General features: G+C 44.1%; 30 protein-coding genes across 48 annotated transcripts; 8 read left to right on the top strand and 22 right to left on the bottom strand.

Moving 5' to 3' along the window:
* Positions 1-1,123: 1,123 nt before the first annotated feature.
* On the bottom strand, positions 1,124-13,420 carry LOC121592133 (protein Smaug). 5 transcript variants are annotated; one of them, XM_041913464.1, is made up of 5 exons: positions 12,984-13,420; positions 9,033-10,123; positions 6,999-8,956; positions 6,667-6,901; positions 1,124-5,792 (listed from the first exon to the last, which is right to left on the bottom strand). In XM_041913464.1, exons 2-5 carry the CDS (start codon positions 9,839-9,841, stop codon positions 5,024-5,026), a joined length of 3,771 nt encoding a protein of 1,256 aa, XP_041769398.1. In that variant the 5' UTR covers positions 9,842-10,123; positions 12,984-13,420; the 3' UTR covers positions 1,124-5,023. The 5 variants fall into 5 exon arrangements, with proteins under 5 accessions (XP_041769398.1, XP_041769397.1, XP_041769399.1 ...); XM_041913463.1 differs by having other exon boundaries at positions 13,035-13,420; XM_041913465.1 differs by lacking the exon at positions 12,984-13,420 and adding an exon at positions 12,855-12,937.
* A 2,242-nt stretch (positions 13,421-15,662) lies between these two features.
* Positions 15,663-17,821, bottom strand: LOC121593350 (sodium channel protein Nach-like). The gene is made up of 5 exons (XM_041915620.1): positions 17,460-17,821; positions 16,607-17,391; positions 16,444-16,544; positions 16,313-16,371; positions 15,663-16,237 (listed from the first exon to the last, which is right to left on the bottom strand). The coding sequence occupies exons 1-5, from the start codon at positions 17,813-17,815 to the stop codon at positions 15,805-15,807; spliced, it is 1,734 nt and encodes a 577-aa protein (XP_041771554.1). The 5' UTR covers positions 17,816-17,821; the 3' UTR covers positions 15,663-15,804.
* A 588-nt stretch (positions 17,822-18,409) lies between these two features.
* LOC121592317 (sodium channel protein Nach-like) lies at positions 18,410-20,529 on the top strand. The gene is made up of 6 exons (XM_041913717.1): positions 18,410-18,785; positions 18,850-19,580; positions 19,651-19,719; positions 19,777-19,877; positions 19,947-20,008; positions 20,085-20,529. Exons 1-6 carry the CDS (start codon positions 18,427-18,429, stop codon positions 20,527-20,529), a joined length of 1,767 nt encoding a protein of 588 aa, XP_041769651.1. The 5' UTR covers positions 18,410-18,426.
* LOC121594321 lies at positions 20,523-35,094 on the bottom strand. Its single transcript, XM_041917446.1, has 12 exons — positions 33,901-35,094; positions 30,079-30,124; positions 27,962-28,195; positions 27,798-27,881; positions 23,758-23,932; positions 23,604-23,687; positions 22,397-22,530; positions 22,171-22,307; positions 21,827-22,060; positions 21,593-21,755; positions 21,343-21,511; positions 20,523-21,272 (listed from the first exon to the last, which is right to left on the bottom strand). The coding sequence occupies exons 1-12, from the start codon at positions 33,915-33,917 to the stop codon at positions 21,088-21,090; spliced, it is 1,662 nt and encodes a 553-aa protein (XP_041773380.1). The 5' UTR covers positions 33,918-35,094; the 3' UTR covers positions 20,523-21,087.
* Positions 35,095-37,706: 2,612 nt separating this feature from the next.
* On the bottom strand, positions 37,707-39,096 carry LOC121594463. The gene is made up of 2 exons (XM_041917728.1): positions 38,667-39,096; positions 37,707-38,600 (listed from the first exon to the last, which is right to left on the bottom strand). The coding sequence occupies exons 1-2, from the start codon at positions 38,927-38,929 to the stop codon at positions 38,516-38,518; spliced, it is 348 nt and encodes a 115-aa protein (XP_041773662.1). The 5' UTR covers positions 38,930-39,096; the 3' UTR covers positions 37,707-38,515.
* A 1,104-nt stretch (positions 39,097-40,200) lies between these two features.
* Positions 40,201-41,328, bottom strand: LOC121593255 (chymotrypsin-2-like). Its single transcript, XM_041915472.1, has 3 exons — positions 41,060-41,328; positions 40,609-40,999; positions 40,201-40,540 (listed from the first exon to the last, which is right to left on the bottom strand). The coding sequence occupies exons 1-3, from the start codon at positions 41,284-41,286 to the stop codon at positions 40,391-40,393; spliced, it is 768 nt and encodes a 255-aa protein (XP_041771406.1). The 5' UTR covers positions 41,287-41,328; the 3' UTR covers positions 40,201-40,390.
* Positions 41,329-42,297: 969 nt separating this feature from the next.
* On the bottom strand, positions 42,298-43,692 carry LOC121592804. Its single transcript, XM_041914603.1, has 5 exons — positions 43,484-43,692; positions 43,346-43,409; positions 43,251-43,285; positions 42,970-43,178; positions 42,298-42,902 (listed from the first exon to the last, which is right to left on the bottom strand). The coding sequence occupies exons 1-5, from the start codon at positions 43,655-43,657 to the stop codon at positions 42,701-42,703; spliced, it is 684 nt and encodes a 227-aa protein (XP_041770537.1). The 5' UTR covers positions 43,658-43,692; the 3' UTR covers positions 42,298-42,700.
* Positions 43,693-44,086: 394 nt separating this feature from the next.
* Positions 44,087-50,641, bottom strand: LOC121592316 (transmembrane protease serine 11G-like). The gene is made up of 7 exons (XM_041913716.1): positions 50,084-50,641; positions 48,694-50,010; positions 48,224-48,617; positions 48,012-48,158; positions 44,834-45,114; positions 44,373-44,766; positions 44,087-44,307 (listed from the first exon to the last, which is right to left on the bottom strand). Exons 2-7 carry the CDS (start codon positions 48,924-48,926, stop codon positions 44,155-44,157), a joined length of 1,602 nt encoding a protein of 533 aa, XP_041769650.1. The 5' UTR covers positions 48,927-50,010; positions 50,084-50,641; the 3' UTR covers positions 44,087-44,154.
* A 335-nt stretch (positions 50,642-50,976) lies between these two features.
* On the top strand, positions 50,977-52,050 carry LOC121593555 (chymotrypsin-2). Its single transcript, XM_041916022.1, has 3 exons — positions 50,977-51,286; positions 51,363-51,756; positions 51,822-52,050. Exons 1-3 carry the CDS (start codon positions 51,054-51,056, stop codon positions 51,969-51,971), a joined length of 777 nt encoding a protein of 258 aa, XP_041771956.1. The 5' UTR covers positions 50,977-51,053; the 3' UTR covers positions 51,972-52,050.
* Positions 52,051-52,362: 312 nt separating this feature from the next.
* On the bottom strand, positions 52,363-55,063 carry LOC121593554 (BTB/POZ domain-containing protein 9-like). Of its 3 annotated transcripts, none has more exons than XM_041916021.1 (4): positions 54,869-55,061; positions 53,973-54,806; positions 53,753-53,899; positions 52,363-53,306 (listed from the first exon to the last, which is right to left on the bottom strand). In XM_041916021.1, exons 2-4 carry the CDS (start codon positions 54,763-54,765, stop codon positions 53,296-53,298), a joined length of 951 nt encoding a protein of 316 aa, XP_041771955.1. In that variant the 5' UTR covers positions 54,766-54,806; positions 54,869-55,061; the 3' UTR covers positions 52,363-53,295. The 3 variants fall into 3 exon arrangements, with proteins under 3 accessions (XP_041771955.1, XP_041771953.1, XP_041771954.1); XM_041916020.1 differs by lacking the exon at positions 52,363-53,306 and adding an exon at positions 53,528-53,660 and having other exon boundaries at positions 54,869-55,063; XM_041916019.1 differs by lacking the exon at positions 52,363-53,306 and having other exon boundaries at positions 53,321-53,899; positions 54,869-55,060.
* A 4,651-nt stretch (positions 55,064-59,714) lies between these two features.
* On the bottom strand, positions 59,715-60,837 carry LOC121594640. Its single transcript, XM_041918127.1, has 2 exons — positions 60,263-60,837; positions 59,715-60,188 (listed from the first exon to the last, which is right to left on the bottom strand). Exons 1-2 carry the CDS (start codon positions 60,305-60,307, stop codon positions 59,817-59,819), a joined length of 417 nt encoding a protein of 138 aa, XP_041774061.1. The 5' UTR covers positions 60,308-60,837; the 3' UTR covers positions 59,715-59,816.
* LOC121594635 (BTB/POZ domain-containing protein 9) lies at positions 60,537-63,177 on the bottom strand. Its single transcript, XM_041918119.1, has 2 exons — positions 61,909-63,177; positions 60,537-61,835 (listed from the first exon to the last, which is right to left on the bottom strand). Exons 1-2 carry the CDS (start codon positions 62,738-62,740, stop codon positions 60,853-60,855), a joined length of 1,815 nt encoding a protein of 604 aa, XP_041774053.1. The 5' UTR covers positions 62,741-63,177; the 3' UTR covers positions 60,537-60,852.
* A 283-nt stretch (positions 63,178-63,460) lies between these two features.
* On the top strand, positions 63,461-68,887 carry LOC121594636 (serine/threonine-protein kinase OSR1). Its single transcript, XM_041918120.1, has one exon. It carries the CDS (start codon positions 65,098-65,100, stop codon positions 66,754-66,756), a length of 1,659 nt encoding a protein of 552 aa, XP_041774054.1. The 5' UTR covers positions 63,461-65,097; the 3' UTR covers positions 66,757-68,887.
* A 1,628-nt stretch (positions 68,888-70,515) lies between these two features.
* LOC121594639 (putative gustatory receptor 59e) lies at positions 70,516-71,910 on the top strand. The gene is made up of 3 exons (XM_041918126.1): positions 70,516-71,569; positions 71,639-71,737; positions 71,829-71,910. The coding sequence occupies exons 1-3, from the start codon at positions 70,520-70,522 to the stop codon at positions 71,901-71,903; spliced, it is 1,224 nt and encodes a 407-aa protein (XP_041774060.1). The 5' UTR covers positions 70,516-70,519; the 3' UTR covers positions 71,904-71,910.
* A 168-nt stretch (positions 71,911-72,078) lies between these two features.
* LOC121594638 lies at positions 72,079-73,856 on the top strand. Its single transcript, XM_041918125.1, has 2 exons — positions 72,079-73,299; positions 73,394-73,856. The coding sequence occupies exons 1-2, from the start codon at positions 72,082-72,084 to the stop codon at positions 73,541-73,543; spliced, it is 1,368 nt and encodes a 455-aa protein (XP_041774059.1). The 5' UTR covers positions 72,079-72,081; the 3' UTR covers positions 73,544-73,856.
* A 1,144-nt stretch (positions 73,857-75,000) lies between these two features.
* On the bottom strand, positions 75,001-80,823 carry LOC121594637 (excitatory amino acid transporter 3-like). 3 transcript variants are annotated; one of them, XM_041918122.1, is made up of 5 exons: positions 80,677-80,823; positions 76,692-77,429; positions 76,208-76,599; positions 75,972-76,143; positions 75,001-75,906 (listed from the first exon to the last, which is right to left on the bottom strand). In XM_041918122.1, the coding sequence occupies exons 2-5, from the start codon at positions 77,405-77,407 to the stop codon at positions 75,696-75,698; spliced, it is 1,491 nt and encodes a 496-aa protein (XP_041774056.1). In that variant the 5' UTR covers positions 77,408-77,429; positions 80,677-80,823; the 3' UTR covers positions 75,001-75,695. The 3 variants fall into 3 exon arrangements, with proteins under 3 accessions (XP_041774056.1, XP_041774057.1, XP_041774058.1); XM_041918123.1 differs by having other exon boundaries at positions 76,692-77,426; XM_041918124.1 differs by lacking the exon at positions 80,677-80,823 and adding an exon at positions 77,488-77,578 and having other exon boundaries at positions 76,692-77,426.
* A 1,838-nt stretch (positions 80,824-82,661) lies between these two features.
* On the bottom strand, positions 82,662-83,831 carry LOC121594194 (transmembrane protein 177). Its single transcript, XM_041917237.1, has 2 exons — positions 83,604-83,831; positions 82,662-83,508 (listed from the first exon to the last, which is right to left on the bottom strand). The coding sequence occupies exons 1-2, from the start codon at positions 83,759-83,761 to the stop codon at positions 82,725-82,727; spliced, it is 942 nt and encodes a 313-aa protein (XP_041773171.1). The 5' UTR covers positions 83,762-83,831; the 3' UTR covers positions 82,662-82,724.
* A 690-nt stretch (positions 83,832-84,521) lies between these two features.
* LOC121592315 lies at positions 84,522-86,517 on the bottom strand. Its single transcript, XM_041913715.1, has 7 exons — positions 86,460-86,517; positions 85,478-85,583; positions 85,296-85,399; positions 85,148-85,226; positions 84,979-85,069; positions 84,757-84,892; positions 84,522-84,684 (listed from the first exon to the last, which is right to left on the bottom strand). Exons 2-7 carry the CDS (start codon positions 85,508-85,510, stop codon positions 84,522-84,524), a joined length of 606 nt encoding a protein of 201 aa, XP_041769649.1. The 5' UTR covers positions 85,511-85,583; positions 86,460-86,517.
* A 168-nt stretch (positions 86,518-86,685) lies between these two features.
* On the bottom strand, positions 86,686-88,844 carry LOC121592314. The gene is made up of 4 exons (XM_041913714.1): positions 88,735-88,844; positions 88,413-88,613; positions 86,761-86,885; positions 86,686-86,693 (listed from the first exon to the last, which is right to left on the bottom strand). The coding sequence occupies exons 1-4, from the start codon at positions 88,842-88,844 to the stop codon at positions 86,686-86,688; spliced, it is 444 nt and encodes a 147-aa protein (XP_041769648.1).
* Positions 88,845-91,169: 2,325 nt separating this feature from the next.
* LOC121594920 lies at positions 91,170-202,545 on the bottom strand. Of its 5 annotated transcripts, none has more exons than XM_041918748.1 (9): positions 202,366-202,545; positions 164,294-164,910; positions 153,485-153,626; positions 134,093-134,238; positions 133,833-133,999; positions 133,544-133,738; positions 108,381-108,578; positions 104,827-105,239; positions 91,170-93,658 (listed from the first exon to the last, which is right to left on the bottom strand). In XM_041918748.1, exons 2-9 carry the CDS (start codon positions 164,337-164,339, stop codon positions 93,571-93,573), a joined length of 1,395 nt encoding a protein of 464 aa, XP_041774682.1. In that variant the 5' UTR covers positions 164,340-164,910; positions 202,366-202,545; the 3' UTR covers positions 91,170-93,570. The 5 variants fall into 5 exon arrangements, with proteins under 5 accessions (XP_041774682.1, XP_041774685.1, XP_041774684.1 ...); XM_041918751.1 differs by having other exon boundaries at positions 134,093-134,232; XM_041918750.1 differs by lacking the exon at positions 202,366-202,545 and adding an exon at positions 202,106-202,355.
* Positions 151,660-152,644, top strand: LOC121594921 (cecropin-B1-like). Its single transcript, XM_041918754.1, has 2 exons — positions 151,660-152,014; positions 152,150-152,644. Exons 1-2 carry the CDS (start codon positions 151,913-151,915, stop codon positions 152,249-152,251), a joined length of 204 nt encoding a protein of 67 aa, XP_041774688.1. The 5' UTR covers positions 151,660-151,912; the 3' UTR covers positions 152,252-152,644.
* Positions 202,546-205,647: 3,102 nt separating the features above from the next.
* Positions 205,648-208,800, bottom strand: LOC121592837 (juvenile hormone esterase-like). The gene is made up of 3 exons (XM_041914668.1): positions 208,676-208,800; positions 207,272-207,775; positions 205,648-207,199 (listed from the first exon to the last, which is right to left on the bottom strand). Exons 1-3 carry the CDS (start codon positions 208,754-208,756, stop codon positions 205,967-205,969), a joined length of 1,818 nt encoding a protein of 605 aa, XP_041770602.1. The 5' UTR covers positions 208,757-208,800; the 3' UTR covers positions 205,648-205,966.
* A 667-nt stretch (positions 208,801-209,467) lies between these two features.
* Positions 209,468-219,058, bottom strand: LOC121592313. Its single transcript, XM_041913712.1, has 11 exons — positions 218,806-219,058; positions 218,037-218,407; positions 216,971-217,960; positions 216,591-216,898; positions 213,372-214,169; positions 212,824-213,292; positions 212,426-212,756; positions 211,538-211,786; positions 210,598-211,429; positions 210,050-210,518; positions 209,468-209,968 (listed from the first exon to the last, which is right to left on the bottom strand). The coding sequence occupies exons 1-11, from the start codon at positions 218,881-218,883 to the stop codon at positions 209,557-209,559; spliced, it is 5,307 nt and encodes a 1,768-aa protein (XP_041769646.1). The 5' UTR covers positions 218,884-219,058; the 3' UTR covers positions 209,468-209,556.
* LOC121594067 (acetylcholinesterase-like) lies at positions 211,990-214,161 on the bottom strand. The gene is made up of 3 exons (XM_041916971.1): positions 213,372-214,161; positions 212,824-213,292; positions 211,990-212,756 (listed from the first exon to the last, which is right to left on the bottom strand). Exons 1-3 carry the CDS (start codon positions 214,159-214,161, stop codon positions 212,321-212,323), a joined length of 1,695 nt encoding a protein of 564 aa, XP_041772905.1. The 3' UTR covers positions 211,990-212,320.
* Positions 214,650-216,552, top strand: LOC121594068 (esterase B1-like). The gene is made up of 3 exons (XM_041916972.1): positions 214,650-215,869; positions 215,954-216,076; positions 216,153-216,552. Exons 1-3 carry the CDS (start codon positions 214,650-214,652, stop codon positions 216,454-216,456), a joined length of 1,647 nt encoding a protein of 548 aa, XP_041772906.1. The 3' UTR covers positions 216,457-216,552.
* Positions 219,059-219,836: 778 nt separating the features above from the next.
* On the top strand, positions 219,837-256,647 carry LOC121594066 (esterase FE4-like). Of its 3 annotated transcripts, XR_006004893.1 has the most exons (5): positions 219,837-220,003; positions 220,073-220,440; positions 220,511-221,494; positions 255,302-255,518; positions 256,161-256,640. XR_006004893.1 is itself a non-coding variant. In XM_041916970.1 (4 exons), the coding sequence occupies exons 1-4, from the start codon at positions 219,932-219,934 to the stop codon at positions 255,369-255,371; spliced, it is 1,494 nt and encodes a 497-aa protein (XP_041772904.1). In that variant the 5' UTR covers positions 219,837-219,931; the 3' UTR covers positions 255,372-256,647. The 3 variants fall into 3 exon arrangements, 2 of the variants coding, with proteins under 2 accessions (XP_041772904.1, XP_041772903.1); XM_041916970.1 differs by having other exon boundaries at positions 255,302-256,647; XM_041916969.1 differs by lacking the exons at positions 255,302-255,518; positions 256,161-256,640 and adding an exon at positions 221,565-221,930.
* LOC121594069 (ester hydrolase C11orf54 homolog) lies at positions 221,868-223,955 on the bottom strand. Its single transcript, XM_041916974.1, has 3 exons — positions 223,344-223,955; positions 223,176-223,274; positions 221,868-223,110 (listed from the first exon to the last, which is right to left on the bottom strand). Exons 1-3 carry the CDS (start codon positions 223,420-223,422, stop codon positions 222,323-222,325), a joined length of 966 nt encoding a protein of 321 aa, XP_041772908.1. The 5' UTR covers positions 223,423-223,955; the 3' UTR covers positions 221,868-222,322.
* Positions 225,615-230,242, bottom strand: LOC121594065. Its single transcript, XM_041916968.1, has 5 exons — positions 229,444-230,242; positions 229,127-229,360; positions 227,433-229,065; positions 227,219-227,358; positions 225,615-227,124 (listed from the first exon to the last, which is right to left on the bottom strand). Exons 1-5 carry the CDS (start codon positions 229,679-229,681, stop codon positions 226,949-226,951), a joined length of 2,421 nt encoding a protein of 806 aa, XP_041772902.1. The 5' UTR covers positions 229,682-230,242; the 3' UTR covers positions 225,615-226,948.
* On the bottom strand, positions 234,002-242,838 carry LOC121594062 (DE-cadherin-like). Of its 3 annotated transcripts, XR_006004892.1 has the most exons (3): positions 242,740-242,838; positions 235,846-240,330; positions 234,002-235,740 (listed from the first exon to the last, which is right to left on the bottom strand). XR_006004892.1 is itself a non-coding variant. In XM_041916959.1 (2 exons), exon 2 carries the CDS (start codon positions 240,285-240,287, stop codon positions 236,856-236,858), a length of 3,432 nt encoding a protein of 1,143 aa, XP_041772893.1. In that variant the 5' UTR covers positions 240,288-240,330; positions 242,740-242,838; the 3' UTR covers positions 234,002-236,855. The 3 variants fall into 3 exon arrangements, 2 of the variants coding, with proteins under 2 accessions (XP_041772893.1, XP_041772894.1); XM_041916959.1 differs by having other exon boundaries at positions 234,002-240,330; XM_041916960.1 differs by lacking the exon at positions 242,740-242,838 and adding an exon at positions 240,820-241,083 and having other exon boundaries at positions 234,002-240,330.
* A 1,786-nt stretch (positions 256,648-258,433) lies between the features above and the next one.
* On the bottom strand, positions 258,434-280,487 carry LOC121594060 (DE-cadherin-like). Of its 3 annotated transcripts, none has more exons than XM_041916950.1 (4): positions 273,685-276,993; positions 267,645-267,733; positions 259,137-259,194; positions 258,434-259,039 (listed from the first exon to the last, which is right to left on the bottom strand). In XM_041916950.1, the coding sequence occupies exons 1-3, from the start codon at positions 276,617-276,619 to the stop codon at positions 259,168-259,170; spliced, it is 3,051 nt and encodes a 1,016-aa protein (XP_041772884.1). In that variant the 5' UTR covers positions 276,620-276,993; the 3' UTR covers positions 258,434-259,039; positions 259,137-259,167. The 3 variants fall into 3 exon arrangements, with proteins under 3 accessions (XP_041772884.1, XP_041772886.1, XP_041772883.1); XM_041916952.1 differs by having other exon boundaries at positions 259,137-259,188; XM_041916949.1 differs by lacking the exons at positions 258,434-259,039; positions 259,137-259,194; positions 267,645-267,733 and adding an exon at positions 280,319-280,487 and having other exon boundaries at positions 273,036-276,542.
* Between the last annotated feature and the right edge of the window lie 308 nt (positions 280,488-280,795).

The following is a 280,795-nucleotide window of genomic DNA, read 5'->3' as shown; positions in this document are numbered from 1 at the left end:
TCTGCGATTTTCGCAAAAACTTCTGCAATTTTCGCAAAAACTTCTGCGATTTTCGCAAACACTTCTGCGATTTTCGCAAAAACTTCTGCGATTTTCGCAAACACTTCTGCGATTTTCGCAAATACTTCTGCGATTTTCGCAAACACTTCTGCGATTTTCGCAAAAACTTCTGCGATTTTCGCTAAAATGTCTGCGATTTTTGCAAAAATGTCTGCGATTTTCGCAAAAACTTCAGCGATTGTCGCAAAATCTTCTGCAATTTTCGCAAAAAGTTTTGCGATTGTCACAAAAAGTTTTGCGATTTTCGCAAAAATTTCTGCGGTTGTCGCAAAAAGTTTTTGCGACGATTGTCGATTGCAAAACTTTTTGTGACGTTCGCAAATCTCATTGCGACGATTGCAAAACTTTTTGCGATAATCGTAAATTTTTGCGACAATCGCAAAACTTTTTGCGACAATTGCAGCACTTTTTGTGGGAATCGCAGCACTTTTTGTGACAATTGCGGGCTTCTTTAATTGTTGTCAACAAAAAGTGTTGATGGGAGGGGGGAGGGGTGCTTAATGATTCGCCAGTCTCATTTAAGTTCGCAGGCGTCTCAGGCGACGTTCATAATCGCGGAGGCCCCAGGAACTAGTACTCTGTCCACTTTTAAACATACTGCATACTATACACTACCGATCTACAGGGTCTCTGAATCGGCGGGGCCAAAGGCGACCGCCTAGTTTGCCTACCGTTAGATCCGCCGCTGGATATATCTAAGCGTCTCTTGAATATCGGGATAATGCAGATACATGTCTAGTAGGATCTGACGTAACGTAATGTAACAAACGTAATGACATCTTGTTGTAGTCTTTGTTGCAGTTTTATAGGAGTCTAGGTACGATCATGTGATCTTTCCTACCACATACAGATTGTTGAAAGATAACATTAAACTTCAAGGATTCGGAATTTTCTCATGTGTGAGAATGTGAATTCACAAAACAAAAACATTTTTTTCAGCTGGAAAAATAAATATTCTCAAATACTTTTTTCATGTATTTTCGTTCGATAATGGTTTTAAAAACTTCACTACATAAAATCGGATCGTTTTTATCATCTTCTTCTTCGTCTGCCTTCTTTTTTCCACCCTCGCTTCGATCATCCACCGTTCGTTTGCGTGCACAATCCTTGTACAAAGGGTAAACCGGGAAAAGTACTTGCCAAATATATGTTTACTACACGGTTGAGCCTATTGGCCTCGCCCAAACCCCACTCCGGCGCGCTCAAATATCGTTCGTTTTGCCTTGACCTACTCATTTATAGCCTTCGTGCTTGGTTAAAGTGTGCACACTCTATAGATTAGGGTTGAATTGTAACAAACTTGCCCCATCTCTCTCCGCCACTACGGTTAGTTTCTTAGTCCATTGCCCTTAGGCTGCTAGTTGCATGGGATTACAACACGGGGGATTGGCAAGCAAGTGCGCAACTACTGTTTTAGCATTGCCTTTTAAATATTTGTTATAGTTTTTTGTTTACTTCAGTGGTACGATTTTTTAACAAACCGTGCTACAAAAATGCGGGAAAGAGCTAGTTTACTACACTAATTGCTCGTTTTCTTTTGTAACAACACGACGGATTGGAAATTTGTTTACATATATGTTTTTGTCCCAGTTTCTAATAGAGTTAAGATCGTTTTGGGGTAACATGGAACGGGCACACGTACTGCGTATTTGGATCCGCAACGAAATGTATTTAGTACAAAAAATAACAATCATATCAGAACGGCGATCGCAACATCTCTTTTTTAATCCCTGCGTGTTTTTTTTTTTTTTGTGTAACGGCGAGATCGTTTTGCTTTTGTAGCTTTAAATTATACAGAAAGGGTATTGTGTTATGTTAGGTCGCATACAAACCGAAAACAGAAACAATTAAAACAACGTTTTTGCGATCAACTTTTTGCAACTCAGACAGAGTGTGACGTAGTTTTGTTTTGCATACCAAAACGAACTGATCCCTCTGATTATTTCAGTTTGGTGTGGATAACCGGGACAGGGAATCAGGGGGGAAACATACATAGACATCCCTTCCTTTCATTCTTTTACGATACATCTTCTAGAGGATTTACATGTAAAAAACAGCTAGATTGTGTGACTGGTTGTGTCATGGTACAACTGGTAAACCGTTTAAATGTGTTACACAATTACAATTGGTGAATAAAAAAACAAATTGTACGGCGATTATGAGATTTACAAACAGTAGTGTAGCACAAGAAGAACGACTATTAACATATTCTAAAGAGTGGTCGCTAAGCGACTATTTTTGCAATACATGACTCATTCTCCGAAGCCTTCCTTCCGCTCCTGTAGCTGCGTTTCGTTTTAAAGAGCGATCTACAGACGACGATCAACTCCTCATACCTTCGAGATACACTTCACAACCATTTTTCGCCACATTGTTTCCGACTTTTCTTTGCACAACATTCCTCGCCGTACAGAAACCGTCTGCTTATTAGTTCCATTTTTCTTCTGAGTACGTGTATTTTTTCTTTTCCCACGCTATGTCCGTAAGCAAACATTTTTCGCATACATTCTTCACGCGACGAGCCATATATATAGGGTATGGGTGTGTACATTTGCGTGAGCGTGGAAGGGTCTGCGTAAGGTTCGTTTGTCTCACAGAACATGAGAAACAGCACTCTACTGCCTATAATACCTATGTAGCAAATATTGATCTTCAATGATCAAGACAACCGCGTGTCCATTTGTTTTATGGTAATTAATCCTTTCCGACACAACAATGGTCAAATTATGACGCTTCTTTCGCAGAGGGACACACGTTCACAACGTACTCAGGTGAACAAAAAAAAAACAAAAAACACATACCGGCTCTGGAACAAATCACAACTACAACTACTCCTAATGGGCTCTATTTGGCAACAATTTCATGTTGTTTTATAGCTGGTAAACCTAAGCAACAATTTATCAACTTACTTTGACGAACAAATGCTACCTAACCACACACGCGTGTGCTTTTGTACCGTGAGCGGGAAGGTAGGAAATCGGAAGATTCTCGCTACGAATGTGTGGGAAAACACTTCCTAACACTAGACTCTTGTTCTTCTACTACGTAGCTAGCTGTAATAAAGGAGAAAAAGAAACATAAACAGTAAACATCTAGGATGCAGACTAACGATTACGTTGAAGAACAGTTGTAATAAATACCAATGCGTGTCAGCTATTACTAAGCTCAAAAGAGTTAAGCTATGCTCAGATTTGTGTTTTTGAAAGTTGTACAGCCTCCCCTTCCTTCCTCGCATTGTAAAAAAGCTACCCTTAATGTTACTAATTTAGATTAAGAAGAGAAAAAAAGCCTAAGAGAAAATTTGTAGTTCAACGAATAATGATCCACTACCTAGCCAGAGAGGAAAATATACGTCCCTTCTGCACCGGTCTGTACCGGTCTAAAAGGTTGAGACGAGTGTTTAACCACTCCCGAACTCGCTTAATGCTCATAGCAATCGCTCTACGCGCGTGTATGTTCAACGTTTAATTCCTGGTCCACTTTCGCCGCTAGTAGCTGTCCTCTAATAATATTAGTAATAGGTAGTATGTGCTTCGTTTCATTCAATTGCGAACGATGGTCAGCATATGGTTTGCCTTTTTTTCATTCATTTCAGACCGATGATATCGAGTGCATCCGATACATCTTCCACGTCCACTTATTACACCTAAAATGCTGCATGTAGTATGTGTGCGAGGGTGTGTATGTGTGTGTGTACTAAACGGTAGCGAACACGAGATGAAACAACCTTAACAAAACAAAACAATCACACACACACACACACACACATACACACATTGTGGTAAATAAACACTTGATCACATTATGCTCACAAATATTACACACGCGGCGCCGCGCTTTATATCATCTTTCACCAAGAAAGCAAAAGGGTTTTTCTTTTTCATTTTTACTGTGCCCGCATGTATTAACACTGTATTACAGCACGCATGTCGTCAACATGTAAGCTTACAAAAGATAAACACAATAATTGTAGCAAAGAGGGATTTTGGTTGAAAGGTAAAATAAAACGTAACAAGATAAATACTTTTTGCAGAATACCCGCGTCGTGACTTCGGTCGGTAGGTTTGTCGATCCTTCATCGTACCTCACTCGGAGACGTCCTCTCGTTTCGTTAGGCGGCAGGTGGGGCGTGCGCTTGCTCCTAGCTTCTTAACTGACTTAAAGATAATTTTCTTCTTTTTTTAAACAGTTTCTACGCACTGGGACAAACACCCGTTGTGTGGCGGTTGCCCTGTGACTGTGCTAACACAAAAGCTTAACACAAAAAACGTTCAACATCAAAACAGGTAAACGCTATCCTACACACCACAGCGTGGAGATAACCTGGTGGACAGCGCGTGTCCGTCTACATGCCACTCAAACCAAACTTAATCAAGATCAGCCTGCAGTATTGTCCGCAGCGCTGTTACACACGCCCACCCCGCCCATCCTACCCATTGTCTTGTGAGCGCCCGCTAGGGGGTATATATGTAAGTATATATAGTAATAGGTAGTAGAAGTAGTAGTACTTGTAGTAGTAGAGCCCTAACCATTGTGGTTTTGCGACAAAATTGCTCTACGTATTTTCTTCGCGCCCTACAGCATTGTCGGCTACGTACGTACGAAATAGTTTTAAACACGAAAAACACAACAACTGCTTACTGTCCCCTCTTGGAGAAGAAATACGATACACATTAAAACATAAACACACACACACACACACATCATATCGAGCGCCTTTACAGAAGGTGCGAATCAGTAGTTTTTTCTACCCCATTTTTCCACGTTGCTTTTCTCCCTCTCTAGAGCGAGTCGTTCGATTTGTTTGTTACCTTCACTATTGACCATTCTATACATTGCTACACAAATATAACTAAAACCCCATTTTTACTCCATCAGCGTTTAACAGCTCTACCTGTTCCTCACATATATATATCACCAATTCGGGTGTTGTCCAACAAACTCACCCTGCGCTTTCTACTTATTAATTAATCGCCTGCTCCGTCATCTGCCGACAGAGAAACTCGAGCCGCGAGTTGATATCAATGATACTGTTGTTGTGGTTGCTACTGCTGCTGTTACTGCCGCTGTCGCCTACCTGCTCACCTGCTGCTGCTGCGAGTTGCTTCATTCCGGCGCATCCTTTAACCGGCCCACCACCATCAACGACCTTGGCGCCGCTGGTACGGTTTTCGCCCGCCACCAGTGAACCGCCAAGGCTGTTCAGGAAGATGGCCGGCGGCGGTGCGAGCGGCGGGTTCGCATTGTGGTGATGATGCGTTATGTTGCTCAACGAGTGCCGATGGAACATAAAGTTCGGATGCTGCATGGCCGGCGGCTGTAGCGTGGGAGGTTGGGTGGATTGTTTGTGGGGGTGCGGCTGCTGCTGCTGGAGATGTTGGGTGGTTTGTTGCATGGACGGGTTGTTGCTTAGGATGGGTTTTATGGAACTGCCGGTAGCGCCGGTTCCGCCACTGCCACCGCCGTGCAGCGTGGAGGCGAAGCTCGGGTAGGAGGAGCTCTTGTTGTAGTTGGCCGTACTGCCGCCCGTGTTCGAGCTGGCGCCTCCGGTGCCACCGTGGTGGAAGTATGGATGGCCCGCCATGACCTGCGACGATGGGGCGGCGCTCTGTAGGTGCGAACCGGCGCTCAAATGGCCGGGCGGCACAAAGTACGGTACGGAGCTTTTGCGATGTGATTTCGCTTGCGATTCGTTGACATTCACTGGCTTATGCTTGTTGTTTGTTGTCCATCTACAAAAAAGACCAAAACACATATGAATACTTAAGAAAACATCCAAATTCAAATTGATTTTCAACAAATTTGGAAAATATGTCGACATTCGGTCAAAGGTATACAGCGCCACCCAGCGGCCAATAGCGCAAGTGACTATTCTTGTCGACATAACTGAAAGATTCTTGCGTGGCAACTAGTGGTGGGAGCTCGGAATCGGACCTACCGGATTCCGATTCCGTGTTCGGAATCAATTCTGAACCGAGAGCCGATTTCGATGCTGGGAATATTTCCGGAGCCGATTCTGGATCCTATTCTGGAGCCGATTCTTGACCCTATTCTGGAGCCGATTCTTGAGCCTATTCCGGAGCCGATTCCGGAGAATCGATTGTGGGATCGGATTCAGCTCCGGAATCAGAATCGACCTGGGAATCGCTATTTGCTCTGGTAACGGAATTAGGATAGACTCCAGAAATGGAATTAGGAATGGAATCCAGAAAGAATCAGTTCTTGAATTGAAATAATTTAAAGTTTCAGAAGCGAAATGGATGAATACAAGTAAATTTTGATTCTTTGCAATACATTGGACCCAAACGCCTATTCCTATGAAAATGCAGAAACCGTCTCCATTTCGTAGCCGATTTTGATTCCGAAACCGATTTCGATTCCGGATCCGGTTCGGAAGCCGATTCCGATTCAAGAGGCGATTCTGATTCCGGAGCCGATTGCGATTCCGAAGCCGATTTCGGAACCAATTCCGGAGCCGATTCCGAATCCGGAACTAATTCCGGACCTACTATCCGGAATTGATTTAAAAAAAAAACTTCGGAGCAAGAGAATCGATTCCGACGAAATCTGCATTCTAGTGGCAACCATCGTAGTTACCCAATTTACCTTGGCTTGTTCATGCCCGGACCGGCAACGTTCACACTCTTCGCAAAGTGGCCACCGCTCTTAGGCGCAATTTGCATCTTTATCTTTGACACTTTGTACTTGTGGTCCTTCAGCTGCGCAGAGTGCGCAATGAAAGCGTCGTTGTGCAGGGCGCGCTCGACGATCCACAGGAAAATGTTCAGGTACTCTTCGTCCTGCTGACTACAGACCGGTCGCATTACGATGATCGAACCAACTGGACAAAAAAGGGGGAAAAAGACATCCACAGTAAGTATGTGTACAAGTCACTCCGCTCCACCCAGAGCGGATTCACTCCCGGGGGTGCGTCCTACCTAAATCCAGCACTTTGGCAAACTGGCCCGCAATGTCCTCCGGCTGATCCATGCCGATCGGTTTCATCGGCGTCAGCACAATGTTGGTCAGCTCCTCCAGCACCGTCCCGAGCTGCGCCTTCTGCCCGCCGATCAGATCCTTCTCCAGCTGCAGCAGCGTACCGTACCGCTCCTTCAGCTTCTGGATGCAGATGGCGAGCTTGTGCCGGGCACCCTTGGTCACGCCCAGGCTCTGCAGGTACTCCTCCGTGATGCCGAGCATCTTGTCGTACGTCAGGTTCGAGAACAGCCACACGTACTTGTGCAGCCGCAGGCTCTTCAGCCAGTGCGCGATGCTGGACATGCCGACGTTCGGCTGGCCGCCGTACAGCTTCATCAGCCCGGCGCCCTGCTTGTAGTCGTCCAGCTGCGTGTCCGAGCCGCTCGAGGCGAGCGACGACCGGGGGCTCTCCATCGTGAGCGAGAAGCTGCGCGGTTTGTTCTGCAGCAGCTGCAGGTTGGACAGGTTCTCCGCGGACAGGCATTCGTTGTTTTGCTTCTGCTGTGCGCTCAGCTCGCCGCCGCCGACGCCGAGCGCCGACAGGGTCGATGGTGTGGTGAGACTGTTCGAGCGGCGCGTCTTCATCAGCGACGCGTCCAGCTCGAGATCAAGCAAGCCGCCGCCGCCGCCGCCGCCACCGCCACCGTGCGACGCCAGTAGATTGCTGTGCTGCCCGAAGCTGGCGAGCAGTGGCGGCACGCGCAAGAAATCGTTCACGTTGCTGTTGAACGAAACGAGCTTTTTGGCGTGCACCGGACCGGACGCACCACCCCCCGGAACTCCGGAACCAGCCGGAGCGGACGATGCGCTCGCCGGGAGGATACCGTTACCGGCCGCCGCCGCTGCTGCCTCCGCCGCTCGTATGGCGGCCGCATTGCGCGCCAGATAGTTGAACTCGTCCTCGTTATCGAAATCACAATCGTAGTCAAATATCTCCGTCCCGTTCTTGCTGAACGAAATGTGATCGTCGTCGGTCGAGTCGTACAGAAGCGACTCCGTCGCGGCCATGAGATCGTGATGGTGCTGTGCCGTCTCGCAGGACGCAGGACCGTCGGGCGTCGGTCCACCAACGCCACCCGGCACCACCGTAGGCCGTTGCGATTGCTGCTGCTGCTGCTGAAGGGCGGGCAGCAGACTGACACTCAGGCCGCCACCGTTCCCGGCGGCGGCGCCTGCTAGCAGCGTTTGACTAGAACCCAGCAGGCTTTGCCCGATCGTCTTGCTAAACTCGTTCACCGCCACCGCCGGTTTGCCCTCGTCGGCGGTTTGGTGGTGGTGGTGGTGGTGATGATGGTACTCAGCTGGCTGCTGCTGCTGGGATGAGGGTGCCACTAGCAGCCGCGGGGAAGGGGTCGCTTTCAGCAGCTGCGACGCCGCACTGTCTAGACAGGAGCTGGAGCTGGTGGTCGAGCTGGAGGAGGAGCTGGTAGTCGAGCTGCCGCTGTTGTTGATATGACTATTGCTACTATTGCTGTTGCCGCCGGACAGTACGGTCGTGCTGCCGGTCGTTGTCGTGTGGTTGTTTAGGCTTTGTTGCGATTTCGACAGCACCGACCCGGCCGTCGAATGCTGCTGATGATGATGATGCTGCGGATGGTGCACAGCCGAAGAAAGTACCGCACCCGGTACAATCTGTGAGCCCGGAGCGGACGCTCCGTTTGTCCATGAGTTTGTAACACCCACTCCTCCGTTGGCGGAGCTTGTCGAGGTGGAGAGATACGGTACGTGCGGCGTGTTGACAGGCACTGCTGTGCCATTGCTGTTGAGGCTGCTACTGCTGCTAGTACCGTTGGCACCGACCGACTGCTGCACGTTGAAATAGTTGCGACCCTTCGCAACCGGCGCAGCCGTGGCGGGTGCTGGCAGGTAGGACGTCGAGATGAAGTCCTCCAAATATCGCAACCAGTGGCTCAGCACGCTGTAAATAGTATTAAAAAACGGTTCTTCATTACGCTATCCGATCTAATCGGTAAAGCAAAACCCCCCTTGCTTACCGTCGATCGTCGTTGGTGATTGCGGGATGGATGAGCAGGTAGGACAGCGTCTGCTGTACGATTTCCGTCGGTACTAGCTGCCGGCAGGCGTCATCCACCGCCGCCGGAATGAGCGACATGTACAGACTCTTCGCCTCATCGTTGCCCGGCGCCAGCAGTGGCAAGTACATCAGTATGTCCTTCAGAATGTCTTCCTTCGTTTCCGGCTGCCGTTCGTGGTGGTGACCGTCATCCTTCGGTTGGTTGTGTCCCGGCGTTACAGCCGCCGCCGTCGTCGTCGTCGTGGAGGGTGGCGGTACCGTCGCCGTCGTCACCGTCGTCGCACTAATGATGGAAGGAGATTCTTTCAAGATCGCTGCCACCTCCGCCGTCTGTGGTGAAGCTTTCTTCAGCAGCTCGTACAGCGAGGCCGGCGTTGACTCGATGCCGGCCGCTTTGAGATTATTGTTCACACTGTTACTGTTGTTGTTGTTGTTAAGCTGGGCAGCGCCACCAGCGCCGATCAGTAGCGAGGCCGCCGCACTGCTATGCCCGCTCAGCTGGTAGTACCGCTGCACCAGCTTCCCCAGCAGGGCCGTACTGTTTGCCTTCGTTTCGAGCTGCTGCAGCTTGGCCTGGGTGCTGTAGTTCTGCGCGAGATTGTAATCGATCGACACCTGCAGGAACTTGAGGTTGACGAAGGGGACGCGCTTCAGCAGCGCGTACAGCACGACCGTCCGCTCGCAATCGTTCCACTGCTCGAACAGGGACGTCACCGTGCCGACCTGTTCGCAAAACATGGTGGATGGGTTGCCGCCGGGGTATTTCATCGCGGACACTGGTGCAACAATTCAGGTTCAGTTGTGGCTGGATTCAATGTTTTTTTTTTGTTCGTTTTCAACCGCCTGCAAATACGCTTCGAGCGTGTGGCTACGTTCGTTGGAAATCGTGACGCTCTCTCGCTCTCTCTCTCTCTCTCTCTTTCACTTCCGATCAAACTGTCCCGGCGGTTCTTACAGACAGTTACATAGCACCTACACACACACACACACACACGTACACACACTCACACAGGGACACTAACAGGTGTTTTCTAGCTGCATTTGTGATTTCTGAAAAGGGAGAAAAACGGATTACATTAGCATTGTTTATCGCTTCATCGTTCATCACCTTTTCAAACTTCCAAAATAAAAAAATCACACATTCGCCCGTTGTTTGGTATGGGTGCGCATTTGTTTTGCGTAAAATTCCGAAATTAGACATAAACCGGGTCACACCGGCCCCGGCGACCAAACGAACCGAACCGAACCGTACGCGTCCGTTTTGCGTACGCGAGTGGCACAACAGCAGCAGCAAAACCCGAGCAACGTCCTCTCGAGGCGAGGCGTACACAGCATCAGCAGCATCAGCTCGGCCGTCGTTTCATAACCATTGGCGCGTTTGAGAGGTGCTCTACTGACAAGCGCGCGTCAAGAGGACTCCCTCTTCAAACGCAAAACACCACCCTCACCCGTCAATCCCGCTCGTCGCTCGCGCGATGGGTCGTCTACGGTGAAACAAAGACAATCCTTTTTCGCGGTGAAGGTTTGCAAATTGCAGCACTTTTTCGTTTTACCCTGCTTTCACAGGTCCACCCCACCGTTCGTTGCTATTCCCCACGTAATGTTTGCAAGATAGGAAGGCGAAAAAAATCTTCACACGAGAGCAACAGCGTACTGCAGCGTGTTCAGAGCCCGGCTACAAAACAATGCATGTGACAAAAACTGTGGTGCTGGCGGCTCCGACCGTCACCATTCACCATCGTCCTTCTTCGCCGGTTGCTCTTCCTTCCCTCTTCCACTTCACCACTCCACTGAGCGCAGTGTGTTGTGTTGAGAGGACGCGCATCCGCGATCTTTCGCATCCGTTTTGAGAAAAAGGGCAGCGAGGGTTAAACATCGTTCGGGGGACGGAGGGGCCGGAAACAGGGACGACTGACGACGTTGGAGTTGGTCGATGCTGGTGGTACGTACGCTCTCCCGGCTCGTACATACCAACGGCGTGCATTTTTCTGCCCACCTAAGCGCATTCTTATCGCCGCCACGGGATCTTTCCTTATCGCTCCTGTCGAAAGGGTTGTTGTTTGTAACGTTCGGGTTGTGTGTTTTTTTACCGCTTCCCGTACCCACTTTACCACCTTGTTTTAAACAGCTTCCCCTCGCAGCAGCCTGCTCACTCTCTCTCCAACGGGTTGGGGGCACACACGTACGTAACACGGGGCGGGATGGATGGATGCCCTTCAGAGAGCAAGCGGATCGTACGATTTGTGCGCAGGAAAAAGGTTCCCTCCGCTTCGTCCACAACACGCTGCGGACGATTGTGTGCTACACACGCGACGCGATGACAAAAACGCTGCGTGCAAAGGCAAAAACAAAATTATTAGTAGAACTTTCACACACTTTAGAGAAAGTCGACCACGACGACGAGCCGGTGCAAAAAGGGGGTGGCAAAGTAAGGTGGTCGTTTCTCCTTTTTTTGTCGATTTCGCTTGTCTGGGGCGTGTTAAATTTCACACATCCACGATGATAACGATTAGCACATCTAGCGTTCAGCCATTTGTAAATGGAAATTTCGCCATTTGCCGAGGCAGATCCTGATCGATCGGACTTTCTTCACACACACACAGACACACAGCTGTGTGGATGCGAATTGATCGGCCAAAAAAGTTCCAAAAGCGTTGCGTCGCACACGCCAATACTTTCGATTTTGAACGCATTTTCCCTTAAATTTGGTTGCAAAACGTGTTGTTGCCGGGTTAGCGGCCGGGGTTTTTCCGTTTTCGCGCTTTTTCGCGGGATGCACATTCTATCGCTTGCATTTGGCCGGATACCCCCGGGACGACATTTTGGGAAGCACGCGCGCGCGCCATTTTTCAACACCGGCCAGAACGGAGGGCAAACAACCATCACACCCTTCCCAAAAATGAAATCCTTTCGCCCCAGCTGTGTCTCCGGTTTGGTTGCCATTGCTAAAACGAGAAGAGGAAGACAAAGAAGAAGACACCAACAAAAAAGAAAGGAAGCAAAGTTCAACGCTTTCCGCTGCACAGTTTCGCCTACTATGAATGCCGCCTCTCTTCGGACAAGGAGGAGAGCGAGAGGAGAAGAGCGCGCCATAGCGCGACACACGCACGCACGTATCATCACGGACGAGGGGGCAGGAGGGCAGTTTGCCGGCGTGTTTTCTTTTCCATCCTTTTTTTTTCAGCCGCCGGGCACGGAAAGAAAATCTTTCCAGCGCACAATACGTTCCGGTCTCTCTTCTACTTCTTACCGTTCCAGGAGGGACGGGGTGTGGACAATAATGCAATAGTGTCGGATGCGGTAGCATCATCGTACAAAATCTATCGCACACACACACACAACTCGTCAAACTCGCCGCAGGAAGCACATGCGTGGAACGGGCCATCCTTTCCCCCTCGTCCCACCACCGACGCTGCTGGCCGCTCTACGACCGGACGGGAAAATCCGAATGCGAGAGAAGTGTGGTTAGCTTTCCCTCCTTCCCTTCTCAGATTCGCACGGAGAGCACAGTTTAGTTCACATCCGTTGACCATATTGCCCTTTCGGGCGGATGCTTTTTCCGAAGCTGTGTTCACCACCCCGACCATTTTGGATGCTGCCGTACCCCGGTGCACGCATTTTTTTTTTTTTTGCACATCTCCACAATTTTGGACGACGCGCGCGCCTACGGAAAGGCGTGTTTGTGTGTGCGTATGAGACTGTGTGTATGGCGGGACCATTTTCCCTTCCCTGCGGCACACTTCCGGAAGGTGCGCTTCTTCACAGGGGACACGACACCTACCCTAGCCCTTGCCACCTACTACTCGGCACGCTTCACTTCACCACTGCACACTGCACGGGCCAATCGTTCGAGCTTAACCCGCCCACTTACGGCAGCACACCATCCGCCACCATTTTTGTGCTGGCGTACCTTTCTACCACACCACCACCACCGTCGCACAACGCCAGTGAAGGACCGTACCTGGGTGACTTTCTCGTGAGGAGGGTGCGGGATGCTCCGGGACTGTGAGACGCGTGGGGTTTTGTGCGACGGAGGCCTAATTTTCACATCACACGCGCGCACGGAGCACACACACACGACGCACTATGCACAAAACGCGACAAGAGTTGGACGACGACAGCGGGCGCACACAGCACACCACACCACAAACTCACAGGACATACACACACACACACAGGAGCGCGCGCGACTTGTACCGTGATTCTGCGGGAGGGGCGAGGCCTCTTTGCTGCCGGACAGAAAACGGGCGGACAGTTTGGGCCACCAGCGCGTGGATGGATTGTTCGATTCCACAACAATCACAGCTGATAAAAAATATATCTATGGGTGTACGATTAAAGTTATGGGGCTACATTTGTGACAGTGAAGCTATTTATTGACAGCTCCTTCCTTTCCACCGTTTGGCAGCTGTCACGCAAATGGCGCGGCTTATTTTGACCGTTTTAGGCTAACCGTCGCCCAGCAGTGCGAATGGTACGCAGTAGCAGTGTGGCCAGATTATTTTAGTTGTTTTCGGTAGGCGCATCAAAATTTTATCGGTAGTTTTCGGTAGGTTAACCGTCATGTGTACAACCGCCTACCCGGGTAAGTTTCGCATCTTTATTCCAAAATACCTTTGAATTAAAGAATCGTATAAGGAGTAAGTAAGTAAATGTTTGAAGTAAGTAAGTTTGAACGTAAGTAAAACTTAGAAAAAACTAATCATCCACTTAAAACATGCGGCCTGACCAGTTATAGTGGTGGAGTTGGAACATATTTTTGATTGAAAAAATATTGATAGGATTTTTAAAATTCTAATTTTACTACGATATGTTATAAAACATTATTATGAACCTTTAAGACAATTTTCATTCACATCTTACAAGAAATTCAAAATATATACCCTTTTAACCACGAAAAACATCATTGTTCCATACAAATGGCCTACCCGGGTAGGCGGCTGTACATGTGAAGGGTATATAAACTTAAATAATAAAGAAAAATATCTAAACATTTTTGATATTTTTTATTTTTTGCACATGGGTAGAAAAGATCTTTTCTTTGGAGTTTGTAAATTTGGAAATTTGGAGTCGATACGATTCTTTAATTCAAAGTTATTTTGGAATAGAGATGCGAAACTTACCCGTGTAGGCGGTTGCACACATGACGGTTAACAAGCCTTTAACATTGTTAAACAAGTAAAAACCCAAGCAAAATTTTTCGGGGATAATGAACACAAACTCATGCCATCTCTTTCTATTCATCAGCCCTACTCTCTCACACGCATCGATGAACTTTTACACATCTCTTTGTTCATTGTACTATATTTGAAGGGTTTAAAAGTGATAGATAACAATTCATGTTCATGAACTAGTTATGGTCAAATGTTAATGGTGTAATGTTTGTACCATGGTCGACCTGAGTTCAATTCCATTTTTTTTGTTTTTTTTTTTATGATTTAAAGTTTTATTTAATTTTTAAAACATCCAGCTCCAATAACTTCAAACCCATTTACTCATTGTTAGAAATGCGTGTTTAATAGTTAATCTGTTATTTTTATTGTTTTATTTATTTAGTATCTTTTAATTCTTTTAGTATCAGTACCCCTTCATACAAACAAACCAGTAAATAGCACGATAATGAATAATAATATGGTGGCGCAACTGGCAAAGTGATTCGAAGTAGAACTAGCGATGTGGTTGGTAGCATCAAGGATGAAGCATGATCATGAGTGGAGGGAGTGAATCCGAATGTTCATTTCTATTTTTAGCTCTTTTTTGCATGGGTTCATCTTTCACGTGTGTTCACTATCCCCGAAAATGATCTGTATTTCGTTGGTCTTTTCGGGGATAATTCGTTAACGAATTATCCCCGAAAAGACCAGCGAAAACCAGCGTGGTCGGGAGCTTGGGAATATACAAAACTGCTCATTTTAAATCTGTGATAGAGGTAACATTTATTTTTAAAATTTAAACAAAACACTATTTTCAAAACACCTGCATCCAATAATTCAGTAAATAATCTTCGGTTTTAGTTAAAGTTAACCCCTGCCGATTATTTTATTTCATTTGCTCATTTGAAACACCTATTTAATGATCTCTTTTTTGCTACGCAAGTAACAAACTAATTTACAAGTACAGTTGAACATATTTTCCTCAAAATATTTTTTTAAACATTGTTAAACAATTTTTTTTATCGAAACTAGTACATAATGAGAGGAATAGAGATTACTCAACAGCTCTTCCCTTGTATTGGCTTAGAAGCACAAGGTACGCTTTTATTTATTTATTTCTTTTTCTCTTACGTTCAACGTTGTAAAATATTGAATTAGAAGATATTTTTCAATAATCAAATGGTAGATTAATTTAAAAAATACGAAAACACTTTGGAAATAATCATTTTATATCATAGATTCTGGAATAGCTGAGGCTTCGTTAGGCCATTGAGGGTTTTTAATCTTTACTTTTACCAATTTAAATGTCTGATTTAAAAAGGCAAATGCGGTCAACAGGTTTTACTTCTTTATTCAGAATGAATGCCGAGTTTACTTAAACACCAAAACTTTTATTTTAAACATTTGTTCATGAGCTTCTTTAACATTTTGTACTTTTAGTTTTCAATCGGATGTTGGTGTTCTGGGCAGTATGATTTGATATATTAATTCCAATTGTCTTTACAACTAATCCAAACATAAAAAATCTGTCCTTTCGTTTCCAATTATCTTAATAAGTCCTCCCTTTGCTTCGCTGGGTTATGGTATAATTTTCAGCTCATCAATTTGGTGCTGCTTCCAGCGCCTTGCGTCCGGATGGATCCTGTTCCCTATCGTCCACATCGGGTCACTATTGCTATTCAAAGCACGCGCCATAACTTGCCTGCGCCTAAAATATCCCGTCGGCTGATGGCCCGGGTAGTCCACGTAGGAAATGGTATTAACTGTAGGCCCAACAGCTTTACCATTCCTGTTTCTCAGCGCGCTGTACACCGTGAAGGGAATTACGCCGAAAAGGAACAAACCCTCGATCAGGCTTAGTATAGATCCTCCAAAGCAGAGTCCCAGGATGCCGCCAAAGGTAGCGACGAGCGTCTGCCAGGTGACGAACGGTTCGCGCCTATACTTCAGACAGTTGGTCGAGCGAAAGTGCACGTGCAGCACACCATATGCGGAAAAATTAAACTCTGGACTGGTGTTAAAGAGGATGGGAAGGAATTAGATAAAACATTTGGCTACTGGTAATGCAATGTGTGGCAACACTTACACGTAAATGTCTTTCTTCGGGTTGGAGATAGAGTTCGTGATGGCGTGGACTTCGTTTTTCTGTCCAAATGTACTCAGATTAGCTAGGTGTACAATTAAGTACGATAAGCTCTTTATCAAAATCTCACTCACCTCTATATTACAACTGGGAAAGCAACGACACTTAATGATTGACCGTTGCGTTGTCGTACCGATCATCTCCGCCACCTGCTCCGAGGTAAAACTTACCCGATCTGCAACGAAATAAGCTCTTCTCTTCATTTCATACTTTAAATTCACAGCCCACCGGAACTACCTTTCAAATCCAACAGGCAGCCCAGCTCCCGGAACCCACAGATCGGCACCTTCAGCTCGGCCTGCAGCTCGACCGTCTGCTTGAACAGCGGAATGCACCGGCAAATGCTGGCCGTGTACCGCAGCTCACACTCGTTCATGCAGTTGCTGTACGTGTACGGTACGCCAACCGTACTATTACCTTCATCTCCAAACGCACAGCCACGCTTTTCTAGCGCAATGCTCCTCAGCGACGGGCTTGCCGTCACGAGCGTGGGCAGCACGGACACATCCGTCTCGGTGCCCCGCTGCACGATCGTCGTATAGTCGGAAAAGTCGGGAAAATCGAACGAACGATGCACAAACACCTCGATGCCGTAGGAGAACCGGTTCGAGGCGGTATAGTACTGCTCGCCGATATCCATCAGCACGGAAAGTCCTTCCCCCTTGCCAATGCCCGTCACGTGGAGGCTTTCCTGGGGCGGCACTTCACCCGGTTCCTTCGAGCGCGTAAATACCGGTTCTATAAAGCGGTCTGCATTGAACGAGCAGCAGTAGCCGGCGAAGATTTTCGTCCGCCGAAACAGGGTGCGACACTGTACCGGTTGCATTAGCCAGAAGCAGTGCACCAGCATCGTCTCGCACGGGGGTGCAACCTCGAATGCTAGCTGCTCCGTGTCGTATCCTTTCGAGCGGAGCTGCTCCTCTATCGCCACGATGCGCTGATCGATCGGACGTAGATCATTCAGCCGGGGCAGGGAGTAAATCACGTCTATGGTGTCATTTATATGCACTCCCAGCTTCGCTCTAGTGTTGGAGTGAAACGACATGTAAAGGAACATTTTTGCTAAATTTTCTTCTTTACGAACACTTACAGCTTCGCTCCAAGCTCATCCGCCTTGGTAGAGTGTATCTTGTTGATGTTACACAGCGTAACCGCTGGGAAAGCAATCAGCGACACCGGATAGGAGGTCGTCTCGATCGTGGTCAACGTGGGATTGCTCCGGAACTGGTCCCACGCCGAGCTGGAGAGGAAGAGCGTGAATCCCAAGCTTACTATCGCGATCACGCTCCACACGAACCGGAGCGGCGTATTGCCCTTCGTTGCCTTGTTGCGCCCAATGTACCGCAGTCCATGGAGCGAAGAGTTTTCACAAAATATCCAAAATGTCTGCACGACTGTTTGAGAGGCTAGCCGGAGGGCACTAGCAATAGACGGCGAATGGGGCATGTTTACAAAAACCCAACACCGACAGGGATGAGCAAGGCCTCCTGCTAGTCGCGGTGTTATATACGCATGGCAGTGAGGATGAAATATTCACCATTCTATTGTGTAGCCGTTGTTCAACCTCAGGAGGTCTTGTGAGTGATGTGTCGACACAGATGTCACACGTGAAGTAACATCCCGAACAAACGCCTTGAATTAATTACATTAGTCAAACCCTTTCTATTTACGTGACACGATGTGACACTGAGTTGATTATTATTAAGCTAATATATCATCTATTTCTGTTTGGAAAAAAGGCTAAACAGTCCACCACACCTTATCACCAGGACTGCGAACCTACCCATACTGGCCCACGTGTGTCGGACTGTTTATATCCTTCATCATTTATTACAACCAACCAGGACATGCACCAGCTCACACCATCCTTGAATTAACAAGCAGGAAATGCACATCACCCACCACACGTCACCGTTAATACGAAGTTATCGTGCTGCATTAGTAATGCTCCGTCAAAACAGATAAATCGCCTCAAACGGATGTAGAACCTATATATATATAAGGGTTACACAATGATTGCACCCAATCAGACATCTCCTTTCAAGTGCAAACCCGCCATGAACCTACGGCAAGTGCATAGAACCGTACGGGCAACGGTTCGCTCTGTAGTGCAAACGTTCTGCGAAAATACAAGTCTGCACGGGCTGCGCTATGTGTACGGGGAAGATCGTACCGGAGCCACAACGACTCCTCACAGTAGAATGTTGCGCATGCTTTGGCTGCTGGTGTGTATGGTTTCTATCGGCTTTACCATGATTATGGGCATGATCGCATGGATGCGTTTCCGGACTACGCCCACGATCACCACGATCGAAACGATGACGTACCCGATCTGGAACATACCCTTTCCGGCGGTGACGGTGTGCAACATCAACAAGATAGACAGCCGGAAGACGAGGATTATTATCGAGCGACTGTGAGAATTGGGTTCTTTTCGGTGTGTTGTTGCTCTGTTCCACAATCACGCTCTTTCGTTGCAGAGTAAAGGAGTTCGGGATGAGTGAAGCCAACGCCACCGGTCTGCTGATAGCTCAGGCTAGTCTCGTTAACTTTGAAGCCGTCAACGCCAGCTACCTCGAGCTGGAATCCGTCCTGGGACGCATGGGCTGGAACCCGGACAAGCTGCTGCTAGAGCTTACGCAACCGTGCGAGGATCTGATCAAGGTTTGCTACTGGCTCGGGTCGGAGATACCCTGCTCGAAAATCATACGCCGCACACGGACCGACAACGGTTTCTGCTGTTCGTACAACGTGGATACGACGATGCAACCGTTGGTGCTGCAGCAAAATCAAAGCCACCCGCGGACACCCTACCGTCCGAGGCGACTGTCGGGCGCTGGGCGACATGTGGGGCTTTCGATCCTCATTGACGTCCAGCCCGACACGTACATGGCACCGACCAAGTCGTACTATGGGGCGGAGGTGTACATACACGATTCGAGCGACTTTCCGTCGGATGCTGACTTTGAGCATGTGGCACAGCCGGGGTGGGATGTAGTAATGTCCGTGATTCCACTACCGATCGAGAGCAGCACCACGATGAACCAGGTGCCGGAGAGCATGCGGAAATGTTTCCTTCCGGAAGAGAGTAGAACAAACGGCAGTGATAGCTTCAATCTGAATGTCTGTATGGCGGAATGTCGTCTGCGGACGATTCTGAAGCTATGCCACTGTGTTCCGTTCTACTATGCCGACCTCAGTCGAATGTATGGTAAGTAGGAAGAATATCGGATTTACGCGTGCGATGTTATCAAGATATTGGAGAAATTGTTTGCTTTCAGGCATGGTGGAGGGAAGAGATGTGGAGATGTGTGCCCTGAAACATGTGGCTTGTTTGCACTATTTTAGAAGTAAGCAACACTGATCTTTCGTATCGCAGGCTTCCTCAATGTATTGCTTTGCTGCAGGATACTTTTACAGCTTGCGCACGGACGACACCTTGGACCCGGAGTTGAATGACGTAGAGTTTGGAATGGATTGCGATTGCAAACCACCTTGCTCCGTGTTGGTAATGAAGCAATCAATTGCAGTGGAATTATTTAATCCAAAATGATCTCTCTGCTCTCTGCTCTTCCAGAACTATAACGTGCAAACGATTGTCAGTCAACGGACGTCAAAAAGCTTCATGTCGGCCAACTTGTAACTATCCATACATCAACTATAAACAATGAAGCTCACTCATTCTGCAATATCTTATCTCCCGTCTTTCCAACAGCGGCGGGAGAAACGTCTCCATGTACGCCACCCTCAACGTGCACTTTAAGGACATCTACTGCGTGAAGTACAAGCGCGACGCGTACATGACCTGGGACTCGCTGGTCGCGACCTTCGGCGGCATCTTTGGACTCTGTATGGGCGGTTCCGTGCTCAGCATCGTCGAGCTGGTGTACTACTTCACCATCAAACCGTTCACCGTGCAACGGGAGGCGAAGAGAGCGAAGCGCAAAAGAGGAAATACGCTCGGCCATCGTAAGGTGTCCGTACTTCCGTACACCGCACGGTGGGACGGGATGGCTCACCTTCCTGTGGGATATTTTTCCCGCCGCAATGTGCTGGCACGGGAACGAAGCGCCGGCAAGAAGCAGCCGGTGTGTGTGCCGCAGAAAACGGACATCATTGCTCGGAAGCCCGAAACGAACAGGATTTCCTTCATTTATTAGCGTTAGAGATGCTTTACTCGACGAATGCTTATTATTTTATTTACAAAAAAAAAACTTCGTTTGCTTAATCCGCGTAAACACGATACTCAATACAGGCTTGCAGTTTGTTAAGGGGGAGGCGGCAGTCAAACGTCTTATCGGCTAAGCGGCTAAGAATGTCTCTTATGCGGCATGTTAATGTTAAACATTGTACGATTTACGGGGGAAACGGAGATGCGTGAAGCGATGAAATGTATCCCACGAAGGTGTGAGACAAAAAGAAAATGATAGCATTACTGCTTATTTACACACGATGAAATATGAGGATTAGTGGAAGCGAACAGATTGCCTCCCGGCAGGACGGAACCCAAGCCACAAGCGACACCTAACTGTGGGAGAGTTTGTCCCGTTTGTTTCGCTTCCCTATCAGACTATCAATCTTACTCAAGTAACAGTCGGCATAGTGCGACTACCATTGCCTTATCAACTGAACAATTACGACTAAGTTGTAGCGCTTGTGTTATGATTATGATGATGATTGGATGCATTTGAACGATTGATCACCCAGCACGCGTCAGCTCAATCCAGCTGTGCCTTATGGCCGACGTAGTTGTCGAAGAAGGCGGCATCTTTCTTGCGGTGTCGCAGCTTGGCGCACGCCGCCAGCAGTGAGCCACCGAGCACGCACAGCAGCACGCAGCAGGTGGCAAGCAGGGCGGACAGTACGGACGTCTTCATGCACGTTTCCGACATATCTTGAGGTTCTGCAGGGCGACACGGAGTTAGCGTTTAGTGGCGTGGGCCCACAAAAACAACTTCCTGTTCTGTACTTACTGGCAGAGGTGATTGATTCCTTCTTCGCCCGGGCTTCCTCATCTTCCTCCTGCAGTACGCGAAGCGCCTGGAATAGGCTAATATTGTCCGAGAGTGTGGTGTTGACCTGCGGTTGAACGGCCTCACGCTTCGTGACGCCCTTTAGATTTCTCCAGTGGCAAGGTTGACTCTGTGTGCGAATGTGAGGAAACCTCTAATTAGCAACACGAACTTCGGCCACTGTATCATTAGATGACGTTGGCAAACCTACCGGACACCGGCCGTGACACATGCGCACGTCACACTCGATGTACAGGGCGGGCGAACCGGTGAAGCGGAACGTTTTCATGTACGCGTACACCTGCGTCTCAAATACGCCCGTATCGGACCAGCTGCCCCGGAAGCGGGAGATGAGCTTATCGTCCACCGGACAGCTAGAATGTGGGGAAGATGTCAGAATAAGATCTTTATCGCCACCGGTAACTCAGAGACGCTCTTCACCTACCCATACTCATCGATCAGCTGTATCCTTTTGTTGGCCCCGTTGTGCGCAAAGCAGTCATTTACCACGATGTCGAACCCATCGTACTTGCTGCGCATGTAGATGATGAGCGTGAGCGGATCGCCGACACGTACCGGCCCCGTTACCCGTGCACCGTTCGTACCGTAACCGTTCCGGATCTCCATGTAGCACTCGGGCGGGCTGAGCGTGAACACTACCGGGTTTCCCGTTGCAACTCTGTAACCGTTCGGAGGGGGGGGGGGGAGTGGAGGGACAATAGAACAAACAACATGGTGAGAAGGAATGGTGTGATAAGATGACACTGCATTGGCACACGACCGACTTACTCGACGTCGAGAAAGGGAAAGGTGACCGTTTTCCAGAAATCGTAACCATACTCGCAAGTCACCTTAAAGTGCTCGTCAAACTCTTCCTCGATCAGTGGATTGTACTGCACCGTCACCGTGTTCCACATAAAGTTTTTCTGCAACCGAGATAAGAATGTTGGGCGCACGGTTTTTGAGTAAAGTATAGTCATGTGCATGGCGGTTTGGTGGATCACTCGGCACGTACCGTTGGGTTCTTGCGACTATCCTCGCCGATCGCATTCTTTCCCAGCGTTCCGCAACGGTTCAGCTGGATGAAGAACTCGTAGTAGTCGCGCCCGGAACCGTTGATGTACATGCAGTCGGGATCGTATGCATAGCCTACGGGTGGGAAGATGATTGTAAACGCATTAGCTACACCAACGCTTGTGGGACACTTTTTGCGCCAGATCACGTACGTGTTTTATGGCTTAATGCAAGAACGGGGGTGTTAAGTTCCGTAATGCTAAGCAAATGCGATACTAAATACGATAGCAAAATCCTTTCGAAATGAAATTCCGTTCAGTCTTCAAACGTTGGGAGTAAGAGCATGAAGACCTAAAAGACTCATAGAGTCATCGTGTCACATCGTTCTTCAACATTCTTTTTAGACGTGAAGATCTTGAGCTTGAAACGACGTTGAACTCTACCTTTTACTTGAATATGCTGCACTAGATCATATCATGAAGTAAAATAAATTATTACATTTACCTCAGACACATCATTCTCCAACAACGGGATTGAAGTCTACGTTGAGCATTGCTTAATATTCATCATTTATGCGACCCTTGAGAACTTTCGGTGCGACTCGTGGCCCCTTGTGCCAAAATATATTTTACATTTATGTTCCTATGTGCTTTGATTATTTGATTATTAAACGCATGTTCTGGCACTTTTATATTGAAATATGAATATGTTTATTAATATGACGCAATTAAAATCAACTGTGCTCTTAAGTTAAAGTTTCAAATACTTTAATTTCAGTGGATTTTTTTGGTATATTTTTTCAATAGTTTTTATACGTAAGCGCAAGTGTTTGTAGCTCCCAACTCGATGTGCAAAGTGATTGCATCAGTATCGAAAAATTCAACATTATAGAGGATAGCTTTTTTTCATACAGACTTTGAGCCAATTGGCCTCATTTGCTTCTTTTTTGAGGACAGCACACTCTCACGAGTAAATATGTAAGTTTTGAGTAAGTCAAATGAGTTTGACATCTCTGCCATAAAGTATCACAGGTTTCGAACTCTGTGAGCTTTAGACATTTAAAGATGATTGCTAATTAACAGATAGGCCAGGTTTGATATCAACCATTCTACAACTAAATGTCTTGTTCCTTTGGATGGCTCGCAGCCAAATTCTCCAATTAAGTTTAGTTGATGACATAAAACATAAACAATTTCACCATCACTTACCGGATGAGTAAAGAAGTCCATTGAATGATCCATTGAAGCCAATACGAATCTTCATATAATCGTCCTGACACTCTGCTTCGATATCTGAGAATAAAATAACATCATTTAGAACACACATTTCCACCAAAAACCAAAAGCGAACCGAAATACTCACGCTGGACACGGGTGTTGTTGAAGCGATAGCGCCGATTGTAGTCCCTGTCCCAGGGATCCGGACGCCAGGCAGCATCGATATCACCCCCGTACACCGGCGGTGGAGGCAACCGGGGATGAGAGGATTGCAGCGCAGTCAGAGGTATGTAACCGGACGTATCCGACACGTAGACGACCTGATGATGAGTCAAATGTGGGGGGTAAATACGGAGACGTAAGTTCAAGCGAAACTCCCCCAACGACGCATGTGTGCCATCATCCCCCTCGGTTGCCATTAGCTAAGCGACAACTCGCGTGGCAGGCGGAGATCACTATCAGCGATAACCTTCTACCCACTACTAACAAACGTTCAATTAATTGCTCGTGGAGCTGTTGGTGTTCGGTGTCTAGCCGGCGCAAGCTTTCGGTGCTCACGGACACGCCATTTTGACTGCAGTTGAACCTTTATGTTAACCTGAGAGAGAGAGAAACACCGCAGGCCCCTGTCGAAAGGCTCCCTGGAGCTTGCTCGAGGAAGGAAATTGCGTCAGGAGTGTGGAACAGTTTTCCAATTCCAACCACCACCAGGCGGGTGGTTGTCGGTCGCGCTTTTACATGCAGCTCCACCGCCGGACCTTGAGCTGTGACGGAACGAGCTGTCGGTGAACGCAACCGCACCGTTCGCTCGGTAGGGCGTGAAATTGATGGCACTTTTCCGACAAATAAAAGTCATTGACATTCCAAATGCCGATGCTTGCAGTGCAAAATTGCTTTCCATCCTCGCCGGAAACCGGTCGACACACCGATCCTTGATGCTGTGCGAGGGACGCATGTTGTCACCGAAATTCGCGCATCTTGTGTCTTCATACTGCGAGTGTCTTAACCCAGAAATATTTGTGTGTGAGTATGCTTCGTACGTGAAACGGTAACCTACACGCATGAGGAACGACGAAACCGAAAGTAAGAAACGTTCCATCGCCCAACGCCCCTGTGCGAGCGTTTTCTTTTCAGGTTTTCCCTTTGCACTGCACACACCCAAACACACCCAACACACTCATGTACTGTTCGGCCTCTAGGCCCGTGCTGTTGGCCAATTTTCTTGGCCACAAATTTATCTTTCCAATCAGAATAGCACCGAAACCTTCATTTCGGATGCGCGGCTTCAGCACGAGGCCACCACGGTATGGCATCTTGGCCACCGTGCGTTCACGACACCGCGGTTAATTAAGACGGTGGGCTGTGCGGCGGCGTGGCAGTGTGGAATGTGGCCAGCCTTTTGTTTGTTTTCGCCAATAGCTCACTAGCCACGGACGGGGTAGGGAGACGGAGGCTCATGAAACATGAGCGCGGGAACACGGTTTACTGCTCGTGTTCAGTGTTGTATCCGAGGGGGCTCGCTTAAAGTTCACCCTGGACCTCGGTTTAACGCCTCCGATTTTCCGATGGCAGCGGAAAGTACGCGTGACGAACGTTCTAAGATTGTGTTCCGTTTCTTTCTGTGTGCAAGTTCCGATGCGTTTGACGAGTTCTCTCTCTCTCTCTCTCCCAGCTCCCACGTTAGAGGGCTCCGCGTGACAGCTTCCGGCACGGAACTTTATTCTGAAGCAGCATTTATTGGCGTTTTGTTCTTTTGATTAACCTGTGTTGTCCAGCATGCTCAAGGTGTCGCTTCTTCCTGCATTAAGCCTCAGCACCTCGCAGCGGCAAATGCAAATGAAACTGTTCCTACTTCCTTGACGCTTGAAGCATTTAATTTGCATTCAAGCCCTGTTTTACTGCAGGGTTGCGAAACCAGCGAATCGCGGCTCATAAAACCCATCATACCGTTTTGGTACTTTTTCTACTGGGGTTTTTTTTCTTAATGCATTAAAGTGTGTCAACTACTTCACCGCTCGACAAAGACAAGGGTGACAAAACTAAAATGATACGTTCGTAAGGCGGTTCACAACCGTTGCGTCAATTCCCGTTACAGTGTTTGACGCGCGCCAGAAAGAACCACTGAACGGAACAGTGAGAATCGATGCCAAGAATGCTGCACTTTAGATGGGTATCTTGGTGATGCAGAGAAAGTGCACGTGCTGTGGGGCAGTGTGCAGCAGTTAAATAAAGGAATTATTGCAACGCGAACCAAAGACACAAGCAAAAACCATATTCATAAACATTAGGTCATTTTTTCAATAAAAAAAAGGTTCTGGAAGGCGCTGTGTTAGGTACAGACGAAATATTACCAACAGAGTTACGCTGGAATTATACTACGCATAACTGTAGATATAACAATCCTCTGAGTTGTTATTGAGGCGATAAATTAAAGCCCTAATCGTATTCAATTTTAACGACATTTACTTTATTGAAAGTAAACCTTAAGGAACCTTAAGTCCAACGATAAACTGATCCTACACCTTATATCAAAAGATGATGAATCTTTGATGAAGTGAAGCTTGCTTGGGATTGTTCCCCGAGAAACAGTTGTCTACTTGCTCGACTTTACAACAAGCTTGTCATGGGGCTTAAACTCATATCCTCAGAATCTCATCAATTTTGATACGTTTGGCCCACATTCTGGACACCGTATGATACTATGTATCACTTAACGTATGATCAGATATAGCCCAGAAGATAAGATAAGATAAGGTGGATCACGTGTATAGCCAAGCAAGTATGCTAAACGTATCAGATCATATGAAAACCTCTTTAACATGTAAGGTAGGTTTAGAGCGGTACAATCGTTGAGTTAAATAAGCAAAGCATAGCTTGCAATGTTTGAACCGTAACCAACAGCAAGTAGTTGTGAAAAAAAAATCATTGAGATTAGAAACAAACGCTTTACAATGTGAATAAAAAGCCATTACATCATATAACATGATATCCAATTAAGGTTTGCATAAAGCAGATCACAAAAGTGAGATGGATATTAATACATAAAGGCTTTAAAAGACAAATCAGGGCTTCATAATTCTTACATCTAGCAGAAAAACGACGATAATAAAAGCTCATGCTGATGAAGATCTAGTGCACCGATCTCCCAAGACCTTTGGCTTTGAAAGTTATATAATAAAAATAAAATCCAACAGTACACCTCTAAAGGATACAATTAAACGCACAGTGAACAGAGGAACGAAACACCGAAACCCCTGTACCAGTAATATGTTTAAAACACCTCATCGAGTGTGGTCAGCAGCGACAGACAAACGTCTTACAAATGGCATTGTTACCACTCTCTGCATGCCTTTCGGTGCTCATTGATCGTGCAGAAGCAACCAAAAAAAAAAGAAGCCTGATGCTTTTTACACAAACCAGAACATAAAACTCCCAAACTCGGGACCACCGTCCCACCCCGCTAAGCACTCTCTTCATGAGAGCCTCATTCTTTCAGCCCGCAGGTACGCAGCACACGAAGACGCGCGTTTGCGTTTAGTAAAGCACACTAAACCACCGGACCGGAACTAAGATATGCGGCTGTCTGGGGGTGGTAGTGGTGGTTGTGGTGTGATTTTTTATGCTTCTGTGTGTCTGTGTGATTTTCCTCCTTATGCACTCAGCACAGTTTTATTGCAACCGGGCACGATTGTCGATTGGTTGGCGCGTTCGGGTTATGTAAGAAGCCACACACGCGGTTAGCTCACTGACCGTCCGGCATCGTCTGGGCAGCTCGGGGGGTTTGTTTTTTTGTAGATATGCCCTCTTCATTGCTGCACCACTTTGCCCTGGTTAATGGACGGGAATGACCCGCGCGCAAGGAAGTGTATCAATTATGGACTCTCGCTTTCGGAACCACTGCTCGATCGCTTGCAGTTTTTTTTATCATCTCCGTCAGCTGGCCCAAACGCCCAAACACCCCCATTGGCACTACCAAACACCCGTTAACAGGTGAGTGGAAAAGGATGCACCGGCAAACAAAACCAACAGTATTCGCACCAGTCACAGTCGGTGGCAGATGATGACGGTGCGGTTTAATCCGATAATCGTGCTGCCAGCTGCCGTGCGGCACACCTTGGCCGTGACGCAGTGACACAGATTCGCCGGTTCGGGGGGCTTGCCGTTGCGTCGGTTTTGCGGACTTACCGGTTCGCTGCCCTCGTGGGAGAGTGCCTCACGCGAATTGTTCGCATTGTCCAGCGGTGTCGGCTGCTGCACGACGACATTTTTCTGGCGAAGAGTGCGGAATGGAATGGAAAAATCAAATTTGTCATCTTTTGGAATCGAGTGAGAGAGGCGCCACAACTTACCTTGCCACCGCTAATGCTGCCCCGCTTGCGCTGCACTTTCGGTGCAGCGGTGGAGGATGGGTTGATGGTGACTGTGGCGTCCCGGACCGGGTTGGTACCGGTGGTCAGCGCTCCTGTCGGTGCGGTTGAGGGTAAACCGGCCTGGTTGGTGCTGTTGATGGGCTGCTGAAAGCTAACCGGCGAGATGGTGGTGATGCCGGTAACGCCGCCCGCTAGCTGCAGGATGCAGAGTGTCTGAAGAGGGGAGAGAGGCACATTTATATGAAAAGGGAAATAATTGGTTCCAAGACCAAAACTTTGCTGGTAGAATATGTCCATTCTATGTATGTTATTCTATGTAGCTGTTATACTGTAAAAAAATATCTTCATATTACTATGAAGCATTTGGTAGATCATTCGTTGACCAAATCTTAGTATTCAAACGCAGAAAACTCTCGCCAATACACCATAAACATGTGCAAAACTATTCAGCACTTCTCCTTACAACAATTTTATCAACAAAACTCATTTCCCTGAGCGATAATCAATATTAAAGATATGCTAACCAATTGTGAAGTTAAAGTCTCCAAAGCATGTATAGGCCGGTATGTCCGCGTAGGTCGTTTACGCCAAATAGAAGAACCAATCGTGTTCTAGATGTCAGATTAGCTATTAAACAATGTATCCTGAACATGAATTAAAATGCTCGTTATGCGAAATTTTAGTCCTTAAGAGAGGCATTTCTTGAGTATTTAGATTTGCTCGTTATGTGAAAAACTCGGTACTAAGCAACTCGTTATGAAAAGTTCCACTGTATTATTACACTTTACTTTTATTTGCTTCATTATTTATATCTGGCTACCTTGATATATGTTTCATTCCATTTTAAGTATGTGTCGTGAGTTCACTACTCTTTTGTGAGTGTCATGAAGAGAACATGTCATACCCGGTTTTTTTTTAACTGGTTTTGTACATGTAATTTTCTTTAACTGCGAGTAAATTGTATTGTTTTTTTTCTAGAGGGTCATATAAGGACCAAGGGATTTGAACAAAAGCAGACAAAAAGGCTTAAACCGTTGAAGAACTACAGACAAAATGAGAAATGAAACTTCAGGCTAACTAAAGCATCACATACAGTTTCTTTCCGAAATTAAACATTGGATTATCGATTTTTCATATTGTATCGTTTTAATTCTGGAAAAAAACTCTCTCATGAATAAAAAAAAACTAAGGAACTAATAAGGAACAGGATAGGATAAACTTGATAAATTTGAGCTCCATTTTACTACACAGTAAATTAATTGTTTTAAGCAATCAGAATAGATCAAAATTGCTCATATTTTAAATGTATTTGGCTGGTGAAATTATGGCATTAGACTAAAAAGAATTTTCGAGAACCCCTAACGTCTTTGGATGGCATTTACCGCACATCTCGCGAACAGACTGTACACTAGCCAACACGTGAGCAGCTTATTGAATATTTGTCTCATAATTTGTATCTATCTAGTAATACAGTTTGATTTCACCTGTTCTTATTTAAGGTTTAGTTTTAAGACTTTTACTGTATAATACATTTTATATTTTTTAAATATTTCTTTTATAATTCATTTTTTGCTAGTTTCCTGGTTTTTACAAATTGGTATGAACATCTTTTTGATGCAAACAATTACACGAGAAAGTTGCCCTTCATTCCCTCTACAAGTATTAAGGACTGTAGAAAGAGCATTGCTTTAATATTGGATTGCATCTATACTTTGCTTTTATTATAATAACTTTACTTTGTCTTTCGATTGCAGCTTTTTTTTTTAAATAAAAATCTATTTAAAAATAAATTGAAAAAAATCCTTAATTTTAAGAAACACAAATATTTAATGCAATTCAACGTGAAATATCTAAGCTTCTCCTGAAGAAATGGTCTATTCAGCAGGAGCATCGGAATTCGTTGCAGCTTCGACCGTCCCAAGTTTGCCTTACTAATTCATTCCATACACACACACACACACACACACACACACACAGCCATAAAAGCACTCGATCGCTACGGCTGGATGCGTCGGGTGGATGGGTAAAGTGTATCGGGTGCTGGTAGTAGAAAACCACCCACTCTCCCTTTGCTTCGACATGAACTAATAACTCACCTGTGCCGCCACGATGATGAAAGCACACCGGCCCAGATGATGTAACCTGCGAAAACAATGAGAAATATTTGGCATATTAGATCGCATTGAACTCTTTTTCCTGCTAGCTTTTTGATCGGTCGACCCCGGAGCTGATCTCGCTCGGAAGATCAGCGAGACGGGGAACCGGCCGCCAAGGGCCACGAAGAGATAGAAATGGGAATACGAACGCAAAGGTGGGCTTTGCTTTTACGACAGTGCGCTTACTGGCTGGCGCGATTCATGCCGCGATAAGCCGGTACGCACGGATTTGTGTGAACAAGATCAGGTACCGGAGCGCATCGGTCAACCCCCTCCCAACCTTTCCCTCCCGTGCTGCATTAATCGCGTTGCGTTTTCGCCGCCTACCCCCCTGTAGCCTTTGCTGACATCTGCAGCTCCACTATGACCCAACCGACGTTTCAAGCGCGGGACGTTTATTGGGCGGATATTATCCAAGATTTTTATGATCCCCTTGTCTGCCGACCCTTTTCGGCTGCAGCTTCCACCCGTTGCTGCAATGCGAAATGGCACAGGAAGGGTAATTATTCATTGAAGAATGAAAAAAAAGTGGGCAAGCAAATAGCAAACGCTGACGGTTGCTGATTGACGTGCCCTGCTGCTGCTGCTGCTGCTGCTGCTGCATCCGAAGAAAGTACTAGTAGGTGAAGCCATGTTTTCTTCTCCCCATTCACGTCCCCAAATGCTATCGAATGCGCTACCACCAAATGTGCAATCAATCATTGCGAACATTGAGGCACGCGGCACGTCCCAAAACCCGATGTGCGGTGTACTCAACGGGATCGCTGCCAACACACGGCGGGCAAACTGTCCCATCGCTCAATCGGACGGCACCGGGACGGCACCGAAGAAAATCCACGACCACACAGCCCAACGAACAAATTGCTGGGTTGGGTGTGCTGCATCCCCCTCCTGCATTTGCTGCATTTGATTACCCACTTTTCCAGGACAATTTTCCAATCGGGCGCGGTTAGGCGGTTTGACCTGCTTCCGCACAACCGGAGCCCATAATTCAACAGTGCCGTGCGACACGGCAGCGACATAACTGCTGCGTTTCGTTACACCACCGCATCCGCATAATCGTAAAACAGAACAAATTACGACGCCGGTTCGTACGGTGCCTGCCGCCAAGCACCCACGCCGAGTGTAAAAAGAACGTGCCGCCGTTCCGTTCTTTAACGCCGCTGTGTGCGCGAAGAAGCTGTAAGTGCGACGTGCTGGAAAACGTCAGAGTATTCTTGTGTTTGAAAATCCATCGAAAAGGGTTGAAGATAAGCTGCAGCAACTATTATGTGCTGTGCAGGAATGCTTATATTTAGGTCATTCGGTCGTTTTTTGTCTTATCAAACCAACGTTTCGGTATCGAAGGCAAATGCCTTTGGGCGCATAATTTACACTCGGAACGATTTTCGAGGCGTTAAATGGACGGGCCAAACCGCTGCGGGAATAACACAATGCATTTTTGCTTTGCTGAGGCGGAAGGTGTTGATTGCAAGCCTCGTCATAAGCTCGTGAGATAATTTTGTGCTCCGGCGAAAAAGATACAAATCTCCTATCGGACGGTTTTGCATGTGAAACCGGATATGCGCCGTTTAGCCTTATTGCTAGAAGCGTAATAAACGCTCGATTTGAATTTTTAGCTTTCAAAAGGGTCTTTTCTTAACAAGTCATTTCTTTTTGATACCACTATCTAAAAACTCTTTCTCTCTGTCTTATATTGATCTCTTTCGTGCTAGATAGCCGACCACCAAATGGCGTCGTGAGCAAGTGGCTGCGCTTTCATTTCAAAGATGAAAGGTTCGAATCTACCCTGAGTACGTCATAGTTTCCCTTTGTCTAATTATCGGGCAAAGAAAATTAATGCAATAATAAAGCTAGCCAAAGTATGATTTGTGCCACACACAGAGCTCCCCGGAAGTGTATGTGTTTGCTACTACTGTGGTGGTGCCAGCAGGATAGCTTTTCCCATCTTTTATTGCATCCGCGCTGCAGGACCCCTCCTGTGATTACAGCGATCGTATAATATAGTTAGCTCTATCAGAGAGCCACCCCTTTAGTGGCTGTTAAATGCGACCTTAATCTAATTCACTCTCCTCATCCGCACGTCATCATCGGTGTGTCTTAATCCGGTATCGCTGAAAAAACGTAAAGCAAAAAAACACACACAACTTCAAAAGCTCCACCACTTCCCACTTCATCTCGCTCAGATGGGCAGAACGCCTCATCCGAGTTCCTTTATGTTTCTGAGCGGTTGTTGTTTTTTCAATTACCGCAGCACGTCAATTCATTTCCGTTGCAATTGCTGCGGTTTGCGCAGCTTTGGCGCATTTCTTTTGATGAGCGGATGAAGCCATCTGTTCTGGTGGGTTGGTGGGAGGATTTGGGGTGGATTATAGAAGAATCCTTCGGAGGGGAGAGACACCATGAAGTGGTGGTAAGTTTAATCTGCTTTGTCTTGTTTTTTTTTTTATAATTGTAACGTTCTAACCAGCAGTTAGCAGTAAATGGAAAAGAGGAAAATTAATAGAATAATCTGATGCTGATGAAGGCAAAGATGTCGTTCTATGAAAAGATTTTTTTTTACATTTTGAACAAGCTTTTTTTAAAATAATGTATGCAAATTCAACCTCTCAAAGACCTCTTAAGACCTCTTAAATATATTCAAAAAATTTAAAAAATAATTCTAAATTTTCCAAAGATAACACAACCTGTAATTTTTACGTCTCTTATATTCTTCGATGTTATTCAATATCTAGCGGTACAGCGGTAAGATTGCAATCATCTGCTTCGCCAACCGTTTTTTTCCTTTGCATCGATGCAATCGATCCGAGCCAACAGCGGGGAAAGCGCGGCACAAGTTATTCGTTCTAACACAAAACGCTGCTAGAATGTATCAGCACCAACCAGCAAACGGTTCGATATAATCCAGCTCTAAGCTCACACGGAATAACAACGGGCGGAGATAATCGGTTCTGCTCATCCGCTCGAAATTTCCCCCCGAACGCGAGCAATTAATTGGGTACTAACGAAAATCGAACCAAGTACCGCAGTTTAAAGAACTCGCGGCACCTGTTCTAGCTGGATTACTCGCCGAAGATGCTCGCTTAGGGAAGGGAGCAAGTTATATAGTACTGTTAACATAATTCGAATCATGTTTGGGGTTCTGGGGTGCGCCGAACCAAATGTGCGAGACATCGGATGGGTAATGATCCACGGCATGATCTGCGAACGGCGGAGGCGACAGCGGGCGCCTTTTTACATCTCTGTTTGCTGCACAAACGGGGCCAATTAAAACTGTATCCTATTCGCTATGGTTCCGGGAATGTTTTCCCGTCTCAGAACGGAAGTGTAGAAGGCAAGGTTGCGCTAAGATGTGTTGTCTGTTTTTTTGTTGTGTAAATCCTAAAACAAAGGAACGAGCATTGTTTTAAACGTGCGTGAATTAATTATAAAATATCGAGAACAAGCTTTTTCATTTGCTTTTGTTGTGAGCAGGACAGTTGGGCTGTTTCTGACATACGATCATTTCGTATTCTATTGAGCGATAGTAATCTACAACCGTCCTAAACGTACTCATTAGCATTAAGCTTAACGCTCGAGTTTAAAGCTTAAGCTCACCTTTACTAATCGAACAACTTAAATGCGTCCACGGCGGCGAACCTTCCCCCGGACCAATAAACCGATCGTACCAAATCTACGTAAAATGCTGCCCCAAAATGAAACGATGATTAAACAATAGCAGAACGTTAGCTCTCCACCCTGGCTTATGCTCGCTTTACTTACCTGCTGGATTGAGTCATTTTGTTCGCTTCGATTCGATGTTTTCCACAAACCGTTGAGCCAAACCGTAAATCAAACACCCAAGAACTGCAATCTTTTCTACTTCCACAGCTTCCCTTCAACGGCACACACCCTTCTTGCTTTCTTCACCTAGAATCGATCCACTCTTCCGGGGGGAAGGAATGCTGTCGCCACACATAAACATACACATACACGCACACAAACCGTTCTACAAATTGTGCTCACTCCCGGTGTGGAAATGTGTGCGCCTCTTTGCGGTAAAGCCTTCCGCGCGGGAGAAAATTATTGTCTTTTAAATCGTCACCATCAGCATCGTCACCGTGGGTAGGGAGCCGTCATCAACGCACAACGGCATCGCACCTAGCGTACGAAGAGCGGAGCGTGACGAAAGCTTAGTCTTGGTCGGTGAAGCGGTCTTTAGAAGGTTCTGTTGCGTTCGGCTGCACCGCTAGAACACTTTTCACCGTTTTGCACCCCGCACGTGTCGCTCTGCCTGACAAGTGGAACCTCTTTTTGTTTGAAGAAAACTGTGTTGGTTTATGGGTTTTTTTGTTCGCACTTCTTTCAACTTCAATCCCAATTACAACCAAAACGACACACTAAACGGCAGATCGTTAGAATTAGTACGCTCCGTTCCCGAACGCTTCTAAATCTCTGGTTCTATTCTGCAGCGTTTGCATTTCTCTCGTTTCGCTATCTCTCCCTCCGCCAATGAGTGATGGCAAATAAATCAATCGCCTAGCAGTCCGGACCCGTTCGTAAGGGATGCGGATTTTCACTTTTCATTGACGTCCTTCACACACCGTGCCGCCGTGCACATTCACCGTGCGCTAGCCGCGTCCAACCGCTCGGACACTACACAGGCTCGGTAATTTATTCACACCCATACACGGTTTTGTTTCACTGCACATCCACAAACAAGACGACGCGTGGGGTTCGCGTTTCGCTGGTCAGCAGCGTATTGCACAACAGCCGCTTGGACCGGGACCGTAAAACTAGGCTAGCAGTGGTAGCGCCGCAGACTAGCGCCAAAAAGGTAGAAGCAGCGGTTCGTCGTTACCGCCAGCGCGCAAGTCTTTCGATGTCTTTCAGGCCTCTACACCGTTCGTTCGCTTTCGTCGCTAGTTGGGATTTTGGGGTGGAAAATTCTCATCCGCACCGATCCGCACTCGCTCGTCGCCGGCACACAACTGCTGCGCTGGGTGGCGACGCCGAGCGAAGAAAACCTTCCCGGGCCACCCGCTCACCGGAGGGTGGTATCCGGAGCACGCGAGCGCTAATCGGTAGCCGCTGCTGGTGGTGGGATCGGTTTGGCGGTTTTCGCGCCCCGCCGTTGTTGCTCTTCTCTTATTTTCTTTGCCATTGGAAAATGAAGGGCGGAAATGACGCTACGGTGAAACGATGAATGGAACAGTGCTTGGAGGGAACGGAGAGGGAGAGGGGGAACGGAGGACTAGTTAGCCCAAGCGTTAGGAATGCTTATGTTTTCGGCATGTAGCGACAAGCCTGCAATGCTGGTTGAACAAATTAAAACATGTAGCTGAAAAAATCATCATTCACTTTATCATTCGACATCCAGCGATTGGGAAGTATGTGAACCTGATTCATGAATCGAATTGTATCTTTAATTCTTCTGATTAACGGGGATAAGCCGATAGATTATTTGAGTGGTTCATCTTTGAAGATTCATACAAAGAATTCTTCTCTAAAAATGCACGCATAACATTACTATGTAATATCTATTGAAGATGTATAATCAGAAGGTGGTTAAAGAAGAGCTCGAAGACATGAAGATTACCAAATGAATATTTACTTCCAATCAGCCTAAATTTTATACAAAAGCGATAAAAACTTATTGAGCAAATCGTTTAAATTTTACAAAATAAATCATTCGACGCATCACAACGCAATCCAAAAACGTGTGACAAAAATGCAACAAACGCTGACCCAGTGCTGCGATTAGCTAACAGCATCATCATCATCATCATCAACAAACAGCTGTCGAAACCGCGCTAGCTCACAAATTTATGATAATAGCGGTGGCAGCACGCGAAATGCAGCAAAGTAAAAGGATAAACCACCGAAAACGGAGTGCATGAAACTGTGGGCGGACAGCTTCGACTTGACCTACGGAGTAGGTAGCATCTAGAAGGAAAGAAAAAAACCAGTCCAATGCCACCGCCACAATCACTTTTCTATGTTTATCAATCACTCCCAGCGTCCTCTTCATCTGTTTTTCATCCTTTTTTGCACAACTATCTCGCACCGCACACGCACGCACTTTGTTTCCTGGCGTGATCGTATCGATCTTCTCACGATTGCGTTTCCTTTGTGAGCGGGTGAGTGATGAGTTCGTTCGAACAACATTTCCCATCCTTCCGACGGTTTCGCGTACAGCACGGTGGCCGTATAAATTTTCCATCCATCGCACAGCAGCAACGTTACGCGTTACAAAACTCCTGCCCTGGTCGTGCATTTTCCGCTCGATCTTTCTTCGCACACAGGCTGACATTGACACCCAAGTGCTGCTTGGGCGTGTGTGAAGGTGTGAGACGTGACCTCATGGCGCTGTCATCTTTCGACCCCATTCGACCGCACGTTGACAAATCGATACCCATCATCCATCATCCGCATGTACGCATCTGAAAGCTTCACTCGTGGCGATGGTGCAAACGCTTAAATAAATCGCAGGCCACCCGTCTCAGCCTGCCCAATACTTGGGAAATCGGTCCACCGCTTGGGCGTAGACAAACGGAAAGCACCGAACAACAACGAAACATGAAACTCACAGTGCACAGTTTATCAGCTCGTTGATGAATCAATTAGCAGCGAGAGGATGATTTTTAGATCTGCACGGCCACGGATCGCTCGAGGTGGATTGGGTAAAGGACCGCCCGGTTCGTCGCCACAGCTCGAAGGTCATTCTCATGGGCAGCTCACCCAAAACGCCCTTAGTCATAGTGCCGCCGGCGGCCGGTGCACGTCAGAACACACACCCGGGCTAGAACAGTTCGGGATTGTTGTGTTTCTTCTCTTGTTTTTGTGCGCTCTGCTTTAATTTTTCGCGGCACCCGACAAGGGGAGAACTGGTAAAGAACGGCAGAAAAAAAGCTACACCATCCCTGATAGCGCCTCTTAACCATAAGAAATCATTCTGTCTGCCAGAATGCAATTTAACGCGAATCATTCGGCCCGTACGGTGAGAAAATTTCTAATCTGAACCTTACCATCGCTCCCCGCACGCGAATCTAGCCAGCCCGGCGAGCCAAGCCCTTTCCGTTGTCTGTTACGTTGAGAACAGTACGATAAGGCCGATTTAATGGCTTCATTTTTGCTGCTACTGTGTTATATTGTAGTTCTATTTGGAACGGCACCAGGTACAATGTTGCTGCAGAACTGCTGCAGCTGAAAATTATATCCCATAAAGTCAGCGATGCAGTTGACATGGACCGCAGGTGTCAAATCCCCCTACTGTAACAGAGAAATAAAGAGAGAAAGGGGTTAATCTCGGAAATAGCTGGCCCTTTACAGCCCTTTAAATGTACAAGTAATGGAAGGTTTTCCTCAATATGAGCTCGATATTTGGGAATGAAATGGAACATTCATCACTTTGAGCACAATCATGACTAATAACATAAGGTATAGTATTAAGATTCTTCATCTCAGTATTGACTAAGATTAGTCACTAAGCAATGCTAAATAAGACGATAAGATACAATCATATCTTTAAAAATGAAAAAAAAACATTCAAAATGTCGACTAAATGTCTATATCAAACAATTCAAGACGACAGTTGTGAGCATCATTTTATTGAGCATTATCGCTCACAGCGCACGACGCTTCTACACCCCCGCTGGTAGAGAAAGGCAAAACGCTGCAACCTTCAAACGCTGGGACCAGCTTCAGCCCGCACCGCACGCGGAAAGGTTCTGGTCAAGAACGACCCACTGGACAATTGGTGGCGTCGGTGCGGAATCATCCGCTTCTTATTACCCATCCGAGATTGACGCTGACCGGAAAATATTAATTATCACGTTCAGATCGCCGACGAGCGGGGAGCTAGCAGCGTCTTCAAAATAAGATCTCGTTTTTTTCCTCTATCTCCCCGTTTCTCTGAGGGAGCTTTTTTGTAATTAATTTTTCACTGCATGCTACCGCCATAATTGAAACGCGCGTGCATTAGTGCACGATTTGTCATGGGAAAACAGTGCCGATCGATACCGAGTGCCGGGTTGGAAAATTGTCCAGAACTGTTTTGATCGCGATCTTAGCTTTGAACCTCGATTCGGCTAACCGATTAGTGCTCACCCGTTTCTTGCAAGAGCTTTGCAGTGTCGCGGCGGTAAACAATGAAAAAGCATCGCGCGTGTTGATCACGCACATCATCAGCGTTCGCCTGAAGGGGCGACCCAATTAGGGTCGAAGGCTCTGTACCCAGCGCATTTAAATCCAAACGACTTATTCTTCAGCCGGCAAAACCTTCACTTCCGCGCGCATCTGCCGGTTCCGAGTTCCGAGATACTATCTGTCCCTTGGTTTGAAGGTCATCGATTGGGGTCGTAATTCTTGGTTTAAGGTTTCATCAATCCGTCTACAGTTACCTTGACACTGCCGCGTGCACGCTACCCAGTATCGAGCAGATCAACGAGACGGTGAAGAACAGGAACAGTGCCAGAGCGGATCTGTTTCGTTCGAGGAGGAACCGATTAGCGCGTGCAGATGCGTGAGGAAAAGTGGTAGCAGCTTACCGATTTGCATCCAGCAGCTTGAGCCAGATTTGAAGGCAAATGCGCGTGAGGGTCACCCACAGCAGCATCACGGTTTCGAGCACACAGCCGGAAAGTTTGATCGTCTGCATGACGCACGGTTTCCAGCGCTGCCAGACGGTTGCATTTTCCGACGTCGACGTTTGCCGGCTCGCGTACGGGATCTGCTCCTTGGTGCTGTTCTCGAGCAGCGTCCGCAGGTACTGCAGATGCGGACAACGTTCCGCCGCACAGGAACAGTTCATGGCTTTTTGTTTTTAATTTTAATTTAGAAAACGGGTAATTTTGTGTAGAATCTGGAGAAACGTTCTGATTACCACCGCAAAACTGTCACTGGTTGGTTTGCAACAGTTTTTGTTTGGAGTGAACGGAGCACTCCATAGGCTGCTGTGTTTGGACCTTCAACAGCAGCCGGAGTCGGGCGGCGCTGCACGGTACTGTGCTGCCAGGCAACCATACGCTCTTGAGATTGTTGTGCCAGCGCGTTTCCTTATTGCTCGCTTAGCATACAATCGATCGCCTTGGAAAGTAGGAACTACCCGGAGAAGAGCTTCGGAACGGGCGTGGTACGCAAATGAAGATGAAAATGGTGTTCGGGAAATGGTTTTGGGGGTTAGAATGGCGAACAGTTCTTAGCTTTAGAATGATGGCGCAACCGGCACATCCTGTGATACAATGTTATTATCATTTAAACAGCGAACGCTCAGCAGGAAGCATAGCTAATGGTGCTAAAGACGAATAACAAGTTGACTTTTCATTTGTTCGTTCTTATGCAGGTATTGTAGTTCGTGTGTAACATTCTTCGTGATTAATGTCACGAGTATAGCATGAGTACTACGGGACTTAAACAGATTTTACAACATAAATGAAAATGAACAGAAGGAAAATGTTTAAAACCTAGAAATATGTAAAACCAGTGAGCATGGAAATGTACCGACCTTATTTTACATTCATATTTTTTTAGAAAATGTGCTGCAGCGTTGCAGTTTCTTTCCAAATTTGAGTTTGTAAAAACGACATCCAATAGGTCGTAGAATGCAGAAACTATGACATCTGACTTCTGAAGTAGGCAGCTGAAGTGGAGGTCAGAACCTTCAGAACCTTCAGAAGCAAAGCATAGGATTTCACTGTCGAAATAGGCTCAAGTAAAGCGCAAGCACCCGTTTAAAGGATCTTCAGGTTATTTGCTCCACCACGTCATAATCGAACTTTTAAACATCGATCGTTGAAATGCCATGCAATCTCTTATCTACTACTGAAATGTGTCTTATCAGTTACTCATCTTGATGCTGATTGAACACAGAGTCATGGTAATATATTGCGTTTTGTGATGTGTCTCTTTACTGTGTCTCTCGTGCGAGTAACAGTAAATTATCAGAAGGTGATAATTTTTAGTTGCTTCAATATCCATTCTTTTTCGCAGTTGTGTGCTTAATAATCTTAGCATCTCAACAATTAACACCAAAATATGTTAAGTTTAGCAAAAACTTAGTTTATTTACAGTACTAAATCCCTTTTCCTTTACACCGAACATAGGAGAAGTTCTACACTTACGCATACAGTACCAAACACTTTGAGGTACAACGTTTCTCGTGCACGCCAGTGAAACTATATGCGCCTGGTACTATGCAATTCGCACTACGGTGGCAGAGGTGAATTCAACAGAACACGAAATCACCACTTCAAACCACGTGACTGCAAATCCGTTACGAATCGTTGGCCATCGTTGTGCGAATCCAATCGTGGTAGTAGGAGACGCGCGCAAACCCATCCGGATATCCGAGCCCGCACGGAACGCCAAAGTTCACCACTCCGACCAACTTTCCCTCGTACACCAACGGACCACCGGAGTCACCCTTGAACGAGAATTGATGTTGGATTTCGAATGATTTAAAACAAAAGTTATCTCTCGTGAATTACTCACATTGCAAGCGCCCTCTCCAGTCCGGGTCAGCGTGCAAAGGTGCCCCACGTCGACATGTTCGGGGTAAAGGCTCTTAGCCTTGCAGTCTTCATTCGTGAGCGTCACCACGTTCAGGCTCTGCAGCAGCGTTGGCACACTTCCGTCAGCACTGGTGCGTCCCCAGCCCGTCAACCGTACGGTAACGTTCGCCGGGACAACCTGTTCCGAGTATTCGATGCTTTGCACAATCTCCGAAAACTGTACCTCCTCCTTCAGACGTATCAAACCGATATCGTTGCGGAACTCGGGACTAGCGTAGTTGTGGTGGAACAATTTATCCGGTTTGTATATCTGGCCGCCGTCCTTCAAACTGTTTGTACCGACAAGCACTTGAATGTTGCTCGGTTCATGACTGTAAATCAAATTTGAATGTGATTATTGTATACTAGTGTGTTTTGGAGGATGAACGTACCCAACAATACAGTGTGCTGCCGTCAGTACCCAACGGTTGTTCAGCAGAGAACCGCCACAATTATGACCGTGGCCGGGTATCTGCAGCGACACTTGATAGGGTGCCGATCCATTTTTCGCCACCTCTCCTCCAACTACCCGGTAGCCGTCGTCTAGCACCAGTTTCGGTAGTTTAGCTGCGCTCACTACCAAACATGCCGACACAAGAATGAACGCTTTCCTAAGCATGATACTATTTGACGATCCTCGGGAAGGAAAAACACACTAATGGTCTTGTGGAACGACTGATGCTCTCGTTTTGCTCCTTCGGTTATATACTGCTGATATGTTATCATCAGCTGTATTCTCAAGTAGATTTTCTACACAGCGTTGATAGTTTCCAGCTAGAAAGGTAGAACTATCAACAAGTGCAACTTGTTTTGGAGAAGCTCATCGTTGGAATTTAGACTCGTATTTTGATAATTCAAATCCAATTGCACGTGTATCGGCTTTGATAATTATGGCAATACACGGTTTAGACAATGAAAACCCGCTGACAGTCCAGTAAGACAAGCACTTGAGCTTTAAGTAGCACCTCACGTGATATTCCATGCTTATCAATAATTGTATAAATATAGAAAGTGTAGTCGTGTGCCGACATTAGTGGTCAGTAAAACATTTGTGAAATCTAAGAAAAAGAGTGATATTAGTTCTACAAAATCGTTTTATGTTGTATATTATGTACACACATACGATGTGACCCTTTACGATTTGTGTATTCATTTGATTGACAATGATTTCTTTTCAGACGATCAAACAATCAGACATCTGTTTGTTGATTCGGTTAATCACCTCACTTCAAACCAATCATTAAATCCGGGCCGCTCTGCACTGCAGTATGGGCCAAGACCACCACACAGATCAGTGGCGTTGAACCTATTGGAACGCGATGGGTTATTATTATGTGTTGTGCACATTTTATAAATTAAAAGAAAAGCAAAATGATCATATTTTCATGAAATTATTCTTTTTTATAGTATAATATATTTATAATATATTAAAGATATATTTTTCTATAAAGTAGTTGTTTGAAATACGAACTTTAAACCACTACATACGAGTTTATTCGGTATTTTTGGGTTTTTTGAAGTCAACAAATTATTTAATAATTACAACTACTACTGTACCGTTTTGCCAGCCAATGATCTACCGGTAATCCTCAAATCTTAGGACGATTGCGTATGCGATGTGTTTTTTTAATGTCCCTTAATCTCCTATGCAACAGTGACACTGATAAAAAAATGTCTGACGATTAAGAAACCGTCGCCTTATCACTGCAAGCCGAAATTCCATTCCGTGTCAGTTTCTCACTAATCTCCTTAATCTATTAGACCGTGCCGCACCTCACCGGTTAGAGGTAAGAGACTTTTGGACCCATGTCTATATCTACTTTGCTATCTTCGCAGATAAAAAAATATATCTGCTCTAATTATTCCGAGAAACGCGATGAACTGATTGTAACGTATATCTAGCTCCTTGAAAATACCTTAAAAATTAAGTAACATTTCCAAAACTATTCTTACAATTCGTATCATAACATTGCTTTAGAAAAAATCCGTTTCCTAAAGTATGCGCAACTGATTTGCTTAAGTTGCTTTACTGCTCATGGTATCGCGTATGCTGTCGAAGTGTTTGTAACATTAACTACCACGCCACCAATTTCCGGTATAGGAGGTGTACCAGCTCCTGCACCGTTGAAGGTGGATATGAACACGTTGACCAGCGTTACCATAAACACACCCGCCACGGAAAGATTGTTCATGTGCGAGGCTGCCTTTATCTCGCTTCTATTTTTCATGTTGTATCTGTTTTCATACAAAAGGTAACGCTCAGAACTGACAGCAGCATCTCTCACACCACACTAGAACTTACCTATTCACGTACAGCATCGATAAGCCAACGACTACCTGCATCACGAGACTGACGATGATCAGCATCAAACTGGTCATGTAGTATGGATGCTTGTCGCCCAGATCGATCACGTACCGCAGCTGATTCGTGTTTGCCGACAGCAGGGCAATGTCCATCATGTTCTGGGCGAACGATTTCTTCTGCACGAAGCTGCTCAGCTCTGCATTAATCTAAGGGGGCAGTAAAACATACTTGTGAGCTCGCGCACGACTATAGACAGCACAAAGTGTTGCATTGTTTACTTGTTTGTTGGTGGGTTCACGCTGGTCCGTTTCTTCTGGAATCGAATTATATCATCAAAACATTGCAACATTGAAATGCCCGATAACGCACTTACCACTTTTCTGCAGTTGAAGTTGTCCCTTTTCCTGGTCACATATCTCCGGGGTAGGGTATGGTTTCTGAAGAAGAGGATCGTTTGATTGATATGAAACACAAATAGCAAAACAAAAAAAAAATACTGATCATGCATTACACTTTCTTGGTACAGCATTAAGCTGGTGTAGGCCGCATTGCTTCTAGCGCATGGATAGCTCGGTTCGTCATTTTCCGATTCCACTACACTGTTGAAATCGTTGTCGTCGCTGTCGTGATCGTTCCCAGGAGGGCCCGTTCTTAGGCCTGGTCGAAAGCTCACCAGCTCGGACATCTTATGGGCACTATTCACTCTACAGCTGAAAAGACACGACTAAGGCACGAGGAACAGTTTTTGATAAAAATGGTCCAAAACTGAGCGGTATATTTTGATACGACGCTTTCTCGTTATCGAAAAGATTGTGTGCACACAACTGGACTGATAAAAGCAGATTTAAATCAATGCCAATGGTACGTCACACGAGAGTGGCTGATATGGCAATCTAAATGAGGAACAGAGTTTGAGTAACTCATCTCGGAGAGTAAATTAAACAAAAAAAAAAGAACGATAGACTTGAACTTAAACAACTCTATCTCATCTTGAAGTGTTTCAAAAATAGTTTTATTGAAATTAGTCGAAATTGGATAAATTTCTTTAAAAATATGAATTTCTATCGCAAAATCTCTTGATTAAAATTAACAAATAATTATAAAATCTTATGACAAATTTTCCATAAATTTATATTTTATTATTTCGCATTCATTTGCTTATCTCAACTACACTGCAATAGATCACTTTGAATTGTTAGTCATCGTTGTGCGAACCCAATCATGATAGTACGAGACACGGGCAAAACCGTCCGGATATCCTAAAGCACAGGGAACGCCAAAGTTCACCACTCCGACCAGCTTTCCCTCGTACACCAGTGGGCCACCAGAGTCACCCTGGGAAAATAAAATCCTTAGTATATACAAATACGTATCAGTTAATATTATATATAATCACTTACATTGCACGCTCCTTCGCCTGTTTTAGTCAGCGTACAAAGATGTCCAACATCCGTATAGCCTGGATCGCCTCCCTTCTTATTGCAATCCTCGTTGGACAGCGTTACAACGTTCAGGCTCTGCAGTAGCGTTGGTGATGGTCCGTTTGCACTAGTACGACCCCAGCCCGTCAATCGCACCGTCGCATTGGCCGGAACTACCTTTTCCGAGTACTCCACACTCTGCACAAGCTCCGAGAACTGTACCGGTTGCTCTAGTCGCACCAATCCGATGTCATTATGGAACTGGGGACGATTGTAACGGCTATGGTACAGCAGCTTGTCAACCTTCAAAAGTTCGCCTCCCTCCTTGAGACTGTTTGTGCCGACGAGTACCATCAAATCACCGGGAGCATGTCTGTGACGATAAAATATAAAACTCGATTATCCAAGACACTTACGTCTACGGTAAAGGCAACACATACCCGACCAGACAGTGTGCTGCCGTTAGTACCCATCGATCGTTTAGCAGTGATCCTCCACAGTTGTGACCCCAGCCGGGTACCTGCAGCGATACCTGGTAAGGGGCCGAACCGTTCTTCGCTACCTCTCCTCCAACTACTCGGTTGACGTAGTTGTCATCCAGCACCAGTTTTGGCACCTTTGCTGCATTTACTACTAGGAGTACCGAGACAACAGCAAAGACCTTTCGTAGCATGGTGCTATTGCGAGAATTGGTTCTGTTTGGTACACCGTCGGCGAACGGCTACACTTTTATACCACACATCAACCCCTTTATCTGCTTTGAGTAGTTTCATAAGGTTAATCTTCTAACCTTCTGCGATGATCCTACACGCAAGCTTAATGATAGGCCGCAGCGAAACCTCAAGAGTGCATCCAGATGTAAGATAGTACAACCTTATGGCCAAGACCACTATTAACGCATCTCTGTCCCTGTGGGGAGATTAGATGCACTCATCGTTATATCAATGCAACGCAGCAAATACAATAAATGTCTTGTGACCGATACATTTGCTTCGTCGAGGAAATGACGTATGATGCTTTTGTGCTGCTTCGGTTAACATCAAATGCTACCACAACATCATTATCGATAATCGAACACGATTAGACCCCGTGTAAACCCCTGTCTGGACGATGTCAAGAGTGCTCCAAACCGAAGCGATTGAAAGTGAATCCGTAAAGCTAGAACGTGCATCAGGAAGTGGCACACAGTATCGCAATGAGCGCCAAGTTCACATCCGATCAGCTTTGATCACCCACTTGATTATTCTCCAAGCTTTTGTTTTGTTCGTCTATGCAGTTGGAGCCATTGGAGAAAATTTCCCAGTCGCGATTCCAATTGTCGTGTGCCCTTAGAGAGCTCTATGGTAGAGTACACCATAAACCTGGCTAATAAAGGAATAGTGAGACATAATACAGATTAAATTATACTTAAGAAAGGTTTAAACGCAAAGTGTACTCGAGGGCAACAAGGACTTGATAAACAAAAAAATAAGGAAGGTATTTCAGCGGAAGATTTCCCTTCCATCACGGGCAGGAGCCACAGGGATAATTCGTTCGGGATCCCTGATAATCCGGGATCAGGAAATGTTTATGATTTGTGTTGTTGTGCGGAAACAACAAAGAAATGTGTTCTATTCTTAGAGTGAAGTTTACAAGAATACTTTGCCTTCCCATCGATTGGATCTCGTTTGAAGCGACGAAGAAAAGTCTGAGACAAATATATGGTATGGTCTTAAATCTGGATAGCAACTCTCTTTATTTTTGGGAAATTCATTTTTGCAGTGTGTCCGATGATCGGATCCATTTAACCAAACGGATAACATGCTGGACTTCATCGGTGGGATATGGTCATCAGTGGGATATGTTCACAGAATCGATTCTTTGGACCGTAGAGCGCTTGTCTTAAGTTATGTAATACGCAGATGATCACCCAAACCAGTTGATAGACCTATAATTACTGATATCAAATGATTTTACAATCATATTGGTCAATATTGGCATGCTGCGTGGTCATTTTTCCATGAAATGAAGACTGTCCGTCTTTCAGTGGACCACATACATTGCATACCTTTTATCACATTTATGCATGGTGTTCCAAGATTTTAAAAGATATCGGCCTGATTTTTTGCAGTGACATAGCTGAAACGTACCCTCAACGATGTGTGAAAAGTTTTCCGATATTTGGTCTAGAGAACTGTACAGTGTTACGAGCCGAGCCTCTCCGGCAGGTCACGCGAAGGATTGGCCCTCAGCAAGAGTCGCAGGGTCGTAGCGGAGGAGAAACAAGCAGCACTTGCGGACAGAGTCTTTGACACTTTACCTACTAATTAGTCCTTCCCGCTAGTTGCTTCTAATCCAAAGGTTGTGAAGCCTATGCAAAAGGAAGGGGATGTTTGGCTTGGAAATCCAGGGGCTTTGGCCCATTTCGGATTATATTATCATTATTATTTTTAACGGATAAGGATAAACAATGGTTACTAGGATGAAAGAAATTTATAATCGCGTGCGTAGCAGTACAGGGTGCCGCCAAGTCAGGTAATAAGGGAAAATATGAGATGTCCGACTTTATGTGACCGCTACTGTATGTGTATCTCGTACCAATCGTATCGATTTCTTACTAATACATTTGGGCAGACAGTTTCTTGCTCGCTAGCTTAGGTTATGAAACGAGCTCAAGTGTTATTTGCATGAGATTTGTTTACACTTGATCGTACAACATGATCGGGTGAGTTTAATGTTTACGTTCCGTACTTGATGTATAAATATACAATTAAACCGTTTTCGGTGTGCTGTGATATCGTGGCCGCACACGATCTCAAGTTCTGAAAAACCATGTATCTAAGCCAGTGCGTTGATTAAATATACTATCAGCATGTCTCCCGTAGCCGGTCTCGTAGTACAGTCGTCAACTCGTACAACTTAACAACATGCCCGTCATGGGTTCAAGCCCCAAATGGACCGTGCCGCCATACGTAGGACTGACTATCCTGCTATAGGGGGATCAATAAGTCACTGAAAGCCAAACCCACAAGTAGTGTGGTACAGGCAGGCCTTGACCGGCAACGGTTTTTGAGCCAAAAGAATAAGAAGAAGATGTCTCCCGTAAAAAAAGATTGATTGATTCGACAAGAACTAGAGAATACACTGTGAGGTGCCATTTTTGCAGAACCATAAAACTGTTACTTTAACAGTTTGTTTATTTTTATTCATTTCATTCTTTACTTCGCTTCCTGACGACCGAAACAAAATGGATTAGAATAATTCATGAATGTGTTGTTAGAATTACAACCCCCTTATCGTGTACACAAGTGGAATTCTATATGCTTTTCTGTGTCAGTTAATTCACCAAGTCCTGTAAAGCCTAAGACAGTTGCAGACTGCATCGTCAAATAAAAACAATACGCAGACAACGACTTCCTATGTTTGTACCCCATGCGACTACCAGAGAGCGAAATAACATAAGATATTATGTAAACCCTCTGGTTTGCGTTCGATTTCTGGATGATACAAGACCCAATCATGAGCTTTTACTCACAGTAAATAGAAAATAATCCATCTTTAGGTTCTAACCCTCGAACAAATGAGTTGTTTATTTATCTGTAGTGCACGAATTCTTATAGATACAGCCACATTCCATTACGAGTTGTTAGCCATCGTTGTGCGAACCCACTCATGGTAGTAGGAGACACGTGCGAACCCATCCGGGAATCCGCGACCGCACGGAACGCCAAAGTTCACCACACCGACCAGCTTTCCTTCGTACACCAGTGGGCCGCCGGAATCACCCTGTAAAACATCAAAGCTACTGCTTAACACTGTCGAATGAGCACACCAAAAATACGGCCACTTACATTGCACGCTCCCTCGCCAGCCTTGGTCAGTGTGCAAACGTGTCCCAGGTCGACATTCTTCGGATTGCCCATCTTAGCCTTACAGTCTTCGTTCGACAGCGTTACAACGTTCAGGCTCTGGAGTAGCGTGGGAACATTCCCATTAGTGCTGGTACGACCCCAGCCCGTCAGTCGCACCGTCGCATTGACCGGGACCGCCTTCTCCAGGTACTCCACACTCTGCACAAGCTCCGAGAACTGTACCGGTTGCTCCAGCCGCATCAAACCGATGTCATTATGGAACTGGGGACGATTGTAACGGCTGTGGTACAGTAGCTTGTCAACCTTCAGAAGTTCGCCTCCCTCCTTGAGACTGTTTGTGCCGACGAGTACCATCAAATCACTGGGCTCATAGCTGTCGGGATAGAACATATCATCGTCAGCACTTGAACATCCTAGGCACTTTCTTCTACGGTGAAGGTAACACATACCCGACCAGACAGTGTGCTGCCGTCAGTACCCATCGATTGTTTAGCAGCGATCCTCCACAGTTGTGACCCCAGCCGGGAACCTGCAGCGATACCTGGTACGGGGCCGAACCGTTCTTCGCTACCTCTCCTCCAACCACTCGGTTGACGTAGTTGTCGTCCAGCACCAGTTTTGTCACCTTGGCTGCACTTACTACCAGGAGTACCGAGACAACAGCAAAGACCTTACGTAGCATGATGCTAGTTGATGAGAATTCAAAAATGACGAAATAACTATTCCTGCTGGTAGAGCTTCCGATGTGTGATTGATGCTCTATCTGGAAACGGTTGCGCTTTTATACAACGAACCAGTCGTTTTTCTTTTATCCATCTCGAGTAGTTACACTAGTGTTATGGCAGCGAAAAGATTATCCTGAACGGCCGGTTCAAGTGCATTAAATGGCTCAAGTTTATGATCAAATAACCGAGGAAATGAAACGTCGATTATCTAACGCGGTTATTATAACGCACAAACTCAATAAAGATGTTAGAAAGTTGTTCGCGCTCGAAAGATGGATGAAAGCGAATTAGAGCTGTCTGGATAACATTAAGAGGTGTTAATAAGCATGTGATTAGAACGGAACAGTAATATGGAAATACTTACATGGAGTAGTTTACTTTTATTATATCTATATTTTAAGTTTGATGAACCTTCACCTTGGTGGCTGTTCTCACAGTAAAGTTGATAGTAAAATTGATTATGATACTGTACAATATTGCTCAATCCCATGACTAAAACAACAACATTAACGAACGCAAATTAAGCGTAAAAAAGGTAATAACGATTGAAATATTCCAAGTTTATTTTTTATAAATTCAAATGAACAGAAAACAGATCAAAGATTTCAACGAATATAGCCATTTTATAATTCAAAATGGGATCATCTAGTCTTGGGATCAATCTAGTTAAAATGGGATTATATTAAAATGGTCAAAATGGCTTTAATATGGCCGACAAAGAAATGTTACGGCTGGAATTATAAAATGGTGACTCGTAACGAATGTAGCGAACCTGTTCCTTAAGGAAACTAGCACTTGGATGGGAAGTAAAATAAGAGTAATTGTTTGTTCCTGTTGAAACGGTTGACCATGTTTTGCCATCGGATGACACCGACAAACTTTCGGTTTTGGAGCAGGGATGATATGGGGTTATTGGATTATTCAGATTAAGATGAATATAGTTAATAAAGTATCGTTTCCCAAGTTCAAAACAAGCTTGATTACGTTCTCCATTCGTTGTCCATTTCACTTTAGCGTTTGCGGCCAAGTCTTCACCCGGCACTGGGGATATAACGAGTACAATAAGCTTTTTAATATCTTACTAATACAATTTACAAGAGTTTTTAAAACTTACGTGAGATAGCTCGATGTGGATGAGCTTCTTGTTCTTTGGGTGTACCGTCTTGAGTGAATATGAATATGTGAAAGTGTCATCGTCTCGAGCCGTCAATTTGGCAATCATTGTTTCCCGCTTCGAATGAAACAGATTTCGTGGTAGTGCGTGCTCAGCCATAACTTCGTAATTCCTTTGTGAGCACAAAAAGCCAGTGATCACCAAATGGTGTCGAGTCTTTCATCCTCTTATTCCATAACATTCCAGATATCAAGTTCATTCTACCGCGTACTTCAGAATGGTTAGCGCCAGTATGATCGATCATTCGGATCAGGTTTTAGTGAGCCTGGGAGAATTATGCATATCGGATGATTATTCCGATGTAACATTCGTCGTAGAAAAGGAGCGCATTTCAGCGCACCGCACAATCCTAGCAGTAAGGCTGTGAGTACTTCCGGGCGCTTCTGTACGGTGGTCTGGAGGAGAGTAAGCAGAGCGAAATAACGCTTGATGTATCGTCGACCGCCTTCAAGCATCTGCTCCGATACATCTACACCGACTCCTTGGAATTGAAGGACATGTAGGTGGACTTTACTCGGATTAGTCCACATTCTAATCACATGCTTATTAACACCTCTTAATGTTATCCAGACAGCTCTAATTCGCTTTCATCCATCTTTCGAGCGCGAACAACTTTCTAGCATCTTTATTGTGTTTGTGCGTTATAATAATCGCGTTAGATAATCGACGTTTCATTTCCTCGGTTATTTGATCATAAACTTGGTACATGTAATGCACTTGAACCGGCCGTTCAGGATAATCTTTTCGCTGCCATAACACTAGTGTAACTACTCGAGATTGATAAAAGAAAAACGACTGGTTCGTTGTATAAAAGCGCAACAGTTTCCAGACAGAGCACCAATCACAAATCGGTAGCTCTACCAGCAGGAATAGTTATTTCGTCATTTTTGAATTCTCATCAACTAGCATCATGCTACGTAAGGTCTTTGCTGTTGTCTCGGTACTCCTGGTAGTAAGTGCAGCCAAGGTGACAAAACTGGTGCTGGACGACAACTACGTCAACCGAGTGGTTGGAGGAGAGGTAGCGAAGAACGGTTCGGCCCCGTACCAGGTATCGCTGCAGGTTCCCGGCTGGGGTCACAACTGTGGAGGATCGCTGCTAAACAATCGATGGGTACTGACGGCAGCACACTGTCTGGTCGGGTATGTGTTACCTTCACCGTAGAAGAAAGTGCCTAGGATGTTCAAGTGCTGACGATGATATGTTCTATCCCGACAGCTATGAGCCCAGTGATTTGATGGTACTCGTCGGCACAAACAGTCTCAAGGAGGGAGGCGAACTTCTGAAGGTTGACAAGCTACTGTACCACAGCCGTTACAATCGTCCCCAGTTCCATAATGACATCGGTTTGATGCGGCTGGAGCAACCGGTACAGTTCTCGGAGCTTGTGCAGAGTGTGGAGTACCTGGAGAAGGCGGTCCCGGTCAATGCGACGGTGCGACTGACGGGCTGGGGTCGTACCAGCACTAATGGGAATGTTCCCACGCTACTCCAGAGCCTGAACGTTGTAACGCTGTCGAACGAAGACTGTAAGGCTAAGATGGGCAATCCGAAGAATGTCGACCTGGGACACGTTTGCACACTGACCAAGGCTGGCGAGGGAGCGTGCAATGTAAGTGGCCGTATTTTTGGTGTGCTCATTCGACAGTGTTAAGCAGTAGCTTTGATGTTTTACAGGGTGATTCCGGCGGCCCACTGGTGTACGAAGGAAAGCTGGTCGGTGTGGTGAACTTTGGCGTTCCGTGCGGTCGCGGATTCCCGGATGGGTTCGCACGTGTCTCCTACTACCATGAGTGGGTTCGCACAACGATGGCTAACAACTCGTAATGGAATGTGGCTGTATCTATAAGAATTCGTGCACTACAGATAAATAAACAACTCATTTGTTCGAGGGTTAGAACCTAAAGATGGATTATTTTCTATTTACTGTGAGTAAAAGCTCATGATTGGGTCTTGTATCATCCAGAAATCGAACGCAAACCAGGGGGTTTACATTAGTGATGTGCTCTCTGGAGCGCACCCACGACTCCGATGCGACTCCAACTATTGTTAATCCGATTCCGACTCCGGCAAATCGGAACCACTAGATGCCATAATAACACTCCGACGACTCCGAACGACTCCGAACGACTCCAGACGACTCCGAACGATTCCGGACGACTTCGACTCCGAACGACTCTGGACGGCTCCGGGCGATTCCGAACGATTCCGGATGATGCAGGGCGGACCTACCTTCCAGACTCGATTTCGAATTAATCGGAGTCGGATCGGAGTCGACTCCGGATGTTTGCAAACTTTACCCATCGCTAGTTTACATAATATCTTACGATATTTCGATGTCTAGAAGTCGCATACATCGGGTACGGATAATACACATCCATGTTCCGGAAGGTATGTGCAAAACTCTAAACTGTCCGGAACCGCCCGGAGCCTTTTGGAGCCGCTTGGGGACATTTCGAACCGTCTGAAGCCGTCCGGAATTGAAAATGGCAGAACCGTCGGAATGTTCGGAATAGTAGGAGCCCCCGGAGCCGGCACCGGCTGCCGACTAGCGGCTCCGGACGGCACCTCGCGACTGAGGACGACTCCGGTCGGCTTCGACGGTTCGGATAATGAACAACAATGAACAATTTAAGGGTCAGCATGGGTTCAGTAACTGTTCCACGAACGGTATGGCCAACGTTCAGTTATAGGATCTGTACGGGTTATGTACCTGTTCCGAGACCTGATTCTGTACATGTACAGTACCAGTTTGAGGACCAGTATAAGTTCAGGAACTGTTTACGAATCAGTGTGGGGCACACATTCAGGATCAATTGAAGGACCAAATTCGGTTCGGGATCAAAATCAGGATCGGTATGGTTTTATGGATCATTTCAACGATCGGTATTGTTTTGGAATCAGTTCGAGGAGTAGAATGCAGTCGGAATGTGTTCCAGGATTCGGGACTATATCCTTGGCCGGTATCTGTTCGGGGACCGTTCCAAAATCGGTACCAGTTCCCGCACAGTTATGGGTTCAGTACCAGGATAGAAATGGGTTGGAGATATAGTTCCTACGATCAGCATGGGTTGTGAATCACTTTCACTGGATGTACTCCTTGGATTCAAAAGGCACGGATGTTAAAGGAACCGCTTTATGATGCTACGATTTACCGTTTTGCTGAAATGTTTTGTTTTTAATAACACAATAATTATGAATAACATGACGAAAGCTTGATTTGAAATTCTATCTGATCAATGATCGATTACAATGCTAATATATTTTTTTTAATTGGATAACCATATCTATAATTATACAAGTTGATAAACAAAACTAAATAAAAAAAAGGGGCTTCTAGTCATATTAACGAGGTTTAGCAGGCGATTCATTGTTTTGTGCACCTTGGAAAGGGTTTAACATGGCCGATATAGAAATCGAGGAATTCTCTTTATAATACGGTGTTTGAAAGCGGATGTATCGCACTGGTTGCATGCGGAAGCTAATGGATGGATGGCTCTGGAAATAAACGGTATTCTGTGTTCCCATAGACACGGTGGACCATGATTTGCCATCAGATGACACCGACAGACTTTCCTGCTTCGAAATTGGCGAATAAGCAACTATACCTGAATAATGTGGTCCTGTTGGTGCACCCGTAGTAATGTAAACATGATTGATAAAGTATCGTTTTCCAAGGTCAAAACGAACTTGATTATGTTCTGCAGCCGTTGTCCATTCCACTTTCGCGTTTGCAGCTACGTCTTTACCCGGTGCTGGGGATATAGCGAATACAATAAGCTATTCAATATTTCGTCAGTATAATGCAAGATAATGCTTCAGACTTACATGAACCAGCTCGGTAAGGATGAACACCGGTTTTATCTTGAGCTGATATTACATCCAACAATCGATTCGAATTTAGAACACCAGTAGGACGCACTATTTCAAGTAAACTATTGCGCGGTATTGCTTCATAGCGTACTTTATCATAAATAGACCTTTTCTTTTCGCCTATTTTGCACCCCTTATTTTCGTTGCTCTTGCACCACTTGTGAATGGCTTGGAAAATTTCGATCTCTTCAATGTTTAAGCTGTTGCGATCAATCACGCTGCTAAGCATGTCGTATGACAATTTGCTGAAGGATTCTAGTTTCATGATGCTCCGCGCATTTTCATCAATAAATTCATAACATTTCTCCATTAAATCCTTTAGATCGAGCAGACGCGCCTCGTCCGCAATTGTACACACATTCTTCACAGTCAACACTCCATACAGGTAGTCTGAGATGGCTTTCACGAAGGCAGTAATGCCATATTGGTGGACTAATCCGAGTAAAGTCAGTATATCGTCCACCTCCATGTCCTTCAATTCCAAGGAGCCGGTGTAGATGTATCGGAGCAGATGCTTGAAGGCGGTCGACGATACATCTAGCGTTATTTCGCTCTGCTTACTCTCCTCCAGACCACCGTACAGAAGCGCCCGGAAGTACTCACACCTTACTGCTAGGATTGTGCGGTGCGCTGAAATGCGCTCCTTTTCTACTACGAATGTTACATCGGAATAATCATCCGATATGCATAATTCTCCCAGGCTCACTAAAACCTGATCCGAATGATCGATCATACTGGCGCTAACCATTCTGAAGAACTCTGTTAATTATACCAAATTTCTGGAATAGGCTGTTAGAGAAAATGAAGATTAGACTTGACTTGTCTCGTAGCCTCTGACCCTTTGTACTTACACAAAAACAAGGGGATTTTTGTAGAACACTATCGCGATATCAGATGCATTCGAGGCGGGAAACGGCAATGATCATAAAATTGACGGCCGCGAGGCAATGATTGTGTATATTTACGCATGGTTTCTACACGACGGTGCGATAATCGCATACGCGGCATGTCATCAGACGGGAGGCCACGGGCATGACAAAATGCTGACACATTGTTCAAAGCCTGGAGCAGCTAGGAAATAAAGTTGACAAACAAGTGACAACATTGGACGTTCACGAAAAAGCTGAAACAAACAGTTACCCAAGCCCATCCAGATTAAGCTCCAACGACTGTGAAATAAAATATCCTTAGAATCCACTCTGCTTGCAAAATTACATGAAAATAAGTGATATTTTGGCTGGAAATCACGAGATTCGAATTTGGCCGAAAATACGCGGACCGGAATTTCGCGGTTGCGGAATTCCGCATGCTGTCCAACCCATATTATTTTTTTAGTTTATTTATTTATTTACAAAATTTATTTTTTAATTATCTTAATCAACCCTACCAGCATTAAACGGCTTTGAAGGCATTCAGAAGGCATTCAAGGCCTTAGTCGCCTTAGAAGGCGAATTAAGATTTCAACCGAAACTTTCAAGGCTGTAACGGGTTCTTTTCGAAATATTTCAACTTTTTGATTCGACAAGAACAGATAGCTTGCCGCCATCTTCGCTTGTATATATACTGGTTTTGCACCCTCACTAATGTAACTGCCAAATAGAGCAGTGACAACGCTTTTGGTTCCGAACCGAGAAAGCGTGTGTTCAAATCCTGATTTTTTATGATCTTTTTTCTGTGCTTATTTCTTTTTATATTAATATTTTCTGGCTATAATGAATATAAACAAACTTTTTGTGAAGCAAAATGAAAATAATACCTTTTAAAAAAACATAATAATTACTCTATCTTCACCCATCATTATCAGGATGGGAGAAATATGCATCTCATTTCTCATTTTTTTAGATTTATCGAAATGAGTTTGATATATTAACACCTTTCAACGGGTTGGTCTTTAACAACCGAATAATGCAGACCATCATTAATAAAGTGAAATAGCTCAGAGCTTAACGCAAGAGAACATAACACGTAAATCGTGCTATCGAATCTCACGCTCAATCTGGGAACACTACAACAGTGCAGTGTTGAAGACACTTGTAAGGTTTTCTTTTGACAGTTGCAATTTCAAATTTCAAATAAAAAGCGAAATTTTTCATTGACATATTTCAAAGGCATTTAATTACTGCTAAATGCACTGCTGATCGCCTTCAATTCGCCGGCGATTACAAGGCGATTAGAAGGCATTTAACGGAAATTTGCGGGTAGGGCTCTATAATGATTCGCTTACTACACTGACACAGAGAAGAAACTGCTAAACCCCCTTTCTGTTTTTCTTCGCAAATTCCAATGCGAATTGTTTTATGTACTTCTCACATCTTTTGCATAGATTTGGAAACTTATAAAATGATTTTCCTGGGTGTTTTGTCCAATAATTCTCACAAAATCTTGCCTCACACTTCTTTCGCCATTTGTATTTAGAAAAGTTGTTTACATCGAAGCAGCAGTGAACAGAGCTTACTTTGACAGAAGTGTTCGCCTCACTGGTAAATGACAGTACTTTCGTGTGGGACACTTTTGTAACGCCAGTGTCACGTCGGTTTGTCGGTACTAGAACGGTGATACGATTGTTTTAATACTAAACTCCAAGAACTGAAGTAAGTGGGAATTGAGTGGTTGTCCTTGGTGTTGAGACCCTCGTACCTGACCACACGACCATCCTTATTGATTTTTGCTCGGTAAGTTAGAGGGGTACAGGCCATTATTAGATGAAGCTTGGCGAAACACATTGTAAGAAAAGGACAGCAATATAATGATGAGTTATGAACCGCCATCTATTGAGCAAAGCAGTGAAGTAATGAAGCTTTCGTTTTTGTCTATGAATATTTGATTTTCCGGTCGTTTAAGCTTAATCTGTGGAACTTGAGAAGACTCCTTGCTTCCTCGGTTTGATACCTTTCACCTTCCCTCTGCACTGTTGTATGGGTTTGAATTGAAATTATACAAGCAAAAATTAATTCATCTACGCCACGATTGTTCGGTTGAAAAAGCGGTTAAAAATGCGCATTGTCATAACAAAAGACATGTTAATTCAAGGCAAATTTCAAATATTCTTAGGGAAAAACATAAAGTTAATAAAAACAGGATTATTTTTATCAAAAAATAAGAATATTTTCCAAAAATTAAACAGGAATTGGTGATAAAATATATCATTTGACTCATTACCCAAGTGCCACAAATCCACTAAACGACCACTAAACGGCTTCTAAACGACTCAAGCACTCTACCTAAACGGAATATAGAAAGACTTCGTTTAGCTGACGGCAAACGACTCATTCATTCTAAAAATAGCAAAAAAGCTGGTGGCGCTCTCTGTTGGTGGGATACCCCAACCAGTTGAGCTTCATCGCTTGGAGGAGAGCTTTCTCATTTCCTCTGTACTGTTGTATGGTTTCGCATTGAAGTTATGCATCGCTAGAACTAGAACGGCGATACAATTGTTTAATTACTAAACTCCAACGGAAACCACCAGTACTAAAGCAAGTGAGATTTGAGTAATGGTCGTTGGTGTTGATACCCACGTATCTGACCACACGACCATTCATATAGATTTTTGCTCGGAAAGTTAGAAGGCTATATAATAGGTATAATAGCGAAACACATTGCAAGAAAAGGATAGCAATATAATGATGAGTTGTAATACGCCATCTATTGATCAAACCAATGAAGCTGTGGAGCTTTCATTTTTTTTATATGGATATTCAATTTTCCAGTCGTTTAAGCTTAATCTGTGGCGCTTGGGTATCCGAGTTATTCGCATATCCGGGCGAGGTCAAGTCCCGAGAAACCCGGATAAACGGCGCTCCACTGTAATTTTTAAATGCTCCCATCGTGTATCGTCTGCTAAACGGAATTTTTTAAAGATTCCTTTTTAGCTAAGAGCTGGAGTCGTTTTGACCCCGTTTAGTGGCTTTGTGAAGCCTGGAGAGGCAAATCCCGGGATATGAAAGCTGCATTGCAGACGCGGGAAAATCTAAGCCCTTTTTTGTCTCCCTTTGAAAAGCTTTCTCGTAACGCCATTGTAAAATGTTGAGCTTAAAGTTTCCCCAAATTAGACGAAATCTCTATGCACTGGTAGTGAACACCTGGTAGATCATGATGTCACAAAGCAGTTGTATCTTTGCCAACAGCAAATAAGAAAAAACTAAGCTTTCACACCGTATCAAACCGCAAAAGGAACATGCTATTTGCATACCCATAACTACACATCGTCCCCGGAATCGTGCATGTCAATGTGCTATCGAACGGGCATTTATTTATTTATTCATCTATTTACCATCACGTAATGATGTGCATAAGTAGAGCATTATAATTATATTGCATATGCACCGAGTTGGTGCACAAACCGTACGCCAGTATTGTGTGGCACGTGTGGTCCTGTGCAGGTTTCGCCGCTCAAGTACGCCATGTTCGAGGGGCGCGATGTGCAGCACCTTAGGAAGCTGCAACTGTACCAATCTTTTCAACTGTACCTACGCTGCGCTCAGCTGCTGAGCAATGTACCATGCTGTCTGGCCCGAGACCTACCTTCTAGGGCGTACTTTAAGCAGGCTCGATGTCTGCTCACCGCCGGCACGTTCATCTGGGTGATACTGTGCTGCTACCAAGCGACCGTAAAGCTGCTCGAACTGCCGATCCCGTTCTTTACCGCCGTACTGTACGTGAACGAGATGGTGCTAAACCTATGCATCACCGTGCAGACCATGATAAGGGGCTACAGTGAGACGGCACGGTACAACCAATGTTTGGAGCGGATTGTTGCCGTTGCCGCGACAGTGTCGTCGTCCGAGTGGACTGACCTGCTGCTCTACCTTCGCCTCAGGCTGTACTGGTTCGGGATATTTTTTACTCTTACCTCCGGTGTGGGGCTCGCGGTGGCTCACTTGTTCTATGGGGGCATTTGGGCTACACTATTCACCATGGGCGCCTATGTGCTGCCAAACATGCTGGCGAGCATCTCGCTAGCACAGTACTATGCCGGTACGGTACTAATTTACAAGCTGCAGCATACAGTTAATCAACAGTTGCGCACTGCCATTGGCAAGCATCGCGCAGTACGGTTGCAGGAGATCAAGCACCTTTACCTACAGCTAGACCACTGCGTACAGCTGATGACGCGCTCGTACGAAGTGGCGATCGTGACGAACGTGTTCCTGGCCATCAATGTCACCAGTTTGCTGCTGCTGGAGATCTACCAGTACTTGCAGGCCAACGAACTTCAAGCGAACTCCATCTACATCGTGAGCAACGTGATGTGGCTGACTCTGTACATCTGCCTGCTTCTTATGGTGCTTTACCCGTGCGACATGATCAAACGCGAGGTGAATGTTTTTGAATTGATGATATTTCGTTTCGTTTTTGTCAGCATCATACTTGTCTCTTGCAGCAAATGCGCTTTGGCACTATTTTATTCGAATTGTCTCACAACGGCAAAGCAGCGACGGTTGGTGAGGATCAGGTATTAGGGCAGAAAGGAGTCACCCCGGAGAGGGAAAGATTGTAGCAAAACATGTGTTTTATTTCGCATCTCCACAGCAGATGGCACTCCTGCGATTGCTGACACTGGGCAGAAAGCGGATCGTCCCGACAGCCTGCGGGTTGCTGAAGCTCGAGCTGTCTTCACTATCCTCGGTAAGCGGCCGGGTGGTGTGTTTCTACACGTCCATCCTCGTTCTCACCTTCTGTTTGCAGATCTTTGTTGCGCTCCTTTCGTTCATGATCATACTGATACAGTTCGATTCGGCCAAGCTGAACAAACGCGACGAGCGCGTTACGGCGATCGATCAACTTTACACCACCACCAACTCATGAAGCTGCTGGGGGGGTGCTTGTTGCGGTGCGCTGCTCCAGCATATCGAGCATTATTTGGCGCTTGTCCGTTACGCACCGTATGTAAGCGTCGAGTGATTCGGTCCCGTTCAGACACGTGTGCAGATTGGCCGCTGCGTACAGCTCGTTCCGGAACTCCATGTCCATGTGGAGTCCGTCGCCATTCTCGGGTGCTTGGGCGGCTTCGTACTCGGTTAGCTTCTGGTGGAACTGTTTGAAGCTTGCCGCTTCCGTCAGCATTAACGCTTTGGTCGCTTCGTTTACGTTCTGACACTCTGGGGGCAGCTGGCTCAGTATTGCTGGATCGTCCAGGTCTAAATCACACTCCACAAGATCGGCTCGAGATAGCTGTAAAAGAAAAAAGAGATTCAAAAGTTAAAGACACTTCCTGAAAAAAAGGTATACCAACAGTGAATGCTTACGGTGAACGAAACAAACCCAACGACCAACAAGCAGAGAAGCTTCATTGTAACGTGCAACCACTTGCGCTCGGTGCAAAAAGGCAATTAAACTGGCAATTTCATGGCGCGATTGCCGTTAGGGGATCACTTGAAACACTGCTCAGATAAGATAAAATGTGTCTGTTTGCCTTGAGTGTGCTTTAAACACCTCGCAGCCCTACGTTGATGACTAAAACTGCTCCGGATTTGATTGTTTTTAGTATGCGTGCTTTGTGAAAAAAGGCACACACACACATTCATACATAATCGTGTATTTCTATCCTATTTTATGCATTTTACAATTTTAAACCGAGTGTAAAATATATAATTAAAAAAAAACCGATTGTACTCGATAAAGGGTGGAGAAGAGCTATCACCATCGACCGGGAGAGTGGGCGAGTATTGAGAGGGCAGGGAGAGTATCCCTTTTCACAGATAGTAATTTAGAAGCCAATTTGGCGTAATTAGAACATTTGTTTCGGTTTGAAAGAGATTCCAAACTAGAAAAATAGGCAACCATCGGCAGCTCCACAGCCTACTCAGTGCGAAAAACGAGCATCTTTGTGCTTCAATCAGTCCGTAACACTTTCCTGCCGCACGGGCGCTTCATCCACAATGGGTGCCTCCGCCGATTCCTCCCCACTCGCCTCGATCGGAATCGCTCGTTCGCGGCGCAAAAATTCCGGCTCCTGCGACGGGCACTCGAAATGCACGCAGTGAAACATTTCGTTCGCGGTGTTGTGCGTACCGACGATGCGGATGTAGACGACCACCTTCGGCTGGAAGGCAAAGTGCTGCCAGGACTTGAGGTGCTCCGACTGCTTGTCCACCACCACCTCCCAGTCGGTCATGTTGGCAGACACCTCGATGTAGAAGCTGTACGACCGGTTGTCACAGTCCCACAGCAGCAGGCGCAGCGAATCGATCCAGTACGGCTGGCCGAGCTGTATCAGTATCACGCCCGTGCCGATCTGGTGGCAGGTGTAGCCCGAATCCCAGTCGTAGTTCTTCACGTCCCCGTTCAGCAGCACATTGCGCGTCCGGCTGACGCCTTCCATCACGTTCGCGCTCCGCTCGACGGTGGCCACGTTGTACGCGGGCTGCAGTATGCCGTCCACGACCGGCGTCGTCGACTCGGTGAACATGGCCTCGAGCGCCACCACGTGGAACACCTTGTTGACCGTGTTGTGCGTACCGACGAGCCGTATGTAGCGGACGGCTTGCGCCGAGAAGTAGAGGTACTGCCAGGAGCGGCAGTAGTACTTCGTGTGGTCCACGATCCGCTCCCAGTTGCGCTGGTTGACCGACACCTCGACGTAGTAGCTGTACGAGCGCATGTCCCGGTCCCACAGCAGCACCTTGATGTGGTTGATAATGAACAGCTTGCCCAGCTCCACGATGATGCCGCTGCTGTCGCCCGTTTCGCTGATCGAGTGGCGCGTGTAGCCCTTCTCCATGTCGTACGACACGGTGTCACCGTCCAGCAGGGCGGACCGCAGCTCGCCGTGGATTGTGCGAGAGTTAAACTTCGGTGTGGCAACGTTCTCCTCGGGCCCTGTAGAAAAATAGAAAAGCGTTAGTGGAAACACGAACAATTGCCCTCCGGGCTGAGGGGGGGCTCCACTTACAGAGTGCTCCACGGTAGGGCAGCTGCTTGGAGGAAATTTTCTCCCCGATCGCATCTAGCAGCCGGTCGGGGTCCAGTATGCCCGACGGCCGTACCACCGTCAGCAGCTCCTCGAGCGACATCAGCTCGAACCGCACCTTCCCCACGACGACGTCCACGTTCGGCACGGTGTCCGCGTTGCACCGGCACCAGTCGAAGACGGCTTGGAAAATTTCGACCTCGCGCGCAAAGAACGAGTCCCGCAGCAGCAGGCTGCACAGCGAATCGAGCGACAGATGGCGGAACGATTCGTGCTGTAGTATGTCCGCCGCGTTCCGGTCCATGAACGAGTGGCAGACGGCAGTGAGCCCGTCGAGCGCGAACAGCCGGGCCGCGTCCAGGATTGCGCACACGTTGCCCAGCGACAACACCTGCCGGAGGTAGTCCGAGATGGCCATCTCCAGATCGGCAAACCCGTACTGGTTCGCCAGCCCGAGCGTGTCCAGCAGGTGCTCCTCCTTCATCTGCATCAGCGACATGCTGCCGGAGTAGATGTACTTGAGCAGGCAGCGGAACGCCATCAGCGGGATGTTGAGCGTGATTTCGTCTTGCTTTGTCTCCTGCAGCCCCCCGTACAGCAGGGCGCGAAAGTATTCGCTTCGCGCCGCCAGTATGACGCGATGGGCCGGGATGCGCTGGCCCTCCACGATGAACGTGACGTCCGAGTAGTCGGCCGACATGCACAGCTGGGCCATCTGCTCCGAGAACCGGGCGGTCAGCTCGATCTCGTGGTTGCGGGCGAGGGCGCTGCTCGTGTGCTGGCTGCCAGCCATGCCGCTGCTTTGGCTGCTCATGGTTCAACTTTTTTTCCGGCGCCGGGAAATGAAACACACACACGGGCGCGACGAGGCCGTAGAAGTGATGGGCGAAAATGCGATGTATGAGTTTTCTGAGCTGAGCTTCAATGCGACGGAGAAAAAAAGATTATGGCCGTTTCAGTGGGCAATACACCCTAAGGTAAGGAACAACACGGAAGGCTTCTAATGTGCGGCTTGCAGCGGTGACGACACGGAACGAACCAAACAGCAGCGAATCAAAACAAACCTTCTGCGACGCTGCCAAACTTGCCGGATGGCAACCCGCAGCGCAAGGCGAGCGCTTTGGCGACCATCCCTCAAAAACCCTCGCTCGAAACGTCAAACACCTTCACAACTACTTACAAAAAGCATCCCCAGCGAGGGAAAATCGCACCGGTTTGAAGCGTTGGCGAGCTCACGAAAATCGGTCTGCGGGGCTTAGCTTAACTTGTCACAAAAGTTTTGTTGTTTTGTTTGTAAAAAGTAAAAATGTTGAATGGAAAAATGAAAATTAAAGACATTTGTTGTTTATTTTGTTTCAAATATTTCCCTTCTAACGTTTTCTCCCATAAAATGAACAGTTTTGAACCGAAAAACTAAAAAATAAATCTTGTACAAATCCCAACCGGATTGTTTTGGTTCCGCACACAGCAAACGGAACGAATCGCATCCACCGCCGCCTGGATGCGGAGCAGATCATTCCGTTCCGTGCGATGGTAGCGCAGGCCCATCACTACACCCGTCACCGCGACACTTCATAAAAAGGTCGAGAACCACGTACCGGGGGTATCACGGGTGTCCCCGTAAATCCGTACTGCTCTCCTGCGAAAGAGAAAAGATCCGGCTGCAATCCGCTCGTTTGTGCGACGTTTTCCGTGCAGTGGAAGTGATTTTCTTTCGCGTTCACTTGCGTCCCGTGTGACGAAACGAAACGAACCGTTCGGTAAACACAATACAGACACACAGACACATACACACAGCAGAGAGCGAGCCCCCCCCCCCCGTGTTGTGTAAAAGACCGTGTCGATACGTGCGTGCGTGTGTGATTACTGTTGACGTTGATTTGTTCCTTCGGTCGTTCCCTCTCCTCTCTCACTCCCCCCCCCCCCCCCCTTCGTCTTCGATTGCACCAGAAGTGTCCGCAAAAGGAGCGAAGTTAAGGAAAGAGTGAAGTGACCAACAATCGCCGAAAAAGGTGCGTGCGTGTGTGTAGGTGCCGAAATAAGGAGAGAAAAAAAAACACACACAAACGACGGAACATGACTCATCAAGGCTGCCTTCGCTGATTGCGAGAGCGCTCGTTGTTGTTGCTGCTGTTGGCCCCGTTCCGTTCCGGTGCGACGGTGTTTGGGCAGATAGGCCGCTATCGCAAGAAGTGTTCCCGTTACACCACCCCTGCCCCTTATCTAAACTGTCGGTTTGCCGTCTTATCATATCGCAAATCCAAACCCTAACAGCAGCAGTAGCCTCTAGGGAAGTGCGGTGTGGGACGAAGGGAGGACGGAGACGCGCGGATACCCGATTGCAGTGAGAGAAGGCCGTTTGGTTTTTACCTTGGTGCGTTCCAACATTCAAAACATACATACATAGCTACACGCACACACAAACACATACAGAGGCGCGCGCGCACCGAAGTGGGAAGTCTGCGGCATTTGCGGTGGCTGGAAAAATTTACACATCACACGTAACACAGCCGACGAGCGCCGCAGCCGGACGGACGGGTGCACCGTGTGCGGTGGGATCGTTCCGGTGGCAGCAGCTGCAGCAGCAAATACCACCATCGAAAACCACACCGCTACCGATACACACACACACACACAGACACATTGACGGTGATATTTGGCCGTGTGCTGTGGCTGGTCATCATAAAGTTGTACGGCAGCGCCAGACGGCAGCCAGACGTTGGCGCCCGCGCGGAATCGACGGGTGCGACGGTTGCGAATCGGGGGACGGTCCCCGATATCTAAATAAATCTCGTGTTTGTGTGGTGTTACTGTGTGGTTGTGCTGCGCAAACCCCCCCCCCCCCACCCTACAGCAAGAGGACGGTTCGGTCGCATCGGGCAGGGACAGGACAGGCGGCACACCGTACTGCATTTTTTCGGTGGCTGTGAGAGTGTGAGCGTGCAAGCGAGCGCGAGTGAGTGAGTGAGCGAGCGAGGTGAGCGAGTGTGTTTGTCTGCTCACGTACACAACACAGCCGGAGGGAGAGGAAGGCACGTTCCAAAGGCCCTCTTCTGCCGTCGCACGTCCGTACGCCTGCAGCACGACAACCGTTCCGTTCCGTTCGGTGACATTTCACATTCATACCGCTCGTTGCCTGTTGCACACGCGCCCTCCCCTCCGTTTGGTGGAATGGCAACCGGAGGCAGTGGTGGAGTGGGCGGAGGCGCCAGCAGCAGTGCGCTCGGTGCGATGGCAGCGGCCGTGCAGTCGGTCGCGTCCGCCGCCAGCCCGTCCGCGTCCGCGTCGTCGGCGAATCTGGCCCCGCCGCCGCAGCCCATCACACCGTGGCCGAACAGCCGGGACGATTACGAGCTGAACGATGTGATCGGGGTCGGCGCGACCGCCGTCGTGCACAACGCGTACTGCCTGCCGCGCAAGGAAAAGTGCGCCATCAAGCGCATCAACCTGGAGAAGTGGAACACGTCGATGGACGAGCTGCTGAAGGAGATACAGGCGATGAGCAGCTGCAACCACGAGAACGTCGTCACGTACCACACCAGCTTCGTGGTGAAGGAGGAGCTGTGGCTGATATTGCGGCTGCTCGAGGGGGGCAGCCTGCTCGACATCATCAAGCACCGGATGCGGACGGTCAACTGCCGGCACGGCGTGTTCGACGAGCCGACGATCGCGACCGTGCTGAAGGAGGTGCTGAAGGGGCTGGAGTACTTCCACAGCAATGGGCAGATCCACCGGGACATCAAGGCGGGCAACATACTGCTCGGCGACGACGGCACGGTACAGATAGCGGACTTCGGCGTGAGCGCGTGGCTCGCGACCGGGGGCGACCTGTCCCGGCAGAAGGTGCGCCACACGTTCGTTGGCACGCCGTGCTGGATGGCGCCGGAGGTGATGGAGCAGGACCACGGGTACGACTTCAAGGCGGACATCTGGTCGTTCGGCATTACCGCGATCGAGATGGCGACCGGGACGGCGCCGTACCACAAGTACCCGCCGATGAAGGTGCTGATGCTGACGCTGCAGAACGATCCGCCGACGATCGATACCGGGGCGGACGAGAAGGACCAGTACAAGGCGTACGGCAAGACGTTCCGCAAGCTGATCGGCGAATGCTTGCAGAAGGAACCGTCCAAGCGTCCGACCGCGAGCGAGCTGCTGAAGCATCCGTTCTTCAAGAAGGCGAAGGACCGGAAGTACCTGACGCAGACGCTGCTCTCGACCGGCCCGTCGATGGAGACGCGCGTGCACAAGGCGGCGAAGCGGCAGGCTGGCGCGTCCGGCCGGCTGCACCGCTCGATGACGGGCGAGTGGGTGTGGTCGAGCGAGGAGGAGGACAACGGGAAGAACGATTCGGACGACTCGGAGACGGACGAGCGGCCGATGAACCGGCTCGAGCGGATGGAATCGTCCTCGTCCGAGACGGAGGACACGTCTGAGCGGTCCGGCGTCACCGTGACCGGGTCGACCACCCAGCCGACCGATCCGAAAACGCTCGAAGCGTCGGCGGCCGCGGTAGGCGCCATGTCGCTCGGCACGATGGTACCGGTCAACCTGGTGCTGCGGATGCGCAACGCGAACCGCGAGCTGAACGACATCCAGTTCGAGTTCGTCGTCGGCAAGGACTCGGCGGAGGACATTGCGGCCGAGCTGGTCGGGGCCGGGCTGCTGGACGAGCTGGACGTCGCGATCATGTCCGCCAACCTGCAGAAGCTCATCGACCACCGGGGCACGCTGCGGACGGTCACGTTTCAGCTGCGTTCGGGCTGTGCGCCCGGCGAACAGCTCGACGAGAAGTCGCTCGTTGGCTTTGCGCAGATTTCCATCAAGTGAGCGGTGTGTCTATGTTGTGTGGGGAAGACCAGCACCACAGTTGGAGCATGTGCGCCAGGGCGCTTCTGTCGCTTCCTTTATTTTCGTTTTTGTTTGTGTTTTGTTGTTTCGCGCTTCGAATCAACCGTCATCCCGGCACCACTATGTTCTACACTATCTTACCGAACTGTACCCGAATTCAATTCGCAAAACGCATAGATTTCGTCCCGCTTTGCCCACCGGGGAAGCAACGCAGGGAAACTCTGTTCAAAAACTTAATGCGCGCGCGCGTCCGCCCGCGCGTGCTTGTGTTATTTCTTTTGGCATGTCCAATAAGAAATTCAGCTTTTAGACTGTGAGTGCGAGACGGCCGAGCGGAAGGGAGAGATTGAGAGAGAGAGAGAGAGAGAGAGAGAGAGAGAGAGAGAGAGAGAGAGAGAGAAAGAGAGAGAGAGAGAGAGCAATTGAGGGTAAACAAAACGACCACTAGTAGGTTAGTAGGCGGTAGTAATAATTGTAGTAAACGGTAGCAGCTGCTACAGCAGAAGCATTAGTTTTTAGCATCGACACCGGGGAATGCGCCAAAACAAGAGGAGGTAGTAGTAACACGCAAAAGCCCCGGCCAAAAGCAAAAAACAGAGCGCCGTGATAGACGATAGCAAATGTATCTACAAGTTTGGCGCTTCATTAACGCACCCGACACGTTCTTGTTTTTTCCCACTTTTGTTTCCGAGCAAGAACGTACGAACACGGCATGGGTGAGCCATTGGCACCGACAACGATGGCCAGCACTGCGGTCGATTAAGGGACACTTTGGGTCGCTCGCGTCATCCGTTTTCCCCTTAGACTTGTTGGCAAGCAGGAACGAAACAAAAAACCGAAAACCGAAAAGGCTTACTAGAGGCGCAGAAAAAAAAAAAAAACGTGCAGGAAAAACGAAACATGTCTCTAAATATACATCTCCAGCCGCCATCCGCGTCCCCGTCACTGCATTAGATGAGGAGGGAAAGTATCATACGCGATTAACATCAGAAGGCACCTTGTCCTTGATGGGAGGGCAGGCACGATATCAAGAGAGAGAGAGAGAGAGAGAGAGAGAGAGAGAGAGAGAGAGAGAGAGGAACACCGCGCCCTCCCGTATGCCTTGCTGTAGTAGTAAGGTAAACGAATAGTATATACACCTGTGTAGCGCCTGTGTGTGTACATATATTTAAAAGAAAAAGAAAGGTTGAATGTATTTACTTTGTTAATCGTTTGCTTATTACATGGTCAACATATTTAGCCACCAGACAAACAAACACGAAAAAGAAAGATAACGAAAATGGGAGTGTAAATGAGCCGTGTGCCAGTGGAAAGGAACGAAGGGTGTGGGAGTTAGTGTGGGGAAACAAAAATATGGTTGCATACTAGCGTTTTAGTGGTTGTTTGGTTTTTTTTTTTAACGTGTGGATACAATGTTTCTTCATAGCAGCACTTACAAACAAAACTCCGGTGGACTTTGGAAGAGTTGTATGGTAAAAGTGTTGCTTTCCGATTGAATATAAATAAACCGAGACATACAGACGCCCGTAGAAACTCCTTGTAGAAGTACTATTTCAAAGAAAATTAAAAACAACGGTCACAACATCACCCATCCAAACTACCGCGCGGGTGAAGCGAAAGTATCTAAACAAAAAATAAAGGGCGCCGATCGCAGCATAACCCATGCATGCAATAAAAAAAGCTATATTAGTAAACTGCGTGTGCAAACCGGCCACACTGTATTTCATTTTTAGTGGAATTGAGCTTTAAAAAAGCCGTAATGTTATTATATCCGCCAGATCAGCACAGAAGCAAAAGGAAGTAAAAAAAAAAAAAAAAAAAAAAAAACAATCCAAAAACCAGGCCAGTGTATGTGTATAACCTACCCCTGCGTAACAGTTTTGGGATGCTTTTGGGTTGGTTTTTTTCTTCTTTTCCTGCGTGAAACACGTGTTTAGTTTTGACTGATAAAAGCAACAAAAAAAAAAGAAAGTATAGTTTTGAGCAGTAGCGTTTATGAAGTTGCAAGTTACTTGAAATGAAAGCAGCAGATCAGCGGATAGGCAATGAACGATGGAGAGAACCCCGTATCAAAGTTAAGCAAAATAAAGTATATCGCTGCACAAAAGTGTACCGGTCGGTGTCTGGGTGATCGTGTTATGCCGAAAGAAGGTGAAGGTGTCGTGTCTTGGAACCGTCCATTTGATCGTTGATCGCAAAGTGATCGTTTGCTGGAAATACACCGTATAGACCACCCGAATTCATCTTCCAGTGGTGACGTGTTACAAGCGACCAGCTTCCTGCTAGAATTAAATTTAAAACGTTTTATTTGCCCCTACAGCATGGTATAACGTCAATGTTTGTGCTACTATTTGCTCGCCCCATCCTCCCGGTCAGCAGCTGTTTTCGTACGGCCGTACTGGAAAATGCAAAGTTGATATGCTAATGCGACCGAAGGCTGATAAAAAAAAAAAACGCGAAATACATCGTGCGTCAACGTTAGATCGCACGATGAAAAAGAATATTCCATCCCGCGCAGGTCACAGCACCGTGTGTAACCATGGTCGCGCGTGGTGTATATAGCACCTTCGGCGCACATCCGACGTCCGATGTGGCGTATACGCGTGGTTCTTTTTTTTTCTATTCAGATTCATAGACATTTTTATCTCTTCCTTTTCTTCCGTAAACCTTCACATGATTGGGTAGAATATTGTGAGCATCGTACGCAAACAATGTTATTTGGTTCTTGCTTGATGGTCAGGCTGGATTCAACGATCGTTAAGAGGGCTTATGATTGAGGAGGCTTTCGTGGAACCTGTTGTTGTGTTTACGACATTTGCCCTCCTACCACATGACAAAGTCGTTGGGAGGAACCCGTATCATTTTTTGCCATCAAGGTAGGAGCCTGATAAAAAGCAACACAGATTTACTAGCGGACTCCCACAAGGCGGAAAGTAGTTCGATACTTTCCCTGACACGTCCGATAATACTGCTCGCGGTGACTTCAATCGATAGCAAAATCGATCTTTTACACTTAGTTTGATATTATGATGTCCTTATATGAAGTATCAACGATCTTCCAATTCAGAAATAGCGATTATAGCTAATCCCCTAGGTTTGCCTGTTATCCGATGTATAATTAACCTTTATGAAACGGGGTAAGTATCGTTCGAGTGTAAATCTAGATGTAAGTGTCATATTGTGTAGAGTCCTAACAGCTGAAAAAATGCCTTTCAGAAAAGTCTGTAAACAGCATTTATCTTTTAGAAATCTGATGTTTGCAGGTTTGGATGGTTTACACACATAGTTTTTTTTTAAATGTTTTTCATATTTTTTTGGGGTTCATTATTGCGAAGTATTTGCATCGTTCCCTTGCAAATCAATGCAAATGAAAAAATCTAAAAATTGCTCAACGTATCATACAACAAATAAACAATAAAAACAATGGGGGAAGCATCCAACAATTCTTGGGTAGCAACCTAATAAAACATGGACAGCCTTGTAACAACCAAGAAGGAAAAATACCCATTGCAACAGTCTTACACGATTTGAGTTCCAAAAGAACAGAAACCTACGTAATAGGACGGTCTTAGTAATATTTTACAACATTTATAGCATACAGTAGTATTTATGTTTATCATCTGCAGAATCATCCTCATCAATATTGTATGAAGACAAATTGTAGTGTAGTTTGTCACGCCAATGAGAACCTAGGAACAGATTGGAACTCTTCGAAACTCGTCTCAGTGATCCGTGGGGCGCAATGGCATACGTACCAGCAGCCATCCAATCGTTTTTTCAACTCAATCTCAAACGTTCGCTGTTCAGGCTGCTAACAATCGGTCAGGTGTTTGGGCTGGTGGCATGGGACTTAGAACCTTTGGAACCGGACCGCCCAACAACCAAGCTGCATTGGTTCCGGAAACTGATTCGTGCCACCAATCAAGGTTACTGTCTTATGATCATCGTTGCAATCGGTACGGCAACAGTTCTTCATCATTCCTCCAACACTGCGAACGCGTTTTTCGCCATCCGAACGCTGTACCTGACAGAGAATGTGATCGTGAACGTGATCGTTCTGCTCGCGATGCTCGAATGTCAGCGGAGTCGCCCATTTTACAGCACCCTTCTTAATGAGCTTTTTGAGCTTGGCAAGAATTTGCACGACTGTGATGCTTCGATCAACTTTCCCCATGTAGAAGCGATCACCGATCGGCTGCTCGCCTGTGCCGTGCTGTACTTTTCCACCTCCTCGCTGGTGGACTGGTTGGCCGATTACGATCCTTCGTGCACCTTCCTGTGCCACAGCGTGCTGTACATTCTGCCGAACGTGATCAACGTGCTGGCGCTCTACCAGTACGCCGCGCTGCAGCTGATCATTGCCGCCTGCTATCGATCGGTTAACAGCGTGCTAGCCAGATACCACGATCGTCAAGCCCGCACAAAAGTGCGCGATTGTGCCGAGCTGGTTGAGACACTGCGAAGGATACATCTGAAGCTGGGCGATCTAACCGGTCGGGTAGTGGGACGGTTTGGGTCACTCATCGTGTGCACCGTGCTGTCCTCGTTCGTCGTACTTAACCTGGAGCTGTTTAACGTGTACAAGGCTACTGGCAGGGGCAGCAAACGGGTTTGGAGTGCGAGTGAAGGGTTCCGGCTGGTGCACACGATGCTCTGGATAGGGATGCACGGTGCCAAGATACTGCTCATTCTCTACCCAGGCCACCGGGCACGGGTGGAGTGTGAACGGACCGGACCGACACTGTACCAGATCGCTAGCCGGTACGAAGCAGCCGGAAGGAGCAACAGTGCGGTAAGGCATTTGGCACTCGTTTAAAGGATGAACCTGGTAGCATGACCGTGACACCTCTGCCCATTGCAGCTGATGAAGTTCGCTGGCCAACTGCTGCTGCTACACGGCAAACGGCACCACTGTAAGGCATGCGGGCTGATAACGCTTGACTTAACACTCATTAGCAAGGTAGGTGTGGAATTTCTTGAAGAGCTAGTAGTACATGATACTGCTAAACAGGTGCAAACATGAATGTACGGCCTCTTCTCCCATAAAACAGATAGTAGCCGGACTTACCACGTATTTGATGATTCTGATCCAGTTTGATTCAGCCTTTACCCAAGGTTCGCGCTGAGTGCGAGATGCAATCGAAAGCCAAATAAAGCACCATCAATTACCGCCACTGTTGCCACTCTTCCGCACAGCGTGTGTGACACCTTTGCCAAGCCTTCAATCAAACCATCCTGCCGGAAGACATGGTAAAAGTTTAACGCCAAACCACTTAGGAATTGCACGAGGAGGATGTTTTACCGATGGATCCACGCGAGTCACGCGATGTACCGTGCCGGCTAGCATTAGGCGGCAGTGTCGGGCAAACCGGGAAGCATTCGAGCAGTTGCACCGGAACCAGTCTTTGCGCAAGCAGTCGCAGCATGGTGCTTGAGCTACTCTCCAACCGGCATCTGTTTCGGAACGAATTCCTGCACTCCGCGCACCGGTTGCTGCGTGTCTGCCAAGTGTTTGGCACGGTGCCGTGGGAGGTTACGCTATTCGCCCACGTCACCCAACCACTGTCCTGCTGGCGGGAGCGACTGTTCCGCACACTGAACGCACTCTACTCCCTTGCCCTAGGGCTGGTCGTACTGGCGGCCACCGTCCTGCAGCATGCCGAGTTTCACCGCGATATGCCGTTCGTGACGCACATGCTCTACATCAGCGAGTACAGCATGGAGAATGGGGTGGTGATGATGGTACTGGTCGGGTGTCACTACCAGCGCGACTGCTATCGGCACTATGGTGAACAGCTGCTGGCGGTTGCTGTTGATCTCTCCCTTTGCGGTGGGACGGTCGACTTCCCTCGGATCGAAACCATCTTCAACCGGGTGCTGGCATGCATCACGCTCTTCTTCGCCGGTGTGCTGACGGTGGACCTGCTCTACAACGAGCTGGTCGTGTGGAGGTTTGCGCGCAGCTCCGCCGTCTACACGCTCTCGAACGTAATCAACGTGCTGGCGCTGTTACAGTACGCATACGTTCTGTACGTGCTGTACTTCTGCTACTACGACACGAACAGGCTGCTCGCGTCGTACAACCGGCACCTGCTCGTACGGGGCGCTGATGATACGCGGTACGAGAGACGAAGGGGAGTGCACGAGATCGTACTACCGGCCGGCGCACTGTACGATTACGCCCACCTGATCGATCTGCTGCGCCGTACGCATCTGCGGCTTGCGCAGCTGTTGGAGCAGGCGAACGGATGCTTCGGTGTGCTGATCGTGTTCACCACGACGGCCTCCTTTGTGGTGCTGAGCTTGCAGTTTTTCGAGATCTATCGGGCGACCACGGTACGACCGTGGACCGTCACCGACACGTATCTGCTCGTGTACACCGTGCTGTGGATCGTGCTGCACGCGGCCAAGGTGCTGATGATCCTGTACCCGGCCCATCTGGTACAGCGCGAGCGTGACCGCACCGGGCCGATCCTGTGCCATTTCAATCCGGCCGCCCTGGACAGTGCGCTAAACAGTGCGGTAAGTGTGTGGGATGTAAGGGAACGCGAAATAGTTGGGGAGAATGCATGGTTTATTTATAACTGATTGTGTCTTTTGGGTTTGATTTGGACAGTTGGCAAAGTTTTCCAGCCAGCTGCTGCACGTGCAAGGGCCTCAAACGGCCTGCGGTGTTATCAACCTGGAGATGACGCTCATCAGCACGGTAGGTGAATGCGCTACAGCAAGCAAAGGTCATTTATCGCTTGATCTTAGTTACCATTAGGTTAATTTGCTGAGAGACTAATGAGCACAGTTTGCGTTTTCTCTCAGCAAAACTAATGCTTAGATAGCTGTTCTGATGATCGATCGATCCCAAACGATCGTTAATTGTTTGAAATAATTCATTGATGGACCGATTTTAGGTTCATTTTAGCTGAATATTGTTGCATCGAGAAATTACATTCATCAATTATCATACATTTTTCGTTTTTATGTTATTTTGAGTCATTTTTTATTTAATTTTTTTGCAACGGGCAATACAAAATATGTATCCTTCTGTTGTAGCTTCTTCCTGCTTTTGTACCAATTTCCTAATAAGCGATCGCTCCAGATCGATTGATGATCAGAACAGCTACGATAGATGTTATGCTTCATTGATGAAAAGAATATTGGTTAAATTTTAGCTTGAGACTTTGTTGCCTGGAAATCCATTTGATGGTAGTTTTGTTCATCTTAGAATCATTTGAATTTATGTTGGCTCATTAAGAATCCTTTTCATGGTTAGTTTGTAACCTATGTCGTAGCCGATAGATATGTTATTTTTGTAGCTTCACTACGTTTTGTTTTTATTGTATATATTGTGTTATATTGTATATGTACATTGTATATTGTATATGTATATATTGTGTTTTTATTACACTTACATAAACATTGGCGTACAAAAATTTTATACCCTTGTTATATACCAACTGTGAAAAAAAGGTTCAAGTTTTAAAATTTCTTTCTGTTTAAATTGAGCTGAAACGATCGATTTTACGTTCGTAACATTACCAATTACTCGAACAGCAAATATAGCTAGTTGAACGATCGTTTCTTAAGTATATGCTTAGGCACATTTTAAAGAGAGAATGATGCACTTTTTATAACCGTCCTTATGACAAAAACTTGAAATTATTTTATACATATAACTCAAGTTCAATTTTGCTCACGAACTTCATGCCAAACGATCGCTCATCATCGATCGTTAGCCAGAACAGGTACCAAAGCCCTGCAGTTGTTGCACAAGCCAAAGCAAAGGGGCTGCTGGGGAACACGAGTGTGTTGCAGAAAGATGGTAATAATCGATACCTTCCTCCCTCTCATTTGCAGATGGTTGGCGCTCTGACGACATACCTCGTCATACTGATACAGTTCGACACGGCCATAACCCAAGGTCAGACTGCCGACAGCAACGACCCATCATCATCATCATCACTCCCCAACGATACGAATACACCTGGCAACGGCACCACTACCTAGCTGTCTTTTGCTGTTCCTTCAAAGCTCTCCACTTTCCAACCCTATCCACCGATGCCCACATGCAAGGGACAGACGATTAGCGTACCCCAGTCCCTGTTGATTAATTCCATGCAATATGCAAGCGTGTGTGCAAGCGGCACCTCAATAAGCGTGTCATCTGTTTGGCCAAAGGCTTACCGCTGGCGCTGCCTGTGCGTATGCTGGATGGATATACACACTCACTTCAGAATTCAAAGCTGTATTTCAGTCATCGAGTTTTATGGATGGGGGATGGAAGGGTACAAACACTTCAAAACCGTTTACAAAACCCGATAGTCACCAAAACGGAACTCCCTTAGCAATCTATCTATCTATCTATCTATCTTATCGGAGGACTATTTGTGAGGGAGAGACGCGTCGTTTATGGAGCTCGCGGGAGTCGCTAATCCCTGCCCTGGGGTCGTATATAGCCACTAATAGAAATTTACTTCATACGATAGGGTAAAAAAGCACAAGCTTTTACAGCTCGTGATTGTTTGCGATAAAACACGCCACACGATACCAATTCACCTAGCCTAGCTGTTCCTCTACGATACACGGTTTGTAGCCTATTATTTGTCTTACCGCTTCTATCTTATCTGCTAAATGCGCTTTTGTATAAAAATTGAGTTTTAAAAACAACAAATAAACCGTGATGCGTGTCTGTGGAGCTGCGTCGACTCCGTCAACTTGGGTAATAACGGATTTCGATCAGATAAAAGGTCGCGGTACGTTTGCCGAGCATGATGGCCAATTTCGCGACAGCCGCCACTTCCTTCATAAACTGCGCAAACGCGATTGATCCGCAGAAAAGTGCGCCATTAAGTAGCGAGTAGGAGTCATAAAATAGCACCAATCAGGCGGATCTTTTTGATATCACCCGGATCTTGTAACTCAATCTACAATCGGCTGCTCTTATCGTCGTTTGCCAGTATCGTGTCGGTGTGGTATGCCAGCTCGGGATCGCTTGAGTCCTGCGAGAGATGTGTCGCACCGGACAGCCCTCCTTCCAGGCTTTTCGTGTTCTGCAGCTCGGCCTTGCTGTAGTGGTAGACGATCGCAGCTCCGAAGCTATCGCCAAGCACGTTCACCAGAGTTCGGAATCGATCGCTAGAAATCGTTACAGTAACGTTAGAGCGATCTTGCATGAAAGGAAATTACTCAAGAACACTTACAGCAGCCAGTCGACGGCAATGATGAGAGAAACGTCTTCTGCTGGCAGTCCAACCGTGTCCAGCACCATCACGAGCGTTACCAAACCTGCCTGTGGTATACCGGCCGCACCAATACTGGCAGCAGTAGCCGTTATACTGATCGCTAGCACATTTCCGAACGAAAGCGAAAGTCCTGGTGGGAAGTAGCCGTTAGGTTAGAGCTCTTTTTGTAAAGACTTCATCACCCTCACACTTACCTCGCAGTTGAGCGATGAAGATGGCAGCCACCGCTTCGTACAGCGCCGTACCATCCATGTTGATCGTAGCGCCGATCGGTAGCACAAACCGTGACACCCGCGGATCGATGTTGTTCTTCTCCTCCAGGCACTGCATCGTGACGGGCAGCGTGGCCGAGCTGGACGATGTGCCGAACGCGGTCGCAAGCGCCTGTCCCATGTTGGCGATAAACTTGAGCGGATTGTTGCGCGTGAACAGGAAGAACAGCAGCGACAGTACGACGAACCCGTGGAACAGGATACCGCCGGCGACGACCGCGAAGTACAGGCCCAGCTTGCCGAACACGTCGCCCAGATCTTCGATCTCCAGTATCTTGGCGGCGATCAGAAACGTCACACCGACCGGTGACAGCCTGCAAGCGTGATTGGTGCGAAGGTGAAAGTGTGAGATAAAGACTCCAAAAAGCCACAGCATGTCAAGGTTGAGGACATTTTACACCCTTACCATATCACCCATCCGGTGACCTTCATCACAATGTGGGACAGCTGCTGGAAAAATTGGAGCACCAGCGCGTTCTCACGCTTCGTTGCGCCGAGCGCCACCCCGAACACGATCGACGCGACGACCAGCCCGAGTATGTTCATGCCGTCCGCGTACGCGCCCGTTATCGTCCACCGGTAGATGTCGGTCTCGTCCGGTTTGGAGGCCGGCGGCTTCAGCACGGTTTGGTACTGCTGCGTGCACGCCTGCACCAGGTTGGGCGGGAACATGTTGCGCACTAGATCGAGCAGCGTGTCGACGGTGGTGACGTTACGTTGCGGGGCATCGCTTGCGTCGGCCTCACCGCCGTCCCGGTCCGAGCCGGGCTTGATCGTAACGACCAGCACGATGCCCAGGATGACGGCCAGTACGGTCGTGGCGAGATAGTACAGTACCGCCCGGCCACCGATCTTCTTCGAGAGGGATAGATCGAGCGAACCGACGGCGGCGATCAGCGAGGATACAATCAGCGGTAGAATGAGCGCTTTCAGCGTGCGCAGGAACAGATCGCCAACGTAGTTGATGTAGGTAACGTCGCGCTGTGACCAACTGTCACCCTCGGCAGGTACGGCCCGGAGCCCCAGCCCCAGCGCAATGCCTACGATCACGCCGAGGATCGTAAGCGTCGTTAGCAGGTTGCGGCGCACGAAGCCCCACACAGACGTCCACTTGAGCTGCATGTTGGCGTGGTAACGAGTACTGCTGCAATGTGGAATTGGGAAAGGGTGACATTTATTAATATAAACCTTTTGCAACTCACCGAGCGGCTAATGATAGGTCCCCACTGCCGGGTGAGATTTTATTGGGAGCAAGGTTAGTTTGTTCGACGCGTTGTGGATACGACGTGGGACTATTACCCTTTAATGGCTCATTTAGATAAACCTGGGAAACAGTGTGCTCGTGTGTCGTGTCTCTTGGGACAGATAAGCATTCCGACGTAGAACGGGAGCACTGACTTCTTTGCATTCTTGACCAGCCCAGTTTGTCCTTCGGCTGGAGCAGCGAGACGAACTGCGTTATTCGCTCGAGCGTTCAATCATGCCCAAGAAATGCATCAATCCACTGTGCTCCAAAAATCTTTTGGCTTTCCTCCCCTCATTGGCTATGCCCTCCGAAGCACTTGCCGAAACAGGTTTGAAATCTCCTCCCCTTCTATCTTCACGGTTTGGCCGGTGGGAGTGATGTCTTGCGCCACTACTCAATAACATTCCTGAACCAAAAAACGACCTGCACGTAGAAGGGGTTCCCAGCACAGAGCACCACGCGAGCCCACCATCATCTAATGACGGCTTGCCGAAGGGGCTCGATCGCGGGTAAAAGTGGCCCTCGTCGGGTTCTGTTCGTTCGTCTCTTCATCTTGTGCGTGTGTGTGTGTGTGATGGTTTGTTTTGGGAGGCTATGCATTGCTTCTCACATCGCAAACGGAACTCCCCATGATTGATCTCTCTGGCAGTAATGCCATTGCGTTTCGCATCTCGTGTCCAGAGGGCAAAGAGAACGAAAGCTTTCAGTCATGTTGGATTAGGTTTCGTTTCGGGTTGCCTCACGAGCTGTGGGGGTTTTTTGTTGTTGTTGAAGATTGATCCGAAGTGTGTAGCAAAATTGGTGGCAGCTGCCATGTTGGGGTTTTACCCAAGCTTCCCTTTGGTTTTATTACCCCTCCAAAACACATTCGTTCGAACATCATACCATCTTACCTGGCAAACCTGCCATTATGTTACAATCTTGAGCTTCTCAGGCAACGTTCTGAAGCGTAACGAAGAAACAAACGTAACACAACCACCCCGCACACAAGTGTTGTGTGGTCAAGGTTGTGAAATTCCACAAGAATGAAATAGAAACTGACGCCGCCTGTATTATGGCGCATGGGACATGGGGCAGGTAAACATTTTCCCTTTTTAATGCCTTATTTTGACTTCATTCTACGCAGATCTTGGAGGATCAAAGCAGTGAGATCATCATGTTTTGAAGGCTTAGACGCGAATTAGACAATCTCATGATGTGATGTAATATCTTTAAATGAAGATCTCCAGTTAGGAGCCAGGATCAAAGTTATTCAAGAGCACTCTTTTGATAGTCATGACTCATGATAGTTTGAATAGTTCTAAGAATTCCTTGTTGCGCAATATTCAGAATGGATTAGTAGCGTGATGAGATCAGAACTACTATTCCACTTCCCTGTTGTTGCTGAACATTCATCAAAGCTCCACTCTGGCATTTAAATCCGTGAGTCACCAATTGTTATGCATCACTGAGATATCATACCAATAGATGTTCTAGCGGAACTCATCAAACATAGTTTTGAACGTACCTGTGCCTAACCGAGTAATACTTCAGGACCTGGGTCAAATCTTCCTTCTACTAGTCCAAAGCACATTGAACGATATCTTCGCCCAAACCAAAACAAAAAAGGCTCGGTCATGGTCGGCCATTGGGTCGCAAAAGGCACGGCGGGGATGTACAATTTATAGTACACTTTCATCGCCAATTACACACACACATCCACACCTGTCTACGGTCTGTTTGAACATCCCTCAAGCGGAAATGGAGATACGGTCGTACAGAATCTTTATGACACCTTGTACTGTTGTTATCTTGACCGTACGCAAGCGGAACAAAAATGCTCCAGTATCAGGAGAGGATGTGGTCTCGGGAGGGGAAGGCGTTTGGCTTTGATCCGTCCGGTTTGATTAGGGTAGGCAGATCGATCATCTTAATCGACAATCGGGGCATCGCGTTCCTGGGGTTCGTTTTTATTAGTGACACTAATTTACCATCGTGCGTGTCATTGCCATTTAACTGGCCGATAACGCGCAACGGTCATGTGTAAAATTGCGCTGCTTGTGTAGTACAACGCAACGTTTACAGAGCGCTGACTCAATGAATCTGACTGAAAACGCGTCACCATCGTTGACGCCGGAATGGCAATTGAAGTTTCAGTGCGGAACTGGAATCTGGAATTTGCGAACACACACATTGATACACGTTACTACTACGTTACTTATTGATCCAGTGGGATCCGAATAACCAATTGCAACGTGCGGTCGTGACTGATTATTTATTCCGATATTTATGCCCCCCCTCCGCGTCTCGTGGAATTAGTGGGGGTCCCATTCTAAGGTGTAACTGTTTCCCCATAGACATAGCAGTTCCCAGCATCCAGCCCTTCAAGGTGATCTTATACAAGTTGATCACTGCGATCGGTCAGTGGGTTAAGTGGGTGGGCCCCGGTATTGTTTCGAGGCCGCTTTGGCACCAGGCATTTGTCACATTCCGGGCAAGCCGTTTGTTCGGAAAATTGAGCAGTGGGAGGCAGTTGGGGCTACTAGCTGTGAGCGATCGAGTGATCGATGCGATCAGATAGCGTGCAGCGCCGTTTAACAACATCATCAGTGATGAAGCGCGCATCGCGTGCAATTAGAGTAGGCGGGGAGGCGCGTACGGAGGTTCTGCCTCATCATGACTAGCGTGATCTTCATCCCTTTCATCTACACTGCTAAACCAAACAAAACAAAACAAAAATCTACTCCCAGACAAGTTCGTTGGGAGCGCGACGCTCGTCGATTGTTTTCGATTGTCGAAACAACTTTCCATTTTCCGGTACACGCGCGCCGAGCTTCGATTGCCGATTGGATGCAGTTTTTTTTTGGGGCGCAACCCGGACAGTATAGTGAGAGGGTCGCACTGAACCGTACACCATTTTTTTTTCTGGGTTTTGTTTTGGTCTCATTTGAGAACGTCCTACACACGGCCACGCAACGCTGCCGATCAGCGCACAACACTGCACTCTGATTTCCCGGGTCACCGTACGCGCACGAGGGCGTGAAGAGCAGCGCGAACCGTCCAACGAGATTTCCGTTAGGCCCCGCTTGTCCACGTTTTCGATTTTGCCGCCATTTCCGCCTTAGAGGTACCCTCAGTAGCAAGCAACAAAACGATTTTTACTCACTTTGTTTCAACCTTTGCGCCTCTTCTCTGGGAGTCTGTCCGGATAAATGCCCTTTTTTCGCGTGGATTCGTTCGTTGTGGCGCACGCAGTCAGTCTATCGAACGATCCGTCCGGCACGGTGGCTCATTCTAAACTGACGAAACGTACACGATCGAGCTGGCGAGCTGTGGGCACCAAGCTCCAGGGCGGTAAAGGGGGTACGATGGGAGGGGGTTGCACCAACTAAACTTCCCGCCCTGAGCGAGGCAAGATAAAGGGGAACAACTGGTGCAGGGTGGGGGCTGTTTGCCTGGTGGATTGTACTACCCCTTGCAGGCAGGCTGGCATCATCGTCCAACCCCTTGCAGGTCTCAGACTCCCTCCTCCCCACAGCCCTTAGGGGGTGTGCTTTTTTGGGATGGGAAGAGGGGATTTTTCTTTCCTCCCGTACGTAAACTTCTTCGCCGTTTTGTGGCACGAACCGTGCGACGCTGACAGGAAGCGTAAGTGGGCGAAAGAAAGAGAGAGAGAGAGCGCGTATATTGCGAGCGGGTTTGTTGCTATAGCAACGACCACGTGGAGCGGCACGGTGCATTTCATTCAAAATTTGTGGCTGCGCGAGACGGAAGTCTGGGGTGGAATTTTGGATTTCAATCCGGTTTGCGGGTTGTTTTCGGTATTGGGGCCGGTGGAAACGCGGAGCAGATAGGAGGGGTTCGTTTGGAGAGCGTGCTTTTTAAAATCCAGAACCACTTTGGGCTGTGAGTGGTGGGTATGCAAATGTGGCGAGGGGGCTACACGTGTGTGTGGAAGCGCGAATTAGTCATTTCATTTAATGAGCTAAAGCTGGCAGGGTTGATGTTGCTGTTGTGGTGTGTTGGGTTGCTGTGACTGTGGGTTTATTGATACCAATCGCAGCAAGGAAATCTGTTTGGTGTCATATTTATAATATTTTGTTATTGATTGAAAAAAGTTACATTGATGAAATTCTACCAAGCTCGAGTATCTCAAGCAATTTGTTTAACAATTCCTTTTATTATAAATATTTTTTAAATGATTTTATTTACTGTTGCAGTTTATTTTTGTTTAGATTTTTATATATCATTTCAAGAGACGTGGTCAGCCATGATCAATTTTTTTCTTCTACAGTTCGTACTTTTAGAACACAACGACCTTTTTTGTCTTTATAGAAGAACATTCTTATTAACATTACTTATAAAAAGTTATTGATGAATAAGTTATTTTGATGAAAACTCAACAAAACGTATGAAGTTAATGCAATTGTTTAAATTTTTATATTTTGAAAAGCGTTTATTCTTCATTAAAAGCGATTAATTAATTGTTATTGAAAAAAATATTCAATTTAAGGGCCTTTTTGTAAAAGTTGAATACCATTTGAACATAAGGAGCATTTTTGTTCGAAATTCTTGTTTTTTTTATTAGGTATTTTATGAAAAAACATAATTTTTTTCTAAATTTTTAATAATTCATTTTATGTTTTTTCACTACTTTTTTTGGATGTCAAACAAAACTTGTTTATGTTTCATTCAAAATCTAAAGACACGCGATCAAACTTGGTCTTTTTTTTAAAAATCGGCTACCAATAAAACATCGGTTTCCCCGGGATATCATATTGTACTTAATTGAATTGAAATTTATTAAGAACAATTTAAAACAAATACCTTATCATGGATATTTACACCAGAAATTCCTATGAATCAGTTGTTACGACTTACATTGGATGCTTACAAGTACAGTTTGTTCGTTTTTATCTAGCGTGCAGCACTTGAGGCCACAAGTGTAAAGGGAGAAAACACTGCACGACAATGTTTGCATATCGCCATTTTATTATGGACACAAGTGTACATTCGCTTCAGCTCGGTAATTTACCTAAAAGCGCTGTGATAAGAGATAAGTCCACCCGAACCGAAATGTTGTGATATGGTGACAGTACAACCCGCTACTACACCGTTGGCATCTTTTCTTTGGAACTCGTATCGAGCAGGTTCAAAAATGCCACACTATCTCGTTTTATTGCAAACTAAAAACCAAAATCAACCACTCGTCATTTAACTCGTTTCTTCCGTGCCGACGTAGTCCTTGTAGCCGGTCTGGAAAAATTCTTTCCTCAGTGTTAGCGGTGCCGCTTTCTGGCGGAGCATGTAGTTCACGTTGCCCTTCGCCGTGTAGTAATCCTCGCCGGTCAGCTTCCGGATGGCAATGTTTTTCTTCAGCACCTTGTCGTAAAATCGGGCACCGGCATCGACCACATCCGGTCCGAGCGCAGCCATCTGCTTGTCGACGTCCGTTTCGTAGTAGATTTCCGTCATGTCGGTGGAAAAGGAGTAGATGCCAAAGCCGAACAGCCCGCAGATCGTGTACAGGATGAGGCGCAGTGACCGAGGCCGGGCGTAAAAGTTGCACCGCTCGTTCAGCTGCGACGCCAGGCTGTAGGTGAACATCCACGAGACGGTCGGTATGATCGATTGGATGAGCGATTTGTGCGTCTTCATCGTGAGCAGCTCCCGGGCAATGCCAAACACCTGCTCGTCCTCGGTCAGCACGAGAGCGTCTTCCAGTAATCGGCCCGCCTCCGTGCCCCAGTCGATCGGTTGGTTGCGGATCTTTATGTCCGTCCGGTCGATCGCGGCGGCGCTGTCGTACTCGAAGTTGGACGGAATGCCGACGTACGCACCGTACCGCGTTTTGAACGAGCCCGCATTGAACACGTCGAACCCGTACACGACGAACGGTTTGGCAAACTTGCGCTCAAACTCCGACAGGTCGAGCAGGCTGAGGGCACGCTTGTATCGCTGCTCGAGCTTCTCCGACAGCTTTCGCTCCTCGCCATTTCTAGCAGAAACGGATGGTGGGTACATACAAAAAAGGTGAGAAAAGTATTAATTTGGGAAGACACTTAAGAAAACACACACTCGCCGGTATCTTACTTGTACGCTTGCACAAACTCCTTGTAGTAGGAGATGCAAATCGAGTGCGGGAAGTAATGGCCGGCGAATAGTCCTATCGCAACGGTGGTGGCACCGTAAAACACAACCTGCCGGCCTGCCTCCGTGAGGAAAAAGGACACTTTTCCCGTTCGGCTCATTTCGGCACGCAAACTAAGCAAAAACAGTGATGTTATTTAACCGATGTTTACACGTTTGTTTACATCGGAGCATTTGGAGCACAGTGGAATCATATCGGTCATTCAATGTGACAATTTATTGGGGACAAAATTGAAAAAAATATCAAACAATGATCAAAATATTTATAAAACTCGAAAAAAACTTAAACAAAAACATATTCATTTTAAAAAATCTTGAAAATGTTGGTAAAATTATGATCAATTAAAATGCATTATAAAGTCCAACAGAATGCCTACAATGCAGTGGGATGTGCTGTATATACTGTGGCAAGATTGAAAAGGCCTACATTCAAAAGCGAAAATACCACAGTATATATTAAGATCGTTATTTTATTTCTGGATACGAATGTACTAAGGACAACATTAACTATTGAATACACTAATTTAACTCGCAGTTTGAGACATTTGATAGAAGTGAAAAATTAATCATTTAAAATAGAAATATAAATGAGTGCAACAAATCCACATCGACCAACAAAATACTGTATTATTTCAACGCGTTTCTACTTAGGAGCAACTAATTGTATAGCATGTTTTCGTTTTCTCTTTCTTTCTTTGCGCTTGATGTACTTCCTCCGGACCCAACCGCCCAGCTCGATGGATAGAAATTCTATAATTTTTGACAAGTAAAAGCCATTCTTTCCAAAAAACAACGCTATCGCACCACCGACCGATACTGTAACATGCAATGAAAGAAAGGCAAACAATTACTATCGGTAATCTAGATTTTGTTTGTGCAATAGTATTTAAAAGGTGCGGTGAAATATTTACCAAGCAAATCTTCGTAGCTGAAGATGAGCACTCGCCGGAGTCTCGTCTTGGGCTGGAGGATTTCCCACCGTAACGATGCTTTGTGCGTGAACGGTATGCCTCCTTCGGCCGTCCTGTCGCAAGGTGGTGGAAATAGCTAGCATTATACACTACTGCATCTAGTCAAACCATACCGAACCACGTACCACTGCGTTTTGCTGAGCGACGCAACGTAATAGCCCACGTCAGTGCAGGACTTTAAACATTTACAGTCCGCATCGCTGCTCCAGTCGGGATGCTGCTGCAGGCAGTGCAGCCCAGCCACGGTGCACGCTGGCCCCTCTGCAACGACGGGCAAACATCGTTTAAGCGTGTGTTTTGATTAAAAAAATAACAACTGCCCCATACACAAGCGCACACATACTGACCGGCGAATGGGTAAAAGTGGGGCCGACACTGACAGACGGCGAGTGCCCGCCTTGCTCGGCAGTTCATGATGCAGAGGTTGTAGCTGTAGAACTGAAACAATTCAACGTGGAATGAGCAGTGTTGGCCCGCTCACCCATGTACACCTCCTTGCACTACAAGCCGACTTACCTGCAAATTTTCATATGCTTCATCGTAAAAGTAACATTTGCGCTGTCGTACTGTCAGATCCTTCAGCCGCTCGTTGGCACTGGGTGAACGAGTTTGGAGTATTAAAACAGAAAGATTAACTGCTAAAGGTTGATGATTTGAGGCTTACACCGTCTCGAGCACGCTGTAGACGGCAACCAGCTCATCCGACTCCTCCACATGGGTGAACAGCTGATCGCTGGTGGACACCTCGTACGGCGAGTGTATGGTGTACTGGGCAAACACAAACACAACAAAATGAGAGAGGATTTAACACAACCCCGGGGTGTGGGATGTTACACGAACACTTACCGATACTGTTGAGCGGAACATGTCGAGCTTCATGTAGCACTCGTGCTGGCTGAACTCACACTCTATCGGGCTCCAGCCGGGAAAGCCTTTCCCCGAAGCCACCTGCCTAGGGTCGAAAAACGTGCAAAATGTATAAATGTCAAAGATTCATCCATGTTGAGCAAAAGGATGCAGATACATTGGAAGGCACTGGACATTGTTAACCCATCCAGGATACGTAAGTTGTCGGGCAGAAAGTACGCTCACCACTATGGTTTACTTGATGGATTCACACATTGTTATCGCAAAAATGGGGTTGATGGGTTTTGTGGAAAGTTTTCGTGAAGTGTTCGTGATTTGGGTGAGCTGGTTTGTGGTACGGGAGTATGTGGAACACGTGAGCTGTCAAACTTGCCGTTGAAGGTGTTAGTTTTAAGGTTAAGGCAACATATGTAGCACACTTTCTTACAGAACAGTCTGAACTTTAAGCTCATGGCTTTATGTTAATTTAATGTAAAAGGTTAATTTAAAATTAAAATACTAAAATTTTTTTGCTACCAAGTGTATATCCTATCTGTGTCGTTGATAAGCTGTTTTAAATTGTTTCTAAATCTACAACTTACTTATACCTTTTTAGGTATCTGTTAAGGGTGTTTTAGCTATCTTTGCTCACGTCGTACCTAATTACATACATTTAGGCGCAATGTTGATTTGAAAGGCTTTCGTTTTAAATAAGTCCTGTTAAAATCGTCCCATATCCTACCGCTGCTCTATAGTACACTTTGCCTCAACGCATCACAAATACACTTCAAAAACATCATTCAAATTAAGTCATTAAAACCACGATGATGAGCTTTTAAGACAGTTCACAGCGCATAATTGAAATGGCAACCGTTTTAACATCCGTCCAAAAATACGACCTAACCGTGCAACAAGACAGCACGGTGACAATCTTTACGAGTGGTTATTAAATTATTAAGCAACCGTCTGGTTGGCTGCTTACCCGCTCGTCCCGTTGACGCCCTGCAGGAGGGCGAGCGGTGCATTCAGCGCGTAGCAGATGCCGCGCTCGGTAACAATCTGATGCACCTGCAGCCGCGCACCGTGCTCGGGCTGGAAGCTGTTGATGGCGATATCGTGATTCGGGTGCACCTGTTGGCAAAGAAAGCAAGATGGAGCGGGTGAGTGTTGCTGCGGTGCGTGGAGCCCCAGGACAGCCAGGTCCAACCCTACCGTGCTGATTAGCTCGAGAATATTCACGCCCGTGGCCAGCCGGCTGTCGGTGAGAAAGTGCGACAGATTGCCCAGCTCGGTGGCCGTCACACCGACAAGCGTTTGGACAAAGTCGGCAAGGTAGCGCCGGTACGTCCCGGTGGTCTCATTCGCCGCTAAGCCCTCCCGAGTGGCTTCGTGGCCGGTAAGCTGATTGCTAAAGTGGAAGGAAGTCTTACTTTGTGCGATATGGAAAGCTGCGGCTGCGTTGGGCGTGAGAGCAGTGCCCCCACCCCATTGGCTTGGGAAGTCGGGCGTGGTGCCAATGCCGGTGGCAAGTTATAATTAGACGTGCCAAAGATGAAACCGTCTGCGTTTGATGTTGAGCAGCATTGTTAATGGAGCTGGCAGTCGAGATTTTGGCACCGTTCCAGGCGTGGTTCTTTTTCTCTCTCTCTAGGTCCTCCATACGCTCCGATTAGCGAGGACAAAAAGCGATTTTTGGGATTTGGGTATGACAATTTAGGGTTCCGTGAAGGTTTTTTAAAGGGGATAGTGTTCCATTGTGGCGGTAGTGGAGAGCATCGGTTTAATTTGTGGGTTTGATTACATTATATGCGGTGGTAAGGTTGAGGATGAATGGAACTATAGGATGGTTAATGGTTCATGTTTAATGAACTGTGTCTTGTTAAATACAATAAAGTGGAAACGTATTTTCAGAGCTAGCGCCTAGATGTATACAAGATACACAATTTTCCATCTTTTTGTTCAGTTTTAGGGGAAAAAGATTCTAATGCAATGTTCATAAGAATTCATTTTGTTACGGGATTCTATGCTAAGAAGTAGAAAGTAATTTTCTACTTAAAATAGAAAAAAAGCTTGCAGTAGTGCATATTGCATACCTTAAGGGGCTCAGTAAGGCTTAATAGAAATAAACGATCTTGTTTTTAAGAGAATGCCATTATTTTGCATACTTTATTGCGTTCAGTACTATGAGCTAGAAGGGGCATTACTTCCTGCAAAAACTAAAACCTATGAGACTTAATTGTATAATTGAACGGTCATTATTTGTTTTATTGTATCTGATTCACATAGTTTATAAATTGCTGGTTAATACGCCTGAAAGAATTTAAATAAAATAACTAAAATTACATCTTTCCAGCGCTCAAAAAAACTAACTTCGCTCAACAAATCCACCGACAATCTGTTTCGAAACTCTTCTCACCCAAAACCGGGTTGTTATGATTAGAAAATGATTACGGAAATACTTTTACCGAAGCGGTAGCAAACATTTCGCGCACAATTGCTCGTCCCAGTTGGTGGGCGAAATGGGCAACGGTTGAATGCTTTTAGCGGCGATGGCAAACGCGGATAAGTATGCAGTAATTGCACATTTCCACAAAGCGTTCAATGTTGCGTGTATTTCGGATTTTTTGTTTTCGCCCGTCCCTGGTATCACAGCATGAGAATGGGAAACAAAACAAAAGAGAAACATTTAAAGCAGCCAAAACAAGAACAGCAAGAGTACACACCCACCACCGTTTAGACCGGTTCATAATTTGCAAACCACTGTGTGTTTGCGTTGGTGTAAGGGGAAACGCTACCAGGCTCGCAAAAAAGGGAAATTGTGCTAAAAATATCTTTACTGCACAATATCGGTGGCAGCACAATGGCGCCCCACAACACGCTGTGGTTCGTACGCTCCTTCGCTCGTCAAGGGTGGTAATCTTAATTATTATCTTACCGCTCCAGATACTCCCAGGCCCGGTTCCAGTCGAGCCGGTCGTGAAAGCAGAACGTTAAGCCCGGCATAATGCCGATCCAGTCGCGGTAGTTTTTGTCCATCTGGATCGCGGTCGGGTTAGCCCGGTAGCGGTCGTACTGATACTGGCCGAGAAACAGCATGCCCCGTATCGCCGCCATGATAATGAGCAACCAAAATAACCTTATGGGCGGGGGGGATATTACAAAAAAAAAAAAAAAGACGAGCCCTATGTAATCCTTCTCATTCGTCACTAGTCGCCGGGTTCCGGGATTTTGGGCCCGGCCAGCGGCACTTTGCTTACCTTTCGAGCAGATGTTTCTCGCGATCAAATATACACTTTAGGCCGGGTATGTCAAGTACGGCTAACAACTTTTGATTAAAACTTGCCTTCTTCCCACTTTGCTGCACCATCCTGCACACCCAACGATGCTCCAATTATTGAAGTAGCAGGAAAAAAGCAAAAAAAAAGGTCACAAATTTGTAACTAAATTTCCCAGAAAAAGAAACTCAATCCCGCTTAATGTGGGTAGGATTATATTCATGAATAAACTTTACAGACTGAATTTTTTACCTAACGCAGTTCCTGTGCTGCGACAGCTCACTAATCATACTGGACTTGTCTTACGTTCCGGCCACCGTCTTTATTGATCGTCGCATCGTAATGATCGCGATCAGATCACACCAAATTAGCCATTGATACACATCCCATTTAGGCGCTCTCTTGCTCTTCCATAAAAGAACAAAACGTGTCTGAAATGGGTTTTCTCCTGCCCTGGTCCTGGATTTTTACGGTGTGGCGCCATGTGGGGATTATTAGAAATTAATTAGAAAAGGAACGAGTCCCGATCCCCTGCTGGGATTTTGGTCGCAATGGTGCTGGTAAAGGCACAACGCATCAGCACGCCCCGATCTCGAGATATCGTGCTTCTTTTATTGTCGACCCCAATCGAGCGTCCATTAGCGAAAGTGGGGACAAAACGACGGGCGGACACGATAGTAACGCTAGCCATTCCGTCCCATATTAGCTGGCTGTCTGTTGCTCTCTTGTCCCGGGTGGATAATGGCGATCGATGAATATTTTTGGACGGCACTGCGTAATTAATCCATCCATCACATTTACGAACGGGAATGGTGTACGAGACTTTTATTGTTTTTTGGTTATAGGAATGAAAGAATTGAGCTGTGCGTGGTGGTGTATTAGCTTTGCTAATCTATTCTTTACAAAATGCAAAAGTAATCCATTGCTCCTCATACGCTAGCTGCATGAGGACGCTGCTTCCACAAAGAGGACACTAACACCCCAAACACGATTTACGTGCTTTACACCGTCTCGAAAGTTCAAAAAGTGTGTCGATTGTGTTGGCTCGTAAAATGGACACGTACGTCAGACGTGACGATTTACGGTCTTGGGGAAACTTTATACCATAGCACATTAAAAAAGAAATTGCAATTTTGGTTGCTTTGTTGGATGGTTTTGTTTGACACTTTTGTCCCACGTTATTGAAATTCAGGAGATAAGGTGTTTGAGGAGATGGAACTTTTCTATGGTAAAGACATGTGTAATAATATGCTAATCATGAGCTACAAACGATGTCTTCGGGAGAAAATAATATAAAAAATAGAGATGAAAGTCTGTAAGTGCCTCGAACGAAGATGTTTTATACCAAGCAGTGCTTGAATATTTACGAATATGTGATTATTCCTATCAAAAGTTAACACATTTTATTTAATATTTATTATTTTATTATTAACACTCGTCCGTCACGCGGGCTTAACGAGCAGTTTTGAAACTTTAGCACATATCTAATACAATGTTAACCTTAAGAATAGTGTAGGAAATGTGGTCAAATATTTGTTTAGTCATTGATTGATCATCAAATGATTTGTATTTAAAAAAATATATTTAATAAACTCATTTGGTAGTCGACGCAAGTAAGACGTAACTAAGTAAGATAAAAAGAAAAATCTTTGAAATTGTGGAGATTTCTATACTTGTCGGCAGAAGGCATTGCAGCGATTGTTTGTTATTGCAGACTGCTGGTACTAAGTTTATATACTCATTCTTTTTACTACAAGCTATTGATCTGATACTTACCTTCCCGCAATACAAGTAAATTTTCCGCTCCTTTGTTTTTACTTCTATAGTCATTTTCTCAATATTTGCAATCTGAACAGTACAAAAACATCAAACGGTATGTTAAAATACTATCTGATGGTTTGTTTATTTACTTCTTATGGTTTGAATTCCGCTGTATCGCATCGCAATCGTCCTGGATCAGTAACCGGCAAGAGGTGCGTGTGTAGATTGGGTGATAGTAGTTCTGTTACATAAAAGTGTGCACATTAAAAGTGGTGTCGTATCTAGTCAGGCTTAACAATACTTGCAAAGAACCTGCACCTGCGTTCTTTTAGCGATACGAACGTTACATGAGTATGATGACACTCATTAGTAGCGAATTGGTTTACACGTTTTCGTAGTTTCATTGCCGCAACAAACAGGGACTTCAGTTCAAATCTGCTACTTCTAAACGTTACGCTATGTTTACTGTACCATATATTCATCTTTGTTTTCTTTCTAACAGGATTTTTTGTCATATTTATTTGTTCATGAATCTATTCTCCCTCACTTTATGTATCGCGAAACGTGAATCACAATGAAGTCAAGTCGTGAGAGAGTGATCTGTATGTTTGCTCTACCGGTACGCAAATTGGTTTTCACAGTAATGGTCCTCGTTGTTTTTGGTTTTTGGTTGATAGTGATTTCTTTAATGTTATAATGAGTTGCACGATAGTAAAGAGTCATAGATACAGCATTGAATAATGGGTATAGCTTAAAAGTGTCCCAAACAACAACGATAGATTTTGAAGAAAGATCGAGAAGTGTCTTGTTTCCCAGGGAACTTGCAGGGAAGGATTATAAGACGCTAGCCGTAGAATGGATTGTTACACGTGTGCAACCGATAGCACGTTAGACAACGATAGGTGTGAGTGTTAGGATTTACGAAGTGAATCGCACAACTGGAGATATGTTTAACGGTGCAGACAGAAAGAGAGAAGGGAAGTGGAAAGATTAACGATTGATTTTTTGTACAGTTTTGTACGAGATTGCTAATTTAACTGGTGTTTTTTTCACTTCCTTTTCTTACGACAGAGAGGTGAGCTTGATGATATCTGGGGATCATCGATTAAACTTTCGTCGACACGCGGCTCTGGCCAGGCTTGTCACAGGAGAGTGTAGTGTTAAGGCTTAGTTGCATAGTATGCTTAGAATATCGTCCGGGGCTTTTCCTTTTCCGGGATGTTGGTTTAGTTATTATTTGTTTTTACTAACCTATCATTGAACTATGATATTGTTGGGCTGTTAGGGTGATGCTAACAGAGTGCTAATGTGTTTCCTCCACTTTTCCCAATACAACAATTGCTATATGTTATAAACATTCATTGAACAATTTTTCGGGTTTTATGTACACACAATAGGGTACTCTTGATTCTCGCAAAAGACATTCGAAAGTTATATGGTTTTTGCTTATTATTTCTTTCACATATATCCCCGCCAGCTGTTTAGTACACGTTCCATGAAAAAATGCTAATCAGACATTGAATCAGTTACACAAATCGGTACTAGAACGCTATTTGAATATGCTCATGTGTTTAAAACTGTCTACTTTCCCTACCGATAGTGATCTCATTTCAGCTGTCTGATCACTGCCTGTTGAATTTATGAGCGCACTCTGTACGAAGGTTTATGGAGGGATTTACCGAAACAAGACACAAAGTGGTCCCGTGTCATATATAAAATGTATCAATGGTTGTATCCTTATGATTAGTTTTTTTCAAACTATTTTTGCTGTTTTTTTCTATTTTCGTTTAGAAATACAGTATTATACTTACGAACTGCTAGCCCATGTAAAAGACTTACGTTTAGTACATTTACTTAGTACAATACAGCATGTAACACTGACTGACAGAGGTCGGCTTAAGGTGCCCACGGGAGCCGGGAAGGAACTGTGTTGACACTGGTAGTTTGTTTTGTGGTGTAGTCGTTGTGAATTGACAATCATGTAGCCAATGCGTAACCATAGCTAAATAGACAGTGGAAACCCATACGTAGGGTACATTCTTTTGGATGTTTTAGTACTACTGCTTGCTTACTCTACCTCCAACCACGATAATACGCGAGAACATTTGTTTGTTGAGTTATTTTTGAAGGAAACATTATTGTCTCTTAAACATATAACATGCATGCATTCCTGTTCACATTTTAACATTAGGTTCTGTGTGACAATATCTCCCCCCTGCATTTTTCTTTGATGCAGTTTGTAGAATCAAAACTGATCGTGATTTTAGTACAACTTCAATTAACGCTTCATTTATTATGCTACTTTTTGTGCGCCAAATTTTAGCCCCCAATCAGTGACATAATGACACCACTAATTGGCACGTCTCCGCTAGTGACGAGCGAAGGGCCCGCCACATTTTCCCCCGTGCTATCATCACATTGATTGGTATGTTGGACTCACAAAAACACTTTTCCGATGGTAAAAACGAGAAAGATTACCATAAATAAAGCCCAACTCTCAATGGGGCGCGAACATTCGCCATTCGTCAAATAAAACTACAGCCAACGATCGGCTGGCCGCTTCGTTTTCGTTTGCTAATTATCACTTGCCTTCGTCCGTTGTCCGCTGGTTGTTTGAATCATTGCACGTTTCACGCCGCGGTACCATTAATTCAACTCCCGAAGAGGATTTCTACCGACACGTCCGGGAGCATCATGAAGGATCGCTGTTACAGGCTCGATGAAAAGCTCGCCTTCGAAAACCGAGCGTCATTCATTATCAGCTAGGTAAATATTTACACTTGAAATTAAACCGTCTCCATCGGGGTTCGTGGTGAAAAAAGAGAGATTCCATTTCCAAAAAAGGGATTCCCTTTTTGTTCGAGGTGCCGGTAAGCCTTTTGAGATATTTGAATCATGTTTTTTGGGTCTCTCCTCAATGGACGTGATTATTCCCGGAGGCATGTCGTTCCGTTCCGGCCATTGATTTGTTATTTTAGTTAAATAGGTAAGTTGAAACAATTTGCAATTACACTGTCGATCTGTCTCCATCTGTTGGCACTGACGCTCCGGTAGCGTTTAATAGCGCTCCTTCTCTAACGACTCATCTGTGGAGCTTGTGCTAGCGACGTCCGTCTCGACCGTCGGGTTCTTCTCGAGCTGTTTGCTAATGATGACAATGTTGTTTTGTTTTTGTTTGCCAAAGTAGATGACCATCAACCCAGGTAGCAAACCAGCAGTGTGAGTGTGTGTGTGTGTGTGTGAAGGGGAGAAATGGAAAATTAATTCAATTACACTGGCAAGCTCCAAATCAGTCCGCATTGCGATGACAGAGCTGCGGGAAGTGACGAAAGCAGGGGGGTTTTGAAGCTTTTTGCTTCTGTTTTGGCTTCTTGTTGCTTAAAAGTCTACGACTACTGTTCTATGTATTTTTTTCTTCTATTTGGTTTGTCAAGCAGTATTTTCGAAGCAAAAGAAATAGCATGAACACGGAAATGGCAATGACAGGCGTAAGCTTGAAGAACGGGCTCTAGCGCTAGGGGAAACATCATCACTAGGCGTTTGTTTATCTGTCGTCGAGGGTTTTCCATGATTGACAGGGGCAGGTACACAATGACATGCTGAATGTTTGACACTTTCTCGACACCCGGAATTCAGAAGGGGATGATGAGTAACAGATACCGGACAAGGTCAGGTGCTAATAGAATAGGAAATGTATACAAGCAGGATTTGAAGCTGAAAAAAACTCCTCAAAATAACGAGCGGAGCAAATATCGAAGTTTTCCTTCTGTAATACGTCTGCAACGCGTTATCGGGTCAAGTGATTTCTGATGCTGGCTTATTCCTATTTTTTAAATTTGACTTTTGGAGAAACAGCATAGCATAACATAGCATTAACAGCTTTTAAATATTAACTTGCTTGAAAATTTACCACGCATTAAGCGTCAATAGTAGCACTTGGTAAAGCAAATTGCATAGCTTTAGGCGAATAAAATGAAGTGTATGTTCTAATAAATAAAGCTTATTATAAATTTTTGTCTAAATACTAGGATTACATCATATTATTAACGTAAATAAAGGTCTCAATGCTACTTTGCTATGAACGAACACGAATTAACTATAATAAATGAAAACAACTTCGAATATTGGGTAACAATGGTCTGAAAAACAATAACATAAAATGTAATCATTAATGGTTTATCTATTTTCTCAGTTTTACTTGTCCTGTTTAAAAATAGAAAATAACATAAATTTGATGAGGTTCAATTATAAGTTAATTTAACCATTTAGCCGATAATGATGTCACAAATTGTTTCGATAATTTCAATTTATCTGTAAACATAAATATTGTCAGCATTTTCAATACATCTTTGTCCATCCCCACGCGAACCATGCCAATTTCATAAAGTACAAGCACTTATCTTCAAAACCGTGGCGTGCCCAATAAAAGTGTCACTTTCGCTGGTGGACTCCCCCAAAGCCATTCACCAAGTCGTTTAAAAATGTTGCAAAGTCCAATCGTTGTAGCTCGTTCCATCGCTCAGTTTTTGTTGTTTGCCATGCGTTCTCGAGAGAGCATTTTAGTTACTTTTTTTACAGCTTTTGTTCGCACAAACATCATCAATCTAAAGTGGCCGCGAGAATGTATGCAAATTACGGTCAACTGAGCAGTCTGGCGCTGGGATGCTGAGCAAAACTTTTCTTATCACTAGATTGGGGTATTTTTTTGCAAGGTGTGGTTGGTGTGTTTGTTTTTTAGTACATCATTAAAAAAATGCTTCCCCGTGGGTGTATGATTTAGTGCAGCGGCATGGACAAGCATCGAGAGCGGTCGCACGTCTGTAGCGAATGGGGTAGCGCAAACGATAATCCATCCAGCTCACAAGCACTGCGAGACCAGCGGGCTTCATCACGATGGTAAATAGCACACCATTATGGACATCGGTGTTTGGGCTAGGACGACGGAGGTGCTACCAGGAATGATGGCGAGAAAGTTCATGAAGCATGTAAATGGTTGTAAAATTTTGGTGTGCTAGAGCGAGCCGTTTTTGCCTTTGTCTGACCATTCAGCTTTGCTAGATTGTTGCAAATTGCTCCATTCGCGGAGCGGATATGCTGTATCAAAAAGAGTTCCGAAAGAGCTGGAAAAGTTTTATGACGCTTCCGCGCTATGGTGCTGCATTATCGTTGGGGTTTTGATTTAAATAAATGCCACTACATGACTCGACGGTGGTGAAGATGAGATTTTCTTTCCGACTGTACTGTGTGGTCATGCAAACCTTACAAAAAAAAAAACCGTGCCAACGTGTAGTCAAGTGGAAGTACAAAACGAGTAAACGAGATATTTCTCCCCGGTGAAACACTCACACCGAGAGCAGTTCAATGGAGACAATTTATGCTCTAATGGTACACATTGGGGCAATATATTGTACATGAAAATCGATGATTGCTCGTGGCAGAGGAGCTTGTAAGGGGTGGCACTTTGTATGATTTATCATTATGATTCGTTCCGGGTGCACGGCTTCCCATCGAGCACCAATTTTATGAGGTTGTATATGGACTTGCAGCCCAAGTGTGTAGAGCATCCTTTAAAGAGTCATTTATCTTGCTGAATATTCATACGAAAGAGCTCCGACTGTTCCCACCGGTAAGTGTGAAAATACTTTTTCCTTTTGCACATGATGCATTATCTCCTTTGGAATTGCAATCAGACAAATTTTCTGCTGAAAGAAAGCATTTTACAGAGCAAAGGTGAGAATAATGGCAAACATTTGTACTGCTTCTTTATAGCACGATGCCATACGTTTATTGTTTCGTCTCGCACTTAGTGTGGTCACGTATTTTTATTGTAGCAACTCGAAATCGGGACACAAACGGGTATATTCACATATCGTACGTAGGAAAATAAATAGGTCTGTTCGCTTCAGCTACCTTCCGACCTACCGCGTCCTACTCAGCCTGTCCAGACTCCAGTCGAGCTTAGTAGCTTAGAGGTTTAGAAGCATAGGCTTCTGCTAGTGGTTGCTGCTGCTGCCGTTGCTGCTGCTTGGATGGCACAAGCATCTCGGAGAACCACAATATTACCTCAAAGACATTGATACTGATATAAAATTTGCTTACCACCTATAACTATTAGTACACACGCAAACACACACACACATTCATACGTACGTCTCACACAGTTGATTCGTGTTTGGTCTATACTCGCTAAACGACACAATTGGTACCCCTTGCTGCTCGACTACAATCAGTTCTATCACGAGTACTAAATTCGAAAGGTACGAAAAACGGCAATCAGTTCCGATAACATTACGAAACTTTAAATTCCAGATGTATGAGTATTAACAGGAAAATGAAATGATTGAAAAGAAGATCCTACTCAAATAGTTGCATTCCTGTTACTGATAATGTCATACAATTTCGCGTGAACATGCTGGTACTAGATTGATGGCACTCGATCGCTAGTATCTAAGGTTCGTTTGTTCGTTTCTATCATTAAAGCGAAGTTTTAGTTTGAAATGCCGGATGAGCTACAGGTTTGATCCGTCAAGTAAGGTTGATAAACTGGCAGCCGTTTGTGGCAGCCTCAGTCACTGCACGTGGTTTAGTCCGATAACGATCACATTAAAGCTCGGTTCGGTTGAGGTTGTCAAGGAAACCAATGGAAACTCAGCACCGTGGTGAGGATCGATCTGGTTTTGTGGCATGGGTGCCAGTTACGGAGAGTGCTCTTGATCATTCTGCTACACACATTTAGCTACTAGAGAGATGCGATAGATTTATGTCTTGGCATTGGTCCTGAACATTCCGTCCCTTCTTCGATTAATCTTCGTATTCCTAGCCCTGTTTCGGTTGGTTGCTTTTTAAAAAAGGGGAAAACAATATATCAAATTGTTCTTTACTTTGCAACTATCAGGTGTATAAAACAGTTTTATATAATTCTAAGTATCTCTTAGTATCTCTAAACGGGTCCTTCTTGGTTGGGTTTTCTATTTGTTCCATTCAGGTTATTCCTCTATCCTCAAACTATCACACCTTTGAACGCTTGTCCGATGAAAATAGAGTCGAAATGAGCTGTCTACTAAGTCCCTAGCTGTCTTTACTCGTTCCTTTACTTAGTATCGATTTTATAATCTATTTAATAACATAATCAGTGGAGTAAATTTGAAAACAGGTCGAATTTCGTTTGAGTGTTTGAGTGTGCGTTTGTGCAAAGGAATGCAATGGAGAGAAAGAGAAAGAGAAAGAAAAGAGAAAGAAAGTAAGAAGAAAAAAGTTATGATTAGTTTTAGGCTCGCAGGTGCAGATGGCGTTACATTTGTCAAGGCAGGTTTTGCGATAGGGCGGGATGTGGAATGAACGTTTTTCAAAGCCTAATTATTTACACACCATAGGATACGTGAACACAAATACTATAACGTAAAACCAATGATAAATGATAAAAAATTATTATAGGTGCTCAAAATATTTAGCCTACACAAAAGAACGAATACTTAGGGTGAAACTGACATGAAGAGCTGAACAAACGGGCAGTCTGTATGCACGAGTGGTTTCAATGTTTAGTTCCGTTTTGAGTCCTGCATATCTATCCAGAGCACGCTCGATTTGCTACATTCAAACTCTCTTCAAGCACTAGAAATCTAGGTCTACCGTAAACCGGTTTGGGTCACTTGATTGGCCCCTGGCAGGTATGCAATCAGGTGCATTGTGCTAAATGTGCAGCGTTTCTCATGCGTTCAGCGTAGCCGCGCAACAGCAGTAGCAGCAGCAGCAGCAGCAGTTGATGATAGTTGATGCCGACCTTCATCCGTAAGAGGATTACGAAAATAATTGGCTTCAGGGTTCGGTTGGTTGGAGCGGAATTGTGGCGGCATTGCGCTGCGAACAGCGTGCGATCGCTTCCGATGCAATGCATTGTCGTGTCGAATGGCACCTGGTCAAGCTTGGTAATCTCCTTTGGGAGGATGAGAGGGAGCGCCCGCTGGCAGTGCCACCGTTTATCCTGCTAGCGAGCGCGCAACGATGGTTAAGGAACAAACCGGCCTGCAACGCTTCAAGTGGGTGCCGACAGCAAGCTTTATTCCCCAAACCATCGCCCTGTGATGGTGCGGTTGTGCTAATTAGGTTGCACCGCATTACTGTGACGAACGTTCGATTTAGCGAAACCGTTCGGATGAGGATGGCTTGCGGTGGCATCTTTAAACAAGGCTATGTTGGTTATAGTTGGCTCAAGCTCATTCCGTGCAGTGTTATCGCACCTGGGAGGATGTTGCAATTGCCTTCACATTGTTCTCGATTGGCTTATTTCATTGGAAGGATTGTTTGGTTTGGGGTAGGTGTGCTAATAGCTGGAAACGGTTCAAAGTATGCTGTACTGAAGGCGAGCGCACAGGAAAGAGCTTTGCAAATAGAAGGGTTTACGACGATAGTAAATGCTTGGTTGTTTACATTTTATTCATTGCCAGTTTAACTAAAACAGATCTTTGCTGGGCTGTTTATGGGGGTTTCTTCTCTGAAGTTAATTAACTGCGATGGATGATCAAATTTCAATTCGAATAATTCTTTAAATTCAGAAGCAGCATTATATTGTACTTATTCATGTATCGCTGAGGCAGCTGATTGCCTTTGTCTCAATTTGGTTGAATCTAAGCATTTATTTATCAATTAAACTTATCACAAATCACTATGCGCTAATAAATTGTTCATAAGAACCAATAACATTAAATTGTTTTAATAAAACCCTCAAAAATATGTGCCTTTCATTTCCAATGCTCGCCACCAAGCGCAATAATACATAAAGTTTATTTGCCTGTAATTTTCACTCCCATTAACTCCGCATTCGCCAGATTTCCCATTCAACCTTAAAGCTTTCCTTCGCCCCAGAAAACAAACAAACCACGACGTAGGAAATAGTTGCGGCAAACAAAACAGCCACGACAACGATCGACAATCACGGCAGAGTGAAATGGGCACAGAATGGTACCGAAAGTATCCGTTTCTAATTTCTTAAACGTTCTCGTGCCACTCGCATCCAAGGAGGGCTACTCAACGGCAGAAGCATACCACACACATACACACACACACATTCTGCCTCAGTCAACGAGAAACAGACCCCATAACCTAAAGCTTATCACAATTGGGCACACTAATGGTGCAAATGGTGGTGGGAAAATCGTGCCTTTGCTTCGGTGTTTCCCATCGCCGCTAAATGGAGGTTTGTTTTTAGCCTGCAAAAGGACCGGTTTCGGTTTTGGGTTTGGGTCGATTTGCTGCTAAAAGAACTTGCTTTCGTTCCATATTATACCAGCCCTTCCACGATCAACACGGTGTGCATTAGCAAAATGTCTTCGCTGGTTTGCCCTCTCATCCCTGTGCCATTGGTTGGTGGAGGGAATCAGCGGAAAAGCTCTTTTAAAGCTGACACTCAGCAGTAGCAGTACACGGCAACAACGGATGCACACACGTGTGTGTATGTATGTGTACTTATTTGCGCCCAAGGCAAGGGGAATATTTGCGAAGCATTTCAGCGACAGCAGCCAGCGACTAACAACAAGCGTGTGTGCGCGCTCGCGCGACCGGATAATAATGCTGTAATCGAAATCCGGTCAAGTACACGGATGCTTCTCGCTCGCTGCCAGCGCTAACGGAATTGCCATTTCGCCAAGTGTCTTCACTTGACGTGGCGTGAAGTGGTTCGTGGGACGGTGGATCGAATCGAACCTCGAGTATGGTGGGTCGCTTTTACATTCACCCGGCAAAGGTACCCTTGGGTGGCTCGAAAACCGGACGGATGCTTTCTACATTCGATTTCGCTTCGCCTCCTCGAGCACGTTATTGCAGCGGAGGCACCGCACGACATTGCCATTCTTATCGGGTGTCATTGGAGTTACATGTCATTGGGTGAGGTTGAAGGAGAATAGGAATAAGAAGAATGAAACCCTTGCTAACCGTTCTCGTGGCACGGAGAAAATTGCTTTACCCACTTTTCCTTCACTGGAGCGGATGCATTAATTTCCGTAGCGTGACACGTTTCGCTGTTCCCCCGGGATCATATGGGTGTAGAATTTACTTTTAGTCTTACACAGGATATGCCGAGTTCTAGGATAAGTGCACTCGCAAAGCACAGCTTTAGACTTCCGTCCGCTTCGCTGGCCAGTGTGTGTGTGTGTGTGCGCCATGCGGGGAAAATCAAGACGGCAGGAAATGAGGAAGGATTTATTGCATTAAATCTCGTCGTAGTTTGCAGCAAATATGTACTACGTTTGTCCTAGCGTATGAAATTATGCTGCAAACTGATGGATCGCAAATAGAGATTACTGCAGAGATTCGTTGCAACTTTGTAGACTGTCTGGTAGAGGTATTGCATGTTAGAACAAAGCATTAGAATGAATGGAGTCTGGTTGGGAGAGTAGTAGTGATCTATTATTTGCAAGCTTAATTCAATCCTGTTGCGCATCATATGGTATAAAGCAGGCATGTGTGCTTTTTGTGTTGTTTATTTTAAATCCAACAGGCAAGCCGACATGACGCTACTAAGTAATATTTCATTCAAACGCAACGTTGTGATAAGTTCACTTTTAATTTAAAATTTGCAAGAGTTTAGTTAGTGAAGCATTAGATGAAACTGAATTAGCTGAAGAAGCTATCAGATCCATAAAAACATTTTCACAAATTAGTCCATTGAATACTAGGAGAATATTTCAACAGATGGCGCTGTGTAATTAATGTTGTTTTATTGAATGTTAATAATAAGAATTGTTTTTGAGCATATGTACGATTGTTAATGTAATCGGTGTTGTACTGATAAAGAATTTGATTAAGTTTTTGATTAGATTGATGGTGACAAGTTTTGATGTTTTTGATTATTCGCCAACTTCAATTAGTAAATAATGGTATCAACATGACCGCAAAACAAATATTTGAATTGCGATGCACTAAAGACGTTACTTAATTTTGAATTCCGAAAAGAAACGAATGCTATTCCATTCGATGGCTGATGTCGTTCTACGTGATTGAGGAATGATTTAAAGGCTGCTTTCAAACTGTTTTGATTTTAGATTTGAAAAAGTCTTTCAAGGAAAATCGGTCTTAAAGAGGTCCAAGAATGTTATTTCTGCGCAAGTATGCTACAAAAACGTAAACTAACTCGCCGGATCTACATCTTGAAGTTGAAATGAGTGTTTTTGGGGCATAGAATTTTAAAGCCTTTGCCGGGATACCAGAGAAGGATGTTCAAGGAAAAAGGTCATACCTAAGGGCTGCAATGATAATCCACAATCGTGCCACTTCATCGAGCCAAGCACCATGTAATCCCGGTGCAGAACGTGAAACAAAATCCGCTTGCCGAAAACAAACCTCAAGAGGTACCCGAGAGTCGTTTCTTGTACAACTCACACATATACACACACACAGCAGATGGTCGTTCTGGGTCCGGGAAAGGATAGTTTACATATTTTCGTTTCGTGATTTGCATAATTGAATTTCGTCGAAAGCTTGCGGCAAAGATCAACCCTCAGCGCGTTGGCGAAAAGCTGGGCCCGGCCGATGGTGGCGATGGTTGCTTAACCTCGACAGCAAGGCCGGTTTGACAATTTGATGATTTGGATGCATATCGGAAAATAAAGGCGATAAGAATGTACCGTACCGAGGGTCTGGATGGAGGCCATGGAGTATGGCAGCGAGGCTTCCCAGAGTAACCGCAAAATGGAGAACCCGTCCGATCGATGGGGGACGAATTCGTCACTGTTATTTTTACGGACGACGGCAACAAAAGCAACGACGGTTTTGCCACAGAAAAGGAAACCACTCGGCGTTTGATTATCCTTGTTTGAGTCTCGTTCGGGTCAAGTGGACGGTGCCTGGGTATTTGCGTTAAGGGCATTCCGGGAAAGTGGAATCCAACCTGAACATATCCGTTCGTTTCTCCCCCCCCCCCCCCTTTTTTTGTTGATCCCGGATGTACATTAATCGAAAAGCTGAAAATGTGACCCCGCTGAACCTACTCTTACGCTTCGATGGATGATGGCACTGACTGACATCGTGCTTACAGAATAGACAAGTCACAGACAGGGAGGAAGGGTGGTAGACGTACGCAGCGACATAAATGTAATACGTACAGAGCTGGAAATGGGAGCACATTGTGAAAAGCTAGAGGAGCCTCTTAATGGCCAATGGATGATGTACAAAGCGGGTGGACGTGAAGAAATGAAATCCCCGTTCAGAGAAATCCCCACAAAGCAGCAAACCCAAGATCAAGCCCAATGTCCCAGCGCAGGTCCCGGTTGAAGTGGCCCCACCGCTCAGCAGCGTTCGTTGGTCTTCAGATAAAACATAAGTCGTTGTTGGGGCAAATAAAGAAACGACCAAAAATCCACCCCAAAATAAACCTATCTCATCATCCGAATGGTCAGTTCGGATAGACCGTTAGGGATTGCGGTCGGTCGGAGTATTCTTGTGTGTGTCTGTGTGTGAGTGTGCTATATTGTAGTCTATTTCTTCTTATTCCCCTTCAAGAATGATATTTGATTTGCCGATGGAACATGATCGGGGAAAATGTCATTCCCTTGCCCCATCGGGTATACTGGCCAATCGAATCATCTTCACGAAGTCAATACATTTAGCAGTATTGTTTACCACCTCGATGATGCCCCGCACGCTCGGAGGGGATCGAGCAACGGGAGTCAAATGGGATCAAAGCGCCAACGAGAAGCCACCATCGGCATGGTCCAGTGCAGTAAAAGGTGAGGGATTTGTTCGATTTCAGCAAAAAGTGCTACATTACAGCTCCCTGGAGTGTTGTGAGAGCGCAGTTTGGAAAACGATAGAAATAACCTCTTTTTTGTCTTTTTTTTTACTTTGATTGTATCACCGATGGGCTGAAGCTGAAGCCGCTCAAAAGGTCACCCAACACGATAGAGAGATGGGAAATTAGGTTGCTCTCTTCTGCGTCTACTTTCGTATTTATCGTGGCTGGGGGATAGTAACACTTTGGTTAGCAATTTTGCAATTTTTTTGTTGCATCTTTAATTGGGAGTGATAAAATGGGCGATTTGTATGTATGCTACAGTGGCTGCGAGCAACAAGTTTAGAGATACTTTAAGACATGTTTTACTTCTCCGTTTCAAATATGCTTACAGTCACAGTGAGTGTTCGTTTGTTTCTGTTTTCGCTTCGAATGTTTGCTCTTCAAAAAATAGTTATTATTGAAGAATAGAGTAGCTGAAACATTAAACATTGTTTTCCCTCCTTGTATATGAATATAAAAAATGCAGTAACGGCTATATCCTTTTCCTCAGTCACCAGACTACCCTTAGATCTTGGCTAGTATTTGCATACAAACTTTAATTGTTAACAGTTTTAGGGAAAATAATTACGAACATGATTCAAACAGTCAACAACACACGCTAGCGTTTAGTATTCGATGTCACAGTTTTGTTTTTGTTTCTGTTGTGGATTTCAACTCGTTCAAAATACATACTACATGAAGAATGCTCATCAGGTTGGCAATAGTTTTGAAGCGTCAAGTAACTAATCAAAAAATCATGGTAAATAATTGCATTATTTTAAAGTCCAAACTGCCACAGAGGACTAGTTGGAACGTTATGCCATGCGAAATGCATACCTTTTGGCGCATTGGTTCGTTTCGATTGTTTCCATACGAGTTGAACTTCTGTTTGACTCTTTGCTTAGTGACTTGACGCTTCACGCTCTATCAACTATACTGGAAATGGGTTAACGCATCCTAGACTACGCGGCTAAAGCATTAGCAAAAGGGAACCAACATTGAAGGAATGTTGTTTGCTAAGGACTCTACGGTATGAAATAGCACGTTCACTACTATTTACAGACGTTGCTTGAAGTGATCCGCTGTTGGGGAAAAGAAATATTACATCGTATTCTCTCTATTTACTCTCATTTTCTCTACGCTTTCCTGCCTAGTTGATCACTTCAATCGTCTTGAAAGCTGCATTACCACTAATACGGTTCGGTATGAAACATTTCTACAGGGTTGTTTTTAGTTTTTAGCGGCCTGGCCGCTCTTTTGCTCTAAACTGTACAGTGGCCGGCCGGCTGGGCAAACACAAAAGCGGCAGCAAACGGCAAACGCACCACAACCGGCAGCGTGTTTGAAGATTGGTGTTATGATACACAGGACAGCGCACGCAGGGTGTAGGGATGTTTCATGAAACATGGTTGGTCAACTGCTGTTCTATACACACATGGCACAGATGCAAACGCAAACAGGGAATGGATGGGTGAGCAAAAGCAAAGTACGCTCTCGGATGGGAGAAGGCGGCGGGATATTGGGCAATAGTAAAGCTGGCAATACATTACAGGAATTCTTCCTCGTGCGGTGGTGACGGTCCGGACACCGAGAGTGTCGGCAGGTTGGACAGCTTCGGCGTCGGCTTGACGATCCCTGCCGCCGCTGCGGTGGCACTGGCTGTGACAGTGGCGGCGGCCGCTGCTCCCACCGCCGGTTTGCTGCCGATCGCGACCGGCACACCGACCGTGACGAGCGTTGGCGTCGTGCCGACGACGACCGGTACGGCACCGGGTGTCACGGTCGGTACTGGGACCGGGACGGGCACGGTGACCGCGACCGGCTCCTTGTGACACTCCACCATCTCGATCGAGTCCTGCCGGAGCGACTTTTTCCGCCGCGCGTTACTGGCCGAATGGGCGGACGTACCGTTGCCCGTCGTGCTGTCTTCCGTCTCCCACTCGGGATACTCGGAGAAGCGCCGCTGTGAAGAGCCAAACGGACAGAGATATTTAGTGAGGTGCAATCAAACCTTTAACGAGTGGGTAGGTAGGGGAGAGGGGTATGTTGGGGAAGCCTGGGAGCTTTAGAGCGGAAAAAGGACATTTATTTATTCGGAACAGTGGTTCAATGGCGACGCCGCGTTCCATATCTGCTGCGAAAACAAGAGAAAGAGAGAGAGAGTGTTGAAGTGTTACACACACACATACACACACGTCAGTGCACACCTCGTGTCAATGGTGGTGTTGGAGTGGTGTGGGGTGTGTAGGGGAACAGGGATCGGTGGTTTGTGGTGACACAAGGGCTTTACATCTAGTACACTCAACACACAAAAAACACAGAAACGAACGCACACACGGAAGGAAGGAAAACACTCGCGGGGAACGATTCTACTGCGGGGTGAAACATACAGCGACACTTTGGGTCGTCGGGCGTGGTGGGCTGTGTGTGTTGGTGGGGGTGGTGGAGGTGGAGGATTATGGTGAAATAACACTACAACTGGTGAGTCGGTCGGTTGATGGATGCTGCCGATCGAATCGAACCCGTGCAAACTCTACACACTCTACGTCCTTCGCTTGAGAGACGCTGCTCCTAATGGACTTGGTTGGTGTGCAACGCGGTGCAAAGCCCTATTTCGATCGAGGCTACGGAATTTGATAAACTTATTTCCACGAGCGAGGAACTACGGATTGGGATGCTTCATTTGTTCAGCTTTTGAAGGGCATTACGAAGGGCTACAGAGCTGACTAGTTGTATACCAATGTGAAGGGTTTTGATAGCGTAAAGCTTTATAACTTCTAATACATTAAGGATCATGAAATTTAGATTACGTGAAATGAAAACCAGATGTTGAAAACATGTAACAATTGTATTTAATTAATTAATTAAAATACTTCGAGCAATTCTAGAGCGGTGTGTGCCACAGTTCAATTCTCAAGAGATATTTAAAGGCCGGGGACATTGTCCGTAATTGCTAGAGTAATTTCGATTTTCACCAGCGCATCTGGCTGGAGGAAGCTTTTTTTGGTCATCGAGGGAATGGTCGTGTCCTATCTCAAATTTCAAAAGTTTTTTAACAGCTATTTTATGTGATAATGACTGAAATGCATCAAGAACAAGTGTATCTTTTACAAAACTTTTCCAGTTCAGTTTCAGTAAAAAACATGGAAAAAAATATCAGCCACCGCCAGATGCGCTAGTGAAAATCTAAATTACACTAGCGAGTACGGACAATGTAGCCCGGCCTTAATTCCCGGTCACAACATGATTTTGTGGTTTGCAGGTATGATTGTTTACACAAATTATAAAACATATGTGTGTTATATAACATAAATATGTGTGACAAATTTCTCTCCAGAAAAGAACAGTTTTGCATCTCGTGAAGAAACTTGTTGAATGATATAGTTGATGGTCGTGTAAAAGTATCCGTATCCGTAATTTGAATTTACAGAATTTGAGATTACTAGTGATGAGACGTTTTTCGTGTTTAAACTGTTTTCACTGTTTAAATTGGGGTCTGTTCTCTATGTTAATATCATTATTCAACGCTCTCAGGATGCTTTTAAACGACCACGAACACATTAAGGCCGGGGTACATTGTCCGTACTCGCTAGTGAAATTTTTGTGAACGCGTACGCCATCTAGCGGCGGCGGGTGGATGCTAGAGGCTGTTATATTTTATCTGTCAAATAGTGTTTTGGGTCGAGGAGGCCATAAAGGCCGGGCTACATTGATCGTACTCCGTAGTGTAATTTTTGTGAACGCGTACGCCATCTAGCGGAGGCGGGTGGAAGCTAGATGCTGGCATAATTTATCTGTCAAAAAACGTTTTGGGTCGAGGCTATAATTTTACCCAATGATGGATAGAGAGTGGAAGATGGGGAAAAATGTTGCCCAGCGCTTTGTACGAATGACAAACATTTCCTACGGCAAACAGGTAGCCTGGTCGAAACTTGATGAGACACCAAGCATGAATAATTTTGGCACTTAAATTATACCCACACCTAGCTTGCGCTGGTCGCCGCCAGATGCGCTAGTGAATATACAAATTACACTTGCGAGTACGAACAATGTCTCCCGGCCTCAACAATATCAAAAAATAGGAAACTGACTCGGAAAACAGTGAAAACTTTTTGTTTGCCAATAGGTCAACAGATAAATAGTGACTTACTGTAATCATGTCAGAAATAAATTTAGTTAGTTTCTTTACCATATGAATTTGTATGTTTGTGTTTAAGGGATTTTAGTAAATTTTGGACTGCAGGGTTTATTTGATTCATTACATGGAATGTTTAATATATTGAGTTGATAGCTTGGCTGATTTAACAAGGTAAGCAGCTTAATTTTCCATAATCGAAAGTCTCAATTTGTAAGCGTTTATTTAAAAAAATAATACAATTTTAATGCACAACGTGTGGAGAAGGGAATCAATAACACATTTATGAAACAACATCAAAATTCAAATGGGAAAAATAATTTTGATATATTCCTTATATTGATCAATACACATATTTGACATATTCGTGCAAAGTGACGCTTTTACGTTGTGACAGCAGAGAAGCACCCCCTCGGGGGCCTTTCAGTGAGTGCTGGTGCTACCATTGTCTTTCTGTGTTGGGAGGGTGTGTAAAAGAGTGAAAGGCTTTAAATGTCATGGCAACCTGTTGATTTGTGCTTTAAATGTTTAATATTTGTTCACACTGTACGGTGGAGCACCCTGAAAATGGTGGATCAAGAGCGAATGTGTCAATTGCAAACATTTAAAATTTCACATTCACATGAATGCTTACACAGGAAAACGTGTTTTTAACTAGAAGCACTTCAGTAACATAACAAAAAAACACTTAAAAACCAGAATGGTGAGTGGATTTTATTTCCATTGTGAAGGATAAGTAGCACAATAGAGAAAGCTTCCGAAAACGCTGGGTGACAAACAAACAAACAATCAAACAAACAACACACAGACACACAAAGCTAATTAAGTCACACTCAACAGTGTTTGAAACCCACAGATAGAGCGACAGATATGGAGAGATAGAGAGAGCGCCAAAGAGTGAGGCGTGGTGGTGGTGAGGTACGGAACATCAACAACAAAACAACGAAACACAAACAGCAGCACACTCACCTGTCGCTCGGAGGCCGACACGTTCTCGGCACTCTTGGCCTTCCGGCAGAGGACACTCTGCGAGCCGTACCGTCGGATGAACTCGATCGAGTCGAACCCTTTGCCCTCGGACGACACGAAGATGGCCGAGTTGATACGGGCCCGGGTGCAACGTTCCGAGATCACCGAGGAGGGCTCCTCCGGCCACGGATGGTAAGGCTGCCGAGCGGCGACCGCCCAACCCCGCAGGATGGGGCCACAAAAGGTGTGCCAGTGTGTGTGGGGTGGGTTTGGTTTTGAGGGTGAGGGTGAGGGTTGGTGTTTTTTTTTTTTTTTTTTTTGGTGCCAGTGAGAAGGCCACAGAGAAGGTCGGCAAACCCGCAAACCCCAGGACACGTTGACCACCACGGATGGATTATCCCGCAGTCCAGAGGGCGCCCGAATTCCAACCGTTCGGGGCGGGTGTAAGTCAGTGGCGGGAGGACATTTTTCAGGCGCAGGGAGAGAATCGAGCAGAAAACGAAATTAGTTTAGGTGGCTTCACCTTGGTCGGCGGGCGCGGAATGTATGATTCCGAATGTGTAAAAAAACACAGAAAGAGTCAGAAATAGACAATAGATTAAATAGGTTGTGTCGGTGATTGGGTGTGTGTGTTGTTGTGATTGGGTGTAAATTGAATTGAGAGAGAGAGAGAGAGAGAGATAGAAGGAGAGAAAGAGGGTGAGCCGTTCATATAAAGACAGACAGAGCAGAGAGACAAAGAGCGACAGAGACAGAGTGAGACAGATACATAGAGGAAGAGTAGTGAGGGAGGTGAATCTCAGCAAAGCATAAAGAACGGGTGCCGTTCCACTCTTGGACGAATGTGTCAAAATGTAATTGAAAGGAAAGAAAGGTGACACATCACTAGTTAACGCTAGCGAGCGGGGTTTTGGTCGTGTAGGGCGGAAACGTGTAGGTGGTAAAGCAAAACCAAAAAGCCAACGTGATCAAATGAGGGGCGGGCAACGGGATATATGGGGGTATGCTAGGGTAGTCTACTTGCGATTAAATATGTGGCCGCAGGGAGGGAAGAAAAGGAAAATCATTAAGCTACTACCGGTTGAACTGGTTCAGGTTTTGTGTGACATTCGGTATGAAGCAACTATTCGGGCAGATACGGAATCGATCTTGGATATGCAACACAGCTAGGCGAACAGGGGTGGGCACGGAAAAAGCGAGGGGAGCTTTGCCTATCGAGAAAGCTTCAACGCCAACTGCTACAGGGGAGGAAGCAGCGCAACACTAACGGGGAAAAGTTCAACAAAGCACTGAGCGGACGAAAATTGAAACACACTCACGCTAGGCCCACTGGGTGTATGTGTGCGCAGTTGCAAGTGTGTATGTGTGTCGATGTGTGGTTGTGGGTTAAAAGCGTGAGATAACTTTCGAAAGCGCAAGGTAACAGCGTTTAAAAACGCTTTTCTTTTTTTTTCGTACCAGCAACAGTAACAATAGCGCACAAACGAGACTGAAAAGTTCGTGCATCGCTTGAATGAAGTTAATTGTAATTGTTCTGTACAAGTTTTGTGAAGTTTCTAGCATATGTGCAACGCTCATGTGTGTGCGTACGTGGTTTAAGCTTGTGCGAAAGGTAAAGTAGCAGGGTGGTAGAAAATGTCCTTTGTTTTTATTGTAACTCGATTCTGTGAAGGAAAATCAATACTAAGCCCAAGCGGTGAGAAAACGCTACGAAAAATTGCCCGAAATTCAATCCGGCGATATTTGATCGGTGGGAAATGGGATGGAAAGTTTCCATTTCCTTATATTCTGTGTGCTAAAATGGACCTTCGAACACTACAAGGGTAGCAAGTTTAAGGATAAAAACGAAGGAATCTTTGGGTGACGTTCTAATATACAAATAGTTCTAAAGACTTTGACTGTTCTATGAAGCTTTGTACAGAGATTGGGTTTTGAAATTGATGGAAGAGCTTTAATACATAGTTTATTGTTGGTATAGAATAAGTCCAACGCTAAATTTAGCCCTAAAGACATTTTTGTAAGTAATAGTTCTGTTAGCAATATTATTCGCGAAAGCGATAAATATATTTACCACTGTTTCCTAAGGTTTAAAGTATTAACAAAATATTGTAGGGTGAATAAATAAATAAAGCATCACCATAAGATGATATCATAACCAAATTTCAGTTTGGTCATATGGGACCTGAAACATTTGTAATAGAACTCAAGCTTATTTCTATATGTCCTAGAAAATTAATTTAGTATACTACTTTAACAATCTAGCGATCCTTTTGTGTACAATCGGTATCATGAACTAAACTACAAACTATAAATCCCCTATCATTGCAAGCAAGCACTAAGTAAATGCAATTTATTGTACAGCATTCATCTGCTACGATGAAACTCATGCCGTTTGATGGCAGATCGTTTGAAAATAACGACACTGAATTAACCCCATTTTGGGGGGGATGAGATAGGATAACGTAACTCCTCAAAACTCAAACTCATACCATCAATAGTGAGTGCTGGACCATTTCTCGTACGGTAAACCCTGCTACCATTGCAATTCCAACAGGGATGCATCATAGTCGATTGCCTTCGTATGGGCAACGAGCATGCATGGTCTGTCCTGCAGTTGGCACGTTTCTTCAAGCTAACTGCACCACAACACTGGACACTCGTTAGTTTATGGGTTGCTGTGTCCATCCAACTGACCAACCGAGCAGTCCGGTGGAGAGAAGAGCCGCTCTCGAAACAAGATAGACGGGCACTAGCAAAAGATTGGATGCAGTTTTGTTGATCGAAATAGGAGGTTGGGCCGATTAGCACGAGACGCATTCGACGAAAGAACTGAACTATTTTGACATGGTGCTGAAGTTTTGCGGACGATGTGCCGAATGAAGCCAATCAATAAAAGATTAGATTTATTATTTGCGCTACCAGCTGGCGATACTATGAATTGCTAGCATCATCCAATGTTTTTATTATGATGCACGGACGGACGAACGGATACGTTTCTGTACAGCACTCAAACGCTCGTGCAAAAACTTAATTGGGAGAAAAAGTTTCATGTACAATTTGGTTGGAGCATGTATTTTTTTTATTTCGTTTGCTGCAACATGTTCGAAATTTATATTGCAACTTTTTCTGACCAACTGCTTCAAGCCACATCAGTGCAGTGAACGATGGAGCACAGTACTGCACACGATTTCGTGCAGCTTTTCATACGTGTTTGTGTGTGTTTTGGTGCAGTTTCATTCGTTTTGCGTGCACGTGTAAATTCATCGTGCTGTTATTCATTTGGCAGTAAAATAGTTTTCAGTCTGGACGATGGAATCAAGCACAAATCGTTATGAGCTTAGAGCATCAAGACAACGTTGCATGTGTAGCGTGCAGCAGCGTGCAAGGTTGTTATTCATTTCATAAGCTTTTTTGTAGCTGTTGAAAACAAAACGAAAACATCTTCGTAATCATCAGTGGCAGCAGCAGCAGTGACAATAGCTCTCAAAAGCAAGGAGTGTGCTCGAGCGTTTAAGCTGCTTAAAGGTGGCTTAAAAATAAAATCGAGTAAATGGAAGCAGAAACCAGGTAAAAGCAGCGCACAATATACGAGGTACAAAAAAAGATGTTGTGTTTTGGTAAAAATTTGTTCATGTTTGCTTACTTGCTCGTGGGGTTCGTTTTGGCAACGAACAAAACCGACCATGAACAAACCCGCTCGTTCTCGTCCATGATGTTTGCCAACGGATGATTTCGTGTGGTGTGTGTATGTGTTTGAGAGAAAGAGACAGAGAGTGGGAAAGAGTTTGGCGATTTTATCAGAACCGGCTCAGGGTCAGCTCATGGATCGTGGGAATGCAGGTCCACACCGCAAGACACCACAGTGCGAGGCGATGTTGGCGGGTGGCGTACACGGAATTAGCAAAATGATACAATTACTTCACTTAATTATGGATTTGGTACTGTTTTTGCCTCCGGGAATTAATCGTTGATGTAAAATGTAAAAACGAGGATTAGTAGACATGCGATGTAGCTCCACGATGAGAGACAAATTAACAAATTAGTGCTTGGTTGGTTGAGTGTATGCGTTCTGCTGTCACTCGGAATGATAAAATGATAATTGAATCATCGGTGACTCGGAATGGGGAAAAGTGGGCAGACAAATTGTTTGTCAATTCATCATTGTGAAAATATTGAGTCACTTTTATACACGATATTCAAATGTTTTAACTCAAAAGGAATTATTGTTTTATAACAACGCGGCTCAGTTTAATATAGTCTATATTTATTTCTGTTTAATTCATCTGTGTTTAATAAACCACTGTCTCATTTGAACGGAAAAGTCGTTGAGTAAACTCCATCAAAAGGGATTGGTTTTTATTGTGCTGAGTGTGCTTGTGTGCCCTCTATAGAAGCAAACACGATGAAGTAACGTTGTTGTGTTGCCAAAACCAAAATTCCCCTTTTGCCCTGCACCACTTGCTCTATGGTGAAACTCTCAGGTTTGCTTCGAATGCTGCGTAAAGCAACACACAAAAGAACTACCATTCTAAACAGACGGTATTGCTCAAAGGTGCAAGGTGTACTGCTGAGTTGATTTCCAGCAACAACACATCCGTTCCATCTCTCCATTAATAATTTTAAGCCGAGCTATTTCTAAACACTTCATTATTTATTTTTACGACCCGCTACGACCTGGTACGGCTGCAGGTGAAAGGTAGCTTCGGTATGCCTTGCTGTTTGGCGCTCTTTGGATCTCTTCCGCAGTCAGCTTCGAGTCAGGTTGCTCGAAAACTGGGGCGATGATTCATGACATACAAAGGTAAGCCGGCTTTGTGCACGGGCTGGCCAATCAATCGCCGCATCGTCTTCGGCGTGAGTGCACACATCGTGAGGTCGCGTATGAGTGCATCCATTACCGGCGCTGGTTGGTATAAGATATCGACATTTGGAGGGCTGAAAAAACGGTACCTCTCGAACAAAGGATCGATGGTACGAACGCAAACTCACCGTACGCTTGTAGTTGAGCTGAATGTATGCCGATAGTACGTCAGTTTTATATCATAGCTTCGGCTCAATCTGAAACCGTCTTTTAATGTGAGGTTTGGGAGGTGTGCGAGTACGTTAAGCGGAATAGTGTTTAGGGATAGGCATTTTGTTTTGAGTGGGCGATCATTGCCGTCTAGGGAAGTAGGTCTTTTAGCATGATGGAGTGCATACAATAACGCATGTGTGGTTTCAACCGCAGTCTCTGATGAATCTGAATGCACTGCAAGGATTCTTGGGAGTGGTATGTGGTACCATGCGTCTCCATAATGGTTGCCATATGAAACACCATGCGTCTCCATGTGAGAATTTATAGAAAGCACCATGCGTCTCCATGTGAAAATTCATTTTACTCAGTTAACACTTTGACCGCCGGCCTGACGTCACAGTTTTTGAGTGAGCACGTAGCGCATGGCAAGAGAGCGATGAGAGCGACAGTTTCTCGTGCCATTGTTATAACTCTTTTGTTTCATTGCGATAAGCGGCGTAGCACATGTCGTTCTCGTTCTCTCTTTCCTATCTCATTCGTTCTAAAGAGAATCACTGAGCGTCAGATGCATAGCCGAACGGTGAGCAAACCCGTCATGCGAATTTATATGACACGGCGCTTAAAGTGTTAAGTGTTCCAGGGGACGCTCAGCATTCAAAAACGGCACGAAATAAATAATTTGGGTTGGTATCAGTTATAATATACTAACATAGTCGCAACATATGTTTATATTTGATATATGGCCAGCAAAAATCAGTTTTGTTTTAAAACCTTTTCTTCTGTTGAGATAACTCAATCGACGGTTCCCGCCCAATCGAGGTGTATAATGCCTTCGTTTGTATGATTTAAAGAGCAAATAGCAGCTCTCCTGCACGTACACGTAAACGGTCAAGATTGATGGAGAAGGAAGTGCACGTTGCAAGCCAAGCCAGCCAAGGGGAAAATCAAATATGTCTAAAATGAAGATTGACGCATGTTAGCAACGAAGTTCATTGCGTATTATTCATTGGAAAGAAAATCGTAAAACAAATTTATGCAATTTCAGTTCTTCGAATGGAAATTTGGCTACACGTCAATGATAATTAAGGGTTCGTTGAAGCTGTCAGTTGTCTTTCTTTTCATTAAACCAACAAAAACTTCGTTGGTTTAATAGTGTCGGAGCTCGTTTTTCAGCAATGATTCCAGCTAAAAGTCATTGTGTATTAACTTCACGTACGGGGTCACATCACAGCAGGTCGTTGCCTGACAGCTACTAGATCAATAGTTTCGATCCGGCAGCATATAAACAATATTTTCTATGCCCCGTTTTCCGTCGAACTATCCTGCGGGAAGAGTATTTCACTACGGGTACGATGTGCTTTTACGTGCTCTGTTTTCCACCTGCCGGATCTGTTTCTGGTTACGCCCACTGGAACGCAGCAATGGAAAATGGGAAGTTATGGAAAATCGATCAGTTTTATTTCTGCTCTTCCCCCTTGTCAATGCCAAATCGATCGCTGTTCCATGCTTTCGCAGCCGTGTGTTGAATGGACAGCAACAGTCTGTGTTGGTTGCTGCTGCTGCTGTTGCTACTGCTGCACGTAATGACAAATTCTGATGTCATGCTGATCGAAGGATATCCGATTGGTTCCCAGTAATGTCTAGAGCACAATCGTGGGTGGGAGAAAAATCGATGCTCCTTCGCTTGCCGTTCCATTGTTCCTCCCTAGCATATATAGTTTTGATGCAAACCAGCAGGCCGTTTGTGTTTCTTTTAGCAACACGTAACGGGAAATGCAGTACGCACAGCACAGTCTTGAGTTTGATTGGCTTCTGCTGTCCATTAGAGGATGTTCATTATTGAAGATAATTAGGATCAAATAGCCCACAAGCGGTGATGGTGGGGTTGCTTGGATGGTACAAAAATATAACTGTGCACAAAGCATTCACAACCCACAGCACTGCAGCTGTAGTGCTTACTATTGGATGCATCCTTTGTATGATGCTTTGTGAAGCGAATGGTGTTAATTTTCACATATGACGAAGCAACACAATAACGAGAGAGATAAAGGGACTAGGGAAGTGCAAATCATTGCATTCTTTTGAACATTGATTTTAATGAGCTACTCTCAAGTTCAGGTGCTAATTGGGACAGTTTCAAGGCTGCTGCATTAGTAAGGTTTTGAGTTTATTATTTGAAATATTAAAAATGGGGAGACATTTTTATAAAAATGATTAAAGAAACTAAAGTCAAAGTAAAACTTGTATTCTAATTTATCCTATTTTACCAATAGAATATAAAATGAATCTCCTATCCAAGCACCAACTTCTCATACAAAAGAAGCATTCAGGCTTCTTTCACGGCCGGAGGTGTAAATGAAAATTTAATTCTGTTCATACTTTCACTTGCTTCCACTATCAGCAATGCGCCAAAACGGCTGTACGCCGCTAATTATCTACCAGCGTGCCGTGCGGAGAAAGAGAACGTGGAAAATTCCCTTCTGCAAAAGTTTTCCCATTAACCTCATCCCGCTGCGGCAGCAAATTGCAACCGTCGTCTCATGTAAAGGTAAGGCAAGCGTGCAAATAATTAGCTTGTCCTTCTTTCGTTCATCCAGTTCCGACCCGATTCTGGTCCTGTCTGTATCTCTGGTTGTGTTTGTGGGTGAGCTAAAGCAACACCCTACTGGTCAGTATGTGTATGTGGTCCAACTACGAACTCCGGCGCCAATTGACGATTTCGCACCAGCTCGTGCCAACTCGTCCGCCGGCTGATTATGATGTTTGCCTCACTCGAAAATGGACAACTCTGACCGCAGTGTTGATGAGCCTCCGTGGCGACCACATTGGCAGACATTAACGCGGGGAAAAAAAACAACAACACCAACCACACGGCTATTAGTTACGGGGTGATTCAAGGGGAGATGGTGTGTGTGTGTGTATGATTGGATGGCAAAAGAACAGACAAACACACACACCCTTCATGATGAACATGTTGTTCACGCGCCGGTAAAGTTTCCAACAGCCGGTGGTGTCGATCACGAAGGTGTCGTGACGGGGCCTGGTGGATTGTTTACGGCAAATGGGTCGTAACGGGGGAACCGGCCAAATAAAGGTTGATTGTAAATAATTTCATCTTTCGCTCGTGGCTCGACTGCCACGCCTGGGTGGGATTTCTGATGTCTGAGCGAGGGAAAACAGCCAAGGTGGGGCGGACGGTGTTTGTTTTGATTAGATCTTGGAGTTTGTCCAGAAAAGGATAGTTTCTGCTGGCTTTAAGACATGGTTGTTGGTTTTAGGGTGCGCATCGTTTCGCCTAAACAATAACACAGGCAAACGTGTGCAGTTTATTAATAGTTAAACAGAGTCGTAAAAGACCAAGCTGATTCATAAGCAGACCAGAGAAATGGACTTAATCATTAGTTTGTTGGAACTAGTATCTATATGGTAACAAATCAAAATGAATTAATCTTTAGTCTCGTTAGCGTGAACAACACTTTGCTTAAATGAGCTGTCACATGCTTGACTTTTTCCATCAGCCACAATCTGGCCAATAAAAAAGGAAATGCACCACACACATTCCATTCCATCGCCGATTCATTTATCTTTTCCATCGCCCGTGATCCAACCTCGGCCACTGGCGTTGCGGCGGAAACAATTCGTCAACCTTGCCCTAACACGGTCGGCAAACGCAAACGAACGAAAAATGGCCAAATTGCGTGCAAACGCACGATTGTGTGTGTGTGTATATTTTTGGCAAAAGCAGCAAAAAAGCCCCAACATTTGATTGAAATCACTCACAGGCATTGTGCGATCTTAACTAGGTGCCGAGAGCCACCGATTAGACTGGTGGGTAACGTGGTAGTAGACTATCGGCCGGCCAGCCGATATGTACAGAACTTTAAGAAGGGCTATCTACGCTTGAAAAACACTCGATTAGGTTGATTTTTTCTTTCTTTCTTTGCCCACCCTCTTTCCGATATGGTCAATCTGTATCTGGAGCACAACGCACGCACTCAAGGTAGCGAGCAGGCCGAAAAGGTTAAGGTTAAGTGAGCCGTCGTTTCATTAGGCCAAAGTACTCTGTAGCCACGTTTCGGAGGGGGAATTGTGCTGCTGGAAGTCATTAATGCTGAGCGTAGGCTACCACGGCAAGGTCACGATTATAGGGCAGGGTGTGTGTTTTTTTGGGCAAACTAACTTGCTTCTGGGAAACTTCACCACATGGATGAAATGACATTTCGAAGGCGATTTAATGATTGGTTCGTATCGGTTGGGGAAGAATTATATTGCTAGCTGCAAGTTCCCACACGGTACACTATCACAACAGCGTGTCGAGTAAGCCGAATGAATCTTTTATTCAACTCAAGTGTCAATGTCAGACATTAACCACGTGTGTGTGTGTGCGGGTTGGAGCAACGACTAGTCTATTTAGTCTACAAAGCGCTGCAATATGTACTACAATCTTTCAGTCGGCAAAGTTCCAATATCACAATTAATAATTTTTTCCACAAGGCTTGCTTGCTGTTCCTGTACGGCAGCACATTTATTTGAAACACCTTCATTTGGGTCCTATTGATTTGGAGCAATTAAATTGATTGCGCTGCAGGTTGGCAGGCAGGTTGCCTTCGAGCGGGGCTTTTGTATTAAGGAGGCAAAGGCGAATAATCTACTCTACGGAAACGGAATTAGCACTTGGTGATGCGGACCCACGCACCGGATCGACCGAGCCAGTGTGGTCAGTTACTGTAGGGAAAAAGAAGGGCAAAAAGATGGGGGAAAAAGTCAGAATCGGACAGAGATTGTGGTATGATTGTGAAGCTGTTGCTGCCGCACAGTACAGCAGCTTGTCTCGGGCGTAGCGGAAACCTTGCGATGCGCCAATGCAGAACCCTATCCACCGGCCCTACCCGGAACGATGGCTTTGAACAGATAAGCTTTCACAGTTTTGATTTCCTAAGAAGAGAATACTAAATGCTACTTTGCTTTTCCTTTTCCAGCACATTCACTTACAGAATGTCGTGTCTACTAAGGAGGCTGAAAGTATAGTAATGGTGCATGTAGTACAACGGTTAACAATTTCAAGACAATATATCATCATTATCTACTAGCCCTAAACTAGTAATGTTCCAATATTCACTACAAAAGAGATGTTGATTTAATTGTCTTCTACGCTACGTTTTCTGCTATGATCAGATAACTTTGTACATATTGCGGAAAGTAAAATAAATAAGGATTTATATGTTGCTTTTCGCGTCTAATAAATATACTGGATAGAAGCTATCGTGGAGTACTGGTCGGTTGTATTTACAGCATTATTTTTGTACAAGATAGACAACGTGACAACACACAGACAAACAACACAAAACAAGAGACAGAGGATTGACAGCGAATTATTATAAGAGAGAGAAAGAGAGAGAGAGAGAGAGAGACAGAGTGGTAAAAAGATAAATAGAGATAGAGCGAGGTACCGAGAATAAGAATATTTGTGAGACAGTATGAGAGAAAGAGATAGAACTGGAGAGATAAAGAAGGAGAGAGAGAGAGAGATAACGCAATGTATCAACACTAGCAATATGTATAACAGTTGTATAACAGTTTTCAAGCTGTCACTTCAACGCGTAGTAAACGGGAGCTTAACACAATGAGTCAATGACACAACAGCCTACTGGATGACAGGTAAAAACGGGGACCTAGTGTGTTTCACCATACGATAGCTACAGCTGATGGACATCCTACCGATCAGTGGGATCAGCTGCAATGAATCACACCGCCCAATCACAGGCACAGCAAACAACACTATCCTGCACAGGTTGTTTTGGGGCTGGGGTGGATAGGGTTCTGCGGCACAACACAATGTTCACTACACGGAGACACACTACTGGCAATGGTTGTCTAGCTTACGGTGTGGTTCTACGTAGTGTATGCTTAGTGGTACTGCGAGTGTTGATGCGATGTGTTGTACGTATATCTGGCTGTATGTGTGTGCGTGTTTAGGAGGGTTGGCGTTGTGTTAGGCGTGAGCCAAAGGGACAACACAAAAACTGGAACTTGAAAAAAACACACATACACGCGTACACGGACACACACACACATAAAGACACAATCTTTGTGAAGAGACTTCAGTAACGCAAGCGACTTGAGCGTTCAGCACGCATAAGCACATCAATGTTGCAGTACACCGGACAAACGAACAGAGCGTGTTGTGCGTATTGACTCTCTCAGTGACAGCTGCACTGCTTGATCCACTGCTTGATAGCTGTCACGTGCGTGCGCATATGTGTGTGTTTAGTTTGGGGGAAAAAGATGGACAAGGGGCACCATCCGTTTTCAGACTACCATCCTTGGGAGGAGGAAGCTTCCGAAGGATGTGGTTCATGATGGTGGTGGTTTGTGGTGGTAGTTGGTGATGGTGGAGGTGGTGGTTGTAGAACACTTACGCAGGCTTCAACATCGTCGTCGGCGTGCTCGCGGGAGGAGCGGCTGCGCGTGCTGCTGTCCCCGGCACAGTGCGTGGTGCTGTTGCTGCCGCCGCTGCACACCGAGGTGTACTGTTTGCTGCGCGAGAACAGCTTCTGGCGATACTTTTGGCTTAGCCGCGGATGCGAATGGTGATGGTGCGGGGCATGGTGGTGTGGCGTCGTCGCCGCCCCCGCCTGCTGCACGGAGTGTGCGTGCGTTAGCAGCGGGCGCTGCAGCAGCGGCTTGGTCAGGTGACGCTGGCACCCGACCATCGATGGCCGGTGGGCGTGCCGCAGCAGCGGCCGATCCTCGGAGCGGTGGCGCTGCAGCAGCGGATGCACATGCCGGTGGCTGGCGAGCGGGTGGCCCGGTGGGTGCGGGTGGCCCGCCCCGAGCAGCGGCTGGCGGCTGCCGTGGTGCGCGTGGTGCAGCAGCGTGGGCACCGTCCCGTGCGGCACCATCGAGTGGCGCCGGATCTCGTGCGCCGGCGAGCGGAGCGCCGGCTCACCGTGGCGTGGTGCTGCTGCCGCCACGGCCAGATGCGGATGCGAATGGTGCGGCTGGGCGGCCAGCGGCTCGGATGCGGCCGCGTCCTCCGTCGTCAGGGCCGGGTGGGCCGCGGGCGCCGGTGCCGCCGCATCCGCACCCGGATGCTAGCTGTCCGTGTCCGCCCGGTGCAGCAGCGCGAACTGGCAGCCGCACTCGCGCGACTCCGAATGGCGCGACAGCGGACACTGGAAGCAGCGGTCCAGCAGACTGCAGCTGTCGCACCGTGGTATGCACTGTAACAACGCACCGGCAACAACACAAAACAGGCCATTTGTATTTGCTTTCTCTCTCTTTCTCTTTCTCTTTCTCTCTTCCTCTCTCTCATTCCTTCTCATTCACACACACAAACATTCTCACACACACAAACAGACATACACAAGTACTGTCTACAATAGTGTGCTACTTATACTCGGTATCTCACTCCCTCCCTCATTCCTTCTCTTGCTCTCTCTCTCTCTTTTTGAACTGTCTCTCGGTGGTCCCTGGTGGTGGTGGTGGTGATGGTTGGTAGGCAGTGTGCATTGGCTGGTTTGTGTGAAGGTCCAATGGTGTCTCGGTGTAGGATTGGATTGACGTGTACGTGTGTGGACAGTAGTGGGGTGGATACCAAAGGTGAGACGCAGGTGGCAGGTGTTGAGAGAATAAAGACGACTTTGCACTATGCAGCGTTGACATTTACACTGAGAAGTAAGGGAACATCCTGTCCGTTCCGAAATGTTTGAAATGAAATTCCGGGGAAATTTTTGTTGATTATGTTTTTTTTCGTACATAAATAATGCTCCTCTTTTATAAGGGTAGAAAGTATCATAAATCTCGATTATTTGCACCTCAAAACAGGTTACTAAGGCAAATAAAGACCTCGCTAAGCAGCACAGTACTGGAAAATCCCGACGGGCACTAATGCTGCTTTGAATGTTTCGAAAACGCCAACGTTGCGCTCTATTCTACGCAGCGAAACCTTCCCGAGCAGGAAGGGACTCGTGAAAACGCGTCCCACTGGTGTTGTCACCGGAAGGGATTCAGACAAGGTGTAATAGAGTTGCAAATTTTTTGGTCCTCAGTGGGTGATGTATCTCCTTTTTTGTTCGGTGTGTGTCACTTCAGCAAACCGTAAAACACCTGTTTAGGACATGCAAAGCGCAGCCACACTGTAAAATCCTTTTGTAGCGGTCGTGTACAAACAAACCCGCATTTCAACCGTGTGGTTAACACTTAATCAGCGGAATTTGATAGCTCTGGGCCGATGGTGCTTTGAGTGGAACATTTAATTCCTTTTTCGGTGGATTGGCTGGCGGTTTAATGGCCTTGTTACGGTTTGAGCGTAACCTGCAGGGTAGGTAGGTTTGATTCAGCCCCCAAGTATTGATTTCTGTTCCGGGAAGCTGCCACAGGATGTCCTTTTGCTGGTGGATGTTTACTTTTAGCTGAAGCTGGTAAACATTGGAAACGGTGTTTAGGTCCTTCCAGGAATCGAGAAACAAAGACATGACCAAAGCATCATATGTTTCTGTGTTTTCCTTTTCCCTCCACCCTTTACTGGTATGAATTCGAGCTAGAGAAGGGTTTTATAATTTTCCAAGAAAAGGAAATGGACCGAGCAGTCACGGACAGATACTGTCATAAATATTTGTCAATTAAAATTCCAGAGCAAAATACGGGTTTGGCTGCTGTTTCGGGCGAAGGAAATCCAAATCTAAATCTTTGGCGTCGTTGGAATAGGAATGAGAGAAATATTTCAATTAATGTTATAACCTCACTTGTCAAGTTGCTCTATGGGTAGGTTTTTTGCAAGAAACTTCTCAAACATGACCAACAGTGGGTCAGCTGTCAGTATGCAATCTTGCACGTCTTACAGACATGATTGAATAGTCCCGTTTGGTTTTTGTTCGGAATGTTTGCAACCAGGGACAACTATTTCAAGCTGTTGTTGTATCGTTGAAATAAAATCGAAACAATAAATAGGATCATAAAATTGCAAAAGTTTTACGGTGCTAATAAAACGGCTCCGACCGTGCCAAAGACCGTCCGCTTCCGGACCTGCGGACAGTGTTGGTGGCAGTAGTCAGCATCACAGGCAGGGAAATGTTTCGCGTTTATTGATTTTTACGCATAAAACAATAAAAGTAAAAGTCCAGAACGTAAGGGAAAACGCCCCGACCACTTCAAACGAGGGCAATTGTTTCGCATTAACAATAGCCAATTTATTTGACCATCCGCTTGAAAATGATGATCCACTTCGAGCTTCCACATTGTTTGCGTGTTGAAGGAGATGGAGACGCGTTCTTGGGAAGAGATTGAATCAATGTTTGTTGAAGGCCTGTGTTGAAATGTGATTTTTTCCATACTGCAGTGGTGTTTCGTGCTGGTAGCTTTTTGTTGGAAAATGAGAAAATTTTCAGATCCATAATTTTTCCGAAAACATTGCTTGAAAAAACAAGAGAAAGTATATTGCTTTCGGTTATATTGCACCAGCCATAATTGCAACCAATGTTACCCAACTTTAGTCAAGGTAAAACAAAATAGCCTCATGCAGGGCTGTATTGTCATGTTCGACAGCAGTAATCAGCAACACCCCATGTTTTCAATTTGTTTCACCATAAATCGTTGAGCTAATAAAATGTAACAGAACGAGACGTTTGCAAACGTGAAATCGATGAAGCTTTAAGCATTTCTGTGACTCTTAAGCTTATGAAAACCATGCAAATGCAGACGCATTGAGCTGAATAAAACAATACGATAATCTTTCGGCAAACGTTAATTACCAGAAAGCACGAAAACTGTCAACATACCATCCCCTTTTCCATCGGTATAATGCATTAAGCACACGAAAACAATGCATTGGCAGTCCCAGGCACAGCCCGCGTTTGCATACTTTATTTGCCAGCGAAACAATAAACAAAACGAACACTTTTCACACCACATTAGCTGTTTGCAGCGCAACCACACCATGTGTTATCCAAATAGAGATAAACCAACAAATCATAAGCACCCGAACCGCTGCTGTGCTTTGCGCTACTATTTCATTGCGCCTGTTTGACACTGTTTGCTGGTTGCAAAAGCGAGGACAGGCTGCAATGGATTTGCTTGCTACCCGTGGCTAAAAGAACAACCGTGATCCCGTATCTGCATGGCGAACGATTGGTGGGCGTGCCGAAGTAGTGTGCCGTTTTCTTCTGGTTTGTTTGGCATTCAAAAACAACTCTAAATGCAATTTCAAAGGAGAGCAGGTTTTGACCAAAAAAAAAAAAAAAAAAGCAGCGAGCAGTCATAGGGGAATAAAAACTGGAGGTCGCTCCAGTGTCGCAAAAGTGTCACCGAAGGTTGTTCCGTTTGGTGTGTTGGCAATGTTTGTGTCGCCGGTGGGTCACGCGCAAGATGGCAGAGCAAACAAAAAAATATGTGCACCACCCCGTGTGCACATATGCTGGACGTGGTGGAAAATATATAGTTTCACTTCCGACACGACCGACCTTGCACCTTTTGGGGTTGAGCAGGGGTTTTTTTTTCGCTCGTTCTCCACCTCCACCGAAGGCAGTTATTTCCATGCGGACAAAATAGATTTACTTTTTATTTTGTGCTCCCCCTTTTTTATGCCAATGGTAACGTTTTTCTTCGCCAGTGCTGTTTGGTTGGATTTTTTTTCTCTCCTCAGTATCATGATTTTGTCTTCCCTGCAAGCGTTGTTATTTAAATGAGTGTGAAAATTGTACCGTAAATTTACGGCTACCGGTAATTTGGCGATACTTATCGCACGGCTGCAGCTGATGTGTTTTGCTCGTGTTCTCCTCGCGCCTTCGCCTTTCGTTCTTGCGTACTGGGCAGTTATGAGGTTTGCCTTTACCCATTTGTGTTAAAACGAAAGCACAAGAAATAATATTAAAAAAAACATGACCCCAGGTAGGGGAAAATGGGAAATCTAGCCTTTCGCTTGGGAAATTCTACTTTGCTGATAATAATTTGCAACACACATACACACACACGCACACACACGTAGGTAAGGATAATGTGAGGCTAGTACGTATGTGGCATCGAACAACCAGCCATGGCATATCCTTCCTACACAATGCAGTGCTCCTGGCGGGGCGGGTGGGATATACGCTGTGTCATGACCTTGCAAACGCTGTCGACAGCCATGTTGCCTTTAGGGCTTGCGCGCGGAACGGCAGTTGGCATTCTTTAACAAGCTATTTTATTCAAATTGCGCATGAAAAGTGCAGCTCCGAACAATGCTTCGCAGCGTTCGGGTTTCTTCCCGCAAGCGCAAGGTCAAGGCAAGTCAAGGTGGCCGGGTTTCAACGCGAGTCACCCTTCGTCTCGGGAAAATGCACCGCCATTCAGGTTGATGCTTGATTCGCACGGTTTCAGGCTGCTTATCAGGGGGACCCTAGGCTAGCCTTGATTTGCTTGAGACTAGTGTTGGTTTCAAAGGGAAAGAAGTCTAGTTGGGAAATTTGCAGGCTGTTATTTTTGAAGGGATAGAATACTTTGTATCAGAAGGTTTGCAACTCTGTTCCAACTTCAGCGTCTGAGCAAAAAGCATGCACTCTCAACATGCAGCAAAGTCATCAAATCAAACCGATCTTACGGCTCTCAGAGTCATCGATGCGCCATTTTCCAGTCTCTACACTCTACTGGCAACTACTAGACTGATAAGTAAACGCTCGTTAAGCTGACGAACCACTATTTAACCTCATTCTACAGCAATTGACCAAGCGAGGAAAACCAAGCCAGTCTTCTACACCAACACGGTGCTACTATTCACGACGCAATAAAAGTGATTACTATTAATTCAATCCAAGCACCAGGCGGTCGAGCTGCTTGAAAGGAACGAACACACTTCCAATCTGACACTGACGAATAATCGGGCATCATCCCGGAAACGAAGACACAGCTGTGCTCCGTGTCGCTCATCTTCCCCGGAGCGCACCGGGGCCATTTTGTTTATTTTTAATTTATTCCCATTACTTTCCAGGGAGACACACTTTGGCACTGCTGGCATGCCGGCAGCGAAGGGACACACTCGACACTTTACCGGGAGTCCTTACGCCCCGGGACTACCGGTAGAGGAGGAAGAGGTCCTGTTTGAAGTTTTCGCACGAGAAAGAGATTTACACCAACAGGGAAGATCCAGCAGACGTGTGAGACGCGCTTGCTGGTTTGAACGGTTCCGTTTCATCGCGGAACGTGCTCCAAGAAATAAACGACATCATCATCACTTCTTTTTTTATTTTGGTTCCTCCGCACACGCCCGTCCACCGTTAAGACAATGTCGTGCCGAAGAGGCAGTCATTCGGAATGTGGGGTGGCTTTTGGGTTTTGTAGAGCGATATCAAAAGCTCACTAGCAGGGCGATATATCCACTAAAACTGTTGCCTTCCCCAAACGGGAACGATTCTACGGGTGATGGGTTCTTAGAAACTCGTACCGTGTTTCCATTTCCGCTTTGCTTTCATCTCCTTATTGCGGTCATAAATTTGTGTGTGTCCCAGATTCCGTTTGGGCTGTTCGCTTTGGTTCGCTTGAAATAGCACCCGAGAAATCGAATGCGGAAGTGTGAAGATTGCTGTTAGGGTCTTGTGTGCAGTAATCCATGGCATACCACCGTGGGCAGCGCGCGCGGTTGTCAGTTACTTGCTTAGATTGTTTTTCTGTTTCGTATTGCGATTGCGAATCGTCTTGTGTGTCTTTGTTTGAATCCCGAGAAGAGGCAAATCGGCATCTTTAGCTGAGGGCTTGCAAATGCATGAAAAGTGTCAGCCTGATTGATGGTGAATTTGAAAGCTTTTGTCGCACACGCAAGGACAAAGTTGCATTTTACTGTCGTCCCCCTGTTTTTCTCTGCCCATTTAATGGATTTGCTTTCAATGAAATTAAAATTGCATCAACGCTTTTGAATAAATTATGCGTATTTCTTGCCAACACAAAGCGCTTCTACAAAAGCACCATTATTTGAACTGCTTTGTCTTACTTCAAACTGACTTACTAATATAAGTTGAAGGAAATGTAGTTGTTCAAGTTTGTTCTTGGCACTAAAAGATCCAGTTCAGATAAGATTTGAACACCTAACCTGTGATACGTAAGCATCATCACTTCACACGACACCATGGGGACAGTTGCTGCAGGTCACGTAAAGTTTCAATATGATTGGTTCTTTTGCACCAAATCTGTTATTTTCCTTCTTTTTCTGCCGCTTTCAAACGATTCTCGATAACAAAACAAAGGGCAATAAATTACTCCGCTGTTTAAATAACGTGAAATACCCCCGAAACGATATCCCTCCCCACATGGAAGATTCTCGGAAATGGAGTGCACGCGGCAACGTTTCCTATCGTACGTTCACCCGTCGAAAAACGGTTCTCATTTCTCGAATAAAATCAGCTACAATAATCAACACGCAGACAGACAGACACACACACATACACATACATGCATGCACTGAGGTAGTACGCGTGACTGGCGACAGTAGCATCGGTTCAGTGGAAAAACTGTTTGCGGATTGCGATGAAATTTATCGCACAGCAAAAGTCCTCGATACAGCAAACAAACCAGCGGGTGCTCCTTGGAACGAGCAGCATGCGTCTTTTGAAAGCAAACCACGGGGGTTGCTTCATCATCAGCGTCGTCATCAGCCCTGCTCATCATTATCGGCATGATTACCGACAGCGTATTGCGAGCCGACGAGGAATCCGATTATTCGCATCAAAGTCATCGAATTCATCACATTGAAATAAATGCAATCGGGCACGGTGGACCGGGGAATGATGCTTTTAGACCTGATTTAAACATACCACAATGTTGGGTTAAAGGGAAGGTGGTACCATAAAATTCCCTCAATCGGCTTTGGGTTTTTGGGGTTTTGAAAAGCCCACCAGCAGCGGAGGACCAACGGAAAATCGATTCCGATATGGTCGTTTGCACTTCATTTCCGCTCGAAAGCGAACCAACCTTCCTCCCCGGGACATCAAGCATCACTAGCCGAGAGCGAGAGAGAGAGAGAGAAATAGAGAGAGAAAGAGAGGAAAAGGGGGAAGGGTGTGGAATGGTAAGGATCAGCGCCAAGGACAGCACCTTTTCTTCTGTGCCAGTTTTCCAGGTGTGCAACCGTGGAACCAAGAAGGACCAGGAAGTGCCCAGCCCGGGTTCAGCGGATCAAACCGATGAGGCCCTGAATAATTTAGTGCTCTGCTGGACGGTTGCCGCAATGGCGTCGGTACCTTTCGGTACGTGGGGTAAGAGTTTTTGGGGGTGGTTGGTTTTATTTTCCTTGCCATTTGCGGGCAGTGGCCGTAGCTCGCAGTGAAATAAGCGATTGGAACATTGATTTTTTTTTGTTGCGTTCCTATATTTCCGTAGCGCGCACGTTTTTGTGAGTGTTTGTGTGATAAAACCGAGGGATTCAAGTATCGAAGCACACAAACATACACTGCTCACACTGCTGTTAGTTAGACGCGACAAACACCAGCTGGCTCCAACGAGCCGGTACGTTCGTCGCTGAGCAATTTAAATAATTTTGCTCGAATTTGAATTCGATTATGCCGATCGTTAGCACTCATTCCGAATGGTTTTGCTCACCGTAAGTGTGTGTGTGTGCGAGATGGTGCTGTTGCTCTTGGCAGAAAGGAAAAGCACCTACATTGGTCAGCAGTGGACGGTTGCTCTGGCGTTAGGTGGGTAAATTCAATTGTGTATCGTGAAAAAAGATCGAAATGTTGTGATTTTCTAACGAACGGTCTCCATCAATCTTCTCCGCAGGCGGTGGCTGATCCGGGAATCCGTTTTTTTCTCCTGGAGAGAAGCCAATGAGGATAAATCTTCGTTTGGGCTACGGGGGTAAGCAGATTATCCGTCGATAAGTATGGTATGTTCATTAAGGAAAATAATGAAGATTTTAAAGTTGAATCACTTGATGTTGTTAGGCATACGTTGGAGAGAAAAGCAGCTAGTACGGCTTTAAAACAAGCAACCGTAGAAACCATTGATAGCAAATGATTTTTGCCAATGGAAGAAGAGATTTTTAATGCTTTATGCCTATTATGAGTTTAAGGAACTGTTATAAAAATGTCGTAATCAAGAAAGATGGGATCGATTTCATATTGACGCTATGAAAGCCCGTTCATTCTTCTGTTATTTAATTATTAAATCATTCTTAATGTACCAAAACATCACATATCAGCTAATGGACTTCCACTCCTTCCAATTACAAACCACGCAATAATCACAATAATTGGATCTGCTTTATCATCGTTTCCGTCTGGTGACTTTGTTAAGCGTGCAGAAGAGGTATACGAAGATGAAAGTCAAACCTTCCACGAGCCTGCCGTCAATATATCATGCACACTGTTTTGTCGCGCTGCGAAACGAGACACCCCCAAACCACCAAAGACAAATCACCTCAATTATGAGCGATAAAGAGCGCTTTGCTTTGGTGGGTTGGCCGAAAACTTGCACGTCTCAAAAGGCTGCTCCCATTATGCTGTGTAGGCGGCTACGTGCCAGCTATAATTCATGGGGATGTTGTCAAGTGGTCGAGGGAAGAGTAGCGACAAAGAAGAGACAGAGTACGGAGGAAAAATCGAAAACAAATGTATCCAGTTCAATAAAATTGACATTTCATGGGGATAAGGCAAGAGCATCATTTATTTTCTCCCAGATACTCGATAAGCGCTCGCAACCTCGAACGCTCGTGGGTGAATATGCACACACACAAGCATCGGCTGTGTTGAGCAATGATAAAGCATTTAAGGATCGCTTAATCACGTGATAAATCGCTGCAGGCTAAAGTCTCGTACGGAGGGGATTTTTTTAAAGCTTTAGCTTTATGTTTTGTTGTCATTTTTCCTCTCATACATGCAAGTCGCAAGTTCATCCTTCGATGAGGGTACCGGCACAATCCGACCGGATTTTCTCACCTTGAAGCTCGCCAATGCTCGGGGCTCTGTTTTTGGGATGCTTCGACCTGCAGCCGTGTGCGTCGAATGTGAGGAATCGATTTATGTTTCGTACGACCCATGGCATGGTAACCGCATACAAACCGCGGAGCGTGTCAAAATGAATCCACCGAAGCCGAACGGTAACCAACGCAGCCCGGTGCTGCACAGTTTTCCCAGGCGACGGCGTAGAACGAGATCCGACAGTGAACCGTCAGGGGTTACCGACTGCTTATGCTAAGTTATGATACCACGCGGGATAAAAGTTGTTTTGTTTGTTGGCTTTTACCAAACGGTTCGTAGAAAATCGCTACGCGTAGTCCAGCGCCGCAAAGGATGCGAAGGCTTCGAGCGAATAGCAGCCAGTTTCGAAGGGAGCCATCGGGCACATGCACACACACACACACAAAAGGATCACTTTACACGTTTCCTTTTGCGACGGAACTTCTCTTCAGTTAAAGCCGTCCGCTAACGGGCAAACTTACCCGCCGGACGTGAAGCAATCTCTTAGCAGAGCCAGAATCCTTCGATGGAAGTTTTATTCATTTTTAGCCCAATCGAACTTTTGCCAAAGTGTGCGATGATGTGCGGTGGGAAAAGCTGATGATTTTTTTGTGTGTTTGTTTTTTGTTCTCTTATCTTCGTTCTCTGTGGCTTTGCCGTTCACTTCGTTATTCTTACATTTGCTTTGAGAGGAAGAGTTTTCGCATGAGCAGTTTTGTGGTTTGCGCTCGGAAGTGGGTTTTGGAAGGAAACGAGCTGGGTGGCATTATTTCCAGTCAGAAAGCTGAGCAAGCAAACAGCTTGTTCGCCGATAAGGAGATTAGAGCAGCTAGTGCTTTCCGAGCGTTGAAGATACAATTTTGCTTTTATTTGTGCATTCCTATCATATTTCTCGTGATTGGTAATATATATATAAATAAACAATATTACTCAAAAAGGAGAAGTTCAACGGTATAAAAGCACCAAAGTTAAATCACTTCAAAATCATTCGTCAAACTGTGGTGCGAAGCTTTCAAATGTGCTTGGCGAGAAAATCTTTACAAGATATGTACAACAAAATAAAAGTAAACACAAATAGGGAATTCAAACGCAAGCCGCTGCACACTGCACCGCAACTTTACATCCCAACAAAAACGTTTGTGTACAACTGTTAGTGTAGCGACTACTATGATATAGTAAGGGAAAGATAACGAAAAATAAGTATTGCTTGATAGAAAGTATTACATACACTCGTGTGTTCTTTAAGTTTCCCAACACAACCAATGTACATCCAACGCCGCAGGGTCTATAAAGTAAAGCACATAGACACGGTTATTCGCATTCCCATTTCTCGGCTGCCTCGTAAAGAAGAAACGATCGGTTATGGTATTCACTTGGTATGATTCAAACAACAGCTACCTACAAGAAGCGAGTGGTGAAGTAGGGAGGTAAAAGAACACGCGTAATACATGGGGTGGTGGACACAACTGAATGCGATGTATATGAAAAACCCATAACCAGGCGCCTCCATTGTTAGTGGGAATTTGCAAATTCTCTTGAATAATGGTGAAACAACTAGATCCAATTGTACAAATGTTCAGATATTTCTTATCAATGGGGCTGCCTCATAAGGGTCATTGCAGGGCATAATTTTAGTTTAGTTTAATTAAGTGATAATTATTGCTAATTAAAAAGTCGTTAATATTATAAGACGAATACTGAAAACAGGTGTAACAGTGAGAGGAATTGCTGAAACTGCGGTGGAAAAGCAAACAAATTTAAAAAATAGCCTTCAACAAAAACTCGTGTTGATCGAATGGAGAACGAAACATGATGTTGCTTGATTCTCAAATTTAACAAAACGGGAACGGAACATATGCTCAGGAGTGCAAAACGGGTTAACAAAACAAAAGCGTACGTATTGCATTCAGTACGCGTACGAGTGGAAAAGAAAGAACAACATATTTACTCTCATTGATAAGGCGAGTAAACGATAAAAACAGAACCGAAACACACAAAAAGATACAATCATATTTTTTTAGGTAGGTTTAAGGGTGTTTACGGTGGACAGGCCAGTTGGCGATTAGATTGGGAAAAAATAATTGCCAGTGGAACAAAACTAACAGTTGCGCCTGGTGGCCAAAGGTGGTATAAAGCCAATCATAAAATAAACGGTGGCAAACGCAGGCAAGCTAGTACGGTGACAAGTAGTAGTAGTAGTAGTAGTAGTAGTAGTAGTAGTAGTAATATTGAAATAGTAGCAGAAAGGAATCGCTTTACTTGAAAGTGCAACATGGTGAAACGTTCCAGTCCAGGTTCGGAATCCTGCGGTAATGGTTTTTAGTTTTGGTTTTTTTTGGGTTGTTGCGTTTCGTGTTCGCGTTGCAGCGATGGTTCAGGGATGGTTGGAAGAAAGAAGAAAGAAAAGGAAGAGAAAAAATGGGTAAAAACGGATGGGAGGGTTGGTTGAAAGCGTTGCATTCATAAAGAAGGGGTTTTTATAAAAATATTTTGGAGGAGTTGCTTTGGTAGTTATGAAGAAAAATATCGTTTTATTTGGAAAGCATAGGAAGCTTTACTCATATTCGTTATACATTACATTACTGTAAATATTTTTCACTTAAAACCATTTTTTATATTATCTCTTTATTGGTAAAATTCAAAACCATATGCATTTTTAACCTGTTTTTTCTGGTTTAAGCTCAACTTATTCAAACAACAAATTTGAGGCTCCCAAAAAACTATTTTTATGAAATAGTCTTGTGATGCACACGAACAACTTGGACCATCGGTACACATTAACTGTTAAACATCACAAACGATTCCAGTTTAAAGTACTTAAAAGTGCTTCGGTCAGTAGTCAATGTAATAGTAATTGTAGGAGGTTTTTTCCGTAAATAAGTCCCTTTCTAGCTGTTTTTTGGTAGATAAGGCGATAGAGATACGATTTCAAGTATGAAAATGTATCAAATTTGCCAGAAAGATATAAAACCACTGCCAATCTAGTTAGAAATAGAACGGGAACTGAAAGAGGAGGATCGCTGTGCGCTTGATGAAATCGTTGCGCGATTATGGAATTGTTGGCAAAAACAAACTCAAAAAAATAGTCCGGAAAGACTACAATGAATGAATGACAAAGTATTAAAAACTAGATAACCCTAACGAATTGTTAAGAGGATGTGCTGCATTCATAGGAACGAAATGCGCAAAACCAAAATGTAGCACACCGTGAAAAATAAAACTCAGTACCGACAACAAAAAAACTCTAAAGTTGCTCAGTCGCACACAGCGTAAGAGAGACTAGATGACCAGAGGAGCAGGGATTTGTTTTTAGTAAATCACTAGTGCAAAAACAAATGAAAACCAACATTCGCAAAAGAGCTAAATGGCGGAGAGAATTTGACACACACACACACACACAGAAAAGAAGAGAGAGAGAGAGAGAGAGAGAGAGAGAGAGAGGGAGAGAGAGTGACATTTGCTTTGCGTGGTGTCTTTCCCATAGACAGAATTTGTGTGTGTGTGTGTAAGAGAGTGACTCATAGTAGAGATTAAGTAACAGGCAGAAAGAGAGACAGAGAGAAGGCGAGAGCGGAGTGGGAGAGACGAAGAGATGAAAGGCTCATTCCGATGCAGAAGAGTAGTAGGCAGAAAGTGGAATAGTATCAGACCGTAGTGTGTTGCAATTGTGTGTATAGTAGGCGCGAAAAGTCCTTAGTGGTAGTGTTTGCTTTGCATCAGGTTTGTATAAAGAGAAGGATCACTAAAAGGGGAGTGAAACTGCTAACAGCAGAGCTGGGGTAGGAAATCGATAGACAGATACTATACGGAAAGGATTTAATTAAAATAGACATTCAATAGAGAGGCAGAGAGAGAGAGACAGACAGACAGAGAAAGAGAGAGACAGAGATACAGGTAGAGAAAGAGCGAGAACGAGGGAATGGTAGAGGAACAGATAAACGATTTTGTTGGAAAACGATCTCTCTACAGAGATAACGGGGAAGATCGGGTCAGCGAACCCAGAAAAGGGTGGAAAATTGTTGGAAAAATGGTACAACAAAAAAAAGACTGGTCCGCTGTCAACACTACCGAGCTTCCGCTTGTACAGCGGCCCGTACGGCTGACTTCCGGCTTGTTTTTTTTTTCTCGTCGAATAGCAGGTGAAGTGAGTCGAACGGAACGACAAAGAAAGAAACGAAACGAAACGAACAGAAGACACGCAAATAGAAAGTAGAGCTGGACGGTCCTACCTGATGGGAATGTTGTCCGTTGCAGGTACCATTGGCACAGACACCAGTGCCAGGAACTTTCAGCTGTTCCTGCTTGTAGTCCGGTTGATATGGAAGCAACATTCGTATCTTACCCCATCGATTAAAAAATAAAGCTATAGCACCAGCCCAGACTATTAACACTAACACTACAATACCGATTTCTACACCACGGATCTGTGGAATGGAAAACGAACCAAGCAGCGTAAGTGAGACGAAAAACACTTTACAAAAGTGCTTGTGTGTGTGTGAATGAGTGGCGCTGTCTTACCGTTGGAAGTTCGCGGGACGTTGAGTTAACTGATATATTGCCGAACTCTTCGGTGAAGATGCCGATGCCACTCAGCGAGGGCGCCGTGTCGGCATGGGGTGAGTTCGGCGGGCCACTGCTGCCCACCAGCGAACCGGAGTCCTGCTGGTACGAGGTCCTTGGAGGCTCTGGCGGGCGAAACAAAGGGCGAAACGGCAGAGGTTAGCTAATTAAGATAAAGCGATTGAACGGGTCCACTCTTCCCCACCTACTCCACCTACCCAGCGTTCTGAATACGATCGGGCGGCTGCGATACTTCTTCCCGTTCCAGACGGCGGCCACCGTCAGCTGGTACTGCGTGTCCGGCGTCAGTCCTCCGAGCGTCACCGCGTCCCGGTTACCGGCCACCACTACGACAACCCTGTAACTTGAAATGCATCAATTATCTTGTTTTGTCAACCATGGCTGCGCGATGTACGTTGACTGACAGGCGGGCAGGCAGGCAACCGACAACCGTGCCCCGTCCTGGTTTGGCCGGAGCGAGCCCGGAAGTCGCGCTGGATGCAGCAAACAAGCACAAGCTCCATACCGCAATACGCAAATATGCACGAGCATACGCAACATAGCGGATGGAGAGGGAATCGAAAAAAAAAACAACAACAACTGAACACGATACGTTTTACAACAACCGGATACGTAAGATCAACAACTGCAACATAACTGCACAAAAACACAACCTTCGAATGGGGAAAAACAAAACAAAAACGATACTAGCGCGTCACACGTGGGACACGGTTTACACGAAGGCATGCACTGCACGCGTCCCTTGTCGGTTGTCGAATGACAAGGAGCGCTTGATGGGATGGGAGCATTTTGGAGCATTTCTCTGTCAGCTTGGCTGAGCTGATGATGAATGGAATGCTTCGATCACGTTCTACAACTAACAAAATGAAAGGTGGTTAATAAATGCAAATGAATGGAGGGCTGGATGCTTTGATGGTAGGAATGGTTGATTGCCGGTCACTGAGAAAATTAAGAAAAGTAATCCAACATTCGGAAAATTTGATAAATGATTGATAATTTTAATAGTCTAATGTTCATTTATAATTCATTCATAAAACGTATTAATAGGGAGAAGATAACTATAATTCTGATAAATTATGCACTTTAGCAACTACATTTGCGATTTAGTTAAGATTACGTCTTTAAAGATGGTGTAAGAAGACTACTAATAAAATCCTCATATCCACTTCTAATAATTCAATTGTTATTAAAACGAATTTTCTTTATATTAAGCTCCGTACTTTGCAAACACAAGTTGCACTTACTGCAACCCTTGTTCGCGGAATAGTTCACTTCATTTGATTGATAGTTCACTGTCATAGTTTGCATTTTACCCATCGGTCACACGCGTCACAAAACAAGCAGCTGGTATGGATTTTCCACTTCAGCATTGTGAGTGCCATCATGAGAAGCTTCCCACGGCAAGCTGAAACTGGCAATGCAAAGCACTGCACTGCAGCAACACAGATTGACAGCAAATGGGGGGTTGCTACTCCGCTTCCAAATTACCCAGCTGATGGTTGTTGCAAAAAAAAAAAGAAAACAAAAACTCCAGCCACAAAAACAGCAACAATTGCCACAATGGGCCACCATCCGATTCGCTATCGATCGGGTTTGGGAAGCTTATTTCTCTGACAGTAATGCCCCGTCGAAGCGTATTAGCGTGTCCAATTTTGCAAAGCTGCTGTGATTGTAACACCACCGCAATCGAAATGGGTGAGGTGAAGTGAAAATGATTTCAATTGCAATTGCGGATTGTAGTCAAAAGCAAACCCTCATTATGCACTCAAGAGGCACACAAAGAGTGCATTTTCATATGCAGCTGCAAACACACGTTGCGTATTGTTTTCATGGAAATGCAAATGGATGGATTTGCGTTTGAGATGGTTGAATTGGTGGGACGAAGCAACTATGAATTCGATTGTACGTTGTTCTGATTGTTCGATAATCCCAGCACAAAAACTGTTTATGATGGGCAGCTGGTTGGTTGGTTTGCGTTGAGTGAAATGTGGCCAAACATTTCATTGTTGGATTTACCGGCAACGTACGCTGCGTAGAAATGTAACGCATGTCGCATGGATGGATTTGTCAATTGAAATAGCAGTTTATTGACAGACAAAAACCCCTCTTACACCAATGGATTTGACTTGTTCAATTATTGCATTATCGGGATTAAAATGTGAAAATAACGTTATTGTTGGTGCAAGATTATCTTTACCCTGCCATGACATGCGGATAATTAAACTTCATTACAACACTGCAGAGTGTGGATGCGCGACCCACGGTAGTTAGTGATGCTTATCACAGCGAGCAGATGTCATACGGTAAGCTACACCATTAACTCCGACCAGCCAGACAAGAGATACGGGCTATGCAAACTTCCACATCCAAGGACAAGGACGACGACTCTCCTACACGAACCGTTCACTAGCTTAGATTACATCTAAAGCATCGGATTCCGGCCGAGTGCGATGAATATTAATTTACGTTCACACTCTACTGCTACTGCCAGCACACGGCTGGCGGTATAATTGAAAAGATAGCTTCAGGTGGCATGGTACAGTGGATTTATGTGAAAATTATGCAAATTTCGATGGTAGTTTTCTGCAAACGTCTGTTTCCTTTCGGCGGGCACGAGTTGTCAAACAATGCGGAATCGGAATGGAGGGCCGATAAATCTTTGCGTTAGTAATTTTGCCTATTTACGACAGATAATCTAAGCTTAATGTGTGATTCGTTGGAGGAACTTGTTGTGAGGTTGAGGTGAATAAAGAGAGGAAGAGAGACAGCTACCTTTCACTTGGAGCTTGGGGGGGGGGGGGGGGGGCAGAAAAGATGAGAGAGTCGTCGTAGGAGTAGTTTGTCGGCAAAGGAACACCTTTCCTAGCAATCGTTGGCTGTCACGTCACCATTTGAAGCTTGTGAAAGGGGTAAGTCAGGGATCCTAAGGAAGGCTTAAAGGAAGGCATGGTGAGGTGATTAATGGTTTATTAAATCAAACGTTGGGTTCAGTGAAACATCGTTGTTATGAAGTTTTATTAATGCATGTCACGTATTTGACATTTATCACAAGAATTTTCGATAATTAATGGTTTGAATAGAACGTGTTTACACTTAAGCTAACTTTTGAAAGGAATACTTTGTAAAACGGATTCTTCAAATATATGGGCACTAAAATCAATAAAGAGTTTCCAGATAAACCATTTTGGCTCGTTCATCATCCACATACACCATTCGGTTACTAGTAATTACACCGCGGAAATTGAAGTCGCATAAAAACACACACACAACCACACACAGACATAAAACAAACCATGAATTGAAGGGAAACAAAACCCCAACCAACTGCAACTGTTTCATATGCATTATGGCCTGCAGCAGACAATGGAAAAGCGTGGCAGGTTGACTCTGCAACGCATCCGACAGTGTACAACGGTAGGTCAAGAATTAATAAAACTCGCCATGTATGAAGCTCAGCACAGAACAGAAAACAACGGAAACATGCCGCAGAAAATGTTGTAACCACTAGCACCGAACCCAGGGAGGGAGAGTTTCATTTTCCGACCTGTACCGCCGTCACAGGGCAGGAAAGGGGCTCTGGCACACCTAGCTGGCAGGGGGAACAGGATGGGCAGGCAGCAGCAAAACGAGCTCGAATCACTTGGCCATGGGGCTTGGCATTTGAATAATTAAACCGGCTCTTCGTGCGCTCGTGTTCAAAAGCACTGTTTCGTGACTTTTCCGTTGGGCGCTTATCCTCGTCATGTCCCTACGGTTTCCTTCGCTCTCTCTCTCTCTCTCTCTCTCTCTCTCTCTCTCTCTTTCTCATCTTCCTACGGCATGGACAGCAACATTTTCCTGCTCACGGGTTGGTAAGGATGGTTGCTTTTTTTAACACGTTTCATTTTCATCAGTCGCCGTGTTTTATCGGACGACTCCGCCGAGAGTAATGGCTGTATTTCTGTGTGTCTCATTTTAACTGGACGTGTTTCGGTATTCATCCTTAATCATGATATCTTTGTGATGGCCTTTGTGAATACTTGCCTGTACAAAAAAAACTGAAAACACTTTTCGATAACGCAACCAAACACCCGACGGAAACCTTAAATATTGACCGCTCCAAAAAAAAGGTGACCTCTGGCTACTATCTCAGTAAAAGTGCACGCAAACTTAATAAACTGCTCCAAAAATTGCTCCCCGACACGGAATGGTTTCCATTACATAACGTAGGATAAACACACGGTCGGACCCCCCCCCCCCCAGCCTCTGGTCAGGTTAACTAGCTGTTTTGTTCTAATGAAGCAGCGGCTCAGAAGCGTGCAAGCGCCAGCTCAGCGGAACTTAAAATTCAACCATCACGCTTCCGGATGACAAGGGCAATATAACTCGTTACGACAAAACACACACGACACGAACAACTAGCACCAATTATTTTACCCGTTTTCTCTGCTTTTTTTGGCCCCTGCTTTTGGGAGACAATCGAGGCCAAACTTGGTCCACCACGTTCGCACGACTTTCACTCCATTGCAGAACGGTCACAAATTGGGCGCAAATTTCCAAGCGCACTGGTAGTTGCAATTAATTTGATTTAAACCAACGCATCCACCATGCTTAATGCACACACACACACACATACACGCATACACACTCGTTTTTCGATCTCTTTTTAGACTCCCACAATTACTGCCGTTGTTCGGCAACAGCAGCACCAGCAGCCAGTGTGCGCGCCCGGAACGGTTAGCGACAGGACGAGAACTGATTTCCGTCCCCGAGCAAGTGTAGCCAGGCCGGTGTGTTCGTCTGTCGCGCGCGCTTACATAAATTCTATCACTCGACCACATTCGTGTCATCGGTGTGTGTGTGTGTGTGCGGAGGACTCCTTACGCTTTGGTATGCCATAACCCCTTGTCCGTTGGCGGCAGGCTTTGCGGGCATGAAAGCAAAGTGGTCTGAAGTGTGGCTTCCAAAGGTGGAAGGAGGTGAACGAGAGCGCGGTGGGTGTTGGAATTGCATTCGTGGGAGCGGGAATGAAGGATGGTCTGGAGTTTGCGGTTACGCAAAGGATGTGTGTGTGTGCAGAGCGGGGTGTGGATGGAAGGAACAAAAATAGCTCATCGACCGGGGCGAGTGGGTGCTCTTGACCAGTTCGAAACCGTGTCGTATCGTGTTCGCGTTCGCGTTCTGTGCATTGCAGTCTGATTTTTCCCCGTTTTCCCGCCAGAACAATGGCATGGAAGACATTACTGGCCGGCTGGATGGGAAAGCAATATGAACCTGTCGCTCCCTACACCCTTTTCACTTCTCTTTCTCTCTTTCTCTCTCTCTCTCTCTCTCTCTCTCTCTGTCTTTCTCTCTCATTCTTCACTCAAAAAGCCGGTCTCCAGCGGATCGACCACCCCGATAGAATGTACGCGTTCACTTTTGGAACGCTTTTTTTTTAGTTAGCGTTAGTGAGTGTGTTAGTGTGTTAGAAGGCAGAAGAGGAGAGGAAGAAAAATTACATGAGCAGTAGCACGGTACGGGCACGGCAAACATTCCACCTCCATTGTACGCGGGCGGATTATAAGTTACGTTCAATTTATCATGGTACAGCAACCGATGGCAACAGTGTGGGGTGGAAGATTACGATCGCCAATTTTTGATTTCACTACCGCACGTTCAACGGTACCGATCGATTGATGTGCATTCGCATTAAAGCTGGATGGGTCGATAGCGTAATCGACCGTGCTGTTGATTTGTGTGACAAGAAAAAGGAAATAAGCTGATTGAGCCTCGAAGGATATTAATGAAATGGAAGATAATAATAATGCAGTTTTTGTTTGAATTACGTAAAGTATTTATCATTTTTTGCAAAATTTTTGGTTTGTGTAGTATTTTTAGAGGAACCGTTCTGAATTAAAGCTAATAATCCTGTTTATTGCCCGTCATGCGTTCAAGCTTGAATGGACCGTGCCTCCATACGAAGTACTGACTATCCAGCTACGAGCAATCAATAAGATACTGAAAGCAAAGCTCACTAGCGGTACAGGCAGACCTTGATCAACAACGGTTTTTGAGCCAAAGAATCCTGTTTTTAAAGCACTAGGCGTCTCCATGTATTATTTTAGAACAACTGGGCGGCTCCATGGAATCAGCATAGGAATTATGAGAATTAATTGACACAATTTTAGTATCAATTTTTACACAAATTAAATGTATAACCTAAACGATTAGTCTTAATTATGTATTATTTAGTTTTCTATAAGTTTGATAAAAACAAATTATTAATACAAAACTTACTCAAAAACCCAAAATATAGCTTGATAATCCTGAATCACAAGGATAACTATTACACTTTAACAATATATGCTTAATGACCTTTAATCATGATCGCACTGAATTTTATTGTTAAGAATATTATGATGGTTTGATTGCCTCTCGTTAGACTTCAATCATGCTTTGAGAGAATGAACAAGGAAACAGAATTTTTTATCACGCTGTTTAACATTTATCTAACGTACCACGACTATGACATTTAGAACGAAATGATAGCAATATGTACTATTTTTTTCCACAGCGGTAAAGATTTATTTAGCTACCAACAGTATCGGTAAGTCCATAACAACCGATCCTATCGTAAATTTACCTTACCCACGTGTGGCACATTATCGTCAACGGCAAATGATGCAATTTGTCATGCTCGTGCTGCGTACTTTTGGGCGCGTCGCGTAAAGTGATACTCTTGTCGGAAAATATCGCGTATCTGTTACCGTCTCTCTCTATCTCTCTCTCTCTCTCTTTCTCTCTGTCCCTGCATTACAACCGATTTCGACAAAAATAAAGCTCTATGAGTACTCCGTACCGTGGAAGAAATCTGATCGCTAAACAATCAATAACAAACGGTTTCCGGAATTGATTGTAACCGCCAGCACTACAGCTCGAATATGCTAACGCGCAGTGAAAATTGCCTTGCTGCGTGTATAATGGTGCAGACGTGTAAACTGATCCGTTGCGTTTATAATTACACCCTCCACTGTGCGTGTCTGTGTGTGTTAGGAGACGCGAATGCGGAAAGAGGAGCGAATTTAGGCTATCAAAACGTTTCGCTTAATGTGACACGAGCCGACGTGACAGTTTGTGGTGAAAAAATACAGAGAAAAAGAACACACACACACACACACACACACACACACACACACACACACACACACACACACACACACACACACACACACACACGCACACAGTAGGATAACAGTCCAATTTCCGGAGACAGATTTGACGATGCATTCACCCACCGAAAGCTAACACACGAGCGGGAAATGTCCGTTACTGCGCAGTAAGAAAAACCTGTTAGGCTGAGAATGGTGATTGTTGTCTTCTTTTTTTCATTCGTTGTTTTTTCGTTTGCTCGAATAGCAACATAGTAGCTTAACATACGCAACAAATTCGGCGCGTGTTGACCACATGGTGGTGTTGGTAGTGGTGGTGGTGCTCAGCATGCAGATAAGCTTCTTTGTCTTTGTCCTGTCAGTCTGCTGTCATTATTGCGTTTGCATGTCACTTCCGGTGTGGTGGGCTCGTCAGCACTGGAGTGGAAACCGATGGGTGGTTCTGGGTGGGAAGTGTCAGTGTCCACTGGGAAATACACTGGAAAATGGGTGTTATGGTAGCTGTATTTTAGTTGTTTTTTTTCTTTCCCATTTCAAGACATATTCTTTATCGCTCCATCTCTCTCGTTCGTTCATGTCATTAATGGGCCCCATACAAAGAGGAAGACGAAAGACAACAAAAACTCACAGAGAGAACGTTCCGGTATGTGTGGTAGCAAGCAAGCACTACGATGGCAACAGTTTTTATGTAAGCATATTAAGTTTCCTCTTCAATCGATGCCGTTCGGTGCCGATGGTTAGGGGTTTGCTTCTTCCGTGTCTTTTACCATCGCTGCAGCAGCAGTCTAGCCAAGAGGTTCGTTTATGTCTTGCGTCTCTTGCTGAGTCGCACAACCCATATGGTTGCGTGGTGGAAAATGTGGGCCAAGGGAGTATGCCCATGCCGCATAAAACGTGCTGTGCGCACCCGGAAGACCCGAAAGGTTGAGAGCAATGGGCAAGGCAGTTTATTGCCGAAAAGAAAGTAAGGGCACTAGCGGCACCCATCTGCTCAATGAGGTCGGCTGGGTGAAACAAGAAAGGATTTCTGATCTTGTTAGCGGTGTTGTTGGTGGAAAGTTAACTGTCTGCGTTGTCATCGTCGCCCGCTTAGATAGGGTGAATTGTTGCTCTTTATTGCAATAAGTCTACGTTCTTTTATCACTTGCCTTCTTGTTTTTGTGACGCGTCCGTGCTTTAACTTTTAGCAGTGCCATAAAGTTGTGTGGTGAGGGAAGTGGGATTAATGAGCGTAACTTAAGTATTTACATGATTTTACAGCGATTTACATGATTATAAATTTTCAAACAAATAAACTTCAACTGGTTGTATAAATGATTGTTTTCTCACTGAGCAAAAGATGAAATAAGAGTTGATATCTTATAGCAGAGAAAGGCTTTGTCAACAATACATCACCATAGTTTGTATCAGGACAATGTATTGCTACAAAAACCATAATCATTCATTTGTCGATATCTTTAATGTCGTGTAAGATATTTAAAGCTTTGCAATCGTTTGTCCCAAGGAGACATCAAATATTGCTTGAGGCATAATTTTCACACCCAAAACTCACCTAAAATTACTCGTTCTGTCCTTAACAAAGTTACACGCTTCAATTGGTTTCGCACTTTGAAGATGCGTTTACGTTCATTCTCCATTTTGTCTTACACGGTGCGGCCGAATTTAATACAATCAAAACTTTCCCTTGAACAAAGCTACCGTAGGGCAGCAAAAGTTAGAACCGGTTTGAGCCGAACGGTATCGAACGCCCGTTCTCGTGCTCGGTTCTGTTTATGCCGGCCACTTTTCTTCCCAAGCTCAGCTGCTTCTCGAGAATGTCACCGGGAAACGGAAGGGTTTTGCAGCGCTGTCGGTGTCAATTTTTCGAGCTATTTGGATTTCCCCGAAAACTGTTCCACTCGATCGGTTCAGGGAAGTTGTGGAAGTAAATGGTAAGCACAATGTTTTTGTTGGTGTGTGTGTGTGTTTTTTTTTCAGGAGTAACTTTCTTCGAGGTCACCGTATCGATTGGACCCACCGGCCGGGACTTTATCGTAACAGTTTACCCAAAAGAAAGTAACATTTAAATGCCTGCGCTGAAGTTGACACGACGGAAGGCAAAATGTAAAAAAAAAAACAGTCACAGACTGAGCAAAGTGTTTGTTAAGGCATCATTATGCAGTGACATGTTGACTGAAAAAACCGACCGATTGGAATGATCTCCCAAGAAGTCAACGCTGACTCCGCCCCGGCGAGACAGCCAAATTGCTAATGCTACAGTGTGCGCATTCCGTTTTGAGTCGAAACTTCATTTCACAGTCGGTTTACAAACAGCTTAAACGAGAGATTTCAAGATTTTCTTGTACTTCTGCTTTTCATCCTCCGCGCTCCGTACTCGAGACTGTTCTAAAACGATGCCCGCCACTCGGTCTCACGCTCTCCTTTAGAGATACATTCTCTTTAACCTTTCAAGGCTTTTGGAAACAATTTCTATAGATTTTCTACCGATCTGTGGGTCTAGTGGCGGGCGGTATCCGAAATGGTCCAAGATGATGGCCATTGTGCCATCAACATGTCCATCATTTTTTCGGGGACAAGCTAGATTAGATTAGTGACGGCCTGTGTGCGCAACATAAAGAGCCGACGGCACGAGCAGCATCACAGTGGGAGGACGTCTTATTATTATTATTTTTTTCTTTTACAACGTTATTACAAGCCAGCCAGCAGATAGTAGAAAACCAGCGCAATAAAGAAACGATCCAAAGAAAGAGCCAGAACAAGACACACACAAAAAAAAACCTGAAAAGAAACACGCCCCAAGCCTGCCTAATATCGCCCTGCCTCCATTGAAGGATGATGTAGGATTTTCCTATTTATTGCGTGTAGGTCGGATGGGGCAATAAATTTATCGCTTGCATTATCGATGCTTATGAAAGTTGACAAGGCGGATTAAAGCGGCAGGATTACGCATCGTTCAAACGCGGGAGCCGAACGGTAAGCGTACAAAGTCCTTGGTATTATGCCACATTTTTAGCTGTAGATTGATTGACGTTTTTGGTTTTGGGTATTTTAATTTGAGATAAAAAACAGTGTCACGGAATGAAATACACTTTACACATGAGCCTACTTATATGTATTGAATGTGTTTTGTATATAATAATACTAAGTTTTATTCCTCGTAGTACAGGCCGGTCTCGTAGTACAGTCGTCAACTCGTGCGACTTAACAACATGCCCGTCATGGGTTCAATCCCCAAATGGACCGTGCCGCCATACGTAGGACTGACTATCCTGCTATGGGGGGAAATCAATTAGTCACTGAAAGCCAAACCCACAAGTGGTGCAGGCAGGCCTTTACCGACAACGGTTGTTGAGCCAAAGAAGAAGAAGAAGAAGAAGTTTTATTCCTGCTGAATAAAAATATATCTTGTCAATAGGCTCGTCTTCTCCATTGTCTTTTTCTGTAATATCATAACCTTTGAACTTTTATGTCATACCCTGACTGACCGTAACAGACACTTAACGCGCACCAAATGCTATTAAAAGTTTGCATATCGCTACAGAAGTGCTGCTTATATAACTATGCCCTTTACACATTCGCCTGCCGGACATTCGTTACAGGTACTACCTTTCCACACTGGACACAAGTGAAATAAGAAAAAAAAATCAGTACAAAGGTAGATGTAATACGTACATTCGTCGCCTACACAAAGTGACCATGTGTTTTTTTGTGTTACGTGTGTTACGGAAATAATTCATCAAAAAATGAGCAAAGATTTATTGACTTCAAACAAACCTTTATCAAACACTCGCAACGAGCAAAGAAAGTTGAGTTGACATTTGTTTTCAGTTTCCTGCTCAAATTTATCATGAATTAAATCATTACACCTGATTTTTTTCTATGAATGCACAGTTGAAAGGTTTCTGAACAGTCCACTTTCGTCGAATCACCTTCTTTCACTCAAAAGTTTCAAGATTTAAATTTCATGAGAATGGCAATTTCATGGCAAAGGTTTCAAATAATTAAGGTTTTCAAGACATATTTCTTTTCCAAATGCAAAAGCATAATTAAGAATCTTTATAAAATTAACTTTATATTCCTAAAAACGAACAATTTTCAAACGATTGCTTCCTTATTTCAATTATTATTTATATTATTTAAAAAATAACATTCTCACAAGACGGTTCTAGCAAAGCTTGAATAATCTTTTCAACTCTTGGAATATGAAATTTTGATTATTCAATTACAAACATTCCAAAATAAAAAAATTAACTTTTATTTTTAGCACACTTGGCTGCGATGGTACTTCCTTGCAGCGCACAGTGTTGTCATGGATGGAGTTACCATAAATAACACACACGCACACAGGACAACGCGTGATACGCGAAACGAATTGTCCAAATTGAACAGTAAACAGTTTGTCACATGAACAGCAAACGTTTGTCTCGCCCATGTACGACAGTTTTATGCAAAAAAAAACACCTCAAATCAAAACATGCTCCTGATTTGCCTCTTGCCGCGTGTCGGACCGCTTCTGTTTCCAAGCAGCTTGATGAAATCATCCGTACGCAGCACCCAGTGCCGACATAATGTTAATTTAATTTCTTCCACCCGTCACCGATGGCTGAAACAATCCCTTCTGCTTGCTTCGATCCATTCCCGTAAAAGACGGTACCTCAATGGCTAGACACTCAACTGTCGCTGATTACCTGGAACAGGGAACAGGCATGGTCGCTGGCCGGGCGGTACACGGCTCGTGGAATTTTCATTAGCATGTAACTAGAAATTCTCCGAATAACGACCGAACAGCTTCAGTCGGCGTGCAAAGACGGCCATCTTGACGAACGCTTTCGTGGAATGAACCGAATCAAGCCTACGGCTACGCCCTGCGGACGGATGATGGCAGCCATTTCATTGGACGCTCGGGGTCGGGGTAAATAGTTTCATTCGCAGCAATCGCATATCACACATAGTTGATAGGCAGCGGATGCAGCGAATATACATTCCTCGAACAGTTGAAGCAAATGCCTGTTTTGTCATCTGCTTTCTGTTGCTGCCTTAGATGTTCTTTGAAGGTGAATTTTATTCCGTGACGGCCGTGAACAGGACTTGAAAGCAATGCAATTTATTGGTGTAAAGGCGAGACAAATCAATAAGCAATTTATTTGTGATAAATGAATTGATTTGATCACATTTTTCTGCAGCACCTTTTTTTGGCTTCAAAGTTTTTATTCGATCCGTATGGTTTCTCCGAAACAAAAAATTCACACCTAATATGTGGAACCAAATTGTATCATGTTCGACCACATGGTCGTTCCCTCTGATTCCCTTTGCCGAAATAAACCAAAACGAATGCATCCACTTTTGCGTCAAGTGCGTATCGCTGATGCACCGGTGTGCATTCAGTGCTCGAACACGTTCCCACCGGTAGAACAAAATTCAATTACTACCGATGCCATGTCCCTGTGCAGTAGCAATTGAATCGCGCTGTTTGGTGAGAGTTTTCCACAGAAAAATTCAACAGAGAATACACTGCACACATACACACACACACATGCATACAAACATTTCCAGTCCGAGGCAATGAAGACGTTTCATGTGGGTGAACGTGCCGTTTGAGGGAAAATGCAATATGATAACATGGCACAACATTCCCCGTACGGTGGTCGAACGTCGAGCAGCAGGGTGGATCGTGCCAATAGCTAAAAGCACTACATTTTTTGTGAGTGGCAATTTATGATTATTAGATTGGCAAACCGTGCGAATATGCACGGCACAACGATGGCCAGAAGCGTGCGAAAATAGTTTGCTTGTGGGAGTTTGATTGAATCAAAGCAGTGCTGTATGAGACAGAATTTATTTATGAGATCGAATAGATTCTTCTTCGTTGCTTGGAAATTGAGTCCCATTTTGAGGAAGTTACAAATCTTGTATTAAAAGTTTGAACTGTTAAAGTTGTTACCGTAAAACTTTGACTCTAACTCACCGATTTTAATATATAAGTCAATTTTTGTCTCTAAGGCAGCAACATTTGACTGTAAGTTTATTGTTTTGTTTATAAAATCTATGGTACTGTCTGATGCTGTGTGTTTCTAAATTATTCAAGCCGCATATGCACCGTAGCAAGGACGGACTTTCTAGCTGCGTGGCACTAAAAAAGTCTCGAAAACCTGCACAGTCCGATGATATGTCATTACGACACATAGAAGAAGAGAAAAATTAATCTTTAATTAAAATAATTGTTTGGAAATTTTAATGGAGTGGATAAAAATTGTTTGGAAATTTCAATGGAGTGGGAACAGTTTGCATGTATTTTCAGGTGTAAATAACGTGTTGATAGCCGGTCTCATGGTACAGTCGTCAACTCGTACGACTTAACAACATGCCCGTTATGGGTTCAAGCCCCAAATAGACCGTGCCGCCATACGTAGGACTGACTATCCTGCTATGGGGGGAAATCAATAAGTCACTGAAAGCCAACCCCACAAGTGGGTTGGCAGGCCTTGACCGGCATCGGTTGTTGAGCCAAAGAAGAAGAAGAAATAACGTGTTGTAAATTTATTAGTTTTGTTCAATAATTTTTTCAAGATAAAACAATCCTATAAGAAGTTTTTTTAGTTTTATGTCATGCAAAATTAAAGTTGTTATAAATCAGCTCAAATACCTCGTAAATTTATTAAGATTCATTCAAGAGTCGAAAATTGTGCGTTAGAGTCAAAAATTTATGCGCACTGTCCATAATTGATCCATTTTTGGAAAAAAATAATCCACAATGTCAAAAATGTATGCCTTAGCACTAACTACAAAATGTAACAACTTTATTTTAATTGTAAAACTTTCAATTCAAGATTACAAGAAGTCCTAAAAATCGAAAATAATAACATGCGATAGACATTTCCATTTCCTTCCATAGTTCCACCATTGCTTTGGCTCACCAGAGCAGTGTCAATAATTCAACAGCCTGACAAACGTTTGCTCAATATTTGCTCTGCGCCAGTCTGTGGCAACAGATGGCCACATGCTATGTTTAGCACCGTGCGTGTTTTACACTATTTGCTTCAGTTCATTGCTCTTGCTAGACCACCGAGCGAATGCCGGAAACTTTTGATCCAGGCCAAGCGCCCTGGTCACTTTCTTCAACGCTCAATGCTGGCCAACGAAATGTGAAAACTTAATCAGCATGTTAATTGATTTTTAATGACACTATTTGCCGTCCAACCGGTCAGTCGAGCATGGACCGAGCGCGTTTCGAGCATCTGTTGGCAAATCAGCCCCGTTTTACAAAGTACAATTAGGGTCATGTTCTGGTCGGTGTTCCATTCCCGTCCTCCCTCATTTGTTGTCACTGGTGTAGACTGCCTTCATATCCGGTGTGCTGCATGTGTGTCAGTGAGTGTACGTTTGTCGGTTCTAGCCATTATTGTTTCATAGCCATTTGCATAAATGTTGTAAATTGCTAATGTGTCATCACATGAACTGTGCGCCGGTTCAGTGGGAGCGTTTGCCACCCGCAAGAATGGTGCGAGGATGAATACATGGTTTCGAAATTTACCGAATACCCAAATGACTGGGAATCAATAACATGGGCAACTAATTGAGGAAAAATGTGGCAAAGAAGTTCACGAGAATGACAATGCAAGGGTTTATTAAGAATTGAAATGTGTATTGTCAGTTTGATATGACTAAATTAAAATTTTCACTCAAATTCGTAATTTAAGTGATTTTATTCAAGTATTAATTCGAATTGAATTTTCCAACTGATAGATTTTGTATGCATAACTTAGCATTAACGATATGTTAGTGTGCTGATGACAAATATAGCTCAAGGTTGAATGCATACTGCACACTTCCGAAATAAAGAAATCGTCAAAAAGTTAGTAACTGCCGTAAACGACTGTTAAAACTTTGAGTCTTTTAAATAAATTTAAATATTTATCGACTCTAACGCCATCCACGGGCTATGTGCGATTGGGAGTAGAGGTAAAATGTTTACTATCGTTTGGGGAGCTTTACGCCGAGTTGCATGAAAACTCCGCGTCGTAAAACTCTGTGCCTAAGCCGCATCGCTCGCTGAAAAGACGCTTGAACCCACGACGGTAGTCGAACCCGTTTTACGAGCCGCAGCACGAGCGTAAAATCTTGAACCGGCTCAACCAGGCACGGCGTACGATTTGCTCGCCAATGTAATATTTATCCACACACACATACACACACACACGCACACCTAAACGAACAGTAAATCGATTGCAGGGCTTAGCCATTTTTAAAGCGCGCAAAAGCCAAAGGCGTTTTCAATTTGGTTGTAAGATACACTTTCGAACGCTCGACGCGAGCCTGCGAAGCAAAAAATATGCAAATGTAAGACCGTAAGACGGTAACACGCGTATGCTGTACGCATCCCTCGGTATGCTTTTTTCTCTCATTCCTTTAGAGCAAAAAGCACATGAAACCAAAGCGCTTCTTGCTGTACGAGACGCAGCATCGTACCGTGGATTGAAAACCAAAGCGAATGGCAGGAAAAAAAAGAAGTGTCCATAGCAAATGGATTACCGTCTGATGTGCTTACATCTAACGTCAACTTAAAAGTAACGCACGTAAAAAAGGGACAAGACAAACGGGAAGCTTTGAAGAAGAGCTTAAATATAAAATAGTTAAAATAAAGCTTGCAGCTCTTTGCGCAGTAAGCACAGAAAGTGGAGAGCAAAGCAGTCCATGAACATGAGTAAGATAAGGCAAAGTGAAAATCGGTTCACTCCTCTGCTGCAAATAGGTCATTCGAGTGCAGAATTGTGAGCAGCGTGGAAATGGGATTTCATAATTAAGGACACTGTTCAGCACCCCCCGGTCGGCCGCTCCGAAGGCGAACGGGATCCAAAAAGGGGATGAAAGAAATAATGCGCCCAGCTCTGCGTAGTTGAATTTGAATAAAAAAGTCTTTATCACTGGGAGCGATGGCCGTCTATTATCGTTACATTGGCTTTAGGGTAGGTTATTTCAGTGTTGCACTTCTTTGTACTGGTGGTGCTGCTGCTGCTGCGGCTGTGGTGGTCCGGAGATGTGCGCTAAGTAATAATAATTAGCATTTATGGCCGGAGCAACGAGTGATTAGGTTGTGGATGGTTGCTCTTAAATAATTATTAAAATAAAAGGGGAAAAAGGGCAAAAGGTTAATCTTTGGTGTTCTGTTTTTTTGTTGCCATTCACTTGCAACGCAATTTCAAAACAATCCTCAATTGAGCCAAAAAGGATAAAAAGGTGGAATTGTTTTTCTTTTACCACTAACAAAGACAAAGTAATTGTTAAGCAGATTAATGTAGAAATGTACAAGTTAATTTATGTTTTTAATGATAAAAAGAGGCATTCATATCCAGTTGACATAATCTCTTTTGCATATCATACTTTTTTTTTAAATAAACACACACACACTTGTTATTGCACTGCAAACGCAAATTGTATTACCTGTAACCTCAAAACCACTTTCATACATGGTACATGATTAATGGCTACCCACACATTTTTAATATCCAGCATAATTTTGCTCCAAACACAGCCCCAAAATGTAGCACGATGTAATACCGTGCTTCACTCGAGTGAAGGATTTGTAACGGACCGCGAACAAACCGCTGCAGGTTGTACACGTAAACAGCGGCACCATCGCTTTGATGAGATATGCTTCTACGCTGAATCGTAATGTGTGCTGCTCGCAAACAGTATGTTTGCACCCAGTACAGTTGCAAGTTTGCGTGTGTGCATGTTCAAATTTCAGACTTCGTACCGTTGCGAAATATGCTGGCAAAATGTATTGATTCATTTTTGTTCGATGATTGGATGTTTGAATGTGGAAAGTAAATTCCAGAGAAATTCACACTTCACCGAAGGGTTGTGTATGGATTGGATGAAGTAAGTGTATGCATTAATTAATATACGAAAGGACAGTGTTCAAACAGTTCGAAAGATATTTATTGTAAATATTATTACGAGCTCATCTGAGTTCCATGCAGCTTTGTAAATAGGTGAGTATACTATATTATATGCTGCTTTTTTTTTAATGATATGAAATCCATACCTCTTGGAAGCCTGTACAGGCTGATATGTCTTCGTAGGACGTTACGACAAATAGAGGAAAAAACAATGAATGGAGAATACTGGCACATATCAAGACGTTTAAAATGATGAATGATTCGCAGTATTCAAATCATTATCGGATATTTGTTGTCATGTATTCTTCAACTCTGAACTCTATCGATTCTTCATTCCGTAGTCATTTTTAAACCGTATGATGATTTCATTCTTTTGGTACGATTCAAAGAAGCTCTTATCGCACGGCTCGCACGATTAAATCATCTGTACCAAGCCCTGATTTTAATTGTCATTTCTAGGCAAAAGACATCCGATTGAAACGATAAAGAAACAAAACACATCTAGAGCGGTACGGTGCACGATAACAGAATCAGTGACAAATCGGGGCAAAATCTCCCCCGTGTCTCGGGTGTCATAAATCGATTAGTGCCGCCGTTGTCGTCCAGCGAGCCACGCTTATCGTACCGTGATCTTATTGCTGTCAATGAATTGAGCCAATGCTACCGATTGACCGACGACAACCGCGTATGACCGCGCGCAATGCAGGTTATCGGCGAGGCTCATCGGGCCCGAGTGAGAAAGTATGCCTTCCGGACATCCGGGCAAATGTGGTAAAACAATTTCAAAGGCAAACGCAAACCCCGCTGAAACGTATAAAATCGGCCCAGTTGCCGGTGAAACGACATCAGTCCCCAAGGTACAAAGCGCGCGCACTGAACTTCACAGTGATTCCATCTCGAACGGGAAAGTGACAGCTGCACACTCGGGGTTTAAACTGAGCTGAAAGGAAGCTGCAAAACAACAAGCATCGTTTGCCAAAGCCTCAAAATGAACGTATCGAAGCTGTTGGTTATCGTCCTGCTGGCCACGCTGCTGCTGTTTGGTGGTCAAGCCGAGGCGGGCCATCTGAAAAAGTTTGGCAAAAAATTGGTAAGCAACTAGCGATGGTAGCGAGCGGCCGGGCATTATCCCTTTCAGCTAAGGGCTGTTGATTTGCTCACTGTATATTTGTTTCATTTTATCTCTCCCTCTCTATCTTTCCACTCTCGTTCACCGAGGGCGCAGGAAAAAGTTGGCAAAAATGTGTTCCACGCAGTGGAAAAGGTAGTGCCCGTACTGCAGGGTATACAGGATTTGCGTGACAAGAAGAACGGTCAAAGGGGTTAGCAAGGAACAGCCCGGTGGCTCGGAGGCTTGTTCAACAAGGCGCGCAAATGGAGAGACAGTTTGAAGTCCCTGGCTGGACTGTTTTTGAGCCTGCAACCGTCACAAACATCAAAGGACTGTCTTTGCAGCCTGCGCAGCGAGATGAAGATTATTTGGAAGCAATATTGGGTTTGAGGTTTTATCTTTCCTCTTCAAAAGGAAAAAATGAGAAGGTTTACAAACAACCTGTCCGGAGCAAAATTGCGCTGAGATGAGTAAACATGTAAAACGGTAACATATGTTTGCTGGATGATAGTAAAAGGGGATTTATTGTATAGGATTTCACGTAGTGTACTAAAAGAATCAATAAATATTTTGAATTTACAGCAACATTACAGTTGTTTTTGTGTGAAACAATTGAGGTCTTATTTGCTACTGGATGACTGGCTTGTAATATTTATTCCTTTTGTTGAATGACTACAAAAAGCATTATTTTCACTTTCAGAAATACCTGAATAAAATCAAAGTTTAATATTTGTTAATATTAAATCACAGCAAAGAACTCACAAATTTATGTTTTCTAAAATCTTTTTCAAGACATTTTAAACGAATTCAAACAATTTAGACCTTATCGATAACAGAAAAGTATTCGAATGTAAGTGCAATACCGCTCCACTTATCAAATTCTTTCAAATAGTGAACCAATTTTTTTCAATTGCACCATTGACATTTTTAGAACGAAAAATTAATCAAAATTTTGATAAATATTTCATCTGTAATTTTTCAAAACTGATGCTTCCTTGGAAATGACTTGCAACCGTACATTCAAAATTGTAAGAATTTTTGATCGAATGAGTGTAAAGAAAAAAAACACAAACAAACAACATGCTACAAAAGCGAGCAATCACAATTTCCAATTTGGCCAAACCACTGCACGTTTCGTCAATGAATGTAAGCACACGCAACAATATAAGCAACAAAACGCGTCACAATTTTCCGGGGAAGGATCTGCAAATGCACCAACGCACCAAAGCCATCCGAAGCCGTGAGAAAGGTGCATCTCACAGCAGCACCACGGCCGTTAATGTTACGTTGTGTTGCTGTTGCAAAAACTTCACCAAACGCGTCGTACGCGAACAACCTACGTAAGCAGAAAAGAGGGATACAAACGGTAACGCATTCTAAACCCGTCTACGAGCGGTATTCGAGCGCAAAACATTCAACACAACACGCGACAACTCATCTGCTGATTACCTGGCGTCGGTCGGCTTGTACGTGACATCGTATTTGTCAACTGGCATCGTGTGTGGATCCATCGAGGTTTGCCATGAGACCCGTACCGATGTGGGCGTTAGGAAGGTGACGGTAATGTTTTCCGGCGCGGTCGGTATTGAACCTGCAGCATGGGTGAAGGAATAGAAGAGAGGGTAAAGTAAAAGTTAGTAAAATTGTGTACATACACGTGGCTCGTGGCTGGTCGTGGATACCTGGATACCTGGTAATTAAAAACGCTACGTTAATGAAAGGCAACACTGTAACGTTGGCGTACAGTGGGAACACGTCTAGAATGTGTTTGTACGATGGTGAATGTGGCAATATGACGCATCCATCTGGGAATCAATTACATTTGAACTGGGCCGCTGATAATTATATTAATTATGTATTTGCAAATGAAACATATCATCGAGAGCTTTTCGATTAATGACCTGATATAAAATGCATTCGTTTTTTTCATTTTAAACGAAATATGTTTCTTTTTCACTGAATTCTTTAATACGCAAACAAACAACTTTAGCACGTTATACTTCACAAAGCTACAAAATGTTCTATATAGCTTACTTAATGTTAGCTAACGCCAAAGCTAGACGAGTTCCAAGAATCATAAGAAAAGCTTTTCAACAGTTGATTTGGGAGGTTGAGGTTAAAACAGCCATATAAGTTGATACTTCTGGATAACAAAAGGCGACGATTATTTTCATCAAAACATGCTCTTTCTGACTTTTCAGAATAGACGCCACTCAAGTCAGTAAGCGAAATGTTCCCCATTAAACTTCCTAGAAGGTTTACAGCCAACAGTAAAAGCGGTTCCACGAAAATGGTACGAAAAACGGCAGCTCGTCTAATAATTCCAAAATATTTATGTCAGTACTATGCCAGAAGCATTTTCCACTATCTTTAAATTTTGGCCATCGGCTAAGGATATATTTAACAGTTACTGGGGTCATGATTTTAGCAATAAGCGCCTACGCCGTTCCACACGTTGTACACTGTGACCAATAAGGCTTCGCCACCATGAATTTGTCATTAATCTCGACGCTGCGAGACGAATCTAGAGTCTCTCTCTCTCTCTCTCTCTCTCTCTCTCTCTCTCTCTCTCTCTCTCTCTCTCTCTATCTTTCTCTCTTTATCTCTCTCACATGTACAAAAACGTTAAAACTAATGGCCTAATGACATGGTATCAGCTCGCAGTTGCGGTAGGTTTGCATCGATTTTCCAACCAACGACGTACACAAGACAACGCAAAAAGCATTCATTTAAGACTTCAGCACTTTCGTGGAAGTAAAGCTTTCATTAAAGCTCCTTTATGGCCGGTATACTCCCTGTAGCTAGCGCACCAGCGGCGATTAAACTAGCAGTAGATCTTCCAAAAAGATGAACCAATTTAGAATCCGGTCGTTCGCTAATCGAAATGCATAAATCTGACACTTTAAGCAGAGATAGCGAGATTGGGGGAAGTATTCCAAAAAAATCATGATAGGCACAATAAATTTTTGGGAAAAATGATAGCACCATTTTCCCCCGAATCTTGCCAAATTGCATAAAATCTCGCAGCTACGGGAATGTCCCTGCGAGGGTCGATGCTGTGTGGTAAGCCGCAACGCCAATCTTGTTATGATAATCTAGCTTTTTCGAGGAAAATATCCCCAAGAACCCGAGAACAGTGAGCACCGAACGAGATGAAAAGGAGAGAGCGAATGAATTGGGTCAACGTCGTTCGAACAGCCGTAAAAAGCCTTATCAGATCGGAAGCAACTGGCTGAGCAGAGCATTCATCCGATTAAAACAACCAGAACTGTGAGATATAAAGAGTTTAAAATTACAATTTGCATATCTTTGGGTGAAATAAATGCTGCAGAAGGAGGCAAAAAAAATCCCTCCACAAATGTAACCCAATTCGTTTGCCGTTTCATTCACCACAACAAACGATGTTTGCATTACCCCAAACCAGGATGGTGTCGGGCTTGTCGGAAGCAGTGAAAACATCAGCTCCATTTATTTCCGCTTTCCATCCTGCCGTCGTTCAAAAACAACAAACGGCAGAAACAATATCAAAACATACTTACCACAATCATCAATAAAATCGGCCCCCACCTTTTCCGCCCGCTTGTTACGCAAATAATGGCTGCGGATTGATGTTGATGATGATGGACGTACGATTGGTGTTAAAATGTGGTGTTCTGCCATTTGGTTGCGTTTGCAAATTTCCAAGCCCAACTTTATTAACCACCGTTGCTCTGGGGAACGTGGCTAGCGGTGGGTAAACACGGGATTCCGAACCATTGTACTTTACATCAATCATTTCGGAAGTTTCCCGCCATCCATTTTGTTTGCCGAAATGTATGTGCGGGTAACGGCGGAGGCAATTTTTCACGGTCCGGTCGGTCTCTTCCAGTGAGAGCTTTCCACCGCGCTACCACTTGACTGTTGCTGGTTTTTGTGTGTGTTAAGTTGATGGATTTGTTCTTTCGACGACGGCGTTTTCGGTTTATTAGTTTATGGGGGCTTGAGCGTTCAACTGTGGGCTTGAGTTTGAATTGTTGTTAAATATGCAGGCCAGACAGACGAAAATGGCTCTGATTTGCAAAAAAAAAACCAACAACATGACTCCATTGCAATTAGCGATACGCTCACAAAAGCCCCGAAACGGAAAACATGCTGCATGATGGATGGTTTCCGTTGTGCTGTTAAAAAGGCGATCTAGTTGGGATTCGCATCGGCTGCATGTTGATGAACTTAGGAAGCAAAATTACTCTCAACGCTGGCAAGACGATCGTGAGTAAGCCAGCAGTTGCAAACAACTATGCAGCATTGGAAGGACCCTTCCAGGAACTACTAATTTTGACAGCGTAATACAACATTGATGAACGCATTTTGGATGTCTCGGATCAAACATTAATCTGCACGAGAGTACACAGTACTCCGAGTACGAGCTATACAGGGAAGACGGTACGGTAGCTTTTGTTCGTGCACTCAACCGGTAGCTAATTTATATTCCTCCCGAACAAGCGCCAAATTCTGATCGTCGAGGCAAACGGGTGGAAACTTACTGCCGCTGGGTCAAACTTTCCCGTACACGGGTGTTCTCTCCACGCTTGTGCACGGGGAACAATCTCGCGAACAACTTTCCGTGTACCACTGGGTGTAGGGAGGAGTGTGTTGTGTGTATAATCCGGAGCATGCATTTTAGTGTCGGAAATGATTAGAATGTTGGAACTCGTGCTCTGTCAAGTGCGATTGATGAGGTACACGGTTCTTCTCTTTATACGTTCTAGATGAAGTTTAGCATGCATACACATACACGAGAGAGTTCGAGGGTATTCTGAGCATGATTTGCTGTTCTATTTATATGTTTTCCTTCTTTGCGGACGTATCTTCTTTTTGACATACCATCTCCAGGGTATTGTCTGTATTCATTAAAACTTGTTATAAAACTTCTACTCCTTTTTGAGATGTGTTGAAGAAGTGAATAATGCTGAGATTTCAGCAAACGATGATTGTCGTATGTGTCCATGTGCTTTACACTGTGCAAAGCAGCTCTAATCGAGCCAACCTGCAAACTGCGTATTTAATCCAATGAAAATGGATAAACTTATGTTGGGATATAATGACTTTTATTTATGTTCTTATTTCACTTTGTATAAAAGCAAATTGGTCTCTAGATTTACGCCACAGACTACAAAAAAATTGACTTAGTTCATAAAAAAATCAATTAACTTTCTTATCTCTTTTCTACGCACAGAACCGAGCCTTGTCTAGACCTTGTACGGAAATGGTAAACTTTCCACCACATTCATTCAATATTGCTAAGCTGCGAAGGAGATGAAGAACTAATCTCTACCACCGATAAATACGTGTCTGGCAAGCAGAACGACGACGAACACGATCGTTTGTCTCGTTTTGACATCCTCGATAGACCGTGTCGTAGAAAAAAAAGGAGGACAACAATCAACGAACCAAAGCACAAGCGTAAAGCATCAAAATCTCATCAATTATCCTAATTATACCATAATCGATGAGTAGGTAGCAGAAGGAGGATCGCCTATGATATGTTTAGTGAAGTGATAAAATAAAATAATTAATCAACCTACTGGCGCCACCAGCGTGGGAAAGAATGCGTACCGCCTTGGCAAGGACTGTGACGTGCTACCTTTGTGCTTTCCTTCCGAACGCACCCGGAATCTGTAATTGGTGACACGTTCGTGGGATGAAGCTTGACGTTCGATCGCACACACACACACAGCCTGTGGTCTTAATAGTGTCTATTTCTTGGGAGGTGATACTAACGCGACACGACATGCGACACACTCTCTCTCCTTCTATTCTTTCTTCCCGGAGGCACGTCACGAATTCTCTTTTCCATCGCTCACGGTAAAGCGTTGATCGGATTGCAGCTGGTACGGATTTAGCACTAAATTCAGCATTAAAGACAGTGTCAGTTTCATCTGCTTCTCCACCCATGTTGGTTTATTATGTTTTTACCCCCACGTTCTCAGAGTATAGGATGCTGTTTTCTGCCCACCGGCAAGACGGATGTCTAAGTTGTCAGATTAATTTCTTAAGGAAACAACATCCACCCACTCTCGGCCCGGGCGTGGTGCTTGCTTCATTTTGGATGGAACTTTCACACCAAAAACCGTCGCCGTTGTCGTGTTCGTTTTGCACTTTCGCTGACCCAAATTTGTTGTTCTGCAGTAAAGTCGTGAACAAAAAAAAAGGGGTGAACTTCGAAATGTAAAACGACAACGAAAGACAGTCGTAGCTTCGTCACTTGAACTGTCATTATATTTTGTTTCCTCTTTTTTTTTTTGCTTTGCTTGTTTTGTTGCTCGCACGTTCCATTTGAGCGACGGGGTTCTGATTTGTTGTGCAATTTGTGCGAAAAGCTTTCAGATTCTGTTACCGGTTTTTGTGCTAATAGGTTGAAGATAAGCGATGAGAGACATTGAGAGCTTGAAGTTCTGCAGAAACGACAAACAACTTGCAGCTTCACAAAAAGGTAAAAGAAAAAGAACAAACCCTACGCTGATGATTAAAATTAGAATTTTTGGAACGAGCAACATCTTCTCAGTCGATGAATCGTTTTAAGTATGTTCTATTAGTTTAAATAGTAATGAATTTCAAACAATGAAATATTAACACCTTTCTCCATTCAGTGAAACTCTATTCAACAATGCGCGAGAAGCATTAGCTTCTTATAAAGAGCTCGTTAGACAACCATTCATGTAACAAAGCTCCGTCCTGTAAGTGTGTTTAAGCCGATCAAACGCCATCAATTATCTAGCTTTCTCAAGCCTTTGGTCTTTACTTCAAAGCTTACGCTTTCTTTGAAGGGTCACTTTAACGCAATAATCGCCTTCGATTGAACGACCGAACGACTTGACCTGTCCAGAAGGCACGCCGGTTTGTTCGTGCCGTTTTACCCTCCACTAACAAATGGCTCAATAGTGCTAATGGAACACCGGGCCCAAAACATCACGGTCTAATCGGTGCTTTATGTGGCCGTACCGTACCGAAAAGGGAACAAACAATGACGGGTAGGTTACGCTCTCGTTACACATTTTCTTTCCGAACATTCCAACGAGATAAATCAACGGATGTTAATTAAATTTTCATGAACGGCACAGTTTCCTGGCTGTTCGTCTCGTCTCGTGGCTACACGTCTCCGCATGGGTGCTGATGAAACGGAATGGTTCATTTCGAAGGCAGCTTGATTGTGATTCGGGTTCCGTATTTCGCTGTCGCTGGGCCGGTGCGTCTGTATACTCAAGGAGGGGGAAATATATTTAGCAAACAGAAAACAAGGTGAACGATCTGGAACAGATAAGAGTGTTTGGTTTGGGCCGAAAGCTAATCATCATTTATCTTTTCCAATTAGCAGCAGCAGTTAAGGATTTTATTGGCATCGAGAACAAATAATTGTAATTGTGTTTTGTACTGTCCCCGGAATGACATTACCTGTCGAGAATTGTCTTGTTGAAACTGAAAAGCGCTCGGAAAGAAGGCAAAAAAAGATCTATAGGAATGAAACAATGAATGATTAATGTACAAAGTTCCACTGCTCAGCCAGTTGTTCATTAAGTTAAGCGCAAAGTGACAACATTCTTCTTTTATGTTTCATATCCAAAATTTCACATATGGTTGGAGCACAAACTTTAATGTAAAATAATCTTTATCCAACCTGTTTTAAAGCCCAGTAAAGTTTTCCTTTACTATGATGGAACCAGTCTTTATTCATCGTTTCCCTTCGCTCCGCTTCTTGTCTAATGAAAATGGATATTACATGTAGAGTGTCGCACACTCACCCTTAAGCTGTGAGCATGCAAAGTGTGAGTAAACTTTTCATCACCTGCGTTAAAAGTGAAAACACTCTGCTGAAATCGAGCAAATGTGTGTTTGAAGGAGTGAGCATGTAAGTAAGTAAATAAGCCTGAGAAGGGAAACTTTCTTTCCGAGGCTTTAACTATCGATTAATAGTCTCTATAGTACCTTTCATGGCTTTTTTTTTGACAAACTAACTTTTTCAACCCACATCAACAAAGGAAAAGCTTTCTTTGCTCTATATTCATGCCCGACAGGTAGTTGAATCTTTTTGAAACCTTAAATTCGCTGCTACTACATACATATCGACACAATCCTGGTTTCATCGCCGAACGGCTTGTGAATTTCGTCACCATCTGCAAATTTCTTCCCTTCCGTGGAGAAAGCCATTCTTTTACAGAACCACCATTACTGTGCTGTCGTTGACACACATGTGCTCGCGGGACTTTGCTTTGAAGCTCGGCAGGCATAATTTACACACCCATTACTCATTCAAACTGGGATGCGGTATGAGTATGTGTGAAAATTGAAACGAAACTAGCGCTACGAAGGATCGATCCCAGGGTGGAAAGGAACGAGAAGCACGTAACGCGATGAACGGCGAGAATTTTCTACCAATTATTGAAACATAATTGACGCTGAAAATAGCACGTCACCGTACGCGTCCGATTGCGGAATGCTCTGGAGACTGTGCTCTAGCACAAAAACCGTCCGTAAGCAAAAAGGACGAATTGAATTTAGTCGGTGGTTGGTCAACGGAGCGTACCACTAACGAATCCAATATGGCACTACAGCCTCGGGGCTCGGTGATGATTAGTGCTTAATTGTACTGGGGAATTGAACTGTCACCTCGGACGGGTCGTTTCGATTGCAGGTCAGTATGGGTATGCCCATAAAAGCTCGGACTTTTTATGAGTGCCTCTCATTCTTTCTACCGCTATCCGTGCACGCTATTTCATGTACAGTTCCATCGCAAAATCTAATTGTGCCATTTTCACACTCAAAAAATGATTTAACGAAGAAAGTGAGGTTTGAAATAAAGTTGACGGTTTTTAATTAGTGAATAATTACTTTGTTCAATTTGTTGATCAAAACTTTTGTTTTTATGAATATGATAACAAGGAAATTCAACAAAGCAGCTGGGCAAAAGAATGCACATAAAAATAATAACTTCCATGCAGCTTTTCTCAGTTTATGTCTGATTAAATCTTTTCCGGAAAACATTTTTAAATTGAAATACATTATAAGAATAAAACAAAAGTTTTATAATGTCTTACAAGGTGTTTAGGCTTTTAGTTGCACACACAGTACGTTAAAGTACGATAGTGTAAATAAAATGACAAGCTGTAACCTCAAAGAGCAACAAAAGCGTTACAAACCTCAACCAAAAAGGCACTCAACTTGTAATTATTTCGAAAGCATGTTCTGCCATTCCTTTACATCCCAATGCATTGTAAAACAGATTCGTTTCCATCCAACACAACGATCTTCTGCTGTGTTGTGCAAAACTTTAAATTCATTATGCCATCCTTACTCACGAGCGCGGGTTTCCAGTTCCATTAAGACAAGCAGCCGAGCAAACGATGACGGAACACACGGTTTCGTGGGGTTGTGAAGGCAACAACACACGCCAGGCAACATCTTATCGTGCTTCTGCCATCAGTCCTTTCATTTGTAAATGTTGCTGTCGACTCTTGCTGCCTTGTTCGTCGCAAAGACGGTGCTGTAACTGCAGATGATGTGGCCATAAATTTTGCAAATAAATATTGCCCCCCCCCCCACTAACACAGGGATACACAGAGACCACACGGGGCCGCGAACGTTATTCATAAGTGCAAGTGCACGGTTGCACCGAGCACAGTACCAGCCTTCGGTTTCATGTTTCCGTCGCCATGGTGGTGCCTACCATCATACCGGTGGTAATTAATTGAATATGGGCGATGCCGATGTCGGCGCTGGAAACAGTGACGTCGGCCTTCGGTCGTGGGTCGTGTGCACTCCGCTCGCTCATCTTTCGGTTGGAGCGGCAGGCCGGCAAACTGCCACGATGCGACCTTCAACCGAGCAAATAAAGAGCGCTCGAATCATCCACTCGACGATTAACGAACGAGACAAACCCATGGCAAGAGCTGTAATGTGTGTGCCTGTGTGTGTGTGCCTATGTGTGTGTGTCTTTATGTCCTTCCACTCTTACCATGCATGCACTCAGCAAACAAACGAACCCTTCCCGCCTCGTGCATCGTTCGCTGGACACAGTGGCAAAACGGTCCCGAGACGTTGCGCTTAGAAATTAATGCATAATGGGAAAACTTTTGTCTTGTCGCAGGCAGCACCGACGGCGAGCACGGGGCGGAAAAAGGCAGCACAAACAAGGATGACGAGACGCCCGGATCGGGCCCTGCCGGCTCGGGTGGTTCATTTTACATGCCGTTAGTGTCATGTGCTTGCAGTTTGCAATTTAAGCACGCGTCCGACCTTGATGTCCTTTGCTCGGCCGTGCTCGGTGCGGGTGCACGAACCGGCCCCTGGTACAGCCATATATTGCACACGAAAGCGCTCTCGAAGTAAAGCTTGATGGGCGGCTGTATGTGGCCGTGGAGAAATTATGCCCACAGCTACAAAATGGGGCCGCGTTTTTCTCCCCTACAAACCGAGGGTTTCGGGTGCTGTTGGCGGTGGTGCACTGGTGCAGTGATATAGTGGTGGATCAGGCTTAAATTTACCTATCCCTACTCTGGCTGGTGCTAGGCTAGGAAGGGCAGCCGAAGGTGCGCGGGAATGCATAATTAATTTCAGCCAAACACATCCGAGCCAGGTTCTGCCGAATGCTGTAAGTATGATGTCAAGTTGGTTCGCTGCATCGATAAAGCACGGAATCAGTGGAGCTGCGACCGGTGACTGCTGGACTGGGTGGAGGCTTCTTACGCCGAGCAGAAATAGCTCCATAAATCTTTTGGAGGGGACATTTTAGTAACAAACTCTACTGTTATTACTTTACCAAGCGGTTTTTATAACGATCATGAATGGTAACTGTATGTTTAGAAAGCCAAGCCGAATGACCGATATATCCTTCCATTACTTTCAGCACAACAAAGCATGATATAAATATTACTCTCAAAATTTAATAACAAATCAATCATTATCTCTCCACTCCCCTCTTTTCATAGATCAATTTTCCAACACCCCTTTATCCTTTCCATCATTTGCTCCGCTTTCAACACGCAAAAGCACTACTTTCCTGACCTAAATTGGTACCCACTTCCATCCCCATTTTGTGGCTCGAAAGCATTGTCATGCCCTCCCAGTAATCCCAGAACTGCTTTCCGTCGGGGCTTTTGGGCTGATGATTAGACAAACAAACCCACACACATGCACACACACACACACACACACACACACACACACACACACACACACACACACACACACACACACACACACACACACACACACACACACACACACAAACACACATTGACTGTGCTCCACTTTCAGCAGCACTTAGTAATATTACCAAAATACACAATTTATACACCCCCGTGACATTGACAAAACCCGTCATTACTTGGACGTTTGAGGTCATGCGTAAAGCCTCAAATCCAGCTCAGCGTGAGAGCCCCCCGACGGTACTGCGTTTTTTAAGGAATGTTGGGTGTTTTTTGTGTCTTGTTTAGCTCCCTCACTGTCTCTGTTTGTCAAAAACCGCTAGCTGATTTTGATAAGGGTCCGGGTGTTTACTGTCAGGTTCTGTTTTTGGGTGGGTGTATAAAGCCATCAAACGACTCTATTTGTGGTAGGTATCTGGTTTTGGCCTGCGATGTTGGAGGAAATTTTCGGAGTATTCTTCATAACGCTTCCTCCTTCTCTTGCACTGAGCGATGGATTTCAAACACACATATTCGTTCGAGTCCGTTCGGTTCCCCTCGGAAGCGTTTGGACATTCTTGCCGACTAGTGCGAGTCCCTAGTAGTGTCCGTGTGTCTAATTAATGGGTGCCGAAGATTGATGGGGGAAACCGAAACGAGGACAACCCTGACACTACGAGCCCACTCACATATGGTGACACACACACACACTGTCGCACACTCCCGTTCGGCTCCCGCGGTAGCAGCAGCAGCCACCGGGGACAAGCAAAAGCTTTTACACGATGTAATATGGTTTTGTTTTACCATGCGTAGGAACATTGTTTTCCCTCCCAATGTACACAGCTCCCACAGTGTGCTGCTGTGTCGTCTCGGTGACGGGTGTTTTGTTTTTCATTTCACTTCTTCCAATACTTTGCCCTACAAACGTGTACACACCGCCACCGTAGAGTGATTGCACCCTGTGGACCCTGCAGCTAAGCAGTGTTGCGACGAACGCTTCTATGTTGGAGCCCTTGCCGAAAGAGATTCGGCGAAAGGTCAAAACACCACTTTATCTTCTAACCTCTAAATACACATACACACACACTGAGACACTTACCAGCGAGTCCTGCGTGTACGGCTAGCAAAGCGGCCAGCGCGAGCATCTTAGTGTCCAACGACGCGCCCTATCAGGTTTCTCCTCTGTACGTTGGCGTCCGTTGCTGGCGCAGCATTGGTAATGTCCCTCGCACGGCCGGCAACCGGACAGTGGTGGGCCGGCAGGAGGTGATGCTGCAAAATGGTGATGCAAAATGGTCGCCCGGTCCGGTCGTTGAGCGATATCCTCCTGAGTACAGCCTCAGGAGGTCGGCAAAGCGGAAAACCCGCCCCCGAGACGTTACGCACCGTTTAGCTCCGCCGTTTGGGGTTTCGGGGTGAGAAATGAGCGCGTTTGTTTACGCTGTATAAATTTTGTATTTCACTCGCACTAACTTTGCGCTGCTCCTTCCCTACACACTTACGCGTTATTTGCACACTCGAGACGACTGTCAGGGCCTACGACGGGGATATACGGCCTTGCAGGCTAAACGTGATCGCATTTAAATTCCAACTGCCGTCTACTGCGAGCTGGCTATCTTCACTCTCACTTCTCACTGCGACTGCACAATTTAAAGCACACAAACACGGACACAGAAACACAGCAGCAGTTTGTTCACTACCGGATCCGTTCGATTGCTTTCGAAGCGAGCACAGGGGAGAAAAAAGAAAAAATAAAGAAATATGAATAATCAACCGGTCGGACACTTGACCACACTCAATGACCCTACACCACCGACACCATTTGCCCTTACGGTTTACGGCTTTGGCGCGACTACCAGCCACCACTACCGCAGCACGTCGGAGTGCAAGTGAGGAAAGATTTGCGCAAACCGTCAGCATTCCGTCGGAGCATTGCCATTGCCGCGTCAACTGTATTGATTGTGCTGGAATGCGAAAAATCTTCCAGGGGTTTTTTTTTTCTTGTTGTATTATTTTGCACCGTCTAGCGTCCTTGATCGATTAGCCGAGAGCGCTTTAGCTAGCTTTTTACTTTTCACTTCTCGTTCCGTGCACTGCTCTTCGGCGCTAGAAAATTCACCATCATCCCCGTTACGCCGGGCCGGATAGGATGGCAAGTCTTCACCTTACGCTGCCTGCGCTTCACAACACAATCAGGACGCTACCGTTACTTAACAATTTCATAACTTTCAACCTGCCTGTAACGCCACGGGGACATTGGAACACACACACACAACGGCTTCGGGATGGGTAATTCTATTAATTTTCCTGCAGCTCAAACGGACGCGCGGATTCTCCGTCCGCCCGTCCGTCAGTCCGTGCGATGCCGTCCTTTTTCGCACGCTTGACACTTGACACACTGAGCTGATGGGAGGGGGATTGGAAGAACAGGGCACAGGTTTCCTCCCCTCTCCACTCTGTCCGAGTTTATGTTCTTTTTCGCTCGCACGGGTTTTGCTACTGGAGTTGTTTTTAGCTTCCCACGAACCGGCAAACGGGTGGCATTTGCTCCGGTAACCTTTCCGGATTGTTGACCACTCGTCGTCGATTGAGCTGTAGCGGTGCTGTTGGGTGCTGGAAGCGGGTTTTAAGGGCGCTGATTCTGGTAGACTGTTACGAGCGAAAAATCAGTACACGTTCCTAGAAGGAGAATAAAAACACCAGCCACTATTAGTAGTTTTCTACGCAAAGGAAACAACACTGCATGGTGTTGGTAGAGGGTAGTTGTTTGTTAAAGGACACTTTAGATAAAGTAGCACAGTGAAGTGACAATTGACACTTTAAATACTTTCATTCAACACTGTAACATAGCAGTTTAAACAAAGTCAACAAAGTTTAAAAGTCAAATTATATGTGCTAAAACAAGGGGAAAATTGTACTTTACTGTGGGTTAAATTGATGGGTTGATTGGATGAAAAAAAAAAACAATAACTAGAGCCTGCATAGAGTACCTCATCTTCTCCTACAATTGTTGATGTTTGTAAGAGGTACTTCGTGTATTGCATTGAAAATGCTTTGACATGAAGATCTCCATCTTCTCAACTTAGCAGGTTGACCAGTTTTGAGCACGAAATGTTCAGCAATGCTCCGCTCTGGTGGAACTTAATCATGGTTCATACCATTTTGTTGCAATTCAAGGCCCATCCAGGCCTATCAATCATGCAGCAATAAAAGTAATGCTTCGATGTAATTTAAGTTTATCAGATGAATCTTCCGAATTGAACTAAACCCAGCTGACGATGATCACTGCCATTACTTCTACTAAAATGTTTCACTCTGCTTAGTCATACTTGCTAATAGGAGCCCTAAAAACTACTAACCCATGTCCAGATTTAACCATACACGATGACTCAAAGTTTACAATCCCTCCCCCTAAAAAAAAAAGACCCATTAACCCGTACGAGATTGATGCACGTACCAAAACATTTCACCCCGGCCGTTGTTGTTGTTAAAACATGACAGGTTGTTGTTGGCGATAATTATACAATCGCTCGTTTACATCCACCGGCATGTACATACACACACACACACGCTGCTCGTTTCCCAAACCCTGGCCGACGTTAGGATGGGTGTTTTGTTTTTCCTCAGCCACTCACTCCCACCCATTCCAGGAGAGGCAAAAATGGAAAAAAGGAAAAGCAAAGCAACAATAACAACAACCATCACAAACAATCCATCATACAACAAAGTGCGGGCGAACGATGATGCCCTGGCCTGGCGTGTTGTGCTGGCGTGCAGGGCCATGATGATGACGATCGTGTTCTAAAGAACACAGACACACACACACACACACACACGCATGCTCACAAAACACCATTTGACAGAGTCGACCCACGGGTACAGGTCCGGGATATAAACATGGTGTTAAAAACCTCGAGATAAACAAATGGATAAATGGATCCTGCCGCTTCCCTTGCGGTGTGCAGCCACGGGTATTTGGCTTTGTTTCTTATTTGTATGAGTGGTTTACAATGGAAGCGGGTTTGTAATGTTTTTTTTTATGACAGAGTTTTTCATGGGCATTTGCTTCCTTTCGGAGGCAGGGCAAAAAGAAAAGCTATAACCGTGTATGGTGTACGGGCACTTGGTGCGAAAAATCTCTCCTGTTCACTCTATAAACCAGCCATTACTCGTGTTGCATCGAAATGGTTCACCAGATGCACCCGACGGTATCGCCCAGCAAACGTACGATCGTCATCTTCGTGTCCCCGTGAACGGCGAACGTCTCATAATCCCAAACAAACAAACAGCAAACAAAGCAAGCTCTTTTCCTGCCAAACAGCTCAGTGATATGCAAATCAATCTCACCGTCCACGTCCAATCGGGCTGCTGTTTGTCGAGCAAACAACGTCCCAAAAAAATCGGCCACCGGACAAACCACGCTAACCTCGAATTATCCACATACTCCCATACGCCAGTCAGTGCGCCCCGCATGGAATGTGCACACGGGTCGGATTTCGTCTGTTTATATTGCTTCCATCCCAAAACTCCCACGTGTGGTGTGGTTGGTTTTTCGCCAGTGCCTGGCAAGGGGAAAAAGATCGAGCAACAAACATGCATTCCTGTGTCCTGGCACACCGCAGAACAATGCATACAGACACAAACTCCCCCACCCCAGTAACCATTAAGTTTTAATTTCAGCTGTTTGTTATGGTGTTTTCTGCTCGGCTCGCTGCCAGCGCCCCACATCGGAATACACAATGGAATTTTTATTGTCTGTCCTCTCATTTGGGGCAGCGAAGGGAGCGAAAAACCTAACCCTGAGCTAATTTACACGACTAGCAGGCGGGAAAAATGGACACGAATCGTTCTGAGATTTGCAAAAACCCGCGTGCGACAGTTTGAGATTTCGTCTCGTGGATACGCAACGAAAAAAGCAGGATTTAAAGCGCTCTAGTTCGTGGTGTGTTTCACACAAAAATATAAAACCCAAACAACACGGCAAAAAAATCCATCCTCCGTAAACAATGTCGTCCCGGGGCTTTATCCAAGATGTCAAACCGGCCAGCCGGGAACGAAAGAGCGAATGAAAAATGGCACACAAAAATCACCATTAACACACACACACCCGTTTTTGCCTAGGTCTACAGGCCGCGATCGACGCGATGGAACGAATCTACCGTCCTCCCATTTTGGTTGTGTGTTGCCTTTTAGCCTTCTGCCACCCAACCGTGCTGCTCTAATGTTTACGTTTCTTTACGCCCGCAAGAATGCAGCTGCTAATTTTTGCACCGATTGTTGTTTAATGTTTTCCCACTGTGTTTGTGGGGAGTTTTTTATTCTTTCGTCCCCGTTTGATTCTTTCGCAAAATGGGCACGGGGCCAAACCCGAGCGACAGATGATGATAAATGGCAGTTTAATTTGAGGAGGGAAGCATGGAAAGTATCATTCCCGGGATGCGAGGGGGGTGGGGGCGAACAAAATGGGCCAATTTCTCTTAAATGCTTTCATCAACGCTTAATGCTGCCATCTCCCTTTTTGCTTGCTTCATTTTTCATTTGGAAAAAAAGGTGGCAAATAAATAAAATCAGCAGCGCGTCTCAAGATTGCTTGATTACAATGATGGAATTTTTCGTCGGAAAATTTATAGATCCAACAAATGGGAATTTAGCGCCGGTATACTGGGCGCACACAACTGTGCAGGCGCGAAGGGGAAGGAGAAAAATTAATTGCTCACTATCAATATTGTGCAGGTGGGTAAGGGCGGGCAATGGGAGGTGGTTCGTTTCGTGCCATTCCATCGGCCAAAGGCCAAGGTCAGCTGATGGAGATTTATGGAGCGATAGGAAAAATCCCAGTTGCACCATAACCGCCTGTAGAAATTGTGGTTAACCATTCCGACGAGAGCACATAGCATAACCCCGTGCAATTTGTTATAAGTGGGCCGATTTAATGAGTTGTAATGAGAGAGGCAAGAGTTCTTCATTTTATTTTTATGCTATTTGTCGGGAAAAGGAAATGATTGAGCTTATTAAAGAAAACTACTGATTCAATTTTTGTGACTTTACAGCTCTTGTACTTGTAAGTAAAATAATAAAAGATTTTTTCATGAAACTTTAAAACCACAACTTCATGTAAAATAACTTATAATTGCATAGTTCCATGCGCTTTAATAGTACTACTCTAGGCAATACAGCAAAACCGTCCCTACTGAAAAAAAGTACTACTCTTGCAGTTATATTTGTTTATTGATCCAATCGAAATTTAATAGCAGTGTGAATAAGGCCATGTTTAGTGCAACAAATACATAAAGCCACAATAATAAACCATAAAATGCTTCATATATAAGATCAGAATAGGATTTTAAACTATTGATTCTTGCCGACAAGTTCAAATTATTGAAATATTGGTCGCATTGACTCGAGTGTATGACTTAGAACAATTGCCATTAGTTCCTTTAAATTCTTATTCTTACGTTTTTAACAGAACTCTTATTATTTACTCTCATTTTTCTCATTTTTACTCTTGTTAAATGATAGTCTGAGGAGGCAATTTGTCCTTTTTTCGCCATGAATCTTAGATTGTTAAATCAACGATGACAATCTACGTTCATGGTAGGTTGTTCCATCATTTGTTTAAGTTTGAATCAAGGTGTAAATGTTGGCCAAAAAACACAACAGCCAAAGTATAATAACAATTCACTTTGAAAGCCATAGCAATGCTCTGAGAGATTATGTACTAAATGGTATCTACATTTTAACTTCTAGCTTATGCACTGGCAAAGATGATTGCAAAAAAACTGCAGAAGTGTTCAGTGTACTATCCATTTATTGAGCCACTTTATAACGTATTGTTGTGTATTTACCATGTTTAAACAGAAAAACAAAGGATCTTTATAAAGACATATATCCAGGAAACTTTTACCATCGTCTAGGCTCTTTAGTTAAAGCTTCACTTTAAAGGACATGTTCTTTTCGTGTCCCGTGATAAATTCTTTTTGCTTCTGTCAAGCAGCCAGCAATCCGTGACCCACTTCTTGGTTAGAGGTGTTGATGCATGTCAGCCCTTGAAAAAAGGGAAATAACCTTTCCCGCTCTCATCTGCCATCCTTCCTAGAAAAACCCAAATCAAGGCCCCAAAAACCCCCCTTGCAAAAGGTTAAAGCTCTTACTGTAAAACAGTGAAACGATGCTCCTTCCTGTCACACTAATCAGATTTTTCCCGCTCGAAACAAAACAAAGAACCATAAAACATGTTGCTCAAATAAGGCACCCCGTCGGCCATCTGACTGCCAGAGCCAACAAACGGCAACGGCAAACATTATGAGCATCAAAGCTCACTCCTCGCCCGCTGACAAACGCTAATAGCGAAGAAGATAAATAACGTTTGGCAGCCAACTTAGTACTGCAGTACAGTACTGCCGTACAGTTGCTCTGTGTCACAGCATGTAACCAGCTGCAAAGATTTCAACCCGTCGGCGTTTCGTTATCGAAGCTGATGTGCAATCGTGTCGTGCATCGCAAGAAACTATGCTCGTCCGGAGAGCAGGCCGGCACAAGAGTGGCAAAGGAAAAAGTGTAGTCAAACTCGTAAGCGCACTCACCAAACAACATGGCGGCAAGAGTTGTGAACTAGGAAAGTTAATTCGCCCTGGTACAAACTGGTTCGACTTGAAGCTGCCGCAAGCTGACTATTCGATCCTTGCAATGTCGATCCAGAATTTTGTCCTGCATCCCCATTCGGTGTATGGGTAAAGTTTTCCTCCCAAGTGACACTCCGTACCCTTCCGAGTGTATTGGGAAATACTCAGCAACTCCCAGGCCACTGGGTGGTGCTTACTGGTGCAGTGCGAATCCGCAGCGGACAGCTACTGCTTTACATTCCTCACCAACGGGCGGAACAAACTTTCCTGCACCAAATGCTCTGTGGAGGTCATGGTGTAGCACAAAGAAAAAAAAAAGAAGCCAACCATGGATAAATCTGATAGGTGGGCGGAGAGTGCAAAACTGTCATGCATGTAGTTTCATTCGAGAAAAGTTTTGATTTTGACAAAAGTCAGAAGTAAAACGGGACGCTTTTCTCCGAACGTTATGTCGACTTTGTGGCGCTTCGTTTGAAGATAGCTGCGCACAGTCAAGCATGAAGCATCCCTAAACACTCGCACCCGATGAGTGTTCCTCATCGTTCCATTAAGTCGAGCACTGGCAACAGCAGCAGCCATCAAACGTTACGCCTGGGACAAAGTTTGGGACAATCTCAGACATAATGTGGTTGTTTGTAAAACCCAAAACAAACTGGAAGAAAAAGCTACGAATGTCAATATTTTCGTTTTCTGATGGACAAACTTCTAATAGCAGAGCTTTTGATACGGTGCTTTCAACGTTATGTTTCAATGCTTTTTGCACTTTTCAAATCAACAGTCTTGAATGAGTCTGTCGGTAGTTTTGTGAGACACTAATGGAACAGGGAAATAATTGGTTCGGACTACATGTTGGGCAGGAAGTTATTCAAAGTGTGATATATTTCAGCTATCATTTAATATGCGGTGATGAAGCTATTTTTTAGTTTAACATGAATAAATAAATAAATGAACAAAATAAACAACAGAGATTCTAACTAGAAGAGAGCTTTTTGTACTCTGATGCCTGGATCACAGCTCGAATTTCAGTATGAAAGATAAAGCTCAGTTTAAGTGATACGGCCAACAGAGCCATTCTTGCCAGCAATAAAAAAAAAGCTCAATCTAACCAAATTCTACCACAGATTACTTCTAGTTAATTTTTGTCCCTCTTATTCTCTCCCAGTCGTACACACTTGCTCTCTCTCCCAGTAAACAGTATCAGTTGTAATACAAGGCTTAACAGCGAGCTTTAATTTAAGCATGGATCAACTATTAATTCGACCGAGCTTCCTGGTTGGCTGGTATTAAGCTTACTCTTTTCTTTTGCTACTATCTGTTAGAGTTGAGGATTTACGATAACCACTCCTCAGTAACACTGCAAAAGTATCTGTCGCTAAAATGTATACCATTCTAGTATCAGGAATATGGGAAAATTTCAATATGGGAAAATTACTGAAAACTGTAGAAATGGTAAAAGCAAAGTTTTCTGAAAAAAGTGTTTAACTAAGATAATTTATGTGTTACTAAATTAACATTAATTGAGACTCTCATTTAAATAATAATCATTCGTCGCAACACGACACTCCATATCAAAGGTATGCAAAAATGTGTTGGCCAGCAAAATTCAATTCTTTCACCTGCCCTGTTTATTCTAACAGTTTGTGCTGTTGTGACACAGAATTGTTGACACCTCCGAAGCTTGACACCATTTGGACTTGACTCATGCGGAAATAAATTATCCATAATCCTGCCAGCGGTTCTGGCTACTCCACAGCACCGTCCCATTTACAGCTTCACTAATGGCCGTCCTGTGGAGAAGGTGTTTGCTTAGAAACCGAGTTGAGCCAATCACGCTCATAAATCGTACCCATTAGGCAGTTTTATTGGCCCCAAAACGGATCCGATGGTGTCAATGACCGTCTTGCTATAGCAATTAAAAGACACACACACACAAAAGGCCAGATGACAGAGTGGACATAAGGCGGAAATATAGAAGGGGGGAGCGTAGAAAACAATCGATACAATGTGCCGAAAAGAGTCTGAAGATTGACAAAAAGAAAATTTAATGTATCGATTGCAATTTTGCTTTCCTCGATGCTCTGTACACTTCCCCTCGACCAACCAGACGAATTATTCACTGTCAAAGTACGCCCGTAACATAAACTTCGCTGCAGTGATATTATCGGACGTTCTGGTCGTAGCGATTGCTGTGTAAACATTCAACCCTACCCACACACAAAAAGTACGACCTACGACAAATCTCTGTCCGGTCCGGCAATCCTGCCCAGAAAACGTTCACGGGCACACAAAACCCACGATCCTGCGCCCTGCGGCTAGTATATTGAGTAAATTTATGCGAGAACTTACACGATCCGCAGACCGTCCTCGCAAAGCGCAAAGCAGGCAACACTTCCTGCTGGCAACGATACGATAAGGTTTTACTCCGTTTTGTGCCTTCAAGTTCAGCTCACTACCACACAAGCACGCGTTCAACCGTATCACGAAAAGTGGCCCGGAAAAGGCTTCAACTTCCTTCTCCCCCCGGGCAAGGCGTACCACAAAGAAGGGCTACAAGCAGCCAGGCAGCCGGGCAGAAAAGACGCCATAAAAAAGCACACTAAACAACTCACAGTGCCGCAGTGACAAACGGTCGCCCGAAACAATCCACTCGGCTACCATCAATGGAATAAATTTGGATGGCCAATTAGCTCCTTCGCTCTCCTTCTTCGCCTCTCACTCGCTCCTCGGTGGTCGGTGGTCGAACGCAAACGCTGGCCGAATGGTATATTTCTCCATTTGTCTGCAGTCCGCTAAGCCACCAGGTGAATCCGCCAAAAGTACTTCCCGTTGCTGCCCAGGTCCGATACGATTTCAATTAACATAACTTCCGATTCTTCGCGCAGCCCGTGACCTTCGGTACGGTTTTTGGGTGGATGATTTCATTAAAATTTTCCATTTTCCCCTTTTCGCCCTTTCCCTAGCGGGCAGTAATAGTCGGGGTTTGTATGTGGATTGGCGCAATTGCAATCACTGCCAGGCATACGGGAAGCCACCAACCCAACAGTGCCCCCTGTTTACATACGGAATGAGTTTTCGGTGCGATTTTAATGAGTCTTTCCTTTTCCGCGTGGAGGGATGTTGTGGTGTGCATCCTTTCCGGTGCTATCTGTGTTTGCTTAAGAAGTAAAGCGAAGGTTTGTTTTTTTGTTATGTTGCTGCTGATTAAACTTACTCAATTATGTGTTTCGAAAAGAAAACAGTTTTGTAAGGGGTGAAGTTCAACTGGAGTGTAATTGTTTAATTGATTGCAGTTGATTTTGCTGTTGGATATTTAACTGAATTAAGCAATAGTTATTGCAATCCTAACATGGATATTTGTTTTTTATTGTAGTATGTATCATATGTATTGTGTGCAGTTAAAACATCCACAAGTATTTTTATCCAAAACAAATTGTGTCGGATTAGCAATTTAAATTTTAAAATTCGTCACTCGTTGCAATTCAACATCTCCAATTGCTAAAAATAAATATGGTCTGCTTAATACGACACTTCCACCATGGTAATCCTTCCAGCATGGTGTAATCCTTCCCTTAATCCTTTGCGACACTTTCCAAACAATCATTCTCGCGTGAAAACAGCAAACAAAAAATGTCATAAGTACCCAGTTGGTGCTGGCCTACCCTAGAAGCGAACTTTCTCCTCGCCTTGCAACCAATTACCATTTGATCCTGTTTGCTCACACCGTTTGACACTAGAATCCACACTGGACACCGCAACAAGCAACAAGAAAAAAAGAAGACTACGCACCGCCGGCTTTAGCCTGGCTGTTGTGTTTTGCTCGATTTTCGTTGGCACCGTAAATCGCCCATGCTCATAATCGCTTATGACAACGCGCTAAGCCGTCCCGTCGCCCTATCCGCATGTGCCCTAGACGCATTTTACGACAGTTGGCACCGCGTTCTTAAGGTTGAGCTGCATCGCAGTAAGCAGTCGGTAAAACTGTGCGGTTATAATCCACGCTAAGCAACCGCAGCGTACGTGTGTGACCGCTTGCTTCGTGTTGTTTTGCTATGTGACCCATTTTCCAACTGTTACTTCGATTGCGCATAAAACTAATCCCATTAGGCGGATCAATATTTGCCATCAATCGGCGGCAAGCGAAGCGGTTGGCGAGATCGTTCGTGTTTACCCAATTGCTGAATTATCGAATTAAGAAGGCTGCCTCTCTCGTTGCCGGCTGTAGACATTTAGCGGATGTGCGGTTCATCATTCAATCATCATCATTAAATGTTGGGCGGAAAGATAGTGCATGTTTTTTTTTGCTGCGTTGGTCATCTGAACGATATTGATTATTGATTTCGATGCGATTGCAGTGATTATGATCCGTGGCCCCTTTTTTGTGTCTGTTGGAAAGTTTTTATATTGCAAAGAAGTTTACCAGTGTTTAGCATGAGTAGTATTAATTGAATGGTAACTAGCATTTGCTTAGAAATTTAAAAATAACAGTTTAAATTCCAAAAAGGCATCAAGAGATTTTTTTTCTTTTTATCAAATTTTCCCTAAATTACCAATAATCCGAATGAACTCCAAAGCGATTACTGCTAGCCAAATTGAGTTTGACATTACTGGATAAAACCAACACATGTAACGACATTTTCTACTGCAAAGTTTTCAACAAACCGCTCAAAACATTCGTCACGCTAACTTTCACAACAACATATTGGTTATCCATTCCCTCCTCGCTCAATCACAAGCAGAAAAAAAACAAATAACGAAAATATTTCATACGCCCGCCGATAAAACACTATCGGTCTCTCTTCCCTTTCCGGAACCAGAAAAGTTTATTCGTTGTTTGAACGGGTAAAAGCGGGAATCAATTTTACTGCTCGAACGACTTTTTCCTTGTTTGACTTTTTTTTTGTCATTCGCCTGCGACACAAACCAATCAAACTGTATCGCGAGTGACAAACAAATCAAAACTCTCCACCCAATGCCACAGTAACAGCTCGAAAGTTCAACTCAATTTTCGATTCGATATTCCACCCCGTTCCCGCGTCCTGTTCGTGCATAGCACTTATGTTTCCCGAAATCCAGTACCGTTTTCTTTTTCAAGCCTCATTCGACCATGACCGTGGCAAAGTTTTGTTTGTTCAAAAGCAAGTAACGATGGAGGAAATGGGAGTGAAAAATCTATGCTCAAAATTTTCCGATTGTTTATCGTAGCGTGTAGCGTGTACCGCTTCGTAAAACTCACCACGACGTGGAAGGATTTAGTGTGACAATTTGTTATACAGCGGCATGTGGGTGAGAAAAGTTTCCTTTTCCACGGACACACCTTCACCCGAACTCGAAAAATGCTTCCCTTTCCAGAAAGTTCAAGGGCAAGGTTATCGGTTAAAGGAAACGAACACAAACACACACACACCAGCCTACAGTATCCGTAGAGTATTCCCACAGCTCGAGTGTTACTTCTGCCCATTTTGTTCTTGTCCCACAATATATCACCCGTATAGTTAAAGCATTCGTTTGTACCTTTTTTATTATTTTAATTTTATGTCTCATAAAAGGTGTGTCCAACGGTCCTATCTTCCTTCGTGGCCCGTTACTGAGCGGGGAGAAATATATTCCATAATAAGCTCTCACGATAATGCTTGAGCGGAATAGCAATTAACACGCAGACTGGGAGAAATGGAGCTTATTTTTATGAGCAAAGGTATCACAGTGTGAGTGTGCTTTTCACTGTTACTCCACACAAAGGGGACAATTTCGTTTCTGTTTGTTTCGCTACTTTTATCTGTCCTCTAATTGATCAATTAAAATATTTCGCAAAACATGGGAAAAAGCTTAAATAATAGCTGTTAATTAAGATATTTTTTTGTGGTGGAGAAAACGTACATTATTTCAGTCAAAAATATGCTTCCCTCTCCAGTTGGGAAACGAAACTGATGGACGTGATGAATGACGCACAATGTAAAGTTGCGCGTATTAAAAAAAAGAACCAGCAATATGGTGTGTGAAAAGTGCAAAGCAAAAAACGAACATAATGATGACGCGGCTTACTGGTCCAGCAGTGGGAGAATGAAACTACCATTTTCAGGCAAACCCCTCCGGAAACGGGCGATTTGTCATGGAAAGATTATCCAATGGCAGCTTACACCAGGCTGAAGGACACGCCTGCCGTGGGGAAGTGAGAAATTTCCGGCCGTTACAACTATCGTACTCGATCGTAAGATCGAGGGATATTTCTAATAAAGCATTCATCAAAGATTGAAAGCATAATTATCGCACTACGGTGGACATAGATATGAAGTGGTAGTGGAATATGAAAAAACAGCTCAATTTTCCTTATTAAAATGATTTTCCACAATGCACTGTACTGGAAAGTTCCCGCGCAAAATGTACAGATATTAATTTCCGCTTTTTAATTGATTTTCCTTTGCTATTTCTTTTCTATGTAGAGGCGAAAAAAAAAAGAAGGCCAACACATCAGAAAAGATGTAATAGTTTGCTGGAAGGGAAACGAAATTTGCTTTTCATTCGGGCAAAGAAAACAGCACCGAAGGTAAAATGAAAATGGTGAGAAACCTGTATGCACGGGGATAATCTGGAACGCTGTCGCAGAACGAACGAGCGCTTAAAGTACGTAGAACGTAGCTTGGCTAAATTCATTGTTATTCGAGCAAAGTTCTGGAACACGTACGAAAGGGAGCAACGTTTTAGTACCTACCACTTTGGTGACACGTTCGCATATGAGCACGGAATGGAAATTTGTACTACCGAGTGGCAGCGATGAGTTGAGCAAACTTGAGCAAAACACATGCTCTTGTCACGCGAACGAAATTTTTCCGTTGAAATAATGCAAACGACAAAAAGACTGGAGGATTGTAGAGAGCTCTAAGTGAGCAAGATAAATGCGCACATACACACACAGAAAAAATGTCCAATTTAATTTAAACCTAAAGAGAAACTCAGCCCAAAGGGCACCTGGGTGCATGGGGTTTAGCGAAATAAATTATGTCCTCCCCAAATGCCCTCTCAGCGACCCACTGTTTGAGCTGCATCCAAGTCACTTGCCCTTGCTCAAATGCTGCTTTCTGTTCGTTAAGATTGAGCCATTTGTCTCCCTTGACCGAGATTCCGAACAGCTCTTTGCCCCTGTCAACCAGCCGTTGGACACAGCGCAAACACTCAGCACAAACAAACACACCACAACAAAACACGATCATGTCGCCACTTGTGCGTTTAATCATTCATTCTTTTGCGCGCACTCGGAACAGCCGAGATGGGAAGAAACGTTTTATTTTGGTTTCAATTTTTTCAATTATTTCTCCGCCTAATGATGGGCCCAATTTTTGTGTCACAGCAAACTGGGAAGGGGCAGCCCAGCTGCACGGACCAAAAAGGAACTTTTTATGGTACGCTCCAACGGTCCTAAATAATTGGTAATTCATTTTTCATATCCAAGCGGCCCAGGGCCTTTTGTTATGTATGGAATAATTTGATTTTCATTTTTGTCCACCCCTCAAGGGCCTGGAAGAAATGGGAAGGGAGGGAGTCGCTCACCAACATGCATGTCAAAATGGTTCATATTTTTGTCGGCGCTCAGTCTCGATTTGTCGTGATTGTGCCCGGCTGCACCGAAGCCTGTCAATCAATCGTACTCAGAAGTGTTGCGGTGTGTGTGTGTGTGTGTATGTGTGTGTGTGTGTGTGTGTATTTGTAGGACCCTTTCAACCACCTGGACCAATTTCTAAGAATGCCCCACTATTTTATTTAAAACATGTTACACCCATACCCACCGGATGGAAGCGGGGATGGTTGGAATGCCAAATGCACCCCTTTCGAAGCACCATTCTAAAATCCCATCAATTTCGAACGAGTTCGCTGTGGTGTTTCGCATACCAAGGGCTGGTAGGGGGCTACTGACTGAGTGGAAATTCTGAAGAACAAGTTTGATTCTTTAGCGCGGGGGCAGCGCAGGGAAGGATGCTGCTATTTTTATGACTTCTTTCAGTTCAGGTTTCGATTACCGCTTGTTCGCATGTCGCTCCGCATATCCACAACGCGGGGGTAATATCGCGCGAGCGCACGAGTCGTGTTATTTATATGAGTCGACAATCGATTACTTTTGGATAGGAAGCGGCTCCCTGGTCTGGTCAGGTTAGGTTGTGTGTATGGGATGGGTAAAAATAGCGTACGCGCTATTCGCCTCCCCTCACAGTTGCTAGACAGTTGGACGGCCACTGTGACGCTGGTGGATTTTCCGGCAGCGCGCGTTATGTGCACCACCAGAGCGCGGGTTTTGAATGGATTATCCGTGTCTGGGTCGTACTCCAATCGTTTATGATTAATATGAGCCCAAATGAAAATGGGAGGAAACCGAGGTTGAGCTACCGTTTTAGTTTGGTTCCATTATTATTGTTATAAACGAGCTTTTAATGATAAATAAAATGGTCAAGCTATCAAAACAGGAAAGATAAGATATTTAAATTAATGCCTGAGGATCGTCATGCATTGCTACTGACCATTCAAGGTACAGAAGCTGACTCTCGCAATACTGTATACAGTGCTGCAAAATGTCATGAGAATCACGAGATAATCGCCACCGAAAACAATGAACATATCCGATACTCAATGAAAGTGCGTCATGACAGGCCAAACGCGACGTGCGAGTGCTAGAGTCAAACCCGATACTCTGACTGACAAGCTGAGCTTAATGCCGGCGCAAGCATGATCACGATTTTTATGGCAGTTACCAACACTCATGATCAGAGGTGAGTTTCAAACAGTTGGTGAACCAATCCCATGCTGGGTGACATTTTGTTTAGCACCCAAAATTTGGTCACTCAAGACATTTTCTTGATGATAATCATGATAGCCAAGCCAATTCACTGGTGGGTACAGGTAAGCCTTGACCGACAACGGTGGTTGGAAGAAGAAGAATCACGATAATCAATAATTTTCTTGGGGATTGCTTTATTGGTCACGATATTTTCTGTTGATGATAATCACAACATTTTTGGAAATCCCAAACATTATTATGAACATGCTTTCTCGTTCTGTCTGATTTGATGGTCTGTCCTGTCAAACAGAGTGAGAAACCATGCTCATTTTGTTGCTTGGGATCACTCGCACGCACCGCATATCTTCCATGAATATCGTGATAATCACCGACAGAATATATCGCAACCAAGTGACTGGCCGTCTGAGCGACTGAGTAGTCGCAATAACTGTTTTAGTCTCACCTATGATCATTACAGTTGAGTTCGTGATGCTGACATGATTTTGTTTCAGTCGGAATTTGTCATTACCATGTCAGTCATGACAGTTCGCATAACTGATCACAGTAAAAAACAGTCATGACAAAGTGACAAGCGTTGGTTGCTAAAAAGTCACAAAGCTTTGATCACATCACATGTTTGAGTATTATCTCTGATCATCACTGAGTACGTGACGCTGACAAGGATTTTGTTTTTGTCGGTTTTTTTTATGACATTGACAGTGACATTTTGCAGCACTGATTGTACATAGTTTCACATACCCTACTCTATTGAATATTCGAATATCTTCTTTTATGCATTTTATGGCACAGTTTTGCGCTCCACAATATTGAACCCATTCTCTCACGCGAAACATGCAAGAAAAGACCATTCCATTCCTTCCCCTTACTGCAGCAAAGGGGTAGTTTGAAATGAAAATGTTTCCTTCCAAGAACTCTGGCTATACTCCTCTTTCTCTCGGACCGGCGACCATCACAAGTCAGCCACTCTGGCATGCTCTCCATCGTCCATCGGGCTCAATTTTGTGCCTGGTTCGTGATTGATGGTCAACGGTAGCAACGGTAGCAGCAAAACTACCATGCTTCAACCCCTTTCCTCCTTCCCTTTCGCTTGCACTTCCACCCGAGCCCTTGGCACATAAATCATAACTTACAGCAGCGATGCGAATCGCAACATCTTCTCAGCGCTGGAAGCTATCGTACGCGGGGCCGGTTGAGGCACACGAATCAAATTTTCATATTTCAATCCTTTACTGCGACCAAGAAGAACTACTGCACGTTTTTACTGCCCCACTCTGTGTCTGTGTGTGTGTCTGTTTGCGAAGCTTTTGCAAAGGGATAAAAAGATAAGGACCGTTTTTCTTTGCCACAGCAATGACCACATGGCCACAGCCCGTGCATGTGCCCTCCAGCACTATGAAGTAAGCGTCGTTTCCATTGCCGAGCAGGCAAGAAAACTGTCCACAAGCACAAAGGGTTAGCAAAAGCAAAAAAGAAAGACGCACACAGATCCGACTCTAACCATCCGTGTCTGTCATATTGTTTCCCGGGCAGGCGGGCATAATCTAGTCCTTCAAACGAAACACACACCGCAACTGATGGGGGGGGGGGGGGAGGCAAGCGACACTGCTGCTGCTGCGAATGTGATTGGGCACATAAATCAACCCACTCAGCAGAAATGGGGAGGAGGGTGTGCGATGAATGTGCGAGCTGGACGGGCTCGGAGAAGCTGCCGTTCATAAAGTACTCGGACTCGTGGCAATGTGCATAGAGCGCCGATGTGCGGCACCGGATATGGCAGCATGTATCGTTTATCTTAATCCAGCTTCCAGCTGCACGACTACCAGCAGTGCCAGCGGTGATCAAGCGAGAAAACGATTGTGTCACTAATGCTTCTTCCTTCAAGTTTTTGCCCCTTTTGCCAGTAAGTGTCTCCATCAAATTTGTCTTGTGAAATGGATTTTTTTCTGTGGCAATTACAATATGGAAAGGATGTTGGTGTGTGGAGTGTAAAAAATGATATTATAATGTCAAATTAAATGTGTGCGATAGGGAAATGGAGGGTTTTTTGCAGTGAATTGTACTGTAGATAAACAAAGCGAAGTCTTTACAAGGTTTTCTGAAGGGTTTTGATACTGTGCGTTGCTTTTTACTGGTTTTCTTATGTTTCAAACCCGATTTCACAGCTAATTGACGTGCAAATAATCAATACATTATAGAACAAATTCAATCGTTTATTTAATATAATTAAACGATGGTAATAAAAAACTTACTTAATATAAAGCTGAAACTTTAGTTTTTTCTAAAATAAATTTTTCGATGTGCTTGAGATATAAATTATTCACCATTTTACTTCTTCCCTCCTTCCTGATCGATCGCTCCGCCCCCCCGGGGTGAATACTTTCTGCCCTCTCAACTATTAATGGTCGATTTTTATCACTGTCGAAAATGCAATTTTATCTCTCCGATTCCGATCGGCAAGGCCAAGGCATCAAAAACCAATCAATGTACCGATTTACAATCCCATCAACTTCCACGACCCGGCACTGAAATAGGAACCCATTTTTTCCCCACCAAACGGGCGCCGTAGGGCGAGCGGTAACATTCGATTATATTTCATTCCCACATCCCCAAACCCGATAGCTCCAGAAGGGTGAGGCTGAACTGGTTCGGGTAGTTTTGCCTTTGAAACTTTGAAACAAACAAAAAATGGCACCCGAACCACAACAGCACAACAATATCGATTGAACCGGCGGTCACGGCGGAACCACTCGGCCCGTTCGGCACAGGAACTAACCTAACCATTCGGTGCGTGACTAATTGATAAAAGAAAACTAACTCCCACCCAAACCGTTCCACCCGCCAATGGATATTGGCCACTAGTTAGCCGCAGGCTAATGCCGCAAACCGCTGCGAAACAAAAGCACAAAAGCCCCCCCCCCCTTGAAAAAACGGTGAACCCACGTTGCCTTCCAGCAGTTTTCAATTCCCCAAAGCCAAGGGCAGGGTTTGTTTTATAGTCTTTTACTTTTGCTATTAGTTTTCGGTGGTGGTGGGTTTTTGGCTCTTTGTTTCAATACCAACCTCATCGGCTCATTTGCTTTTTTGGAAGCTAAATTACAGACTGCAAACTAGAGACTGCCCGGGGAGTACGGCTGGGCACATTGCATGATGAGCGGCCGAGCAACACACCGCACAACAAAACCGATCCTTTCAACCATTATGTAAGCGGAAATGTTGGACGCGCTTTTCGCTTGCACCCCTAGCATCCCCCCAAAGGAGTCTGAAAATGTCAACGGTTACGTTTTGCCAGCGCACAAACATTCCAGAGTAGGTGGTCAGGCGAACGCCAAAAAGAAAAAAAAAACTGCGAGCGACGGCAGCGTTGTTAACGGGAGCATAAACATATTGTTATGTAAATTATGTAAAGGTCGAATTTGATTGATCATGTATACCATCAAATTGATTGGCGGTTGTGTTTCGGTTTTAGTTTAGATAATGAAAATGAAAACGCAAAAAAATAAGTTACTGAGTGCTTCTTTGTTCGTTTGCTGATGCTCATTTAGCTCATTCAAAACTTAAGATATTACAATACAATAGTATTAATTTTTAATCCATTTGTGTCCATTTATAATCCATTCAACAAAGCATATTCAATTCTCCAATTTTTTAAACACTAAAACAAATTAAAATAATTAATTAAATGCGTTTCTTTGTGATTCCTCGCTGACCATTTTTTTTTGCCTTGAACAAAGCAAAGTATCTCAAATGCATTCAATTAATTATTTTAATTTGTTTTAGTGTTTAGATAATTGTGGAATATAATTTCCTGAGCCATATTCTGATTAACATATAATGAATTATCGCCAAAAACACCAAATTTCAAGTTCTATTTCACTGGAGCTGTAACACGGACTTGAGGAAGAAGAAAATCCAGTTTCACAGTTTTTTTTATAAAATTTATGTTATTTTTATATAATCTTTATTTGGTAAAAATGCTATGACAATACCTCATTTAACCTCATTTACTATAGCATTAACTTTACATTTCAGTATTGTTTTTTCGTTTCATAGCTATATTTTATTTGATTAAACTGACCCAGCTATGACTTTTTTTAACATTAATCAGGGTGTAACTTCGGCATGAAACTGCCTAAACACACTCAAACATCCTTCATTATTTCACTTTTCAATAAAAAAAAAGCTTCATCGACTCAAAACGGTAGGTTGAAACGTGTTAAAAGCCCCATACTATCAACACGGAATTATCCTAATGGGGCTATAAAAATTATCTACAGCTTCGACCTTCACCAACCGTATTCCCTTGAACGATCAGCCCGCCACCAAGCCCGCTATCTTCCTAAACTATCTTTAGAGCTGTAAATTCAAACAAAAAAAGAGCATGAAACAAAACTATTAACTCTTGCCTTCCATGTTGGGGTTTCCGTTTGTGTGGTGCTCCCGATATCTTTGTGGAAGGATTAGCCCCCAGTCTATCGATATACAGCAAAGGCTGCTCGTTGCTAAAACGCCATCCCCACTGTTACTGGTGGATACATATTCGTGGAAATGAAAAATCAATATTCAAACCCGTTTTCCGTTCGTTAACTGCAAACTCCCGTCCCCGCACTAGTCCGCTCTGTTTCTTAGCTTCTTACGAATTAATAATGAATATCCTTCCTGCCCACAAGTGGTTCTGTAAGCCGTTTACAGCAACAAAAAAAAACACAGTTACTGTCTGTTTGTTTGTGTTTGTGTCGTTTCGAGTGATCATAACGAGCAAGCATGTCGGTATGCTCAATGGAAACACCAAGCTCCAAGCGAAGGGTGTGCCCAGTTTTTTTGTCATTCAACTAGTCCGAGTCTGAAAAGCCACCGGAAATTGATTTGTCTGTTGTGTTGTGTTTTGAATGCAGTGAGCTTTGTCGGTCGCTTTTTCCTTTGCAAGGGGACACCCGTGCCAAAGGGACTCCCAGACAAATTGAGCGGAACTAAGAAGGTCATTGAAGGCGGTCTTCTTCAGTGGTATATCAAAAATACATCATTTTAGCTCGTTAATATTATACAAAGCTAAAATAAATGTAAAAAAAAACAAGTACGAGCAGTTCAAGCTAATACACAGTCATCGGGTTTGATTTATTTTAATCATACCAATAAATTTTCCTCATACGTACACATTCCCATCGCAAGTGTACACACATACCTTCACTGTACATACTGCCACAATCTTGACAAATTGCAAATCACCCACTCGCCCGCCTTACCACCCTTTTCCTCACCGTTCGCTCCCACCTACCGCTCTGGCACTCAAGCAAAAGCACACGACACGCTACATAAAAATTCATAATTTCTTCCCAATCACAAAGGCAGGCATCGTAACGTAACGTGATTCCGTTTCCGAAAAAGCATCCAATGGCGTTCTGAGCGTTGGCGGCACAGTGAAATGTCACCACCCGAAACGAATCTCGGGCCCCTAAATTTGCTGTCAACAAAGGCGGGCGGCAGAAAAGGCGAATTGTGTGTGTGTGTGCGATGAGAATAAACGCAGAAAGCAGCCGAAGCAGCTTCATCGCCAAAGGAAAATCACAATTTACTACAATCACAATACACGCTGGACGGAACTGAGGAGGGGCATTGTCGGGTAGAGGGCAAAACAGAGCAGATGAACCGCCGGCACTCATTCGCCGTGCCCTGCCATCAAAACGATCCCGGGCGATGGTTGCTTCATGCTTCATGGCTGCCAAAGCAAAAGCTAGCCGCATGAAGGCTTCGAAGGTCACGGTGCTTTTTGCGCTAGTGTTGAGTTCTGCGTTTGTTTTAATATTTTGCGATGAATTTTTGATGTCTCATCATTTTCCTCACTCTTTCCCGGTTTCGAGCAGTTCGGTGAAGGTTCGGCTGGTGCAGCGGTACTTCCAACCCGAACCAATCATACACATAGAGCCCAACCCGAAAAACGATGGAACGTTATGCGGAACTGGATATCTGGCTCCGAGTATGTGTGTGTGTATATTTCCGCCTCGAATGGCAATTGATTTCAATTCTCTCCATGCCGTATCAACCTTTCATCGAACGCACGAAAGACTTGATTGGCTCGGCAAGGTAGGTTGAGCGAATAATCTTCTTAATGAACTCTTTCGCTTGCTTGGCATACTGGCAGACAAGCAGCATCATAACCGAACGAGCCTTGCAGCCGTGGTGCTGGTTGACTCTGAATATGTTATGCGAAGAAAAGGTTAACTCGTGCAGAACATTGGGCCTTGTGCTGCACGTGACAAATCGAAGGCCCGTAACAGCTGCCAATCTTCGTCGCACATCTTCGTGCGGCCGTGAAGAGCGAGTGTTGATGAGGTTGCTTCGTGTGTCTCGCCGAGTGTTCCCCGCCTTAAATAGAACGATGTCATATTTGCCGCATCATCATCAGCATCATCTTCGTCGGGGTAAGGAAGACGCTGATTCACTCTCCAAAAATCCTTCCTCAAAAGCTCAAGCAGAATCTTCACAATGGTGATATATGTGAAGCAATTTCCTTTGCCACCGCTATGATTGATGCCATACACGCACACACACGCACATACTGTTACTAACTTTCTCGATAGCGCTCGATGCAACCATGCTGCTCCAGAACCAGAGCCGAAAGTCATCAATGTCATCGATAATCTTTTGCCAAAACTGTCCCATCTCAAACGCCGAAAGACTGGGTGGCTTCCAATTTATGACTCTCTCTCTCTCTCTCTCTCTCTCTCTCTCTCTCTCTCTCTCTCTCTCTCTCTCTCTCTCTCTCTCTCTCTCTCTCTCTCTCTCTCTCTCTCTCTCTCTCTCTCTCTCTCTCTCTTCCACGCTGTGTGTGTGTGCGTCTGCGGGTACGGTTTAAGGGTTTAAACCCTGGTGGTAAAACTTTCCCGAAAAGCTTGTCGTTAAATTAAACGATTTATGAGGCAGAACCGAAGTGCCGGAGGGAAGTGATTTTTGGGACGCCCCCACACACTCTAGCAATCCCACCTTTCACATGCGGTGGCGTGGTTTTGTGTAGGTTTGGAAGTGATAAATTAGTTAAATCACTACCAGCGAGGCATGAAAGCTTTGATTTGTGTAGGCTAAAGGTTAGAATTCAATGACTTTTGTAAGCATGATAAAAGTGACTGTGTTTAAGCTGTATTTTAATTGTACAGTGAAAGGATTTACGAGGAAAAAACAACGTACCACGCTGGTTTAAATGTAATTAATTTCAGCTATCGTTTATCTTTCCCCGCTGCTATAAATTAAAACTTTCTCCCCCTATGCAAACACACACACACACATGCAGCCTCACATTAAAACTGAGCACATAAAGTGAAACATTCTTGATGGAAATCTCTCGCTACCTGTCGTAAAGGATGCCCGTTTCACATCATACATTGCCATCTTAAGCTTTCCTCTTTCCGGTGCAGATAATGCAGACAACGGGGTACTGTATGAAGGAGTATCTCCTTATCCTCCGCTCGTTTGCTCTCGATAGACCCTCTTTCCACAGTTTTACGACCTGGTTGAAAAAACTACAATCTACTATTATAAGTTGAGTAGCCCCAGCAGCACCAACACCACCAGCGCAACAGAGCACTCTCACGCTATCGCATTAAACTTCCCGAGCCGAGTTATGGTTTTAATGGTTGGCATCGCTAGCCCCGTTTGGGTGCTCTTAGCGTCGTTGCTCTTCATAAATTTGCAGTTGACAGTTCTAGTGCTGCTGTGAGCTGCGTTCCACTCGCACGCAAGGCACAGGTACAGCACCCATTTTATTTGTGAGTATCTTTATATAGGGTAGCTCTTCCAGCCTTAGCCGCAGCTGTAAAACTAGGTGAGTACGATCGTAAGTTCATTTATTGTTACTGTGAAGCTACTGTTTCATTTCAAAGCTACCTATTGCACTAAAAGCAAATGGAATTTATAATTTTTAAGTGATTTAGCTTCACTAGAAAGCGACACATGAACTTTACAAAGTACTGGGCGTCTACTTTAAATCTACATTGGGTCACAATCGGTCTCTTTTGAATGGGAACAATTGGGCCGAAAGTAATAATGCAATACTAGACCAATATTAGTAAAACATATTTAAAGACCTGCCATGAAAAGGAATCCAATTTGAAAACGAAATTTACAATCTCAAGCTACAAATCCCCCTCTGTGCCAGATGGAGACGCCTGGTTCGTATCGATCGCTGCACAGCAATGGAAACGAAATTTCAACCAACCAACCAACCATTTCCTTGACCTTCACACCACAGACTTCGTGTGTAATGGCATGAGAGCAAATTTATCGCTCCCTTTCCGCATTTCGACACATGCTGCAGCAAATAAGACACATCCACAGCAAAAAACAAACACAAAATGCATTATGCAGTATCAAATTCATAACCCATTAGAGCTCGCATTTCCACTTCATGCCCGTACCGGTCGGTTTAAGCTTGGCAGCACAACACAATAGAAACCATGGTTTGTGTAGCTGTGTGTTTGTATGTGAGTATGAGCATTTATAGCACACTAAGTATCCGTTGCTGGCCGGTACCCGCCTCAAACAACCACCCCCGGTTTGACCACTACGAACGTTCCTCTTTTGCCATCTGCTATGAACACACACACACACAATCAAACAGAGACACACAAAGAGAGCGTCCGAGGATCAGTGGCCAGCATCACAAAGCGACTGGCCTTTCCGGGGAGGATGGCCGGCTCCAAACAAAACCCCGAACAAACTTTCCACTCAATTAGAGCGACCAATAAAACTTATCATCATCGCTATGATACGCTCATCTCGCCGTGGGTGGTTGAAGATGGTGTCCTTCCCTTTTCATTGCTCCCCTGCCCTTCTTGTTAATGTTTCCTTCCATGTACTGGCAGCCTCCGTTTCTAATCGTCAATAACGGACCAACAGAAAAAAAAACTTTTCTTTCAGAGCAGCACTTTTTAAAAGGCCTCCTTACTCTTTGTTCGTTTTTTTTTCTGTTTTATTTCACGTTGCCTCAGCACTTTCATCTAACTTGGATGATTGTATGAAGTTGTTGGTTTTCTCGACACTCGCAAGCTCTCTCTCCCTCTCTGTTTCCACCGGAAACACCCCAAACCGATCAGCTGGCAAATGTGTTGCCCTGCAGAGGCAAAGAAGCTCCACTGTGCGGCGAAACGCAGGCACGGTTTAGTGGCACAATTTAGCGCTCGAATAAATTTCCCACAACTGTTCGGGCTCCCACCGCATGCAAGCGGCACACAGGCACAGCTCTAACGAATAACCTGGTAAGGCGTGATTGTATCGTTTTATTTTATTTTTGTGTGTGTGCCAACATAAAATATACACACACAACCCTCAATACCTAGAAGCAAACAGTTTCAGAATCGGAAATCCCATCTCAATTCGGAGAGGGAAAAATATCTCCCCGTCCCACAATCAGCGCATACCTCCAGGCCATACCGACAGTCACAAAAGGGAAGCCATTTCACGTTTCACACTGTTTCTGCTTCCTCGAGGAGGGAAGGCTAGAGGTTTGGCCAGTGATTGAAAAACGTAAACGACGGTGACGATATTGCACATTTTCCCCTCGCTTGCTCTGTACGTCTAAATGCACCGTGCATCGGGCCGGGGCACGTCGGGTAAATTCATCCCGGCGAGATGTGCTCGCATTCACGATTCGCCGAGCGCCCTATCGGTTGTGTAAATACAACTCTGATGGTTTGCCTCCCTGCTCTTCCCAGCCTTCCCATTCGGGCAAAAAGGGCCACCATACCATACCGCTGCAGCTGAAGGATGCAAAAGTGGGTTAAATGTAAAATTTATTCTATTGACAGCAGGCACAACTGCTTAATGGTACTGTTATGTTGTCGAACTATCATTGCCAGACGGTGGCAGTAGCAGCAGCAGCAGCAGCAGCAGCAGTCGCTTATTTCGTTCTTCATCCTTGTCTCGTTGTGCCAGACGTTACACCAGCTCGGTTTTATCACGTTCTCCCCACCGTTGCGATAGAAAGTGCGTAGAAAAATGCATCACGACCCAGATGCGGAATCCGTCGCCGGTGGAAAAAGATTTAGTGGCACAGTGGTCACAGTGGGCCACAGCGACAATTGGGAACATTTGGCAGACAATATAAAAGAGTAAAATTTTGGTTCTTGCAATTAAATGGCAATTATAACGTACATTGCGTTCAAATGTATGCAATCATTAACAACACAGTTTCATTAAAATTTCTTCAACTTTTATACGGTACTAGCAATATTGAATAGCTGTGTTGATTGGAGATATCCGTCCAGTTTGTAAATTATCCAAAAAAAAAAAATATAGAAAATTTATGGTATACTTCAATAGAAAGGACTTAGTTTAAAAATATTAATAAATAAACAATAATTTTAATCAATATTTTAATATTAATTATTTTAATTCTCCTTGTGGGTGCTCAAAAACAACCAGCCAATAAGCTAAAATGTTAGCCTGTCAGTAGAACAAATAACATCATCCGGGTTGTATTAATTTGATAGTGACGTTTCGTCATATTGGATTTAAGCCATTTTTCTTACAAAAAAAAGGCATTTCAAAATTGTTTCTGTACTTTTTTACTGTTGGAAATATATTATAGCACTTTTATTAAACTTGAAAAAGTCGATGAAAATAATTTTTAACCTTTATTGACACAATATTAATCTTTAATAAAAAAAAAACAATCCTTCATAAGCTGAATCTGGTTTTTTTTACATGTTTTTCAGGCAGAAATACTGAGCCAGCTATCAACCACCAAGTGTGAAACTCCATATAAAACTGCTGGCTAGCATCGTAAAAGCCCAACCAATGGTGGTTAAAATGAATCGCTATTTTATGCTCAAAACAGTATTTCGAACTGATTGTAAGCGGTTGCACGAGAAATTTGTTTCTATTAATTGAATACTGTGAAAATAACTTTTTGAACATCTTTTAAAACTCACGTAAGGTCGTTTGTTTTCTTAAACCTGTACTTTTGTGATAAAATTTTATTTACAATTAATTTCGAATGATTTTCAATTTAAAAAAGCACAAAACTGTGTTCCATTTTTCTTGTCACTCACTGTGTGTGTTTGCCTTTCCGCGCCACAATACGCTGCACCGGTACCACGCACTCGCTAACAACCAAATCGGATGGATTTATTTCGGGTGCATCCGACACTACATCGTCGTCCCCGCCAGTAACGGTGTTGTCATAAACCAATGCTGCTGCTGCTGCTGCTGCTCCTGCTACCAGAAAACGGCCACCGCCGTTACCTTCGGGGCCGTGATGAAATCAGACAAACGACCCGATTCTGCCTCTCGATCGTTATGAAAAGCATCATTTAACCCCTCTCGCACCCTTCGCTCCTCACATAACACAACAAACAGGTCGATTGAGCTTCCCTCCCACTTCATTCCCATTCCCCTGCAAATGCTTGTCTGCAAAACGCTTCCTCAGCACTATTCGGCACTATGGAGTACTGTGCGTTGGAAAACCGCGCAGTAGCCCAAGAACGGCGGGCGAGAAACAATTGCACGAGGCACGGGGGCACCACCGCCGGGGTGCGGCAAATGTGCGAAAATACATTTTTATTACCATAATAAAATTGAACTGACGGTTGCAAATGGCGCTTTGGGTCGCCTGTTACCGTTCTGGTAGCGCATCGTTACACTTCACGAGCTGGCGCGGGCAGATCGTCCCGATCGACCCACGCAAGGATCAAACTGTCCGATGCTTTAATATTTGGCCCATCACTCGTGCAGTACCGATTCGGTGCTTCAAACACGGGACAAAGAATAAAACGGAGCGTGGAGATGGGCGTCGAACCACATTGCATTGGCGGGTGTTACTCGGTTCCGTCGGGGTCGGGGAATGCAGGCCGGAGGATTATCTTGTTTTTGTATCATGCTGCTCGGGCTCGCCTACTGTGAGCACGATAAAGATGATGATGATGATGATGATGATGGAAAGCGCGCCTTGGTAGAGTAAATATAGCAACGGGGCACATGTAACCACCTTATGCACAGAGTTTTGATGTGTTGCTACTGGTGCTGCTGCTGCTGCTGCTACTGCTGCTGTTGCCGCTACTTGGCTACATACAATCCAATCTTGTTTGCACTCTGCCGAACACAAACAAGCACATTTCAAGTATCAGGAAGCTGAATACGTGTGACTGTGAGTGTGTGTATGTTTCGCAGAGGAATAACTTCCACCAAGATCAACAAAAAATCCATAAAAACCACCCGGCGCACGGCTGGTGTTGGATCGTTGCCAAACGGAGCACAAAGATTACACTTTCCCTTTTTGGCTCGGGCAATACAGGGGCTGGCAGGCTCTTGACAAAAGAAGATCGAAAGATCGGATCTTTCTTTTTCATTCCAAACGGTCCGCTTCCTCTCCTCACCAGAGCAAGTTGTAAGATTATGAGTTTATTGTGTTGGAAATGGAATCCAATTCCGTTTACGAGTTTATGAGCGGTGCGCTGCACTGCGTTCTGGGCAAGGCACAGTCGGCACGGTCAGTCCGTGGTCGTGCCGGCGCTAAGCTTACCCATAGGCAACTTTACCATTGACAAATTGTTGACCACCGACCTACGATACCGTGCGCACCTCGTCTGTGTCGGTGGCAGCGTCTAGCGGGAGTTTCGTATTGGAGCGATGCGCTAATGGATAAAGTTTTGCATCGTTACGCTCCGTACTGTTTGAAGTGAAGATTAACTGGAACTGGAACTCGCAGGTTAAACGGCAACAGTAGCAACAGTAGCAACAGTAGCAGGAGAAAGGGAGCAGCGAAATAGCACGTGCTTAATCTGCGAAATTACTAAAATTAATGTTTCTTTTTGTGCACGACAGTTTACACGGACGCACTACACGTAGTACGTGGAAAGAGAGATGGGAAAGGTTAGGAAAACTTTATCAAAGTGCAGTCGCTGTTGACGCAGCAATTATCATGAACGGGAAAATTTAGTGAATGTAGTTAAAAGGCGCTTTATCGCAAAACTTGCAGAAGTCGTTTGGTCGTGAATTGGACACTTTTATGTCGCAATATTTCATTTGCTGTCATGCAAAATTCTGTTTTTTTTTTTTTAAATAAAAACATACAAAATAGTGATTTCACTACTCTCTCGTTTTATCTGTAAACTCCAATATCTACTTTGAAAGATTTTGCAGATCAGCTGGTTAGAAAAACGTTCAATGCTAAATGAAAAAGGGTAATGCTTTCTAGCTTTTTACTATTATGTTGCTCAAATCGTATGCTGCCATGATACAGAGTGATCATTTAGTCATTTTAGATTAAAGATCAGATCTATGAGTCATATAAATTAGATGATTGGCTGCTTTAATTTTAAACAAACACTACTAAACATGTGACGATAAAGGTGATCAGCAATTAGTTTAAATATTATAAATATTCGTACATTGATACAGCACATGACGGCTTAATGCTAGTGTTGGGTTAATCTGATTCATATTCATGAATCAGAATGAATCTTTGAAATGATTCAATGCATCTGAATCTCGATTGATAAGATTCTTGAATATCGAAAGATTCGTGAATTTCGAATGATTCGTGAATTTCGAAAGATTCATAAATTTCAAAACATTCTTATATCTCGAAAGATTCGTGAATGTAAAGGGATTCTTAAATTTCTAAACTTTCATGGAGCTTGAATTCGCTTTTTCATATTCTTCTTCTTTTATTATTCTACATGGTCATGTCAGCCTATACAGGCTTTCGAGACTTCTTGGCGATACCACGAAGCCGGATAGTTTGTTTTGCTACGGGGAGACGGTTAAAGCGAGGATTGAACTCACGCCGAGTATAATTTAGGTGGGATTGGGCAAATTAAATATTTTGAAAATCATCGTACATACTCTAACGATTCATAAAACCCTGGAAACATATGAATTTAAATGGATTTATGAATCTTATTGATTCAAGAATCTTTGAATATGAATCTTTTGAGATTCCTGAATATTTTTAGATTCACGAATCTTTTAAAATTCATGAAAGTTACCACGTTGTAAATATCTTATTAGTATTTGTATAGGTTATTAGATATAGCGTTAAGTAGTATTGCGTTGATAGTGTTAGATCTAATTAGAAGTATGCGTGAAACACATATGTAATGGATATTTTTGGTAGAATAAACTCAGTCTGTAAGCAACCTCCGAAGAGAAGCGACTCGACTCGATAACTGGCGCCCGAATTAAAAGAAAAAAATTAGTAAACGTATAAGCTCCTAGTACTGGAGTGAAGCTACCTATAGCTGTCTTTGTTCAACCAGAGAATACGACACCCAGCCTTAGAGCTATTGCCTTCCAACTGGTGATTTGCGGTGTTGTAGCGCGAATAGGTGCACTAATTTATTCATCGTGAAAGACCGTTCGATCATTTTTTTTTGTAATCTACGTCTACCTAGTTAGAATCTAGTTAGAAAAAAAAATGGAACAACGCCAAGAAGAAATGAAATTCTTCATACAAATGGGACAGGTCCCTGACATCCTTAAAATGTTGCCGGAATTTGACGGTAACCCGAAACATCTCAACACCTGGGTTGAGGATGTCGACGGAATATACAACTACTATTCCGCATTTGCAAATTGCCCGACGCAATTTGGAATAATAGAACGTACAGTGCGTAGAAAAATAATTGGTGCGGCATCGGACGCTTTACATGCCAGTAATGTAGGATTTGATTGGTCAGCAATCAAAGAAGTGTTGGTGAAGAAGTTCAGTGATCGTCGTGATTTGATGAGTTTAGATTACGAACTTACTACAATTAAGCGTAAGAACTATGAAAATATCGAATTATACTTCGGTAGAGTGAACGAACTTCTTACATTTATTACAAACCACATTCAAAATAATGTTAAGTATAATTCTCCTAACCATGCGTTTTTAGATTATTTTAAAGATAAAGCCGTAGATAGTTTTATAAGGGGATTAAATAGTGACTTAGGAATATTAGTTAAAACAGCTGCGCCAGACAGCTTGAATAAGGCATATGAACTTTGTGTAGAGCTCGAAAAATTACGAAAAGGTACATCGGCACAAGGTTTCCTACCAACACAAAAGTTCCCTCCGAAACAAAAACCGCACGCACCAATACCGAGCGAAACGCACACGCGTCAAGAGCCGATGGAAGTAGATCGTACCATGCGTACACATTTGCATTATCAAAACCGGCCGGCTCAAGCTTACGCTCACCAAGAGAATGATAGCACGGCAGCTCAGTGTAGCCCAACTTTTTTTGGGACAGGCTCCAATACCAACAGCCTGTCAAGGTAAAAAACACTGGGTTAGTGTTGCCGTTTATTAAAGTGCCTACAGAACATGGTTTTATTAAACTCCTAGTCGATAGTGGTGCAAATATAAACATTATTTCGGAGAAGTGGGCAAATGTGATAGGGAGTGAAACAGTTAGAAGTGAAACAAAACAGTTTAAAAGTGTTGCCGGGATAGGAAGTGCTTCGCAAGTAGTTTTTCTTGATATTTTCTCTCCAGTGCTAGAAACAAAATATAAATTTGTGGTGTACAACTTTCACGACTTTTTTGATGGCATAATTGGGACTGAAATAGTATTTGCACACAATATCAATTTAATTACACGTGCCCGAGAGATCGAACTCACAAAGCCGGACAATAGCAAGTATAAAATACCACTGCATTTCTATTATCCGAAAAAAATGTGTCGTGAGTATAGTAGTGTGACAATCGATCAGATACTTGACGTAGAATCTAACACACACATCGCACACCTAACAAGAGAAGAGCGAGAATCTCTCGTTACAGTTCTTAACCAACACAGTCATGCTTTTCACGATACAGACTCAAAGCTGACGTGTACCACTAATGTCGAATGTCGAATAAGAACCACAGATGATGCACCGGTGTACCAAAAAAGCTATCCCTACCCCGTCGCTTATAAAAACGAAGTGGAACAGCAAATTTCAAAGATGTTAGCGGACGGTATTATTCGTCCTTCACGATCCGCCTGGAACTCGCCACTTTGGGTCGTTCAAAAAAAGGGAAACAGTGAATGTTCTGACGGAGAGAAAAAGTTACGATTAGTGATCGATTATAGGCGTCTTAATCAGAAAACCATCTCTGAAAAATACCCTATCCCAGACATACAAAATATTCTTGACCAGTTAGGTGGGAATAAATATTTCACTACACTCGACCTTGCTTCTAGTTTCCATCAAATTAAGGTCAATGATCTCGACATAGAAAAAACAGCATTCTCTGTTAATAGCGGAAAGTATGAGTTTTTACGAATGCCATTTGGCTTGAAAAATGCGCCAGCCATTTTCCAACGTGCAATAGACGATGTGTTTCGTGAACACATAGGAAAAATTTGCTATGTCTACATAGACGATCTTGTGGTTTTTGGACGCAATTTAACCGAACATATCCACAACTTAAAAGTAATTTTGTCCACTTTGGAAGAAGCGAATCTTAAAGTTCAGCTACAAAAATCGAAATTTCTTTGTCAAAGTGTGGAATATCTCGGTTATATAATTACGTTGGATGGAATAAGACCTAACCAAGCTAAGATATTGACCATAAAAAACTGGCCAAAACCAACTAACACAAAGGAATTAAGAAGTTTTTTAGGCATGGTCGGCTACTATCGACGGTTTATCAAAGGGTATGCTGATCTAACTAAACCCTTGTCTAACCATTTACGAGGAAAAAATAATTCTGATTCTTCACCAATCGAACTTACATCAGAAGAGTTAAAATGTTTCGAAAGTATGAAACAGGTAATATCGGGAAACGATATTCTTACGTACCCAGACTTCGACAAACCCTTTCTGATAACAACTGATGCCTCTAACTACGCCATAGGCGCCGTGCTCAGTCAAGGTGAAGTGGGGAAGGATAAACCAATACATTTTGCCTCGCGAACGCTTAACAAAAGAGAAGAAAATTTTTCAGCGACTGAAAAAGAGATGTTAGCAATTTATTGGTCGCTGAAAGTTTTTCGAAACTACATCTACGGTCAAAAGTTTAAAATCATAACAGACCATCAGCCTCTAACATTTTCACTATCGTCAAAAAACGTCAATACCAAACTAAAGCGCTGGAAATCTTACTTAGAGGAACACGACTACGAAATGGTGTATACACCTGGTAAAAATAACGTGGTTGCCGACGCGCTCAGTCGCGTTCAGATATTTAGCCTAACGTCAACTCAGCATTCTGCTGAAGAAGACAGCTCAGACATGATTGAATGTACAGAAGCTCCTCTTAACGCTTTCAAGCTTCAAATAGTGTTAGAGAAGGATGCTAATGAGGATATTCTAGTTTCCTATCCTTTTCCCGGGTTCAAAAAGTAATAATTAGAATGCACAATTTTACAGAACAGTCTCTTACGGATATTATTAAGAAATACTTCATTCCTAATAAATTAACCGGTTTGAATTGTTCAGAAGAAATCCTAGGAAAATTTCAAAATATCTTCAAAGAATATTCAAGCACAAGAATGTATAAGATACGTTTCACGCAAAATATTTTGAAGGATATTACGAACACAGAAGAACAAGAAAACATTATACAAGTTGAACACGAAAGGGCCCATCGAGGCATAGAGGAAAACAAACGTAAAATTTTGAGGAAATTTTATTTTCCCAAAATGACACAAAAAATTAGAAATTTCATTAAAGTTTGCGATGCGTGCAATACATGCAAATATGATAGGCGACCATTGAAAGTACAATTGCAGGAAACACCTATACCAAACCATCCTTTTGAGATTTTGCACTTGGACATATACCAGATAGACGGGGAAAGCTTTCTTTCAAGTGTTGATAAATTTTCGAAATTTGGAAGAATGATCCCCATTAAATCAAAACAAACGATTCATATTAGAAAAGCTTTCGAACAAACAATTACATCATATATAATTCCATCTATTGTAGTAACGGATAACGAGAAATCTTTTCTATCAGCAGAAATTCGAGGGATAATGCTAGACCTTAATATAACAGCTTACATCACACCAAGCAATAAATCTGAGGTTAATGGTCAAGTAGAACGCTTCCATTCTACGATTACCGAAATGTATCGCATACAAAAACGTCTGCAACCTAACTACTCAACTAAAAGGCGTATGGCGATAGTAGTAGGAAAATACAACGACACTATACATAGTGTAACTAAGAAAACTCCAAAAGAAATCCTTTTAGGTATTTCTCAAAATCCAGCATCCGTTGAAGAAATTGACGAAGTTAGAAATAGGATTTATGATGAGGTAATTGTACAATTGAAACAAGCTCAAAGCAAGCAACAAAAAACTCATAATAAACTAAGGCAAGTACCTCCGCAGTTAGAAGTAGGGCAAGAAATCTTTGTAAAAGATAAAGTCTTCAAGGGGAAAGAAAAGCCCATATTTAAGAGGAATTTCGTGCAAGATGACAAACGTGTCACTGTTCAAAATGAAAATAACTTTAAAATACACAAAACAAATGTCAAAAACTTAATCATCTCCAAATAACTATATACCGATTTTTTTTTTGGCTCTAAAGTTGATTCAGGAGAATCAACACTAGAAGGATGGGGCAGTTACCACGTTGTAAATATCTTATTAGTATTTGTATAGGTTATTAGATATAGCGTTAAGTAGTATTGCGTTGATAGTGTTAGATCTAATTAGAAGTATGCGTGAAACACATATGTAATGGATATTTTTGGTAGAATAAACTCAGTCTGTAAGCAACCTCCGAAGAGAAGCGACTCGACTCGATAACTTGAATCTTTGAAGATTTGTGAATCTTTAGAAATTCATGAATCTTTGAAGATTCAACTCGAGATTCGATTCAATCATCACAGAAGATTCGTAGGAATGAATTTCAACGAAAGATTCATGAAACCCAACACTACTTAATACAAGATAGTATAATGCATCCCATCTAGCAAGTCTTTTCATCCTTCTCATTACCCACTAATCTACACTCCCTCTCCCTCTTTCTCTCTCTCCCTCTCTCTCTCTCTCTCTCTCTCTTTTTCTCTCTCTCTCTACTTCATGTTTCAAGTGTAGTGAAACTTCTTTCCATTCCACCTTTTCCATTCACTTTCTTCTCTCTCTCTTTATACATCCGCTTCAAACGAACATCGGGTTTAATTGCTCCGCACGGCACGGCGGCATCGAAGACTTAAAATACTTTTAATTTTAGTTTCACTCCTCCTTCTCCCCTCACTTGCAATTTCACCCGAGTGTTGCAGTAATGGGCGCAATCATGATTTTTATGATTCATTTAGAGGGTGCTCGCCCCTCCAAAAGCCGCAAACGTCCCGTGCGACCGTTGTCCACCAACACGCGCTCGCTTAATATCTTAATGATGCTGATTGCATCGGAACCGTTTCGCAGAGAAGAGGAAAAGAAAAACGGCAACAGGCCCAGTCTGCCCTGTCTGCACGCGTATGTTTATTAATAGCGCACCAAACCATACGCATGCACGACCGTTGCGCATCGTTCTGCAGGTGCGATTGTGTAGCACAATTTATTGACGGTCACCAGTGACTTTGCTCTCTCGCCAGGCAGGAAAACAGAAACATGTATGTAAATGTTAACAGAAAACATTGTTGAATGATTGTGTGGTTCGGTGGGCCTTACGACGTAAGGGAATCCTGCTCAAAACGGAACACCACAAGCACGAACAGAGGCACAAGGAAGCAAAAACCACGATCATGTTACCAGGGCGGAGTGAAATGGGGGAAAAATCAGATTCCATGATTTTAACGAGCAAAGAAACATCTCAGCCTCCGCGAAACAACAGCACGAACAAGAGCAAATATCGTCACAGATTACCTTTTCGCAGGCTTTCCCCGGTGCGCGTTTTATTTACAACACATTGGATTATCAATTTTTGCTCTCGTGTACTGACACGGTCGCTGATGCGTTCCTTAAGACGGTTTTAAGCCATAAAGATGAAGACGTATGGGATGATACTCTTTCTCTGTGCCCATTTGTCTGACGATAGCGACGGAATTTCCATGCTACATTATACGCTACAGTTGAAGCGTACCATCTCACTGTTACACTCCTTTAATTATAATGGCTTTCTTTGTGGTATGCAAATGATGCTGTTGTTGATCGTCGTCTTATCATTTCATCAAAGGGAGTTTCTGTTTCCACCCGTCACCAATCGGTTTAATATGCATGAAGGGAGATGGTGTATTACAGTGCAATGTACAAAACAAGCTCATTTCCTTGGAATGTCGTTGCTGGAGGAAGATTTTGAATAAAAGCATTTCATTAAATAATGGAAATAAAGCTTTAATTTAAAGCTGTTGATTCCGATCATGATTTGAGCATAGAATTGTGGATTGTAATATTACTGGTGGATCTAAGTCAATTCAAACAAGTTTGAGTTCTTCCATCACAAGCTAGGCTGTAATTGATTCATGGAAAAATGCTTTAAATTGAATTTGAAATCCATTAGAACTGCTGCCATGAAAAACAGCTAGCTCTTACTGAGTAAGATTCAATTCAAACGACAGATCTTTTCAACCCAACCCTATACAAAATGTCAACTTTTCCTTCCACTTACCTCCTGACCAAAACGTTTCGTACAATACTTTCACCAAACCCCGAAGGCACGAGAAAAAGCTCTTTCTATTCCACACACACAAAACACACCGAACGAAAGCTCTTACGGTAATATTTGTTGGCTTTATTAAAGAAATGTTATCCATTCTCTGTGGTGCATGTCCTTTCATCACACGGACAATGCTTTGCTCCGAATGAATACGCTGGGCAGCTGCTAGTTCCAGCATCTTTCATTGACCTTTTGTTCGCAGTTCTCTAAGGGCTACCTCCGTACAGAGCGTCTTTGTTGTGTTTTCGTTTCTCTGCGAACTAGCCTACAGCAAAGAAGCATTGAAAACTTCCGTCTTATGGCTTTCCCTTCCCAACAGCATCGCCGCCCCATAAGAACGGCTCAAAGAGCAACCTAGTTGTAATTAATTACCACCTCTACCTCTACACTTTATTAGCTGCCTTGCTCGCCCACTCCAAACGCCTTTCCAGTGCATCCACGTGGCGGGTCATTAGCCGTTGAAGTAGTGAGTGTCTTATACTGCGAACAGGATGCAGCGAAAACGACTCCCGAGGAGAACAAGAGTTGAACTTCCATTCTTCCATCTACAACACAAAGCGGCTCGTATAGAACAATGCCGCTTCCCGGGGAACAATTGCAACCATTTTACAATTTCCCGTGGACATTTCTATCTATCTCACCCCCCCCCCCCCCCCCCCCCTAACATAACGAATAAAAACCAATCTGCCACTGTGGCTTCCCACCGTGCCATGGATGAAAGCTAAATTTAATGCCACTTGTCCGCTGCCCCATACCCCGAAGGGCAGTTCCTTTGTATCGGTTGTTTGGTGAAACAGTTTAATTAAAAACTGCTTCACTGGGTTCGATCCTTTTCGAACCAGTTTTTTTTGTCGCCCCTTTTTGTTCCCCCTTTTTTGCTGTCCACTCAGCTGAGCCCCACATCGCTTTATTCCCATTTTTTTTCTCTCTATTGACTAAATTTCACCATACATCCCTTTCTTTGATCGGCAGGTGTCATCGAACTGCTTCAAAGCCCATCGTTCCATCGTAGTACTTGCCGGTTGCGATTTGGGAAGGATGGATGGGGGGGAGGGACAGGATGACCCACTTGAAAGCCTTACCCACTAATGAAGGTATTTTGGGGGTGATCTATCTTTCTATTTTCCTCTTTATTCCTTCTCCCTTGTCTTCCCCAGTACAGGTGCTGCAATCGATAAGTCTTATCGGATCGGCTGCCGAACGGGGCCGCCAATGTTCGAGACGACACAAAAGAGATACACCGTCATAAGGGTACGTAAAAAAACGGATAGCGGAAAAATGGCTGTTTTGTGGATGGGAGTTGCCAGAGGAACGGAAGTTGCCACTAATAAATAACAGCGAGGGTCAATATAAGGGCCCAGGCGGGTGGAAGACAACACTTACACACTATCGGCAACGTTCAGCGGCCGCCGGGGTGGGTGGTACTTTTTTTTTAATTAATTGACTCGTACTCGATGTTGTTGCAGCGGGATTCTTCGCCTGTGGTGAGTAATTGATCTTCCCCTTTCCGTGCTGTGTCCCTCCAAATGCTTCCTTCTTGTGTCGGCGTGCCTTCGGCGGTGTTGAAGAGGCGATATGTGTTGCACACTCTCTAGCGAAAGCCTCAGCTGGATTGCTGGGCTGGTGGGATGGAGTGAACGGCATACGGCTTCCCGTGTTGCTCATGGGGTGCTTTCATATGTTTTCGTTTTCACTTCGAAACACCGACACATGCACTTACACACAATAGACTCACACGTACCATCAAGTACCGGTGTGGGCCTATTCTCTCTCTCTTTCACCTTCTTTATCACTGTAACACACACCGATGCACAATCACTTCAAACGATGGCCCGTCCCGGTCTACCAAAGCCATGTAAAACATATTTGCATACACATATTCGCTTCAGACACTCGTTTTCCCCCGTTTTTTCATACACAATCACACACAACCCCAACATACCCATCGGAAAAAACGCCTGTTGAAGCCTTGCGGTGCGTTAAGGCATTGAATTCATTCTCACCATCAAAAATGAAAGGGAGGCCTCCTCTCAGCTATCTCCTGTGTCCTCCTCCACCAGCCTGTTAAACATATCGGGCACACTTTATTGAACCTGACACTGACGGGACGTGTCTGGTCGTGTGTTAGTTCCCGCACTGTGTTTTTCCTCTTCCTCTCTCTTTCTCTCTCTTTTGCCCTATTCACACTCCCTCACGACCTACCGAACACAACACCCGATGTACCGATGTACGTCGACCACGGAGACAAGCAGCGAAATACACACATTCACACACAAAACGCCAACAAGCAACGTACGCACTGGCCCGTTCTGAAGGGATGCGCGACCAAACCAGAACTGAACGGTTCGATGCTGTGAAAAGTGTGTTTTATCCGTCCTCGAGCGCCCGAGTAGCGGCGGCCCCGAGCGCCGACCGTACACCGAACCGATCGAACATGTATCCGAAGATGGACTGAACCGGGAGGGGAACTGGCAACGGGGCTGTACGGGGGAAACTCAGCATAAAAACAACGGCTTGGAGCGTAGCGATGGTGAACGCTTTGGTGAGAAGAGCACTCCGTGCTTCTCACGCTGCCGGTGATGAGGTGAGTTTGCTCACGGGTGAAGGTTTTTTTTTCGCAACGACGAAAATATATTAGGATATTAGACGATTGAATCATAGTTGTGATGATTCGAATTATTGCAAAAACTGATTAGTGTCAATTAATTTTTTTAATAATTTTTTGGTTATTTAAATTTAAATAGTCTTTTATTTATGAATTGTCTTAATCAAATGGAAATCGTGAAGAGCACTGCTTTTAACTTTTCATTGCATTATTTAATTAATCTGATTTTAGTTATAACGATTTAAACTATCAAATTTTTAATAATTGCAGATATTTCAACATCATCATCAAATAAGTATTAAATAATCTAAAATATTTTTTTTCGCAAAAACTTGGACAAATTCCTACAGTGTTTTACAAGCGGTCTAATTTGATCAGATAAATCACAGCAAATCTTTCAAAGAATGATATTACGCTGCTATTACTAATCCTCACAATATTACATTTAATATTAAATATTTCAAGAACTATCTAGTTCATTATCCTTGAGCGGAGAATACTCCAGGAAATGGAGACGCCTTGTTGCTCATGAAATATTTTCTTTTTTTCCAAATATTTCACACTTTGCTCTGAATTAAATTTATTATAAAATAAATCTTTTTTTTTGTGCTTTGTTTATGAAAAAATTATCACACCTCTAGAACAACACATTTCTAGTAATATAATTCTTTAACTAACTTCCCCATCCCTTTCGTGAGGGACACAGCGCCACCTCACTCGCTTCTCATGCGCCGGTAAAGCTCACGCTCATCTCGCTGCCAGCGGAGCACGAGCCAACAACAGCTGGCCGAATGGCTGCTTCACACGCTCTCCGAACTTTTGATTATTTTATTAAATATTTATCATTTCGCAACACTTCTCTGCACACGGGTCGGTCGCGCTACCCGTTTCTCTGGCAGTCAAATCGATTCGCTCTGTCTCTCCCCAACCAAGAGTGAACCGGTTCGCCGTACGCTCGTTTTACCGATTCACGGGAATGTGCACCGATGGGTACAGCAAAGGGAATAGAAGTAACAGCCTTTTTAGTAATATTGCTTCTTTTTTTAGTTTCAGGTCATTTGTCACACTTTTATGACACATACACACACACAAGCGCGCATACGTACAGTGCCACGCGTAGCATATTTGCTCGTATGTAAATATTAAACATCAACGAAAAACCCACCCCGCATGCTACGAACCGGGTGGGATGGCAACCGCACGAAAGGCACGGGGCTACAGCGCGCGGATAAATTATGAACCGACTAATTGACCGAAGCAGGCCATGCTTCACCGGAGTCAAAACATTTTTCTTGTAATTGTTCGCCCACGCGTAAGGCTTTCTGAGACATTACTTTGTTCACAGTTTGAGTTAAACTTAACAGCAACTACAACAGAACAGAGAAAAATAAAACAAAAAAAATTGACTAAATGCTTCCCACTAGCTGCACTCAATCCTGCTGATGATTCCAATATCCACTCAAGCGTTAAAGGTTTGCACACACAGATAAGACACGCACCCAAACCCTCCCCCGGGGGCAGTGTCTAACGAGCCCCGGAGCCGCTGGAATCATTGAAGCAGCAAAACAAATCAATTATTACTCGAAACTTTGTGCATTATTTAACGCCGGATAAGACGCTTCCAGACCGGGAGCGTCCTCGTCATTCCGTTTCACTCAAGCTCGCTCATGTCTTGTATGAATCCGTAATTAGTTCCGCTGCGGAAGCGGCCAGAACAGCCGCTTCATTACTTCCAACGCGCCACACCGTCGTCGGCATGAGTTTGAGTTTCGATGCTTTCGCTAATTCACTGAACCGTAATTGTGTTTGTCCGCTATTTGCTCGATCGAGTGAGGATGCTTGGCGGAGTGGAGCAAGTCCAGCTGCGAGATGCATTAAGAATCAGAGTGTGAGCATACAATTTTATGCGCTATTTTTTTGGTTCATTAAGCTAAAGATTCCCCCCCCCCCACATTGCAACGACTTCACATTGTTTCTAACCCGTGCAGAGACGTGGGCCAGACCAAAAATTAAGTCATTTACACTCCTGTTCGTTCGTAAGCATCAGTCGCGTTCTACGAGCACCTGCCACCGTTGTAAAGGCAGGTGGAAGCAATTATGTACGCAACGATCGGCACACACCTGTCAATGACATGTTAATTATTTAGCCTCCACCAAACGGCCCAAATGCTTTTGAGCTCCGTTTCACTCTAACAAATGCTCGGCCCACAGTGGAAAGCAACAGTTGAACGTGCAACAGCATGGGGTTTGTCCAATTTTTTTTACACATTTGATCGTACAATAGCGGTGAATTGTACTAAAGTGGAACAAATAGCAAGTATGTACAAAAGTTACAATAATAATAATAATAATAACAATAATAATAATAATAATAATAATAATAATAATAATAATAATAATAATAATAATAATAATAATAATATAATAATAATAATAATAATAATAATAATAATAATAATAATAATAATAATAATAATAATAATAATAATAATAATAATAATAATCATAATAATCATAATAAAAATAATAGTAATAATAATAATAATAATAATAATAATAATAATAATAAATAATTAAACTAAAAAAATTAAAAAAATAATAAATAATAAATTGTTATTATTATTATTATTATCATTATTATTTTTATTAATTATAATAATAATAATAATTATTATTATTATTATTATCATGATTATTATTATTATTATAATTATTATTATTATTATTACTATTACTATTATTAAAATGAGAAGAAAAAGAAAAAAATACGAATAAGGAGAAAAAACCAAAAAACACATAAGTAACAGCAACAATATGAAAAATAATGAAACACTATTTAAAAAAGGCATAATAAAAAGTTTTAAAAAAGTTGTTGGTCCTTTGACACGGATTTATTTTTGCACGTCAAATGTTGGACATTAGTCTACATTCTAGTGATATCCAACAAATGAAAAAATGATGCAATTTACACTTCATTCAAACCATTTGGGGGGCATAATTTACTGCTCGACTGCTATAGCAATTACAGTTTATTTTAATGCCTACCTTCTACTGCATGAGCAAAGCACAATTCCATCTCATTTCGGTTCCTACAGTGAACCACTGCATCACACCGGGCCACGAACTGTGTATTAATTATAAATTTATTACACCATTTCAATTGCGGAAGTGCAAACGCGGTACAAAATTAATCAAACATTAACCAATCGACTGCTGCTTTTCCCGCCCACCGGTTGTTGGCCGAGAATCGATGCGCGGTATGACGAAGTTATCGATCGTACCGTTGCACCGTTTTGTCACCTCCAGAAACTTGCCCATTCGCTCCAGCTCCGGCAGCGTACTCATCGTTAGCACCTTGCCTATCGAAAACACGGTATAGTTTGTCGGCTGTCCATCCGTCCCCGGGACCGCTTGCATCGGTTCCCACCGCCATGGCAGACCGGGTTCATCCTCGGTCGGTGGCGTTGGGTTCGAGTGCTTTGCAAAGTTTGTCCACATGCGTACCATTAGCTGCCGCATGCGGTAAGCCGGATCGGACGGTGGGATCTCCGTGCGCAGCAGCGGTGAGCTGAACAGGTAGTACACCTCATCAATATGACAGGCGCCCGGTAGGTGTTGAAACTTGAGCAACTCCTTGCCCTTGTTGAGCGATCCCTCGTAAGCGAAGCGGTACGAGTACAGTGGTGTCGCTGTCTGATGTTCGCTCCACAGCTTGCACAGCACATAGTACCCGACCACGAACCGATCGGTAAGCAGATCGACCAATCGGTCCAGGTTGGCACGACTAATCGACGCTTCGCCAAAGTAATGCCGCCTCACCTCTTCACCCAGTGCCCGTGCGGCCGGACTAAAGTAGTCGACATCGAACGAGCGGCAGATAAACTTCTCCGGCCGTGCGTTGTACACCGACAGGTTCTTTATCATATCCACCAGCTCCAGCATGCCCTCCTTATCGTTGTACCCACACAGCACCGGCACGCGCATTCGATTCGGCTCGCGCAGATATTCCATGGGCGTTTTCACCAGCACCGGATCGGCCGACTGTTCCCGCTCGATGACGGCCGTGAAGGGAAACTGGAAGATCTGTTCGTACTCACGCTCGCGATCGGAAAGCACCAGGAACTGAGCTTCGTACAGACGCCTCGCCGGGACGTCCCGTAGCGTCGCGAGGACGCCCTCGTCCGAGCTGCCCTCGTAGCCGAAGATGCGTGCCAGCGAGCGGGCCCGCTCTTCCGGCTCCGTTTGGTAGATTAGGTCCGCAAAGATGGTGGCGCTCTGGGCGATCGCCTTGTGGAAGTACGGTTGCGAGAGATCGGAAAAGCAATGCATCAGAACGTTGCTGCCACCGGAGCTAGCACCGAACAGTGTGACATTGTTCGGATCGCCACCAAATGTGGAGACGTTCTGACGGATCCACTGAAGTGCTAAGCGCTGGAAATGAGAAACAAAGAAAGCCCGCACGATGTAAGATAACTACACAATTGCTTCAGTATTACATCCTACCTGATCCTTCAATCCAGCATTTCCTTCTATACCCGCTTGCGGTAGACAGAGGAATCCAAGCACACCGAGTCTATAGTTCACCGTGACCACCACGACGCCTTCCTGCACGAGATAGTCCGGCAGGTACATGCTGCTATCCCCATTGCCCCCGGTCATGCCACCACCGTGAAAGAACACCATCACCGGCGCGAGCGGTGACCCCGTCGAACTGACCTCTCTGCCCAGGGCCGGCGTGTACACGTTCACAAACAGTCCATCCTCGGAGCCGGTGATCTCGCGCGTGATCACATCCCTTCCCAGGCAGCTGCTCCGCTCGCGGCTACAGTCTAGATAGGACACCGGGTAGCGATCGATCGGCTCGGGAGAAGCGAAGCGTAGCTTCCCTACCGGTGGCTTAGCATACGGTATGCCTTTGAAGCAGTAGTATGGCTTTCCGTTCGGTAAACGATCCTTGGTGCCGTAGATCGAACCTTGCAGCACTTTTACCATGATGCGGGCGGAAGGCTGCAAATGACGGATTCGTTAGGGGTTGCGTGACTGATGGTTGACGCGTGGTATCCGAACTACCCGATTCTGTTTCCGTGTTCAGAATCTATTCCGATTTTGGAGTCAATTTCGTAATCGATTATGAAACTGTTTCCGAAATCGACTCTGGAAAAGATTTTGGAATGGATTCTGGAACTGACTTGGGAATCGATTCCAGAAATGACCCCAGGATCGAATTCAGAGTTGTTTTTTTCAGGTTCAGGTTGTTTTGTTTCGGAAATTAATGGAATTTTTTCCGTACTGGGCATTAATTAGTACCCAGCGTACTTACAAACGTTCCATCTTCCTAGAGATCAACTGAACTATGTTTCAAAGGTAAGTCACAATTCCACGCAAATTTCCAATTTCTTTCAACTATTTTTAATCTATTCGATAGAAGCGGAACATTTATTTTTCACAGCTTCCAATCAGCTTCAAAGCGGGCATGTGTTGTATAAAAGTGTTATGTTACGTTAAGTGTTACGATATGAAATTGATCCTGATTCCGGAATCGTTTACCATTCCAGTTCCAATTTCGACTCCGAAATCTGATCCCGGATCTATTCTCAGTAAACGATTCCGATTCCGATTCCGATTCCAGAATCGATTACAGTTCCAACTCCGGAACTATTTCCAATACCGATACCGTGGCAGATTCCAATTCCAAAATCTGATCCCGGACCTACTCTCAGTCAACGATTCCGATTCTAGAATTGATTACAGTTCCAACTCCGGAACTATTTCCAATACCGATACCATGGTTGATTCGAATCTAAGAATTTGATTTCGGAACTACTCTCAGTAAACAAACCGATTTCAACCAATTCTCACCAAAACTTCAATTTCCCCCTTCACTATATCCACCGTCCTCTTACTTACGTCGTACTCTTGAGCGCTCTGTCCCCTGCCCAAACCGCCCTGAGACATTGCCGGATACTTGCGAACATTTCGCATCACCATGTTTGATCGCGATCACTAAACTTACTGCTGCCGTGCGCACAACTGTACTGTCCCAAGTGGGCAGTAGGAATCTTTTTATAAAAATGTCCCCAGCACGCAAACCAAACAAGAACAAAACGGCCAGACACACCCCCTCTCTGCCACCTCATTAGAAGGGTCGATGACGTGCTAGCAGCGATTAGTTTGCGATGCAACTGCACACGATCATTAGCATACGATTATTGCTGCTTAGCGCGTACTTCGCCGTGTATGCCCGTGGCCGGGGCTGGCTGACGAAACATGAAGAAGAACCAAGAACCAAGACGCAGTGTGCCAATGTCACCCAACCCAACGGGCCGGCTTTGCCAAAGTGCAAGCGATTACGAGGCTGATTTTGTTGGAGCCGCCGGTGACTACACCGATTGCTTAAGCCCCAACCCGCTTTTATAGGCCGATGACGCAGGGTGCGAACGGGTTGGGCATGAATCGATTCTACGAACACCTGCCTGGTTACGCTTTGGATGTAGAGTTGGTTGGCATTAACCGAAGCGACGACCAAACCGACGGCTTACGATTAAGGTGTACACATACCGAAAAAAAAACAAAGGCAAACTTCCCTGTGTGTTTTACCCCTTTGCTGGCTTATCTATATGACCACCTGCAATGTCTGCTGCCATTTCGGATATCGTGCTAGGAGAAACGCACGCACACACACATACCCGTTGCGGAATGTTATCTTACAGTAACCCTTTGCGCGAAAGGTCTATGCATTTCTAAGCTCTATGAATGAAGATATGATATTGGTAGTAATCCGTCCGCCCTCACGCCACCAGATTGGGATTGAAGCGTTCGGCCAGCGACCTCCAAAACTGTAACCGCTCCTGCATCGGATTCTCCACCACCTGCACCTGCTCGTTCAGGTCGAGGGCGCGCAGCACGAACGGTTCCCCGGCAGCGGTCGGTGGCAGCGGGTCCCACTGGAAGCCAACATCGTCACCCTCCGGCGTAGGCTGGCCGAACTTGGCAAAGTTGGTCCACAGACGGCAGAGCAGCGTTCGAGCCCGATCCGCCACCGAGCCGGCCTCGACCGGGACAGTAATTTGACTGCCATTGAACAGATAGGACAGCTCGTCGGCATGGGCCGCTCCCGGCGTACCGTCCGGTACGCTGAACTGCTTGCGCAGCTGGTTCAGCTCGCTCTCGTACGAGAAGCGGTAGAAGTACAGTGGTGCCCTGGAAGCATACAGACAAAAACTCTCAATTTTAATAAGCTCAGCAAACAACAAATCCCCTCATGAGCGCTGCGCTACATACTCCTGCTGGAAGCGGGAATGCAGCTCCGCCGCTGCGTACACCGGGAAGTAAAAGCCAACGTCTCCCACCAGCTCGAGCAGGTGGCCCAGTCCATCCCGGTCGATCGGTTTGTCCTGGAAGTAGAACTGGCGCATCTCCTCGATCACGGCCGGCGCAAAGTCACGCGGTATGCCCAGATCGTGCGGCAGCAGGCTGGCCAGATTGGTCGTAACCTCGTCGAACCGCTGCTGCAGCAGCCCATAAAACACCAAACCCTCCCCACTGGTGACACCGTGAATGAGCGGCACGTTGGTCACGTTCGGTTGCTTCAGCAGCTCCTCACCACGCTGCGGAATGATTGCGTCCTCCGAGCTGGGATCCTCAATGCACGGAATGAACGGCGACATGCAGTAGAGGCTGCTCTCCGACTCTTCGAACGCTTTCGTGGAATTGGACACCAACTCTTCGGCCGATGCGTTTTGCAGCGTTGCTGAAAAACCAAAAAAAAAGGAATATAAGCCACACTTTCTATAAGAGTCACCATGTCACAAAACGTCTCCCAAACTTACCCAAAACACCCGCATCGTCCTCGCCTTCGTAGCCCAACACGGCGGCCAACTTGCGCGCCCTACCCTCCGGCTGGTACTGCAACCCCCAGGGACAAAACACCGATCCCGACTGACAAATCGCTTTGTGGAAGTATTGGCGCGACTTCGGGCACAGATAGTGCCAGTTAACCGACGCACTGCCAGCACTCTCCCCAAACAAGGTCACGTTCGAGGGATCACCACCGAACCGTGCAATGTTCTCCTGCACCCAGCGCAGCGCCAACTGTTGATCCTTCAGCCCCTGGTTACCATGGATACCGACCGACGGTAGGGCAAGAAATCCAAGCGGCCCTAGCCGATAGTTCAACGTCACCAAGACGACACCGTGCTGCAGCAGATAGTCCGGCCCGAAGAAGTCCGTATTGCCGCTGCCGGTGTAGTAGCCACCGCCGTGTATCCACACCATCACAGGTTTCAGCATGCCGAGCGCATCGCCCGGACCGCTCGTCGTGTACACGTTCAGGTACAGACAGTCTTCAACGCCCGCGGGCCCCTCGGGCAGTGCCATAATCGCCAGACAGTGGCCACGCTCCGACCCACACTGAAGCGGCTGCTCGTCGAACTGGTCCAGCGGAACGGGCGGCTTAAAGCGCAGCTCACCGACCGGCGGCTTGGCGTACGGGATGCCCTGGTAGGAGTAGTACTCCGACCCGTTCGGGAGTGGCTTCCGGCGGCCAACAATTTTCCCCGCCACTACATCCAGCTCCACTGCGTCGGCAAACACTAGCGGTGGTCCGTTCGAGGCACTGCTTCCTTCCGGCTCGACGATGATCGGCACATCTTCTGCTGGAGGCTGTGAAAACATACACACACAGAGCAGGCAAGTTATCAATGATTACGTAATTCTGTTTGCTTTCTTTCGCTCTCTTCTCACACCGTTTGTGGAGGGGGCGCGCCTTACCTGATAAGCGGTAGCCGGTGGCATGCCGTTTGGATCCACGGCCGACGGTGGCATAAAGTTCGGATCCACGACCGACGGTGCCATAAAATTCGGATCCACGACCGGCGGCTGGACCGGATTCGTCTTGGCGACCGTCGGCGGAACGTACAGCTTGCGGATAACCATCCTGATCGGAAGTTTGCTGCGGACTGAGCCGGTCCAACCCAAACGGGCGCGCGCGTAGGCGATTAAAGCGTTTAGCGGGTTTTGCTATCGTCAAGCGCCGGGAGATAAGATTGCTGCAGTTATTTCTAGATTTAAACAAAAGGCAAACACCGAAACTTCGCTCCACGCAGCTTTGAAGATGTTCCGCCCGAAGACTGCGGAACCAAAAAATATTTAAACATTGGACAGGTAATGTTCATCGAAGGGTTGCAAAGCGATCCCTGTAAGGACAACACTTATCTCATAACGCTCGTTTTTTATTTTAGTTACTTACATTTTTTGGCTATAATTTTAGGAATTTCTGTATCTCTCTCTATACCGTAAATGGCATTGCTATCAATTACGATAAAAGTTCTTATCGAAGGCGTTCGAAGAGTATGCTTACAGGCAGATTAACCAATCAAAAATCTGATTACAGGGACATTAAATAATAACTGAGGTTGGTTCAGTAAGGTTTCAACACTTTCGGGTGTGGCCCTCATGATGTCTTTCTTCATCGCCTCACACTCTGATTGCTGGCAATGAGAATGACTTCCTAAATTGGATGATAAATCAGAACGGAATTGCTGTTCAATGATTTTATGGCATATCTACGGGCTTCACTCCCCTTCCAAACAGGTCTCCATTATACTTTTTAAACAGGGCTCTCCAAAAACCGACACGATCAGCGAGGTGATTCGGTACCATCCTCATGTCGCACTGGTGGTCTATGTTTAGTGCCGTTAAATTAAACGATTCCGTGGTCGGTTCCTCCAAAGGTGTCCACAACACCTCCTCACCGTCCAACCGTGGCACTCTCCGCCGGGCAAAGCTGGTCCACAGGTGGCACATCGCCTTTCGTAACCTCCAGGCCGGCGAATCCTGCCCCACCGCATCCGTATGGAAGAAGCTCGCACTGAACAGGTAGCACACATCATCCGCATGGCTTGCGCCACGATATTCCGCTGGCACTTTCCACTGCTGGCGAAACTTGTTCAGCTCCGTCTCGGCGCCAAAATGGTAGAAAAAGATATCGCTGAGGATTGAATGTGTACGAAAGTGTCGAGTTAGTCAATTTAAGCAGGGAGATAGCAATGTCTTACCTTTTGCTACGACGAAGATGCAGCTCTGCCGCCTGTACGGTCGGAATTAGGTACATGGTATCGGTAAAAATGCGACTCAGCTCGAACTCCTTCTCCAGCGTCACCTCGGTCGTACCGCAGTAGAACGCTAAAATGCGATCGGCCACCTCCGATCGCTCGCCCGCCGGAACGTTCAGCAAATCCGGAATGAAGCGACCCTTATCGTCTCTGTACCGTAGCAGGTGCTGTCGGAAGGTGTTAATCTTGTACAGTGCCTCCTCGCTGACCACTCCCAGTATCATCGGCTTGCCCGGCCGGTTGAAGCTGCGCAGCAAATCGAACGCATTTTCCGTAACGATCGGATCAATCGCATCGGACGGCTCCACCACCGGCCGAAAGGCGTACACCGAGTCGAGCGTTTTCTCGTGTGCCGAGAGAGCCTCCTTTTGCGATTTGGCCAACTGCTCGGGTGCAACATTCAAAAGAGTATCTGTAATAATGCAATTATAACGAAAAAAAAAAGTTTCAGTTACTAAGAAAGCTCAAATTAACTTTCAAATCAATCATACCCAACACTTGGCGATCGGAAGCATCGGGCGGACACCCGAAATACTCCGCCAGACGGCGCGCTTTCTGCTCCGGATGCTTCTGAAAGATGATCGACGTAGTCGCCACCCCGGACTGGCATATGAGCTTGTGGAACAGCTGGTACGATCCCTCCGAAAGGTAATGTAGATGGGCCGAAACGCCACCGGCACTCTCCCCAAACAGTGTCACATTGTGCGCGTCCCCTCCGAACCGGCCAATGTTTGCCCTCACCCACTGCAACGCCAGCCGCTGATCTTTCAGTCCCATATTGCCGTAAATGCCCGCCGACGGTAGGCACAGGAATCCGGCCGGCCCGAGCCGATAGTTTACCGTCACGACGACGGCGGGCCCCAGCGCCACCAACCACTCGGGATGGTAAATGGACGAGTCGCCACTTCCGGTGCAGAAGGCGCCACCGTGCAGCCACACCATTACGGGCAGATCGGAGGAACCGTCCAAAGGGGTTGGGTTTTTCGGTGTGTAAACATTCAAATACAAACAGTCTTCGGAGGCGAGGGGCGGGTTCGGTGGCAGGTAGCTGCTGGCCAAACTCACCGCACGCTCTCGCGTACAGTCCAGCGCGGCTTGCCCGTCGTTCGAGTGGTGTGTTAGCGGTTGTGGTGGTTGAAAGCGTAACGGTCCGACGGGCGGAACAGCATACGGGATGCCTTTGAAGGTGTAGCACGGACCGGAACCATCGGGAAGGGGTGTTACTGTGCCACGGATGGGGCCGGATGTTATATATACGGTGCAGGAGGATGCTTCAGCCATTTGGTTAACTGTAAAAGAAAAGAAAGAGAGCGAGAAGATACAGACATTAGGAATTTGCTAGCAAACGGCCAAACGTCCTCCGTTCAATCTTGCTCTGTGGATGCAGCTAATTTTCGGGAGGTCAAGCACAAGGGTACGGCGAAGGCTCGTCGAACAAATTACCGCCAATCGCAGTTCGTTAGTGAAGCTGACCGGCCGAAATCACGGTCACACAACAGAAGATGCAAGCGCCGTGCTCTCTGTCCTATTATCTCGCAAATTCATTCCAGTTTCTCTACGTGCGCGTGTATGTGTGAGTGCCAACCGCTCTAGCTTCATCGGACAGCCGTGGTGGGGAGATACATCTTCTACCGATAAGCGCACCAAGCTCAGTTTGCATTGCGTTATTGCACGATCAACACATCGCTGCACAGTAAACAGTACACCTCCCTCTACCACCCACCACCACGAGCAAGGGGCGCTATCGGACACCGACCACAGACCACAGCATGGCAGAGAGCAAGATAACCGTCTCGATTCGGCCCGGCAACATTGTGGGCCTGAAGCGCGCCCTACCCAACGGGACCGATTGGTACGTTTTCAAGGGAATCCCGTACGCCCAGCCTCCGGTCGGATCGCTCCGTTTCAAGCCCCCGGTACCGCTGGACACACTCCCGACCAGCCCGCTGGAATGCTTCGTCGACGGGCCGAGCTGCTACTCGGAAGATGTGCGCTTCCAGCGGATGTCCGAGGACTGTCTCTACCTCAACGTGTACAGCCCACAGCTGCAGCCGAAAACCCCCCTGCCGGTCATGGTGTGGATACACGGCGGTGGGTTCTACGTCGGAACCGGCGACTCCGCCCTCTACGAACCGCCGTACCTGGTGCAGCAGGGTGCCGTCGTCGTGTGCATCAACTATCGGCTCGGGCCGCTCGGGTTTCTCTCCCTCCCATCGGCCGGTGTCGACGGCAACATGGGCCTGAAGGACCAGCGGATGAGTCTGCGCTGGGTGCGGGACAACATTGCCCAGTTCGGGGGCGATCCGCACAATGTGACGCTGTTTGGCGAAAGTGCCGGCGGTGCCTCGGTCCATCTGCACTATCTGAGTGAGGCGTCGCGAGCGTATTTCCACCGTGCGATCGCCCAAAGTGGCACCGCGTTTAACGAGTGGCTGTGGCAGCGCGAACCGGCCGACCGGGCACGCAAACTGGCCCGCCTGCTCGGTGGCGAGGAGTCCGACACGGACGAAGCGGTGCTTGCCACGTTGATGGGTGCGAGCGCGGAACGGATGACGGCACTACAGAACCAGTGCATGAGCGAGCGGGACCAAACGATGTTGGTACGGTTCCCCTTCACGCCCGTGATTGAGCGGGTGGGTGCGGTCGATGCGATCATTACGGAACACCCGGCCCGGGCGGCGGAGAAGACGTTCGCGAAGCCGATTCCGCTCATGCTCGGCAGCACCAGCGATGAGGGGTTAGTGCTGCGGGGTTTTGTGAAGGAAAAGCTGCCCCTGTACCAAACCGACCCGACGAGGCTGATCCCAGCCACGCTGGCTGTGGGCAGCGAGGAGCAGGAGCGGAACGCGCGTGACGCGATTGTGAAGTTTTTCTTCCAAGAACGCCCAATTGCGGAGGAAACCATGCGCAAGATTACCACCATATTGGGTGACAATTTGAACACGCTGCCGGGATACATTGCGGCGGAACTGCACGCTCGGTTCCAGAGGTAAAGCGGGACCGGCCGGGTGCAAGCAAGCTCCCTTGATTGATTTAAATTGATCGTTTGCGTTTTGCGCCTTCCCATTTTTAGTGCTCCGTTGTATATGTACGTCTTTTCGCACATGGGCGAGCTGAACAAATATCGCGAGGAATACAAGATTCCGCCAGAGGAGGTCGGCGCGGTCCATGCGGATGAGCTGTACTATCTGTTCAGGTTCGCTGTTTGATGTGCCCTTTTTTTCGCGCAAAATTCGTTCTCAATTAATCGTTTTTCCTTTCTTTTGCTATAGCTCTTCCCTGTACAACACGGCCGCAGTGCAGGACCACACCGAGAGCGGCAGGTTCCGGGAGTACTGCTGCAACCTGTGGGTTAACTTTGCCCGCTTTGGAAATCCACACGCAACGCTCGTCGACTGGGCGCCGGTCGAACGGCCGGCAAAGGGAGCCGAGGACAGTTTCTATCCAGCGGCAATGAATCTGAAGAACATTGGGGATTGTACAATGACCACCGACTTCTTCTACGAGCGGTTCCAGTTTTGGAAGGACCTTTACCGCAACTACAACGGTTCGCATCTGCTGCCAAAGGTGGAGTAACGGCTTCGGATCGTGGCGCCTTCTTCGACGATGATGAATTCATGTAAACTGTCCCGCTTTTTATTAAACTGTGCAATGATGCATTCCCTCAACCGAGCAATAAGTCCAGCGTGTATGTGTGTGTGGTGCGCTTTATAGCTTCACTTTGAGAAAATCATCATTCCATCGCTTGTAAACAGTGCGCCAAAAATCGATTCGCTCCTTTGCCGGGTCGGTGATCATTTTGGGGTCTGCCGCTATATCTAAACATTGCAAACGGAACGATTCGCTGGCAGCGCTTGGGGCGATTTTGTCTACCGGCTGCCAGCGGAAGGGAAGACTCTCATCGTTGGCCGGTGTCGGATGGCCATGCTTGGCAAAGTTGGTCCACAGCCGACACATGAGCTGCCGAACGCGACCCGCTTCCGAGTCCGGTTTGACGTCATAATTTGCCAGTCTCATCCTACAATGCACAAAACACAAAATGCCTGTTATCTTTCCGTGGTTCAGTGGAATAAGCTAGCTTCGAACTTACAGGAACAGGTACGACAGCTCGTCCGCATGGCACGCGCCGGGAATGGACAGCTGCAGCAGCTTTTTGTACATATTGAGCTCCCCGTCATAACTAAACTGGTAGTAAAACATGGGCGAGTTCGGTTGATAGCGCGCGTGCAGCTCCGCACACGTGTTCGCCAGTATCCCGAAGTGATAATCCGTCATCAAATCAGCCAGCTGGTTCGCCGTTTCCTTCGTAACGCCCTGCGCGCCACAGTAGAACTGTTTCACCTCGCTCGCCAGCTGCTCGCAGGCGGCACTGCCCGGCGCAACGTTAACCGTGCGCGGAATCATCCGTGCCATATCGTTATCGTACAGGTCGAGCTTTTTGATCGCATCCATCATCATGATAGTGCCCTCGCGGTCATTGTTTCCGAAAATGATTGGCATCGTGCCGGTACGGTCGCGCTGCTGCATTGCCACGAACGGATGTACCGGCACGACCGTGTCCGGACCCGGTTCACCCTCCTCCACCACCGGTTTGAACGGCATCGGCAGACCGCGCCGTTTCTCGTCGGCCGACAGTGTGTGCAGCATTAGCCCCATCAGCTGGGCCTTGTCCGCGGCCAGCAGCGTTCGGTACACCTGCTCGTCCGTCTTGGCGTCGGGATCGATGTGCCGGGCCAGCGACCGGGTGCGGTTGATCGAATCGCGCTGCATCACCCACTCCATGACAGAGGCTCCACTCTGACAGATCGCTCGGTGGAAGTACTGCCGCGAAACGGGTGACAGCATGTGTAGATGGACGGAGGCAGCACCGGCACTCTCGCCGAACAGCGTCACATTGTTAGGATCGCCGTTAAATGCGGCAATGTTCTGCTGCACCCAGCGCAGCACCGCCAGCTGATCCTTGAGGCCCGCGTTGCCCTCAATGCCCTGGCTGGGCAGATGCAGAAAGCCAAGTGCGCCGAGCCGATAGTTCAGCGTGACTACAATCACCTCCTCCTGGAGCAGATATTCGGGCGAGTAGCTAAAAGTAAATCGATTCTCTGTTAGGGGGACTACGCGATTAAGGCGTTGATCAGTCAATCGTAGCACAATCCTACCAATCGCCATTGCCACTGCCGAACAGAAACGCCCCACCGTGAATGAATACCATCACCGGCAGCGGTTGACCAGCCCTTTCCCCGGATCCGGGCATGTACACGTTCAGATGCAGACAGTCTTCCGATCCTTCCAGCTCCTGGGTGAACATGTTTCTGCTAAAGCAAACGTCCCGCTCGACACTGCAGTCCAGCACCGGGTAGGGGAATCGGTCCAGCGGCTGCGGGGCCCGGAAGCGCAGCTCACCGACCGGTGGCTTCGCGTACGGGATGCCCCGGAAGGCACAGAAAACGCCTCCATTCGGGAGCTGCTCTTTCACGCCACTCACCGTACCTTGGTGGACCTTTACGTTCACCCGATCGATGTTACGCATCTGTGAATGTTTGCAAATAAGTGTGCGGTAAGATCAAATGAGCCGGATTAGTGAAAAACTATTCAATTTGGGACAAGCAAAGTACCGCGTTTCGTTGACTTGACTTATTGACGCACGCAAGTACCACAAGCTGCTGAGCTGCCGATTTGCCACAAACAACAGACCGCAGGGGAGCCAACAACCCGTCCTATCGGACAATAAACCACGCAACCCGCAGATAAAGCCACGGACGTTTAAATGTGCCAACTCATGAGCCACAACTGTAGCTTCTAATCGACAATCTTACCCACTCGTGATATGTTAACGCGCTACATTAGCGGGGTGGGAGGCAGCTACATGTACGAAGGTCAAAAATTAAAACAAGGGATGGAGGTCTCACACACGCACGCAATACTTGCCCATCGGACGCTGGAAGCGAGAGGAACTTGGGCCGAGCATAGACGTTTGGAGCCGAATAGTTGTGCACACTTGAGCATGATTATGTTTACAAGATTAAACTATTACTATTAGCTCACACTGTTCTCTGGTCCTTTCTTGTGCAGCGAGCCCGGTGGCGTTTGCGGGGAATTTATCTATTTAAATTTGCGATCGTAAATTAGCTACAAATAATGAAAAAACAGCTGCTTCTGTGCACCAGGCACGATGTAAACAAACCTGCAAACTGTCAAACTGATAACGAATGTCAAAGTCATCGAGCAAAGCAGGGGCAGTGGGATTATTGAAAATTCTAGTTGGAATTTCAATGGCGCATTTTATTCGTTTTGGCAGTTGGGTTAAACTTTGAATTCTTAAGTAGGTTGGCTGTAACATTCGTTATAATATTATGGAAATTATTAGGTTTGCTTTCAAATGAACGTGTTAACAAATGCGATACTAGAGCATTATAAGTTATTTGTAAAGTGTTAAAATATTAAAAAAAAACACACACTACAAAAAGACGGTTCAAGTCCATCTGTGCACGTGTTACCGCACGTGTCTCTCGATGACGTAGAGAAACTGTTTAATGACGGCCGTGCAAGGAGAAGAAGCGCGAACGAATGGCTAGTTTTATTGTTGGACTAAGATCAGAAAGACCAGGAATGTCTTCTTAATGCATAACCACGCAGCCGGATAGTCCATCCTTTCTACATGGAGACGGTCTATTCTAGGCTTGAACCCATGATGGGCATGTTATTGACTCGTTCCAGTTGATCACTGTACCATGAAACACTAGGAACATACAAAGGTGTAAAAATATACTTCGAATCAACCAAAAAGACAACTTACACCTGATTTACATGTTTCCAATGTTTGTAATCTGCAGCACGATTGAACTGCAATCAATGGATCGTGCAATCACACACACACACACGCACGAATGATGAATAAATGCACCTGATTTTGTTCACGCATCGAATTTAGAAGGATGTTGCGAGCAGACATAGTCGGTCATCCAAGGAAAAATAAAGCCAGAATTGGTACAAAACCAACCAAAGCAGGCTAGTTTAAAATGTGCTCATACTCACCCCGTGCGGTACCGTTGCTATGTGGTCCATTCTGAAGCTATCCTCCAGTCTACCACTTGTTGGCAGTTTTCTACCCTGTTTGAGGAGACGCGTAAGTATCCCACACGGTACTAAATCCTTATTCTAAATCTGTTATTAATCTTTATCTTTTGACTTACAGCTAAGCAGCATAAACCGTTTGAATGTTGATCTGCACTGTGGAACCGTGTGTGGGATTGTTGAGAAGCTGCCGGATGGGAACGATTTCTACGCCTTTCGTGGCATACCGTACGCTGAGCCCCCGGTCGGTGAGAATCGCTTCCAGCCTCCAGTTCCGGTGACGAAGTTCGTAACGCCCGTGCTGGACTGCAGCACGGAACGGGACACCTGTGTGGCGAAAAATCCCTTCAACCAGCAATGGCAAGGCTCGGAAAACTGTCTACATCTGAACGTGTACACGCCGCAGATGAACCGGCCCGATGCACCCCTTCCGGTGATGGTATTTATCCACGGCGGAGCGTTCAAGTATGGCAGTGGGAATAGCGATTGGTAAGAAATTCGCATCGCAAGAACTTTGCACCACAGCTTACTTTGATTGAGAACGGTTTTTATCTCTCAGTTACTCACCAGAACATTTGGTCGAGCAAAATGTGGTCGTCGTAACGTTCAACTATCGGCTCGGTCCGCTCGGCTTTCTGCATCTGCCGTCGCAGGGCATCGAGGGTAATGCGGCGCTCCACGATCAGCTGCTCGTCCTACGCTGGGTTGCCGACAACATCGCTCACTTCAACGGTGATCCGCACAATGTGACGCTGTTTGGCGAAAGTGCCGGCGCTATATCGGTACACCTGCATCTTCTGTCGCCCCTGTCCACACCGTTCTTCCACAAAGCGATCTGCGAGAGCAGTGTGGCGCTAGCAGATTACGCCGTACCGAACGATACGCTTGGGAATTCGCGACGCCTTGCGCAGCTGCTCAATCCTTCCGCCCACAGTGATGCAGAGATGCTGGAAACGTTACGGTCGGCACCAGCACAGCGGTTGGCCGAGCTTTGCGATCGAACGGCAATCGGGGAGGAAAAGCGTGGTTCCATCCTAATGCCTTTCCGACCGGTGGTGGACCAGTCGGCGAAGGAACCTATCGTTCCGTTGCATCCTATTAAAGCGTTGGGCATTGTTGGTCACATTCCTGCCATACCGCTGCTGCTAGGCTACAACAACCGGGAGGGTGGTTCGTTTCTTACCCACATCCTGAAGCATTCCGAGCTCTACCGGGCGGACCTGGAGCGTATCATTCCGCGTACGGTCGGTGTAACGCATGGCACGCCGGAAGCGAAAGAGCTGGCCCGTGCGATCGAAGCGTTCTACTTCGGCCCGGAAGGCCTCTCACATCGCAAGGTAAACGAATGTGCCGATCTGATGTCGGACTTTAGCTTTACGATCCTGATGAGGGTGACGGCGGAGATGCATGCCCGGTACCAGCACCGGTCGCCACTGTTCTTCTATCGGTTCGAGTACGATGGGGAGTTAAATCAGTACAAGAAGTTTCTGCCTTTCCCAATTGCCGGAGCCTACCATGCCGACGAGCTGGGATATCTGTTTCGGTAAGTGTTTTTTGGATTGTTTGCAAACATGTTCAAGTATTTACCATCCGGGTACTTTCTGATGCGGTAGTATGCGAATGCGGCCGAAAGAGGTACAGCCACAGTCGGTCGAAGCACGTGTACGCCGGTACATGTGCCGGATGTGGACCAACTTTGCCCGGTACGGCAATCCGACACCGCCGCACGATGAGTCGCTCCGTTTCGGCTGGACGCCAGTGCCAACGCTCGAACCGGACACCACTGCACCGTTCCACCTGCCGTACTTGCGCATCAATGGCGAACCGGAGATGGCGCTCGATCCGGACAAGGAAAGGATAGACTTTTGGCGGCAAATTTATGACAAATTCAATGGAGGATTCCATAGACCCGTCGCTAAGCTTTAGAATCATTTATTCCAGCCCTTATTTATGACATAATTTTGTCTTTAAACCCCCGATTTGTTCTGCCTAATTTGCTTATCAGCAATTTGTCAACACTTCAAAACAATTACTCTACCCCAACGGAACAAAAAATCCAATTTTCGGGCCTGTCAAACAAAGGCAAACCAACCGTAACGCTTCCGCTGTTGTGCACTATCGCTCGCCGTCCGCGGTCAAGTGCGCTCGCGTGCCCCAGTCCGGGCGCTTATCAGTACGAGCCCTCGCGTTGGCCTACTTTTGTTGCGCGAATGTGCGCGAAAAGTAAACGCAAATTGAACTCTAACGGTGTTGGTGGTGGTGGTGTTGTTTGTGGCCGTCTTACTGCTGCCCTCTATCAAGGTTTTGTTTATTCTGCTCGCCCCACATGCCGCTTCACTTACTTCGATGCACTTTAGTCGCTTCCTTCTGCTTAATCGCGACCGAACTTGTGCGTGTTGACCGGCTTGTCGACACGCACGATCCGCTCGCCCGCCACAAAGTACCCCTCGTACTCGACCGTCTCGGGCGTCGTGTCGATATGGTAGTGGCCACCATGGCCGTGCGTGGAAAAGCTGTGGAAATGCTGCAGCCGCAGATCCAGCTCGCACTCGTTCGTGACCAGCGTGCCGACGTTCACGAGCGGCGCCGGCATGTCGTAAAAGTTGAGCCACTCGTTCAGCTGCTCCTCCGTGTGGATCGGCTTGGTAGAGAACGGTGACATGACGTGCTGCTTCGCTTTGCCCTCCCGCAGCAGAAAGACACCGCCCAGCCCTACCGCCCGTTCGCCGTACCGATCGTCCAGGCAGGTGCGAATGCTCGCAATAAAGTCCTTGTTGCCGGTACGCTTTGTGCAGCTTACCTTCAGCACGGGCCCAGCGTTTCCTTCCGCAACGAGCAGATTGGCCAGCAGCGCACAGCGCGTCTCGGTGCTGGGGATTTTGCGCACCACAACCTCCCGCTCGGCCGTCACCATTGCCAGGTGGCTTTCACTCACGACCGTGCCCGGAGGGCTGTAGCGCAGGTTAAACATGCCCTCGCAGTTCGAGCTGACCAGTGGGAACGGGCCGGCACCGGCACCGATGACAATGAACGGCTTCTCTTCGCCATGCAGAGCGCGTTTGGTGACGGACACGAGATCGTAAAGCTTGGTACGATCGACCACGGGCAGTAGGTACGGTGGTCCACCGATTTCGATCAGCGCGGGCGTTCCGTTTAAACCTAAAAGAGTAGGAAATTGTAGAAAAATGTTGCCCGGCCAGGCTGAGCTGCAAAAGTGAACGGACCAGATCCGGCCAGATGGAAGGGCGCCTTGCTTAAATCCGGACACTCTATCACTTCCACGCTAACCGTTGCGAAACAGGAGCCGAGTCCAGCGGCAAGCACTGAAAGAAAGAAAAAAGTTGCTCGTCAGGTTGTTAATGTATTGCTTTGTAGCTTCACTCCACACTTGCCATCGCGCAATTCCGTCAGGGACGGTGTGTGCAGCGGCTTCTCTTCGAACAGTAGCTTGGCCGTATCGAGACTCTCCATCGTGCAATGCGAGCGAATGCCTTTCCGTGTCCGTGCTGTACAACCGATCGTCGCGGAATGTGACCTCCCTCCCAGTGCCGCCGGTTCGGGTCCAAGTGGCCTGCGCGCGAGGAAACCGCGGACGCGATCGCGAGCGCGTGTTTATTCACTTGTTCTGCTTCGTATTCCCCATACACATGCACCAACCGCGATGACCTGACGACGACATTGCCCGACATGGGGTGGCAAACCCACAACCCCTTCCAACTGCACCGCCTGTATCAGTGTGTGTAAACAATCACAACAATCCTCAGCGAAGTAGCAAAGCGGGTTTTATCTTCCAGTGCCCCTTCCCCTAGGGGGAAAAAGGGTCTTATCGCGTACCGCAAATATTGGAAGTACCGCGATAAACTGACACCGCTCACAGTGGACAGGAGATAAATGACTTTACACTTTATTGGAGTGGTATTTCAATAACACCGTGTCTGTCAGCGAACCATTCCCTGCCGATCAGATGGTTTTTATGTTTGTGTTGCGCTTTCACCGTACGCAACATAAGCGCAGGTGCGAACGGTGGCGCGAAACGCAACGAAAGGCACAGGCGAGTGTGCCCGTTGCCCGTACACCAATACACAAGCAAGCGATGGAGGGTTTTAAAATGCTTTCTCACCTGAGAGAGAGCGGGAGAGTAGAATGCAACGGATGTGATCGCACACCAGGGGTGCTGCAGCTACTGTAAACTAATACTGCTTTTTTATAATTAGAGTTATAAAAAAATATATTTAAAAACACGTTTTAAAGGCAATTTAATTTTGGATTTAGTGCAATTAAACGTGTTGTTAATCATTTTTGTTTTTCTTCATGATTACTTGGATCATTCCAAGAACATTGCGCAAAATACAACGTGGAAAGAGAAATGCAAACAACAATAGAGAAAGAAGGCAAAATTTACCTTAGCAACGATTACAAACACGGGAGAGCGCAATCTAGAGCGTAAGCTATGTGAGAGTTAGTGAAAATAATGCTCTCAAAATGCAGCTAAGTGACGAGCATTACATTTTCATAGCCAAAAGTAAGCGACTTCAATACAAAAACGAGTAAAAAACGAGTAATAATAATAATAAAAATTATTTTAAAAATAAATACATTTATAAGAGGAGCAGGTCTGAAAAAGGATAAGTACAAAATTAGAATTCAATCAGATGACGATACTCTGATCAGTTTTTTTTAAATTAAATTAGGAATGGGAAAAATGAAGTTTTCGTCGGAATCGATTCCGGCTGGCTCTAAAGTTCTCTGGAATCGATTCCAGATAGTAGGTCCGGAATCAGTTTCCGAGATCAGAATCGGCTCGGAAACTAGCTCTGGAAGCTCGGTTCCGGAATAGGAATTTGCTCTGAAATCAGAATCGGCATCGAAATCGGAGTTGTTTTCGGCATCTTCATAAGATTAGGCGCTTGGGTCCAATGATGTTACTTAGCCGCATAGAATCAAAATTTACTTGTAGACGATCCATTCTCATGGACATTCCCGATCTGATTTCACTTCTGATATTTCTTAATTCGATTCAAGAACTGATTCTCATTCTGGAGCATATTTCATTTCCATTTTGGCGGATCTAACGGTAGGCGGACTAGGCGGTCGCCTGGGGCCCCGCCGATTTAGAGCCTGATCGATGATCGAAGGGTCCCCCGACGGCATTTCAAATTTACTGTTCAATCTCCCAACAGCAAGTTTAGTGCCGCTACCAATCCCCGCCCCCTCCCCCTCCAACAACATTTACCATTTACAGGGGGCCTCAACTCGTCTTTCCGTCCTAGGGCCCCCGATACCCTTAATCCGCCACTGTTCATTTCTGGAGACAATCCTGATTCCGTTGCCGGAGCAAATTGCGACTCCCAGATCGATTCAGATTCCGCAGTCGATTCTGATTCGAAATGCGACTCCGGAATCGGCTTCGGAGTCAACTCCAAAATTGGATACAGATTCAACTTCGAAATCGGATACAAAATTGGAATCGTGTAGGTCCAAGTCGGAACTCCTACCAATACATTAAATCATAAAGAGGTGTAATGATTAAGGTAAATTGGAATCCCAAAATAAGATAAAACTATCGAACATCACCAAAATGCCGTATTCTGTTGGAAACTACTTCTACAAAGTGGCATACATTACTGGTAGTCTTCGGATCAGTTCTAGCGTACCAATTATTCTGACCATGTTTTATGCCATTTTAGCAGTTTATTGTTACGGTACTTTCATGCTTAGATGCAATTGGAATTCATTAACCCTTTTTTGTTTTTTTTTGTGTATTTGTTTTTCGCGTTGCGCTCGCTTACGTTACGTTGTCAACAATTGAAAGTCTAATGGAAAGAATGGGAAATCGAACGATTAATAGTAGTAATTAGATTGATTGCGTTTTTTTCTTTTTCAACACGCGTGTTGTCCTTTAACAAATGTGGCGCAGTGCCCAGTGCGGGCAACTGCTGCGGGGAGAGAGGTTTGATAGGTTGGTGGTTGTATAGGAACAGCGTAAGGTGGCACGCACCCCGCGCTCACACTAGGGAGTAGGGGAGGAAGTAAAAGGTTTGTCTTTTACGCGGAACGGAACATAATTACACCCGTGACGGCACACATGAACGGTTCCACACTTTACATCACCGAACGCGTGTGTCCAGAGCACGTGCACATTTTCCTTCCTGTTTTCTTTTTAATGCTTTGTTAGGAATGGCCATTTCGAGACATTAATTACACATTCAACACATTCGTTCCGGTCCCGTACCCAATCGCGCTACACTGAAAACACCGGACTAGCAGTGTATATCGCAGACTCTTGTTTCTTTTGCTACAATTTTGTGTCCTTTTTTTGTCCCCCCATACCGAGCATCTCGGTACTCTGAAGGGTATTCCCTATACATACTGTTGCTGCTGCTGCTGCTGCTGCAGTTCTTTACCCTTTACTACGACCGATTTTGACTGATTAAGCAAGGATTACTTGTGGGACAGGCCGATCAGTTCGGTTGCAGTACTACCGCGCTTTGTTGGCGCATTTTATCCTAGATTAACTAGATCACATTATTTTTCGTTTTTCTCGCTCAGAGTATGAGTGTGTGTCTATGATGTTGCGGGTTTTGTTTGTTTGTTTTGTTCTATAGTGTCTTAATGTTTACTATTATTTGTCAAATTGCGTGTACACACACCTTCACCAGGTTTTGCCTTCAACGGCAGCAGGGCGCAACCAAGACAGCGATAAACAAATACTCATCTCATAGATGAGTGAACAGTGTATGTTTTACAATTACCATAAAATACCTCATCAGGGAAAGAAATGACAAAAGGGAAGGCGATGTTTAAAACATAATAAATAGCTAACCAAAAACAAAATAATAAACACACTTTGGTGTAGGTGTACGAGAAGCTGTAAGAGAAATTAAAACTCGAAAGCTAAATCAGCTGCCCCATTGGAACCATTGGCCTAACCAAATACCCTGAGACGATTTCCGGGACGAGGTGTCTGTGTGTGTGTGTGAGTGTGGCAAACCCGCATTTAGGCTCGGAAGAATCGCACCACCCGCACTATATACTGGCGGCAAATGGGACACTCGCTCAGCACCTTGCCGCACGCGGTACAGGTCGTCATGTGGCCGCACTCCAGTATCACACACTCGATGGGTGCATCCATGCAAATTTTGCACAAATCGTCCGATGGAAGTTTTTCGATTGCTGCAATAGTAAAAAAGGGGTTGTATTTTTTTTTTTTTATTTTACCAAGCAAAGGCACGCCAAAGTCAGCCATCCAGCCACTCAGCCAACTTACATGGGATTGATTTATAATCACGCCACAACCGCAGCACCCGTTCCTTTAGTTCGGCCTTCTCGCAGCATCCCTTAAAGTCGACCCGGTTTACCATTAGGATGCCCTTGAGCTGCTTCACCGACAGCACGTCCAGGTCCGCACTGAAATTGTGGCAAAAGGAACATGATTTTCGTTACTAATCAGTTCAATTGTTTATTGTCCTTTATCAGCCTACCTTTCCTTAATGTCGCTCAGCTTGATCTGCTTCATGTTGACCAGATCGAGGTTGCCAGACGAGTACAGGTTGGTACAGAGGGGCAAATCTTCCGGTGGTTTCGGGTTGCTCTGTCCCGCCTGTACCCCGTGCGCACCAGTTCGCGATCCGGACGCCGCCCCTTCGCCGGCTGCCTCGTCGCCCAAGCTAACGCTAGCCTCCTCGGTGATGGACTCGGAATCGGTCAGATCGAACGAGCCCTTGCTGCGCCGCTCGAGATAGTTAAGGAACGATTCCAGCTTGCGGCGCTTTTCCACCTCCGAAACGGTGGCCGCATCGAGCTGCTTGCGGAACTTTTTCAACTTCCTGCGGATGCCGTTGCGCCGCTTGCCGCAGCGGAAACACGTACCGTGCGTAGTGCCAGCGTGGTTGGCCGGATGACTAGAGGTTGGAATTGCATCGCTGCTGACCGGGGCGGCACGCAAAGCCGCCGTCTGCCGATCGTTGGTCGGTTCCGGACGCGACGGCACGCGACACTCCGCCAGCAGGTAGCTGTCCGAGCGACAGCGCGTTATGACCGGCCCGATCGTCGAGCCGGCGGAAGGACTGTGGCCGAGGACGGGTACCGAGGGCAGCGGGTTTGGTTTAGTTTCCACCGAATGGCTGATACTGTCGCTGCTGTCCTCGTCCGCTTCGTTGGTCGTAACCGTGGTGGTTTCGTTCGTTGCATCGGTCATCGGCAGATCGCTGTGGGTGGCCGCTTCCAGTGTACCGCCCGCACCATCACCACCGCCACCTTCCCCAGCGTCACCATCATCACCAGCACAGTTCGCTTCTGAGGTATTGATGATTTGCCACTGGTCGGTGTCGTCGGTAGACGCTACCGTCGTGCCCAGTGCATCAGTCTCGGTCGTGGCCGCTAGCGTCGCATCCAGCGCAATCGCATGGTCCGCATTGCTGCTGCTACCCTCCCCATCGGCCAGCAGATCGTCGAACGACGACGAGGGCGTTTGGCTGCGCGTGACCACCTTCGGGGGCGTACCGGCCGACGTGTCTGCGCTTGGTCCAGCCTGCACGGGCGACAGCAGATTGGAATGGGAATGGCTTCGGCGGGCCTGTTTCGACCGCTGCGGCACATCTGGTTCGCTTTTTCCACCTGTCTCCTTCTGCTTCGTCACTGCACCGTCTCTTTCCTCGTCCTCGTCGTCGGTGCAGCACTCGCACCCGTTTCCGCCCGGTTCAAGCGCCAGTATGCTCTCGATGCGATCGTCCAGCGTGGCCTGCGTTTGTCCCTCCATGGCTGACGGTTGCTGTTCGGCTAGCAGCGGCGCGGACGCTTCCCGGCTGGGCGTTGAAAACGAAGACGAAGCGGCACTGGTATCGGCACCACCGGTGGTTCCACTGCTGGCGCTGCTAAAGTGTGCCGACCGTTCCATCGAACCCGAATCGTACTGCTCGGGTTCCGCCCTTCGGTGGCCGTCCTCGTTGGAGGGAGAGGGATGGGTATGGTAGCCGGTGCCGCCGTTCGACGGCCGCTCACTAGGATCGACGGAATGGTACACATTGTTGCTGCCGAACCGTGGCTGGGTAAAGATGTGCCGCTGCTCTTCCTGCGTTGCGAACCCGCTGCTTGCCCGGCCCGCTTCCGGAACGTCTGCGAAACGACAGAAACAACTCGTCATAATGCAGTGCAAGCATACGCCTGACGCACTTACCTCCGTTGATTTTCTCCGAAAAGGTAGAGAACAAATTCTGGCAGGTGTTTTTGATCTGATCGAACGTGTTGGTACAGTTTTTGGTGCCATTCCGATAGAAGCTGCCGTACCGGGATGAACCACCGGATGCCGACTCCGTGTTGGACGAGGTGGCACTGAAGCTGCCGGGCGTGCGGGGCGAGCTGCCACCAGAGTTTACATGAGCAATCACCAGATTTATCAGGTCGTCTTTTTCTGGAACAAAGAAATCAAATGAATGCGTCATTGAATGCGATATCAGGTACGCAGTTGCTGCAGCCCGTGGCCCGCCTGCTTACCGACGCAACCGGACGTGGAAATGTGCTTCGACTGCAGGTAAAAGATAAGATCCTTCACTTTTAGCTGGGCCAGATCGATGCGCGATAGAGGCCGCTTGGTGAAGATGGTACAGTTCGGGCAGAGGAACCGCTCCTGCCGCTTCGACAGGCAGTTCCGGCAGAACAGTCGGTGACACTCATAGCAGGACTTTTTGCGCGTTATGATGCCGAACTTCACATTGCACTTTTCGCAGGGCATCGCGTGTTCGGGTGCGCGGCACCGTCGTTGCCAGCGGTCGCGGTGCTTTTCCTTCGCTCGATCGGCAGCAAACGACGGCTAGTGCGGCGACGGAACGAAACGGAAACGAACGCAACCATTGACGCACGGGCGAGCTGGAGAGATTGCGACTACTTCCCTCGAGCCCTGCTGCCACACACTTGCTGGCACCACGGACACAGAGCGTGTGTGTGTGTGCGCCGTGTGGAGTATGATTTGCGGGACGGGATGGTTCTGGGCGTAGTGTTTACAAGAGAAATGTAGCCTTTCTTTTCTCGATGGAACAAGCGATTGTGGCACGGGCACTACTGAGGTGATAGTGTGATGAGGCAAACATCGCTGAATATTTCACAATGCCATACGCAGGGGGCAGAGCTATTCGCTGACCAATCTTTATTTTTTTCGCTAACTTTTGTTTTGTTGACAGTTCCTCAGATAAGGCAAGTTTGTGTTTGTGTTGGATTGCGTTTGACGGCCATTGGACACATGTCGCTCCGCGCAGGACAACGGAATTTGACATTTGAAGAGAAATATTCGTCGAATGCGGAACAAATTGAACTGGCTCGACAAGTTTGCCCTCTTTATTACGGAGTTAACCACGAAAGCATCTTTTTTTACGTGAATAAATGGTCTTATTGTATGCGGGACAATATTAGCGTTTAAATTGCATCATGAAAGTATCTAATTTAAACAAACTATTCAGTACGTTCGATACACTTTGTCACTACTAAGCAGCGCTTGTGCAGCTTCCTAATGTTGCTTTTTGAACAAAGACAACTAGTGATGGGTCTAAACTAGTGATGAACGGGTGGATCGGATCTACCGGGTCGCAGCCATCCTGAAGCGACCAGAACTCGCTGCACCAACGGGTCGGAGTCGCTTATGTTTTCTCGCACCTACGGATAATTCGAGTCCACCCGAACTCGTAGCACCCGCGGGTCAGATTGGATTCCGACTCCAATTTAGCGCACTCGCTACACCCACGGGTTGGAATCGATTTCGGGTCGGGTCGTGAAATGAATCGTATGGAATCGTGTATTCCCAATCGATAGCGCAGCGGGTGCGAATGATCGGGTGGGATTAGATTAAAGACACAACCCGAAATCGCTGCATCAACGGCTCTCTCTCTCTCTCTCTCTCTCTCTCTCTCTCTATCTCTCTCTATCTCTCTCTATCTCTCCCTCTCTCACTTTCCCTCTCTATCTCTTCGGATCTGCCGATTTCGTTGCATAATGTTTCTTGGTGAATAGGTTGTGCGTAGGGATCTCGGCACTTCTGGAGGATCTGCCGAATAGTAAACATTTGTGTCGGTGGTGTACAGGCGGTCCCCGAGATACACGGTACCTCTTATACGCGGATTCGGAGATACGCGGTTTTCCAAATTTGACAGTTCTTTGAGCAAATTGTACTGATGTGACAAATCCATTGTGGAATCTCAAATAATTTCCGTATTGATCGAATGTAAAATACCATTTCAAAAGGTTTAAAAATGTTCAATTGAGTAGAAACATATCAAAAAATTTATTTGGTGTCTAAAACCACCCCTTGCAAAAACTTGCAAAATTACACGAATATTAGTGATATTTTGCCTGCAAATTACGAGATTCGCCTTACGCGGAAATTCGAGATACGCGGTATTTTGCGGCCCTTTTCGGTCCCCATTAACCGTGTATCTCGGGGACAGCCTGTACTTGGCTCCAACAAACCCTGCTTGGTAGAAACGCATTCTTTAGCAATGGGCGCATATCTGCAGAACAGGATCAGGGCCAGGATATTATAGGTAGCATTGAGGACTGTGATGGTACGAAAATTTGAACAGTCCACCCTGTCGCCTTTTTTGCAAGCGTGAATGACACCCAGCTTCCACTATTCTGGTAGTTCCTCTTGCTTTCAGATTTCCACGATCAGCTGGTGCATTGGGAGAAAGCCTCTTCGACCACATCTGGAAGAGCTCGGCCCATCGTCGCCAGACTTATTGGACTTGAGCTGCTTGATGGCGCTGGGAATCTCATCCAGGAATGGCGAGAACACCTTGTCCTCTGTACCATTCGCACTCTCCTGCATCTGCACCTTTCAGGTGTCCTTCGAAGTAGCTTTTCCACCATTTCAATTTCCTACGCTCGTCTGTCAGGAGCCCCTTCGTGTGGTATACATTATCTGCATCATCAAGCATGCCTTAAAAAGTATTGCAATTGTCTGAAATCAAATTTTAGGACATGAGCTTCTAAATGTTTTCTCTAAGCAAGATTGAGTTGAACTTGTTTTGTCAGATTGTTTTTACTCACCGTTTAAAGAATTATTCATCCATAATCTTCAGAAAATCTGATGTATGATAATATCCTATTGTTACAGGTTTATGATAAAAAAAATCTTTCAATAAGTCAGCAACCGCATTTCCTATCGTGGCAATCGTAATCGTCATATTCTATCCAATATTAATAATGGTGGCGTGATACACATATCACGCTTATCTGTTTTGATATTAAAAATGGAAGGTAAGGTCTATTGTAATCATAGTATTGCAGTTCAATTGGTATAGTTTGCAACAAACTCCATCAGAAGAATACATCAAATACCGGTATACTTGCTGTAACATGATTACAGCAAGTCCAGAGCTTTTCGTCTAGAAACACTACTTATAACACATGCAAAATGTATAATACCGTCTGATTCATAGTGCAAATTGATCTGCTTCTGGTTTTGTTATGCTAGGTCTCCACATCCTGATGGTTTTCTTTCATCTGTGAATTGAAAACAATAGTCATAAAACCAGTTTTATGAAAGAGGTTTGGTATTTCTTTGATGTACTGGGTTTTTTGTTCATCTCTTTTTTTTGCTTTTTTTTGGTCTTTTTATTGTTCTTAAAAAAAAAGACGTTTATTGTGATTGCTGTTTTGAAAGAAGTCTTCTTTATTTTTTTCGAGTTTCTTTTTTTTTTCTTTTTTGTAATGTTTGATTCTGATTTGTTTTATTTTTTTCAGATGTTCTTAGTTACATTATATTTCTTTTTTATGTATTGGGAACTTTTTTTATGACTTTTCTTTTTCGTACATCACCTTACACTTTCTTTATTTTAATTTATTTTCAGAAAGTATTTATGAGTTTCTTTTAGTTTTTACAGGGCATTTTTCAATGTGTGCTGCATATTTTGTCGAGCACGAAATTTACTTTGACTCCTAGTGCGTACTTAGACTAGTTCAATCTTAATTTTATCCCACACAAGTTTAGTTTTGACAGCCCTATCGAGGTGCAGGTTTTCCTATGTTGTCTACATTATTTTACATATTTTGACACATTTTTACACACATTGCACAAAAACGGAACGAAGAAGACTTACGCTTTAAAATGATGTGTCGTTTGAATCATAACTTGTTTTATGCACTGAGTAATTAGCGTTTGAAAATGCACTGAAAAATTGTTCAAATTTCGTTCGCCACAGTGCGTAGCGCCATCTGTCAAATCCAAGCCAAACAAAACGTAAACAATAAATTTTGGAGGGAATTTTCAAACGCAAATTACTCAATGAATAAAACGATGGGTTATGGGTCAAACGACACATCATTTTAAAGCTTAAGTCTTTCTCTTTCCGTTTTTGTGCAATGTGTGTAAAAATGTGTCAAAATGTGTAAAATAATGTAGAAAACATACGAAAACCTGCACCTCCATAGAGCTGTCAAAATTAAACTTGTGAGGGATAAAATTAACATTGAACCAGTCCAAGTGGAGTCAAAGTAATTTTCGTGCTCGACAAAATATGCAGCACACGTTGCAAAATGACTTGTAAAACCCTGTATTAGTATTACTTTTTTTTCTTTTTTAGTTCTAGCACATGAAACAGATTAATTGCGTACAATATAGATCATAGATATACATCTTACCTATGTACATCTGGTCTCTTTTAATTATCAGACATAAACTGCAAATAAAAATGCTGTAGAATATTTTAGTTTCTTTAATTGTTTTGCAATCGAAGTGTCGGTAATTTAGCTCAGTCATCCAGTGATGCCACGTTTAATTGTTTTTTTTTTGTTTGTTCCATAGTTACTTGATCATTGCAATTAGTTCTGTATTTTTTCTTATATTTTGATCGTTGCTTTTCATAAAAAATCCTGGCTTTAGCTACATTTTTTAGCTCTATGCATATGTTAACCGTCAGATTTTAAATATTTTTCTTTTTTTGTTTTTTTTTAATTATTACATTGCAGGATATAATTTTTGCAACCTTTTTATGTTTTGATGTATTTTTTAAAAAGTCAGTTACGCTAACAAAGTTTCATTTTAGGTCGCTAGACATAATAATGATGATGGTCCCACCCTTTCCCCTTCATAGATTCGAGAGAGTCGGAGCTATCGTTTGATGTTTTGTGTGTATCATTGTTATTTTTAGTAATGAAAAATTAGTTTATATAATATACAAGAACTTGACTAAAGAATCCGAGCAAACAATTTCCTATTATATCTTGTTCAGGCATTTATTCAAAGTTCACTATACGCGCGCGTGTCTCGAATCTATGAAGACTCTCACTGTTATTTTTTTCTTGTTTCAAAGCTAACTTTAAAGTTAATTAACAACAAAAAACATCATCATTATTAAGTTATTAATATTATAATATTAAGTTGTTTGTAAGGCAGAGGGGGTTAAAGCAAAGCCTGTAGAAGCTGCACAAGATTATTCTGGCTCATTTTCGTCATACAGAATAATATGTAAAGTACCTCAGCCAGTTTTTAGTATCAAATCGAATGTTATTTTAAAAATATTGAGAGTGTATACATGATCATTGTAGAAATACATTGTCAACTATTTTCTTATTGAGACGTTCAACGTGCATACACATGTGCATTGTGTTCATGTGCTGTTTAATCAACACTTTTGATTACTTCTTTTCCATAGGAAAAAAACTTATTGTAAAAGACTATGAAATATTCATAATAATTATGTACAATTGCATTACATTGCACTTTTGTGCATGCAATGCTGTTTCAAACTTTTCATCATTCAGCTAAAATCTTCATTATATTATGAAACGATCAAATATAGTACCTTATCAAAAATATGGTTTTGCCAAGTGATAAAAAACCTTAATCATTAATTTATATCTTTAGAATGTAGGTATATCTGTTAAATGCAAGTCTTAGGGGTCATACGTTCTGTAACGCTCGCCCTCCGTAGAATCATACAATCGAAGTTCAATAGGAGAGTAACCTTCCTGTATTACAGGGTTTACAAGTCAGAATTAAATGTCATCAAACCATTTTCACTAGCTCCAGATTCACTCCGACTGTAAAGCGTTTAATTTTTCATCGCAGCGTAGCTATACAGACGGAAAATGAATTTTCAAAATTATTTTCTTGAGCAAGTGCTCAGTGCTTTTTCCATAAAATAATATTATTTTTGAAATATATTGTTTAGTATCACGATCAAATGCATAAACAATATTATCAACCACAGTCCGTGTTTAAATATAACAAAAACGAATCCAGACCATTTGATAATATATGATATAGAACCTGTTAAAATAGCTAAGGTATCGCGAAAAAATCAACGTTTAACAGCCAGAATGAATTTATAGCTTGTGAAAATGCACTGGCAGTGAAAACAGAAATTTCTTCTTCTATTTGGCGTAACGTCCTACGCGGACATGCTGGCCTATACAGGCTTTCGAGACTTAATTCATTACCACGCAGCCGGATAGTTAATCCTTGCTACGGGGGGACGGTCCATTCTAGGCTTGAACCCATGTACTACGGGACCGCCCCACATTTAATTATGACTTGCAAAACCCTGAGAAAAAAATATTAAATTTAATTTTTAATCACTTTCTTCTTCTTTTTCGCATAACTTCCTACACGCACATGCCTGCCTGCAAACGGCTTTCGAGACTTATTCGGGTCCCACGCAGCCAGATAGTCAGTCCTTGCTAGGGGGGGGGGGGGGGGGGACGGTCCATTCAAGGCTTGAACCAATAACGTGCATGCTTTCGAGTCACTCGAGTTGAACTTTACCACGGGGTCGCCCAAAATACCAAGAATGATAAAAAATACTAAATGGCGGGGGGAGGTTAGTTCATCGTCATAAAAAAATAAATTTTGTTTTTAAACATTCCTTCAATTAGCTCCTTTCTCCTTAGAAAAGTTTCAAAAGTTACCCTTATTTATGTTTCTTCATTCGTACATGACCCCTTAATACCATGCATCTTTTGGACATCAATCTCGTTTGGGCGACTGATGGATTTGACTTGAGCCACAGCTCAGAGGCTTGAGTTTATAGACGGAGGCATGTATCCACCAATTACAGCAGTTGTTGAAACAGAAGATCCTGAAAAAATAGTACTAAATATTATTTGTAGCAAAATTGATTGCTACTAGTATATGCCTTGATGGTAATCGCCATGGGGTTGTTTGCTAAAAAATATAAGAAAAATGTTAAATTAATTTTATTTCAGCGACGTGCATAAACATGTCATAATCATGATGACCCAAGAAGAAATCCAATGAATAGTTGTTATGATTTTACTCCGGCGTTTTTTCTGACAGTGTGAACTTGTGTGTCACGTAGCGTCCTTGGTGGATGCGTGATAGAATAGCAATGCTATTATTATCATTGGTCGTTTAAGAAAATCGTTATGAAATGAGGAAATGGAGTGGGTTTCTTACTGGTAACGTGGGTTTTCAACTAGTAATTAGACACGACAAGCAGTTACCGAATGTTGGATTGTATTATGCTTATAGTATTCAATATATTGTTAAATCATTTATGTTACGAAGTATTAATGAGGTAGCAGCAGAATGTGAGATTGCTAAACTAGCCTGATAGAGATTATCGGTTGAGAAATGTAAGAACTTCAAAAAAAATGGGAAGGTGTATGGAAAAGAGCATTGGACCGAGATCTGTATACTCTCAACCTACCAACCCTTTATTTTTGATTTACATTTCTACATATAAAAAGTTAAAAGTATTATTTTTACAAGATAATTATCTTAAAATTAGTACGAACTAGCTAAAGTGATTATCCTTTGATGATCTAATATTTTGTTCAACTTATTTTCTGTCTCTCTGTCCTATGATGTCGAACGGTCACTGTTATACTATAAAATTAAAAGATATTGCTACTCTAGCTAAGAGATTATGGAACCACTAGAAAATATCAAAATTGATTTAATGAGTTGACATACCACTCAACAATCCGACACATCTTTCATCGACTTCGGTAAAAGATGGTAATTGTTCAGGTGCAGGATGCAATTCTACCATCGTGTCAATTGATTTTGTTTGCAGTTTTCTGATTAATATCTCAATCCATGATTGTAAGTAGTCCTTTAATCGTATAACGATTACTATCGACATCGCCATTATCGCTATACTTGAAGTTACAATCGATACCAACAAAATTTGTTCACCTATTGCTGTGAATCCCTGGGAAATGAATAAAATATTATGTTTTTGACTCGTTTGGGTAAAGTCTATCGTGCGCCCGTTTATTGTAAGATTGCGTAGACAACCATCAAAACTCTTCGTAAATGGTACATATTTCCAGCTGTATAGCGATCCCAGCTTATCGAGACTAATTGATGAAACTCCTAGTTGAAGAGACACATTACCTGTAAGAAACCCGCTCCAATCCTTATTTTCATAATGACTCCTACTGCTCACCATCTTATTGGTCACTGTTTTTATCTCAATCCTATATGGCTGTAAAATAACCTGAACTTTAATAATCTCGTGTAAAACTATTTGTTGATGCTCGAAACGGCTCGTCCCAGTTCCATAATCCAATAGTAAGACCAACATACCATCGTTGATTTCTAATGCCAGAAAAGGTGATGTCTTCAAAGATGGGTCATACTTCAGAGGACCCATGTAGAATACCAACCCGTCTTTATGTCGGGGCAATAACTCAATGCTGATGTTGTTTACGTTGCCACTGTTGATCGATGGATAGATTGCATACCCACTTCCATCAAAACAGATGTCCAATTTCTCACACAGGGAACCTTCGAACCCCATGGGACAATTACATTTACCATTCTGGAAAGTGCCACCGTTGAAGCATGCTACTAGCGAAGATTCTATCTGTGGGATGCATTCTGCTTGCACCAATGTGGTCATTCCCACAAACGAGCTAGTGTTGGTGTGCACTACGATTGGTTTTGCTGTTTTAAGGACCTTGTTCTTGCATGTCTGTGTACATGTATGTCCTTTCTCGATGCACTCATCGATACCAACCGTCACAATCCGATACCCGACGTCTTCCTCCAATTGGCGTAGATGCAAACTTAACACTGAATTTAAGACCTCTGACGATGTGTAAATAGTATCATCTACTGCAAAGAACACGTCCAAGAATGCACCCCGGGCAAGCTTACGATTGTTGATCGTGAATATGTCCACCTGATCTGGGCTGGTATCCAGAATGCTTGCAATGCTTTGCTGAAGTCGATTCATGGGTGTGTAGAGCTCACTCAGTGTCTGAGATATGAATCTCTCAGCAGTTACATTGTAGAAGCGAATCGATGCACTCTGGTTGACTGTTTTCGCCGAGATGTTCTTCACTGTCACCGTCACTCGAGCAGATACGTTGTGCCGTGGAAAATAGGATGATTCTTCAATCACTGTGAACTCTAGATTGTATATTCCTTCGGGTGTGCCTTTTATCATCGTGATGGTACCGGTGTTGATGTTGAGTTTGAAGAGCTTCCTATTCGTCTCGGGCGTCATCTCATCCCAAAGGAACATCTTGTCTGATAAATCCCAATCATCTGGATCGCTGACATACACTCGACCTATCTGCGTATCTGCTAGCTTGCCTTCGTAATTGTTGACGAGAATGTGGCTCTGGCCCATTTGCATTTCGTTGTCATTTTTATCACCAATCACCACCAACAGTTTGCTGACGGCGCTCATCGGTTTGTGACCCGAGTCTCGAATCAATATCGGTACCAAGTATTGCTTCTGCTGCTCCCGATCAAACTCCACCAATGAATAGAGCTCATCACCTACAGTCTGGAAGCGATTTTTGATCTCGGTTGGGGCGTCGGGATCGACGCTGTAGAAGAACGGCGGACCATTGTGCTCTCCATCAGCGTCTTCTGCAGTCAGCTTCGTGATCATGGCTGAAGAGCGGTTCTCGCTCCACAGAACTGGCATTCTATTGGTAAGCTGGGGCGCGTTGTCGTTAATGTCTTCAACGAAGATGTAAACTGTTTCCATCGCCGTTCTTCCCTTACCGTTTTCATCTGTAATGGTAATATTGATTTGTATCACTTCTTGCCCATGTGGAGGATCACGATCAAGAGGCTGGAGCAGTTTAAGACATCCTTTGTCGTCGATGCTTAAGAGGTGCTGGTGTTCTTTGGGAAGTGCATATTGTATGTTTTGTGGGTACTCAAAATTCTCGATGTCTGGATCATAGGCCCACAAATTTGCAATACAATCCAAAGGAATGGTGTTTTCCTTGATCGTGACGTTTGTTAAGGTCAAAATTTGCGGTGCAATGTCATTCAGATTTTTTATTTGAATCCATACGTTGGTTGTGCTTTTAAAACGGCCGTCATAGGCCTGCACGACTAAATCGTATTCTTGAATCGATTCATAGTCGAGCTTTTTGTTAACTGAAATAAGACCGGTGTCCTCATCGATCATAAACGCCTTTCCAATGTTATTCTCTATAATGCTGTATTTAATCTTGGGATCTTTGTCCAGATCCGTTGCTTTCACCTTGATAACACTTGTATTGATGTCAGCGTCTTCTGGTATGTTGTTCACCTCGTAGTATTGTTCCTCGAACCGTGGTGGATGATCGTTTTTGTCCAAAACTCTTATAAACAACTGTTTTACCGCACTGTTTGGCTTTCCATTATTGAACAGCACGGACGGTGAGTTATCTTCGGCAACCACAGTTACAGGATAAATATCTTTCGCCTCACGATCGAACTCCACCAATGACGTAATGTTGCCAGTTTTACTGTCAATGTGGAAATACTGTCGAGCAGTTCCTTCGAGCCGATACGATACGATGTTGTGGGCCGATGTCCCGTCATTATCATGTGCCTTTACTTGCATTACGAACGTGCCTACTGGCTCGTGCTCCAGTATAGCTCCATTAAGGTTTCCTGTGATCTCTGGAATATTATCGTTCTCGTCCAGGATCTTGATTAGAACCACTGCTTCTGCCTTCAAGCCCTTTACATTAACTGCTCGTACCGTGATTCTATATTCTTGCACCTTTTCATAGTCAAGTTTGCCTCCTAGCTTTATGTATGCGGTGTTATTGACCTGCTCTAAGATAAATGTATTTTGTATGTTAGCTGTCGCATCATTATCTAGAGCGAGATCAAATATAATATTTGTTCCATCATTTAAATTCGTATTTGCCTCAAGTTCGGCTATTGCTGTATTGAATTGGTCGTATGTTTCATTGAGTGCGATGGGCGCTGATGGAATCTTGGTAAACAAGGGAATATAAATCGAGTCGACGGTGAGACTTATTGTGTCATTTTCAGCTTCATTCTTGGCTTGAATATTTGCTGCATGCGCATTGATGCAGAATGATAAAATCATGAAGATGACAATCAGCTTAAACGGTTTCATTTTTCTGTTGGTTTTGTTTGAATTCCGTTTGCGTTATGCCTTTCTGAAATGAAATAAGATAAGTTCGCAGTTGTTTGTTTAACCTCTATCAATGTTTTGTTGTTATAATTTAATGTAATGTCAATGATCCCTCATTTGAAGAAGCAAACGTGAACAAACAACATCTACATCCTACATACCCTATTCCTCCCTATGAGATCTACCAGTGAATCATAAAACGACACAACAAACACAAACATTGGTAGACCAAAACCAAGACTATACTAGGCCATAGTTCGCCTACTTTTTTCTTATCCTTTGACACAACAGTCGTTGTTGGTCTAGGCATGCCTGTGCCACTAATGGGGCTAGCGATCAGTAACTCATTGCCTATGTTCACACGTGAGGTCCAAAACAGCCGAAGTCATACAAAATCATGAAAAAGTCTGCGCCCTTTTGTTCCGGTGTCCTTCGGAAGTTTACCGAGCCGAACTGAATAGTTGTGTTCGACAAACATGTATGCATATCAGGTAGCTGAAGTTGTACTGCTTACCTGCCGTATGCCGATGTGATACCGAACGAGACGCATAGACAACGCGTGTAGAGGACATGTGTAGCCGTGAGAAAAGTTTTCTGCGTCTCTTTTGCCTTGTCCTTGCCTTTAGAACCTGATGAGAGAAGCATGCATACCTTTCGGGTACGTTCGTAGTATAAGCCTATCCCTCTTACGTTAATGGTAAAGATATAATCGTATGCTATCGGCTCTACATGGGCAGGCCCATGGGCTTTGTGTGTACGCGGGCATTAGGTCCTCACAGCAGCATAATCAATATTACGTAAAGAGAGCTCTGCAAATAATCACACAAAGCAGCAACTGCACTGTATTCAGTAAAACTACGTCACTTTACATTACACATTACTTAACACCGTTTTGAATATTAATTTTGATAATAGTTTAACAATTCGTTAAATAACTTAAAACTGCTAAAATGATGCATCAAACAAATGTACAGAGTGAGTCTTAGAGTGGGGTAGTGATTCAGCAGATCTGTAGGTGCTTTTATTGTCCTACTTACTCACAGCTGAACTCGTGACGCCTTTGTCTTATTCGTAATCGTTTAATCTTCCTAAAGATTGCGAAACCTTGCGGTATTTTGTATCGAATTATCTCCTTCTTGGAAAACCATATAACGTAAGCACATAAAGTAAACTAGTGATAACATGTTGTTTTTCATATTCAAGTCGATAACAGAATGATAACAGTAAATTACAGCTAAGGGAATGGTTCCGAATCGTCTAGAACAGAGACCGGCTAACTTTGCGACCTAAAGTCAAGAGCCAAATTTTATGAAACATGTTCGCAGAGCCAATTATATAACCAAAAAGTTTGAATGTTAAAATGTTCAAATGTAAAGGTTTAGAGCGATGATTTTGACATCGTTGTAAATAATGGGAACCTTTCTTTCAATCTAAACATCCAATATGTCTTAACAACGCCATAAAAAATTGACGACCAGAAGCCATTTTGTGAAACCCTTATTTCATTTCTAATGGAGCATGGATGATATACCATGTTTTCAATAATTTATTTAAGTAAGGAAATTGGTACACGATTCTGGTGTAATATAATGTATCTTCAAACTACATTTTATTTAAAATGCAATAATAAAATACAACATGATGTTTTTGATCATTAAATGAGTTAAACTTTGTTTTAAAAAAATATAGAACTGACACGAACTTCAATAAAAAATTCATTTATTTTCATTAAATAACATTGAAACACACGTAGTATCTAATGGGTGCAGTCCAGTGATCTGTTTGATACACGCGATGGGTACTACAACTACGATGCGGGAGGAAACGGACATTTTTACCACTCTATCCGTAGCTAAGATATGCGTATACGGTTGTGTGGTACTAAATTACGTGTTCACAAGATTTTTATGTATTTTTTTTTTCATATGCTTCGTATTTCTTCCATAGTAAAAATTTATAGTGAAGAAAGTTCATTTTCAGTAATCTGATCAAAATTGAATTTAGTAAATTGGATGTTAATAGTCCATTCGGAAGTCGATTTTGGATACTTTAAAAGTTGAATTTGATAGCTCTCGAAACAATATTGTTTATCAATATTGCTGTGAATTGGCAAGCAGTCGTTTTAAAATAATCGTACGCGGCATTTTGCAGGTCAGTTTACTGTTTCCTGATCAAATTTTTCTCTAGTGATGTAGTGTAGTGCAGTGCAGCTTTTCTCTGTTGAATCTTGACTGTTTTGCAATAGAATAGCTTTAATTATGAAGATCCCTTAAGGCTCAATAATGGTGATAAACAATTAGTAATACTTAAAAATCACATTTTAGTCATCCATACGCACTTTAACACTGTAACACACGGCCTTTGCACATTTTCCTATTGTAACACAGTGATTTGTAAATCCATATTATATCACTGCTCGCTATTGATAACTTACCGGAAGTTAATTATCCCATGCATCTAGATTGAATCACTGGCAACACTTTAACACAATGCGTTGGGATACTCTGTCGAACTGAGAAGCTTTCATCAAATCTTTGGGTTTTTATATTTCTTATCAGTAACATGTTCTTATCACAGATAACTAAGTTAGCTAAATTGGAAACGATGAATAAGCTGCGCGATACGATAGAAGGCCGCACTGATTCGATTACTTACCGAGGCGCCACTCCATTGCACATTGGGCAAACGCCTGTATAAAAATCGAAAAACCATCTTCATCGCAGGTTAACACCGTAATCATTTTCTTAAAATAGATACTTAAACTTAGTTGAAACCAAAATATTTCACGTTTTTATCTTAAACTTACTGAGATATAGGCCATCAAAGTGTAAACTTTGTGTTTTTTGTCCCAAATTTGAGCTATTTTTCGACCGAACATAAACCATCATATTTTAGCATATGATAGTTAGATTTTGATAATTAATGTGTCATTGGAAAGGGTTTTTGTCATACGTTGAAATTAGCTGCGACCATCCACGACCCCGAAAATTATTGAACTTTTTCTTGAAAATAGCGCGGGCGATTTTGACGTGTTGTTGTATGAGCCATACACCACAAGTATCGAACTACCTGTCATAAACGGGCATTTGAAACAAACAGGCATAATAAACAAAGCTGAACAGAGAAAAACAGTTTGAAAAAGGTCGTAAGATAGGAATAAGCTCTTTTCAAAACTAACCATGAAAAACTCGGCTTTTTAGCGCGTAATACTCAAAAATCGTTTTTAGTAACGTATTTACTCCGCCTTTGTTTTATTTCTTAACAATAATTGTTGATGCTGTTAAGTACTACACAATAATTTAATGTTGTGAGCGATAACTATTAATGTTTTTCGCTGTCTTGACGATTTTAGTACAGGACTGGTCTGTGTAGTAAGAGCAATGTTATTGAATGAAGAAAAACTGCAATAGCACGAGGAATTGATTTTCATCCCGGCGTTTACCCAAATAACCAAATCGTCCTTAACCCACTGTAAAACCACTTCAAACCCACGTGGGTTTGTGGTGGTCGATTCAGTCGTTAACCCACCAAATTTTAGAACAATCGGAGCTGCCAGTTCCGATCCGATGTATTTATCTTGCCCACCCTTAAGCCACCTTTTCCAAAAATGCTTTGAGGAAAAGTTTGGTAAAGGGTTGGCTAAGGTCAATATGCTGGACAGGATTTTAACTCCTCGGTTGATTAAATTCATTCACTTACATCACTGCACTTCAACTTCAGCAATATTATTAGTCTATAAACTATGCACTGACCAGCGAAATGGAAGAGTTCATTCGCAAGTAAACAAACACACATATACACATATACATAAAACATGTTTGTTTTACAACAAACCAACTTAAACACACACGCTTAATTGCTTCCTTTGCACAATTAAAAAACATTTTAACACAGGTGAAACATGTTGAGCAAATAAATTGCCCGTGCATAAAAATCTGACTTCAACAACATTGAAGTGGCTGCTTCTGTGGCCGTATGACTTAACCCACCAAACTGATAGTTTTTTAGCTTTGTTTGATGGAATTGGATTTTTAGTACAAGAAATTGGTGGCGTTTTCGGTATCTTGGTTATATGGGTTGTATGGCCGTTACCCACTGTGCATTGTAACAGTCGGTTGCATAATTGAATACGTTTAATCAACCTGTACATGTTGGTCAGTTGCTGGGAGCTGTGTTGTGTGGGTCAAGTATTATTTCGTTTACTACGCACGAGAAAGTGTGAATAATATGGAGAGCTTTGACGAACAATACATTATTTGAGAGTGAGTCCCATGTTAGTCAATCGGTTCTTAAATAATTTAATATATCTTCTTATTATTATTCCCCTTTTTTTCTTCTTATTCTTCTTCTTCTTCTTCTTCTTCTTCTTCTTCTTCTTCTTCTTCTTCTTCTTCTTCTTCTTCTTCTTATTCTTCTTCTTCTTCTTCTTCTTCTTCGTCTTCTTCTTCTTTTTCTTCTTCTTCTTATTATTCTTCTTCTTCTTCTTCTTCTTCTTGTCGGCGTAACGTCATACGCGGACTTCCCGGCCTATAAGGCTTTCGAGACTTAATACTTTGTCCTAGTAAGGTGACATTGGATGTCAAATTTCGCGCGCCAAAAGAAACCTTTCGTTTTTATTTTTCGTTTGTCAGTATGTATGTTTTTAACAGATCTGCCAAGTTTCAAGTCACTACATCATCCCGTTCGGACAATTTGTTTTCGGAGCTGCGTCAAGTGTTTTTGTCGTCGGTCGAGGTGGATGGTCTCCCCGGACGGACGGTCACCAAAGCCGATCGAAAATCAAAGTGATGCTAACGGTATTCTTTGATTACCGTGGGGTGGTTCACAAGGAATTTCTTCCGAACGGCCAAACTGTGAACAAAGAGTACTATCTAAGCGCAATGCGGCGTTTGCGGAAGTTCATCCGACAAAAGCGAACGGATTTGTGGAAAAACAACAGCTGGTTTTTGCATCACGATAATGCACCCTCCCATACGGCCATCACTTTGAGGGAGTTTTTCGCAAAAACTGGCACCCATATTGTTCCGCAACTGCCGTATTCACCAGATTTGGCTCCAGCCGACTTCTGGCTGTTCAACAGGCTAAAGCGGCCGCTTCGGGGACACCGTTTTGACACTATCGAGGAGATTGAAGCCGCAACGACGGCGGAACTAAAGGACATCCCTGCATTCGCGTTTTCCACCTGCTTCGAGGAGTGGAGGAAGAGGTGGAAGAGGTGCATTGCATCAGAAGGGGATTACTTCGAAGGTACCTATATTTGACCGAATAAAAAAGTAGTAATTCATTACCACGCAGACGGATAGTCAATCCTTGCTACGGGGGACGGTCTATTGTAGACTTGAACCCGTGACGGGCATGTTATTGAATCGTTCGAGTTGACGACCGTACCACGGGACCGCCCCTTTAAAATTTCTAACCGTTACCGTTACTCTAACCGGGAAAAAGGAAAGTTCAGGAACATTGTACGATCAGATGTGATGATATGATGATGAGTGTGTTTGGCATTGCAGACCATAAAAGTTAGATGTTTTAGGCGGTGGTAAATGTTTTAGAACGATTGTGTATTGATATGCAACGTGTTATGAATTGATGGTGAGGTAGGGCGAGGAATATAAATAATGGTTGGGTCGGTCGGGTGGAACAGTCGTCAACTCTAACGACTTAACAACATGTCCGTCATGGGTTCAAGCCCCGAATAGACCGTGCCCCCATACGTAGGACTGACTATCCTGTTACGGTAACAAAATGTCACTGAAAGCCTAGCCCACTTCACTAGCGGGTGCAGGCAGGCCTTGACCGGCAGCGGTTGTTGTGCCAAAAAAAGAAGAAGAAGAAGGGCAAGGAAATAGTAATGGTGACCATTTAATTGTCGGCATTTCCAAGAGATGTGCTTAAAATGAATGTTGTTTCCAATGGCGATATGATCGGAAAGTAGGGCACTGGAAATATCGCAAAGTCCATATAATACAGAGGTCGAGTCATCCAGAATATTTGATCAAATGTTGATATTTGAAATGTTGAAATGTTGAATCAAAATGTTGACAGCTGGATGAAAAAGCTTCAATAGTTTCATCGCAGCATGCATTGAGGTTTTAGTTGTTGTGCATGCAGTGGTCTGAATTCATTTTCGGTAATTTTTACGACGTTTGTTCATAATCTTGTTCCTGAAGTTGACGAATATAAAAAAATATATAATTATAGAGTAATTATCAATTCAATCAATAGATTATTGCTCGAAATTACGACGAACTCATCATGTGCAGTTCAAGAGCACCAAAGCTAAGACGCTAGATTTCTGATTGTGGTCGTTTTTAAGTGATAAATTACTGAAAACACTACTCCATGCCACGTTCATGAGAAAGAAATGTATAGTTACACTAGATTTTGTGCACAAAATGCACAATTAGCCCTGAAAAGTGTTTGGTTGTTTGGAATCGTTTATGAACGCTTTTTCATCTTTTTCAACTGTCAAAAACAAGCTTTCAAAATAGTGGACCAAAACCGAGCTATGCATCGACCTCTGTATTATATAGACTTTTATATGGATGCATGCATTAAGCCGTGGAAAATATTGACATCGATATCAAAGATGTTGAGATTAACAGCATACTCTATTTATTCAATTGGAAAACTCTGTAAACACCTGTTTTACCTTATATTTTATCATACTTGGGAAATACGATTCTTGATAAACAGTGTCGCTGAAATAAAAATACATTAAATTCACCCTGCTCCTTTAATGCCACAAAGCTTAGAAAAGCGTGGTTGTAATCTTTTCACTGAATTCTGCTTTCTGTTATTGATTAATCTGTTTATTTTTAAAATAAACCATAACTGAAGATAACATAACACCTGAGATAACATATAAGGATATTTTTCAGCGCGGAAGAGTGAAGTAAGTACGTTCTGGTCGTTGGAGCCCCGTGATAGACTTTTTAAAAGCCCAGCAAACGTTCGGTATGCTTGCGATCCAGACATCGATAAGTCAGAGTAGCCACAAAACATACACTTCCGAAGGAACACGGAAATAGCGTAAAAACTGCCAGTTGGATAGACTTTCTGAAAACGCCAATCCAAACTCATCTTGTTCCCATTCGCACACAGTGTTATTAAGCATTTAGCTTTTTTTTGCTACAGTGTTCTTGGGGGGATGTAAAATTATCTACAAAATGTCATTCAGCCTCAAAATATGCTTTATTGTGAATTAATTGGTAAACCCACCAATAACTTCCTACACATTGTATACTCTTGACTCTTAGATTATTTGTATTTCGTATCGTTACTCCGATCTATAAGCTTTTACTGTTTTATGTTTTTCTTCATAATATTATAGACATACAATTTTAACTCTAGGTTTACGGGCGTCTTTTATATACCTATTTCTACAGACACCCGTCAATTTGACGGGTGGATAAAAAATACGTATTTAGATTGGTTAAATCATGAAAACCCCAATTTTACTAAAATTATGAATCGTTTAACATGTGTTGGTTTCCATAAAAAAATTCTACGCAATGCTAATTTATTGTAATAGTCCTTATTGTTTCACCGAACACATGAACCGATATCTTTTCGATGCCACATTTTGACCGATTTCCACGGGAGTTTCAAAAAAACTCGTTGAGCAAGTTGATCAGCAATACCATTTGAAGCCACTTTATTTAAATTTTAAATTTAAAAAAGAATTATCAATAAGTGTTTTATAGTTATCTTTCATTTTCTTTAAATTTACTTTAAATGAAAAATGTTACAACTCAACTAAATAAACCAAATGTAATCAACCCATCCGCCTATTTGACGGGTTCCGTAGAGTTAGGTATATCACATATGTATCAGAAAATCCATATGCTTCAAACTCATAGTGTTATGATAAATTTACGAAAAGTAAAAATCAAGATGACACAAAAGGTATTCTTAGTATTTCACTTCAAAATATAAATTCCGTTAAATTGATGGGTTCCGTAAACATAGTGATAATGAAATCATTTTATGGAATTCATCTTTCCAGTTCTAATTGTCTTATCGGCAACTAGAAGAGTTTTATTCTTAAAAATGTTTATGTATATTATTCTATTCAAAATGGTATCAAGGAATATTGACCTTGGTTTTTACAAACGAAGTTAATCTCGAAAAATCCAAAGGCCCTCTGTACATGAATGAGGCCCTCTGTACATGATTACCGGGAGTTACTCGGCATCCGTCTTTGATTATGTAACATTTCAACTTAAATTTTGTTGCTGCTGGGGTGGGGGGGGGGGGTGCTTAGGGTTTGTCTAGCGCGGGGCCCCATCGACCATCACCCACAGGGCCCTCCATGCTAATAAAGTGTCATATTCTATCTACTGTTATGGATAATGGACTAAAGATTCCGGGGCCCCTCATTCACGGGGCCCCCCGCAGTTGCTTACTTTGTTTACCGTTAAACACGTCACTGGTTTCGCGTGAAATAAATCATCTCGGTTTTCGACTTTACGATTTCTAAGAAACAGATAATCTACTTTCAAGCTGGTTTGAAACGCACTACTGATTAGATACCACGCATTGAATTATCTTTGATCAGAGCAAAGTACCCTACTTCGAGCTGATAGCGTTGAAAGTATATAGCTTTCACTCAATGTACAAATTTAAACAGTGAGTGAGTTTAAAAGTGAGTACTCGTCATAACATATCTTCATCCAAAGGAGTAACAATACTAACAAAAAAATCTGTTTAACAAGTGAAAGTAACTACTTTCCTTATTACAAGTGTGATGTAGTAAGGAATATTTACAATTGACCGTTACGGCAAAGTGAGTGATGAAATATGTGCCAGTATTGTTTGGGAACTAAATATTACTTGTGAAAAATAGTGTAACAAAAAGTTTAATGTAAAGGAATAGCCTTTACATACATTGTAAACATCATATTGAAAGTTGAAAACCAAATGAAACTGAAAGTAAATTTACATAATTTATAAAAGCTTGATGCAGTTTAAGATCCTGTAATCAATGCATTGGATATACTTTTGTTGGTGATGTGTAGATGATGCAGTTATTCGAAGCCAATTGCTAGTCAGCTAGCCAATTGCCATTACTAGTCATGATAGACCACGAAAGTGTTTCGAGATATTTCCTTCTTTCAAATGTTATTGTGTTGTACTAGATGCGTTGTGTTGATCAGAGTAATTTTGTGTGCGAACGTGCACATTACGTTAATGGTGACGTGCAACATTATATCTGATAAAGATTAGATTAAATTAAATTAAAGTTATTATTCAAAAGGTTATGTTATTTTTTTACACGATGTGATTGATTTGATAGCCGGTCTCGTAGTGCAGTCGTCAACTCGTGCGACTTAACAACATGCCCGTCATGGGTTCAATCCCCAAATGGACCGTGCCGCCATACGTAGGACTGACTATCCTTCTATAGGGGGAAATCAATTAGTCACTGAAAGCCAAACCCACAAGTGGTGCAGGCAGGCCTTGACCGACAACGGTTGTTGAGCCAAAGAAGAAGAAGAAGATTGATTTAATATCTGTTTGCCTTTTTGGTAAGAGATGCCATCATATCTCAGATAAAAATGCGAAATAGATTAAAAATATATACATTTTTTGTTACATTTCGCTCTTTGTTTGTACTGTGTTTTACTATTGCTATTTTCACTATCCTTGGCATTGATAGATGATCATTCGTTTAAATGATAATTTCTGACATTGAATCATGTTAAATTAACTTGCACGCGCCCAGATAAAATATAGTTCATTTACAAGCTCCACTAAAATCTATCAAGCGGGGCAACAAGAGCTAAGCAGTGATGTCAAAACTCATTATAATAGAAACTGTTACGATTGCTTTTTCAGGAGTACTCCTATTTCTCATCTGTGTGAAACGAATAAGCTGACAAAATGACGAGACAAATAGGTTTCGTCCTTTTGCTGGTTTCATCAAACTGGTTTCATTGCCACTGTTTTGCAGCAACGGATTTCAAAGCACCTGTAAATCATAAACCAAACTTTCACAATTGTGGAGAATACAAGCCGACATTGAAAGAAGAACAAGAACCTGGGACATCTGTACTCCGCGTGACCGCCACTGATCCAGACCAATCTCAAACGATTAAATACAGCATTTTACATGAAATGAGAGAAGAACAGCTTTTCGCCATCGATGAAGATACGGGTGAGATCTTTTCGGCATACATCTTCGATCGAGATCCTCCGTATCGGGATACCGAGTTTTACATTACGGTACGAGCGACCGATAACGGTCTGCCCAGTCTGGATGATGTGTGCACGATCAAAGTGACAATTCTAGACATCAATGACAATCCGCCAGTGTTTGAGAAAGATTATTATGAAGCGTTTGTCTCCATGAATACGACACTTCGCCAACAAGTGACCATCATCACAGCAAAGGATATCGACGACCAAACAAATGACGTTTTTTTCGAAATCGTAAAGGAATATGAAGATAGCAGTTACTTCGAGATTGACCAACATACTGGTGTACTCACACTGGCTAAGCGCATCGATCGCAACCCAGGAGAGTATTATGCGCTTCTTGTTCGCGCTTACAATCAAGGTTATATAGAAAACGAATCAGAAAACCCAGAAGTTGATGTGAAAGTACACATAATTGACGCTGACAAACGCTTACCATATTTCACCAAAGTGCCAGAAGCTCCCGTCAAATTACACGAAAATTTCACTGCATTTGATCAGGTATTGGCAGTGTTTGAAGCGAAATCAAATATAAACAACGATAGCAACGTTATTTTAGAGATAGTTCGAGGTAAATTTGAACAGACCAACTCGATGAACACATTCCTGTTGGAGCAGATTGATAATACAGCCCACATTAAGCTGGCAAGAGCGCTCGATTATGAAAGGGTCACCGAATACACGATAACTGTGAGAGCTACGAACAGGCACGATCTAGCGACAGAGGCTGTGGTAAAGATCATGATCCTGGACGTAAATGATAATGTTCCGCTAATCGTTGAAGCCGTATCATATCTGAAGTATGAACTCATCGACAATTCACCGGTAATCCAAATACATGCGTACGATTTGGATGGTACATTGGCTAATAATATAATTTCGTATAGCATCGCAGAAAGTAATCAACAGCATTTTACAATTGATTCCCACACCGGAACAGTAACGAAACAATATAGGTTCAATGATGACGAAAAGGACATTTATTTTATCAAAATATTTGCCACAGACAACGCACCATCCGCCTTATTTCGAAATGATAAACCAAATATGAGCTCTCACACGTTAATAGTTAAAATTATCAATAGGGATCTAAACATTATTCCCCAGAATGCAATCACTAACATTCAAGCACAAGAGCAGCGGACCAATGACAAAACTTTTCAAGAAATTTTAAGGAGTTTGAGGAGTTATGAGCATTTCAATTATATCAATGAAAGGCACATCATTGTTCACAATTATGAAGGCATGCTTACAGATAAACTGATAGGAAGTGTGTATTTCGATTATGATAATGAAGCTATTTCCAACAAGATAATCCGTTGGGATGAGAGGATCAGGAACAAGAAACACTTCAGGCTCAACATCAACACCGGTAGGATCACGATGCTAAAAGGCACACCCGAAGGAATATACAATCTAGCGTTCACTGTGATTGAAGAATCGTCCTGTTTTCCACGGCACAACGTATCTGCTCGAGTGACGGTGACAGTGAAGAACATCTCGGCGAAAACAGTCAACCAGAGTGGATCGATTCGCTTCTACAATGTAACGGCTGAAACATTCATATCTCAGACACTGAGTGAGCTCTACACTCCCATGTATCGACTTCAGGAAAGCATTGCAAGTATTCTGGATACCAGCCCAGATCAGGTGGACATATTCACGATCAACAATCGTAAGCTTGTCCGGGGTGCATTCTTGGACGTGTTTTTGCGGTAGCTGATACTATTTACACATCGTCAGAGGTCTTAAATGCAGTGTTAAGTTTGCATCTACGCCAATTGGAGGAAGACGTCGGGTATCGGATTGTGTCGGTTGGCATAAATGAATGCATTGCAAAGGGTCATATGTGTAAGCAGGCATGTAAGAACAAGGTCCATAGATCACAAAAAGTCAATTGTAGTGCACACCAACACAAGCTCGTTTGTGGGAATGACCACATTGGTGCAAGCACAATGCATCCCACAGATAGAATCTTCGTTGGTAGCATGCTTCAACGGTGGCACTTTCCAGAATGGTAAATGTAATTGTCCTACGGGGTTCGAAGGTCCCCAGTGCGAGAAATTGGACATCTGTTTTGATGGAAGTGAGTATGCCATTTATCCATCGATCAACAGTGGCAACGTTAACAACATCAGCATTGAGTTATTGCCCCGACATAAAGACGGGTTGGTATTCTACATGGGTCCTCTGAAGTATGATCCATCTTTGAAGACGCCACCTTTTTTGGCATTGGAAATCAACGGTGGTATGTTGGTCTTACTATTGGACTATGGAACTGGAATGATCCGGTTCGAGCATCAACAACTGATGTTACATACATTTACAACAGTAGATATTGTGTTAGAGCCTCATCGGTTTGAGATACATACTGCAAGTAACAATTTGAAGGGTAGCAGTAGGAGTCGCTATGAAAATAAAGATTTGAGTGGCTTTCTTCCAGGCAACATGTCTATTTTGTTGGGTGGTACAGTCAATCACTCTGCCAAAGGCTTGTTATACAATTGGCCATTGCACCTCGTAGATATACCACAAACGATAAATTATGATGGTTGCATGCATAACCTCACAATCAATGGGCATACGATGGATTTCATGCTGCCGAGCATGGCAAAAAACGTTTCTTTCAGTAGTCAGTGGTCCACACCGGTTGATGAATCACTTTTTTGGGTGGAATTTGCATCTTTTATAGTAGTATGTTTAGTAGTAGCTATATGTTATTGGATGATGTGCAACTTAAAACAATGTTATCACTGTTCATTCAATGAAACGGAAACAAAAGGTTTGAAACCTCTTATTTCCATTTAAGATAAATGTATCTTCTGCATGATTTTTAAATAGCCACAAACTGGACTGAGTTTAACAGTTCTTTGTTAAGCCACAGTGGCATGAGGCTTTCTCAAGCACTCATTCAAGTTTCACAAGCACTTAAAACTTGTTCTCAGACGCGAGCACGCAGTTGTCGTCTGTTTTTCTCATTCTGAGAACTGATATAGCCTTTTGTTTATGATGGTCTAAAAAATCAGGTCGGTGGTTAAATAATAATGAAAAGTCGATATGTCATTTTGTCTATGCTAATACTAGTGACATAGCTAAAATTATTTAAGCTACGCGGTCATTTTGCAAAGGAATGGTATGACTGTACGACTTTTACCGGTCCTCCTGAATCTCATGCGTACATTTGCTTTACATTTATACATGGTTTTCTTAGATTTTAGAAAAAAAATTTCCTAATTTTTACATGAGCATGGTATGTCTTCTACGAAATGTAAAGATAGTATTCCCAAGTGAAAATCTTTTGAGAAAGACTCAAATTCAGAAGATTAGTAAAAATATTAGGTATTTGACTTTAGGTGGCCGCTACCATGTTTCGATCTACACTGAGGATAAAACAAAAATTACAATGCCACGAATAGTTAATATTGTACATATCATTACTGTTGAGAACGCGACAATCCAGATTTTTTATATTTCCTTCTAACCATAAAATAGACTAAAATACGATAGTTTAAAAGTACTCGAGAACAGACGTACCATCAAGGAGACAAACATAATGTTATCCTAAACCCTTCAAGTAGGGCCATCTGGTTTTTGACTTGCATTTTTTAGCAGTCCATTACTTCAAATCATTTCGAACCTATAACGGTTAACTTAGGATTACAGCATGCATGTGTGTCAAGCTAGACCAATTCCTTAGAAGCGTAGAAAAATTCTACATCCATTTTTCTCACGGCCGTAAAATTGTTAAACCTAAATCACTCAAACGTAGATGCGTTAATAACATCAACCAGATCATGAATTCGAAAGCAATAAGTTCAAGTATTTGTCAATGATGCAATACATCCGGAACATGCACCACAGAATTCAAGTGTTAGGTACAGTCATGCCAAAAAGGGAAAACCACAACGCCTGCAATCAATGCAACAATTTGTTCTCACCAGAGAAAGCAATAAAAAAGGGATCACATTTCCTTCAGGATAACGCTTGACATAAAACAGAACCAGAAAACCTCTCAGAAGAATGCGTAGGCGTGGCGAAAAGGGAAAGGGCTAGCGACACGAACATATGCGTAAAAGGAAGATAAAATAACCTTTCCACAATAGAAGAATAGGATATAGGAATTCATTTTGATTCTTAATAAACACTTGCTATTTAGATCTAAAAGAGAAAAGATCTGTGTGTCAGTGTCGGAAGTTCTTTTTTTCCTCGTCTTTAAAAGGTGGTACTGCCAGCGCGTTGGCAACGGACTCGATCTATCGTCTGATCGAGCCAAAAAAGGTTTTGTAAACGCCTCGAAGTTTTACAATTACTAAACTATGACTATTATAATATGCTATAAAATTGTTCAATGTTGACATTTGCACAAATGCCAACGCTAGAAATTGTAAGCCATTTGCACATGATAATGACAAGTGATAAGTTGCCAGACAAAAAACAAATAAAATTTTGATGGTGGTGTCACCGCATACGACTAAAATAGTTCTCTAATGGAATTCACGTTACACTGCTTCCACAAAACGGCTCTTTGCGAGAGGCTCTTGTAATACTTCATAAAAAAGTGTTGATAGCTACCTTTGTTTGTTTAATTTTTTGCTGGCGACTTTCCCAAAAAGTGCAATCGTGTGAAAACCATCCAATTGTATTTCCATCATGCGGAAATACTGATACAGTCCTGCGAAAAATGCGTAGACGTTTGATAAAGGTTCTTCTTTTATTTGCAATAAGTTTCGTTGTTTGAAGACATTAGGATTTTCTGTAGTAATAATTTCAATCAATATTATTGTATTATTATCCAGATACAATCAGTTGTGGTCACTCTGCTGGGTGTTTCCGTCTAAAGATGGCAACTCGGAATCGCACCCATAGCTCGGAACCGCTTCCGCACATACCTACTCCGGCTGTGATTCGTGCTAAATCTTACCGACGGTGCTTCCCTGAGTCGTCGGAATCATTCGAACCGTCATTACCCGTTTGGAGCCTTGGGATTGTTGCAATGGACACCGATAGTACAATGTAAGCATAAGTATCCGTGATTAGTCTGCTTCTTCTTCTACTTGCCGTAACGTCTTTTGAGGATATGCCGACCTGTAAAGGATCATCAGTCCTAGCTATAGGGGGACGATAAAATCTAGACTTGAACCAACGACGGATATTGTTGTTAAGTTATGTGAGTTGACGACTGCAACACAGGTCCGTCTGTGATTTATATTTTTGTTTCTACAAGTACGGCTAGCACGAACACTCCTTGCATATATATGACAGAATCATGTATATAACCAACTAAAAAATATTTAAGAGATCAGGGTATAGTTGTTACAGACCTCTGCAATGCTTATCAGACTACACAAATGAACTAAATGTATGTTACTAAAATTACGGAAATCACCAACTCGGACCCTGCAATGCCCATTTGAGCAAGATAAGATTCCATTGTAAGAGGAGGAATCAGCAAAAAAAACGCGTATTGGGACAATGTAGACATGATTTAAGAAAGAACAGCTTGACAGTTATAAAGATCACATTATGTTTGAAGTGGGTAAAAATAAAATGAATCAAGCATCATTGATGTCGTGCTCGATGAGTCAGTTAGTCAGTTAGACTCTATAAACAAATAAAAAAGAGACGATTTTTCAACGGATCTTCAAATTTTCACAGTAAACTTTCTATTTGAGATGATCCAGCATGAATCCAGCATTAATTGAGATAAATATAGCATAGAAAAATTAAATATCAATCATTCGCGGCTTTCGAAGATCATTTTCAACAAAACAACGAGTGATACTCCGTAGAATGCGTATGAAAACTAAAAAAACGTTAGAAGATTTGAAACTGTGCCTGGAGAAGCTGGTAGTTTAATGCAAATTTGATGTCCTGGAATGGCATGTTTTTCCATTTAATGTGCAAAAAGTTTTGATTTATTCTTTTATCTACTGATATATTTACCATCTGATTTAAATTTTATTTACTTATTCATTTATTTATTTATTCATACAAAATAATCTGGAAAATCGAGCCTACGTAACATTTAAAGCCTAAGTAACATTTAAAAAATACGCAATTTGACTAATGGATTTTAAATTCGGTATGTAATGTATTTAATGTATAAATTCTACAAATTGAAAAAAAAAACACAATCTCACTGGAAAAACTGAAGGTAATGAACAAATAAATAAATAAATAAATTCTGACCAAACAAACCCAACCAAACGAAAATAATATTTGAAATTGTTTTAAGCTGGTTCAAAGTCAGATTTAACTCCAAGCTAAATTATTTATCATCAACCAAAAAAAAATATAGAGCGGTAGTTAACTCTAAGACCTTGTTCAATTCAAGAGTTATAGATATACTTGGTTGTACTTTGTTATACTTTCTTTAACCGATACATCCCTTCGAATGTAAATAAGAGCAGAAAGCATTTCGTCTGAAGGAACTTGTTGAAATTGTTGTCAATATTGAAATAAGAGCAACTGGAATATAACAGTAAGAGGAACCGATTCCAGAGTTGGCTCCAAAGTCGACTCAAAACCGGAATCGACTCCGAAATCAGAATGGGCTCAGGAATCGGAATTGACCTGGGAATCGCAATTTGCTTCGTTAACGGAATCAGAATTGACTCAAGAATTGGAACTATCTCCGAAATGAGAATCAGTTCTTGAGTTGAAATAAGAAGTTTCAGAAGCGGATTCAGTCCGGGAATCTCCATGAGAATGGATCGTTTAAAAGTAAATTTTGATTCTGTGTGACGTAGCATCATTGGATCCAAGCGTCTGTTCTTATTAGGATACCGAAACCTACTCCGATTTAGAACCCGATTTGATTTCAAAGTCAATTCTAATACCGTAACCAATTCCGAATTCGTAGCCGATTCCAGGACCAGTTCTTGAGCCGATTCCGATTTAGTAGCTGATTTCGATTCCAGAGCCGATTCTGGAACCGATTCTGGAAACTGATTCCGGATCTACATTTGATACTATCAAATCGGTTCCAGAAAACTTCGGTGATAGCCGGAATCGAATCCGACGAAAAAAATTTTTTTTCCATCACTAGTTTGCTTGACCGGGAGGGCGATGCAACCGACTAAACAGTTGAACTTTTCCTGGGAAACATGAACATACGTGCCCAGAAGCGGAAATCGCATCCACTGGCTTCGTAGCGGCAGGCGATGACGCCACAACTCAAAGCGACCATTTTACGAGATGAAGCGGATGAATATCGATGTGGCACACTAGACAGTGAACCGATTCAACATTCCCCAGCTGCGTTCCAACAACAACGTTCTGGTTCATCATGATACGACTTAACAATACGTCCGTCATAGGTTCAAGCCCCCAATGGACCCTGCCCCCATACGTAGGACAGTCGTTCCTGCTATGGTTAACTAATACGCTCACTAGTGTTTCTTACAGGCAGGCCTTAACTGACTTCGGTTGTGATGCCAAACAAGAAGAAGAAACTTAAATGTTTACCTTACAAGGGAAGTTTATGAACAGCAACAATTTATCTTAGTGTTTTTAGCCATCCGAAAAAGTAAATTTTAATGCAATGCAATTTAATGCAATTTTGTTTTCAATGAACTCAATGTTCCGGGGGAATAGTGTTGGGTAAAGTGCGCACAGCATAGCACAGTGCTTAAATTGCGCACAGTGCTAGCAAGTGCACAGTGCACTTAGGGTAGTGTGCGTGTGTGCACAGCTCACTGAATTGTGCTACTTTAGCCAACACTAATACATAGTCTTCCTGTAAAATGTGTGAACCGATTAATAATATACAGATTTATAATATTGATTCTTTTTCTGGTCGTTTGCAAAAACTAGTTCAAATCTGGCATAAATTTCCACTACATAGTATTACAGATCCATGATTTTATTGCCTTAAATTGACAGTATTCTTTCATATTACAAGCCTTAGTCTCCATAACTTGAGAAAGTATATTTGAAGTAAGTAAGTGCTTTTTATTTTCTGAATAAATAACTGCGCTTTCAATGTACATTCCACCGAAGTATGAAAAATCTTTGTTTAGCACGCGAACTTTCGTGAAGGATAACGAAATTTGGTTGAACGAATACCTTTTCATCAACAAATATACATCCTACACACTAAGCAAAATAAATATACCACTGGTCCTTACTAAACGCATATTCTCCGAAATCAACCACCATTTATGTCTAATGGCACCGCTATGAATCTAGGACCATTCCGTTATGGACTAGTAATATGTGGTACGGACTTCTTCTATGCTATGCAGAGATTAGCGAAAATATCCAAGAAATTATTAACATAAATCAAACCTTGCCACTCAAATGCGCTTTCCTGCTTCATTCCCTATCTTCTTACATATGAACTTAACGAACTCTCTATTGTTGGCCTGCTCACGATAGAGCACGTCGAAGTGACATGGCTCGGTCAACCATCATTCTACAGAATGCTCGGACCCTGGCAGCTGTCTACCATCCATGTAGACACACGATCTCCGACAGGTCTCGCTTCACCTGATCCAGCCATCGCGTTCGCAGTACTCCCATGCGCCTAGTACCTGGGGAATTAAGAATAAGAAGTGGGGATTGCTGTCGAGCACCTTCTTGGAGGGGCATGAGTCATAGACATCCTCAAAAGATTCTCTAGCCACTCACCACCGTCAGGATACTCGATTCGCCGTACAGCTCAGCAAGCTCGTGGTTCATCCTTCTCCTCCAAATTCCATGTTCCAACATAAAGATGTTCCGGAGGATGCGTCATAGTAGAGTATAGAATGTAACATAGAAGAATGTTTTAGCAGCGAATGCAAATTACAAATGATTCATTATTTTGCCCGACGATGCTAAAAACGTGTGTATAATCACCCCAAACACACAAATCATAACGAGGTTCTGAACAAAAAAATTCTCAGTTTAATTTCAACAGCGCTACAACCGAGCGCTCCATAGCTGGTTGCAAAACTGCATAGCTGTTTTGAAAACATCTCCTATGCGTTTATAAGATTCCGCTATGTACCTACAAACCTTCATAGCAACGTTGCAAAAATCCCCTAGCCATTTGAAACATTACACCGAGCGGATCAACTAGTCCATTGTATGATTCCATTATGAACCCTGCAATCTAAAAGTTTTCAACCAACTAAATTGCTTCTGAATGAATTGTAAAATGATCATGCAGTCTTGGATTCAAGAGAGAAACTCGTTTTATAAATTTTACTTGAAGGTGCTCTTTTCTTTGTCATTCTTAGTATAGAGCGTTACGTTAGATGTTATTAACGCTGTTGACGTTGTTTCGTTAACCTTTACGTGTTTCAGTCAACAAAGATTTGAAGAATATATCTAATTATCAAGTAGTTTCACGACGCATTTACTTATTGTGAAATAATTATAAATAATTAATTTTCAATCACACTTTACCGATTGAATCGAACTTCTCCAATCGTGCTGCTTAGCAAAACGAAGGTTTGCCAATACCTTTGCCAGATCTTAATTTAGAAATTTTATACAGCACCTACCATAACTAAATGGACGGTCGTTTTACACGATTGGTGGAAAATCCAGAGAAGAAAAATGTGAATTGTGCAGAATATTATTGCACATCTTTGTATATTTTATTCACATTTTATAATCATTATTACATAAGCTATTACAAAAAAACAATTTAGTTTATTACTATAAAGACTCTTTGAAAAAAAGTTTTTTGTACTTATTCTTCTTCTTCTTCTTTGGCATAACAACCGCTGTCGGTCAAGGCCTACCTGTACTCACTTGGTGAAGCTTGGCTTTCAGTGACTTATTGTTACCATAGCAGGATAGTCAGTCCTACATATGGGGGCGCGGTCGTCTATTCGGGACTTGAACCCATGACTGGCAAGTTGTTAAAGTCGTACGAGTTGACGACTGTACCACCAGACCAGCCCAACTTATTTTAGTCAATAATGGCTCAATATTGATCCGATCAAACAATAGCAACTCAAAACCTTCAATAACAACGTTTTAGCAAAACCCAAATGTTTGCTGTTGTTACATACATAGTTAAGCAATGTAATCATAACCTGAAATTTTATTCTTCCCACCACCCACTTCACCATCGATGTTCTCTTAGACCGCTAGAAATGCGCTTTTGTAGCGGAAAAAGATAACATTGTTGATGCAGTGAGCGAAGATTGGATGAAGGAAAATCAGGTTATGAGTGCATTGCTTAACTATGTATGTAACAATAGTAAACATTTGGGTTTTTCTAAAACGTTGTTATTGAGGTTTTTTAAGTTGCTATTGTTTGATCAAATCTTTTTTTTTAACTGTAATTCAGTAAATGGATAAGGCACTTATGGCAATTTAAAATTATTTGTTTGAAATCATTTTACATACTTTGGTTTGTATTTTTGAAACAATTATTACATGTAAACGAAGTTTTGTTTTATTTTTGATATTTCAAAAACTTATATTTTGGTAATATTTCTTATAAAGCACACAACGCCTTTTAAAATTAATGAACACACTTTTTCGAAATCGCAAAAAGCTGGATCTCTGTGAAACTTAGCTAAAATATGATATTTATATTCTGGGCGATTTTTAAATGCATTAGTTGGTACAAAAAACTTATTTTTCGAAGCGTCTTTATGTTTTATGGTACGATCTCAAAATTCGTGTTTTCATAATAAGTTGTGTAATAACGGCTTTAAAAATTAAAAAAAATATAGTATTCTGCACAATTCATACATTAACTATTTTTATCTCCTCTAGATTTTCCGCAAATTGCAATAAACTACAGTCCATATAGTTGTGATAGGCACTGTATGCTATCCAAAAGCACACAAAATGAGCATTAATTTAGTTATTGAAAGAAAAGACTTTCATTTTTTGCATGGTTTATTTTGGCCAAATGTTCATCATAATGTGATAATTATGTGTATAATCAACTTGTTTGACGCAAAAGCATGGTACGTTTTATATTTTGGACAAAATATGTCAGACAAAGTGGATAATCTTTCATTTTAAAACTTGTTCGATATCTCTAGCTTGAGAACTAACCATAATATTTGCAGTTGATGAAGAGTACAGTTTAATGGACCTAATTAATTCTTATTTTTGACAGCGGCTAAAGAAAATAAATATTAAACAAACGATATTGATCATGATTATTACATGCAACCGGAAACATGAAAATTAATTCATTAAACCATTATTACCAAACAAACCATTTGAAGTGAAGCTTTGGAGGTTTTTAATTTTCCGTTTTGTTTCGTTTTTCGTCGTAAGTTACTGTGGATCAGATTTATGGAGATTGTCACTCATGTCTTATAAACGTAACATTTATTATGGCATGAAGTAATGTGCATAGCTTACATATTATAAATAAATAATTATTAGTAAAAAAAAGGATCATAATTTTAATTGATGAAAATAACTCCACTGTTTTTCGAGTTAGTTTGCAATGAGAATAACAATATTCAAGGCTCGCGAGGTGTTTTTAACACCTGCAATCTTTGAAAAATTACTTACTGGAATAATTACTGGAAAATAACAAGCTACAATGATCCGCTTATCAAACTTCTAACTACTTGCATGTTTATATTTGTTTCATTTTTTTGTTAAAAAAATAAGTTTTTATGCTGTTTGATTTGATTACACATTAGTTGTCATAGTGCTTATAAATTTACAATAACAAAACATGACGAAAATGAAAAGTTTTCTGAAAGAAAAACTACTATATAATAAATTATTTAAAAAAATCACTAGACAAAATAAAGCGAATACTTTAATCATTTAAGCTATTGAGTTTTGATGTATTTTATCAAAACAAGAATAACACAAGTTAAATCATTTATACACATCCTTTTCGCTTTCAAAACTTAATGCAGGCCCCTTGGCATGTTTTCTCCTCTAATTCAAAAGATTTTCTAGGAAAACGTCTAGTTCTTTGAATCTAGTTTCACTCAGGCGTAATGTAAGGCTTCAAAATAATTTTATTTATTCGGTAAGCCAGTTTTATCCACTGATGTTTAAAGATTCGGCCACAAACTTTCGATGCGGCTAAGACTTTGTGAAAGTCAAGTGAATTACGATATGTATCAATTTAATTTCTTGGTTGTATTTTTCGAGCCATTGTTTTATTGGTGACATGTTTTTTTTTTCAAACTTTATTTTACGCAGGATGCTGTTATAGGTACATATCAGCCATCATTATGCCGATGATTCATTCCGCATTGCTCGCCAGTCAAAATTCTCCTTGGCAATGTAATGGCATTTGTCATAATTTATCTCTGGCTTTCTAGCCTTGTGAAATGAACTTTTTGCACATTTGACATTTTTTTCCTTGTCTATGTCTTTTTCTATTTGGCGTAAACGTCCTACGCAGGCATGCCGGCCTATACAGGCTTTCAAAACTTTATTCAATATCACGTAGCCGGATTGTCAGTCCTTACTACAGGGGGACTATTCCGGGCTTCAACCCATTACGGGCGTGTTATTGAGTTGTTCGAGTTGACGACTGTACCACGGGACCGCCCTTCTCCTTAATATATCTCAATTAATTTTCCGAAACTTATCATTCGTTACATGCGACGTTTATGAAAACCCTCACTCGATCTACAATAACGTTAATAAAGAGATTCGGCTTAAATATGATTAAGAACATGCGGATGTACCACTACATTGTTGAAAAGCTGTTCTTTAGATCAATGAGTCCAAATTTAGATTTGATTGCCTAACATATCTATGCGCGATCGAATGAATAATGAATGAAGAATGAGGGTGGAAATGTGATGACCTAGGGTTTTGTTTCTTGGGGAGCAGTGGGAAAATACCTGATACCTATGTTAGTATCCTGCGAAAATACTCTGGGATCTCTGAGCTCTTAAAATGCGGGACATCAACATGTTATCAACATGTTCATCAACATCATCAACATCAACATGGCTCAAAACAAAGACTTATATCGATACATCAATGGATAGAACTAGCGTATCAAACAAATAAAATCAAAGCCCTGAATTACGGCTGAGAAGAACTAGATGCAACTGGTTGGTTTCGCGAATCGTAACGATGTCGTTGTCAATTATTAATTTCTGAATAGGTAAATTCTCACAAACCATATCTTTGTTCGCGAATTTTTCCTCTTATACCAGAAATAAGTGTCAAAAAAAGATTCACCAATATTTTTGTGTTCACACACCGCGAATCATCGCTGGATACAATTTTTGTTATTCGCAAAAACACCTGACCAAAATTAGGGTTTACACTAGTGTTGGGTCATACGATTCATTTCACGACCCGACCCGGAGTCGGGTGCAAGCCAGTCGGAATCGATTCCGACCCGTGGGTGCAGCGGGTGCGCTAGGTCGGAGTCGGAATCAAATCCGACCCGCGGGTGCAATAAGTTCGGGTCGACCCGAAAGATCAGTAGGTGCGAGAAAGCATAAGCGACTCCGACCCGTTGTTGCAACGAGTTCGGGTCGGGTCGGGCCACGGTAGGTTCAGTTTGACCCGAGGGTGCAGCGAGTTTGGGTCGACCCGATAGATCAGTAGGTGCGAGAAAGCATAAGCGACTCCGACCCGTAGGTGCAACGAGTTCGGGTCGGGTCGGGCCACGGTAGGTTCAGTTTGACCCGAGGGTGCAGCGAGTTCGGGTCGACCCGATAGATCAGTAGGTGCGAGAAAACATAAGCGACTCCGACCCGTAGGTGCAACGAGTACGGGTCGGGTCGGGCCATGGTAGGTTCAGTTTGATCCGAGGGTGCAGCGAGTTCGAGTCGACCCGATAGATCAGTAGGTGCGAGAAAGCATAAGCGACTCCGACCCGTTGGTGCGGCGAGTTCGGGTCGGGTAGGGTCAAGATAGGTTCAATCCGACCCGACCCGACCCGAACTCGCCTCACCAACGGGTCGGAGTCGCTTATGCTTTCTCGCAGCTACCGGAGTCGTTGCACCCACTGAACCTACTTGTACCTTTCGGGTCGACACGAACGACTCCGGGTCGCTTACGGATGGCTCCGACCCGATAGGTTCGGGTCGACCCGCCCATCACTAGTTTACACTTTGACCGCTGGCCAGACGTCACAGTTTTTCGAGTGAGCACGTAGCGCATGGCAAGAGAGCGATGTGAGGGACATTTTCTCGTGCGATTGTTATCACTCTTTTGTTTCATTGCGATAAACGGCGTAGCACATGTCGTTTTCTCTTTCCTACCTCATTCGTTCTCAAGAGAATCACTGAGCGTCAGATGCACAGCTGAGCGGTGAACAAAGCCGTCATGTGATGTCATATGACGCGGCACTTAAAGTGTTAAGGAACCACCTGTATTCTATCTAGACACCTTGGTGTGAATGCAAAAATATTGACGAATTTTTTTTGACACTTGTTTCCGGTGGAAGAGGAAAGATTCGTAAAGAAAGATATGGCTTATGGGAACGTACCTAATGCAGTAGCCGGGGTCTCCTAGCAACACACTATAGTCTAGCAGTAGTCGTTTTTAAACCATCGTTTATTTTGACGACTTTCATTTGCGATGCCACACACTACAAGTACAACTAGAATTACCTTTACAAAATAGTTGCATAAGGTTTTGAATAAAACACACTTTCATGGTTTGTGGGGGGGGGGGGGGTGCTCAGAATCCCTGTACTGGACCCCTATAGTCCTACAGTTTATGCTGGAATAACCATATATGGGGCCCTTACATTGACGGGGCCGCTCAGTCCGCGGGAAGGACGATCTTCTTCTTATTTGACACCGTTGTCGGTCAAGGTCTGCCTGTACCACTCGTGGGTTTGGCTTTCAGTGACCTATTTACAAGGCTTCCCACGAATTAATTGGTCGGTTCCCATAATTTTTTGGGCTCTTATCACTATTTATTCGTTGTGTCCCACAGATTATTGGTTCGTTCCCATAATTTATTGGTAACGTCCCATTGAATATCAATACTATTGAACCAAAAATATCTGAGAAACTTCTTCAAAATCGTAGGAGCACGCCTAACACATATGGGAAGCAACCAAAAAACTAAGGAAGCCAACCAATAGATCGTGAGAAATCCTGTATAACCATAGCAGAATAATCAGTCCAACGTATGGGACATTCTCATTCCATTTGAGGCTTGAACACGTGATGGGCATGATGTTATGTCGTACGAGTTGACGACTGTACCACCAGACCGGCCCAAGATGAGGATATCAACTATTAAATTGAAGTTGTTCAATACATATGTTCGTCGAGAGCAATGAAAGTGGTAGCTTAATTTATCATAGTAATTTTGTTCAATTTTGGTAATACAGCGCCTACCATACCAGTCATTTTTTGCTATTTGCGGAAAAACCAGCGTAGATAGATAAAAACAGTGAATCTATGAAATATGCAAAATACTATTTCACATCTTTTTATATCTTTTTCAAAAGTTTATGACCATTATTGTACGACTTATTACGAAAACATAAATTAAAAGTCATAACTATAAAGACCCTCCGAAAATAAGGGTTTTGTACTAACTAATGCATTTAAAAATCGCCCAAAAAAAGAAATAACATATTTTAGGAAAGCTTCACAGAAATACATGTTTTGGCGATTTTGAAGATTTGCTTCTATTACTTTTAAAAGTCGTTGTGTGTTTTATAAGAACAATTAGCAAGATATAAATTATAAAAATATCAAAAATAAAAAAAAAACTACCTTTACATGTAATGGTTGTTTCAAATATACAAACCAAAGTATGTAAAATGATTTCAAACAAATAATTTTAAATTGCCATAAGTGCCTTATCCATTTACTGAATTATAGTTTAAAAAAAATCGATCAAACAATAGCAACTCAAAAAGCTTACTAACATCATTTTAGCAAAACCCAAATGTTTAATAATAATTAACGTTAGATTCGATCTGTCGGTGTTATTAACCGTGATTCTCGAAAGAGCGCGGTACAAACGCGTAGTGTTGGAAGCATCCTATACCGATCGAGCCGAATATTCCCGATCGCTCAAAGGCTCCCGAACATCGTGGCTAAGGCAATGACCGCTCTTTCGCGGTAGCGATTGATTTTTATCGTCGCAATAAAATAATAATATAAGACTGCTTAAGAAAACGCTTGTTACATAATACCTAATACTACTACGGGCGAAATAAAGAGCGCTGTTGCAATAGTTTGCAACACTGATGTTACATACATAGTTAAGGAATGTAATCCAAATCTGTTTTTTTCATCTTACCACCCACTTCACCATCGACGTTCTCTTATACCGCTACAAAAGCGCCCATATCCGTCTGCTTGTAAAGTTTGGTCGTGTATTCGCAAGGTAGTTTATGGGTCTAGATGTAGTTTGATCGGATCAATTTTGAACCGTTATTCACTATTTGGATAAGGTTCTCATGACAGATAATTTTTTTTATAGAAATCTTTTTACATATTTTGGGTTGTATTTTCAAAACAATCAAACCTGCACAAAATAATTGTTTTTGAAAATGTTTGATATTTAAAAAAGAATGGTGTTGATAATTGTCGTAATAAAACTCATAAAATTTTTAAACAAATTATAGAAACTTCTTTTAAAGATCGCAAAAAAAATATTTTGAATAATTATAAAAATCTCTAAAATAAGTCATTTGTATTTTTTAGCAATTTTCAATTTTATTAGTTTGTATAAAAAACCTATTTTTCTAAGTGTTTTTTTGTAATAAGACATGTAATAATTGTTTCAAACCGTTGATAAAAATATACAAAGAATAGTATTTTTCATAATTAATAGATGCACTGTTTTTACCTATCTCAGCCGGATTTTCCGCAAATCAGGAAAAACAACTGTCCATATAGTAATGACAGATGGTGTAATATTTTTCTTAAAGCAATTCATTTTCATTGTACAACTACAACTTTGAATTTTTAATTATATGAGTGGTTATGCGCTTATAAATGCATAACCACTCATATAATTAAAAATTCAAAGTTGTAGTATAACAAATAGAACAAATGTAAAATTGTAAGTAGTGATCACTTTAATACACCGATCATTGTACACGTGGGTTGAGGAAGGGTATGGGCCTGTTTGGAGATGGTTATAACTTATTTACACCAGAAAAACATTTTTTTTAATATAACTGCGTATTTCGTCGAAATTTTTCTTAAAATAATTAACTCAAAATGATGGAAAAACTTAAACCGTCACCACATGCGATACCTCGTCCAGGCCTGTTTTAGTGGAACACACTAGGGAATAATCAACTAGGTCATGTTTGTTGTCTTCTGTTGAAATGAAAGCAGCAAAAACTGAAATAAAAAGAAAGCTTCAAACGAAATGTTCATAATTTTAGCATAGTCGCTCCAAGAAAAATCCGTCCGACACTTTGCTAATTGATGCATGTTTTAATGTACGTATGTAGCAATCGCAAAATGACACATCGGTAAAGTAGCCTTAAAGTGACAATTTTGTTATTGTTGTTACTATTCAAAGATAGTTATGAAAATAACGGTGTGAATTTCTTACAGATACTATGGTTCTTCAATTAAATAATTTAATTATTAGACTCGATAAGCTAAGATCACACAAAACCCCCCATTCACCGCATTAGTGATGGGTCAAATCGTACTTTTTACTGTGCGGTGCTGTGGTACCACGCACAGTCCATTGTGCTGTTTGTGCGTGGTACCACAGTCCGCTCAGTCAATGTGCGCTCTCAAAAATTGTGCGGCAGCACAATAAGTGTGTTACCATATTTTTATTTAGTGTGCAAATGTGCTCACACACTTTATTGTGCTGTGTGTGCGAGATGCCACAGTGCAACATGACCCATCACTCCTCAGGTTTTTTTATCCTCAAACAGCTACCATTTAAGCCCTAGAGCACCTACTAAGTTTGTACTGTAACTGTAAGCTTGAAAGATAATGATAAAGTAATAGTTAGTCGTCTTATTTTATCCTAAACATTGCTAATTATTTTATCTTATGAACGACTAATGTAGCAACAGCAGCATAATAAGAGATTGCTAAACTAGCCTGAGAGAGATTATCAGTTGAGAAATGTAAGAACTTCAAAAAATGAGAAGGTGTATGGAAAAGAGCATAGGACCGAGATCTGTATACTTTTAACCTACCAACCCTTTATTTTTGATTTACATTTCTACATATAAAAAGTTAAAAGTATTATTTTTACAAGATAATTATCTTAAAATTAGTACGAACTAGCTAAAGTGATTATCCTTTGATGATCTAATATTTTGTTCAACTTATTTTCTGTCTCTCTGTCCTATGATGTCGAACGGTCACTGTTATACTATAAAATTAAAATATATTGTAGAGAGTAGCTGTGTAAAGGTTGCTGGTTGGAACAAGACTATATTTCTAGAATCTTACATTAATAATCATAGCCTACTATTTTACTCAAGGCTTGCTCTTCAACACTCCTCCTCAAGCCTCAGAGATACCCATTAACTCGCGACTAATCTCGAATTTAATCCGTTGCAATGGTTTAGTAAGTCCATCTGCAATCTGGTCCTCCGTGCTAACATATTCTAGAGTGACAATCCCACGGCTGAGAGCATCTTTGATGAAATGGTGACGAATATCAATGTGTTTCGTTCGTGGATGATACCCACCATTCTTCGCGATCGCAATGCAGCTTTGATTGTCACAACGAATTTCAATCACTTCATCCGCATTCGCCAGTTTCGCAGAAAGTCCGCGCCACCATGAGGCTTCCTGTACCGCCGCCGATACAGACATGTATTCAGCCTCACACGTAGATAAGGCTACCGTCGGTTGCTTCTTGCACATCCATGAAATTGCTCCTCCTTGCGCCATAAAGATGTTGCCAGTGGTGGATTTTCGTTCATCTGGATCAGATCCCCAATCAGCATCACAGTAACCGATAATTTTCGAATCTACATTTTTTTTTGTAAACCAATTTAAAATTAGAAGTCCCTCGAAGATAGCGCATAACATGCTTCACTCCGTTCCAGTGTTTTTGTCCTGGATTTTTGTTGAATCGACTCAGCATGTTCACCGCGTACAGAATGTCTGGTCGAGTACTTTGTGCCAAATACATCAAACACCCAACGGCTTCTTGATACGGCACATCTTTCATCGCAGCAGTTTCATTGTTACTCTTCGGACTTTCTTCCTTGGTCAGCTTCTCACTGTTGTTCATTGGAACTGCCACTGGTTTACATTTATCCATATTGAACCTCTTTAAAATAGATTCTATGTAGATTTCTTGATCCAACTTGATGGTTTCTTTTGTCCGTTGAATCCTTATACCTAGGCAGTGCTGTGCTGCTCCTAAATCCTTCATACGGAAACAACTACAAAGATGTTTCTTCAGCTGCTTTTTCCATGCCACATCGTTGCTAAAAATCATCATGTCGTCAACGTATATAGCAACGATAATGATCTTACCTCCTTCGCTACCTACATACACGCAAGGATCGTACTGAGTTGGTATCAGGCCGAACCGTTGTAATGCTGCATCCAGTTTGTTGTTCCAAACTCGGCTCCCCTGCTTCAAACCATAAATAGCTTTGTTAAGTTTACATACCAACGTTTTCCGCTGTCCATCAACGAAGCAAGGTGGTTGCTCCATGTAAATATCTTCATCAAGATCTCCTTGCAGAAATGCTGTTACTGCATCCATTTGATCTATCATCAGATCATGCTTGATAGCCAGGGCAAAAAGGTATCGCAGCGAACAATACCGTACCACGGGAGCGTACGTTTCATCATAATCTTCCCCCTTTCGCTGTGAGAATCCTTTGACGACCAAACGAGCCTTGTATCGAGTTAAATTTCCAGATGAATCGCATTTAGTCCGATACACCCATTTGCATTTTATGGCTTGTCTTCCTTTCGGGAGCGAAGTTAGCGTCCAGGTTTTGTTCTCCATCAGAGCGTTATACTCCTCCTGCATGGCAGTCCCCCATTCTTTGCTATCATCCCTAGCGAGTGCTTCTTGGTGTGAAACAGGATCAGCATATGTTCCACTGTACATACCAGACGCAACTGCTACAAAGCCATCGACATCGCTTCCGGAAAACCCAAGAAAATCACTCGAATCGTCTTCAGATTGTACCATCGTTTCTGTACTAGTGTTGTTTTCGTCATCTGTCGTACTTTCATCGAGTTCACCATCCGTTTCTGCATCATTTTCTTCCAACGTGCTGTCTGATCCAGCATCGGGTGCAAAATTGGGAACCGGGATTTGCACAGGTTGGATTGAAGTTGTTTCCTCGATGTCCAGTCTAACGAATGTTCTTCTTGGCTCTTGCATTGCTGTAACTGTCACGTTCGATGAACAACCTTCATCTAAAAAAATTACTTCGCGGCTAATGATCGTTTGCTTCTTTTTATGGTCGTACAGACGATATCCTTTCGTTTCTTCATCAAAGCCAGTCAGAACGCACTCATGAGATTTCGGATCCCATTTACGTCGCTTCTCCTTCGGAATCATTACCATCGCTTTCGTTCCAAACACACGCAGATGTGAAAGATCAGGTTTTCTTCCATTCCACGCTTCTTCAGGAGTTAAATTGTGTCCACGTGTAGGAGAACGATTGATAAGATAAACTGCTGTTGAAACCGCCTCCGCCCAAAAACCTTTGGTCATGTTTCCTTCGAACAGTAAACACCGCGCCATTTCCACAATAGTTCTGTTGGCACGTTCCGCCAGTCCATTTTGCTGTGGTGTGTATCCGTTCGAAGTTTCATGGCGGATGCCCTCTTTCTGCAAGAACGATGTTAGGGATTTGTTCATATATTCCTTACCGTTATCTGTACGTAGTGTTTTAAGCTTCCTTCCGCTTTGACGCTCCGCCATCGCGTGGAATCTCTTGAAGGCTTCGAAAACTTCTACTTCAGATTTCGTCTTAAGGAAATAAACGAATATACGCCTCGTCTTGTCATCGATGAACGTGATGTAGTATCGATGTCCACCAAGCGAGTGCGTTTCCATCGGTCCATTAATGTCCGAATGAACCAAATCCAAGACATTTTCAGCTCGAGAACCTTTCTTCGGAAACGGTAACTTCGAATGTTTGCCTAACGGGCAAACTCTGCAATCCGCACCGTCCATATTTTTCAATGTGATGCCAGTTGCCAAACCACCAGCAAGTTTCTTGAGATTCACAGCACTCAGATGCCCCATCCGTTTATGCCACAATTCGAAACTTTCTGCTGTGTTACACGACAGAGCCTCCTGCATGTTGTTCGCTACCTGTTCCACCTTGAACTGATTATTGTTGTGAATACCAGTAAGCACCAACTTGCCGCTAGGGTTATATACTTTGCAACCTTTGGTGTTGAATTGAACAGTATATCCCTTTTCTACCATCCTGCTAACCGAAAGTAAATTCGATGTTAAACCTGGAATCAGCTTTACATCGCTGATCGTTACAATCTCTTCCATGCATTTCGGTTGTATTATAGCAGTTCCACGAGCGACAATGTCCAGAGTTCCTCCGTTAGCAGCAACTACTTTACCTGTTGCGTTTTGCAGGTTGCTCAATAAATCCTTGTTGCTAGTCATGTGCGCATACGCTGCCGAATCCAAAATCCACTCGTTAGCTTCACTGTTTCCAAATGTCGATAGCACCGTACACAACGTTGTTCCTCCTTTTCGATCATCCTTGCAGAATTTCGCAATATGACCATACCGGCCACATTTCCTACATTGCGGACCTTTCGACGAAGAAGGCTTCTGTTTTGGCTTGAAAACTTCACGACGTTTGTTAGTGGCTAACGCTTGAACATTTTCGTTACGTAGCAACGGCCTCTCTTGAAGAAGTTTTGTCTTCACATAGTCGCCTGTGATTGCAACACCAGAATTCTCCATAGCCAAAATCATCGGTCGATACTCTTCCGGTAAACCAGCCAAAAGAATCATTCCTACCCACAAGTCGGGCAATTTGAAAGCAATGGCATTTAGTTGGTTTGCCGTGGATATTACCTGATTCACGTATGAATTCATTGAGCCACATGTATCCAAATCAGACTTAATCAGCTTGTGAAGCAAGCCGATTTGCCTAGAAAGCCCTTTATCCTCAAACGCCATTTCCAATTTGTCCCAAGCAGATCGAGCCGATTCCGCGTCTTCAATATGGACATAAATTGTTGGGTCGAGTAAAAGGATGAGCTTCAATCTGGCTTGCAAATCCTTTTTTTCGTCCACTGTTTCGAAAGTTCCATCCTCTTTTTTCACAGGTTTTACTACTTCCCAAAGTCCTTCGAGTTGTAGAAACGTTTTAGCAGCAAACTTCCAGGATGTCCAATTTTCCCGACCGAGCAGACGTTCAATGGAGGGAATACTTGTCGAACCGACGAAACTTGACGAGGAATTGCTTGAGCTAGGAAGCGCCATTTTCACTAAACTTTCTAGATTCAAGTCTTCGATATTCTGGATCTTTAATCAATTTTCGAGTCTGGGCCCATAACCTGTAGAGAGTAGCTGTGTAAAGGTTGCTGGTTGGAACAAGACTATATTTCTAGAATCTTACATTAATAATCATAGCCTACTATTTTACTCAAGGCTTGCTCTTCAACATATATTGCCACTCTAACTAAGAGATTATGGAACCACTAGAAAATATCAAAATTGATTTAATGAGTTGACATACCTCTCAACAATCTGACACTTCTTTCATGGACTTCGGTAAAAGATGGTAATTGTTCAGGTGCAGGATGCAATTCTACCATCGTGTTCATTGATTCTGTTTGCAGTTTTCTGATTAATATCTCAATCCATGATTGTAAGTAGTCCTTTAATCGTATAACGATTACTATCGACATCGCCATTATCGCTATTATTAAAGCTACAATCCATACCAAAAACGTTTGTTTACCTATTGCTGTGAATCCTTGGGAATTGAATAAAATATTATGTTTTTGACTCGTTTGGGTAAAGTCTATCGTGCGCCCGTTTATTGTAAGATTGCGTAGACATCCATCAAAACTCTTCGTATATGGTACATATTTCCAGCTGTATAGAGATCCCAGCTTATCGAGACTAATTGAAGAAACTCCTAGTTGAAGAGACACATTACCTGGAAGAAACCCACTCCAATCCTTATTTTCATAATGACTCCTACTGCTCACCATCTTATTGTTCACCGTTTTAATCTCAATCCTATACGGCTGTAAAATAACCTGAACTTTAATAATCTCGTGTAAAACTATTTGTTGATGCTCGAAACGGCTCGTCCCTATTCCGTAGTCCAATAGTAAAACCAACATACCATCGTTGATTTCCAATGCCAGAAAAGGTGGTGCCTTCAAAGATGGGTCATACTTCAGAGGACCCATGTAGAATACCAACCCGTTCTTTTGTCGGGGCAATAACTCAATGCTGATGTTGTTTACGTTGCCACTGTTGATCGATGGATAGATTGCATACCCACTTCCATCAAAACAGATGTCTAATTTCTCACACTGAGGTCCTTCGAACCCCATGGGACATTTACATTTACCATTCTGGAAAGTGCCACCGTTGAAGCATGCTACCAGCGAAGATTCTATCTGTGGGATGCATTCAGCTTGCACCAAGGTGGTCATTCCCACAAACGAGCTAGTGCTGGTGTGCACTACGATTGGTTTTGCTGTTTTAAGGACCTTGTTTTTGCATGTCTGTGTACATGTATGTCCTTTCTCGATGCACTCATCGATACCAACCGTCACAATCCGATACCCGACGTCTTCCTCCAATTGGCGTAGATGCAAACTTAACACTGAATTTAAGACCTCTGGCGATGTGTAAATAGTATCATCTACCGCAAAAAACACGTCCAAGAATGCACCCCGGGCAAGCTTACGATTGTTGATCGTGAATATGTCCACCTGATCTGGGCTGGTATCCAGAATGCTTGCAATGCTTTGCTGAAGTCGATTCATGGGTGTGTTGAGCTCACTCACTGTCTGAGATATGAATGTCTCAGCCGTTACATTGTAAAAGCGAATCGATGCACTCTGGTTGACTGTTTTCGCCGAGATGTTCTTCACTGTCACCGTCACTCGAGCAGATACGTTGTGGCGTGGAAAATAGGATGATTCTTCAATCACAGTGAACGCTAGATTGTATATTCCTTCGGGTGTGCCTTTTATCATCGTGATCATACCGGTGTTGATGTTGAGCTTGAAGAGCTTCCTATTCGTCTCGGGCGTCATCTCATCCCAAAGAAACATCTTGTCTGATACATCCCAATCATCTGGATCGCTGACATACACTCGTCCTATCTGCGTATCTGCAAGCTTGCCTTCGTAATTGTTGACGAGAATGCGGCTCTGGCCCATTTGCATTTCGTTGTCATTTTTGTCACCAATCACCACCAACAGTTTGCTGACGGCGCTCATCGGTTTGTGACCCGAGTCTCGAATCAGTATCGGTACCAAGTATTGTTTCTGCTTCTCCCGATCAAACTCCACCAATGAATACAGCTCATCACCTACAGTCTGGAAGCGATTTTTGATTTCGGTTGGGGCATCGGGATCAACACTGTAGAAAAACGGCGGTCCATTGTGCTCTCCATCAGCGTCTTCTGCAGTCAGCTTCGTGATCATGGCTGAAGGGCGGTTCTCACTCCACACAACTGGCATTCTATTGGTAAGCTGGGGCGCGTTGTCGTTAATGTCTTCAACGAAGATGTAAACTGTTTCCATCACCGTTCTTCCCTTACCATTTTCATCTGTAATGGTAATATTGATTTGTATCACTTCTTGCCCATGTGGAGGATCACGATCAAGAGGCTGGAGCAGTTTAAGACATCCTTTGTCGTCGATGCTTAAGAGGTGCTGGTGTTCTTTGGGAAGTGCATATTGTATGTTTTGTGGGTACTCGAAATTCTCGATGTCTGGATCATAGGCCCACAAATTTGCAATACAATCCAAAGGAATGGTGTTTTCCTTGATCGTGACGTTTGTTAAGGTCAAAATTTGCGGTGCAAAGTCATTCAGATTTTTTATTTGAATCCATACGTTGGTTGTGCTTTTAAAACAGCCGTCATATGCCTGCACGACTAAATCGTATTCTTGAATCGATTCATAGTCGAGCTTTTTGTTAACTGAAATAAGACCGGTGTCCTCATCGATCTTAAACGCCTTTCCAATGTTATTCTCTATAATGCTGTATTTAATCTTGGGATCTTTATCCTGATCCGTTGCCTTCACCTTGATAACACTTGTATTGATGTCAGCGTCTTCTGGTATGTTGTTCACCTCGTAGTATTGTTCCTCGAACCGTGTGGGATGATCGTTTTTGTCCAAAACTCTTATAAACAACTGTTTTACCGCACGGTTTGGCTTTCCATTATTGAACAGCACGGACGGTGAGTTATCTTCGGCAACCACAGTTACAGGATAAATATCTTTCGCCTCACGATCGAACTCCACCAATGACGTAATGTTGCCAGTTTTACTGTCAATGTGGAAATACTGTCGAGCAGTACCCTCGAGCCGATACGATACGATGTTGTGGGCCGATGTCCCGTCATTATCATGTGCCTTTACTTGCATTACGAACGTGCCTACTGGCTCGTGCTCGAGGATAACTCCATTCGAGTCTCCTATAAACTCTGGAATGTTATCGTTTTCGTCTAAGACCTTGACGAACATTGTTGCATCTGCTTTCAAGCCTCTGAAATTCATTGCTCGTACCGTGATTCTATATTCTTGCACCTTTTCATAGTCAAGTTTGCCTCCCAGTATTATGTGTGCGGTGTTATTGACCTGCTCTAAGATAAATGTAGTTTGTATGTTAGCTGTGGAATCATTGTCTTGAACGATATCAAATACAACACTTGTTCCGTCATTTAAATTCGTGTTCACCTCAAACTGAGCTAATGAACTGTAGAATTGGTCGTATGTTTCATTGAGTACAATGGGAGCCCATGGAAACTTGGTAAACGAGGGGATGTAATTCGAATTGACGGTGAGTCTTTTTTTGTCGTTTTCATTTACATCTTCTGTGATCGTTTGAATATTTGCAGCGTGCAATTTGATACAGAATAATAATATCATGACGTTGATCATCAATTTGACCAGGTTCATTTTTTTGCTTATTTTGCGTGGAAGAGTAATGAATGTTCGTTTCCGTTTTGTCTTTCTGAAATGAAATTGGAAATATTGCAGACATTTGTTTAACCTTAATGATAGGTCTGTTATTATTATTTTCAGTGCCATTATCCCTCATTTGAAGAAGCATGTGTAAACAAACAACACTCACATGTTACCAGAACCTAGGCTATACTCGACCACAGTTTGCCTACTTTTTTCTCATCCCTTTCCGCAACAACCGTTGTTTGTCTAGGCATGCATGTGCCACTAATGGGGCTAGCGATCAGTGACTTATAAATCCTCACAGCAGGATAGTCAATCATACGTAAGGAGAACTTGGACCATAATCACACAAAGCAGCAACTGCACTGTATTCAGTATAACTACGTCACTGTACATGCGGTCCCCGAGATACACGGTTGATGGGGACTATTAACGGCCGCAAAAAAACCGCGTATCTCGAATTTTCACGTAAGTCGAATCTCGTGACTTTCAGCTAAAATATCATTAACTTTCGTATAATTTTACAAGTAGGGGGTGGTTTTATCCACCTTATTAATTATTTGATATGATTCTCACAAAATATAACAGTTTTAAACCTTCCGAAATGGTTTTTAACGTTCGATCAAAAGGGAGATTTTTTGGCATTTTACAATTGTCAAATGAGTACAATTTGCTCAAAGAACTGTCAACTTTAGAAAACCGCGTATCTCCGAATCCGCGTATAGGATGTACCGTATATCTCGGGGACTACCTGTATATTACAAATTACTTATTTTTGTTTTGACTACTAATTTGCAATACTATTTAACAATTCGTTAAATAACTTAAAACTGCTAAAATGATGCATCAAACAAATGTACAGAGTGATTCAGAGAGTGAGATAATGATTCAGCCGTTCTGCGGGTGCTTTTATTGTCATACATACAGTATCGGACAGAATGATAGGACCCTAGTGTTTTCAACGCAGCATGCACCCGTTTGGACAGGTTTATGTGTGTGTGTGTGTGTGTGTGTGTGTGTGTGTGTGTGTGTGTGTGTGTGTGTGTGTGTGTGTGTGTGTGTGTGTGTGTGTGTGTGTGTGTGCGCGTGTGTGTGTGTGTGTGTGTGTGTGTGTGTGTGTGTTGTGTGTGTGTGTGTGTGTGTGTGTGTGTGTGTGTGTGTGTGTGTGTGTGTGTGTGTGTGTGTGTGTGTGTGTGTGTGTGTGCGAGTGCGCGGGTTTTTGTCTGAAGAAACGTAGCTGGACATGGTTTCATATTGCGTTCAAAACATTCTGATTCTGTGTGTTATCATGTGAAACAGCGTGCGTTCACACTTGGATAAACGCTAAAGTTTGCATCGATAGCAGCGAATGTTCTTCGGACGAGAACGCAGGTGTGCTGTTTCATGATTGTGCGACAGCGGTGCGAAATGGAAACGCGCACAATAGCAATGAACTCGGCATTCCCTCACAGGTGTTTCTCCAGTGCACGACATTGAAAGGCCAGCGTGCATCTCTGCGTTGAAGCTGGTGTGTGCATAGGAAACTTTGTGCGTGCATTGAGCTTGCGCGCAGTTGTTCTTTTCAATGGGCGTTTTGTTTCATGAGCGCGGCAGTATTCTGTTCTCGATTTAAATGGGTTGACGCTCACTCGCTTACTCATAGATAGTTTTTATCCATACACTTTTATCGCTGCTCTACAACGATGTAATTCATCACGTGTAGAAGCAGAACTCAGGCTGAGCACGGGATGAGCCGTGTCCAACTTTTTAACCAGCGCGTTCTTGACGGTCCAAGCAAGCAATGTTAGTAACAATGGGTCGAGGTAAACATTGTACCGATTATCAGCACCATATGATAAAGCGACTGGCTGCTGCTGGCATTAAGCGCAAAACGATCGAGTTCATAATGGAACGATCGCGCACTTTTGTGGCAAATGCGCTTCGGACAACCGAAACGTGCTTAGACAACCAAAACGCGCTTGGACAACCGAAACGCGCAAGTCAACCAGACGTCCTCAAAAGACCACGGCGAAAGAAGACCGTAAAATTGTTAATATATCGAAAAAACACTGATCGCGAGGGCGGTGGTCCTGCTTATTACATCAAAAACCTAACCCAAAACACAAAAAAAACTACTAACAAATCTATCCGAAACGACATACTTGTGAAACAAACACACACACCAATACACATTCAAACATACACACACACACACACACACACACACACACACACACACACACACACACACACACACACACACACACACACACACACACACACACACACACACACACACACACACACACACACACACACACACACACACACACAAACCACACATAAACCTGGCCCAACGGGTGCATGCTGCGTTGAAAAAACAAGGGTCCTATCTTTCTGTCCGATACTGTACTCCCAGCTGAACTAAAGATCTCGTTGTCTTAATCGTAATCGTTTAATTTCCTTAAAGATTGTGAAACCCTGCGATGTTTTGCTTCGCATAATCTCTTTCTAGGAAAACCATATAACGCAAGCACATACAGTAAACTAATGATAAAATGTTGTTTTTCATATTCAAGCCGATAACAGAATGATAACAGTAAATTACAGCTAAGGGAATGGTTCCGAATCGTCTAGAACAGAGACCGGCTAACTTTGCGACCTAAAGTCAAGCGCCAAATTTTATAAAACATGTTCGCAGAGCAAATTATATAACCAAAGGGTTTGAATGTTTGTTAAAATGTTCAAATGTAAAGGTTTAGAGCGATAGTTTTGGCATCTTTGTAAATAATGGGAACCTTTCTCTCAATCTAAACATCCAATATGTCTTAACAACGCCATAAAAAAGTGACGACCAGAAGCCAATTTGTGAAACCCTTATTTCATTTCTAAGAGCATGGAATGGTATATCACGTTATAACTAATTTATCTAAGTAACGAAATTGGTTCACGATTCTGATGAAATATAAAGTATCATTGAACTATCTTTTATTGAAAGTATATTTAAAACGTAATAATAAATAACAGAATGATACATTTGATCATTAAATGAGTAATAGCTTGTTTTGAAAAATACACCTTATACTGACTACGAACTTAATTTAAATATTGATTTATTTTCACGTGCAGAATCAAATACACGTAGAATCTAATGGAAGCTCATTGTCAGGATTCTAGTAAAAACTAATGTTTCCGTTTAGTTTATTTAAACAGTCCATAGTCCTGAGTGAAACTTTTCACTTGCGGTATTTACATATGCGTTTCACTGAACAGCGAAGCAATTGACAGGTGTTGCTTTGTGTTTGTATTAGTAGGAAAAAGATCGCGGGAATCAACTGTCATAATTACACAGCATAATTGGATAAACGTATTCTTGTTTATCCAGAAAATAACACAACTTAGGGGTTTGCGCGAACATAACTAGTGCCGTGACCAGGATTGCTGATTCCCGTTTGTTTTTGTGTTTAAAGTGTTGAGCGCCCGTGTTTTTGTGCTACTGCGTCTGTACGTTTGCTGCATAGCAATTGCGACAATTTTTCGGCCACATCATCTTCTGGACACCAATTTCAAAAAACGGGACTAAGATTTTATGCGTTACGTTTTTCACGTTTATACGTATAAATCGTCACCTGCGTTCGGATACGATTCTTTTAACATTTATGCGTTCGTGTTGTAAGACCGTCCCGCGTTTCGTGTCTCGCTCCCGATATTACCGTATTATACACGTCCGTTTAAGTGTCGAGAGGTTTCGAGCGCAAAACACATGTGTGCACTTTTGCATTTTCTCCTATTGTAACACGCTGATGTGTAAATGCAAATATAAATGCATATTATTTCACTTACCAGAAGTTGATTATCCGATCCGTCTACATTGAATCACTTTAACACAATGCGTTGAAGTACTATTTTGAACTGAAAAGGTTTCGTCAAATCTTTGGGTTGTTATATCCCCGCTGCGCAAAGCGACGGAAGAAATCATGCCGTTCGGAGAATTTTATCATGCCACCCGCTGCGCAAAGCGAAGGAAGAAATCATGCCGTTCGGAGAATTTTATCATGCCATCTTTTTCCCTCCAACGGCTAATTTGTCAAGCAGCTCGTCGAGCTACCCGTCCCTGGCTCCGCCTCATACCCCTCGCCTGAACGCGCTGTCGAAGGTTTGGTTGTGTTGGTGCGTCAGACGGCCAATCGCTGTCAGCCGTCGTCCGTGCTTTTTCCCTCCATAGCGCTATCTCTTTCTCGCGTGTGGTCAATGCTCATGAGTTGCTGTGGCGATCAAAAAAGCCCTTAACAAACATTGCGGCGATGAAGTTGTATTTTC

Source organism: Anopheles merus, chromosome 2L (assembly GCF_017562075.2).
Source record: "Anopheles merus strain MAF chromosome 2L, AmerM5.1, whole genome shotgun sequence".
Taxonomy (NCBI): Eukaryota; Metazoa; Arthropoda; class Insecta; order Diptera; family Culicidae; genus Anopheles; species Anopheles merus.
Note: the sequence above shows the minus strand (reverse complement) of the source record. Positions and strands in the feature narration are given on the sequence as shown.

Coding starts and splice junctions, on each gene's coding strand:
- LOC121594463 (XM_041917728.1), bottom strand. CDS start 38,929: ATGAACTGTTCCTGTGCGGCGGAACGTTGTCCGCATCTGCAGTACCTG. Junction 38,601..38,666: donor AAGCTGCTGGATGCAAATCG/GTAAGCTGCTAC, acceptor CGAACGAAACAG/ATCCGCTCTGGCACTGTTCC.
- LOC121592837 (XM_041914668.1), bottom strand. CDS start 208,756: ATGGTGATGCGAAATGTTCGCAAGTATCCGGCAATGTCTCAGGGCGGT. Junction 207,776..208,675: donor AGAGCGCTCAAGAGTACGAC/GTAAGTAAGAGG, acceptor CGTCATTTGCAG/CCTTCCGCCCGCATCATGGT. Junction 207,200..207,271: donor ATGCTGGATTGAAGGATCAG/GTAGGATGTAAT, acceptor TCTCATTTCCAG/CGCTTAGCACTTCAGTGGAT.
- LOC121592317 (XM_041913717.1), top strand. CDS start 18,427: ATGAACCTACGGCAAGTGCATAGAACCGTACGGGCAACGGTTCGCTCT. Junction 18,786..18,849: donor AGGATTATTATCGAGCGACT/GTGAGAATTGGG, acceptor CTTTCGTTGCAG/AGTAAAGGAGTTCGGGATGA. Junction 19,581..19,650: donor CGACCTCAGTCGAATGTATG/GTAAGTAGGAAG, acceptor GTTTGCTTTCAG/GCATGGTGGAGGGAAGAGAT.
- LOC121594068 (XM_041916972.1), top strand. CDS start 214,650: ATGGCAGAGAGCAAGATAACCGTCTCGATTCGGCCCGGCAACATTGTG. Junction 215,870..215,953: donor CTGCACGCTCGGTTCCAGAG/GTAAAGCGGGAC, acceptor TCCCATTTTTAG/TGCTCCGTTGTATATGTACG. Junction 216,077..216,152: donor GAGCTGTACTATCTGTTCAG/GTTCGCTGTTTG, acceptor CTTTTGCTATAG/CTCTTCCCTGTACAACACGG.
- LOC121594639 (XM_041918126.1), top strand. CDS start 70,520: ATGGCATACGTACCAGCAGCCATCCAATCGTTTTTTCAACTCAATCTC. Junction 71,570..71,638: donor CCGGAAGGAGCAACAGTGCG/GTAAGGCATTTG, acceptor TGCCCATTGCAG/CTGATGAAGTTCGCTGGCCA. Junction 71,738..71,828: donor ACTTAACACTCATTAGCAAG/GTAGGTGTGGAA, acceptor CCCATAAAACAG/ATAGTAGCCGGACTTACCAC.
- LOC121594066 (XM_041916969.1), top strand. CDS start 219,932: ATGTGGTCCATTCTGAAGCTATCCTCCAGTCTACCACTTGTTGGCAGT. Junction 220,004..220,072: donor TACCCTGTTTGAGGAGACGC/GTAAGTATCCCA, acceptor TTTGACTTACAG/CTAAGCAGCATAAACCGTTT. Junction 220,441..220,510: donor GGCAGTGGGAATAGCGATTG/GTAAGAAATTCG, acceptor TTTATCTCTCAG/TTACTCACCAGAACATTTGG.
- LOC121594640 (XM_041918127.1), bottom strand. CDS start 60,307: ATGAAGCTTCTCTGCTTGTTGGTCGTTGGGTTTGTTTCGTTCACC. Junction 60,189..60,262: donor TTGGGTTTGTTTCGTTCACC/GTAAGCATTCAC, acceptor TTTCTTTTACAG/CTATCTCGAGCCGATCTTGT.
- LOC121592313 (XM_041913712.1), bottom strand. CDS start 218,883: ATGCTCAAGTGTGCACAACTATTCGGCTCCAAACGTCTATGCTCGGCC. Junction 212,757..212,823: donor CATCTTCGTCGTAGCAAAAG/GTAAGACATTGC, acceptor TTCAATCCTCAG/CGATATCTTTTTCTACCATT. Junction 210,519..210,597: donor GGACGATGCGGGTGTTTTGG/GTAAGTTTGGGA, acceptor TTGGTTTTTCAG/CAACGCTGCAAAACGCATCG.
- LOC121593255 (XM_041915472.1), bottom strand. CDS start 41,286: ATGCTTAGGAAAGCGTTCATTCTTGTGTCGGCATGTTTGGTAGTGAGC. Junction 41,000..41,059: donor GCAGCACACTGTATTGTTGG/GTACGTTCATCC, acceptor TTTGATTTACAG/TCATGAACCGAGCAACATTC. Junction 40,541..40,608: donor CTGGAGAGGGCGCTTGCAAT/GTGAGTAATTCA, acceptor TTCTCGTTCAAG/GGTGACTCCGGTGGTCCGTT.
- LOC121594069 (XM_041916974.1), bottom strand. CDS start 223,422: ATGGAGAGTCTCGATACGGCCAAGCTACTGTTCGAAGAGAAGCCGCTG. Junction 223,275..223,343: donor CCTGACGGAATTGCGCGATG/GCAAGTGTGGAG, acceptor TCTTTCTTTCAG/TGCTTGCCGCTGGACTCGGC. Junction 223,111..223,175: donor CTTCCATCTGGCCGGATCTG/GTCCGTTCACTT, acceptor CTACTCTTTTAG/GTTTAAACGGAACGCCCGCG.
- LOC121592316 (XM_041913716.1), bottom strand. CDS start 48,926: ATGCTACGTAAGGTCTTTGCTGTTGTCTCGGTACTCCTGGTAGTAAGT. Junction 45,115..48,011: donor CAACGATGGCTAACAACTCG/TAATGGAATGTG, acceptor ATAAAAGTGTAG/CCGTTCGCCGACGGTGTACC. Junction 44,308..44,372: donor CAGGCGAAGGAGCGTGCAAT/GTAAGTGATTAT, acceptor TTATTTTCCCAG/GGTGACTCTGGTGGCCCACT.
- LOC121594637 (XM_041918122.1), bottom strand. CDS start 77,407: ATGCAGCTCAAGTGGACGTCTGTGTGGGGCTTCGTGCGCCGCAACCTG. Junction 76,600..76,691: donor GTCACCGGATGGGTGATATG/GTAAGGGTGTAA, acceptor TCACGCTTGCAG/GCTGTCACCGGTCGGTGTGA. Junction 76,144..76,207: donor CTTCATCGCTCAACTGCGAG/GTAAGTGTGAGG, acceptor ACTTCCCACCAG/GACTTTCGCTTTCGTTCGGA.
- LOC121592804 (XM_041914603.1), bottom strand. CDS start 43,657: ATGTCCGAGCTGGTGAGCTTTCGACCAGGCCTAAGAACGGGCCCTCCT. Junction 43,410..43,483: donor TAATGCTGTACCAAGAAAGT/GTAATGCATGAT, acceptor CCTCTTCTTCAG/AAACCATACCCTACCCCGGA. Junction 43,286..43,345: donor ACTTCAACTGCAGAAAAGTG/GTAAGTGCGTTA, acceptor ATTCGATTCCAG/AAGAAACGGACCAGCGTGAA.
- LOC121594067 (XM_041916971.1), bottom strand. CDS start 214,161: ATGGCTGAAGCATCCTCCTGCACCGTATATATAACATCCGGCCCCATC. Junction 213,293..213,371: donor TTCCGATCGCCAAGTGTTGG/GTATGATTGATT, acceptor GCATTATTACAG/ATACTCTTTTGAATGTTGCA. Junction 212,757..212,823: donor CATCTTCGTCGTAGCAAAAG/GTAAGACATTGC, acceptor TTCAATCCTCAG/CGATATCTTTTTCTACCATT.
- LOC121594194 (XM_041917237.1), bottom strand. CDS start 83,761: ATGAGCCGAACGGGAAAAGTGTCCTTTTTCCTCACGGAGGCAGGCCGG. Junction 83,509..83,603: donor GAGTTTGTGCAAGCGTACAA/GTAAGATACCGG, acceptor CGTTTCTGCTAG/AAATGGCGAGGAGCGAAAGC.
- LOC121593555 (XM_041916022.1), top strand. CDS start 51,054: ATGCTACGTAAGGTCTTTGCTGTTGTCTCGGTACTCCTGGTAGTAAGT. Junction 51,287..51,362: donor GCAGCACACTGTCTGGTCGG/GTATGTGTTACC, acceptor CTATCCCGACAG/CTATGAGCCCAGTGATTTGA. Junction 51,757..51,821: donor CTGGCGAGGGAGCGTGCAAT/GTAAGTGGCCGT, acceptor GATGTTTTACAG/GGTGATTCCGGCGGCCCACT.
- LOC121594636 (XM_041918120.1), top strand. CDS start 65,098: ATGGCAACCGGAGGCAGTGGTGGAGTGGGCGGAGGCGCCAGCAGCAGT.
- LOC121593350 (XM_041915620.1), bottom strand. CDS start 17,815: ATGCCCCATTCGCCGTCTATTGCTAGTGCCCTCCGGCTAGCCTCTCAA. Junction 16,372..16,443: donor TTCCCAGTTGTAATATAGAG/GTGAGTGAGATT, acceptor ACATTTGGACAG/AAAAACGAAGTCCACGCCAT. Junction 16,238..16,312: donor CCGAAGAAAGACATTTACGT/GTAAGTGTTGCC, acceptor CTTTAACACCAG/TCCAGAGTTTAATTTTTCCG.
- LOC121592315 (XM_041913715.1), bottom strand. CDS start 85,510: ATGAAGCTCGACATGTTCCGCTCAACAGTATCG. Junction 85,070..85,147: donor AAGCATATGAAAATTTGCAG/GTAAGTCGGCTT, acceptor GAATTGTTTCAG/TTCTACAGCTACAACCTCTG. Junction 84,893..84,978: donor CCACTTTTACCCATTCGCCG/GTCAGTATGTGT, acceptor CCGTCGTTGCAG/AGGGGCCAGCGTGCACCGTG.
- LOC121594920 (XM_041918748.1), bottom strand. CDS start 164,339: ATGCTCGCGCTGGCCGCTTTGCTAGCCGTACACGCAGGACTCGCTG. Junction 153,627..164,293: donor CGTACACGCAGGACTCGCTG/GTAAGTGTCTCA, acceptor CCCATGCTGCAG/GTTCAATACCGACCGCGCCG. Junction 108,579..133,543: donor ACGGACAACATTCCCATCAG/GTAGGACCGTCC, acceptor GCCGCTCGGCAG/CCTTACCATCCGTGGCCGGA.
- LOC121594060 (XM_041916949.1), bottom strand. CDS start 276,487: ATGAACCTGGTCAAATTGATGATCAACGTCATGATATTATTATTCTGT.
- LOC121594065 (XM_041916968.1), bottom strand. CDS start 229,681: ATGCCCTGCGAAAAGTGCAATGTGAAGTTCGGCATCATAACGCGCAAA. Junction 227,359..227,432: donor CTGAGCGACATTAAGGAAAG/GTAGGCTGATAA, acceptor CCACAATTTCAG/TGCGGACCTGGACGTGCTGT. Junction 227,125..227,218: donor TGATTATAAATCAATCCCAT/GTAAGTTGGCTG, acceptor TTACTATTGCAG/CAATCGAAAAACTTCCATCG.
- LOC121594638 (XM_041918125.1), top strand. CDS start 72,082: ATGGATCCACGCGAGTCACGCGATGTACCGTGCCGGCTAGCATTAGGC. Junction 73,300..73,393: donor ACAGTGCGCTAAACAGTGCG/GTAAGTGTGTGG, acceptor TGATTTGGACAG/TTGGCAAAGTTTTCCAGCCA.
- LOC121594321 (XM_041917446.1), bottom strand. Junction 27,882..27,961: donor GCAGCATTAGCGGTGGCAAG/GTAAGTTGTGGC, acceptor ACTCTTCGCCAG/AAAAATGTCGTCGTGCAGCA. Junction 21,273..21,342: donor GGAATCAATCACCTCTGCCA/GTAAGTACAGAA, acceptor GTCGCCCTGCAG/AACCTCAAGATATGTCGGAA.
- LOC121593554 (XM_041916019.1), bottom strand. CDS start 54,765: ATGGTTAGCGCCAGTATGATCGATCATTCGGATCAGGTTTTAGTGAGC. Junction 53,900..53,972: donor TCCTTACCGAGCTGGTTCAT/GTAAGTCTGAAG, acceptor CTATATCCCCAG/CACCGGGTAAAGACGTAGCT.
- LOC121592314 (XM_041913714.1), bottom strand. CDS start 88,844: ATGGTGCAGCAAAGTGGGAAGAAGGCAAGTTTTAATCAAAAGTTGTTA. Junction 88,614..88,734: donor GAGAAACATCTGCTCGAAAG/GTAAGCAAAGTG, acceptor CCCGCCCATAAG/GTTATTTTGGTTGCTCATTA. Junction 86,886..88,412: donor GCCTGGGAGTATCTGGAGCG/GTAAGATAATAA, acceptor CTTCCACTTTAG/CAATCAGCTTACCGGCCACG.
- LOC121594921 (XM_041918754.1), top strand. CDS start 151,913: ATGAACGTATCGAAGCTGTTGGTTATCGTCCTGCTGGCCACGCTGCTG. Junction 152,015..152,149: donor AAAAGTTTGGCAAAAAATTG/GTAAGCAACTAG, acceptor CCGAGGGCGCAG/GAAAAAGTTGGCAAAAATGT.
- LOC121594062 (XM_041916959.1), bottom strand. CDS start 240,287: ATGAAACCGTTTAAGCTGATTGTCATCTTCATGATTTTATCATTCTGC.
- LOC121592133 (XM_041913464.1), bottom strand. CDS start 9,841: ATGAAATACCCCGGCGGCAACCCATCCACCATGTTTTGCGAACAGGTC. Junction 6,902..6,998: donor TGCCAAAGTGCTGGATTTAG/GTAGGACGCACC, acceptor TTTTTTGTCCAG/TTGGTTCGATCATCGTAATG. Junction 5,793..6,666: donor CCGGGCATGAACAAGCCAAG/GTAAATTGGGTA, acceptor TCTTTTTTGTAG/ATGGACAACAAACAACAAGC.
- LOC121594635 (XM_041918119.1), bottom strand. CDS start 62,740: ATGAGCAGCCAAAGCAGCGGCATGGCTGGCAGCCAGCACACGAGCAGC. Junction 61,836..61,908: donor GCCCTACCGTGGAGCACTCT/GTAAGTGGAGCC, acceptor ATTTTTCTACAG/GGCCCGAGGAGAACGTTGCC.